The 288,358-nt window shown below is 42.1% G+C and overlaps 3 protein-coding genes across 4 annotated transcripts; 1 reads left to right on the top strand and 2 right to left on the bottom strand.

Moving 5' to 3' along the window:
• The first annotated feature begins 83,273 nt into the window (after positions 1-83,273).
• ZNF827 (zinc finger protein 827) lies at positions 83,274-200,149 on the top strand. Of its 2 annotated transcripts, none has more exons than XM_075287977.1 (14): positions 83,274-83,737; positions 116,107-117,102; positions 124,416-124,588; positions 126,369-126,828; positions 141,182-141,406; positions 163,769-164,002; positions 164,596-164,650; positions 164,918-165,015; positions 186,907-187,044; positions 189,008-189,179; positions 191,177-191,343; positions 193,043-193,234; positions 193,854-194,031; positions 198,700-200,149. In XM_075287977.1, the coding sequence occupies exons 1-14, from the start codon at positions 83,695-83,697 to the stop codon at positions 199,505-199,507; spliced, it is 3,939 nt and encodes a 1,312-aa protein (XP_075144078.1). In that variant the 5' UTR covers positions 83,274-83,694; the 3' UTR covers positions 199,508-200,149. The 2 variants fall into 2 exon arrangements, with proteins under 2 accessions (XP_075144078.1, XP_075144079.1); XM_075287978.1 differs by having other exon boundaries at positions 193,854-194,044; positions 198,700-198,825.
• Positions 200,150-222,727: 22,578 nt separating this feature from the next.
• On the bottom strand, positions 222,728-234,464 carry MMAA (metabolism of cobalamin associated A). The gene is made up of 7 exons (XM_075257653.1): positions 234,364-234,464; positions 232,795-233,282; positions 230,714-230,836; positions 228,302-228,472; positions 225,170-225,255; positions 223,982-224,131; positions 222,728-223,105 (listed from the first exon to the last, which is right to left on the bottom strand). Exons 2-7 carry the CDS (start codon positions 233,198-233,200, stop codon positions 222,818-222,820), a joined length of 1,224 nt encoding a protein of 407 aa, XP_075113754.1. The 5' UTR covers positions 233,201-233,282; positions 234,364-234,464; the 3' UTR covers positions 222,728-222,817.
• An 18,923-nt stretch (positions 234,465-253,387) lies between these two features.
• SMAD1 (SMAD family member 1) lies at positions 253,388-287,286 on the bottom strand. The gene is made up of 7 exons (XM_075257570.1): positions 287,112-287,286; positions 272,282-272,811; positions 261,468-261,722; positions 259,985-260,101; positions 255,959-256,180; positions 255,287-255,543; positions 253,388-254,757 (listed from the first exon to the last, which is right to left on the bottom strand). Exons 2-7 carry the CDS (start codon positions 272,679-272,681, stop codon positions 254,614-254,616), a joined length of 1,395 nt encoding a protein of 464 aa, XP_075113671.1. The 5' UTR covers positions 272,682-272,811; positions 287,112-287,286; the 3' UTR covers positions 253,388-254,613.
• Positions 287,287-288,358: the final 1,072 nt, after the last annotated feature.

Here is a 288,358-nt window from a genome sequence, read left to right as displayed (position 1 = left end):
TTTCTGGCATTATTTGTGATATTTAATATTGTAATATACTTTGTTAACAAATTTTGGCTCCTTTTTGTGAAATCCACTTCTGTTCCCTATTTATTCTCTACTTTAGACTTAGGCTATGTTCACATCTGCGTTGGAGTCTTCTTTCATAGTGTGTGTCTAAAATCACATAACGAAAAATTCCTAGATGTCCGATTTTTTTTCATCTGGTGGTTTCACCTCCTGGGGCACATGTGGTGTAATACACCACATTTAGTACAGTGCTATAGACGCTGCTGTGAGGAAGGGCGTTACTGACTATCAGAAATGCCCTTCTGACAGTGAAGAGCTACAGTACCGGCACCGATAGCTTTTCACCCGGGGCACAGAACATGAAAGCCGATAGTGCGCTGAATTCAGTGCACTGTTGGCATTCTAGCGCTGTATAAAACCGCATGTGTCCCAGGAGGTGAAAGGTCCTCTTTAAATAACGAACACTCAACATATCCCATTATAGTTAATGGGGTTTGTCAGGCTCTGTATGTAGCTGCTTTTGAAGTGGTCCACCTTGGCCAATGCTAGTGTGAACCTAGCACAGAAGAAATCCTCATCCTTTCTTTACGCTCTTAGATGTACAATGTACCGGTATATAAAAAACTGTGTTTTCTTGCATCATGGATGTTTGGTACAGCGTTTTCTGTGAGTGCAGGAAGATGTTGATACCTGCACCACTTTTACATTATCTGGACTTTAAGTTATAGTCTTGATGCCAGAAGTATATCTGCTTCTGTGCTCTTATAGCTGTGTCCATAGGGAAGCAACTGCCTTTTCCATAGCAATTTCTACATGCTACCTTGCTTTACAAGTATTAGGGTGGGTTCACACCAGTGCCCAGTCTCCACTTTTTTAAATGTAGATTGTGTGCCCCACATAGAGTTCACAAAGTACATTTTCCCCTATCAATATGTCTTTGGAATATGGGATGGAAATCCACTCAAACACAGGGAGAACATACAAACTCCTTGTAGATGGTTTTTTGCCTTTGGCGGGATTTGAAAACCAGGACTCCAGCGCTGCCAGTCTCCACTTTGTGGGTTTCCGTCTTCTGCCCAAGAAACTGGACAGGAGACGGAAACCTGGCAGTCAGTTTTCAAACCCATTCACTTGATTGGATTTGCAAAGTGACCGCCCGTGAGCGTCTTGTTTCTCTCTGCGGTGAAACCATTTTTTTTAACCGGACACAAAGTCAGACATGCAAGACTTTGTGTCCGGTTAAAAAAAAAAAACGGTCTTGCTGCAGAGAGGCACATGACACTGACGGGCGGTCACTTTGCAAACCCATTCAAGTGAATTTGAAAACTGACTGCCGTGTTTCTGTCTCCTGTCCAGTTTCTCGGGCAGAAGACGGAAACTCACAAAGCAGACACCGGGCGCTGGTGTGAACCTGGCCCTTAGTTGTGTGTGACACCTATTCCTGTACTGTAAATGGCCCATCATGTATGGTAATTCATCTTTAAGGACTGTATGACTTTAGTTGTGGACACAATAGAGGAAAGAGTTGCAAGATGTCTTTTTGCTATTTTTAACAGTAATTTTAGAGAATGCCTTATGACCTGACAATCTTAAAAATATAGTATGACAGATGTTTCACTAGAAAATTAAGGGTAAGAACATGATGGAGTAACATTTCCCGTCCCTTGTTACTTTCCTAAAGGAAAATGCTGATTTATCAACTTTGCGCATGCTGGCTGCCCTGCAAGTGAATCCACAGAGTGTTGGATATGTCTTTCCGGCCGGTACCCCACGTGGTGTAAACGACAAGGAAAAAAAATAATGGTTTACAGTCACTGTATAGTGGATGGGATTCTAGCGAATCCATCCACCCATGGCGTAAAAATACGTGCAGCGGACATGCTGCGATTTCCAGAACCGCTGCGGTTTTGGAAATCGCAGCATGTCCATTATACCTGAGGAAACTCTAGCAGTTTCCCTATAAGCATAATTAAAGCAGCAAATCCACAAAGGAAAACTCTACGGACTTTCTGTGAAAATTGCTGCGGGAAAAAAGTTTTGTTTTACTTTTTTCATCAGTGGCCCAGCCGTCTATCCTTTCTGTAAAGGATTACCCAAACAAAACTATTTCATTCCGCAGCGTTTTTTCAATGTGTGGAGACTTAGCCAAAAAGTGGAAAACTTTTATTTGCCAATTTTTAAATACACAATAAATAAAAAGAACCTTTCTGATATACCACTTGTTACATGTGTGCAGCTAAGATCTCTAGGGAGATGTAAATTTAATTGATTATTGGTTTATTTTTATTTTTTTTAATTACAGTACGGAGATTTAACCTTTTAACATTACAAATGAGTAACTAACGTATCAATAGAAATCAACACAAGTCACATATCATGGAGTTTATACACATGTCACTGATATTTACCATATATAACATGGGTGACACGGGTGACTCTGCTGGCGAAATAACCCAATTATAGCCCCGAATATGACAATATACACCAGAAGTCAAGTCTACAGTGCACAGTTGTCACTAATCTTCATGACTTGTTGTAAGTGACCACATATGTATTTATTTGGCTTGATAAAGCTGTCTAATTATTAAGCAAGTGTTTATTCCCGCTCATATATAAATGATCACTTTCTCTTCATAGTGTTCATTTGAGAATTTCTTATGCTGAATATATTTTGCAATTTGTTGCACATAATGCTTTACTTTTGCATATGACCTGATCATTCATATCTAAAATTGTTGCAAAACCAAGATAATGGCTTGTACATTATTGTTTACACTGTTATGTGTCTATATTATGGAAAATAATTATACTTATACTACCTCACTGAGTGGATCATTTGCAAGAGAGTTTTCTGTACTTATTCATGCATTGACCAGATTGCTAGAGCTGCGCAGTAAGCCATGTGGCACATGGATTTTATTGTACAGTATGCTTGGCAGATGCCGAAAATTATAATAGGCAGGCACTGTTTGAATAACTGATTTTGGAGGCATTTGTGGAAAAAAAAAGGAATCCCTGTAGGTTGGGAAGACTTATAATATAAACATTTCCTTTTTATTTCCATAACTGCAATATGCTAGTATATAGTGTGTATTCCATTAAGCTTTAATAGAAGCAAAACATGAAGACACTAAGAACATTCAGAAAAGATGCGGACTTCCCATAAAAAGTGCACATACAGGCATTATATGTTATTAAGGACTGACTGTAAAATGAGAGCCAAAAACTTTTTCCATGCTAGTTATAATCCATGGAGCAGATTTATTATGCCTTGTAAATCAGATTTCTGGTTGCATTTTTTTTGTGCAAAAAATTTGCAAATTTTCTTGTTCTGTGCCACCCATCCTCACCACTTTCTGGAAAGAGAGCGTGTTGAGGGCCTGCTGCGGGCATAAATGGAGCAGGAATTATTCTAGGTGAATGACCCTGTTGAGGCCATACCTCCTCTATGAGGAGGCGTGCACCTTGTCATAAATGAGGTTTTTCCTACACTAGCGATGTGGTTATGAATACTGGCAATAACACCACTATTCATAAATCTGCCCCCATGAATCCTATTTTAGTCAACAGTGGCGTAACTAAGTCTTGTGGGCTCCAGTGTAATCTTTTGTCCGGGGCCACCTACCTCATCCCTACAGCGAATTCTTGATAGTGATGGTTATGGGTGCTAAGGAGTTTAATGATCCTTAGTGTGGTTAGGCTAATGTGTGGGTCTCCTTGGCTTATGGGCCAGACAGAAGCTGCAATCTCAATACTGATGCCAATAATTAAGGGCGCCCTAAGGCTCCTGGGCCCTGATGCAACTGCGCCCTTCAAATTAAGCCCCTGATAGTCAATGATTTTATTGAGCCATGCAATATTTCACTATTTGACAGCTAAACTGCAAGAGTAATCTCCAGATACTTGTTGGATTGGTATTCAATAAAATAACCCTAATAATTTCTTCTTCTTTTTTTCTTTCTGGGTTGGAAGGGACCGCATGGGCCATTGGGTCCAACCCCCTGCAAGTGCAGGTTTTCCTAAATCATCACAGCTAAATATTTATCCTGCAAATAATACTGTTCTGTTTTGACACATAAGTCTTCTTCCACTTTGAACAGCATTTTTATATTTAGTTTATTAATATACTGGTACATCAAATGTTAAGTAACTCTGCAAATAGTGAACAGTATTTTAGATTAGATGTCATGTAGACAATAGTGTGCATATGCGTATAATATTTATATAGCAGTTTCCTCTTTCTTGTGATTGACGGTTTCCTGTTTGCAGGTTTGGCAGACATACACCTCATGTATAAACTGTATATGACATTTTATAAACTACTGTCAGCCTGCATCACATTAGACGTATATTTTCATGTATGCATCAGAGACACATGCAAGTGGCAGTACAGAAGTTTATGTATGGCACTGTACTATAAATTGATCCCATATGCCATATGTACAGAGCCCTTGGAGTGCATGACTTCATCTACTGATCCTTAGTCGCAAAGTCCAAATCAATGAGGAACCACTAGGTCATTCTCAGACTTAGATTAGACACTGCAGCTGGACCATAGTCACCGCAAAATAGGTCATCAGTATCTGATTGATGGGGATCTGAACTCCAGATCCCTCACTGATCAGCCCATCTAGGTGCCTTTGGATCTTGGAAGCTAAAGAGACAGATGAAGTCAGAAGCAGCTCTAAAAAAATCCACTGCACTCTCTGCATCCACTTACATGTTAGTATTTATTAACAACAGACGTTGTCGCTTGTGGCGGCAGTGGCACATCATGTAACCTGACTATTTTATGGGCCCACCACTGAGGAAGGTCTTACAGAAACTGCAATGTCTGTATGGGCGACTAACCTACTAACAAAATATGATCTAATTTGACATTGTGCCAATGTGTGCCATATTGCCATTTGGATAACATTTGTCTACATATATAAAACTCAAAATCTGTAATAGTCTGCTCTATACAAATCTACAGTTCTCGGCCGATTTGGGTGAAATTTGGCACGCCCCCACTCCACGCACAGGAGCAGAATACTGCGCATGTTACATCTCGCTAGCATCCCCCCATCATGAGATTGGGGCCCCCAAAGTTAGGCCCTATACATATAATGGGGAAATGTGAAGGTGAAAGTGCAGAGGGGAAAACAACGGTTGTGACTGACAGGGACGGATTATAGCGACGGCGCCAAAGAGTCGCTGCTAAAGGGGCCGCACCACCACACAAACATTTCACAAACACCATATAAACATCACACAGACAGCACACATACACAAACCCACAAGCACAACACCACACAAATGCTACAACAAACCACACAAAAACCAGACTACTCTAGACACACACACAACACAAACACCACCCCACAAATACCACACCACCACCCCATAAATACCATGTGCACACCACACACACACACACGCATGCAAGGACCACACACAAACACGTATGCAAGGACCACACACACACGCAAACACACTCAGATGGATGCACCCTATCCACACAGACGAACAAAGCCCATGTGTACTCGCACAAAACTACCGCACGCATGGACACTTGCACTGCGCACGCACAAACACATGTATCACATGCGCACATACACGCATACATATACATGGACCACACAAGTGCATGCACACACACATACATACACATGGATCACACAAGTGCGCACACACACATACACGCACGCGTGGACACACACACACACACATACATATACACAGACCACACACGTGCTTGCATACACGCATACATACATACACATGGATCACACACGTGCGCACACACACACACATACATGCACGTGCATGTACATGCACACATACATATACACGGACCACACACGTACATACGGATCACTTGCATGCATACACACACACACATGCACATACACACATACATATACACAGACGCATACACATGGATCACACGTGTGCACACACACATACACACACGCGCACACATATACACAGACTAAACACATGCATGCACACACGCATACATAGGTATGGATCACACGCATGTACACACACACATACGCACTGATAAAACATGTCTGGTCTCCTGAGTGGCTGCTTGCACACTACATTATTTTTCACGGGCCTCTGGGCCATGGATTTGGCAGTTCTATAGACTTCTTTGTACACAAAGCTGTGAATTTTGCAGGCTCCATAGAAGTCTATCCACGGCCCGGAGACCTGTGAAAAATCCTGTAGTGTGCAAGCAGCTCACTGAGCAGCCATATTGGTCAGACGAAAACAGCCGGATAGTAAGATTGTCAGTATTGCTGACTATACAGGAGCTCTCATCGCTGAAACTGCTGAGGTAAAGTGAAAGCTGAGCTCTGATTGGTTGATATGGGCAACTATACAAGTCTGCCTGTGAGGCGGTTTTCATTACTGAGATGTCATAGTAATACTGTGTGAGGGCGGCTCTGTATTACTATTCATCCTATTACATCTCTTATCAGTGTCAGGACATAGTAATACTGTGATGGCCGCTCTGTATTACTATTCATCCTATTACATCTCTTATCAGTGTCAGGACATAGTAATACTGTGATGGCCGCTCTGTATTACTATTCATCCTATTACATCTCTTATCAGTGTCAGGACATAGTAATACTGTGAGGGCGGCTCTGTATTACTATTCATCCTAATACATCTCTTATCAGTGTCAGGACATAGTAATACTGTGAGGGCTGCTCTGTATTACTATTCATCCTATTACATCTCTTATCAGTGTCAGGACATAGTAATACTGTGAGGGCTGCTCTGTATTACTATTCATCCTAATACATCTCTTATCAGTGTCAGGACATAGTAATACTGTGTGAGGGCTGCTCTGTATTACAATTCATCCTATTACATCTCTTATCAGTGTCAGGTCCTAGTAATACTGTGTGAGGGCTGCTCTGTATTACTATTCATCCTATTACATCTCTTATCAGTGTCAGGTCCTAGTAATACTGTGTGAGGGCTGCTCTGTATTACTATTCATCCTATTACATCTCTTATCAGTGTCAGGTCCTAGTAATACTGTGTGAGGGCTGCTCTGTATTACTATTCATCCTAATACATCTCTTATCAGTGTCAGGACATAGTAATACTGTGAGGGCTGCTCTGTATTACTATTCATCCTATTACATCTCTTATCAGTGTCAGGTCCTAGTAATACTGTGAGGGCCGCTCTGTATTACTATTCATCCTATTACATCTCTTATCAGTGTCAGGTCCTAGTAATACTGTGATGGCCGCTCTGTATTACTATTCATCCTATTACATCTCTTATCAGTGTCAGGACATAGTAATACTGTGAGGGCTGCTCTGTATTACTATTCATCCTCTTACATCTCTTATCAGTGTCAGGACATAGTAATACTGTGATGGCCGCTCTGTATTACTATTCATCCTATTACATCTCTTATCAGTGTCAGGACATAGTAATACTGTGAGGGCCGCTCTGTATTACTATTCATCCTATTATATCTCTTATCAGTGTCAGGACATAGTAATACTGTGATGGCCGCTCTGTATTACTATTCATCCTATTACATCTCTTATCAGTGTCAGGTCCTAGTAATACTGTGATGGCCGCTCTGTATTACTATTCATCCTATTACATCTCTTATCAGTGTCAGGACATAGTAATACTGTGAGGGCTGCTCTGTATTACTATTCATCCTCTTACATCTCTTATCAGTGTCAGGACATAGTAATACTGTGAGGGCCGCTCTGTATTACTATTCATCCTATTACATCTCTTATCAGTGTCAGGTCCTAGTAATACTGTGATGGCCGCTCTGTATTACTATTCATCCTATTACATCTCTTATCAGTGTCAGGACATAGTAATACTGTGAGGGCCGCTCTGTATTACTATTCATCCTATTACATCTCTTATCAGTGTCAGGACATAGTAATACTGTGAGGGCCGCTCTGTATTACTATTCATCCTATTACATCTCTTATCAGTGTCAGGTCCTAGTAATACTGTGATGGCCGCTCTGTATTACTATTCATCCTATTACATCTCTTATCAGTGTCAGGTCCTAGTAATACTGTGATGGCCGCTCTGTATTACTATTCATCCTATTACATCTCTTATCAGTGTCAGGACATAGTAATACTGTGAGGGCCGCTCTGTATTACTATTCATCCTATTACATCTCTTATCAGTGTCAGGACATAGTAATACTGTGAGGGCCGCTCTGTATTACTATTCATCCTATTACATCTCTTATCAGTGTCAGGTCCTAGTAATACTGTGATGGCCGCTCTGTATTACTATTCATCCTCTTACATCTCTTATCAGTGTCAGGACATAGTAATACTGTGATGGCCGCTCTGTATTACTATTCATCCTATTACATCTCTTATCAGTGTCAGGACATAGTAATACTGTGAGGGCCGCTCTGTATTACTATTCATCCTATTACATCTCTTATCAGTGTCAGGACATAGTAATACTGTGTGAGGGCTGCTCTGTATTACTATTCATCCTATTACATCTCTTATCAGTGTCAGGACATAGTAATACTGTGTGAGGTCTGCTCTGTATTACTATTCATCCTATTACATCTCTTATCAGTGTCAGGACATAGTAATACTGTGTGAGGGCTGCTCTGTATTACTATTCATCCTATTACATCTCTTATCAGTGTCAGGTCCTAGTAATACTGTGTGAGGGCTGCTCTGTATTACTATTCATCCTATTACATCTCTTATCAGTGTCAGGTCCTAGTAATACTGTGTGAGGGCTGCTCTGTATTACTATTCATCCTATTACATCTCTTATCAGTGTCAGGTCCTAGTAATACTGTGTGAGGGCTGCTCTGTATTACTATTCATCCTAATACATCTCTTATCAGTGTCAGGACATAGTAATACTGTGAGGGCTGCACTGTATTACTATTCATCCTATTACATCTCTTATCAGTGTCAGGTCCTAGTAATACTGTGAGGGCCGCTCTGTATTACTATTCATCCTATTACATCTCTTATCAGTGTCAGGTCCTAGTAATACTGTGATGGCCGCTCTGTATTACTATTCATCCTATTACATCTCTTATCAGTGTCAGGACATAGTAATACTGTGAGGGCCGCTCTGTATTACTATTCATCCTCTTACATCTCTTATCAGTGTCAGGACATAGTAATACTGTGAGGGCCGCTCTGTATTACTATTCATCCTATTACATCTCTTATCAGTGTCAGGACATAGTAATAATGTGAGGGCTGCTCTGTATTACTATTCATCCTCTTACATCTCTTATCAGTGTCAGGACATAGTAATACTGTGATGGCCGCTCTGTATTACTATTTATCCTATTACATCTCTTATCAGTGTCAGGACATAGTAATACTGTGAGGGCCGCTCTGTATTACTATTCATCCTATTACATCTCTTATCAGTGTCAGGTCCTAGTAATACTGTGATGGCCGCTCTGTATTACTATTCATCCTATTACATCTCTTATCAGTGTCAGGACATAGTAATACTGTGAGGGCTGCTCTGTATTACTATTCATCCTCTTACATCTCTTATCAGTGTCAGGACATAGTAATACTGTGATGGCCGCTCTGTATTACTATTCATCCTATTACATCTCTTATCAGTGTCAGGACATAGTAATACTGTGAGGGCCGCTCTGTATTACTATTCATCCTATTACATCTCTTATCAGTGTCAGGTCCTAGTAATACTGTGATGGCCGCTCTGTATTACTATTCATCCTATTACATCTCTTATCAGTGTCAGGTCCTAGTAATACTGTGATGGCCGCTCTGTATTACTATTCATCCTATTACATCTCTTATCAGTGTCAGGACATAGTAATACTGTGAGGGCCGCTCTGTATTACTATTCATCCTATTACATCTCTTATCAGTGTCAGGACATAGTAATACTGTGAGGGCTGCTCTGTATTACTATTCATCCTATTACATCTCTTATCAGTGTCAGGTCCTAGTAATACTGTGATGGCCGCTCTGTATTACTATTCATCCTCTTACATCTCTTATCAGTGTCAGGACATAGTAATACTGTGATGGCCGCTCTGTATTACTATTCATCCTATTACATCTCTTATCAGTGTCAGGACATAGTAATACTGTGAGGGCCGCTCTGTATTACTATTCATCCTATTACATCTCTTATCAGTGTCAGGTCCTAGTAATACTGTGATGGCCGCTCTGTATTACTATTCATCCTATTACATCTCTTATCAGTGTCAGGACATAGTAATACTGTGAGGGCCGCTCTGTATTACTATTCATCCTATTACATCTCTTATCAGTGTCAGGACATAGTAATACTGTGAGGGCCGCTCTGTATTACTATTCATCCTATTACATCTCTTATCAGTGTCAGGTCCTAGTAATACTGTGTGAGGGCTGCTCTGTATTACTATTCATCCTATTACATCTCTTATCAGTGTCAGGTCCTAGTAATACTGTGATGGCCGCTCTGTATTACTATTCATCCTATTACATCTCTTATCAGTGTCAGGTCCTAGTAATACTGTGATGGCCGCTCTGTACTACTATTCATCCTATTACATCTCTTATCAGTGTCAGGTCCTAGTAATACTGTGTGAGGGCTGCTCTGTATTACTATTCATCCTATTACATCTCTTATCAGTGTCAGGTCCTAGTAATACTGTGATGGCCGCTCTGTATTACTATTCATCCTATTACATCTCTTATCAGTGTCAGGTCCTAGTAATACTGTGATGGCCGCTCTGTATTACTATTCATCCTATTACATCTCTTATCAGTGTCAGGACATAGTAATACTGTGAGGGCCGCTCTGTATTACTATTCATCCTATTACATCTCTTATCAGTGTCAGGACATAGTAATACTGTGAGGGCTGCTCTGTATTACTATTCATCCTATTACATCTCTTATCAGTGTCAGGTCCTAGTAATACTGTGATGGCCGCTCTGTATTACTATTCATCTTCTTACATCTCTTATCAGTGTCAGGACATAGTAATACTGTGATGGCCGCTCTGTATTACTATTCATCCTATTACATCTCTTATCAGTGTCAGGACATAGTAATACTGTGAGGGCCGCTCTGTATTACTATTCATCCTATTACATCTCTTATCAGTGTCAGGACATAGTAATACTGTGAGGGCTGCTCTGTATTACTATTCATCCTCTTACATCTCTTATCAGTGTCAGGACATAGTAATACTGTGATGGCCGCTCTGTATTACTATTCATCCTATTACATCTCTTATCAGTGTCAGGACATAGTAATACTGTGAGGGCCGCTCTGTATTACTATTCATCCTATTACATCTCTTATCAGTGTCAGGACATAGTAATACTGTGAGGGCCGCTCTGTATTACTATTCATCCTATTACATCTCTTATCAGTGTCAGGTCCTAGTAATACTGTGATGGCCGCTCTGTATTACTATTCATCCTCTTACATCTCTTATCAGTGTCAGGACATAGTAATACTGTGATGGCCGCTCTGTATTACTATTCATCCTATTACATCTCTTATCAGTGTCAGGACATAGTAATACTGTGAGGGCCGCTCTGTATTACTATTCATCCTATTACATCTCTTATCAGTGTCAGGACATAGTAATACTGTGTGAGGGCTGCTCTGTATTACTATTCATCCTATTACATCTCTTATCAGTGTCAGGACATAGTAATACTGTGTGAGGTCTGCTCTGTATTACTATTCATCCTATTACATCTCTTATCAGTGTCAGGACATAGTAATACTGTGTGAGGGCTGCTCTGTATTACTATTCATCCTATTACATCTCTTATCAGTGTCAGGTCCTAGTAATACTGTGTGAGGGCTGCTCTGTATTACTATTCATCCTATTACATCTCTTATCAGTGTCAGGTCCTAGTAATACTGTGTGAGGGCTGCTCTGTATTACTATTCATCCTATTACATCTCTTATCAGTGTCAGGTCCTAGTAATACTGTGTGAGGGCTGCTCTGTATTACTATTCATCCTAATACATCTCTTATCAGTGTCAGGACATAGTAATACTGTGAGGGCTGCACTGTATTACTATTCATCCTATTACATCTCTTATCAGTGTCAGGTCCTAGTAATACTGTGAGGGCCGCTCTGTATTACTATTCATCCTATTACATCTCTTATCAGTGTCAGGTCCTAGTAATACTGTGATGGCCGCTCTGTATTACTATTCATCCTATTACATCTCTTATCAGTGTCAGGACATAGTAATACTGTGAGGGCCGCTCTGTATTACTATTCATCCTCTTACATCTCTTATCAGTGTCAGGACATAGTAATACTGTGAGGGCCGCTCTGTATTACTATTCATCCTCTTACATCTCTTATCAGTGTCAGGACATAGTAATAATGTGAGGGCTGCTCTGTATTACTATTCATCCTCTTACATCTCTTATCAGTGTCAGGACATAGTAATACTGTGATGGCCGCTCTGTATTACTATTTATCCTATTACATCTCTTATCAGTGTCAGGACATAGTAATACTGTGAGGGCCGCTCTGTATTACTATTCATCCTATTACATCTCTTATCAGTGTCAGGACATAGTAATACTGTGATGGCCGCTCTGTATTACTATTCATCCTATTACATCTCTTATCAGTGTCAGGTCCTAGTAATACTGTGATGGCCGCTCTGTATTACTATTCATCCTATTACATCTCTTATCAGTGTCAGGACATAGTAATACTGTGAGGGCTGCTCTGTATTACTATTCATCCTCTTACATCTCTTATCAGTGTCAGGACATAGTAATACTGTGATGGCCGCTCTGTATTACTATTCATCCTATTACATCTCTTATCAGTGTCAGGACATAGTAATACTGTGAGGGCCGCTCTGTATTACTATTCATCCTATTACATCTCTTATCAGTGTCAGGTCCTAGTAATACTGTGATGGCCGCTCTGTATTACTATTCATCCTATTACATCTCTTATCAGTGTCAGGTCCTAGTAATACTGTGATGGCCGCTCTGTATTACTATTCATCCTATTACATCTCTTATCAGTGTCAGGACATAGTAATACTGTGAGGGCCGCTCTGTATTACTATTCATCCTATTACATCTCTTATCAGTGTCAGGACATAGTAATACTGTGAGGGCTGCTCTGTATTACTATTCATCCTATTACATCTCTTATCAGTGTCAGGTCCTAGTAATACTGTGATGGCCGCTCTGTATTACTATTCATCCTCTTACATCTCTTATCAGTGTCAGGACATAGTAATACTGTGATGGCCGCTCTGTATTACTATTCATCCTATTACATCTCTTATCAGTGTCAGGACATAGTAATACTGTGAGGGCCGCTATGTATTACTATTCATCCTATTACATCTCTTATCAGTGTCTGGTCCTAGTAATACTGTGATGGCCGCTCTGTATTACTATTCATCCTATTACATCTCTTATCAGTGTCAGGACATAGTAATACTGTGAGGGCCGCTCTGTATTACTATTCATCCTATTACATCTCTTATCAGTGTCAGGACATAGTAATACTGTGAGGGCCGCTCTGTATTACTATTCATCCTATTACATCTCTTATCAGTGTCAGGTCCTAGTAATACTGTGTGAGGGCTGCTCTGTATTACTATTCATCCTATTACATCTCTTATCAGTGTCAGGTCCTAGTAATACTGTGATGGCCGCTCTGTATTACTATTCATCCTATTACATCTCTTATCAGTGTCAGGTCCTAGTAATACTGTGATGGCCGCTCTGTACTACTATTCATCCTATTACATCTCTTATCAGTGTCAGGTCCTAGTAATACTGTGTGAGGGCTGCTCTGTATTACTATTCATCCTATTACATCTCTTATCAGTGTCAGGTCCTAGTAATACTGTGATGGCCGCTCTGTATTACTATTCATCCTATTACATCTCTTATCAGTGTCAGGTCCTAGTAATACTGTGATGGCCGCTCTGTATTACTATTCATCCTATTTCATCTCTTATCAGTGTCAGGACATAGTAATACTGTGAGGGCCGCTCTGTATTACTATTCATCCTATTACATCTCTTATCAGTGTCAGGACATAGTAATACTGTGAGGGCTGCTCTGTATTACTATTCATCCTATTACATCTCTTATCAGTGTCAGGTCCTAGTAATACTGTGATGGCCGCTCTGTATTACTATTCATCTTCTTACATCTCTTATCAGTGTCAGGACATAGTAATACTGTGATGGCCGCTCTGTATTACTATTCATCCTATTACATCTCTTATCAGTGTCAGGACATAGTAATACTGTGAGGGCCGCTCTGTATTACTATTCATCCTATTACATCTCTTATCAGTGTCAGGACATAGTAATACTGTGAGGGCTGCTCTGTATTACTATTCATCCTCTTACATCTCTTATCAGTGTCAGGACATAGTAATACTGTGAGGGCCGCTCTGTATTACTATTCATCCTATTACATCTCTTATCAGTGTCAGGTCCTAGTAATACTGTGTGAGGGCTGCTCTGTATTACTATTCATCCTATTACATCTCTTATCAGTGTCAGGTCCTAGTAATACTGTGATGGCCGCTCTGTATTACTATTCATCCTATTACATCTCTTATCAGTGTCAGGTCCTAGTAATACTGTGATGGCCGCTCTGTACTACTATTCATCCTATTACATCTCTTATCAGTGTCAGGTCCTAGTAATACTGTGTGAGGGCTGCTCTGTATTACTATTCATCCTATTACATCTCTTATCAGTGTCAGGTCCTAGTAATACTGTGATGGCCGCTCTGTATTACTATTCATCCTATTACATCTCTTATCAGTGTCAGGTCCTAGTAATACTGTGATGGCCGCTCTGTACTACTATTCATCCTATTACATCTCTTATCAGTGTCAGGTCCTAGTAATACTGTGTGAGGGCTGCTCTGTATTACTATTCATCCTATTACATCTCTTATCAGTGTCAGGTCCTAGTAATACTGTGATGGCCGCTCTGTATTACTATTCATCCTATTACATCTCTTATCAGTGTCAGGACTTAGTAATACTGTGAGGGCCGCTCTGTATTACTATTCATCCTCTTACATCTCTTTTCAGTGTCAGGACATAGTAATACTGTGATGGCCGCTCTGTATTACTATTCATCCTATTACATCTCTTATCAGTGTCAGGACATAGTAATACTGTGATGGCCGCTCTGTATTACTATTCATCCTATTACATCTCTTATCAGTGTCAGGACATAGTAATACTGTGAGGGCTGCTCTGTATTACTATTCATCCTCTTACATCTCTTATCAGTGTCAGGACATAGGAATACTGTGATGGCCGCTCTGTATTACTATTCATCCTATTACATCTCTTATCAGTGTCAGGACATAGTAATACTGTGAGGGCCGCTCTGTATTACTATTCATCCTATTACATCTCTTATCAGTGTCAGGTCCTAGTAATACTGTGATGGCCGCTCTGTATTACTATTCATCCTATTACATCTCTTATCAGTGTCAGGTCCTAGTAATACTGTGATGGCCGCTCTGTATTACTTTTCATCCTATTACATCTCTTATCAGTGTCAGGACATAGTAATACTGTGAGGGCCGCTCTGTATTACTATTCATCCTATTACATCTCTTATCAGTGTCAGGACATAGTAATACTGTGAGGGCTGCTCTGTATTACTATTCATCCTATTACATCTCTTATCAGTGTCAGGTCCTAGTAATACTGTGATGGCCGCTCTGTATTACTATTCATCCTATTACATCTCTTATCAGTGTCAGGTCCTAGTAATACTGTGATGGCCGCTCTGTATTACTATTCATCCTATTACATCTCTTATCAGTGTCAGGACATAGTAATACTGTGAGGGCCGCTCTGTATTACTATTCATCCTATTAAATCTCTTATCAGTGTCAGGACATAGTAATACTGTGAGGGCCGCTCTGTATTACTATTCATCCTATTACATCTCTTATCAGTGTCAGGACATAGTAATACTGTGAGGGCCGCTCTGTATTACTATTCATCCTATTACATCTCTTATCAGTGTCAGGTCCTAGTAATACTGTGATGGCCGCTCTGTATTACTATTCATCCTATTACATCTCTTATCAGTGTCAGGTCCTAGTAATACTGTGATGGCCGCTCTGTATTACTATTCATCCTATTACATCTCTTATCAGTGTCAGGACATAGTAATACTGTGAGGGCCGCTCTGTATTACTATTCATCCTATTAAATCTCTTATCAGTGTCAGGACATAGTAATACTGTGAGGGCCGCTCTGTATTACTATTCATCCTATTACATCTCTTATCAGTGTCAGGTCCTAGTAATACTGTGTGAGGGCTGCTCTGTATTACTATTCATCCTATTACATCTCTTATCAGTGTCAGGTCCTAGTAATACTGTGATGGCCGCTCTGTATTACTATTCATCCAATTACATCTCTTATCAGTGTCAGGTCCTAGTAATACTGTGATGGCCGCTCTGTACTACTTTTCATCCTATTACATCTCTTATCAGTGTCAGGTCCTAGTAATACTGTGTGAGGGCTGCTCTGTATTACTATTCATCCTATTACATCTCTTATCAGTGTCAGGTCCTAGTAATACTGTTATGGCCGCTCTGTATTACTATTCATCCTATTACATCTCTTATCAGTGTCAGGACATAGTAATACTGTGAGGGCCGCTCTGTATTACTATTCATCCTTTTACATCTCTTATCAGTGTCAGGACATAGTAATACTGTGAGGGCCGCTCTGTATTACTATTCATCCTCTTACATCTCTTATCAGTGTCAGGACATAGTAATACTGTGTGAGGGCTGCTCTGGATTACTATTCATCCTCTTAGATCTCTTATCAGTGTCAGGACATAGTAATACTGTGATGGCCGCTCTGTATTACTATTCATCCTATTACATCTCTTATCAGTGTCAGGACATAGTAATACTGTGAGGGCCGCTCTGTATTACTATTCTTCCTCTTACATCTCTTATCAGTGTCAGGACATAGTAATACTGTGAGGGCCGCTCTGTATTACTATTCATCCTCTTACATCTCTTATCAGTGTCAGGACATAGTAATACTGTGATGGCCGCTCTGTATTACTATTCATCCTATTACATCTCTTATCAGTGTCAGGACATAGTAATACTGTGAGGGTCGCTCTGTATTACTATTCATCCTCTTACATCTCTTATCAGTGTCAGGACATAGTAATACTGTGAGTGCCGCTCTGTATTACTATTCATACTCTTACATCTCTTATCAGTGTCAGGACATAGTAATACTGTGATGGCCGCTCTGTATTACTATTCATCCTATTACATCTCTTATCAGTGTCAGGACATAGTAATACTGTGAGGGCCGCTCTGTATTACTATTCATCCTCTTACATCTCTTATCAGTGTCAGGACATAGTAATACTGTGATGGCCGCTCTGTATTACTATTCATCCTATTACATCTCTTATCAGTGTCAGGACATAGTAATACTGTGAGGGCCGCTCTGTATTACTATTCATCCTATTACATCTCTTATCAGTGTCAGGTCCTAGTAATACTGTGATGGCCGCTCTGTATTACTATTCATCCTATTACATCTCTTATCAGTGTCAGGTCCTAGTAATACTTTGTGAGGGCTGCTCTGTATTACTATTCATCCTATTACATCTCTTATCAGTGTCAGGTCCTAGTAATACTGTGATGGCCGCTCTGTATTTCTATTCATCCTATTACATCTCTTATCAGTGTCAGGACATAGTAATACTGTGAGGGCTGCTCTGTATTACTATTCATCCTCTTACATCTCTTATCAGTGTCAGCACATAGTAATACTGTGAGGGCCGCTCTGTATTACTATTCATCCTCTTACATCTCTTATCAGTGTCAGGACATAGTAATACTGTGTGAGGGCTGCTCTGGATTACTATTCATCCTCTTACATCTCTTATCAGTGTCAGGACATAGTAATACTGTGATGGCCGCTCTGTATTACTATTCATCCTATTACATCTCTTATCAGTGTCAGGACATAGTAATACTGTGAGGGCCGCTCTGTATTACTATTCATCCTCTTACATCTCTTATCAGTGTCAGGACATAGTAATACTGTGATGGCCGCTCTGTATTACTATTCATCCTATTACATCTCTTATCAGTGTCAGGACATAGTAATACTGTGAGGGCCGCTCTGTATTACTATTCATCCTCTTACATCTCTTATCAGTGTCAGGACATAGTAATACTGTGAGGGCCGCTCTGTATTACTATTCATCCTCTTACATCTCTTATCAGTGTCAGGACATAGTAATACTGTGATGGCCGCTCTGTATTACTATTCATCCTATTACATCTCTTATCAGTGTCAGGACATAGTAATACTGTGAGGGCCGCTCTGTATTACTATTCATCCTCTTACATCTCTTATCAGTGTCAGGACATAGTAATACTGTGATGGCCGCTCTGTATTACTATTCATCCTATTACATCTCTTATCAGTGTCAGGACATAGTAATACTGTGATGGCCGCTCTGTATTACTATTCATCCTATTACATCTCTTATCAGTGTCAGGACATAGTAATACTGTGAGGGCTGCTCTGTATTACTATTCATCCTCTTACATCTCTTATCAGTGTCAGGTCCTAGTAATACTGTGAGGGCGGCTCTGTATTACTATTCATCCTATTACATCTCTTATCAGTGTCAGGTCCTAGTAATACTGTGAGGGCGGCTCTGTATTACTATTCATCCTATTACATCTCTTATCAGTGTCAGGTCCTAGTAATACTGTGATGGCCGCTCTGTATTACTATTCATCCTATTACATCTCTTATCAGTGTCAGGTCCTAGTAATACTGTGATGGCCGCTCTGTATTACTATTCATCCTATTACATCTCTTATCAGTGTCAGGTCCTAGTAATACTGTGTGAGGGCTGCTCTGTATTACTATTCATCCTATTACATCTCTTATCAGTGTCAGGTCCTAGTAATACTGTGATGGCCGCTCTCTATTACTATTCATCCTATTACATCTCTTATCAGTGTCAGGACATAGTAATACTGTGAGGGCCGCTCTGTATTACTATTCATCCTCTTACATCTCTTATCAGTGTCAGGACATAGTAATACTGTGAGGGCTGCTCTGTATTACTATTCATCCTCTTACATCTCTTATCAGTGTCAGGACATAGTAATACTGTGATGGCCGCTCTGTATTACTATTCATCCTATTACATCTCTTATCAGTGTCAGGACATAGTAATACTGTGAGGGCCGCTCTGTATTACTATTCATCCTCTTACATCTCTTATCAGTGTCAGGACATAGTAATACTGTGAGGGCCGCTCTGTATTACTATTCATCCTCTTACATCTCTTATCAGTGTCAGGACATAGTAATACTGTGATGGCCGCTCTGTATTACTATTCATCCTATTACATCTCTTATCAGTGTCAGGACATAGTAATACTGTGAGGGCCGCTCTGTATTACTATTCATCCTCTTACATCTCTTATCAGTGTCAGGACATAGTAATACTGTGATGGCCGCTCTGTATTACTATTCATCCTATTACATCTCTTATCAGTGTCAGGACATAGTAATACTGTGATGGCCGCTCTGTATTACTATTCATCCTATTACATCTCTTATCAGTGTCAGGACATAGTAATACTGTGAGGGCTGCTCTGTATTACTATTCATCCTCTTACATCTCTTATCAGTGTCAGGTCCTAGTAATACTGTGAGGGCGGCTCTGTATTACTATTCATCCTATTACATCTCTTATCAGTGTCAGGTCCTAGTAATACTGTGAGGGCTGCTCTGTATTACTATTCATCCTATTACATCTCTTATCAGTGTCAGGTCCTAGTAATACTGTGAGGGCGGCTCTGTATTACTATTCATCCTATTACATCTCTTATCAGTGTCAGGTCCTAGTAATACTGTGATGGCCGCTCTGTATTACTATTCATCCTATTACATCTCTTATCAGTGTCAGGTCCTAGTAATACTGTGATGGCCGCTCTGTATTACTATTCATCCTATTACATCTCTTATCAGTGTCAGGTCCTAGTAATACTGTGTGAGGGCTGCTCTGTATTACTATTCATCCTATTACATCTCTTATCAGTGTCAGGTCCTAGTAATACTGTGATGGCCGCTCTCTATTACTATTCATCCTATTACATCTCTTATCAGTGTCAGGACATAGTAATACTGTGAGGGCCGCTCTGGATTACTATTCATCCTCTTACATCTCTTATCAGTGTCAGGACATAGTAATACTGTGAGGGCCGCTCTGTATTACTATTCATCCTCTTACATCTCTTATCAGTGTCAGGACATAGTAATACTGTGTGAGGGCTGCTCTGGATTACTATTCATCCTCTTACATCTCTTATCAGTGTCAGGACATAGTAATACTGTGTGAGGGCTGCTCTGGATTACTATTCATCCTCTTACATCTCTTATCAGTGTCAGGACATAGTAATACTGTGATGGCCGCTCTGTATTACTATTCATCCTATTACATCTCTTATCAGTGTCAGGACATAGTAATACTGTGAGGGCCGCTCTGTATTACTATTCATCCTCTTACATCTCTTATCAGTGTCAGGACATAGTAATACTGTGAGGGCCGCTCTGTATTACTATTCATCCTCTTACATCTCTTATCAGTGTCAGGACATAGTAATACTGTGATGGCCGCTCTGTATTACTATTCATCCTATTACATCTCTTATCAGTGTCAGGACATAGTAATACTGTGTGGGCCGCTCTGTATTACTATTCATCTTCTTACTTCTCTTATCAGTGTCAGGACATAGTAATACTGTGAGGGCCGCTCTGTATTACTATTCATCCTCTTACATCTCTTATCAGTGTCAGGACATAGTAATACTGTGATGGCCGCTCTGTATTACTATTCATCCTATTACATCTCTTATCAGTGTCAGGACATAGTAATACTGTGATGGCCGCTCTGTATTACTATTCATCCTATTACATCTCTTATCAGTGTCAGGACATAGTAATACTGTGAGGGCCGCTCTGTATTACTATTCATCCTATTACATCTCTTATCAGTGTCAGGACATAGTAATACTGTGATGGCCGCTCTGTATTACTATTCATCCTATTACATCTCTTATCAGTGTCAGGACATAGTAATACTGTGAGGGCCGCTCTGTATTACTATTCATCCTATTACATCTCTTATCAGTGTCAGGTCCTAGTAATACTGTGAGGGCGGCTCTGTATTACTATTCATCGTTTTACATCTCTTATCAGTGTCAGGTCCTAGTAATACTGTGAGGGCTGCTCTGTATTACTATTCATCCTATTACATCTCTTATCAGTGTCAGGTCCTAGTAATACTGTGAGGGCTGCTCTGTATTACTATTCATCCTCTTACATCTCTTATCAGTGTCAGCACATAGTAATACTGTGAGGGACGCTCTGTATTACTATCCATCCTATTACATCTCTTATCAGTGTCAGGTCCTAGTAATACTGTGAGGGCTGCTCTGTATTACTATTCATCCTCTTACATCTCTTATCAGTGTCAGGACATAGTAATACTGTGTGAGGGCTGCTCTGGATTACTATTCATCCTATTATATCTCTTATCAGTGTCAGGTCCTAGTAATACTGTGAGGGCGGCTCTGTATTACTATTCATCCTATTACATCTCTTATCAGTGTCAGGTCCTAGTAATACTGTGAGGGCTGCTCTGTATTACTATTCATCCTATTACATCTCTTATCAGTGTCAGGTCCTAGTAATACTGTGAGGGCTGCTCTGTATTACTATTCATCCTCTTACATCTCTTATCAGTGTCAGGACATAGTAATACTGTGATGGCCGCTCTGTATTACTATTCATCCTATTACATCTCTTATCAGTGTTAGGACATAGTAATACTGTGAGGGCCGCTCTGTATTACTATTCATCCTATTACATCTCTTATCAGTGTCAGGACATAGTAATACTGTGAGGACTGCTCTGTATTACTATTCATCCTATTACATCTCTTATCAGTGTCAGGTCCTAGTAATACTGTGAGGGCGGCTCTGTATTACTATTCATCCTATTACATCTCTTATCAGTGTCAGGTCCTAGTAATACTGTGAGGGCTGCTCTGTATTACTATTCATCCTCTTACATCTCTTATCAGTGTCAGGACATAGTAATACTGTGTGAGGGCTGCTCTGGATTACTATTCATCCTAATACATCTCTTATCAGTGTCAGGACATAGTAATACTGTGTGAGGGCTGCTCTGGATTACTATTCATCCTAATACATCTCTTATCAGTGTCAGGACATAGTAATACTGTGTGAGGGCTGCTCTGGATTACTATTCATCCTATTACATCTCTTATCAGTGTCAGGTCCTAGTAATACTGTGAGGGCTGCTCTGTATTACTATTCATCCTATTACATCTCTTATCAGTGTCAGGTCCTAGTAATACTGTGAGGGCTGCTCTGTATTACTATTCATCCTCTTACATCTCTTATCAGTGTCAGGACATAGTAATACTGTGTGAGGGCTGCTCTGGATTACTATTCATCCTAATACATCTCTTATCAGTGTCAGGACATAGTAATACTGTGTGAGGGCTGCTCTGGATTACTATTCATCCTAATACATCTCTTATCAGTGTCAGGACATAGTAATACTGTGTGAGGGCTGCTCTGGATTACTATTCATCCTATTACATCTCTTATCAGTGTCAGGTCCTAGTAATACTGTGAGGGCTGCTCTGTATTACTAATCATCCGATTACATCTCTTATCAGTGTCAGGTGAATACTAAACGGTCAAAATACTAAGGACTGTTTTTTAAAATGCCACCCAAAAAACAACCATCTATTGGGCGAGTTCATTCAAAAGCTAAGAGCGCAAAATTGTGTCAAAGAGCTGAGACAAGTGAACAACTCGCGGCTTGAAAAGAAATGGATGATTTTAGCTAGCATAACCTACAATTTAACATATTTTTTGCTAGCGAAGCCGTAGGTATTCTACTAGTTGTTAATAAATATGAACACACACAAGAAAAGAAAATTTTTGCGTGAGAGTGCAGTGGATTTTTGGGATTTTTGGATTGATTGGGCTGGATGACCCTCTACTAACACTTCTTTGGCGGATATATGGTGTGCATGACATAAAATATATCTGTCAGCTCTGCTTCTATTCAGGTAATAGGACTAGAACTATACAGTGAATGGAGACTGCAGATTGGACCCTACTACTTAACTAAGGCAGAGCTATGTCTGGTTCCATTCAGGTTATGGCTCCCAATCATTCAGATACTAATAAGCTATCCTATGGATAGACTATTAGTATGATAAATACTGGGCTGGATTCTACAGTAAAACACATTTACTAATACAAATTTTTGGACCATGAAAACTAAATCCAGCCATACATGAGATAGCCATCAACAGATATCTCATCTGGCTCCCTATACACATGCACACTCGTAGAAAGTATAAGTTTATAAAACCTATTAGTTGACTTTACAACAGAAATTTGCAACAATCACAATTTATGCTAGGTTTCCATTTGGGTTCCATTTTTCGGGTCTGGACCCAAAAAACAGAAACCGTATCCACTTAAAACATGGTTACCTATAGAAACCCATGGACTACAAAGAGTATAATGGGGTCCACCCAGTTTCTGACAGAAATCAGCAGAGAGAATAGTACTGCTTACAGGAGATTTCTCTATGCATATTTTAATTGGAATGGGGGATGGAATCCTTGAATGGTCACCCAATGCTGGTGTGACTGGAGCCTTAAATGGGTTTCCTGGGATTTTTTTTTTTATGGCCTATCCTTAGGATAATATATAATATATTATATATTATCTTGCAGCCTTAAATAGAAATGATGCAGTGTAGGGCTTTATTCACCAATCTGTGTGTTTTCATCAGTAGTAAAAATGGATTCGCTTTGTGGCCGTGATTTTCCATCCATTTGTCACACATTTTGTACATCTATTTAAACAAACCAAAGGAGGTCTAATCCACTGAAAAGGTCACATGACTGTACAAATGCAGTTTTAAGAGTGTCACCTTGTAACAATCCTTGAAAAACACAGATGGCACATCAATGGCGAACCCATTGATTTGCATGGATGTGTTTTGTCTGAGAATTGGACAAAATATGACATATTTGTTTGTCTCTATAGAACTATGGCCCGTGAAACAAATCAGAAGTTTGACTTGACATATAGAAATCAATAGGTCCATGTGCTGTCAATGGAAAACATTGACACAGTTAGCGCATGGATGAAAGTCATTGACATGTGAATAAGTCCTAAATGTGGAAGAGTTTGAACACAAATAAGTGCATTTCAATACTTAAGAAAAAATACATAAGCAATACATACAGTACAATGCATACATTACATAAGTAAAAATAAATATATTAGTAGATAACGTGACCCAACATTATCGTCTATTATAAAAGGTCTCTAGATGAGATTCCCATTATTAGGAATATCTATATACATTGTATCTTATTATAGGGCCAACTATAACCAATGTAAAATGATGATAAAAGAAAAAATCAAACGCAAAAAAAGTTATTTTCCACGGAGGAATGTAGAATTAAATTTCTCTTTTTTCATATTTGCTCTGGGAAGTGAGGTGATTGATGTCACTTGAAGTGCAGTGCCCAGAGAATGCAGTTACTATAATAAATACTTGTATGATTGATCTACCCACAAAATTAGACAAGACATTGATTTATTTCCCACCACCAACCTATGCCTCTAACTGTTCCACCATGGCATTTATTTAGACTTCATTTTTAGATCAGGACATTGCCATACTATTCTGAAATTAATAAGATAAACTAGAATTAAAGGGGAGTGTTGTGGCTCATTCTAGCATGTCATCTTTAAGTGACAACCAATATTGGAAGTATTCTAATAAATTATATCTGTAACTTTTTTAGTATATTGCTATAGGATGCTAAGTCCTAGTTGTTACTGTTTTGTGTATAGTTTGGGGTGACAGTTATGGCTGTTCCTGCATCATGTTTGGAAACTATATTTGGTATTTGGCGAATGTATCTATAGAGCCTCATTGATAAAATGAGTGAAAGTTGAGTGTATTTTGAGCATATACCAAGCCAGCAAATATTGGCAAACCTTTTTGTTAAAGGGATCCTACCATTTAAACACTTTTTTTCTCGTTGACACGTAGGAATAGCCTTAAGAAAGGCTATTCTCCTCCTACCGTTAGATGTCTTCTCCATATCACCGTTCCGTAGAAATCCTGTTTTTTGTCGGTATGCAAATGAGTTCTCTCGCAACACTGGGGGCAGGCCCCAGCGCTCAAGCAGCACTAGGAGCATCCCCAATGCTGTGAGAGAACTCTCCAGCACAGCCTCCATCTTCTTCAGGAACTTCCTCTTCACATGTCTTCTTCCGGCGCAGGGGTCAAACTTGTAGGCCTCGGGCAGAGCCAACTGCGCATGCCCACAGGCCACAAGAAAATGGCCGCTTACTTACTGTGTAAGTAACTGAACTCATTTGCAGACCGACAAAAACCAGGATTTCTACGGAACAGCGGCGCGGAGAAGACATCTAAAGGGAGGAGAAGAATAGCCTTTCTTAAGACTATTCCTACGTGTCAATGAGAAAAAAATGTGTTTTAATGGTAGAACCCCTTTAAAGCATGGCATAGTATAGTAGTCTATGTAATTCCAAGGAGAGGCATCTAGTATATAAAACAGATACTGTAAAGGGGATTTATGGGCAATGTAGGTCCACAGTAATGGCTAATTCACATGGAGGCGGTGGGGCGGATTTTGGCACCGAGAGTGACGCGAGGAGCCGCGTCACTCTCGGGTCAAAATCCCCCTCCCATGACTGTTGAGGTTGCGGCTTCCCCCTCCAGAGTCGGCTCAAATGAACAACAAGCCGCAGAATCCACCTGAATCCATAAACCACCATTGTGAGGGGGCGGATTATGACGTGGTCTACTTTCCATAATCCACCCCCTCTGTGCCCGTGTGAACGGGCCCTAACATACATCATAGTCTGACATGCTATGAGCAAAGTCCTAGATAACGTCTTAGAACAAAAAACAACATGCCGTTAGAAATGTTCTTCATATATTAATCTAACCACGTGGAATTCTGTTTGTAAAAGATTTTATGACAGACTGACACCTACATTATGGACCTTTTTTTGTCTTTTGCTGGATTAAGCAGAATAAATAAGACTTACCCTCCCTTCCTTTAATCAATGTACTTTACTCTTACCTTACCTGCTTAAATTCTGTAGGAAGTGACCTGCTACTAAGACATTTCTTTTTCACATTTTTGCATAAAACCCCTTATTTGTAAATCCCACTAAACTTCTTCAAAAAGGTTTCCATATCAGTGTGGGAGCCATGTATTTTTTTCTTTGTTGTATGGAGATATGAGAAGTATTTTTTCTAGGATTTTGATATCAGTGATGTATTGGTGGGGTACGAGACCACCGATGATCATCTGATACCAGCAGTGTTTGCAAGATGGGTTACTCAAAAGTGAAAGTGCTTTGATGGCAGATGCCTTTAAGGCTGAGGCCACATGTTGCAGAAAAGCTGGGGGGGGTTTGCACATTTTGCAGCTTTTTTGAGCCAAAGTCAGAAGTGGCCTCAAAAGGAATGGGAAGTATAAAGAGAGCTCTTATACTTCTACCTTCTGCTCAGTTCACTCCTAACAAAAAAGCAGCTTTTCTGCAACATGGGGCCTAAGACTTAGACTAGGACTCTACGTAGTGAAATGCAGCAGATGGGTATCATGTTTTTCATTTAGTTTTCACATAGATTTCTCGGTAGATTTTCTGCCCCTATTATACCTATATGAGAAAAGCCAGCGTTTCTGCAGGTATATATGTGTTTTTGAAAATTTAGCTTTTCTGGTGTGGATTTCTAAACTGTAATGTGTGGCTGAGAATAGCCAAAATCCCATTCATTTTCCAGGTACGAGTTTTTTTTTCCTGCAAAGGCAAGAACACCTTTTTACACAACATAGAGCTTCGGCATTAAGGGGTTTTGTTCACAATATGTTAAATCCTTCCAAAATAATTGTATGAAAGTCAACAAACCTTAAAAATCTAAGGTAATATTTAACAGGTAATATGATTTAAGGAAAATGTCATTTTCTAAGCAATGCAGTGACCAGGGAGAGATATTCTTCAGTTGCAATGTGAAAATGTCACTGCATTTATTACATCAATAAATGGTATATGATCTATCATTGTAAAGAGGTGAGCAGAACTATTATATTCTTAACACAAAAAAGATAAGCCTAAGAACAAATTTTAGAAGGTCTAGTTTAGAAACCCATGTCCCTATTTTATATTAAGGGAAATCTAGGCTAATACAGAGTGGTCCCTGTTTATGATGTTATCTCATGATGACGGTAGGGAGCAGCTACAAAGAGTAGTTCCCACTTTAGAGTACCTGTCATACATTATACACAACCTATTAATTTCAGTGAGTGCTGTGTACTGCTTCATTTCAAAGAGATGAAAGGATATGTAAGTAATACATTATGCACTTACATATTTTGCAACAACTCCCCATCTTGCTGGATATCATAATAGCCATAAGAGTTCTATAGGTGGCCATGAAGGAAAAGCATCCAGATTATCAGAGCCTGGGCTGGATCATAGTTTACTGGGAGCTGGATCAGTCTCAATTTAGTACTCATATAGATTTATAGGTTTATGGTACAGTAGTTGTAAGGAAGAACACTTCATTGCACTGCACTGTCTGTAGCCATACCGTTTGTCTTTGTGAGTCAAAACCTATCCATATACTATATTAGGACATATGGACATTAGAAAGGGTCCTTCACTTGGGGCACCTTTTTATGAGCCACAATAGGCACTTACTATGTGTTACAGTGGCTTGTCTTCTGGCTGACTATAGTCATCTGTATATTATGGAATGCCATTTATCTGCACATTTTCCCCACAGTGGTGGTCACTTGGTGGTCACTTTTTCCAAGTAGTTATCTATGATGAGACAATTTCTGTTAGAGGTTTCCCATGAGCAGAACACTATTTAAATCTGTAAACAATTAAAAGTTAATCTTTTTTGCAAACATAATCTTAATAATGACAGTCTGTTGTCTTGATCAGTTGCCAGTGTATATGACCTTGAACGCAGGAGCTTTCTGAGGTGTGGCATTTGTCAGAAATCCAGCCATGATTTCCTTTTTGTGGCCTGGGTTATCTTCTCGTGTATATACTGTCCATGCCTGATAAGCTGGCCACACTAAGGAAAAAATGACTAAATGACTAGGTTTCTCACAAATGTGTTATCATAGAAAGTTTGTGGTCGTATCCATTGGCAACCAATTAAGACAAAAGACCGAGAATGTCACCAGCAAGGTGTTTAGAGGAAACCCCTAAAACTATTCAAATTTTTTAAAATTACTTAATTTGCAAAAATTTTTGTATACGAAATAGAGTATATACTGTATATATATATATATATATATATATATATATATATATATCTACAGATGCTGTATTACTGAGGGTACGTTCACACAGATGAATTTACAGGCAGATTCCGCCCCCGAATCTGTAGCAAATTGTGCCTCCCATTGTTCTATAAACCAGAAAATAAGTAGTTGAGAAAAGCCCAAGATAACATGATATAGAAGATCCAAGTTATGCTACAGGAAAACACATCCCTGACACAGAAAAAGAGGAATATGAATAAAAGCTGCCTACTATCTATGACTAACATCTATAGACCCATACAGGGAAAGTTGTAGTGTACAGACCGGGAAAACTGTGTGCAGAAATGTAGACAGTGAGGAAAACCAGTCCTTCCCTCTCCATTCAGTGTGCGTAGAGAGAACAGCCCTCGCTCTTCCACTCACTGTGAAACTGTCTTGATTTGAAGATAACTAAGGAAGGAACTTCCCTAGTAACAGGGAGTGAACAGCAGATTAGTAACAATGGAGACACCTAGTAGTAGGAAACTTAAAGTAGTTTTTCAGGTAAAAACAATATTAAATAAAGGCCATTACATTTTGGTCCAAAATCAGGTGCTCTAGTAAATGAGACTACATTGCCTGAAAAGTTAGTGATCATTTTTTAAAAAAAAAGTCTCCCGGGTTGACAAAGTAGGAGGAAACTTAAAAATGTTTAGTGTGTTTTTGTGTTCAAAACAACATAATGGTATAGATTTCCAGTCAATTTTATTGTACCTTAATAGTATAATGTAGGTTTGCAGTAACAAAACATTGCTTAGCTTACAATACAAAAATCTCCACTCCAATAGAATAAACTTTGACAAGTGCTAATCATGTGGAAAGCATTGTCTGATTATCTAATAGTATAGTGTCTGAAGGTCAGTATAATGCCCAGACTTTGGCATGCAATCAGTATTTACCTGCCACCCTAATTTTTTATTTCCAATGTTATGTACCTTGTTGCACAGACAGGAAACTAAATAACATAGCCTGTGCTAGCCTGATAACGTTTTTTTTCTGCACCCATTTGTGCTGTAAAAGATTGGTATAGGAAAGAATGAGCCGTCAGATGGCAACCACTCTGCATGCTACAGATATCAGAGGGCCGTAACAAAGAGGTCATGTAAAGTGTAACTGGTGACCCGCCATTAATAGCCATGACACACATAAGTTGAATCTAAGGCTAGTTTCTCACTACTGAGTCATGGTCTTGAGACTTGGTCCGTGTGTGAATGCCAGATTTACTGGTCTGTACACCATGCTAATAGATTATAGTTAGCTATGATGTTAGAAGTCCTTGTCTCTCTGCTACATACTGACCAGTACTGTAGTTACTATAGGACAGTATGTAGTGGAGACTCAGGGGCTCCTAACACTAGAGATCACCAAAATGCTAGAAGTTCATATCCCATCATCTTATTTACACATGGACCAAATCTCACTACCAGGACCTGATAGTATGCAATAAGCATTATTTTAAAATTAAAAATGTAATTCTATACATATCAATAACCATCTAAAAAAGGTTCAATACACAGTTAGTGAAGTGGCCTGTATAACACACTAAGGTAAGTTACATAAACATGCAAGACAGTAATACATTTTGACAAGCAGGAGGTAAAGTGACTAAAAGCTTCAGATAATTGTTGCTGCATTTATGTGAATTTTTGTCATTTGAAAGTATGCATTCATGCACACTGTAAATATGGCCTTTGGTGGGTAATAACTTTATCCTATTTCTTATGTGTGGTAAAAGAAAATAAGTCTACAAAACGGTACTGGAACTAGGTCAAAAGACTCTCTAATGACAAGAAACATCTGCAGAGTAAAGATTGGATTGTAGTATAGGTTATGTCTCTTGATTATTACCTATAATTGTCTTAACATTGTGTTCTAGAAGATCTAACAACTGTCCTAAGCTAAAGTCCATATCAAAAATACATTACATCAAATCTTATATAAATAGCTTTGCCGTGTCTGCCATAACATTATGTGCAATATAGAGACAAAAACACTAATCATGGAGTACAGCCAACTTACAGCCTTCCTTCAGAAATTCTCTTTTTCCCCTCCTGTCTCCTCCGATATGACTGACCTGGAATCCGTCCTCCCCCACGCTGAATCTTTCCCACATACACTCTCGGTTCTCTACAGTATTCTACTTCGAGATGCTACTCCCGGGTTTCCCTCTTAAACCTGCCCCTGGGAGTCGGACCTTTGTGCTGGTCTCCTCCCCGCACTGTGATAGATCATTCCTGTTTGCAAATAAGCTTTCGTTGCCTTGCAGCGCGCAATAAAAGAATTTCAAAATTCTGTCTCGGTGGTACCAGTGCCCTAAGTTCCTCCATAGAATCTATTCTGCTGTGACTGACTGATCGGTGTTGGCACTGTGGTACTGAAAAAACACTCTGTATCACATCTGGTGGGAGTTTGACATTCTTAGGCCCTTCTGGGATGCTGTGTTCACTCTGTACGCTAAGGTCTGCGGTCGCTCCGTCACAGCAACTGCCCAACTAGCCCTTCTTTCAGTCATTCCAGGCAGGATTTCTACGGTAAAGAAGGACCTCCTGAGACGTTTCCTCACGCCTGCCAGAACTGTAATTCCCAGGCACTGTTGTGCCCTCCCTGGTTGAATTTCTACAGGAGCTTCTTTTAATAAGGAAAATGGAGGCAGAAGATTCCCCTTACACCTCCAAATTTAACGCTCTCTGTTGGCCTTGGGTGGTGTTCCAGGAATCAAGCGAATTCTCATCTTTCTTCTCCTGAGTCAACACACTAATACAGTGCTTCCTTGCTATCCCTATTCCCCCTTTCTTTGTAAGAAGTTGCTGGTCGTTCTATTGTCCCTCTGTTGCCCCCCTTCCTTTCCCATACGTGATTACCCCTTTTCCCTTTTTGATGTTATTCTTTTAGGTCCCGTACGTTTGGAGCTTCCATCCCTTTATTATCATATTAAGCTCCATTGCGCTGGATGGGGTTTTACCCCCGTCCTTTTGTTTACATGTGCGGCCTGCGTGCCATCGTGCAATCTATTTATGTACATTCTTTTTGTTTGTTCTGTTATATTTGAAAAATTTTAATAAAATCTGATTATACATAAAACACTGATTACTAGGTGTTATAGGCGGTTACAAAACTGTTTCAGCTTCTTTCCTGAGACAGCACCATTTTTGTTCATGGGATGTGTCTGCTATTGAAGTATAGATACTTTACCACTACCCCTAGCACGTCTATAAAGCACACTTGCGACTGAGCCCTCAAGCCCCCACCGTTACGTAGATATCCCAGTTTTCATTGTCACTGTCTTCTTCTGGCACGCTCTCTCCGTGGCGTCTTTTTCTGATGGCTTCTTCTAACTTTAAATGGCATGCATGCGCAGATGACAGAGCTGACTGCGCATGCCTGTGGACTTTTCTTATGTCCGCTTAGACAGCACCACTCCTATTCAAGTAATAGGAGCGACACAGCAGCCCCATCTAGTGCAAAGCGGTGGTTCTAGGGAATTGCAGCACTGTCCTTATTACTTTAATAGGAGTGGTGCTCCACATGCTCCTTGCCCGATAGCAGCTTCCAGCACCTGGTGGGCTTCTGCATCAGCTGATCTGTGCGGTGTCCAGTGTCAGACTGCCATAGATCACATACTGATGATCTATCATGTAGTTAGAGTTGGTTCACACTAGCTTATGTGTTCCGTCCGCAAGGAGTCCGCATGAGGATCCCTCCAGACGGAATGCAATCGCAACTGAAAGTGCTGTGCAGTTAAAGCGCACAGACCCCATAGACTATAATGGGGTGCGTGTGCTTGCCGCGCACGAATCATTTGTGTGGGCAGTGCGCGGCAAGCACATGGACCCTATTATAGTCTATGGGGTCCGTGCGCTTTAACTGCACAGCACTTGCAGTTGTGCTTGTATTCCGTCCGGGGGGTCCTCATGCGGACTCCTTCCGGACAGAACACATAAGCTAGTGTGAACCAGGCATTAGGACATCAGAACAAAAAATCAATATAGGGCCAGAAAACCTCTATAAGGCCTTGGCCTCACGTTGCAAAAAAGGTAGCGTTTTGGCCTTGACAAAAAACACTGCGTTTTACAATACCTGCAAAGTGGATCAGATTCTGGCTAATCCCATTTACACATTGCTGAAAAAAATCAGCAACAGAAAAGCTGCGTTTTGTAAATCACAGCATGTCTATTATACCTGCGGAAATGCTGTATTGGTGTAATAGGGGCAGAAAGTCCACAAAGGAAAATTCAGTAAAATCGCAACAAGGGACCTTATCCTAATGGACAATACACAGTTATTAATATCCTATTAATATTATAAAGGTGAAAGTTTGTGAGTTTGGATGTTTGTGGGTTTGTGTGTTTGGATGTTTGTTCCTCAATCACAGCCAATCGGCTGAATGGATTTTGTTGACATTTCACACACACACACACACACACACACACACACACACACACACACACACACACACACTGCCCAGGAAAAGGTAATAGGCTACTTCAAATGTGGGTCACTCACCCCAAATCGCCACCGTGACCCTCCAAAGAATCCTCCGGCACGGCTGTAGCAGCTGGCATTCCGCCAGCACTGGTCTGTCCACACCACCCCTGGGGGGGTGTCCCCAACCCCCTGAACAAATGTCATCCGTTATTTCCCCTCATGTCCCCTCGCCACGCCAGCACCCGGACGAGTCTCCGAGGCCGGCGTCAGGTTGATATGCCAGCCGGCTGGCTCCCTGGCCTGTCAGTCTTGCGCTTCTATTGCAGCCTTGGCTGCGTAGGCTGCAATAGAGGCACCAGTATTATCCAGTGCACTGCATAAAACCGGGGCTTCAATTGCAGTCTACCTGCCATAGGCTGCAATCGAAGCGAAACAGTGACAGGACGGGGAGCCAGCGCAAGGCTTCCGGCTGTCATAGCAACCTCATGGCGGCCCCGGAGACTGCTCTGGGTGCCGCCGTCAGGGAGGGAGCGAGCGGAGAGAGCGGCGAGCGAGCGTGGGAAGGTGAGTACAAGTATTTGTGTTACACATCCAAGGGGGATATCATCTAAGGGGCCTATGAAACTGAGGGCACATAACGAGCATGAGAAAGAGAACAGCATGACACTGGGCCACAAAACTGGAGGCAGAGATGGGGGGACATAAAACTGCAAGAAAACATGGGGGGACATGAAACTGGAAGAAGGCATGGGGGGACATGAAACTGGAAGAAGACATGGGGGGACATGAAACTGGGAGCACACATGGGGGCATAAAACTGGAAGAAGACATGGGGGGACATGAAACTGGAGGCAAACATGGGGGGACGTGAAACTGGAGGCAGACATGGGCGGACATTAAACTGGAAGCAGAGATGGGGGGGACATGAAACTGGCAGAAGACATGGGGGGACATGAAACTGGCAGCACACATGGGGGGACATGAAACTGGAAGCAGACATGGGGGGACATGAAACTGGAGGCAGACATGGGGGGACATGAAACTGGAGGCAGACATGGGGGGACATGAAAGTGGAGGCAGACATGGGGGGACATGAAACTGGAAGCAGAGATGGGGGACATGAAACTGGCAACAGACATGGGGGGACATTAAACTGGCAGCAGACATGGGGTACAAGAAACTGGCAGCAGACATGGGAGGACATGAAACTGGAAGCAGACATGGGGGGACATGAAACTGGAAGCAGAGATGGGGACATGAAACTGGCAGCAGACATGGGGGGACATTAAAATGGCAGCAGACATGGGGGGACAAGAAACTGGCAGCAGACATGGGGGGACATGAAACTGGAAGCAGACATGGGGGGAAATGAAACTGGAAGCAGACATGGGGGGACATGAAACTCGAGGCAGAGATGGGGGGACAAGAAACTGGAAGCAGAGATAGGGGGACATGAAACTGGAGCAGTGATTGCGTGCATATAAGCGGTTCAGCGCCACCGCCAACCTGCAGACGAAGTCGTGGGTAACTGCTAGTATATTATATACATAATTTGGAAACACATGATAAATGTACAATAAACAGTGCACTATAAGTTAAGCAGTCTTCACCACACCTGACTGGGCAGGAGATGCAGTTGAAGTTTTGTGGATGTGCTGAAGCCAGTGACTGTGACTACATGTTGATTAAGGGAAAGGCGGGTGGAGTATGATGCATGTAAGAGGAGAGTCAAGAAGTACTTATGTAGCCCACAACGCACATATTATTCTGCTGTCTGGGCAATATCTTCTTCCTTCTCGCCTCATTTCTAGCCCACAGTCTATCGACACTGGAAATGCAGCCATTAAAACTGATTCCTCTTTGAAAAAAATGAGACTTCATCTTCCCTGTCCTCCATCTGCCAGTTTTTTGATGCTACTGAAGGCAGTGCTGGTCCTTGGTACTGCCAAATGCTCTTGCGCTGAATTTGCACCTGGTGGCTCATGAGGCTTTAACTATGCTCCTGAACCCTACCATGGAACGTCAACGGTAAGGCTAATTCTACAACAACCTTAACCACCTGAGACTACAGAATTGGTGCGCATTGCCCCCATCTTCTTTCCATAATTTTTGACTCAGTGTCACCATATCTTTGTAGTAGGATCTGTAGAGAGAGGAACCTTGCACACGTTGTATCATCCCAGTACAATAAAGAATGCAGTCTCATGGCCATGGTCCCTATAGCAGCTGCATTGTTTGCTACCATAGTATGTATGCCTTTGGCTAGATTGATACATATTTGTGATCAGATAAAATCTTTTCTTAAAGTTGAACAATGATCTCCTTATTTAGCCCAATCATTTGGAATACCAATGTCCTTATCCTTACTCGATGTACCGTATGTGCTTTGCCACTTGCAGGTGCCATAAGAGTCCTACAGTTCTCATGTCCATTTTTAGAAAGGAATAACTATTCTGTCTTTCCCAGTCCTGACACTATGAAGAACGCTCAACATGATCACATCAAAGTACACATAATTATGCATATGGATTTGCCTTTCTCAGGCATAACACAGCAAGGTTTTGTTTTAAACAGAAGGTATTTCCACTGCTCGCTTCCATTACATAGCCAAAAAAAGAAGCTAATCATAATTTAATGACGGCATACAAAGATATGTAAATTGTTCCATTATGCCTGTGTGGGCAAAATCGGATCCAGAATCACAGTTTTATTATATAGCACATATACAGTCTATAAATACAGAGCCATTTATTCCAACTTGCATACATTTGTGTCAAACTTGTTAGCCCTCATCAGTGCCAGATATGGTTTCCATAGCTTCTGTGATGTACAGCATAGGCAGTACCATCAAAGGTTAGTTTATAAGGATAGGAGGCATAGGTCCACCATCATGTCACATTGCATATGCTTAGAATGTTCTTGCTTGTTATTTCAGGAATTTTAATGGAGTAGGAGTTGTGTTGATAGCGTTTGTTTGCTATGATTTGTGATTTTCACAGTGTTTTTTGAAAAATTGAAGGGACTTTTACAAAGATGAGTCATGTACATACAACCTCATGGAAGTGTAAAAAGTATGGGAAATGTATTAAGATGCATTTGCTATACAATATCAAACTATTGCAAATTGAGAACAATGACATGCTAAAAATAATAGACAGTAAAATAAAAAAATTGTCGCTTTTAAAGGGGTTCTCCCATCTCAGCCTTTCAACCAGGCTATATACAGTTCTGCCTCTCAGTTCCTGTATTGCTCTCCGTCCCGCTCCTGCTGAACAGGACAAACAACACTTATACAGATCAGATATTATGCAGATTCTTGTACAGAACGGGCTCAGCATTATCTGTGTGTTTACATAGAGACGGCTTTATCAGCAAAGTGCAATTATCTGAACGGATTGTCCTGCTGGCAATGAGTAAGTGACGTCACTTGCCCTATCTCCCAGGTCTGTGGTTATAACAATACAGTGTAAACAATGGGAGGAATAAGGTCACATTGCAGGCAAACAAAGCAGAATTTCTAAAGCAATATATTTAGGAAAAGGCTTCAATTTACATAAGCTATCAGTAAAGCTAGGATCCTTGAGATGGGACAACCCCTTTAAAGTGCTCCACATCTAAATCGCAGAAGCACAGCTTTTCTGCCTGTTGTGGAAACACAGTTGGAAAAAATACTGCCTTTTACAGTACCTGAAAAGTGAATGAGATTTTGATTACACTCACATATACATTGGGGGGGGGGGGGGAATGATGCGTTTTCAAAAATGTATGTGTTTTTGAAAAACACAGCATGTTAATTTTACCTGCTGAATCGTGAACTGATTGTTTTCCCTGCAGATTTAAGGGATGAAAAAAACGCTGCGGAAAATGCAGCAAAAATTCAATGAAAAATGCTTTGTAAAAAACACAATGTGTTTTTGCTGCTTTTCTCTACAGTGTTTTTTTAAGCTGCATTTTACTACAAGGCCATTAGCCCTAAGCATTGTGAAAACGCTGTGTTTTACATCACCTGCAAAGTGGATGGGAACAGTGATGGGACCATTATACTGTGTGGGAGCAGTGATGGGGGCTGAAATTCTGTGAAGGGGACATTAAACTGTGCAATGCATATTAAAGGGTTGTCCAGGGTTAATCTTTTTTATGGCCATAAATGCACGATCAGTAGGGGGCTGACACATGGCCCCATCAGCTGTATGGAGCCACTTCTAGACCTTGTTCTGTACACAACACAGGCCTGGAAGCAGAAAGCTCCATCCGCTGCCTTCACTGCAGCTCAGCTCCCACTGACTTCAATAAATGCCAAGATGCAGTGAAGGTGCCGGCTGATATACAGTGGACAGAGCTTTCTGCTTCTGGCCCAGTTTTGTGTACAGGACTGGTGCCAGAAGTGGCACCGTACAGATGATCGATCCAAGGGCTGGGTATCGGCCCCATACAGATCAGGTATCTCTGGCCTATCCTGAGGATAAACCATAAAAAATTATGCCTGGATGACCCCTTTAATATAACCCCCCCCCCCCCCAATGTGCGAAACCTTAAAGGTGAGTTGAAACCGGAACATACCTTCCGCCAACCAGGGCGGCAGAAGGTATGCAGATGCATTGGTCAGGGGCCCAATTGGGATGGTCAGGGGCCTAGCCATTGACCATCCCGATGGGCTCCTGTTTAATGCCTTTGCATTCGTAAAATGAGGACTAGCAGCTCAGGGCCACCGGGGAATTCACTGGTTCTCCGGGGGGCCAGTCCGACCCTGGTTGGCATTGTTGAATTGCGGCACTGGAGTCTTGGGTTTGAATCCAACCAGGAACAACATCTGCATGAAGTTTGTATGTTTTCCCTTGTTTTCTGCCACACTCCAAAGACATACTGATAGGGAACATAGATCATGAGCCTTCTGAAGGACAGTGAATGATGACAACATCTGTGAAGCATTGCAAAATATGTCAGCAATATAAAAGTAAGTAAAATAATGAATGTGTATGTTTTGATTTTTCTGAATGACAATAAAGTCTATTCAAGTTTTATCTTTCATTTGATTCTACATGTACAATTTTCCATTATTTACAGCGTCTTTGTAAGGCAATTACTATAGGCAACAATGAACATTCGCCATCTTCCATATAATAAACAGTGGCTCTTATGAACAGTTCACCCAACCCAAAATAACACTGCACAGAGAAACTTTTTGAATCTGTAAGTTCAATTTTCTTTCAACATTTGGCAGTTTAAACATATTCCACGTGATGCATTAATAAAGCCTGTAGAATAGCACATAATCCCAACAGACAGAAACTAATTTGTTCCACTACTAGACGACAAAAGGATTCATTACATTCTTTAGTAACATTTTCTACAAAGTTCAATGTACGATTTCTACAGGTCAAATCTATTACAAAATAATTTCCTCTAGTATTATATTCAGATTCAGAATTGCATGTTTTTTTCTGCGGAAAGTAACTGTATTTGTAGAAAAGCAGCAAAGCGATGTGACAAATTTTCTTTGTGTTTATTTAAAAAGGTTTTCCAGGAATTTACATTCATGGCTCATCCTCAGGATCACCACCAGAATCAACAGAGCAGAAACAACCCAAGATGAACCTCATTAGCTGAGTCCCCAACCATCACACATGGATGACCTCTCCTAAGGATAGCAATGTAATTGTTGGAAACTATATCGTATAACACGTGTATGAAATGATTCAATTACATGTTAGGGTAGGTTCAATGTTATTTAATGTCTGTTGCTTGTCTGTCACAGAATTACAGCAATGGACATTAAATGACAGATGCAGACTGAGCCCCCTACATTGGGTGTTCTTCTGCATTCACCCCAATGTAAAAAAAGATGACAGATGCTATCTGCCGAAATCTTTTTACCTTTCTGATGGAACAAAAAGTCGTGTTATCAGGACTTTTTATTCTGTTCCAAAAATGAACAAACATGACGGAAGAAAGTATCCGACATGTTGTTTACATTAGAGTCAATAGGAATGGACACAAATGGAAGGGGCTCCACCTGTGTCCGATATCCTGCTATAGTTCATGTCTGTTGCTCTCATTCTATGTCAGATGACAGCAATGGACATTAATCACAGTAGTGTGAACACATCCTTATATTAAAAACTTCTTGCTGCAACCAGTTTTTCTTTTTTTCTTCACCATCTTCCATGAGCCTTGACTTTATTAATTTTATATCAACATAGCTATATGAGGGCTTGTTTTTTTAAGATGAGATGTAATTTTTAAAAGCAACATTTAAAGAGGTATTCCCATCTCAAGGATCATATTCAGTCTTAAAAGGGTTGTCCCATCTCAAAGATCCTACCTATACTGGTAACTTATGTAAATTGAAGACTTTTCCTGTTTGCCTGCTATGTGAACTTATTCCTCCCATTGTTTACACAGCGTTACTATAACCACGGACCTTGGAGATAGGACAAGTGACATCACTTACTCAGTGTCGGCAGGACAATCAGTTCAGCTACTTGCAGTTTTCTGATAAAGCCAAGTCTGTTATCTCGCTATGTAAACAGGCAGTTAACACTGAGTCCCTTCTCTACAAGCATCTGCATATTATCTTATCTGCATATGTATTGTGTGTCCTGCAATACAGGAAGTGAGAAGAAAAGACTCTAGGCAAAGCTGAAACAGTGAGATGGGAAAACCCCTTTAAGCTCATGCTAACTGAAGAGTTTGACCCAATACATTGCTTTATCCATTTTGTTGCACTTGTCAGATACGACTAAATCTCTCTTCTCAGTGTTTGCAGCTGGCTGCTTAGGTTACAGACCAGTTCACAAGTTGGAATGATGACTGCTGCTTCCAGACTGCTGCTTTCTTTTCTCCCTCTTGATCCAGAGATAACTGTGCCCTTTACAACAAACAGAAGCTCCATACTGGCCTGAGCTGAAAACCAGGAAGTAGAGGAGAGAAGAGACAGGAGCACAGCTAAAATCCTGAGATGGGAACCCCTTTAATGTATCATATAATGTAAAAGTGAATTCTGTCATTGCCTTTTGAGTTTCTTATGTAATGGCCAGTGTGTGGAAGCATGACGTTAGTTTTGTCCACAATTGTGGATCCAAAATTGTAGATAAAAATATGGTCCCATTTATTTCTATGGGCCCAGACACATGACCGTGATTTTTGTGGCTGTGTGTTCGTGCCATATTCAAAAACTACACATTATGAAGGATGTCCTATTTTTGGCTGCATTTGCAGCACAGTTCAGTGTACAGAATCATACAAGATCCATGATTGTGGCTGACTTACTGTTGCACTGCGGACATGTTTTTTTGCAGAATTTGGATCAGTATTAGCAGACCATAACGCCCTCCTCTGGTTAATCAGCTGGGATTGGAGCCCCAAGTACCAGATGTAGTGTCTAACTTTAACTTTACAAAGAATGCCTTGCTTTAGGGAGCCTTCACACGGAGTAAACGCTCCGCTCATTCTGAATGTAAGCTCGTTCAGAGTGAGCGGCGTTAAAACAGATCCCATTGATTTCTATGGGTGCCAGCATATGTACGCTCCCCATTGAAATCAATGGGAGGCTTTTTTTTACCTATTGCTTTCAATGTGATACAGGCGTACATTTATGATAAGGTCCCATTATGATTTACTAAAGGTGCTTTTTTCCTGAGGGTCTATTTTGGTGATGTTTGGAACTTGACCAGGTTTTCTTGTGCTTTACTACTAGACTCTGCCTTGTTCATTATTATGCACACACTTGGTCACTTTTCTTTACTGCTATCTTTTTCAGAAAGGTTGACGCTCTATATATTGTCAGGGTCTGGGGTTGCTGGTTGGGGGTGGCATAGACACAAAAGTCCAGTTTCTTTAGTCCAAAACAAAATTAGAGTTTTATTTTCACTCACAAAAGGTAGTGCAGCAACAAAAGGAAACAATGCAAAAATAAATACCTGCCTGGCTAGGCTCTAACTAAACATAGAATAGGTAACCTCAGCCTAGGATAACAGAAATCAAAAGCCAGTTGAATCACTCAGGGCACAGCTCCAAAAATATGACCTCTCTGTCAGCTCTCCAGCCAAACTCTGCCAAAGTGTTGCTGCTGGAGCAATTTCTTAAGCCTCCTTGACGAGGAGACTCTCAACAGCTGAGTCGCTGCCAGAACATCCCCAAAGTGTGGACTGGAGGGGGTGGAGTGACAGGTCCCACTACCAATCCTACCTGCCATTCCTAAAAATCCTGCCCAGTAACTGGAACTTTGAAATAACCCTCAGCATACAATAGTTATCTGCTGAGAAATTTTCTTTCTGGAGTTTTCTCATCTCACCCACTTTAGTAGTCTGGGTGAGATGTACACTCCCTCCATTACCTGACCAGCCATCGGCTTACAATATCCACTATATATGTACCTGTTACATTGTATACCCTGCACCCCAATTATATGGTTTTGATTGAGGGATTTATGGTTTATATTTTTACAATCATGCTATATTGAGACATTGTCTCTTGAATAATTTAGAGCAGCATTGTATGTTTATGTATACCCTGCACCAATATGATTCAGGTACCTTCCACATTGTTTCTCTGGTAGTTTTGGTTCCCCTGTCTTATATGCAATTTATTTGTATTCATTTTGTTACTTTGTTTTCTTATTTTCATAGAAAATGCAGAAAAATCTACAACAATAAAGCCTAAGGATTGGTTCACATTAGCATCAGAGTCTCTGTTGAAGACTACGTAATAGGGAACGCCGAAAATTTTCGCCACTTTAAGTTTGAAAACATCAGACAACCGGCAGAAAACTGGCACACCCCATTACAGTCAATGGGGCCTGCCAGTCTCCCTGTGTAGTTGCTGTAGTAGTGGTCCTGCTCAGGAGCCTGGGCGCTAGTGTGATCCTAGCATGAGTAAATAGGGATTTTCTACATGGAATATGAAATCCTACTTATATTACTGTTAAATCAAAACTGGTCGCAGATGAGTTATATCTGTTTTACTGTCCTAGCAGAGGACTATTGACTGATGCAGGTGTCTATTTTAGCCATTTATATTGTTGCAAGGCACATTTACATAACAACATCTGCATGAGTTCTGGCTTGTTGCAGATTGATGTAAACTTTAACTACTTTTTTATGGAGATAAAATGTACTGTAAATAGATATGTAGATATAGTACATCCAGGCTAATATCAAGTCTTTGTCCTATATTTTATGTTCACTATTGCAGACTTTCTCAGACAATAGAAACTGCATTTGAAGAAAACTGGGATTTCTACCGAAAGGCTATTCCTACGTGTTTGGGACAAAAAATAACATTTAAGATGTTTCAAGCCCTTGGGCCTTTTTTACACAGTGCAGTTTTGACACCTTTTCTGTTTAAAAAAACAAAACTGGATTGAAATAAGAAAAGTATTGTTTCCTTTACACTTTTCATAAGGGGCTGTACCACCAAGAATAGTATTTATCCTATATATATGGGATATTAGATAAGTGTCTGATTGTTGGGGGTCCTGTATCAATAGAGCAGCAGTCATATATGTCTATTGCAATTACAGGCACCATCTACAAGACTGCCAAAGGGCAAGCACAACTTTGTAAAGGGAAGATTTTGGAGTATAGTCAGTATAGTTAGTATATCCACGATGCCCTGGCTCATGTCAGCCAATTTATTGTATAAATCAATGTATAAAGCAACGATGTAATGTCCGAGTGGATCACCTAGCAACAGTAATGTCAGATATTATACACATAATGAAGTGGTCTCCAAAAAAGGAAACATGCTCATCTAGTTTCTACTCTACAGAGAGACTGGGAAACAGTGAAAACAATCATCTGGAGGAAAATAATGTCTAACATCCATACTGATCAAATTCTATAGTCAATGCTATGTCAATTCAGATTAATTATATAGATTATATACTTAGATTGTTTATATATTAATGGCACATCAGGTGACAATGGATGAAACTATGAAGAAGTATTCTTCATAGACTGGAAGACCAGTGATATAATAAGTAATGGGAGATATTATAAATGACCAACTCTTTTTCCCCGTTCATGACCATCCCATTTCTTTAAAAATTTTTCTGTCATTGCATACCAGGACCCATAGGTTTTGTTTTTTTCCCCATCAATGTAAGTATGAGGCTTTGTTTTTATGCTGGACAGGTTGTAGTGTTTAATGGCACCATTTCAGGGTATACATATCTAATTGATTACCGTAAGTAACATTACAAATACATTGTATAATCCTGAATCACAGTCTGCATCATAGCCGAGAGCAGTGCTCACAATTCTGTAAGCTTCAGAGCTGAAATCTGCTAGTTCTCTGAACAAACCTACTGATTACCAATATTGCTCCACTGCGGGTGAAAAATATAAGACCTTATTCACACAACAATGAGGGTTTTTTATGGAACTAATGGCGGTTAAAAACACATGTACCTGTCCTTTTTTAATGCCTGTTTTCCATCTGTTCCATTTTTGTTGGCTGAGTGTCATCCATTTAGTATCAGTTTTTAACTGTCAGTATAAAAAAAGAATTAAATTCATTGGCCTTTTTATTTTTGACCCAACTTACTGTTTCATTTTAGGTGTAATCAATTTTTATTGAGTTTTCATAAAAGAACAGAATTATTGCACAATACAAAATGCAAACAATAGTGGAAACATTGTGGTAACACTTGTGCAAATGGACGCATAAGTCTAAAACAGGTAAAGAAAGAGTAGAACAGAGATGAAAGAAGAAGAGGGGAAAGTTGGAGACAAAAGGACACCAAGAAGCACACAGACACCAAAGGGGAGAACAAGAGAAGAAAAAAAAAGGGGGGGGGGAGCAGGCTGAGTCATAAAAATAAGGGCTAGTTCACACGTGAGTATAAGGGGAGGTTTTTGACAGCGGATTTCGTGTCCAAAACCTCCCCTTATAATGGTGGTCTATGGAGACCGCCGGGCTTCTGTTCTCCGCTAGCGGCGAGCTGCTGCTAGCGGAGAAAAGAAAGGACATGTCCTTTCTTCAGGCGGAAGCCGCGCAGGCTCAGCCGCGCGGCTTCCGCCCCCGGCAGCTCCCTCCTATGTCGGCTCATTCATTTGAGCCGACAGCAGAGGGTTAAGCCGCGACAGCGATGGTCACGGCGGGCGGGTTTTGACAAGAGAGAGACGCGGCTCGCCGCGTCTCTCTCTGTGTCAAAACCCGCGCGGGCAGTTCACGTGTGAACTAGCCCTAAGTTGGAGAATTTGAATGACTCCCAAAACACCACCCATGACTGCCAGAGGGTCTCAAACTTGGAGAAGGTAAAGGAGTCCTCCGCAACCAGAGCCTCCATCCACCTAATGAGGAGAAACTCCTGAAGCCACTCCATCAGGGAGGGGGTTACTGAACTACGCCAATGGCGTGGGATAACCGTCCTGGCGGCCGTGAGAAAGTGACGGAGGAGGTCACCCTTCACCTTAGATATTTAACCCAGAATGGGAGAAAGGAGAGCCAATTGAGCAGAAGGGACCATGTCCTGTCCGCTGACTTTAGTGTAAAGAGTGAACACGGAAGACCAGAAGGCCCGGATCTCCCCCACACTCCCAACAAATGTGGAGGAGAGAGCCCACAGCAGAACCACAGCGTCAACAGGTGTCGGGCACCAAGGGGAAGATCCTATGAAGGAGGTCTGGGCATCGGTACCAGTAAGTCAGAATCTTCTGATTCATTTTTAACAGATGTAAAATGGACGTCAATCCATTTTACATCAGTTATAAATGGTATCAGTGGAGAAAATCTAAGTCTACAATTAGATGCTACAATTATGTGAACATCCAACTTGCAATCTGATAAATGTGATGACGGTGAAGCATTGTAGTTACATGCACTTTTTTATTTTATGAATAGGATGCAAATAATTCCTTTCTGTTACTGACAGACATTTGATCTTGAGATACCAGTCATTTGCTGAGATCACCACAATTTTGCATGTTTACTGAAACAAATATATAATGCCAGATTAATTTCTGTAGAAATGGAAGCCTGTGGAAAAAATCAGTACCAGTGAATTACAAGCACCAGTTATTGCTAGATGGAATTATAGATAATCACATCATATGAAAAATAGTTTATATAATCCCAAATTAAAGAAGGCCATACGATAAATCAATATCAAAGCGAAGAGCTGCAGTCCAGAGATATAAGGCCCATGTTTCTGATGTATGTGTGGTCCAGGGCAGATCTGGAGTAGGCCTCAGCCCAGGTGTGGATCCACCACTGCTTCTACCGAGCTAACTTCCCCATAAATAATAGATGGTATAATTATGAAGTACAATTTGTCCTGCAAACATTAAGCCCTCATTCAGCTTTGTGAGCAGAAAAATGAAAAAAGTTATGGGGTTTGGAAGTTGAGGAGTCAAATTTGAAAATAGAAAAATGCCTCCGGTGAGAAGGGATTCATGGGATGGACATGTGGCATTGTCATGTGACCAACAGACATGATGTCACTTCATGAGATGAAAGCAACTATGTTTTCGAGTCCTGCACAACTCCTTTAATTGTAGCAATCACTTTATTAATATATATATCTTACATAACATATCCTAACCCGTCATCAATGTAGTACAATTGGACATTTCACACCCTTATTTCAGTGCTTCTTAGACAATTTTATTATATGGAAGACAAGCTTAGATTCAACGTTTCAGTCATGCAACCTTCTTCAGGAGTCCTGGTAACAAAAAAACCCTGCAAGTTAGCATTTTCTTAGTGCCCAGAATTTTGGCACCTGCAGCAATTGTTTCTGATGAAAATGGATGACCGAAATGTCACAAAGATTGTATGGAATATAATAAAATTGTCTATAAAGCATTGACATCCAGGTGTGCAAAGTCTAATTGTACTACATAGGTAGTCCCAAGTTACTGCTGGATTTACCATCTAGGTTTTATTGTCCACATCAAGCATAAATATAAAGTACAAAGACTAAGATGGTTCCTCAAATGCTTTTGTAGACATAAGTCCTCTATATCTTCTACATGATGAAATTTATGACAGTAGCCTAAAAGACTAGGAAGCAAGCGGCTATCCTAGAGGAATATAAATGCTCCTATGTTTTCCATCCTACACATTTATTGCTAGCTATTCTGTTTACGCTCCTAGTTGAGTTTTGATGAGGGCCCACTGTTTGGAGTTAAATTTGCTCTCCGACCTCTATTTTTCTCCAGCACTGCCATCTCTGAGAAATACATCATGATGAGAGTGCTTTGTTTTGATGATGTATTACACTAATGCAGCTGTTTCTCTCTTGATATATGAGTGAAATAGATTATCACTGTGCAGTGGACTGATGATATATTACTTAAAAAGTGGTGCCATTTGGGATCGAAAGGGCAGATCAGATGTAATTATAGGATAAAAGCCAAGGTGCAGCTAAAAGCTGTTTTCTTTCTGACATTGGGGTTAACCTATCTTTTCAGCTGTGTTTTGTAAGCTATGTCTCTGTAGAAATAGGTGCTGTGTGTTTGCAGACGGATGTACAATATGTTTTTCTCAATGTCAATCAACGTTAAACAATATTATATACATATTTAGATGAGACACTGCATTAAGCTATATTCTGTACACATAAGGGAGTACAGTCGGTGATGGTGTGCTGAGATCTGCAGGAGGATGGCAGACATTTTAGCAAAGGCATAAACTTACCTATGGAAGTGATGATTACAAAGAAATTCTGTTTTAGCAAAATATTACAGCAGAAATCCAGGAGGAAAACTGAATCTTTTGTAATATTTCGCCTTATTTATTTGGCACTGAACAGAGACATAGGTAAAGGCTCACAAGCCTTGTGTGCATGAGTACGACTTTGGCCTAGACTAGTCCTTCCATTCCCAGAGGTCGAAACATTGCACATATTCATGTACATAAACAAAGCTTTTTATGAATTTATTCTGTAATATCCTATTATATAATGATATATGAGGGTAAAGAGACAATGGTAGACTAGGTTAGTTAGAAATGTATGACATATATTCAAGTTTTGCCTTAAATGTCTGATAGATATGGATCACACCTCTGGGAACAGTAACTATTTCTATAATGAGCACCCCCTCCTCCAGGCTCTGTGCCCCGCTACTTACCCAGCAACCTTGTTGAGGAGACTTTCAGCTATGATCAGAATTTACAGAAACAGCGCAGCTCTGAGCTACATTGCTGGCGTAACTCCCATACAAGTGAATGGGGTTTCTAGAAAAAATGTAGCTCGCTGTTGTATGCCGTTTCCCATGCACTTTTATGGGAGTTACGGAAACAGAGCCATGCTGTTTCCATAAAGCCCAACCATAACTGAAAGTCTTCTAACCAAGGTTGTGGCCAAGTAAGTGGGGTTAGGCGGCTCATTTAAGCGGTAGGTGAAGATCCCAGAAGTGGGACCCACAACTTTTAGACATTTATGACATACCCTGTGAATATCCTGTAAACCCGCTGGTCTAAGGCAGTGGACTTTCAGGGTCAGGGCCCTCTACCCCACTGTGCCAGTCGGTCATTGTTAGTATTATACCTACCTGTATATTTTGTGTACTGTATGTAAACCCCCAAATGTAAAGCACCATGGATATAATGGTGCTATATGAAAAAACAATAATAAGGTTTGTAGAGTGAGTTGATTAAAAATCCCATAGTCATGCCAACATCCAGGTTGATATAGAGTTTTGAAAGTATCAAGATTAACATACCTGATGGTTCTGAGTATTAATATGGTGCCCTTTAGAGGAAGCTCAATGAATTTGGGGACAAGTTTATAAGTCGCAAGTGTGCTGCTGCTTATCAACAGTGACAAGGCTCTGGAACCCAAATGCAAATGCAACACAGTTCATTGTCGTACATTTGACAAAACTAGTAATAAATGGAAAAGAAAACTTCTGGATAAACTTGGTAGGTCTACAGGTTTGACTTCATTTATTTATTTATGAAATTTGTACAAACAGTATCTAAAAAAAAATCTACTTTTTATGTAGATCTAGATTGAAGTAAGCTTTGGGCATAAGTGCATTTACATTTAACTTTGGATTTTGCAGCTCCAAATATTTTAAAGTAAAACAGAGAGGTAAAATAAGTTCACTATTAGTTTTAAGCCAAAAAGAATGTATAAATCACTACATAATTTACCTTTCTATTAGAAAATAAAATAACAAAAAAAGTCTCCAAAATGAGATAAATTGTTATGTACTAACAGGTGAGGGAGCTACTTTGCCTCATTTGCCCCTTTTGCTTATAACAAGAAGTGTTCAGGGATCGAAAAAATAAGATGCAGTTATACTTCTCAACTGTAGGTGGTGTTGCACAGCACTCCTGTAGTGAGCTTCTGTAACTATACATCCTACAACATACACTCTATAATAAGACAGAATACAAGAGTTTATATACCCACTTAAAAATCTTCTTGAGGATCCAGAACTACTTAACCAATAAGGCACTATGCAGCATACACTAGATTCTATCAGTGTTTTATTTACCTAAGCATACAATGCGTTAGATCTCTTTTCTCTAACTAGATGGCAAATTAATATCAGTTTATCACGTTATTCATTATGACCAACTTATTACAATTAAGCATTTTATGTACTTTTTATGCTGTATTCAATATGTACATAGCTTTATTTCTTTTATATGCAGAAAATAAACTATATTATTCAGTAAGGAAATGAAACAAAAATGAAATCAAATATTACTTCACACATATAATATATTCCAGTGATCCCCAACCAGTGGCTGTTGGGATGCCTGCATATGCCTCCCTAGTAGTCAGCAACTGAAGATACTATTGTGCACTAGTGACACCAAGGAGGTCACAGCAACGCCAGGACTTTCTATTAGGGTCAAGAACTGTCTTTCACTAGCAATTTATATTTTGGAAATAAAGATATCACTTGGTCATATCTTTAGGGCTGGGGCCCCACGTGGCAGAAACACCATAGTGTTTTACAGTCTCTGTGGAGTGGATAGGATTCAGGTGAATCCAATCCCCATACTGCAGAAAATTACACGCAGCTGAAACACTGCGATTTCCTAGACAATTGCGGTTTTGAAATCGCAGCATGTCAATTACAGTGTTGGCCAAAAGTATTGGCACCCCTTCAATTCTGTCAGATAATACTCATGTTCTTCCAGAAAATGACTGCAATCACAAATTATTTGGTATTATTATCTTCATTTAATTTGTCTTCAATGGAAAACCACAAAAAGAATTGTCAAAAAGCCAAATTGGATATAATTCCACACCAAACATAAAAAGGTGGACAAAAGTATTGGCACTGTTTAAAAAATCATGTGATGCTTCTCTAATTTGTGTAATTAACAGCACCTGTTACTTACCTGAGGCACCTAACAGGTGGTGGCAATAACTAAATCACACTCGCAGACAGTTGAAATGGATTAAAGTTGACTCAACCTCTGTCCTGTATGGTAGGATACCCAGGAAGACCCCACTTCTTACCCAGAGACATAAAAAAGCCAAGCTGGAGTTTGCCAAAACTTACCTGAGAAAGCCAAAAACGTTTTGGAAGAATGTTCTCTGGTCAGATGAGACAAAAGTAGAGCTTTTTGGGAAAAGGCATCAACATAGAGTTTACAGGAAAAAAAAAGAGGCCTTCAAAGAAAAGAACATGATTCCTACAGTCAAACATGGCGGAGGTTCCCTGATGTTTTGGGGTTGCTTTGCTGCTTCTGGCACTGGACTGCTTGACCGTGTGCATGGCATTATGAAGTCTGAAGACTACCAACACATTTTGCAGCATAATGTAGGGCCCAGTGTGAGAAAGCTGGGTCTCCCTCAGAGGTCATGGGTCTTCCAGCAGGACAATGACCCAAAATACACTTCAAAAAGCACTAGAAAATGGTTTGAGAGAAAGCAATGGAGACTTCTAAAATGGCCAGAAATGAGTCCAGACCTGAATCCCATAGAACACCTGTGGAGAGATCTCTTGATGGCAGTTTGGAGAAGGCCCCCTTCACATCTCAGGGGGGACCTGGAGCAGTTTGCCAAAGAAGAATGGTCTAAAATTCCAGCAGAACATTGTAAGAAACTCATTGATGGTTACCGGAAGCGGTTGTTCACAGTTATTTTGTCTAAAGGTTGTGCTACCAAGTATTAGGCTGAGGGTGCCAATACTTTTGTCCGGCCCATTTTTGGAGTTTTGTGTAAAATGATCAATGATTTGACTTTTTTTTCATTCTCTTTTGTGTTTTTTCATTGCAAGCAAAATAAATGAAGATATTAATACCAAAGAGTTTGCGCTTGCAATCATTTTCTGGAAGAAAATGAGTATTATCTGACAGAATTGCAGGGGTGCCAATACTTTTGGCCAACACTGTTTACCTTCGGAAATGCTGGTGGTTCCCCTATAAGGGATGCAGGAGAAAACAGGGGGTTTTTTACCGCAGAGCCTTTTTGCTGCGGGACGCTATGTGGGGCCTTAGCCTAAAAGAATCTTTCCCTTTCCAGAGACCAGTGAATGACATAAGGTCAGGGGTGTAATTTGAGGGGGTGTAAAGAGTGCAGTCGCACTGTGGCCTAGCAGTCATTCCATCTGGCCCACAAGCCAAGGAGACCCACACATTACTCTAACCACACTAAGATTGATTAAACTACTTAGCACCCATAACCATCACTATCTAGAATTCGTTGTAGGGATAAGGTAGGGGACCCGGACAAAAGATTGCACCGGGCCCACAAGACTTTAGTTACACCACTGCATAAGGTCCTATTAGACAGTCAGCTATTGAGAACATTCATAGTTAAGATCATTTCTCCCACATAGAGCCTGCACTGGCCTGTATATTGAGACCGATGCAGACGAGCGTCAATCAGGATGTTTCTCGTTGATGGGAAGTCCTGCTGGCTGATCTCTAATACAGCCTTTAGCTTGGATTTCCAGCCTCTTTATAAGGACCCAAAGAAAAAATGGCAAACGAGTCTGTTGTGCGGCAAGCAAGTAATTTCCTTTAACTCCATCCCAACATCTGCACATCTGCTGTTTTACAGCCATACTTTTTACACGTGCGCCTTTTTTAGACTTCTTTTACTGTGGTGCTTATTTATCATGTAGGCGCAATTTCTTAAATGTTAATTAGTGTAGATGCACCTTTTCTGGTCATGCACACTTTGTCTCTTTTTTTTTACAAAAAGGCACAATTGCCCCTTTTTATTGGTATATATCTTGATGGGCTCTGTCAGGGCCGCCGATAGGCCAGTACTACTGGTACTGGCGTCAGGGTCCCGGCCAAATTGAAAAATGGGGGGGGGCCCGGTTTTGGCCCGCCACCGTGTGCCGGCCCCCTGGCGCCCGTAGCAGTCATTGTGTATGTCCTATTTCAACTCAGATCTGCATCCAGAGGACGCAGATCTGAGTTGAAGACACATACGCGGCTGAAGCAAGGAGCTGACACAGGTCAGCTTCTCGCTTCGCCGCTGCGCGCCTCTCTCCCTGACACATATGCAGCTGAAGCGAGGAGCTGACATGTGTCAGCTCCCCGCTTTGCCGCCGCCGCTGCTACTGGCTTGTAGACGCGATGTGATCACATCGCGTCTAAAAGCCAGTAGCCGGCGGCAGCGGCGAAGCAAGGAGCTGACCTGTGTCAGCTCCTCGCTTCAGCCATCGCGTCTACAAGCCAGTAGCCGGCGGCGAAGCGAGGAGCTGACACAGGTCAGCTCCTTGCTTCGCTGCTGCGCGCCTCTCTCGCTGTCACATATGCGGCTGAAGCTGTGTCAGCTGTGTCAGCTCCTGTGTCAGCTCCTCGCTTCGCCGCCTCCGCTACTGGCTTGTAGACGCGATGTGATGAGGTCACATCGCGTCTATAACTGTGCGCCAGTGAGAGAGAGGCGCGCAGAGAGCTGCGAGGGAACGAAGGAGAAGGTAAGTCAGTCAGTGTAATGTGGAACGTGAAACTGGGGGCAGAGAGAGGACGGCATGACACTGGGGGCAGAGATGGAGAGGACGGCATGACAATGGGGGCAGAGATGGAGGGGACATGAATATGGGGGCAGAGATGGAGAGGACGACATGACAATGGGGGCAGAGATGGAGGGACATGAATATGGGGCAGAGATGGAGGGGACATGAATATGGGGGCAGAGATTGGAGAGGACGGCATGACAATGGGGGCAGAGATGGAGGGACATGAATATGGGGGCAGAGATGGAGGGGACATGAATATGGGGGCAGAGATGGAGAGGACGGCATGACAATGGGGGCAGAGATGGAGGGGACATGAATATGGGGGCAGAGATGGAGGGACATGAATGTGGGGGCAGAGATGGAGGGGACATGAATATGGGGCAGAGATGGAGGGGACATGAATGTGGGGGCAGAGATGGAGGGGACATGAATATGGGGGCAGAGATGGAGGGGACATGAATATGGGGGCAGAGCTGGAGAGGACGCAGACACTTAGGCTGTATGGGGCCCCAAAATTCCTGATGGCGGCCCTGGGCTCTGTTATGCTGCCCATGACCTGAAGTGCTTTTGTGCCTTTTTTTTTTTTTTTTTTTTACCCTTTTTTAAAAGTCATAAATAAAGCATGGAAAGGCCAAAAAGCAAAAGTGGCAAGGGCAGCATAACAGCTGGAAAATAAAGGTACAAATGCTTCATTAATGAAGTAGGGGAGAAAAAGAACTCAAAATGGCACAATATACTCCAAAAAAAGGCACAATTAGCTTAATAAATGTGCCCCATTGAATTTCTGTGAAAAGCGTTGCAGGAAAAACTGCTGCGGGATGCTACGTGTGACCTTAGCCTAAGGCTACAGTCACAACTGTGTTAGGTCCTGGGATTCAGTCCCCCACTCCACTTACAAGCAGGACTTTTGTGTACACATTTTTCGGGTGGGAACCCGGCGGATCCCATTATAGTGTATGCGGTCCATGGGTAACCGCTTTTTAACTGGATTTGGTTTGGGAACGGAAACCCCAATGAAGCGCAGCAACAAAACGCTGTGGAAAAAAAGGCGATGCATTTCCGTCACAGAATTTTCCAAAGTGTTTTTCACCGCAATTTTCTAGAGTTTTCCTCCAAAACAGGTGACAGGCAAAGTGCTGGAGTCCAGATATATTAGACCCAGTCCAGATATATTAGCCCCAGGTTTCTGATATATGTGTGGTCCAGAGATGACTGGAGCAGGCCTCACCACAGGTGTAGAGACCCATAAAAGTCTGCAGAGCCTGTAGTTCATGGCAGTTCCATGAGGTGAAAGGAGGTGTATGGTTCTATCCTGTAACCCTGAGTCCAGTGAGACTATATTGCTTCTGTTTTGTTTGTGTGACTGGAAGTAAGTCACACGTTAGGTGAACCTACTGCTTAGTTACGCTAGGTTCACACCTACGTTCAGCACTCCGTTCTGTGGTTTCCGTCTTCTACATGCAAGAAGACAGAAAGCACAGACCGGGTTCGGCCGTGAGCGGCGGTGAGCGTTTTATGCTCTTCGCCGCGAAACCGTTTTTTTTAAATCCAAACACATAGTGCTGCATGTCCGACTCTGTGTCCAGAAAAAAACCCGGTTTCGCAGCGGAGAGCATAAAACGCTCACCACCGCTCACGGCCGGACATCTTTCTCACCCATTCAAATGAATGGGTGAAAAAGAATCCTGCAGGTTAGATACGCACGTCTGTACACAGTACCACATGCTTGAGGGTTAGATACACAAGTCAGCACACAGTAAAACATGCTGGAAGATTAGATACGTGTGTCTGCACACAGTTCCACATGCCAGAGGATTAGATACATGCGTCTACACACAGCACCACACACTGGAGGATTAGATGCACAAGTCAGCACACAGTACCATATGCCAAAGGATAAGATACATGCATCTACACACAGCACCACACACTGGAGGATTAGATGCACACAGTTCCACATGCCAGAGGATTAGATACGCGCATCTGCACAAAGTACAACACGCCAGAGGATTAAATACACAAGTCAGCACACAGTATCACACGCCAGAGGATTAGATACACGTGTCTTCACAAAGTACCACATGCTCGCCAGATGATTAGATATGTACATCTGCACACAGTACAACACACTGGAGGATTAGATATGCAAGTCTTCACACAGTATCACACACCAGAGGATTAGATACGTACCACTGCACACAATACCACATGCAGGAGGATTACATACGCACATCTGCACACAGTTCCACACGTCACAGGATTAGCTATGCGCAACTGCACATAATACCACACGCCGGAGGATTGGATACGCACCAATGCACACAGTTACAAACACCACAGGATTAGATACGTGCATCTACACACAATTCCACATGCCAGAGGATTAAATACCCGCATCTTCACACAATATTACACACCAGAGGATACACAGTTACACATGCCACAGGATTAGATACACACGTCTTTACACAATACCATGTGCTGCAGGATTAGATACGCACGTCTGTACACAGTTCCACATACCGCAGGATTAGATACACCCGTCTGCGCAAAGTTCCACACGCCGGAGGATTAGATACGCACGTCTTTACACAATACCACACAATGGAGGATTAGATACGAGCCCCTGCAAACAATACCACACGGCGGAGGATTAGATACACACTACTGCACACAATACAACACGGGAAGGGTTAGATACATGTGCCTGCACACAGTACAACATGCCAGATGATTAGATACGCATTTCAGCACACAGTACCACAAACCAGAGTATTAGATATGTGCATCTATACACAGTTACACATGCCAAAGGATTAGACACGCACGTCTGTACACACTTCCACATGCCGGAGAATTAGATACGTATGTCTTTACACAATACCACACGATGGAGGATTAGATACGCGTCACTGCACACAATACCACACACTGAAGGATTAGATACACGCTACTGCGCACAATACCACATGGGGAGGGTTAGTTACACGCATGTCTGTACACAGTACCACACACTGGAGGATTAGATACACGCGTCTGCACACAGAACCACATGCTGGAGGATTAGATACACAAGTCAGCACACAGTATCACACACCAGGGGATTAGATATGCACATCTGCACACAACCTTTAGACAAAATAACTGCGAACAACCACTTCCGGTAACTATCAATGAGTTTCTTACAATGCTCTGCTGGAATTTTAGACCATTCTTCTTTGGCAAACTGTTCCAGGTCCCTGAGATTTGAAGGGTACCTTCTCCAAACTGCCATTTTGAGATCTCTCCACAGGTGTTCTATGGGATTCAGGTCTGGACTCATTGCTGGCCACTTTAGAAGTCTCCAGTGCTTTCTCTCAAACCATTTTCTAGTGCTTTTTGAAGTGTGTTTTGGGTCCTTGTCCTGCTGGAAGACCCATGACCTCTGAGGGAGACCCAGCTTTCTCACACTGGGCCCTACATTATGCTGCAAAATTTGTTGGTAGTCTTCAGACTTCATAATGCCAAGCACACGGTCAAGCAGTCCAGTGCCAGAGGCAGCAAAGCAACTCCAAAGCATCAGGGAACCTCCGCCATGTTTGACTGTAGGGACCATGTTCTTTTCTTTGAAGGCCTCTATTTTTGTCCTGTAAACTCTATGTTGATGCCTTTTCCCAAAAAGCTCTACTTTTGTCTCATCTGACCAGAGAACATTCTTCCAAAACGTTTTTGGCTTTCTCAGGTAAGTTTTGGCAAACTCCAGCATGGCTTTTTTATGTCTCTGGGTAAGAAGTGGGGTCTTCCTGGGTATCCTACCATACAGTTCCTTTTCATTCAGACGCCGATGAATAGTACGGGTCGACACTGTTGTACCCTCGGACTGCAGGGCAGCTTTAACTTGTTTGGATGTTAGTCGAGGTTCTTTATCCACCATCCACACAATCTTGCGTTGAAATCTCTCGGCAATTTTTCTTTTCCGTCCACATCTAGGGAGGTTAGCCACAGTGCCATGGGCTTTAAACTTCTTAATGACACTGATCACGGTAGACACAGGAATATTCAGGTCTTTGGAGATGGACTTGTAGCCTTGAGATTGCTCATGCTTCCTCACAATTTTGCTTCTCAAGTCCTCAGACAGTTCTTTGGTCTTCTTTCTTTTCTCCATGCTCAATGTGGTACACACAAGGACACAGGACAGAGGTTGAGTCAACTTTAATCCATTTCAACTGGCTGCAAGTGTGATTTAGTTATTGCCACCACCTATTAGGTGCCTCAGGTAAGTAACAGGTGCTGTTAATTACACAAATTAGAGAAGCATCACATGATTTTTCAAACAGTGCCAATACTTTTGTTCACCCCCTTTTTTATGTTTGGTGTGGAATTATATACAATTTGGCTTTTTGACTATTCTTTTTGTGGTTTTCCATTGAAGGCAAATTAAATGAAGATAATAATACCAAATAATTTGTGACTGCAATCATTTTCTGAAAGAAAATGAGTAATATCTGACAGAATTGCAGGGGTGCCAATACTTTTGGCCAACACTGTACGCACCACTGCATACAATACCACACGCCGGAGGATTATATTTACTCCAGGTTTCCATAGTAACCCAGCCATTTTTCTTCACTGCCTTATGTCAGCTTTAAAGGGGCAGGGAGCTGTGGATGACACTGTTACACAAGGTCACACACACACAGCTTTACTCCAGGTCTCCATAACAACCGATCACAGGTTTTTCACTGATATCCGAATTGAGATGCTTATGGAAACACACAAATGATATACAAAATACACCAGTGCAAAACTGGACAATTCTTATGGGGTCACTACACAAACAAAAAATGAAATGTACCTGTGCGAAGCCAGCTCCTCCTGCTAGTTTATTTATATATATATTTAACCCCTTAGCGACCCTTGACGTAACTGTACGTCATGGGTCGCATGGGGATGTATGGAGCGAGCTCACACGCTGAGCTCGCTCCATACACGGCAGATGCCGGCTGTATAATACAGCCAGGACCTGCCACTAACAGCAGCGGTCGGTGCCCGAGCCGATCGCTGCTGTTAACCCTTTACACACTGCGGTCAAACGTGACCGCAGTGTGTAAACGGCGCCGGCGGCATGGGCGCCGCCATGTTTCGCCGATCGCCGCCCTCCTGAACGTCACATGAGGGCGGTGATCGGTTGCTATGACAGCCGGAAGCCTATTGAAGGCTTCCAGGCTTGTCTCTGCACTAGATCTATTAGATGATGCCAGAGGCATCGTCTAATAGAAGTGCTGCGATTTTCCTATTCACTGCAATACTGTAGTATTGCAGTGAATAGTATGAGCGATCAGACCCCCTAGGTTTCAAGGTACCTAAGGGGTCTGATCATAAATGTAACAGAAGAAAAAAAAAAGTTTTTAAAAGTATTAAAAAAAAAAAAAAAAATATAAAAGTTCAAATCACCCCCCTTTCCCTAGATTAGCTATAAAAGTAATTAAAGAACATTAAACATAAACATATTAGGTATCCCCGCGCTCCAAAATGCCCGAACTATTAGAATATTATAACATTTATCCCGTACTGCGAACGGCGTAGCGGCAAAAAAAATAAAAACAGCCAAAAAGCGTTTTTTTCAACACTTTGCCTCCTATAAAAAATTGAATAAAAAGTGATCAAACCATCAGATCTTTCCCCAAATGGTATCAATAGAAACATCATCTTGTCCCGCATAAAAAGACACCACAACCAGCTCCATACATGGAAATATGAAAAAGTTACAGGTGTTAGAACATGATGACACAAAATTTTTTTTCTATTTTGCAAAGTTTATCATTTTTTTAAAAGTATCAAAACATTTCAAATACTATATAAATTTGGTATCACCGCGTTCGTACTGACACGTAGAACACAGGTAACATGTCATTTGTACCAAACAGTGAACGCTGTAAAAATTAAACCCATAAGAAAATGGCGCAAATGCATTTTTTCTCCAATTGCACCTCATTCTGAATTTTTTTCCAGCTTCCCAGTACATTGCACAGCATATTGAATGATGCCATTACAAAGTACAATTTGTCCCGCAAACAATAAGCCATCATGTGACTCTGTGAACTGAAAAATGAAAAAGTTATGGCTCTTGAAATGTGAGGAGGGAAAAACGAAAATGCGAAACCAAAAAATGGCCTGGTCCTTAAGGGGTTAATTACACAGTCACATGTGTGGGCCAACAGTCCAGGCCGCAAAATATGGAACGTGTCCTATTCCTGTCCGATTTTGTGGCCCTGCTTTTGTGGCTCCTATTCATTGAATGAAAGGGGCTGTGGAAGCAGAGCCGGTGTATGGGCGGTACACAGAAGACATCACAGTGTCACCCATGTACCGCCCATTCTGTTCATTAATGGCAGCCAGTTAGCACACGGTCATCTGCAAAGCGCTTAAATCTGTGACATGTACAGCACAGGAAAGCAAACATCTACTTTTATTTACTGATAAAGAGATTTTTGAGTTGGACTAACTTTACCTTTTATATGTGGAGAATGGATTATGAAGGATTACCAACTAAATAAAAAAACAACAACAATAAATATATAAATTGCAGACTTTTTTTTGAATTATTCTTTCTTATTAAATCATTGAAGTTGCCAACCATCAAATGTTAGGAAAGATATTTCTGCCTGGTTATACATTAAAACTTACTTATTAAAGCTTACTACCATTAGAGACTCTCACGGCTGCAATTATTTCTGGGGAAAAACATACTTAGAAACAGGTGTATAGAATTTTAAAGAGGACAACTGAAAGACGTAAAGATATAAGTGGACTTGTTACTTTTTGAAGCTAGAGTGCTGTCTGCACTACTTTGCATTCTCAGTTTATACAAGCATGATCTAGCTCAGTGAAACGTGCACTAACATAATAATAGCTAGGCACTGACATTATGATCTTGTCATCCAGGCAGTTACTAACACTCACACGGATAGTCAGGGACATGCTTACACATGCAACAATACAGCATATACACAATAACTAGCGTATACACACACAGACTCACACATGTCATAATTGACTACATTAGATATACCATCAACCTGAGGCTCAATTACGCCTTCTCTGAAATAAACTTCCTGGACGCAGTCATCAAGATACAGGACAACAAAATTGAGACATCGCTGTATCGGAAGCCGATTGACCGCCCTACCTACCTAAGATGGGATAGTTTTAATCCGAAACACATAAAGAACTCCATTGTACACAGCCAGGCCATCAGATACCATCGCATATGTTCAAACCCTGCATATAGAGACGAACACATTGGAGGCCTCAAAAACACGTTCTTGTGGCAGGGTTGCCATCCAAGAACAATTGATAACCAAATCACCAGGGCCACCAGAATACCAAGATCGGATTTATTAAAATACAATACCAAACAGGAAAACAATTGGGTGCTCCTGGTCGTCACATATAACCCACACCTGGAGACGCTGAGAGGAATCACACACAAATTACATCCACTACTACAACCGTCTAACATCCATATTTACAGATCCCCCTCTCCTGTGCTACAGACAGCCTCCAAACCTCAGGAATATGGTTGTTAGCAGCTCACTGTCCCCCCAACTAACACAGGAACATTATCATGCGGACAGAAAAGGTGCAAAACATGTCCTCACATACTGACCACTGACAGGCTAGAGATACCAAACTCTAACAGGGAATATCAAATCTGAGGTACGTTCACCTGTAACACACCTAATGTAGTGTATTTAATAATGTTCCACTGATAATCTGTATGTTGGAGAGACCGGACAGCAGCTTAGAATGCGTATGAATTCACATCGCCATACAATTAGAGAATGAAGAATGGACCTTCCCGTATCAAAACATTTCTGCAATGAGCATCATAATATCACTGATCACATGAAAATTTAGGTTTTAAGAGGGAATTTTAAATCAAAGAAAGAGCGACGGATTTATGAGAATAAACGTATGAGCCTGCTTCAAACACTGGAGAAGGGGTTAAATCTGTCCCATGGTTTTATGGCATCTTACAGAAATCACTGACCTGAGACCCTGAGAACTGATAAGAACCTGGAATTGTTTACATTGTTCTTACATTGATTGTACCAATTACCTAATAACCCTCTTCCCCCCCCCTTCCTCCTACAATTCTATCCCTATGTGTCCGTTTGTATATAAATACATAAATATGCATCCTTCAGAAATGTTTTTTAAATTTACTTGAGAAAGGAGCCTAGAGTTCCGAAACGTTGTAATCTGTCATCATTATTAGTTAGCCATTAAAAAGGTATCAACTACTGAAGACTATCAAGTTGGTTTTTTTTATATATATTTCCTACCCACTGGCTAACACAGTACGAGTACATTTTCCTTATATATCAGATATATGACATCAGGGAGCTTTCAAAATATGGCTGTATTTTGTATTTTGTTCACCCTTTCCACCCATTGCCTTAAGACTGAGGCCCAACATTGAGGAAAAACGTTTTTTTTTGTTGCAGATTTTGCTCTGGTTTTTTTTTTTTTTTTTTTTTTTTCGGGGGGGGGGGGGGGGCAAAGCCAAGAGTAGCTTCAAAAAGAGTTGGAAATATATAGGAAGTTTTTATACTTCTCCCTTTTTCTCAATCCACTCCTGGATTTGACTCAACAAGCTGCATGAAAATCTTCAACCAAAAAAACTACTTTTCCATCTTAGCCTATGTCAGGCTCCTAAACACTGGTATCCTAATGAATTTGAATTACAAGTAGTGCACATGACTCCTTCATCACCCCTTCCCCCCAAACTAGCAGAACTCAGACTCCAAAATAAACATAGATCTTAAAACAAGAATAGGGCGCATTCACACTTGCTCCCATGTCCGCACTGTGTCAGTCTGTCAGATTTCCGTCCTAAGCCCCGGAAAAACTGGACAGTGGACGGCTTCCTGGCAGTCAGTTTTAAAACCCATTCACTTGAATGGGTTTTAAAACAAACTACCGGTGTCAGCCTGCAGGCTCTCAGCGTGGAAACCGTATCTAAATATATAGAAAGGCTACTCCACACCTACCTTTTGTATGTAAATTGTCTCAGTAGTTTTTGAAAGAGCCAGTTATTATTCATATGCTAATTAGCCTCCAGAGATAAGTCATCAGCACAGCAGCCTCTCTGCTCTCACACACATAGAGAATATCAGACGGTGCTCACAGATACTTCCGATGCTGGCTGGAGGCTAATTAGCATATGAATAAAAACTGGCTCATTCAAAAACTACTGAGGCAATTTACATACAAAAGGTATGCGTGGAATAGCCTTTCCCCCTACGCCAAACAGCAGCACAAGATGGGGTATTCCTGCCCCTGTGTACTGTTAGGACAGGTGGAACTTTTAATTAGCTAACAGTTTTTCCCCCTATAAGAGGCCAGAGCGACCTCCTCCCCCCTGTGTTTTTTTCTGTCCTGTGCGACTGGACAGGTGGAGGAGGCTGTGGCCTCCTCTATGGTTTAGAATAAGGTGTCTTAGATCCTTTCTTCTCTTTCCCTTCTTTCTGAGTGAAAGATCTAGGTTTATACTGCAGTCTTTTGTCTTACCTGCCTTGTGCAGGTTACTGACTTTTTCAGCTGCAGTTCATTTACTGCCCTGCAGTAAGGTAAGCCGTGTCCTCTTTCAGCTTTCCCTCTGTGTTCACTGCAGAGACTAAAAGCACTAATTTCTATTTGCTATGGGCACTCTGTCAACTTCACAATATCGAAGTCGATTCACCGCCATTATGGTAAGATCCAACCAAATTTTTGTATTTCTTGCGGTTTTTCAATGTGCATTTAATTCCTAAGCGGGGACTATATGCTGTGAACCTAAAAGAAGGGTTCATATACCTATGTACTATCATTACTTATTAGGTGCATATTTGCTTATTGCTCACATGATGGTGGATGCTCTAAGGCAATTTGTTGTAAGGTTATGCATGTCTGCACTGCTGTCAGTACGGGGTCCTCCAGCTAGGAGCCCTTCATTTATTGTTGTCATCTCCTGGGTGAAGGAGTACATGCAGATTTCTGGTAAGGTTCCCTCTCCCAGTTTTCATAAGAGGTCTTACTTAGAAATAGAAGCCCTAGTGGCTCAAGCTGTAGGGTTACAGACTTGTATGCCTGAATCCACAGTATCCTGGGTTCAATCCCAGTTGCACTTTGCATTTGTGATATAAAAAAAAAAAAAAAAAAAAGTTAATAAGGTACTTGTGGTTCTCATGGTCCATTCACATGGAGAAAGTCTCTAAACTTCATGCTGGACTCTGTCTGCTTGAAAATCTCCCTCCTCTAGGTGGGAAAAGATCATATCAGCAGTGCATTATTTATAGGTAATACAGCGGGTTTCCATCCTAACTGCCAAAGGTTACTGGATCTTATGTCAGGGTCTGCAGTTGCAGTCCCTTGGGCCATATAGCGCATGCGGCCTGCAGAAGGTAAGTCTGAGGCCTGGAATCACAACCCGTGGGGCCTGGAGGGGCTTCATTTTAAGGGCTGGATGTCCATGTCCAGATAGTCTGGACCCTGTTGACCACAGAGACAGCCCTCTCCGGTAGAGAGCGCATCTACAGGAGATTCCCATACGGGCAATGAGGAATTGGATGGAGGAGGCTGTGTCATCCAGCTGACAAAAAACTCAGCAGTCTGGGTCAAGCCAATTTAGTTATTCCTCAAAATTTGTCTTTCATCCAGGTGGTGTTCCATCTTAAGGACGGGATGTCCATGGTCCAGCTAGCGCTGGACCCTGTTGACTATAAACGCCCCTCTCTCACTAGTGGGGCGAATCTAGAGAAAAGTTCCATAGGAATAAAGTGGAATTGGATGAAGAGTTCATGGTCCAGTTTACCTGGACCCTGTTGCCCACTGATGCATCCCTCTCTGGTGGAGAGTGTCCACGGTCCAGCTAAGGCCGGACCCTGTTGACTACCTATGTCTCCCTCTCTGGTGGAGAGAACATCCAGATAAGCGTTCCATAGGAGGAACATGAAATTGAATGTAGAGTCCACGGTCCAATTTATCTGGACCCTGTTGACCACTGATGCATCCCTCTCTGGTGGAGAGTGTCCACGGTCCAGCTAAGGCCGGACCCTGTTGACTACCTATGTCTCCCTCTCTGGTGGAGAGAACATCCAGATAAGCGTTCCATAGGAGGAACATGAAATTGAATGTAGAGTCCACGGTCCAATTTATCTGGACCCTGTTGACCACTGATGCATCCCTCTCTGGTGGAGAGTGTCCACGGTCCAGCTAAGGCTGGACCCTGTTGACTACCTATGTCTCCCTCTCTGGTGGAGAGCACATCTAGAGAAGCATTCCATAGGAGGAACATGAAATTAAATGTAGAGTCCACGGTCCAGTTTACCTGGACCCTGTTGACCACTGATGCATCCCTCTCTGGTGGAGAGTGGCCATGGTCCATCTAACGACAGACCCTGTAGACTACCTATGCCTCCCTCTCTGAGAAGAGCACATCTAGATCGGCTGGGTAGGCTATTTGGTCTCATCATATGTCCGCCTGATCACGGCTTATCCAAGATCCATCGGTCCTTCAACTTGTTCAAGCCAGACAAATACGTAAGGACCCTCCCTCTCCAGGGCATCAAGCAACTTTATCTAGACAGCTCTCCCATTCGGCAAATCCTTGGCCCCCCACACCTTCACAAAGGTAGTGGCCCCGGTCGTAGCCGCCCTGCGCCTCCAAGGGATCTTATTGTCCCATAACTAGACGAATGGCTCCTAAAAGCCCGGTCAAAGGAGGTGCTTGCCACACAGTTGGAATCCACTGTGGCTTTCCTAAATGAGCTGGGCTGGCTAATAAACTGGCAGAAGTCGGTAGTGGTTCCATCTACCCCGATTCAATTTCTGGGGTTATCTTGGATTCTCTCAGCATGATGATCTCCCTGCCTCCTCCTTGGAAGGAGAAGATTGGTCAAGCGGCTCATCACCTATCCACAACCCGGAAGGTTACTATCAGGACCGCCATGAAGGTCCTAGGTCTCATGTCCGCAGCCATCAGGGCAGTTCTGTGGGCCCTATGGCACATGCGCCCCTTACAGTGCGAGATCCTGAGAGTCGGGAACCACAGTCCTTCGGGGCTACAGAAGCCTATCCAGTTATCCATCAGAACCCGTCGATCACTGGCTTGGTGGTCCCAGCTCAGAGACGGGAAATCCACGGTCCAGACATCCTGGACCCTGTTGACCACAGATGCCTCCCTCACAAGATGGGGAGTGCTTCTGGGGGAGACCCCGGTACGTGGGACCTGGAACCAGCTTAGAGAAGGCTCATTTGTCCAACTGGCGAGAGCTCACTGCGGTGCACCGTGTGCTTCTAATGTTTGCACCCCACCTGCAAGGGAAAGCTGTGAGAGTGAAACAGACAACTTAACAGCAGTCCGATATATCAGCAAACAAGGGGGGAACCAGATCCCCCTCGCTTCTGCAGGTGACAAATCTAATATTCTCCTGGTGGAGAGGAATCTTTCACAACTATCAGCGGTTCATATTCAAGGTGGGCTGAACATCCTTGCGGATCAGCTAAGCAGAGGCCTGGTGATGACAGGCGAATGGTCCCTAAATCCGGACATCTTTCATCATCTCACTGAGATGTGGGGTCTCCCCGAGGTGGACCTGATGGCCACCCAGTACAACGCCAAAGTGACAAGGTTTTGCTCCCTCTACCGGGAAGACAATCCTTTGGCGGTAGATGCCCTGTCAATACCTTGGAGGTTCAAACTGGCATTCCTCCTATTCTGATGATTCCGAAGGTATTGGCGAAACTCAGGCAGGACCAGACTTCGGCAATAGTGATCATGCCGTTCTGGCCAAAAAAGGGCATGGTTTACCCACCTCATCCTAATGAGTCAAGGGACCTACTGGAGGCTTCCACAAGTCCAAAACCTGGTAATTCTGAACTGACAGCTCTGCCAGGACCTGGACAGGTTCAACCTCATGGCCTGGAGGTTGACCGCATCGTATACGGAGATAGACGATTATCCCAGGCCGTTCTAAGAACGTTGGCCCATTCAAGAGCGGATTCAACTAACAGGAGTTACCAAAGGATCTCGGATAGGCAGCTTAATAACTCTGCTATCGAATCGGTCTTGGAGTTCCTACAGAGTGACCTGGATAAGGGGCTAACTCCAGCTACCCTGAAGGTTCATGTTTCAGCACTTTCCGCTCTTCTAGGGACCTGGTTATAACAAGATCCACTATTAAAGTAATTCCTTAAAGGGGCCTCTAGGCTCCGCCCTCAGATGCGGCCCCCTGTCCCGCAATGGGACTTGGCTGCGGTTCTTCAGGGGCTTTGTTCTCCCCCGTTTGAACTCTTAACAGAAGTGGACTGGAGATATCTCTCCTACAAGGTAACCTTCTTGTTGGCAATTACGTCTGCCAAAAGGATTGGAGAATTACAAGCTTTGGCTGCCTCGGAGCCATTCATTACCTTTTTCCCTGATAGGGTTCAACTTGGGTTCATCCAGGGATTTTGTCCTAGGGTCGCATATATCTGCGCATATATTTGGATTGTACAGCTTCCTTTCGAAGAACCTGCTCATCAATACCTACGGCCGTAACAAAGGTGTTAAAGCCACCCTGTCAAGATTGATCAGGGAGGCCATCGCTTGCTCTCTTCGCGCTCAAGACCTACCAGTACCGGAATTGGACCAACTTCCCGGTCAGAGAGACGCTCGCTCTCCTTAGAGCAGATATGTTCCGCTGCTTCCTGGAGTTTTCATCTGATGTTCGCCAGACACTGCAGATTGGACTGGCGCAGCTCAGAGGCCACAGCCTTCGGACATTCTGTCTTGGCATCTGCTTGCCAAGATCTCCCACCCTAGTTGGGATTTTACTTGCTAGATCCCCATCTTGTGCTGCTGTTTGGCGTAGGGGGAATGGAAGATTATAAAGATAATCTGTTTTCCCTTAGCCCAAACAGCAGCACAAGGCTCCCTCCCATTGTTTATGGTAATGTTTGTATTGTTATATTGCCTTTTATACTTTTTGACTAACACAGGGGGGAGGAGGTCGCTCTGGCCTCTTATAGGGGGAAAAACTGTTAGCTAATTAAAAGTTCCACCTGTCCTAACAGTACACAGGGGCAGGAATACCCCATCTTGTGCTGCTGTTTGGGCTAAGGTAAAACAGATTATCTTTATAATCTTCCATTCTAAAGCGTATGCAAGGATGTACTTAGTTAAAAATGACTTTCCCAATGATAGAGCCCCTTTATAGAGGTTGTCCAGGATACAAATTATGTTTTAACGTAGGCTGAGGAAGGTGTAAAAAATAACAAAATAAAAAACATACTTGCATGTCCCTGGATGCTCTAGTGTGATCCAGTCCTGCTGCTCTGCTTTCTTCTTTTGCCAGAAGTCCTAGTCAGCTATTAAGTCCTGTGCCCTTCACTAAGACCACTGATTGATCACAGTGGTCATGTGTGGGACTGGTGAGTATGGTTTATTTTTATTTTTTACACCTTCCCTTGAAGTAAACAAAAAAATTATCTGGACAACCCCTTTAAGCCTGGGACCTCACATTGCAAAAATGCAAGCTACCGTAGCTAGCCTAAGTCTCAACATGTGGAAATCTTTTCCACTATGCTTCTACTATAGATTACAGTGGATTAGCTGCCATTGAGCAAACCTGCTTGAATTGGCTCTCTCCCCTTATGCAACCAGCCTTAAGCTAAGGCCCCACAGAAAAGCTGCTTTTTTGGTTGCAGGTTTTGCTGCATGTTTTTGAGCCAAAGCCAGAATAAGTCTAAAAGCTTTCTTTATATTTGCCATTCCTTTCAAACCACTCTTGACTTTGGCTCAAAAAAATGCAGCAAAATCTGCACCACAAATCGTTGCATTTCTGCAAACTAAGTCCTTAGCCTGGAGCTCCACGTGGCATAAAATGCAGCGTTTTACAGTCCCTGCAAAGTGGATGGGAATTCCATCCACACAAAAATATGTGCAGTGGAAACATTGCAGTTTTGGAAATTGCAGCATTTCAATTATATCTAAGGAAACACCAGCGGTTTCCCTGTAGATATAATTGAGGCAGAAAGACTTTCCGTGAAAAGTAGGGTGGAAAGAACCATAACACGTTTTCCACTGTTTTTCCCTAGTGGCGAAACCTAGCAGAAAAAAAAGAGCCCACTGAAGTCAATGGGAGGCTTTTTTTTTTCAGCGCTCTGACGCGGATTCCACACTAAATTCAGCGCCACTTTCCGTATGAATGCACCCTTCAACGCGCGTATCACATTGAAAGCAATATGGAAAAAAGCCTCCCATTGATTTCAATGGGTAGCGCTCGTATGCCGGCACCCATTCAAGTCAATGGGAGCTGGTTTTTACGTGCTCATTCTGAAAGAGTTTTACGTTCAGAATGAGCAGAGCGTAACTCCATGTGAAGGCTCCCTTAGGCTGAGGCCCCACATTGTGAAAACGCAGATTTTTTTTGTTGCAGATTTTTTGTGCCAAAGCCAGGAGTGGATTGAGCAGAAGGTAGATGTATAAGAGCTTCCTATATATTTATATATAAAATTCCGCTAGTGTAAAAAAAGCTAGCAGAACCCATTGAAATCAATGGGAGGCTTTTTATTCAGCGCTGAAAATTCAGCACCAAATAAAGCGCCATTTTCCTCCATGTGAATGGACCCCTAGCCTCAGTGGGGTTTTTTGGTTTTGTTTAAACTAATTATATTTTTTGTTCATTATTTTTGTCATGAATGTGGTGATCCAGTATAGAACCATTTATAAAAAGATATAATCTATAAAGCTGTATTTCCGATGGTAAAACAGTAGAGTAAGAGACTAACAGTTACAAGATTATAACTTGCACATCCGCAGACATTAACCAGCCACACCTCCTCTTACTTATATATGTGTTCAGAATATTAATACCTTTTGATTCCAGCAACTAGACAACATATACATGTATAATGCACTTATCTGAAGACAGCACAGTAAATATTTGACAGTTGCACAATATAAACCATGTACCTAGTGCTATGTTTAGCACATTACATGACAAAGTTCTTTCTATAATTATTACTTATCACCAAATGCTCCAGAGCGGAGTCAGATAAATAATGGTTAAAAAAAAATCCGCTGCTCTGTATATATATTGGAAGATCCAGGAAAAGACAATAAAGCCGCAATACAAAAAGCATCAAGCAAAATAAAATGAGTGGTGTGCCTTAAAACAACTGAAATAGATCACAAAATCAGAAAAAAATGTATATATATGAATGAGAACGCTATTTCCAGACTTGTATTACGTATTCAGGTTCAGTACAAAGATGTGCTAGACAAAAAGAGTTGCAGAGCACAGCCATGCTTCAATCCACTCCAATTCAATAGCGGTGGCAGGTTCTGGGGCTTAAATCATTAACAACCTTGGAATGAACTTTTATACAAATGACTGCAAACTGCATAAAGAAGCCAGTGCAGTCTTACACTACCTTTTATGCTTTAGGGAGACCCAGATCTTTCACATTTTTTTCTTCTTATGCTGGGTTTTTACTTTGATGAAGCAGCATAGAAGATGTAAAGAGCATTGTACATACTTGTTCATTAACATCAACAATTGCCCAAGGTTGGTATTGAATCTGAGACACAGCAAGGCTTCAAACGTAATTCTGGCATTTCATTACCAATTTATCAACAAGGGTGTTATTATATTCTAGGGACAGGAAAGGATGTATAATGAAGACTAGAATATTAGTTTTGTTTTTTTTATGAAATAACTCCAATTATGGAAATGTAGGTATGACTGGATGCTGAGCTATAGAGAGCTGTTTGGTGAGGTTCTCACACTGTAGGGCTGTTTCGGCGAGTAATTTGTGTGGCCTGTGCTTTTTATGACACTAAAAGAAAATCTATGTTTTACTCCTTGACCCTGTAGAACCAGGTCAAAACACGTCAGGAAAAGAATTGTACAGCTACAATGTTTCTTGCAAGTATGAGCCAGCTAAATCAGCTATTCAGTGAGATGACCCCACCAAGCAACTTAGGTCTCAGCTACTAGAACACTTGTGAGTATAATAGGGGGGAGAAATCGGCGTGCACAGAGACCACATTATCCTGGGTATTGGGAGTACAGACCATCATCATTGCTAGTCCTAGACAACCCTTCTAAGGAAACCTGTGATATTGTATTTCCTATGATTAGCAAGGGTAGAATATGCAGGTAACGTAAATGAATTTGTATACAGTGCTAAATTATATGTGTTCTTACCATTCACATCCATCACCTTATACACAATTTCAAAAAAATTAACTTTTTAAAATGAACTCTGGGTATTTTGGTGGAACTAAAAATGCAAATGAAATTATAAAGAAAATATTTTACCTATAAAACCACATAGTGGTCTTTTTAGGAACAGTTCCTATAGCTGTATGATTATAGAGAATAATAAATACCCCCAATATTCCCAATAATCAAGTTTGGCCTGAATTTTCCAAGAATTTGGGGTTTGAATGAATCTCAACTTTTCGCAGTTTTATTAAAACAAAATGGCTGAAATGGAAGCCACCACCAATGGAATCACATCACCCCAGGGATCAGGCATGCAGCCCTCATGACAGGGAACATCTAATCCTGAAGGACCATAGGTCAGCGATCAAGGGACCAGGCATAAAGAGAAGATGTCCATTTTCTTAAGAGGGATTACCAAAATAGGGACTTTCCTTTTTCCACCTCACAAACCCCCACATTTCTTCACCTAATTTTTGTGCCACCCTCCAAGCTTATGGTTGTCTGTTGGGATATAAAACTAATACTACTAAAATGAAGGCCCTCCCAATTAATATCACTCCTGACTTCCACCAGCTGCTTTAGTCTAAAGCCCCATGGGCATCCTGCAGCAAAAAAGCGGTGTGGGAAAAACCGCGGCGGCAACGCATTGCGGTTTTCCCTGCAGCGCTTTAGTTAGAAAGTTCACAGAGATTTCCTCTGCAGACTTTCTGTTACAGTTATACCTATGGGAAAACCACCTGCGTTTCCGTACGTATAATTGACTTGCTGTGATTTCCAAAACCGCGTGGGTTTGGGAAATTGCGGCGTGCCCATACCATGGTTTTTACCGCAAAGTGGGCATGGGATCCGCTAGAATCCCATGCATTTTGCCCTGACTGTAAAACGCTGCAATTTTACTCGCGTGGTTTCTACCGCGGGCCAAATCCCGGTGTTTTCATCTCTAGTGATTTCTAGGTGTCTGCAACAGGGAACAATATAGCCAGTGTCATTAAGCACTGTCTTCAGCCTAAAAACGGCATCTAGAAAGTGATGACATTTTTCAGACCCTGCCACATGGGAGTTTGTATTTGTGACATGAATTGTAGTTTTTATAGAAAAAATAATTATAAAAAAACACACGATTGGCATTGCCACATCCGTAATGATCCATAAACAAAAAATGTATTTGCACTTCCAATTTGGAACAAACCGCTTAGAAATGAATTGAACTTTTGGTCCAACTTAATGAATCTGAATGGAGCCATGAAAGATTCGGCCATCTCTAGTAACAGTGTGATTTTCAACTACATTACTATCATCCCGCTTCTTCAAGTGTACCCAGTCTAACAAATTCAGGTGTTTGTATGAAAACGTTTGACGACAATTATGGTTAGCAATTATGAATACTAATTAATTATATACATATGGCATAGTAAAAATGATTAGTTGCTTTAGCAAGATACATTAGTTTAATGTACATTACTTTCTAAATGAACTCTATAGGTGACCTGCTGGTGTAGTCAGGATTCAGCGGCAATGTGTGATCTGGGCAAACATATAGATGTCACTAACCTTTCCTGACGACAAGAAGGCTTCTTTTCTTGACAGTCTCTTAAGATGCATTAAGACAGAAAGACAAGGCTAATTAAAGGTCGGCATTTTGAAATTCCCTTAGCATTTTGACAGAATTATATGGATGTTTTGTGACATTTCTTTACCATTTTTATAGGAACTATGGATACCATATGGAAATTATGGCCACCATCACAAATTAACAATGATTATACTATACTATGATTGGAATTATATAGTCACAGTGGTTCACTTTACATGGACATTAGATCTATCACTATATGGGTATTAAGAGGGTATTCCATGACTTTTATATTAATTGCCTATTGTTATCCAGTTTCAGATGGGGGGGAGAACAAGACTCCCAACACCATCACGATCAGCTGTTTGAAAGGACCACAGCACAAGGGAATGGAATTGAATGGCAATACAAGGCACAGCTGCTAAGCTATGTATGGCGATGTGTCTGATATGCAATGAAGGTGTCACAGTGCTTAACTGAGGGCAGCAGCCCCAGGAGTCAGATCCCCACTAATCTGATACTGGCTAAGGATAGGCCATCAATATAACACTCCTGTAAAACCCCTTTACGCTAAAGCCCTACATAGCAAGCCACCGCAAAAAAATGCAGTGGGAAAGACAACAGTTTTGGAAATTGCAGTGTTTCCGCTACACATGTTGTTCTGCTATGTGTGGAGGGGATTCGATAGGTGACCAGACTGTGATGTTTACTTCACGTGGGGCCCCAGCCTTGACGCCATAGATAGATAGATTTATTATGTAGCATAACTGCCTACTGTCCTGGATTACCTGTGCACTTACACCTGAGATAAGGGAAATCTCCAAGACTTCTGGCAGTAGAGACAAGTGTCCTGAAGGGCTTGATAAACTGGAATGCTTAATTACAGATCACATCCAAATTGTGGTTGGATCCGCAACACCCTAGCTCCCTGCTTTGCTCCAGTCCACACTCTCCCCGTGGCTCTAGCCTCCTAGGTTTTATGGAACTTACCAGGGATGTTTGGTGCACCTGCTTGTCTCCATTTCCTCCTTGTCCTTCTATGACCGCTTTTCTTCTCCACCCTAACTACCTGCCCGGACTCACTGGACCAGTGGCTGGCCCATGGCTGAGAGCGTGCCTCTTCAGGCTAGCTGGCATAATTGATTAAAGGACTCAGACTCTCTTACCGTTTACCAAGCTCCAATCCAGGTTTGGCTTTCCCGGGTCCAGTGAGTTCACGTATATCCAGGTATCCCATCTGGCTTCCTCTATTTTTCGGCACCCTGTGGTGCCTACCCCCATGCTTTTTGAGAGATTTTGTAAGAATGGCGTTGGGACACAGGAGCTGTTTTCAGATATATATCGTCTCCTCTCTAATCCCACCCCTGACGTCTTACCTAAACATCTGTACATCTCACGGTGGAAGAACTATCTGGGGGAGCCTATTTCAAATGCTGACTGGTCCCTTAACTGGAACATAACGCCCAAGACTTCTGGATGTGTTGTATATAAAGAAAACTTTTTTAAGGTGTTGATGCATTGGTATCTCACACAGGCTCTCCTCCACTCCTTTGACAGGTCTGTCCAGGATGGTTGCTGGCACTGTGGTACTGGTCCTGCACACATCATCCATCTTTTCTGCACCTACTCTTCTGTCCATATATCGAAGTACTCTGTCCCACCATCAGGGGCAGGGGAATTATGATTTTCATCGCATCTATTCGCTACTATTGAACGGTCAAATACTCTTCCTGATGAACTGATCCGTGATAGGGTTAGGGAAATGCGTAGAGGGGATCATTGGTATCGGGGCAAACTCTCTCCATTGCCGCATATGAAACGGAGAGAGCTGCTGGGTGCTTTTATCATGCCCGAGCTCCTGGCTATATATTACCTCCATGTCAGCAGCCCTATTTAGACTACAGGACTCTGACAGCGTTATGTGTTATGCACAGTAATTTAAACTCCTTCAGTAACATCTAGGGGGTATTATGTGTGGGTTTTTTTTGACAGAGGAGCTTATTTATTAAAGGTGGTTGCTATTTTACACCACAAGCATATTGTTTAAGAATCTGTCTACTCACACAATTATTTTAGGAATAGCTTTATTAGGTAATCATTTTAATTGAATTTATTAAAAGTTATATTTTAGTTACTCCCTCAGTGATCATATTTTCATTGAGTGACAACCCTTCAGTGATTCTACTCTTCTCTCCAGCCTTACTGGTCCCAGGTCCAGGTCCTTTTGGAACGAGTGCTGCAGGTTAGTCTCCCCTATCCCCTTATCTTCTTAACCTTTCTTCCATTAAATTGTGCAAGCACGCCCTCCACCTCCTCTTACTACTCCTCACCTCCGCTAAGTGTTTTATTGCCAAGCATTGGCGGCAGTCTGCCCCTCTGGCCCTTGAGGAGCTGTACTCCAGGATTAGGGATATGCGTCCCTGGAGCACCTGACAGCTTTTCTCAACAATGGGGAGGAGAAGTTTTATGCAATTTGGGATGTGTGGGACAAGTTTTGGGATACTCAGGGATACTCAGCCTCTTTGATCTGGTACTACTTTTGACATCCCTTGGATGTCCTGCCCTATTCCTTCCCTTCTGTTCTCCTGTCTTGTCACACCTTGTCTTGTTGCCATTTTCTTAGATCATATGAATTGTTGTTCACTAGTTTGATATTAGGTTTTTATTATTCTGTTTCATTGTTTTACTATGTCTGACTATTATTTCTTTTCCCCTCCCACATAATTCCTACATTGTCTTGTTGTTTTTTCTTCATTGATAAAAATCTTTAAATAAACAGTTTAAAAAAAGGATCACACCCAGGAACCAAGGTGGTATGCCAATGCCAACCATATAGGCCAAAGCCTGGAAAAAATTTGTAAGTGGCACTTGTCAATGGCACTTTGGTAGTGCTATTAATGTGCCCATGTGTGCCCTTCTTTTTGTTATTGTGCTACACAGTGCAATAAATATGACTCGTTAATTCTTTTTTTCTCAACATAAAGTTAATATGTGGTACATGTACCAGAAAATGGCTTATTTTGTTAATAAATATTCCAATCGTTTAGAAATTCTCATGTCATTTTATGTCGTGTAATGTATTGATACATGGTTCAAGGCCATGCTCACTGATAGGAAAATACAGTGACAGTGCATTCTGAAAGGGCTATAGCTTCTCACCTTAAAGTACCTCTGCAGGTAATGCAGACATCACAATAATTGATTTACAGTTTGCTTTGAATACAGTCTACTGGCAGGACATACACTGTAGTTTCCAGGGCTGTGATGTAGACAAGGATACATTGCACTGACTGATAAAGCATTGCATTATTTTATTAATTCTCAATGTGTTCAGCAAAATACTTGAATTATCAGAGATAGATAGATAGATAGATAGATAGATTTCTAATGGGTTATACATGAGAAGCTGGTATTTCATTATTACATCCTTGCTGCTTTACCTTTGCAATTTCAGAAAATAATGTTTCCCTCCTGAATTTCCTTGACCATTCTTTTTGCACCCTTCCCTTCTTTGTGTGTTGTATTCCAAAATAAGATCGTGACTGTAAAATAACATAACATTTCATATATGGTAATAGTTTATTTTTGTCAATTACCAAAATACAAAGTGAATGAACAAAAGAGAAATCTAAATTAAATCACTATTTGGTGTGACCGGCCTTTCCCTTCAAAACAGCATCAAATTTCTAGACACACTTGCACATTTATTTTTTTTTTTAGAAATTCGTTAGGCAGGTTGTTCCAAACATCTTGAAGAAGTAACCACAGATATTCTGTAATGCAGGCTTGCTCAAATCCTTCAGCCTCTTCAAGTAATTGATGATGTTTATATCTATACTTCCAGGACTACATTTTCTTAATGAAGATAGTTCTTAATGACATTAACTGTATACTTGGGGGGTGCAGAGGGTGCAATGGCACCCAGGCCCAGGTGACTTAGGGGGTCCATAACCAATGGCAAAACTTAGAGTTCAAATGATTCTTTTTCTTTTTGTACAATTTTTTTTTTATATAAAAAATAGAAAAACACTTTCCAGACCCCAGAGTACAATAATCGGAGACCCAGGGGTGGATACAAACATAAAAAACACTGTTACTTACATCTCCCTGGCTCCGACGCACTCCTTGCAGAGATTGACCACGTTACGTGAGCAGAAGTTTGCAACGCATAAGGAAGCAAGCGCCGGCCCATGTGACATCTGAGACGTCACCAAGTAGGCCTGAAGCCTTCCAAAGCCAGGAAAGCAAAGCAACAGTGTTTTTTATAATCCTCATTCTGCAACAGACACATTTCTTTATATGGTATACAGAAATGTGTCTGACGCGGAATGCGGAGCATAAAATTACAAAATGTCTTTCAGTGTTCTGGTATAAATTATATCGGAACACTTAAAGACATTTTGTAATTATACCGGAACTAAGTTACAGCCCAATTTAAACACTATATATAGTGAGAAGGTGGCAGGCAGAGTGCTGGAGTCCCAATATATCAGCCCCAGGTTTCTGACATATCTGTGGCCCAGGATGGGTCTTGAGAAGGCCTCATCCCAGGTGTGGGTCCTGGGCTCGTTAATAGGCCATAGAAGGCTGAAGAGTCTGCACTTCAGGGCAGATCCTGGGAGCGAGAGGAGGTGCCTGTGTCTGTCCAGGAATACTGAGAGTCTGGTGAGACCTAATTTTGCTGTTTTGTTTGTTTGTGTGGCTGGAAGTAAGCCACACATATAGTTAGCCTCATTCTCTACTAGCTAGAGCTCGGACAAGCAGGAGTTTTGTTTTGCTTTTTGCCTGAATTTAAGGCTTTATTTCATTTTACTTATTTTTGTACCGGACGTGAAGATTTATTTATGTTGCTGTTTTTTTTCTAAATTAACCTGTTTGCACCAGATTTTGTGTCCCTGTCTCTGACTGGTTGGGTCCACACCATCTCTGCTACTGAGCTACCTTCCCCGATATATATATCTCCTAATATTAAAACAATTAATCACTTAAAGTTACTAAGTCAGAAAATTAACCTACATTAGTAATAGTGAAATATGGTTAAAGCCCTTGCTTGCTGAGCCCCTTCTTGGAGACAGAATACTTGATCAGTGGAAATCTAGTTTTACAGTAAGCATCTAATAACAGGAACACATAAGCTGATTTTGCTAATTTGATTGGGCAGAGTTAGTGTTACATTATTAATCAACAGTATATATTAACATTGGCAATGTAGTATTGTATCTATTAACACTTGCACTGGCCAATTGACTATATTAACGCTGGCACTGGCCCCCTTTTCAGATCACTGAAACCACTGACTTATGTTGAAAGACAAAAACGCAATTCACTTCTTGTCTGCATTCTGTCAAATGTATAATTATTTTGGAGAAAAAAATATACTGTAATATATCAGAATGAACTTACGCAATCTGTAAACAGAAAAGGGATCCAGACTTAAAGAATAACTAAACTTAATTATTTTTTTTTCATAAATCTATAATTCAAGTGAAGACAGTAAACTTTGCAATATACTTTATATAGGAAAAGTGCCTGTTTCATCACTTATTTGCACCTTTCTATCACTGATCAAATCTGTACAGCAAACCTCTATGGAGAGGGGAGGGGAGGAAAATCTGAGCTCCTCAGAGAGACATCAGCATTATATAGAGACAGTTCTTTTTCACAACACAGATGGGTTGTCAGGAATTAGTATCCACCTGTCTGTCTTTCTCCTCCTTCCCATCCCCTTTATAAAGAGGCCAATATAAACTGAGACTGAGGTAGTAGGAAAGAATAAAAGAAGATAAGAAGTAAAGACTAGCACTTTTCTTTAGTGAAGTACACTCAGTGGCCAAAAGTCAAGGGAAGGTATGTCCCAGTGCCGGTTGTGTCGGATATGATGCTTAAACAGTGTGATGCAATGTTGCCTATCGCACTAGTGTCGCCAGGATATCTGAGCAGTCTAATGCAGACAGGTGTCTCTTGAACATGGCAATATGCCGCAAGTTAAGAGACTTTGAACGTGGGATGATAATAGGTGCAAAATGCATGGGGCATAGCATTATGGAGATTATCCGGGAATTTGGGTTTCCAAGATCAACAGTGTCTCGGGTGGACCTGCAATATCGCAGAGACAATGTCGGCAGCCGCGCAACCGGTGCACCGGTCGACCACGAGTGTTCGAAAACCAGGCATCATGTCACCTCCACAGAGTCATATGGGGCTTTCGACGGTCTACTGTGGGTCAAATTGCTGCCGATTTGAATGTGGGGTGCAAGAACCCCATTTCCACCAAGACTGTACGCCGAGAACTACACTGCATAGGCTTCAACAATCGACACCCGACCCATGTCCCTTTGCTGGCGCCTTTGCTTGGGCCCCATTGTCTGTGTGCAGGGATCAATGATTGGTGCTCGATAAGTGCAACTTACGGCAGACCATCTGCCTACCTTTCTGGTTTTGGAGTTCCCTGATGGAGATGCTGTGCACCAACAGGTCAATGCAACATGTCATCACTCGTTGGTGGCATGGGACTGGCTTAATGAACACACCACTGACCTCACGAACCTCGATTACCCTGCCCGCACACCCGACCTCAACACCATAGAGCATTTATGGGATGCTGTGGATACCAGTGTTCGCTCCATGGACCCAGCGCCAACTACACAGGACCAATTGTGGGCTGCAGTGCAGACTGTGTGGATCAATATCCCTCCAGAACTCTTCCAACACCTCGTGGAGTCCATGCCTCGTAGTCTTGCTGCAGTTATCAGGGCTCGCGGAGGTGCGACCTACTATTAACGGCACATCCGGTACCTTCCCATTACTTTTGACCACTAAGTGTATATTGCAAAGTTTGGTGCTCGTTTATATCTGCACTACTGATTTTATGAAAAAATAAATAAAAATTTACCTATGCCAATAAAACATATAGCACTAAAGGTATGAGGAAAAAAATGATAAAAAGTAAAAATGCTTTCAGAAATAGAAGTGATATTAGTTTATTTTTATAAATGTTCAAAATTAAGTGAATGAACAAAAGAGAAATCCAAATCAATATTTGGTGTGACCACCCTTTGGAGGAGTCCTGAAAGTGATGACCCCCACAGAGCCCTGATCTCAACATCATCCAGTCATCCGGTCTGTCTGGGATTAGATGAAAAGACAGATGGATTTCAGGAAGCCTACATCTACAGAAGATCTGTGGTTAGTTCTGTATCATGTCTTGAATAACCTCCCTGCCATGTTTCTTCACAAACTGTGTGCAAGTGTGCCAAAAAGGATTGATACTGTACTGAAGGTAAGGGGAGGTCACACCAAATATTGATTTGTTTTATGTTTCTTTTTTATTTATTCATTTCATTTTGTAATTGACATAAATAAACGATTAACACTCCTATTGTTAAAAACATTCTTTCTTTGCAGCATTAGTCCACATCTGCCTAACACTTTTGTGCACACACACAAACAAAATAAATACACAGCACTGAATATGCTGTATGTGGCACCCATCCTTTATACAAGATAAATTCAGTGAGAAGGAAAAAATACAGTCCTCCAAAATTTACATAAAGAAGTGACTCACGTGCTATGTTTTAGTCCTTTCTATCAGACTTTTCTTAAACATTTGTATCTTAGGATAGATGTGGGGTTTTTTTTTGCTTAAAGGACTTGCACCAAGAGTACCATGTACCAAAGAATACTACTTTTCCTATGCTTTAGAAAATCAGCCAGATATTTTTCAATATATTTAACTCTTTCCTGTCTTTTGTCGTATTATTATGGCAAATGTTGAGCCTTTAACCCCTTTCCGCTGGTGACATTTTTGGATTATTGTTTTCGACTCCCTGCCTTCCAATCCCCAAAACTTTTTTTATTTTTCCATTCACAGAGGCATATGAGAGCTTAATATTTTCGGGACAAATTGTTCTTCACAGTGGTATCATTTACTATTCTGTACAATGTACTGGGAAGCTGGGAAATAATTCAAAATGGGGTAGAATTGGACAAAAAGTTCATTTGTGTGACTTTCTTCCAAGCTTCTTTTTAAGGCATTCACTACGCAGCCAAAATGACATGTCACCTGTATTCTATTTTTTTGGTATGATTCTGGGGATACTAAGTTTATATAGTTTTATTTCACAAAAATCTAAAATTTTACAAATTTTTTTTTTCTAAAAGTCTCCGTATTCTGACACCTGTAACTTTTTTAGATTTCTGTGTATGGGGGTATATAGTATACATCTTTTTTACAGGGCCAGGTGTACTTTTTAGTTATACCATTCTGGGGAATGTCTATCGCTTTGATTACGTCTTGAGCAAATTTTTATCAGAGGCAAAACAGCAAAAATATCTAATGTTTATGTGTTTCACAGTAATTTTTAACTTTTATATGTAATCTAGGGAAAGGGGTGTGATTTGGACTTTTAATTCTTTTTATTTTTTTTTACTACATTTATTAGACCCCCTAGGGATCTTGAACCCAGGTGGTCTGCTAACTTTTCCAATGCATTGCATGTTTGACCAAGGTATCGGGGGGGTCTTAATGCCCATGACTAGTGCAGAAACTGATGATGGGCATTAGCGTCAGGTCTTGGCTTTGACAGCCAGTCAAGAGATGAGCATATTTAAAAACCTGACATCTGCTATACTATTACGGTGGATGGTGGAAGGGGTTAAATATGGCAGCTATTTAGTGAGACCTATCAGCAATATCTGTGATAAGAGTGCACTCTGATTGTGGACATTAAAATCCTTTAGATAACTTGGTCTAACTTAACCAAGGCATCTACTTACCCATGCCGCTTGGACGCCACCATTTTTGGTGAGATCGCTGTTTCCAGGGAACAAGATCCATGGGCCGTGATCTGTTGCCTATACAGCCTATTGAAGCCTCTCAGGCCTATCTGCAATGCACTTCTATTACAGGTATGATTAGCTTAAAGCAGCCGTTCTTTTAAATTCCAGGTTTTTTTCTTCAGTACTTATAGATTATTGCTGGCAAAGGTCAAATAGACTGAAACGTATGAATATTTAATATATTTTATGGTTCATACTGTCAGGGTAGGTTCATACAGAGGAAAATGTAGAGAAATTCCTGTCATTTTCAACCGCCATATTCGGTGGCGGGACTGCCATGATGGCATGCATTGGCTTCCTCTTCTGATTAGGCCAGGATGAATGGTCCTAATCGACAGGAACTCCCAAGGCGCGGTATCCCTGGAAAGATCAAACAGGACATCCAAATAAGTGGCAGATTACTACGTTTGAAGGTACCCTGATACTGATTCTTGATGATCTATCTGGTGTTATATATGTCATATGGTAATGTTGCTACTTCATTTTTATATACACCTACGAAAGAGTGCCGTGGTTTTTTTGTGATTATTCAACTGACTGTAAAACGTCTTTCACAGAGGCATCCTACACAACAGGAGGGTGTGCTGGAATATTACTATTGTGCTATATGGGACAGTGACTGACAATGTCTGTAAAGCGCTGCAGAATATGTTGACACTACACAAATAAGAGAGCAATGAATAAATGCTTCACAGGTTTGGTATCGAAAACCCTCCAGAGATTCAGACTGTTTAGAATGCTGCAGTGAGTGTCTATAAGTGTCATCCAGTCTACGGGTGTCACAATGGTGTACATGCAATTGAGGTATCTAGAGAAGATTAGATACCTAGAAGATCATGTCCATGGTTGAATGGACATGAAGTAGGGCATTGTTGCCAAGTGGAAGGGGTGTGTTTCTTTAGGGGCTGTTCACTTCATGTTTTGATCATCAGCTTCAGGCTAGGTTCACATTTGCGTGGGAATCTCCAGAGCAGACTCTTCCTAAAATTGGTAGAGAGAAAAGTCCTCCAAGGCGGACTTTTCTCTCCACCAGTTTCAGTATAAAACCGGTGAATCCCATTATAGCCTATGAGGTATGCAAGTAACCGCTTTTTAGGCTAAGGCCCCACATTGCGGAAACACAGCTTTTTTGTTGCAGGTTTTGCTGCAGTCTTTTGAGCCAAGCCAGGACTGTATTGAGCAGAAGGGAGAAGCATAAACTTCCTATATATTTCCCATTCCTTTTGTAGCCATTTTTGATTTGGGCTCAAAAAAACGCAGCAACATCTACAACAGAAAAAGCTGCGTTTCTGCAATGTGGGGCCTCAGGCTTAAGCGAACAGGCCTTTGTATAATCCAAGTATATTTTGTGATGCACACACCTCTGTCACCTCAACTATGTGAACTCTATGTGTTGTTTCTTTTTTCCGCTAGCAGCATGAAAAAAGAATGCTAGCCGTCTCCATAGAGCACCATTGTGAGGGGGCGGATTATGACGTGGACTCTGCGCATTAGGGTTGATTCACATCTGCGTTGGTATTCCGTTCGGGGGAGTCTGCATAGGGACCCAGCCGAACGGAATACCAAACGCAATTCCAAGCGCTGTGCAGTAAAAGCACACGGATCCCCATAGACTATAATGGGGTCCCTGTGCTTGCCACGAGATCTCTGCACAGAACATGTGGACAGGAAAGTAGTTCACAGTCTACATTCGCATGATTAATGTGGGCAGCGCGCGGCAAACACACGGACCCCATTATAGTCTAATGGGTCTGTAAGCTTTTACTGCACAGCGCTTGCAAATGCGTTTGGTATTCCATTCGGGGGGTTCCCATACGGACTCCACGAATGCATTACCAAAGCAGATATGAATGAAGGGTTAGGCCAGATTGACATGGCCAAGTAAATCGGTCAGTATACCAGACAGATTTACCGGCCTAAACTCAGTGGTCAGGTTTGGGCCAGTAGATCAATCTGATCCAGGGACCAAATTTTCTGGATCAAACTTAGCCGAGTGAAATCGAGCTTAGTGTATTCACATATTGAAGACAGTGTAATGTCAAATATACTTCTTGGAAGCCGAACACTGGAATAACATATACATAGAGTTCAAGGTGCAATTTTGATGCAATTCTTAAGCCAAAACCAAAAGTGAATCCAGCTGTAAGGAGCAGTTTAAAAGGTCTTTACCCATTTCTTGTGAATCCACTCCTGGCTTTGGCTCACCAAGCCGCTTCAAAAAGTGCCTCAAAAACTGCATGCGCCATTCTAGAGTTAGGCCTTCAAGAACTATTATGTAAGTGCCATACATAACTAACTTCTGGCTGTTTTTAATGATTAGCTATTCATTGTTGGTCTCTACTGGCTATTGCTTTGGATAACAGTGCCACAAAATATCTGCTTTGACCTGTGGTCTGGCCTGGACCTCTACTGATTGGTGAATATTTGTTGACTTTCCAGGTATTGCCAATGACTACACCTTACAATAATTTAAAAAAATCTAAATCAGATCCACTTTTCTTCATATGTTTACCTTCAACTGGCATCTGCCCTGCTTGCTTGTGTCACCAGAAATTGCCTATCCAATATCTCCAGTGTATAGCCAGTTTTAGGCTCGGGTCTCGTGGGTTTTACTTGCAGTGGGCAGCTGTCACTCACTGTCCAGTGGCACTGCACCATGTACAGTGGTAGCCGCATATAGATTTCACTATATCTCATTCACCTGTATAACCTGAAGTGCAAAGTTACCTGCACCACACATTTTCAACCCATACCATATTGTATATTGCTACACCCACTTTCATTCTTTGCATTGTAACAGATGAAAGCAGCAATAGACCTGTAACAACTATGGTAAAAGCCACCTCATTTTTGGTGTTTTGGTTTTTCTTTTGCAGTGGCTTTCAGGAAAATGTGAAATTTTGAATTCCCCTAATGAATTACATTATGGCCATGAATCCCTTTCCGACCTCTAGTCTATTGATATGAACTAGCTGTAAAATACAGCCGTCTGTATCAGATCATGTTTCTTCATTGTGACGTCTGACCCAAAGAGCCACCTTGCCTTCCCAAAACTGGCTAGAGAAGTAATGGGTATCAAAAATATTCTTAATGGTGCTCAAAAACCTTCTGCGTAAATCCGAGGCTACATTTATCCATTCTTTTTATTATATTTTGGGGGAAAATCTGAGTGGCCCAATTGCCAAAACAATTGGTATGCTGGTCACATCTGGGAGAAAGCTTTATGTCTATGGCCATGTGTAGTTCTGAAGAGGTTAATAAATGAAGGAAACAAAGGGCATAAACACAATGCTGTGTACAGTCCTATCAACAGGTGGTTCCCAGAACAGATGAGATCTACAGATAATAATGGCTGTTGTGGGGTTTCCTAGAAGTGTCCTCAGTTTTGTCTTCCTTTGCACCGCAGTGAATGTTTAATAAAGCTCCCATCATCCGTCCATGTTGTCCTCCCTGATGACCCCTCTCCGGGTATACAGTATATACATACATCTATCTATATATATGCATGTACTAGAGCATAGCACATGAATGAGCTGAGCATCCTGTGCTGCTGCTGGCTGATCCGGGTAATTATCACATGCCGGGGAAATAAGTTTTGTATGGAGCCTGGAGCTGTGCTCTGTGGATGGCATTAACCTTAAGAGTGTTTTACTGCAGTCCCTGCACATGTCTACCTCCTCCCTACAGGAGCTGAAGGGGAGCAGGGTGTGCAAAGTGCAAGGGGAGGAGGAGGAGAGAGCCTAGGGCAGCTCTGCACTGTGACCCAGCCTTGGCTGTGAGCTTGTCTGCTGTATGTCTGAGGCTGGGAGGCTGCCCCTCCATATGTGTGTGTCTATGTGTGTGCGTCTATGTGTGTGCTCTACCGCCGCCACTGCTGCCCTTTGATCCTTGCACTAGTGTTAGGGGCTTGAAGACACACAGGGAGCAGCCATAGACACAGCAGCCGCAGCTCCTCAGCATCATGTCGCCCCTCCATACACACAACACACGTATAGATCACATCCATTGAGGAATATTTATTACGACTGGGGGAGGGAGGTGAAGGGGAGGACAAGCCAGGTGCAACGACCGAGCGCCCTGACTCCCGGAGCCCGCAGGAGCTGCTCCCTCATCCTCTCGTTTCATGTGCACCGACGAGGAGAATGTGATGGACGCGGAGAACCCCCCGGCTCTCTCCACAGATCACACACTGTAAGGGGACACAATGCCCAGGAGGAAGCAGGAGCAGCCCAAGCGCCTGCCTTCACGTAAGTGCCGGGGTTGTGTGCCACCGCTGTCTGCCTCTGCAGCTCCCTGCCCGTTTTGTGCATTAGTTTAGGGTTACAGAGGTGACGGGGACGCGGCAGAGCCCGGGGTTATGTGTGCTGTGTGAGGGCTGAGCAGGGCAGCCATGTTGTGGAGAGCAGCAGTCCTGTGCTGGCTATTTATTTAATCATTTTATTCAGAATAGTCTCTGGGTGTTGTGTATAGAGCGAACCCCCCTCCTCTTCCTCCCGTGCCTCAGCCTTCACCCCACCTTGCCCTCTCTCCCCCCCCACACCCGCTGCCTCCTTGCATGCTGTCCCCCAGTCTGGTGTTGGGGTCTCGCAGAATCAATAGGGCTCTGTCCCCGGGTAAAGGTTGCGGCCAGCTCCGGCTGCTGAGCCTGTCGGCCCCGGGAGGAGAGGCAGCAGCAGATGCAAGGGGGAGGGAGGGGAAGCTGAGGAGGAGGTTTGTGCAAGAAACCCAAGGGGTGGGCCGAGCAGAGGAGGGAGAAAAGGGGGTGTCTGTGTATAGGAATCCCTGGTCAGGGGCTGCAGCCTAGGCGCTGGGTACAGGAGAGGGTCACATGAGTCAGGCTGTGCCCTCCTAGACTCCCTGTGCAGCAGCCAGCAGTGCAATAGTTAATGGAGCAGGGCTGTGTATGACAATCCCCAGACATAGCACTGGCCTTGCTGCAACTCTGCTGCTCTGAGGAACTTTTCCTGCTACTTCTAGTCTATTCCTTCATTCCTCACAGCAGATCTTGTACCAGTGCCCACTCTGGAACTTTTCTAATGTTCAGGGCAATTCGGGTATAGACAGGATGGGTCAAGATGACTAATAGTAATTGTAATGTCCATAGGCATCCGAGGAATTATCAGCAAATGTCTATTGTAATTGTGATGAGTGTGATGTTGTGACCCGGTCTTGGTTCATTGTCACAATCGCCTGTGCATACGTTGGCATTGTCACAATGAATTCTTTATGTGACACTGGGTCACTTGAAAATATCATGAGTGTCTGTTAAAGGGCATCTGTCATCAGGAAAGAGTGACCCCATTGCCCTGTCAAAGGCACCGTAGTGGGTGTTTTGTACCCTCTAAACTGTCCCAGTCATTGGCAGGGTGTAGATATGGCGCCTGATGTATAAAAATAGTAAGTACTGCCTCTCACCAAGACCTGTGAACGGTCAGGGGCACCGCCAGGGCACCAGCGATACCCTATTGACATGTTCTGTACATTTCTTGATTCATACCAGCCAATCCTTTGAGCCAGCTAGGAAGGTTCAATGTGAGATTGCGGGCACAGTTTTCATATGTGTTGCTTGCCAGTTCGCTTGTACTTGTCACTTTTATTATTCATGCCCTCATTTACAGTAGTCTCTATAATGGCAGATGCACAGAGTAAATTCACTTTTGTGCCAGGGTCTGCAGCAGCTTGGCATATTGGAGTCACCATTGATGCAAGCATTAATAATGTTTGGATGCCTGTACCATGATGTGATACTCAGGCCTGTCACGGCTAACTTGTTGTAGACTGACTGTATTGTGTCATATTCCTGTTTAGATGAGCCTGGCACAGAGGTGCATACATGATCAGGGCAAGGGTTAAGTGATAATGCGACTTGTCTCTCCAGGTAGAAGAGAGCCCTTGTTTACCCTGTATACCCTGGTTCAGCTGAGGATCTGTACATGTCTGTGTTTTCGCTGCCTGTGTATATAAGCCACAGTCGGTCACCTGAAGTTCACAAGGTTGGGGGAAGGGAGGGAGGGGTCAGGTTGTTGCTCTCCATTTGCAGCCATTTGCTCTCTGCAGACAGATCACGATCAATATCCATAACATAAATATATGTATGCATGTCTCTAACACACAGGGAAGAATAGAGGAGGCTGGCAGAGCCTGAGCCTGTGCACTGTAGGCATTAATAACCCCAACCTGGAGCTTCCCCTGGCATCTAGGGCTCCACTGCAGCTATATTGTCAAATTGTCTACATTGTCTGTGCCGGGTACGCTTGGTTTGTGAATGCTGTGGAGTATGTTGGCGCTACATAAATGATAATGTTAATAATATCTCTCGTGGCCTGTGCTTGGCATTAGACCAGGTCATTTGTAATGCCCCTTTATAAAGGATTATTTCCTGATGTGCCCGCTAGAGGAGCTGGCATGGAACACATGCATATGTAGTGTGCAAAGCCGTGCTCCAGAGGGTTAATTAAAGTGCACCGGTCTGTGCGCAACCTGCCGATAACATACAGATTCTCTTCTCTTATTCATTGTGCCAGTTTCCTGAGGAAAGTTTTTGTATTGTAGGTCTGTACTATTTCTAGCAATGGGTGGTCAGCGTGGGGTTGCAGGTACTAGTGAAGTGAGCGGTTTGTTAGGTGCTGCAGGCTGTCCCTGAAGAGGTTAATTGCAGTGGAGAGGTTTGGCTATTTTTGTTTTTGCTTTGAAGACAGAAATATGTAAGGATTGAGCGGATCTGAAGAAGGCGACCTCTGCTGAACAGTAGATGTATATCTAAGTGGCAGAGCCATGTGACCTTGACCCCGACCTCAGCTACTCCCCTCCAGCTCTGAGTCATTCTCCATTTTAGCTCAGTCACTGTGGGCCTAGAAGGTCCCTTTGTCCTCACTGTATCTATTACATTAATGTCTTCTTGCTTCGATTTCTCAGGCCGTCCCTTGTCTGTCACAGTTCTTAGTTATAGTTACAGGCAGCACTGAATTGCCTCACTTAAAGTTTCTTCTGTTGCACGGTATTGCAGTCACTGTGTTTTGTCACCAGGGAAAATGCAGAGACGGTTGTTATTTGTGTCCCGCACGTTGTGTCTGTCAGTTTAAAGGGAACCATATATGTTTCTGTCCTCTGACTGTTACATATCTGTACACAGCTCTTGTAACATGTTTGGGACTCGCACCTGAACAGGAACTGGACAAAGACATCTTGGCATTTGTGTATTTGAGACAAAGATTAGAAGTGAAATTACTTGTACAGTGTCTGCTACTATAGTAATGGTCTTTCTGACATGTTTTAGGAAATACTTATAGTCTAAGCCGTAGGAAAAAATGCTGGAATATGGACAAAGATGAGTAAAGTTTTGTCGTAATTTGCATTACAAAACTGTCCTACCTGCTGTGCACCACATTTATTATATGTTTATGTTTAGATCCATCCTACAAATAAGTGTGGCTTAAAGAGGACCCTTCTCCCCCTCTGATCTTTCCATAATTTAATAGCCACTACCTCAATCATTCCGGCACAGTTGACATTTTTGCTCTAGCCCCCACCCTTTCCAATTAATAAGTGCAGGTAGTTTTGGTGTCTGATATTCTATTTTAGGCTCTCTACTGTCAGACAAGGGTTGTGATATTGAGCTCTGACACTGTCTACCCCTGACAAGAGCTATGAATAACACCCCTTTGCCTACTCCCACCTGACAATAGCCGGTGTCGGGCACCAAAACTGTAGCATTTGTTGCTCAGTAATGGTGGGTATTAGATAAAAAAATGTCCTGGACTTTAAACCTATTCCATTGTAAACTCACCCCCTGCAAGGTAGCAGTGTTATTGGGTGTTTATAATTTATAATGGTTTCTGTCTTTTCATTTCTGGCCTACATAGTGCTCAATGAGTGCTATGTAACAAATACAGAAAACTCTATAGCTGCTGTCTCTATTGGACCTGATGATCTCCCGATACTTCTTGGTATGGTAGAGCAGCTGGGTCTTAGCAGATCCAGATCAGCTCTGCAAGTGAGTGTCACTGTAGGAGGTTGTTTCCCCTGTAAACGTCCTCCACAAAACACACCTGGGGACATACTATATGACAAAATACATACATACACAAAATGCAAACTGTTGCCATAGTCAACCCATTGACCTGAGACTGCATATATTTGGTATCAAAACAGATGTAAAATAGGGAATCAATTATTAGTGTTTTATTTTGGCATTGACAAAAAATTTCAAATTTCAAATAATTTTTAATAAGTAGCAACAATCATGAACAAAAAAAAAAAAATGCTGCAAAAAATTTAGTGGTGGCCCAACAACTAAAATGCTATTGCCATTAAAGCACCACATGCATAAAACCACTAGATTATGTAGCCCCCCACCCCTGACCACAACTGGTAACACCCATCTGTCAATGTATTCATAACTAACTAAATTAGCAGCAGTACACAGAGTAATAGGAACGGCTGCAGTATTCACAGATTCCGCATGAAGATCGGGCATGCCACTCCCACTGAAATTAATGAGAGACGTTTTTGCAGGCGGATTTTGAGGCGGATTCCACGTCAAAATCCGCCTGCAAAAAACTCAGTGTGAACATACCCTAATAAATATCAGTTTGTTAGAGGGCTCTGTATACTATGTAGTGTCTGTTCTGCACTATTCCAGGGGACATTATGCAAATCACCATCAAATCTTTAGATAGTCTAGTAGATGCACCTTGAAAAGGTGTTTTTGCAGCTAAGTGAATGAGGCTCAAGTGCAGTGGGAGCGTGTCCGACTCCAAGGACTCCCAATTTGGATACTTGCTCTTGTACACTTGATAGACTTTTTCTTCTCCTACAGCTATGACAAAGCTTGATGAATTCTTGCACATGTGCTTGGTGTTTTTTATCTGGAGCCTTTAGAGGCCCTAGAGCACCTCCATGGCACCTTTCTAACTGTAGTGCATCCTTTCTATGAACTACTGCCTAGAACCATCTCCACCGGCACATCTCCCATATCTTTTACTCACCTCTTCTTAAAAACAAATCCGGTTAGTTGGACAACTTCTGTCCTTAGCAAAGCCATGCTGAATGCCCCTTAAGCTGCTTTCACACGGAGTAACACTCCGCTCATTCTGGCACGTAAACACGTGTCAGAGTGAGCGCTGTAAAACAGAATCCCATTGACTTCAATGGGTGCCGTCTTACACGCACTACACGTTGAAATCAATGGGAGGATTTTTAACCCATTGATTTCAATGTGTAGCGCGCGTAAGACGACACCTATTGAAGTCAATGGGATTCTGTTTTACAGCGCTGACTCTGACACGTGTTTACGTGTCAGAATGAGCAGAGCGTTACTCCGTGTGAAAGCAGCCTTATACTATTATTTAAAGTCACATGCTCCCATATAGTCCCGTAAGAATCCTTCAAGCAGTTTTCCAACTCTAGATGTAACAGTTAGTAATTAAGTTAAGACCCAAAATTCCTTGAAAATAGACAGCACATTTTACCTTGTGTCGGTCCTGTAGAACTGTTGTCACCACTAGAGAATACCTAAGAATTACTAAACAATGGCTAACCTGAGTTCTTTTTTGAGGGGCAAATCATCTGGTCCTGGAGTCACTTTTACTTTTCTGTATTTTATCATAGCTTGGACCATGTCTGCATATAAATAATACATTATATCCAGTGCATTAACAGCACTGTTACCATCTACAGCAGATACTCCTTGTATTGATATATTTACGGAACTATACCACTTAATAGCTCTGCTTTCTCTTGGACCCCAGTCACCAATTCCCCATAACCATTATTTAGGGGAACAACCTGTTCTGACCTTCTTGGGGTTTTTTTGCATTTATATACCTGTATAAGTTTTGGGTATTTGTTTTTTTTTTTCCTTGGCTACCTGCCTTTTAATATGTGTTTTTGCCAATTTAATTTCCTTTTTACGGAGTTTAAGTGCTTTTTTCATTTTCAAAGGCTACAGAGGACTCTCCAGGTTTATATCTTTTAAATGCTTTTTGTCATTTATTGCCCTCTTTACAATAGCTGTAAGCCTTGAGGGGTTTAATTAAGAGGTTTATACTTGTTCCCAAAAGGTAAAAAAAATTGCAGCATAGGTACCCAAAATACTGTGCAGTGAAAACAGTCCAATTTTGCATCTGTATCACTATTTAGCAGTAACTGCTCCCATGTCCCGAATTGCAGCACTTAAAGAGGACATTTCACCACCTCCACCAGCTCCAGTTCTTTGCACCCTTAAATAGGTGATGTTCCAATGTTGCAATATTTTCTTTAGACTCCACCATTCATGAACAATTATTTCTGTTAAATTTCAGGACTTTGGAGCCAGAATGTGGATCTATTTTGGATGGAGTCAGAATCTGCAACTTCAAAATAAAATGATTTATTATTTTTAATCATATTGTACAATATTAAAAATTGTACTAACTAAATAAATACATTAGGTTCTCTGTCAGGGACACAGTCCATGTTTGTCTGCTCCAGTCCAGGCCCACCCACCTGACAGTAGAGAGCCTAATTATCATATTGGTTTCTGAGGCTAAGGCCTCGATACACAGCGCTAAAGCACTGCGGGAAAAAACCGCGGCGTGAACGCATCGCGGTTCTTCCCGCAGCACTTTAATCAGAAAGTTCACAGAGTTTTCCTCCACGGACTTTCTGTCACCATTATATCTACGGGGAAGCCACTGGCGTTTCTGTAGATATAATTGACATGCTGCAATATCCAAAACTGCTCTGCGGTTTTTACCGCAAAGTGAGCATGGGAATCTCATCCACTTTACAATTACAGTAAAACTCCATGAGGCAAATCACGGCGTTTCCGACCCGTGGGGCCCTGGCCTAAAAGTGCAATACTGAATGCTCAGAAATGGTAGGTAGTAAAGTTAAAATTCCAACTGCGCCAGACTCTGTGAAGAAATTAAATATATTTGCCATACCTGCCTGATGTTTTTTTTTGTTTGTTTTGTTTTTTTTTTACAATTTTTTGGGATTATATTATGGTTGCTGTTACCAAAGTTTTCACAAACAATGACATTTATAACAAGTTCTGCATTGTTAGAAGCCAACAAATCCAAGAGGTCATCCCTTCTAGTAAGATCTTCTATAAACTGACACATAATATTTTCTCTCCTTTGGTGATAAAGAATTTTTTTTTTTTTTTGCTACTGTATAGGGAGGGGTTTGCAGAACATTTTTTTTTTTTTAAATATACTTTGTTTTTAAATCCTTATTTAAGTTTTTCAAGCTTATAACAAAACAAAATTAAAGAAATAATGTTCCAAGCATGACACCCATGACACCTGTGACAATAACAGGGGGAGATGAAACATAGAACGCAAATTACGAGTTGCAACAACAACTATCAAACTGCAAAGACTAACAAAGGACGAGGAAAGTGAAAGGGTGGATGAGAGGACAGGAAGGAATAGTAAGAGGAGAGGCCTATATTGGCCAACAACCTGTCAGGTACTAGTGGGAAGAAGTAATGGAGAAAAAAAGGAGCCGAGGGAATCAAATATGGAAGGGTCTCTCTCTCAACTCAGCCGGCCCCCTTCAAATCAAGTGTAGATAATCTCAGAAAACAACTTGTACACCAGTGAAAAGTCAGCCCAGTGTTCTAGGAGTCCAAATCCCTTCTTTCCTGCATCAAGCCCTGAGACATGCGTTTAAAGGGATCCTATCATTAAAATCCCTTTTTTTCTAACACGTAGGAATAGCCTTAAAGGGATCCTATCATTCACACACTATTTTTTCTAGGTACCACGTCGGAATAGCCGTAAAAAAGGCTATTCGTCTCCTACCTTTCGTCGTCTTCTCTGCGCCGCCGTTCGCCTACAATCCCGGTTCTTGTCGGTATGCAAATTAGCTTTCTCGCAGCACTGGGGGCGGGCCGCTTGCACAGTATTGTAAGTGGCCATTTTCTCATGGCCTGTGGGCATGCGCAGTCTGCTCTGCCCAAGGCCTAGAAGTTACAAGCCACAGCTGGAAGAAGAGGATGCTGCTGAAGAAGATGGAGGTGGCGCTGGAGAGAGTTCTCTCTCAGCATTGGGGACGCCCCCAGTGCGGTCTGAGCGCTGGGGCCCGCCCAGTGCCGCAAGAGAGCTAATTTGCATACCAACAAGAAACGGGATTGTAGGTGAACGGCAGCGCAGAGAAGACGACGAAAGGTAAGAGAAGAATAGCCTTTCTTAAGGCTATTCCGACGTGGTACCTAGAAAAAATGGTGTGTGAATGATAGGATCCCTTTAAGAAAGGTTATTTTTCTCCAACCTTTAGATGTTTTCTCCGCACCGCCGTTCGGTAGATATTCCGTTTTCTGTCCTTATGCAAATTGGTTATCTTGCAGCACTGGGGGCGGGCCCCAGCGCTCAAACAGCACTGGGGGCGTCCCCAATGCTGACAGAGAGCTCTCCAGCGCCACCTCCATCTTCTTCAGGAACCGACCTCTATGCGTCGTCTTCCGGCCTGGCTTTCAATCTTCTATGCATGCACATTTATTTATTTTTTTTGCATAGTGATGTATTTTTTTAAGTAGATAAAACGTAAATAAAAAAAAAAAAAAAAACTATATGAATACAGATGACATAATTTTGACTGCACAGTGAATACTGTAAAAATTAAGCCTCCAAAATCGAACACAGTTTTTCTCGTTCCAAATTTTGGTTTGTTTTTTGTTTGTTTTGTTTTTTTCAAGTTTTCCAATACATCCTACGGACTTTTAAATTGTACCATTTGGCCTCATGCACACTAGTATGTGCAGTATATGGGTCAGTAAAAAAAGCTATCCGCAAGCCATCCGTGGTTTTCACTGGCCCATACGTTGAAATGAATGGGTCGAGATGCTGACCCAAAATTGCAGATAAAACTACGGTCATGTTCATGGAGCCTCGCAAAGTACAATTTGTCCGGCAAAAATTAAGTGCTCTTACGGAATGAATGGAAAAATAAAGAACTTATGGCTTTTGGAAAGCCATAAGTCAAAAATGAATATATAAAATAGAAAAATGGCTGCAACGGGAAGGGGACAAGATAACGCTTTCCATAACAGTGGCATGAGTTATATGGGATAACTCTACCAGCTCCTGACTGGTGTAGGTGTACAGTGTGGTGCATGCGCTGGAGCGTATTGACAATTCAGACATGGCCAGTCGAGGTGTTTGTTTAGACGGTGTGGAAAACGCAATGCTTAATAAGTTCTCCCCAGTGGGGGAGATTTATCGTGCCTTGTACGCCAGTTTTCATGACTTTTTTTTCAATTTGCACCACTGGGGCATCATTTGTTTATCATTATGTATGCCTGTCCTGGTAATCCCTGCAACTGCAAAGGGTAGGTTTGCCTGACTTAAATTAAGATAAATCTAGGGGGGCTCAGTCTACAGTACCTTCCCATGTCCCCTTTTATAAAGTGGTAAAAATCTTCTGTCACACCTCTGACATAGGGACTTGATAAATGTGCCCCAATATGCATAGAAAATAGGCTGTATCACACTCATCACCTGCAACTCCAGTTTTTAAACTCCACCTGCTCACAAACCGCATAGTTATTTATTTATCATTTTATTTATTTTCTGCAGGATGACCCTCCAAGTTCTCTTTGGGTCTATGCAGAGATGGTCATTGATGTACCGTCTTGTATTAAAGCTGACAGTAGTGGTCGTACAATACAAAAGTTGGGATACAACCCAGTTCACATCTGCGTTCAGGTTTCCGTTCGAAGAGTCCGCTTGGGGACCCCTTGAATGGAAACCTAATCCGCATAAAAAAACGGTTACTTTAGGAAACCTGCGGACCCCATAGAATATAATGTGGTCTGCGTGGTTTCCACAAAAAAATGCAGAGAGAAAAGTGCTGCTTGCAGCAAACAGATGTGAACCGGTCATTGGTCATGTCGCAGGGTGGCCATGGGAGGAGTGACATGCGCAGTGCTTCAGGGATGATCCCAGTGGACCAACTGTGCTCTGTAAGATGGCGGTAACAGTTGAATATACTTGGGGTAGGTTGTAGATTTCCTTTATAGTTGTGTTTTATTGGAACAACTAGTAAATGTCATTTCTGTGATCTTCTGATGAGTAGAACATAGACTATAATGGGATAGCGCTGCATTACCCACACTCAACCCTATAGTTTGTACGGTGATTGTGCAGCATGGCTCCCGGTATGTAAACATTGGTGTTGGACCCCTGCAGATTTAATATTGTTGGCCTATCCTTAGTATATACTGTCTACCAATAAGTATTTGGACACCCATGCAAATGAAGATATCTGCGGTCGTGATGTACGTCATGCCTTCCGCCTTTAAATAGGAAACAGCATTGGCATTAGTCACAAGCAAGATGCCACTAAGTGCAGAATTGTCTGATTTCGAGAAAGGGGTAATTGTGGGGTACCACATAAATGGTTAATCCTTAAGGGACATATCGACTGTGGCCTATGTGATTACGATGTGGAAGGTGAACGGTGATTGTTGGAATGTTCCTGGAGTCGGCAGACCCTCGAAACTGAGAGATAGAGACTGACGAATGCTGGCCAGAGAAACCGCACCCAACCGATGGCTCACATACACCAGGAGTTTCAACAGGCATCTGGGAGTATTGTGTCAATCAATAACATCCGTAAGGAAGCATCTGCTGGGGTCTACCAACTATTCAATATGAATAAATGTTGTTTTTCTATTCTACCACAGGGGTGCAAATACTTATTGGTAGACAGTGTAGAATGACCATTAACACTAGAAACTTGATAACCCCTTTATGGACCATGGGACAGTTTTCTAGACATATTCTGTGTCCTGTGTGGACGTCATTTTACAGTCAGTGTTATCCTGCCTTTGTTGATGAACTAAGTGTAGCAAAGAAATCTTCTGGAGAAAGTGTTATTATATTATTTGGTTTAGTTGCTGAAGTGAAAACTGATGATTTTTTTTTTTTTTTGAACTATAGATATTGGCATGGAAATTTTTTTTACACATTTTTAAAACAAAATTTTTACATGTACGTCCTGGTGTGCATAAGGGTTAAACATATATTTTTTAAGAATTTGGAATGTGTTTCCCAATGTGACTATATATTTTGAAAACAGAAAAATACTTTGTCTGGCTTCTTGCCATTCCTGTAGTAGTTTTCTCTGCAGCAGTTGTCTCATTTACAGTATTGGCCAAAAGTATTGGCACCCCTACATTTCTGTCAGATAATACTCATTTTCTTCCAGAAAATGACTGCAGTCACAAATTCTTTGGTATTGTTATCTTCATTTAATTTGTCTTCAATGGAAAACCACAAAAAGAATTGTCAAAAAGCCAAATTGGATATAATTCCACACCAAACATAAAAAAGGAGGTGGACAAAAGTATTGGCACTGTTTGAAAAATCATGTGATAATTTTCTAGTTTGTGTAATTAACAGCACCTGTTACTTACCTGAGGCACCTAACAGGTGGTGGCAATAACTAAATCACACTTGCAGCCAGTTGAAATGGATTAAAGTTGACTCAACCTCTGTCCTGTGTCCTTGTGTGTACCACATTGAGCATGGAGAAAAGAAAGAAGACCAAAGAACTGTCTGAGGACTTGAGAAGCAAAATTGTGAGGAAGCATGAGCAATCTCAGGGCTACAAGTCCATCTCCAAAGACCTGAATGTTCCTGTGTCTACCGTGCGAAGTGTCATCAAGAAGTTTAAAGCCCATGGCACTGTGGCTAACTTCCCTAGATGTGGACGGAAAAGAAAAATTGAAGAGAGATTTCAACGCAAGATTGTGCGGATGGTGGATAAAGAACCTCAACTAACATCCAAACAAGTTCAAGCTGCCCTGCAGTCCGAGGGTACAACAGTGTCAACCCGTACTATCCGTCAGCGTCTGAATAAAAAGGGACTGTATGGTAGGATACCCAGGAAGACCCCACTTCTTACCCAGAGACATAAAAAAGCCAGGCTGGAGTTTGCCAAAACTTATCTGAGAAAGCCAAAAACGTTTTGGAAGAACGTTCTCTGGTCAGATGAGACAAAAGTAGAGCTTTTTGGGAAAAGGCATCAACATAGAGTTTACAGGGAAAAAAAAGAGGCCTTCAAAGAAAAGAACACGGTTCCTACAGTCAAACATGGCGGAGGTTCCCTGATGTCTTGGGGTTGCTTTGCTGCCTCTGGCACTGGACTGCTTGACTGTGTGCATGGCATTATGAAGTCTGAAGACTACCAACAAATTTTGCAGCATAATGTAGGGCCCAGTGTGAGAAAGCTGGGTCTCCCTCAGAGGTCATGGGTCTTCCAGCAGGACAATGACCCAAAACACACTTCAAAAAGCACTAGAAAATGGATTGAGAGAAAGCACTGGAGACTTCTAAAGTGGCCAGCAATGAGTCCAGATCTGAATCCCATAGAACACCTGTGGAGAGATCTCAAAATGGCAGTTTGGAGAAGGCCCCCTTCACATCTCAGGGACCTGGAGCAGTTTGCCAAAGAAGAATGGTCTAAAATTCCAGCAGAGCAATTGTAAGAAACTCATTGATGGTTACCGGAAGCGGTTGTTCGCAGTTATTTTGTCTAAAGGTTGTGCTACCATTAGGCTGAGGGTGCCAATACTTTTGTCCGGCCGATTTTTGGAGTATTGTGTAAAATGATCAATGATTTGACTTTTTTCATTTTCTTTTTTGTTTTTTTCATTGCAAGCAAAATAAATGAAGATATTAATACTAAGGAAAACGAGTACTATCTGACAGAATTGCAGGGGTGCCAATACTTTTGGCCAACACTGTACAAGAAATAGGAAAAACAAGATATGAGCCATCATTGCACCAACTCCTGACTCTAGGTGATGTCACAGCATCGTTGCCTTGTAGCGCTGGGGTCCTAGGTTCAAATCCAGCCAAGGAGCATGGACTTTGTATGTTTTACTCATGTTTGCGTTGGTTTCCTCTGGGTACTCCAGTTTCCTCCCACACTCTAAAGACATAGTGATGTGGTATTTATTTTGTGAGCCTTGGATGGGACAGGCATGAAGCATATTATGGTGCTATGTAAGTAAGCTAAATAAATAGTATCAACTCCCGCTATTGCTGCATATGGTCACATCTTGCTTTTGTGGGACAACATGTACATTGTAATGGCTCAATTTTACATATTGCAAATAAGTATAAAGTAATTTTTAATTATTCTTGTGCAGGTTACACTGAATAACCTTGTGCAATAATCACTGTGTTTCCTCTTAAAGGGTTTTTTGCATCTTCTGTAGTTTTTTAGACTGATTGATGTGGGGGCTGACACTTGCACCCAATACCAATCACCTGATCCAGCCAACTCTTGGCACTGGATGCTACAGTAAAGGTCTGAGCTTGAAGCATCTCTGCTCTTATTCAAGTAATAGAACCAGAACTGCAGGGTCCATACATTGTATAGTGGTGGTATGGGGGGGGGGGAACCCCTTTAACAGAAGATTTCAGGAGATTGTATGATCCAAATCAGGAAGGAGTTGGAGAATGGAAAATGAATGGCCAAATTGAGGGTATTCATTAAAGGGATGTTCTCATATGGTACATGTCACTATGTGCAGGGAACTACAGCTCAGCTCTATTCAAGTGAATAGGTCAGACTGAAGTCTCCTGTACAGTTGTGTAGCTGGCAAGACACGGTATAAGAAAAAGGTTCGTAAGGGGATACAGCACTGCAGTAGTATAGAATACTCCTTTATTGAATAACCTCTATTGAAAATATCTATCATTTTAATATTTGTTAAAAAGATCAGGAAATTTGTAACTCCTGTATCCATTAGTGATAACTGGGCTGGTCATGCTACTTCTGCTCAGGTACAGTCAGTATGGCTGACATATGGGTATGACGTATCACTGTTGGTACTGGTGTCAGCAGTGGCGTAACTAGGAATGGCGGGGCCCCGTGGCGAACTTTTTACATCCCCCCCCCCCCCCCGACCGACGCTGAAGACCTCGACCAACTGACCCCTACCACCGCCACCCCCCCCCCCCCGCGCATTTCTGCACACACTATATTGGCCCCTGCACACAGTATTGTGTCCCCATAGTGGCCCCTGCACACAGTATTATGTTCCCATAGTGGCCCCTGCACACAGTATTATGTCCCATAGTGGCCCCTGCACACAGTATTATTGTAAGGATTGGAGTCAGGGTCAGGCAGTGCAAAGTGACACAGCTGGGAAAGCAACACTGTGCAACTAATGACAAAAGGGGTCGCAGGCCCTGCAGCTATAACTATGCTGTAATATTTGAGATGAGGCAGACCAATGCACTTCCTAATTGAAGTGCGCCTACCACGGCTCCTAACCTTCTATCCGGCGGCTAGGATAAGGGGAGAGGAGGCCCTGAAAGTCCTGGGGACTGGAGTCACGGGGTCACACCTAAACAGACAGCACAGTGTAAATGCAATGCAAAACAAAAGACTAAAACAGCATGGAACCAGGGAGGACCACAAGTCCCAGCAAGACACAGAAGAGAAGGCGAGGTCAGACGAGCAAGAGGTCAAGCCAGGAGATATAATAAAAGGTACCAAATAAAAAGACAAGGGATAGTCAAAAATACAAGACGGGTCTAAAAACCAAGAAACATATGGAATACAAACAGACAGGGAATCAGACTGAGCAGGGGGACCAGGAAGCACAAAGTGAATGGCTGGCAAGGATCCATACCTGGGTGGGGATTAAATAGCAGCAGAGAAACACACCTGATGGCTAATGACATGGAGACTGAAGGCAAGGAAAAGATTAACCCTTAATGACCTAAGCACACCCAATAGAACTCCTAACACGTCTCCCAGGGAGACGCCGCGCAGCAAGGAGACCGCGGCGACTCCGTATCCTGACAGTACCCCCCCTTTGAGGAGGGGCCTACGGACCCTCAAGACGACCCCCTGGCTTAGTAGGGTAAGAACGGTAAAACTTCTCCACCAATCTAGGAGCGTGAAGGTCTCTGGCTGCCACCCAAACACGCTCCTCTGGTCCATACCCCTTCCAATGTATGAGGAACTGAAGGGAATTCCGCACTCTTCGTGAATCAATGACCCGTTCCACCTCATACTCTAGTTCCCCCTGAACAATCACAGGTTCGGGTGGGGAACGAGTGACCATTGCCGGAACATACTTTTTGAGTAGGGACTTATGAAAAACTGGGTGTGTATGGAGGGACCTAGGAAGTGATAATTTGAATGACACAGGGTTGATTATTTCAGAAATGGGATATGGACCAATAAAACGCGGGGCAAACTTAGTAGATGGAACACGAAGTTGGAGATTTTTAGTGGATAACCAGACCTTGTCACCCACCACAAAGTCAGGTCCAGGGCGGCGCTTTCTGTTGGCGAAATTTACTTGATTAGCCTGGGCTTTTCTCAGCGATGCCAGGCTTTCAGCCCATACAGTACAGAGAGATTTAGCAACATCCTCTACTGAGGAAAAGGCAAATTCATTGCCTGTTCCTGAGGAGAATCTGGGGTGAAAACCATAGTTAATGTGGAAAGGAGACGACTGAGTTGAGGAGTTGACATGATTATTTAGTGCAAACTCAGCCATGGGCAAATATTCACTCCATTTATCTTGGCAATCAGACACAAAGCACCTCAAATACTGTTCCAAAGATTGATTCAATCTCTCTGTTTGACCGTTAGTCTCTGGGTGGAAGGCTGAGGAGAAAGAAAGAGAGACTCCCAACCTGTTACAAAAGGCTTTCCAAAACCTGGACACAAACTGTACGCCCCTGTCCGACACCACATTTGAAGGAATACCATGCAGACGTAAAATGTGGCGGATAAACAACCAGGCCAACAATTTAGCTGAAGGCAATTTTTTCAAGGCAACAAAGTGGGACATCTTAAAAAACGATCTGTGTCTGTATTGCGGCAAACCTGGACATATCCTGAGAAACTGTCCAACCAGACCTAAACCACCGCCCGGAAAACGCCAATGCCTGAGTGATTTCCGGGAGGGTCACTCAGGAACAAAGGTACCAAATAAAAAGACAAGGGATAGTCAAACATACAAGCCGGGTCTAAAAACCAAGAAACATATGGAATACAAACAGACAGGGAATCAGACTGAGCAGGGGGACCAGGAAACACAAAGTGAATGGCTGGCAAGGATCCATGCCTGGGTGGGGTTTAAATAGCAGCAGAGAAACACACCTGATGGCTAATGACATGGAGACTGAAGGCAAGGAAAAGATTAACCCTTAATGACCTAAGCACACCCAATAGAACTCCTAACACGTCTCCCAGGGAGACGCCGCGCAGCAAGGAGACCGCGGCGACTCCGTATCCTGACAATTATGTCCCCATAGTGGCCCCTGCACACAGTATTATGTCCCCATAGTGGCCCCTGCACACAGTATTATGTCCCATAGTGGCCCCTGCACACAGTATTATGGCCCATAGTGGCCTCAGTACACAGTATTATGTCCCTATAGTGGCCCCTGCACACAGCATTATGTCCCTATAGTGGCCCCTGCACACAGTATTATGTCCCTTAGTGGCCCCTGCACACAGTATTATAGCCCATAGTGGACACCCATGAACAATTATTATACTCTGGGGTCTTTTTAGACCCCAGAGTATAATAATCAGAGACCCAAGGGGGGATACAAACATAAAAAACTCTCTTACTTACCTTTCTCCCGACGCCCCTCCTCTCCGTTGGCCATTTTCCGGGACGTCATGTGACAGGGCCCTGCGTCGCGGGTCATATGACGTCACGCAAGTAGGCCGAAGCCTGCGCGGAGCCTGGAGAGGTAAGTAACAGTGTTTTTTTATGTTTCTTACCTCTCTGGGCCCTCCGATCGTTATAATCGGGGGTCCGAAAAGACCCCCGAGTATAACAGTGCTTGTGGGGCCCGCGGTGTCACTTACCGATCCCGGCCCCTGCCAGGATCGGTAAGTATATGGGGCCCGTTACCGGCTGGATTAATTCCAGCCGGTAACGGCCTATTAAAAAAAACAAAAAACGCAGCGGTAGCGGCTGTCACTGGGCCCCCTAATGTCCCAGGCCCTGTGGCAGCTGCTATTGCTGCTACCACGGTAGTTACGCCACTGGGTGTCAGCTTCTTTATTTTTTACGAGACCCAACCTGTATTCCTTTAGCACAATAGCCTACTGATGACATAATGGGGGTTTCAGCCATTCCTGGAATTGTCTTTTACAGCAGAGTATTCAGTGATCCACCAGCTCAATAAGGCATTTAATCTTGGTCACTGACCATGATTAAGAGAATCAGAAGGAGAAGCAACCGGGGCGTGTGTTGTTCTGTGACTCTGTGAATTAGAAGTGGCATTAAAATAGTCTTCATCAATTTGGTGGGTTTAAACAGTCAAGACTATAATAAGAGATATGTGTGTCATTTTGTTTTGACCCCCTGAATATGGTTATAATTTTTTTTTCATCATTAGGAATAATTTAACCATTAGAAATAATTAGTATACGTCTTTAAAGATACTTTCTGTTTATTAGAGAAGACTGCAGTTCAATGTCTATGACATGAAAAATGAAACAATACACTTAATGGTAATTTATTATAAAAATATGTGCAATGATATAAAAGCTCATTAGACTATTGGCCTTAAGGTCAAGGCTTAACAAAGGTTAAACAGACCACAATGACAGATAATAAATTGTTTTAGGGCATATTGTATAGAAAGGTGCTGTGTAGTCTACTTTACAGAATGATTCAATGCTCCTGTTTTATTTTATTTACCTGTATAGCCGCAACATAATCCACAGCATTTTACATATATTGTCACCACGCTCTGTCCCAAGTAGGACTTTCCTAAATTTCCTATCAGTATGCCTTTGGACATACATCTATGGCCCAGTTCACATCTGCGTTCAGTATTCCGTTCAGGGAGTTCTCTTGGGGGCCTCCGAATGGAAACCTATACGCATAGAAAAGTGGTTACCTGGGAAAACAGACGGACCCCATAGACCAAAAGGGGGTCCGTGTGGTTTCCGAACGAAACATGTGGAGAAAAAAGTGCTATTTGCAGGACTTTCCTCTGCATGTTTTGTGCGGAAACCACATGGATCCCATTATAGTCTATGTGATGTGACCCAGGGGTAATCAGTTTAAAAAAAATCTGATTTGGGTATCCGCTGTGTAACCGTTTGGAATCCTTTTTGTACCAAACCGTTTTTCTCTTAAAACAGTTTGCAAGTGGACAGATACCAGACGCAGATGTGACCCCTGCCTAAGACTTCAGCACTGCAAAGCAACAGTACTAAACACTGGGTCATCGTGCTGACTTTTTGTCATTCTTCTGATAATTTATATATGACTGTGCTATCAAATATTCAACACATTCCTATGGATTGTTGGGGTATGTGCACACAGGTTGTACCCACAGCAGGTTAGAGGCCATTCATACTAATGTTGCTCTGATCTGAACTTTAACAGAGATAGGGTGATAGAGACAGACCGAGCCCCCTCCATCTGTGCCTGTTCCCTTTGACTCTAATGCAAATATGATGGGAACTTGTAACAGAAGTAAAAGTCCTGCATGCACAACTTTCAGAGCCGTAAAAAAATGTGACTAGACAGACAGACAGCGGATGGAGGGGGCACCGTCTGCATCTCTTATTTAATATCCATTTGCTTTCGTCCTGTGTAATCCGTTGCGTTATACAGCAGCAGTAAAGCGGGTTTTCACCATGAGCTGTATATCCACAGCATGTACCCTTTAGGTAAATGGTGAGGAATTTGGTGTGGAATTTTCCACGCTGAAAAAAAGCCTCCCATTGCTAGCAGAAAAAGGAACCCATTGAAGTCAATGGGAGGCTTTTTTTCAGCGCTGAAATTCCACACCAGATTCCTTACCATTTTCCTCATTGTGAATGGACCCTTTCATTGTATGGAGGAGGATTATGACGTGGTTTCCGCTGTCAAAATCCTCCTCCATGTCCCCGTGTGAACTAGCCCTAAAGTCTACTGCAAAAACCTCTCCAATTCTGTTGGTTTTGCTTTAGCAAACATTGGTAAGATCCATTGCTAATTCCCTGCAGTATACTGAGCTCTTTATGCGTAGCCCCAGCTTTATAAGGCTTTTTTAGGTGCATGACTATGCTTTTATAATACGTAACGTTTGTATTTGATGTTCAACAATTGCACCCCATAGAGGTCTGTGGAAGTTGATACTGCTATACATTACTTACTCCACCTCTCTTGATGTACTACCTCAATATACAACTTGAATTGGACAAAAGATATTTGTAATGTGTGACTCATGGCATAAGCAGCCATAAAATAAATCCTGATGTGCGTGAGGTGCCGTGCTTTATGTAGCTGCACAGAAATCCTTGTATTGACTGGCGAGGTATGGGTTAAATGATTATATCATGCCGTTTTGCGCTCACCTTTCCCACTGTAACCTCACTTCCTCTCTTCCTGGGTTCACCAGATTACACAAGTGACATTCCTCATGCCTTTGCACTCCAAAGTGCTGCCGTCATGAGGAATCTCATCTGTTTGACGTTTTCAGTTTAGAGAGTAACAGAAAGAAATCCTTGGTTTCCTTTTTTACAGAGCGAACAGGATTTGTTTATACACATTGTTACAAATATGGAGGTCAGCTTCCTGTTTGCACGGAGTCCTTTGGAGCAGCTCGCTTTCGCTGTAAAATTAACGTCAAATGAATAGTCAGTGTTTAGTCTAATTCTGTTTTAGCGTAATATTGTGATTGGTGTGAAAATCCAAGTGTCTGGAGATCTGACATCCTTTTAGGGAGTCGGATAAAGTCCGCTCTACAGTTACATTGCATATGTAGTCTACAACCCAGCTGATATTATGACCCTGAGAAATATTCTGCACCAAGACTTTTATGTTCCATTGATTATTACATTGTTGATAATAGCGCCATATACATGAGGTTTGATGAAGCATGCCAGGCTTGTGCACAATTTGACAGAAAAATATATGTATCAATGTAAAGTAGGTCCCCATATACTTCCATGTGTACTATAATAATTATGTTTCCATACAACTTGGAGTTTATACAGCTCTGTAACAATTGTAACAAGCATTCACATATATTTGCTGAAATTTAAAGGGGTATTACATCCGAAAGTATTTATAGTGTGTTTACTAGACTGTGTTAGGGTAAGTTTACACGGGGTTTTTTGGTCAGGATTTCGTGGCCTTATCCGCCTTAAAATCCGCCTTGAAATCAATGGGAGCAGGTCAGTTCTTTTTTCTGGGAGTGAGATGCTCATTCTTCAGGCCAATTTGCCTCATGATTCGGCCTGAAGACACTCCCTCCAACGTACTAGGTCCATTCATTGGACCTAATCCGGAGCAGAGTGCACGACTGGATGCTGGTGCAGTCCACCGGCTTTCAGTCGCGGCTACCTGTTTTTTGTTCCGGAACCTGAGGCGGCCTCCACCTCAGGTTCCAGACCAAAAAACCCTGTGTGAACTTACCCTAAAATGCTAGATTCGTAGGGGCTAACCACTGGGACTCCACCAAATGCTGGAACAGGTGAACCCATTTCCTTGATACACTAAGACACGAGTATGAATGGAGTAGTTGTTAAGCATGCCCTTTGTTCGTAGGGTAAGTTCACACGGAGTATTTTGTCAGGATTTTGAGACCGTATCCGCCTTAAAATCCTGACCAAAAAGACGGCTGCCATTGAAATCAATGGAAGCCGCTCAGGTCTTTTTTTCAGGAGCCGTTTCTTCAGAGGCGACATGCTCATTCTTCAGACCGAGTCGCCTCGCAATTCGGCCTGAAGACACTCCCCTCCTCCGGACTAGCCCATTCATTGGGCCTAATCTGGAGCGGAGTGCGCGGTGCAGTGCATCGGCTTTCAGTCGCAGCTACCTGTTTTTTGGTCCGGAACCTGAGGTGGTCTCCATCTCAGGTTCCCGGACCAAAAAACCCCATCTGAACTTACCCTAATACGTAAACTATCCCATAAATGAAAAGCTGTCTTGATGGAGAGAACCAGGTACACCCATAAGACACACATTCATTGTTTTTCACTCTCTAAACAGCTGACCATCTTCTCCTTTTCTTGATCAGGCATAGGAGACATACAGTAGTAGTACTTCAGCCCTGACCTTACAGGAACAATACAACTGTAGGATCTTTAAGGAGTTCAGCTGAAAGTACAACCAGCATTAACCACTCAGTCCAATGACCTTCAGATTTTTCCAGCGTCCCTTACTTACAGTAGTATGTCTCTATACAGATGAAGCCGTTCATATGGTTAATAAGTTCTCTATACTCAGGCGGGGCTGAGTCCTGCCAGTGTATAACCAATAACTTCCTAGCCTGAATTTTGAGGAGCTAGTTTCTGGTGTTTTGTAAAGAAGAGATTACCCGCCTACTCCAAAAGCCCCAACAACCAGTGTGCCCAAAAACACATATCCCAGGACAGGGTGGGATTGAATTTGATTTTTTTTTTTTTGTACTTTGTTTTACTCTATTCTGTACATTGACTCTTGTGCTTCTGTCTGGACAGATCCCAAAAGCTCTGGATCAGGCAGATCCCTATTATTTGAATAGGACTGAGCTGTACTATGGCAATGTGACCAATACATGTGATACCTGAGCAGAGGAAGTGGAGCTCTTTCTAGTTGGAAGCAGCCATGTTTTCTAATCCTGAATAACCCCTTTAAGCATTGTACATTAAGCAATGAATCCATGTCTCTTTAATAAAGGTTGGCAGTGTGTCCTCTAACATGTGCCATGCTATGTGTTGCTGCGAAGCTGGCAGTTTTTCAGGTATGTGTCCCAGTGCCAGAAATATTGCTACTGTTAGTTTCAATACTATCAGAGGGAGCCGGCCTCACAACTCATTGTTGTCGATGGGTGGTAAGGACCCCCCACCTGACATTACAAGTCTATAGCAGTGTACTATCAGGAGGGTGTTCCTAGGCTCCCAATGATGACCCTGAGCTATGAGGCCAACCCGTCTAACAGTGCAGTGATATTAGTACTGAAACTAACCGCACTGATATCTCTGGCAGTGGGACAGGTACCTGCAAAAGTGAGAGTGTGTTGAATTAGTGATATGTAAGGGGGCGTTCACACTTGCACCCGCCCTCTGTCATTCCGCTGGGTTTCTGTCCTCAGCCCTGGAGAAGGGGACGGCTTCCCGCGGTCAGTTTAAAAAAAAAAAGCAAAACGCCGGTGTCCGCCTGAAGCCTCTCCACAAGGAAACAGGGTTTTTTTTGGCCAGACACAAAGTCCTGCATGTCCGGTCTTGTGTCCGACCAAAAAGACTGGTTTCCCCACGGAGAGGCTGCAGGTGCACACCGGTGGTTTGCTTTTAAAAATCCATTCAAATGAATGGGTTTTAAAACTGAGCACTGGAACCCATCTCCTTGTTTTTGGCAGAATGACACAGGGCGGACACGGGCACAGCTGTGAATGCCCCCTCACATGGCACATGTTAGAGGACATGAAAGGTCCTCTTTATGCCACATGAATGTAAAGGAAAAAATTTTGAATTGTCTGTTATCCACATATATATTCTTCTGGAGAAATTGAAAATGGTATTTTTTTGGTGTTTTAGACACATTCTTTGACGGAGGTTCTTCATTCATTTAGTATATTGTGAAGCTGTGTGTCTTGGTATTTGTGGATATATATAGCTCACTGTTTATTTTGGGTTTGAAAATGGTCCTAAGCTTGACTATTCGAAAAATAGTTGCCCCCAAGTTTCCAAAAACATTTAAAGATCACTTAAAGGGTTTGTCTGAATTATGTTTTTAAGACTTAATAGATCTGCTGATGGGGCCAATAACAATGGCAGTGGCAGCTTCTGTGTATAATCCCTTCACCTGGTATCAGCATGGACTTTCTGTCTATTTGTACCCTACAAATTGTACAGCGCTGCGGAATATGTTGGCGCTATATAAATAAAATTTATTATTATATATTATTATTATTATTATTATGTTTTTACAAAAATGTAAATGCACATTTCTCACCTTATCAATTTCCCCCTGTGCCACCATTCTGATATTTCCCAATATTGCTGTTCTTAACTTCCTGTCATGTCTCAACTCACAGGAAATGGGTGTTCAGCTCAAATTTTGGCAGTCTCTGCAAGCGAAATATAGGCAGAATGCATAGTGATGAAGACTCCTACAGAAACAGATTTCTCGCAAAGTAGCGTTATTATAGTATTACTACAATGTGTAAAGGACAATAATATTATATAAGGGAATTGCTGACATTGCAGATCCTAAATACATTCCATAAAGTTGCTTTGAAGCAGAGCTCTTTTGTAGAAGAATTTCTTTGCCGTTCAGAACTACAAATTGAATTTTGCCTTTTCCATTGTTACTTGATCAGATCTGTCCAGTGAGTTTCTTGCTTACCTTTCTCCGGTAGCATCAAGCACATTACATCATATTGAAGGGAATTTGTCACCAGAAAATGAACTTTTTTTTTTTTATGAACCAAGTTTTTATGTGACTATATATATATTTTTTTTCATGTTACTGTATTTTTTTTAAAAGTACTATATCGTGTAATTTTCACTCTGGTCGCTAAACCCAATAAAAGACTGACACTTGACAGTTTTTTAGTGGTTTGCAGTAATCTCCTCATTTACATCACAGACAAGACAGACTGTATTACAATATAAGATAACATCTAGAAGGCATAGCGAACTCTCCCATAGACCTCAGTAAGCCATCTGTTGCTGCCTATGGCCATAGAACTGCCGTAAAGCATATCACTGAGTGCTGTTATCTGTGCTGAGGAAAAGCTCAGGCAAGATGGCAGTCCACATAATCATGTAGAGCAAACAGAATTAAAAAAAAAAAAATCTACAATTGGAGAAAAAAAACAAACAAAAAAACACTAGTTAAAAAAGCCATGTGTCACCGTTTGGTTTTACGATGCAGGGTAGTTTGGACTTTAATGCTCAGTGATTTTTTTTCATATTTTCCATCTCCACCTTCCAAAATTCATAACTTTAATTTTATTTTTCTTTCAACATAGCTTTGTGAGGACTTATTCTTTGAGTGATGAGTTGTACTTTCATTTGCGCATTTTAGGGGTGCATACAGTATAAAATTTTGTTTAGCTTTTATTAATGTTTTTTAGGATTCCTTGTGTATATTTCTAGAATTTGTTTGTTTATTTTTGATACTCTGCATTATAACTAACGTGCCAACTTTGTACGCCTCATCATAGATTACGGTGATGCTGTATTTATATTGGTTTACTTCTATTGCTGAAAAAAGTGACATTTTTCAAAAGTAAGCAATTCTCTTGGTGTCATCGTATTTTGACTCCTTTAACTTTTTTACTGCTTTGTTTATAGAGATATGTCAGGGCTCCTTATTTGCAGATACTTAATATTTGTTTACCTTTGTTACATTATGTTGGGGGGGGGTTAATTTTCTGTCCTATAAGGGGACTTGAACCTGGGATTTCCTGATCCCCAGTGCAATATACTGTAATACACTGTATTGGAGTACATCACACATAGTATCCCTATGTGCAATAGGGAGAGGCAGCCAGGAGGGCCATTGCTCAGCTTCATGGCTGCCATGGCAACCCTTTGGACCCCGTAATCTCATCATGGGGGATCCGAAAAGCTTATGTGGGGACGACAGTTTTAAGATAAAATAATCCTTTAATAGTCCCACCATGGTGAAATTTCAGTGTGTTACAGCAGCATGGATAATACAGATACAGGTTATAAACAGTAATATATTACAGAAGGAGGCACACATAGGCTCAGAATAGCAGATAGGAGAAGAATACTAGGAGTCATAGCAGCTAAAGAAAAAATATGGGAGGAATATACAAATCTGTGTCCCAAGATGTAAACAGGGAGACAGTGCCTCTGTTATGCTGCCCTCTATGGGAAGCACCCTGAACATCATGCCCGAGTTTCCCAGAGGGCAGCATAACAGAGGCACTGTCTCCCTGTTTACATCTTGGGAGACAGATTTGCATATTCCTCCCATGTTCCCTTGCAGTGGAGCAACTATGGCTGTATAAGTCTCCACACACCTGAAAAGGTGGTCTCTCCCTAAGGATGGACGTTAACCCCATAAAGAAAAAATAGAATAAGAAGACTTCAGGATTATTTAGTTCTCTGTGCGGACTGGTGTTCACTTGGCCTGATGTTGATTATACAGCCTGAGGGCGGCTTCACATCTGCGTCCGGTCTCCGCTTTGTGGGTTTCCTTCTTCTGCCGACAGGAGACGGAAACCCAAGCAGTCAGTGACCGTCCATGAGCGTCTTCTGGTCTCTGCAGTGAAACCGTTTTTTTTTTTTTTGTTAACCGAACACAAAGTCCTGCATGTCCAACTTTGTGTCTGGTTAAAAAAAACAGTTTCGCCGCGGAGAGGTAGAAGACGCTCACGGACAGACACTTTGCAAATCCATTCAAATGAATGGGTTTGAAAACTGACTGCCGGTTTCTGCAGTCGGCCATTGACAATGCTGCCAAGTGGTGTCAAGGTTTCATACATGGGGTGGGATTTATTCTCCCACGTGGAGCTCACCACGGCCAGTGTCCTTCTGTCATCCACCACCTGTACTGGGTCAAAGGGGCTCCCCAGGTCAGAGCTGGCCTTTCTAACCAGCCTGTCCAGTCTATTTTTATCCCTGCCTGGTATACTACTCCCCTTCCCCAGCAGGCTACACCGAAGAAAATGAGTGAAGCAACCTCAGAGTTGAAGAAGGTCCTAAGAAGTTCCCCCTGGACTCCAAAGGCCCTCAGCCTCCTGAGCAGGTAGAGCCTGCTGTGGCCCTTTCTGTGCAGCACATCCACGTGATCAGCCCATGTGATCATTAAAACACAGCATCTGAGAGGTTACTCCAGCAGATAGTCCTGGGTATTAGATGTGTAACACAGCCAAAACCCAGAAGTCATGCCATAGGTACAGCTCATGTGCCTGCAGGTATGAGAGTGCTGTAATATTACACCACAGATAAGGGGTGAACCTGGGCTTTCAGAAAGCCTCCCCCCCCCAGGAGGGGCGGGGGGCGCAAGAAAGGGGCAGGGTCGATTGGAAAGGGGGCGTGGCCGAGCGGAGCGAGCGGTGTTCGCAGGCAGGGAGAGGACCTGCTCTCTGCCTGAGTGTGAGGGGTGGCCGCTGGAGCAGCGCTGCGTCCAGCAGGGCCACCCCAATACACCGCTCGCTTCCCGTGTCGGGCTGCAGACATGGTGACGCTAAGCCAGTCCAGGACAGCTTGTCCTGGACTGGCTTAGGTCAACAAAAATGCCGCCCTCCCGAGGCCCTGGCATAGCGCCGCCTGAAGCGGTCGCTTCAGGTCGCCTCATGGGAGGTGCGGCGCTGCCACAGATGCCCCACATCGAAATATTACAGCACAGAGCGTTAAAGTGTTAAGAATAAGAAGCCTGTTGAACATTTTTGTCATTGAATAAAATAGAGCCTTTAGATCAAACCTTTTTTTTTTTCTCATTCATTTGAATCTGAGTAGTTCACTTGTTTTGGATTCTTCTTTTCGTATCCAGATCCTATAGTATGTAAGTACCGTAAATGTAGACACGCCATTTCCATTATACTGTACCTGACTTTATACCTCCACTGAGAAGGTCTGACATAGTAACCAGACCAAAAATAGGCAAAGTATCAGATAAGAGGATGCGCATCACTGGAGCATGAGGAGACTAATAACATTCAATTCAGGGCAGCAATTAATCACTCCCAATAAGCAGAGTGTTCTTGGCATCCTCCCTAATGCAAATGTGTGGCCTATTGTAAATTGTTACACTAAACAAATACCTGCCAATCCCAATCAAACGCTTCCACTAATGTATGTCCCACACACAAGATTTCATGTGCCCATGATTCATTAGTATTACATTTCATATTTATTAATAGACTCTCCCATGTAAGATGTTGCCAGTATTTTGTGGCATTTCAGTCCAGTTAAACAGGCTTTTTGTGTTTTCGACTGGCAAAGGAGTTAGCGTTATTTCACTTACAGTTTATTAAGACTGCCATTTCATACAGCAGTCTTAATCCACAATTATTCGGGCAGTGCGACAAATGTGGTGCGTGCCTTATAATAAATATGGTTTATTTGCCCAGTGTTGGATAGGGGTGCATAAGGCACACCAGTTATATTCAATATGTGGCCTGCTTTGAAGTTACATTAAAATATTACCTTATTCTGATTCAGAAATTCTTAAAAGTGTGACACAGATATTTTGCAATGTTAAGCTGGTGGGGCCCGAGGAGGGAGTATACTGGCCTGCCTATGTGCTTAGATGTCATCTCATCCACCCAATATGTCTCTGTCATAATAACCTGGGGTAGTTAAATAAATCTATAACATTTATTGTTTGGACACATAAGCTGGTTGAGATGGAGTACGTTGCATATCTGTATGTCATACAGTGAGTGTAATGTACTGTGTTGTGCATTGCTCATGCAGGGAGTAGGGGACAGGGGACTACCATGGTGCACTGACGCACTGTGGGTCAGTCCGAGCCTGCTTACAGTAGGAATTGGAGGAATATACAGCTGCTATGAAAGTAGACTTGCACTGTGATTTGTACCAATTTTTAGTGTAAGGCGTAGTAAATCATACCTATTGGCTGAGGATTCTTGTGGTTTTAATAGGGATAGGGGAACATACCCACGCTAAACTCCTTTTTCGGCTAAGGCCCAACGTAGTGGAACGCAGCTAATAAATGCTGTGGAAAAAAATGTAGCAGAAACGCATTATGTTTTTTTTTGCTATGTTTTTCTTTGTAGTTTTTCTTCCCTTATTAAGGCTAAGGCTCCAAATAGTGGGCTGCAACTCATCACAGTTTTTCCCATATCACTTATCACAGAAAGTCCACAGAGGTTTCCTCTGCAGACTTTCTGCTTCCATCATACCTATAGGGAAACTGCTGGCTTTTCCGTAGGTGTAATTGACATCCATTTCCAGAACTGCAAAGGTTTTGTAAGTTGCTGTGTGTCTGCTGTGCATATTTTTCTACAATTTGGGGATGGCATTCACTAGAATCCCATCAACTTTGCAGTAACTGTAAAATACGGGTTTTACCATGTAGGGCCCAGGCCTAAATGTATAGGGAAAACGCGAGAGTTTCCAGATATTCTGTGGGTTTTTTTTTCCTGAAATGTGTGAATGGGATTAACCACAATCTCATTCACTTTGCTGGTACTGTAAACAAATCAACCCATACCAAACAAACAAACAAAAAATATAGTGGTGAGTCTTGTAAGTCTGAACGGACTCCAGTTTTCTGGCCTGGCCTGAGTTATAATGGAAATATAGATTTCCATTCTGGCACTGGGATATCTGAATGATTTATGAAGAAGCTGCAGCTGTACGATACCCCAATCTTGATAAATTTGCCCTTTTGTGTAGAAATTCCATGTGGATTTCTTGCAAAAAGTTTGTGTATTCTATAGGTTTACATTGGGCTCATCAAAGGTGATCTACCGCATGTGTTATAACCTGAAGCACTTGGTAGTAACAGGTTTCAATAAATGAAGCCTAGTATCTGTATCAACCTCAGGAAATCCTGTATCATAGGAAATCATTGGTGAATTGTTGAAATAATCCTCGACAAACTCTTTGCACATTGTTGTGTATATAAGACTGTAAAGAACATACAGTGTGTTTAAGTTTGTGTGCTCTTACTGCGTTGGAAAGAGGGAGAATTTCTAAATGAGAGGCCTTTATACTACTTTTATAAAACCTCACAATCTCAAAATGAGATGAGGGAGAAGGACTTTAGACACACAATAAAACTTAAAGGGATCCTATCATAGAAACCCTTTTTTTTATGAGTAACACGTTGGAATAGCTTTAAGAAAGGCTATTCGTCTCTTACCTTTTGTTGTCTTCTCCGCGCCGCCGTTCTGTAGCAATCCTGGTTCTTGTCGGTATGCAAATGAGTTCTTTCTCAGCACTGGGGGCGGGCCCCAGTGCTCAAACAGCACTGGGGGCGTCCCCAATGCTACGAGAGAACTCTCTCAAGCACCGCCTCCATCTTCGTCAGCAGCGTCGTCTTCCTCCTCTTCTTCCAGTACAGGTTTCCGACTTCTAGACCTTGGGCAGAGCAGACTGCGCATGCCCACAGGCCACGCTCACAATACTGTGCAAGCTGCCATTTTCTCGTGGCCTGTGGGCATGCGCATTCTGCTCTGCCCGAGGCCTAGAAGTCGGAAACCTGTACTGGAAGAAGAGGAGGAAGAAGACGCTGCTGACAAAGATGGAGGCGGTGCTTGAGAGAGTTCTCTCGCAGCATTGGGGACGCCCCCAGTGTTGTTTGAGCGCTGGGGCCTGTCCACAGTGCTGCGAGAGAACTCATTTGCATACCAACAGGAACCAGGATTGCTACGGAACGGCGGCGCGGAGAAGACAACGAAAGGTAGGAGACAAATAGCCTTTCTTAAGGCTATTCCAACATGTTACTCATAACATTTTCTAACCTGTCTACTCTTTGTGGTATTGTGAACCTACCCGACCTGTGATCTGTATGGGACCTTATTAGGTAGTCATAATTCTCTCATCTACAGAATATAAGATTTAGTAACGCTTAAAAAGTAAGCTGTGCCTGGTGCACGTCTCAGAATGATTTCAAGTGTTGCGTGCTCCCTTCATATGCCACATTATTTGGACATCCTGTATTTGCTCCTTGTGATCTTCATTTAATTGTCCGTGTTGCATTTTATGAATAACATGCAGGATATAAATGGTTTATTACACAGACAATTTCCTTACTTTTTCAGAGACCGCTGTAAAGTGCTTTTCAAATTCTCTAATACTTGGCTTTCCTTGTTAACCTAAACAATCTTCTGAAGAGCATATGTGGCTGCTGTCTGGGTAACCGTAGAAGAAACCTTTTTCTCTTAATACTCCCATTTTCTTCCCTTTATATTGCTAAGAGCTTAGAACAAAAGAGCCGCTAGGCTTGCTCTGATCTGATGGGAAGGTTTAATCAAAGTATAGTGTGCTCCAATCTCTTGACATGTAGTGATTTCACAGAACCCATCAGTAACAGTATAGTATTTTGCCTGTAAAAACACCCCGCATTTGCATTGACAGCTACAGAGATGGGAAAATTTGGCCCTGAATTAGAAATAAGTTGATGGAAAAAGTTATGACTCTGCAAATGGACTAAGAAAAAAAAATGACAGTGTGTGAATAGCAATGATTGTTCACAAAGACATGTAACAGGTGATATATGGATACCGGGTGATACACTGTAAGTAACTTGATGAAAGTGACAGCTCAAAGAATAGCCAAGTACATATTCTACTATGTGCAAGATGTACTCATCTACAAATAACCCATGTATGTGGCCATGAAATGTGTAACACCCAGTTTTCAGTTTATATAAGGGTTTCACACTTTAACCCTTTAGGAATGTAAAGTATTTTGGCCTTCAAAGCCTAGTAATATATATATTTTTTAATCCCCACCTTCTGATGGCACTTTAATTTTTCTACATAAAAAAAAAATGGCATAAATATTTTTTCGGCCCCATTCTGATTTTTATTTCTAGCTTCCTAATGCAGTCTCATTTCAATGGGAGTCCCTCGCTTTTTTTCCCGCTAGCGATTTTTTTTTTTTTTTCCAGCTAGTGGGAAAAAGTGACATGCCCTACCCTCTCGCCAATTTCATGGTTGAGTCAGCCACGGTGTCCACGGCTCAAGACGCACTCCTGATTAGTCCCATTCATTCGGGCCTAATCAGGAGCGGGATGCCACAATGGGATGCCGATGCACTGCATCAGCACCCTGTTGTGGCTAGCCGCTCAGAGAACTCAAATGGAGGAAAAGGTTTCCGTCTTGTGAACATACCCTTACAATGATCCACAAATTCTATTATGACATCATTTTAAAAAAATAGAATAACATTAGAATTCCTTCCCATTTCAGGCTTCATTTCTATTTTTTTTTTTTTAAGAGCACAAACCACTAAAACCATATTCCCACAATTATCACACTCCGGTGCCCTGTTCACTTATGGCCATTTTTATGGTACAAACTCAAGAGTGTGGTGGCATCCTTGTGTGACTGCAAATCTGAGAACCTTAGAGAAAAAGTTATCTGCAGCTCCCGACCTCTTAATCGTCTTCAGTACATTGTTCAATAGAAGTTTACATTCCGTTTCCTCTGGTGATCACCTCTGGGACCTGTATTTATAAGATGCTTATGGCATATTTTCCATTTTTCTGTGTGAAATGGGTATACCCCTTTAATTACAAGATGTATAGCCATTTCAGGGACATATAGCCTCTTTTATAAGTTGCATATTAGTACAAAAAGCAATACAAGGAATAGATCGCAGCAAGAGTGAAAGCAATTGGGTTGCTAGAATGTGTTTGCATCTTTACCAAAAGTGTATAGATATTACAGCATTGGGCATAGTGTATAGATGGCTTATCACTTTTCATTCTATTCACACTCTCTCTTAATCCTCTGATCTTTAATTAGCAGTTCCAATTTACAATGTAATTGACTTCCTTCAGCAGTTTTAATAGGCTTTAAAGGCGCAAACCTGAATACCAGACAGAGGACACAAATAGCATCCCGTCCTGCGGAAAATAAAATGTGAATTTTACAGGTAGCAGGTGAATTTCAGATTTCAATACCATTGGTGATGATGGTTGTACATGCCACCATATGACGTTTATCAAATTTACGGATTTCTCCCTCTGAAAAATAAGACCATGCAGCAGCGAAACATATACCTGAGCAAAAGCTACAAGTACTTACGTAGTATACCATACTACAGTGCTGAAGACCGTGGCCATTCTCCTGTCTGTGTTCAAAAGTGCTAGTCCAGTATTTCAATATGCAGTGCAAACCTTTCCGTGATATAGCAATAGACACATTTTGATCTCTATAGAAATATTACCTGGTAATAAATACTTACTAAATAGTAATAGTAATGCTAAATAAAATAATTTACCCTTTCCGACTCTTTTCCCTTTAATAAGAAATTATGTTGTTAGCACCTCTGTATGACACCAAAGGTCATAGGGCTTGAAAATGATGGAATATAGACATATGGGCACATTTTTATTTTACTTAGTGCCTAATTTGCATAAGACATTTTCTAAATACATGGAGCGGAAAAACTGTTATAATGTGCAGATAATGCTCACGTACCATCTGAGCTGTATTGTCTCATATAAATTACACCGCTTTAGGAGAAGCATGCTAAAGCATTGAGAGATAGAAGCAGGAAAAAGAGCATGCTTTATAGAGAATGCCCACTGAACTCTTAAAGGAATATTTTCTGTCATAAGCAAATATCGAAGGGGGGTCTGGCTGCGGAGACTCTCACCAGTCCCTTGTTTGAACGAAGCAGCTGTCGAGCATGAGCGATGGCGCAGCATTCAATGTCTGTGGGACTGATAGAGCCTCATTTATGTTGTACTTGGTTATCTTTAAATGAGTTTTCTGAGTTATTCATATTGATGACCTATCCTTAGGGATGCCTGGTATAAAGATAAGAATACATATCTTCATATCCTGGCATCCGTGTGGCATCCTTTTGCTAAGCATTACATTCTAGATGCACTGTATTTTTCCTTAATTTAATAAAACTGCCAAATAATGTCATGTAAATACAGGTTTCAGCAGTTGCCATTTTGTTTTTGAAAGCAGCCAATACTTTTTTTTTTATTGTAATAGTCCTTGTTCTTTTCTTATAGATGGTGCTAGAAGGGAGGAAGTCGGTGAAGCCAGTGAAGAAGAAAACTGGTTTGGGACAAACTCTGAAACACCATCAGAAGATTCCTTTGGTGATGTACAAGACAATTTTAAATTGTCTCCTACCGATAGGGGTCGAGAGTCGCCCACGTCTCCTGATACTTCTTTAGGAAGTGCTACTCCAAGTTTAAATGCTGACCTCGGATTTTTTGAAAATGAAGTTTTTAAAGATGCCTCTCATTGTAAGGAACAGTTGTCAACTTCAGCATCCTCCATGGATGAGGATGATCAAGCCAATGCGAATAAGCCATTAAGTAGTAATCTTCGACGGTTACTGGAAGCTGGATCTGTTCAGCTGGGATCAGAAGTATCTACAAATGGCAGGGAAGATCAGCAAGGTCTACAGTTTTCTCCTACATCTCACCATGCAAAGCAATTGAGTGTTCTTGCCAGAAAACTAGCTGAGAAACAGGAAAACAATGATCAATATGGGACTGTACCCACTAACCGCTTTATATGGAGCCAGGATAAATGGCTACAAAACTCAAATAACACATGTGGTCTGTCTCCAGACTCTGCAATTCTTAAACTGAAAGCTGCTGCTAATGCTGTCCTACAAGACCAGTCCCAAATGAGAACTGAAGAAACCTTGAGGTTTGAGACCTTTACTTCACCATTCAGTTCTCAGTCCGCTAGTTCCACTTTAGCGGCTTTGTCAAAGAAAGTTAGTGAGCGAGGTATGACATCAGGTCAAGAGCGTCATTCTCCAGCTGGTCCATTCCTTTCCTTGGCATCAATGACCTCGTCCGCAGCATTACTTAAGGAAGTTGCTGCACGTGCTGCTGGCAGTATGCTTGCAGAGAAAAAAAAGCCCCACATTTCAGAAGACCCATTGCCACTGCCAGAAGACAAGCAAGAAAAGGGAGCTGCAGTCCAGTCTTTAGAACTGTTATTACTGCCTTCACCAAAAGGAAGGTCTTCAAAATCTGGAAGTCAAGGTACAAATATATGTATTTTTTTCCTTCCATATATGCACAATTTAAAAACTCTGCAAGGGTTGTTGTTTCCACATCCAAAGTTGTATTCCATTTTCGTGCATGTTTCATGACTATAAAATAAGTATAGGGAAGGATTAACTAAAACACTAAGGTAGCAAATATGTGCAATGTTCACAACAAACTTATATTTAAATTTCTTTTTCTAGCTGGGATCATTGAGTAAACTTCTGTAGTTCTAAGTAGCCGAGAGAGTAGTTTAAACATACCTATGGAGATAGTTTGACTATTCAGGGTGTATGAGCAAGGAATCCAGGTTTTAATCCTCCTTGTGCTGCAACTGCAAGTGTCCTGGGTGCTCGCTTCATATCATGAGCTTTTTACATTGAGTGCACCCTTCCCTTTGCTCAGACTGATGACTAACACTTTCTACTGAAGTGGGCAGAGGGGGGATTGGGGTGCATTCAGTGCAACAAGCCTGAGAAATTACACATGTAAGGAACACCCTCGAGACACTTGTGCTCCCAGGGACTTAAATTTTGAATTTCTCAGTCATTCAACTTGCCTTCAAAGCTGTCATTTACTCAATAACAAATTTCTTGAGAATATGTTCTGGTGTTCCAAGACAAACCGTCTGCTCACTGAAGATATAACCTATGTGTCCATAAAAAATCTATGGAGGGGAGTGAGAGGAGAAGTGTGAAAGTGAAGCAAAGACATGCAAACATGCTGCTGCAGCTAATAGTAGGTTTTCTATCTCACCCTAAGTGTTTTATTCACAACATTACTGTTCAGTAGTTCTCTATGATGGCCTATGTGGTGGTGGTACTGCTTTTGAGTAAATGAGAGTTAAGGAACAGAAGCTCCTGTTTTTTCCATTTGTTGTTCTTGGGAGACAACATAGCAGCTAGTTGTAGAATATCTAAGTCATGATGCATTTTCATTACTAGTGGTTTGGTTCTTAAGAGGAAAAGAAGAAACATTCTGGAGCACATCTTGTCTAATCATCAATTCCAGAAAAAAATCTAGTTTAAAGTTCCCTTTGAAGCTTTGGGGGAATTCACACTACCGTTTCTAAAGCCCGTTGCTGTCTTCCATCATAGGATGACAGAAATGGACTTTAGCTGTCACAGAGAACGGTCATAGACTGATTCTATGTCCGTTCCCAATGACACTAATGTACACCATGATGGAAGCTAGCTTCCGTTTGTTCCGTTACAAGTTAAGCAAATCGCTTCCCATCATGTTGTTTACATTAGTGTCAATGGGAACGGACAAAGAAAGAGTCTGACTGTTCTCTGTGGCAGCTAAAGTCCGTTGTTGTCATCCTATGATGGAAGACAGCAATGGACTTTAGTAACGGTAGTGAGAATTTGCCCTTTAGTTGCAGAAACTAAAATTAACCTGTCACATCCCATGTAATCTGTAGAATGGTATAGAGCAGGAGGAGCTGAGCAGATTGATATAACATATATTTTATTAATTTACATTTCTACTATTTCTGAGTTGAGAAGTCAAGGGGGAAATCCTAGTCAGTGGTTGAAAGCCCTGTATGACTGCATTTATAAAGTTAGCTGTCAATCACTGAGTAGGACTTCCCCCCCCCCCTTGGGATCTCACTATAGCACCAGCATCAAACTGCAGCTTTGCTCCCATACCCTTGAGTAGGACAAAAGCTGCTTCGAGTGGTATACACTGTATACAACATCTATTATTAGATATGGTAGGGTATGACATTCTGTACCAAAACTGATCAGCTGTTTCATCATCTGATACACAAGGAATGCAAGAGGAAGCAGACAGCTCTGTTCTCTGTGTAGTGGTTGAACTGTGTCAATGCAATTAAGCTCCCATTCAAATAAAAGGGAGCTGATCTGCAGTACCTGGTCTGGCCACTACACAAAGAACAGAGCTGTCTGCTTCCTTCTCCATTCTGCTGCTGAGACCAGCTAATCAATGGGGTGGCGGGATGTTGGACCCCCATAAACTCATATCCCTGGGATAGATCATCAATGTATTCTTTATTGCAGCTACCAACACAGATCTGAACAGAGCCTTAAGTTCAGTGTTATCTGCCGCATTGAAGTCCATGCAATTAAGCCAGTGTGGTGTATAATACATTGTAATTTTCTAGTGAGCCAGTACCTTTTTCACACAAGCTTATAAGGTATGCGGAACAGAACACCTCTTGTTGAGGTAAGCTTTCCAGTGCAGGCGCCAAGTAAAATATCCCCTTTCCTTACATGCGCCCTTGTGCCTTTTATTTAGTTGCATAATGTACGGCTTGTCCGTGTTCTTTGTGAAGTGTTTGTTGAGATTAGATGTGTCTGTAACAAGGGTGCCTTGCTAAATATGAGCACTAGACACATAGCTAGATAAATGAACTCCAGGCCAGGGTGTCGTCAGGATTCTGATGAGAAGGTTACATTTGTGATGGCTCGTGGTCCTGAGCATTAGCAGCATTTTACCCATACTGAGTAGTAATAATCATAATAAAAAAGACTTGATCAAAGCACATTTTACCATAATACATAATAAGAGGCTCTGTAGAACTGGGCTCCGGCAAGAACCGCTGTCTGTGTTTCCAGGGCTTAAAGGAAATTTATGGGCTTAATTATATTTTTTGTTTGACGATGTCCCTTGGTCATGTAGATTAGTTTGCTGTTTGAGCTAAAATCAATATTTATTATTTTATTATTGAGATGACATTTTATGTTTGCGTGTATCATTGCTTTTCAGTACAGGAGAAGAATTGAGATAGGAAAAGTTTAGTATGAAGGATATGCAGGAAAGTAAAATGCAAGTGCGGAATATTTTTAAGAATAATTTCTCTATCTATCCATCCATCCATCCATCCATCCACACACACACTTATTAGAATTACCTGCCCATCCAGGATTAGAGCTTTCCTGTATAGAAATTAGACATGTGACTTAGAAATGTAACATAAAGTCAAACGTTTCTGCAGATCATTTTCAGTGTGAATCCACAATGGACGTGTATAGAATGTCATGACATTTCCCATCCCCTGGGTGAACTTGGTGGGCATAGGTTTTTTTTTTTTCAACTATTCTAGCTATGAAAATACATAAATAATAATGATTATACAATCACTTATTCAGATAACTCTTAGGCTGGGTTCACACCATCGTTGGTAATCTATTCTCTGATTGAAAAAATGCAGAAAGAAAAGTGCTGCAAGCAAAGCTTTTCTCTCTGCGTTTTTCAACCTTTCTGAATGGAAACCGAGTGGAAGCCACAAGGACCCCATTATGGTCTATGGGATCAGCAGGTAACCACTTTTTTTTAAGTGGATTAGATTTCCCCAAGTGGACAGGAAACCCAAAAGCAGATATGAACCTAGCCTTACAGATTACATAGAAAAGAGAAAACCTTTCCACCAATGGGTTTTTCTTTGTTTCTGTGCTGATATGGTGGTTCTTTATAAAAATAAATAAATAAAAATGCATACAGTTCATGCTTTCACTACAGAGTTTATTATTGTCCGCCACAGTGTGTAAGTGTGGTCTCTGATGCTACTTCTAGCCAGTGTATAAAATATATTTAAATATTGCAAATAAAATGCCCTTGTAAATGAATTATTCACCAGAACATTAGAAAACCTCAGAATCTTCAGTGTATTCTGAGGTTACCTGAGGACACATTTGCCTGTCAAAGAGACTATGCACTATGATTTTTTTTCTAAAGATGACAATGAATATTGTTTGCCTCAAAAATGGATGTTTGTGCAGCTCCTACCATGAAATACATAGACTGACAATAGCTTTCATTTCTTTCTAGGTTGGCCATCTGTGTTTATTATCTGATTAATATCAGCAACATTTTATTATTATTATTATTATTATTATTATTATTTATTTTTACTGGGTCTCATATGATGATTGTATCAGTTATCTCTTGTCTGTAGGTGGCATAAGGGATTTATTTATTTATTGAATACCTAATTTGTATGCTTTATATTTGTTTTTGGGTTTTTTTAAACCATACAGTGCATATGCTGTGCTAGTAACTCACATTAGATAGTCTATGTCTCCCTCATACATAGTTACATAGCAGACGAGATTGGATGAAGACATCAGTCCATCAAGTCCAACCTATAACCTTACAGTGTTGATCCAGGGGAAGGCAAAAAAAAACCCATGAGGCTCCTACCAATTGCTCCATTTCAGGGGAAAAAAATCCTTCCCGACTCCAATCTGGCAGTCAGTATCATAATTGTACTTAATATGCCAGGTTGATGAGGGGAGGCAAGCTTCTGCTGCCAAATACTAGCTACATTGCCCTACCTCCTGTGTAAGGAATGGACTTACAGAAATGAAGTTTTAAGATGAGAGTTTCAGCATTCATATGGCACCTAGATTGCAGTTCTGTCTATTTCTAGAAATATTACCAGTTGAAATTGCAGTCAGAATTTGGAGGAACTGCAGCTGCAGTCCCAACTGTGTTTTCAGCTGGTGATCTCTCTGGATATAGAGGTAGAACAGTGATATTTGTATCATATGAAAACTGAGAATCTTATCTACTACTACAGCTACGAATGTGAGACTATATCATTTTATAGACAATCATCTTAGCTACCTCATAACTAAATTTGACTTGCAACTATTTTGCGTATGATTAGTTATGCAGATTCTTGTCATGTGACTGCATTGTTACTGTTTTGCTCCTGGTGGTGGAGAAATCTTTTTCTTGTATACTACAAATTACATCCTGTTTCCACATTCCCTAATTGCTCAGTATGTTATTGGGTTTATTCCCAAGTGAAAGGTCACTGGTTCAAATCAAGGATCAGTCATGGATGAGATTTACCAAGAAAAGAGAAACTGCATCATCCAACTCATTGATAGTGTTCTCTTGGCCAAGAAAATAGCTAAAATGCATCATGTGAGTGCCATGACAGTTGGAAGAATATGAAATGAAGTCCGTCCATCCATTCAAAAGCCAAGAGTTGAACATCCAGGCAAAATTTCACAGTCCACAAGTCGACTCATCACAAGGTCTATCAATTCTGGTGTGACAAACACTGCACTGGAGATGGCTCATATGCTTTGTAATAGTGAGATAACAGTTATCCAAGCACCGTGCGACGGTATGAAAAGTGGAAAGTAGAAGATTAGAACCGAACTATAGGGTGTGAATAATCAAAGGGGGTGGGGGGTGGGGACTAAAGGATAGAGGAATTGAAAGAACAGTCAATTAAGGTGGAGGACATCTAATGATGCGGGGTTGTTTAACCCTTTCCCGACATCCGCCGTACTAGTATGGCGGATGTCGGGTGCTTAACCATAGCCGCCGGGTGACTACTGTGTTACTCAGTAGACAGCCAGTGCTAATGCCTCCAATCGGTCCCCGGTTAATGCCTCGGAGGCATTAACCCCTCCGGCGCCGCGGTCAAAGGCGCCGGAGACGCCATTTTCCTGGCGGCGCGTGGGCGCCGCCATTTTGCCGGTGATCGCCGGCGCCTGGAGCATGCTCCAGGGCCAACGTCACGTTTCCATGACAGCCGGGAACCTTGTAAAGGCTCCCCGGCTTGTCTGCAGTGATTTCCTTTTGCAGGCTGGTCTATGCAGCCTGCAAAAGAAATGATGATTTTTTGCAATGCATTAGCATTGTAATGCATTGCATTAGTGATCAGACCCCCTGGGTTCAAGACCCTAGAGGGTCTAATAAATGCAAAAAAAAAAAAAAGTAAAAAAAATATATAAAAAAAATGTAAAAAGTATTAAAAATTCAAATCACCCCCCCCCTTTCCCTAGAACACATATAAAAGTAGTTAAATACTGTGAAACACATATATGTTAGGTATCCCCGTGTCCGAAATCGCCCGCTCTACAAATCTATAAAAATATTTTTCCTGTACGGTAAACGCAGTAGCGGGAAAAATAGTCAAAAGTGCCAAATCGCCGTTTTTTCACTGTTTTGATTGTGATAAAAATTTGAATAAAAAGTGATCAAAGCAATAACATTTCCCGAAAATGGTAGAACTAAAAAGTACACCTGGCCCCGCAAAAAAAGACGCCCTATGCATCCCCGTACATGGATGTATAAAAAAGTTACGGCTGACAGAATATGGCGACTTTTAGAAAAAAACGTTTTGGATTTTTTTTAAGGGGTTAAAATGTAAATAAAACCATATAAATTTGGTATCCCCAGAATCGTACCGAAACAAGAATACAGGGGACATGTCAATTTGGCTGCACAGTGAGCGCTGTAAAACCGAAGCCCATAAGAAAGTCGCAGAAATGCATTTTTTCTTCAAATCCACCCCATTCTGATTTTTTTTTCTAGCTTTCCAGTACATTATACAGAATAATTAATGGCTCTGGGAGCGGAGAAATAAAAACTTTATGGGGTTTAGAAGGAGGGGAGTCAAAAACGAAAATCAAAAAATACCATCGGCGGGAAGGGGTTAACAACCAAAAACAATGGATACTTAACCATGATCAGTGGTGTTCTCAATGCTCAAAGCTATATGTGAGTATCCTACAAGATGAGTTACAGTACTTTGTACGCTCGACGATGACATAGTGTTCAGGAAGAACAAAGATCTTAAGCATATGTCGAGATTAGCGAAGAAATGGTTCAATGACAGTGAAGTAGCGGTGCTGGGTATAGTTGAAGAAAAAACTGTATTCATACCCAAGTTAGCTGACCAGTGGGCACCAACTTTGGGAACGTGCAGAAGAGACCTGGGTTCTTGGTCGAGCCTTGCTTGAATCCGATTGAGAACATGACCAGAAGGATTCAGGCTGTGTTAAAAGCCAAAAGTGGATTTACAAAATACTAAAATTTAAACTTTTGGTTTTTTTGTAGGAGCAAAACAGTAACAATGCAGTTACTTGACAATAATCTGCATAACTAATCATATGTTAAATAATTGCAAGTCAAATTTATGTATGAGATGGCCAAGATGATTGTTTATGAAATGATGGTAGTCTTACAAGCTGTAGAGGATGGTGAGATATGGAGCCTGAAAATCAAAAGTTTAAAACATTGTTACCATTTTGCCGGCAGTGTATATCTGTTTGAATTGACACCCCCCCCCCCCCAGCTCCTGCTTTCCTTCAGTACATATGAGCTCATCGGCCTGTACTTATATATTTCAGCTAGCAATAAAGAAACGGTAGGTAGATTTTAGCTCAGGATTTCACAGAAAAGGAGCCTAACGTGGCAATAACATATTAATGACTTGAATGCGACCAGAAAATCAAAATGTTAGAAGATTTAGTTGCACTTTCTAATGTGCTGTATAGTCTCCTAAAGATAACTATCTTTCTTTATGTCTCTTGTGAAAGCTCCGGAAGAAGAAGTGGGTAAGCCTTTCCAATGCCCCATCTGTGGACTAGTAATAAAACGGAAAAGTTATTGGAAAAGGCACATGGTGATTCACACAGGTTTGAAAAGCCATCAGTGTCCACTATGTCCATTTCGTTGTGCCCGCAAGGACAATCTAAAATCACACATGAAGGTAAGGTTATGTTTTGATACCCATTCATAGAAAACTACAGATGGCTTTGTGCTAGCAATACAAAATGACTTTGATATGAAATTGCAAGTGTACAATGATTGCCTTGAAACTGTGAAAGGTGTTTTTTTTATCTGTGTATCCTACCTTGTTATTGCAAGTAGATGCTTCACATTGTTAAAACTCTTGTTGCCAGCTTGACTGCACTGACATCAGACTGTGTATTAACCTGTTTTCTTAAAGCAACATTTTTTTTACAGCTTTTATTTTTTCAATATACTTTCAATTTCTTTGCAGCAGTCAAGGCATACTGAGAAACTTAGTCTGTATGAAAGATAACTGATGTTAACTCTGGCATGATATCTAAATTTGGTGTCAAATGCCATTAATGAAAACTCATCTAAGTACCAGCATCTATTATCTGGTATATACAACCCCACAATGAGTTACTCGGAGCTCAGTGTATGGAGCCAGAAACAGACCGATGTGTATACTGTGCAGGGCCTGGGTTGAGCTATAGCAGCTCATATCCTGTCCAGGTGAATAGGAGCTGACCTGCTATAGTGCACCAGGGCACCATGTTTTTTTTGGTATATTTTGCTATTAATATTAGCTGATTGGTGATAGGCCATCAATATCTAATCTTGGACAACTCATTCACGGTCATTCAAAGGGGTTTCTCCATTTTATAAAGTAATGTTATATCACTAGGATGTGCTATCACCTCAAAATTAGTAGGGATACAACCCCTTTGGGAACACAATCCTGAAAAGTGAAGGGAACAGAGAGCTGTTTTAGTGGCACAGTAGCGCTTGCTGCTAAAAGGAACTACACTAGGCCCCATTTAATGGAATGGGTCAAGATAGCGGTTCCCTACTAAGTAGGTGCCTGGGAGGCTGCTATACAGAGGAGAAACAGTCATACCAGCACTGCATCCTCTTTATTTTCAGGATTGGTGTGAGTCCCAGAAATCAGACTTCCTCCGATCATAAAGGGATGGCACGTCCCAGTGATCAACAGTCATAAAATAGGAAAACCCCTTTAAACACCATTTTGCATTGTTTCGATATACTCTACAAAATCGACCTAGCAAAAAACTGCCACCACGAAATGCTCTTTATATTCTTCCCATTGATGTAAACAATAATGGAGAAAGAAGGCTTTTTTTTATTACAAGATCTCTTATCTAGTACATTTCATACATAAAAAGTTGTCTTATAATTGGCTGTAGACATTTACTGTAACACAGAGCATTGTGGTACAAAGGGATGTGGCTAGGGTATAGTAGCATTGAACAATCACCGTGCCACTCTGCGGCCACAATTTTAATCGGGTCTTGAGCAAAATTTGGAAATGGAGACCCACATAATAGTGGGTAGTTATTATGTTCAAAAAACCAAAATGCTTTGTATTATATTTACCATAACTAAGACTCCATCCTATTATAACATTTAATCTGACTATTATATAAGCTCAACATTTCTAAAACGAACCTCCAAAGCTCAACTACACGGTAAAATCAAAGTATAGCAAACTAGGCAGATTGTAATTGAAGGAAGTTCTCAGTATACAGCTGATTGTATATCCAGCTCTAATGAAGCAGAAAATTACTTTCTATTTTCCACTGTACTATACATGTAAAGTTGAACTTTTGCCATGTAAGCTTGAAGTACATTTGATAATCCTTTTTTAACCATTGTGGCTATAAATGTCTCAGTTGAATATGGTACTATGACATGAAGCATGGAAGGTTAATATTTATCCCAATTGATTCCACCACCAGGTCCACCAGCACCAAGACAGGGGAGAGACCTTCCAGTGTCAGCTCTGCCCATTCACTTCTTCACGCCATTTCAGCCTGAAACTTCACATGCGCTGCCATCAGCACTTTCTTCGGGCTGAAGCCAAGGTGAAAGAAGAACCTAGTGATACTGACAATAAGGGATCACCATTTAATAATTCCTTGGGCAGCCATGATGAGGGGAGTGCCTCACCTGCGCAGAGCTCCTTGCTTCCAGAAAACTTAAGTCAGATCAATTCTTCAGCTGTGACTTCACTACCTATAAAGGAGGAACCTAAAGACAATGACTGTCCCTCCATGATGCCCTTCCCTGATAGACCTAGCAGCAACAGCAGTATCAAACTGAAAGATGCTTTGGACTTTGTTACCTGCCCATCGTCGTCTCTTTTCAGCCAGGATATCTCTGTCAAAATGGCTTCTGATTTTCTGATGAAGTTATCAGGTATGAAATGACCATTTCTTTTCATTAAATTTTTTTCAAATTATATATAGCATATTAAAAAACACATTCCATTGAATTGTTTGTACTACAAAGGCAAGTTATTCTCTGTCCGCAGGATTATGTGTCTGATCGGTGTGGGTCTGACTCCTAGGATCATGAGAAGATGGATAGTACTTTTTAGAAAGTGTAATAGGTGCATATACAGTTTGTTGCTCTATATCTCCTAGTGAGACTGCCGAAGAGAAGCAGCATGTATATCGGCTTCTGTCTCTGGCAGTTCCATAGAAAAGAATGAGGTGACCATGCTTGTATGATGCCACTGCTCCAGTGAAGCTGGGGGACCAAAGACCCCATTCTCTTGATCAAACAGACCTCTATTGATCAGATGGGATGACTGCCACTGGTAGGAAATCTGTTCCCCATTCTGCTTTAAAAATACAGAGAGAAAAGTCTGCTTTTTAAGCAGATTGGGTTTCCGATTTTTGGGTCCCCAAGCATTTCGAAGCACGGAAACCCAAGCGTAGATGTGAACCTAGAGTCAGAGTTGGTGGTTTGGCCTACCATCTCCACAGCCCGGCTATCCCTGACCCTCCATGCCGCTTATGTCTGCACATCCTGTAGTACCACTCTTACTCCTGATTTACCATACTATCTTTTACATAGAAATAGTCTTCAGGTGTGTTGTCAGATTACCGTGTTATAGTCATGGACCTATCCATTTCAAGTTTTGTGGATGAAGGAATAAAATGAAAAAGTTACTCCTGAGAAAAACTTTGCAGGTGATACATATTAACCTAACCATTTTGAGGTTTTTTGCATATATTTGGTGTTAATTTTACTGATTATTTTAGATATTATTAAATCCATGGATACCCTACAAGCAGAAGTGGAAAAATGATGCAATTGAGGTATTCTAAAAACTAGTAGAAAAGCTTTAGGATGCGAAATAATTGTCTCCAATGGTCTGTTCACACCCTTCACCTGCTGTGTATAAGATAAACCTAATCCACTATATTGTGAGTCTGACCTGTTTCTGTAGAGGACAATATCCCTAATAGTCTGAAAAAAGAGTGTGCATTGTTACAAAGCTTAAATAAAGAGAAATGTGTAAATATAAAATCTAAAAGCTTGTCGAGAGGTTATACTTCAAATTGGGCATCATAAAGTACAATAGCCGTTGTATGACTTTAAACACATCATTGCCAGGAGACAAAGGCTAGCTAGCCGGGGACGGTTCACTAAAACTTTGTTAAATTACTGATACGCCATTAGAAAAGCCACCATACAACTGTGAATAATAGTCTATCTCCTGCTCAAAGCTAGATCATTGTGCAGCTCGATAATATCCCCTCTCTCTCTTACATTTACCCTTTGACCAACCATATTCCAGCAAATTACTGAAATTATGAGCTGGCAGAGTTTAGTCGGCAAAGCAGCAGTACAGTAATGAATTCACATTTATAGTTAAAATAAATCTATTTTGGTGTTTTTGAAATTGAACTGTGTTTTTTATTTTTTTCTATTTATTTTATTTTTTTGTTCCTGTGATGGTTACAAATACCATTAGGAGCCTCCAGAGATTGACAGCGCTCTTAAGTGGATGGTAATTGGCTACTGAACACTCCACGTTGCATTTTACTAAATGTCATAGCTAAATGACTTGTAGTAGGAAATATTCCAGTATATTGTTCGCTGCATTTTTCTTTAATGCTTTACGATGTGTTCCTGGAAAAGCTTAGTGTTCGCATGTCCCTTGATCCCTGCTCCTTAGAGAGTGTGGCGCTTTTGACCTTTGAATGAAGGCAGGAGAGAGGATTCAATGGATATAAAGATCACATTTTAGACAGAGCAAAAAAGAGGAGGTAACTGTCTAGATGATGAACTGTGATTAGATACTGCCCTTAATCATCTGACATTTTCTCTGGGAAAAATGGCAACTTTTGTAGACCCTGGGCACACAGCGCTATTGTCCATGTAATATTATTGTATTAGAGGGTAGACATAGAAATGTATTTAAAGTCATTCTCTGAGAAGAGATGTTTTATGGAGGATCTTAGCTGTGACTACTACCACTACAAACAAAAAGGATATAAAGATGGTTCTCATTCAAGAATATAGATTCCTTACATCATCCCTACCAGCCCACTAGCATGATATAGGTGATATCTTATTTTATCTTCTATATGGGCTGTGAGCAGTATTGCAGTTGACTCTTATTCAGGTGAACAAGTTTGAGCTGCAATACTAGAAAGACTATGGTCAAGCTATCTCAGGAGAAAACTGCAGGCTTTTTAAAATCGTATAACCTCTTTAAAGGGAGGATAGTCAAGGCGATTTGGAATATTAAACCACAGGACCTTATGGATTGGGAGTTTAGTAACCCAAATTGCCATGTTTTAATGCAATCTGAGGCCACATTAAAAATATAAAAGCTGCCATCTTCAGTGACCAACAGCATGCATAGTGAAGCCAGGGTGTACATCTCCATCTTCACTGAAGAACAGTGCAAATGCTGGGAGCACCAGAGATGAGTCCGATTAGACTTATCGGACTCTTCTCTAGGTGAGTAATGGTTATTATTTTTATTGTGGCTGTGGATTGCATTATAACAAGGCAATTTGGGACACTAAACCCAGGTCCATAAGGACCTATCTGTGGTTTAATGTCATAAATCACCCTGAGAGGTTCCCTGTCTGAGGCCACACATTATAGAAAAGCTGTGTTTTTTTATGTTGCAGATTTTGCTGAGATTTTCTGTGCCAAATCCAAGAGTTGCTTCAAAAAAGAGGCGTATGTACTTCTCTCTTCTGCGTAATCCATTCCTGGCTTTGGCTCAAGAAACCAGTGAAATCTTCAAGAAAAAAATGTAGCTTTCTGCAAAGTGGGGCCTTTGCTTACGCTAGGTTCACACCTGTGTTCACCTTTCCGTTCTGAGCTTTCCGTCTTCTTCATGCCAGAAGTTGGAAAGCTCAGACCGGGTCCGGCCATGAGCGGCGGTGAGCGTTTTAGGCTCTCCGCCGCGAAACCGGATTTTTTTATCCGGACACAGAGTACTGCATGTCCGACTCTGTGTCCGGATTATAAAACCCGGTTTCACGGCGGAGAGCCTAAAACGCTCACCGCCGCTCACGGCCGGACATCTCTCTCACCCATTCAAATGAATGGGTGAGAGAGACTCCTGCAGGTTTCCGTCTCCTGTCTCTGTTTTAGGCAGGAAACGGAAACCTGCAGAACGGAGTTCACAACGCAGACGTGAACGAGCCCTCAAAGGGGTTTCCTGGGGGATATTTTATGACCACACCTATTGTACAGCCCCTGAAGCATACTGTAACTTTCCTCTTCTTTGTTTTCATTTGTCTAGGCAGACTTATTTGTAAATGTTCTTTTGACATAAAGAAACCCTAAACATGTTTTTTTAAAGTGACAGTTCAGTCCTGAAATAAAAAATGCTACCTATAGCTGATAATAACCCACTATTTATTTTCTTCAGCTCCTTGGCTGTCTATTAGCTAAGCTCTGTCAGGGCTGAGTAATGGTATGTGACTACAGTGTCTTAAAGGAGTCTAGGTGGTCTTGGATACACTCCTTGTGTCATATTTGGTGTAGGGCACTGTTCTCCCCTGCCATTCTAGATAATCATGGGCTCACTAGGAAGTCCATACATGGATGTCTATTCTTGTCCGTCAGAGTATCAGACATTAAAAGTGGTAGAATGACTGATACAACCAGAACATTTTCCCTTTCTATCTATTTTGACACCAAATTTAAAATAGAAATGGAAGGATATCTTTTCAACGATGGAAGACAGCACAACAGTGCTATTTTCCACTATAAAAAACGAGAAAAAAACCCCCACCAAAGCGGTTTTCTGTTTTTATTTTAATATTGGTGTCACTATGGACAGGTGAAAATGAAACGTCTCTTTGTACTAGTCATTCTGCCACTTTTAATGTCTGTTGTTCTGATCCTCTGAGAGATCACAGAACAATGGAATTCAACCTGTTATTGTGAGACTGACCTTAGAGCAGCCTTATTAACATTGTAATTTCCACACATCCTGTTTATTACATACAAACATAAAATATAACTTTTAATAAATATGAATTCATTAGATAAAGCCCTTAGACATAGCGGAGTCTGCCGATTTGGTTTCGTTCCAAAATTTATACATGTATATTTGGTAGTGATGTGTTTTTTCTTAGCCTAACATAGATTCCCAAACAAATTGCAGCAGCTTTTATATATCCTGAATTTCTTCTAAAGGTTTGTGATAGGCAATTATCTGTCTTGTCAGTCTATATGTGCGTAACAGTGATTGTCACCATGAACCTGGAATACAGTAAACCACGAGCAAGAAATTGAAATCACATTGGTCTTCGGAATCTGTACAATAGTGCAATACAAAAGGTCACAGCCAGCTGTCAGAATGAACTCTATACATCAGATTGCACAGTGAGAAATCTATTGAAATACTGATATGCCAGGAGACACATGCAAATGTGTTTCATTTATGCAAAAGGCCTAGCCATTTCATGGTGACTTACTAAAGGTCCCTGCACCTGACCTATAAGCTTTGTTGCCTAGCAACGTGATATAAAGTCACAGGGGTTGAAGGATGTATCTGTAATATTTTCTACCCTTAGATGCAGCATTTGGATGGTAATGTAAACGTGAACACTTATCTGCTATGTGAAGAAAGCTTTTTCTCTTCCCTCAGTTTCGAAGAAATATATTTTATTTATATTGCACTACTGAATTCAGACTGGAAAAACATTGTTTAAAAGGGAAATTTACTGAAAAGCTCAAAACACACCGATTGTTTTGTATTAAAATGACCTTGGCAGTCGGTGAAATAGAGATTTGCGGAGATTTCTGTGAGTTTTAGTATCCATCACAGCTGGGATACCGTGCCATATGTAATGCACTCTAAATACTTTACTTCAGTATTTGGTAGAGGTTCAAGCTGTCTGACCCACCAATAACAGGTGCTGGCATTCCAAATAGTGGGTGCTGGGTGGGTTAGGGGGTGTTTACCCTTGCACCCCTGTGCGCCCCCGTTTTTTTTGGCTGGACACAAAGTCCTGCATGTCCAACAAGTCTGACATGCAGCCCCAAAAAAACGGTTTCCCCGCAGAGGAGCTGCATACGGACATCAGCGATTTGTTTTTAAAACCCATTTAAATGAATCTGTTTTTAAAACTGACCGCCGGGAAGCCGTCCCCTATGCAGTTTCTCTGGGGAATAGGACAGAGACCCGGCAGGCAGACATGTGCGCAAGTTTGTCAGTTTTTCCTTTAGATCCCTTGTTGTCAGATTGACCCCCATTATAGTCTGTGGGGTACTTAGGACATTGTTGCTGTCTAATGTCACAGATCAAGCACTGACTTTTTTCCTTTTTGGATAGGGGAATAGAAAAACAGAAATATGATCTCAGATTTGAACCTTGGCTTATTGTATTTCGCCATGTATCCTGCAAAGTAAAGGGAGTTGGTCACTGAGGAATCCAAACAATAATGTGAATATATGTTTAAGGATTGTAGATTCTAGTTATTTAATCGATCTCAATCTTCCAACTAGCAGGGCTGAAGGGGTTTTTCCTTAGGATAGGTTATCAATATTAGATCGGATAAGGTCTGACACCTTCGACTCCCCCTGTCAGTCATTTGAAGAGACCCCTGTGCCAATGACTTCATGTTCATCAGTCATATAGTACAGCTGTAGCTCAGTCCCATTCAAGTGAATGGTGCAGACTTCAATAGCAAGTACAGCCTCTACACAATGTACAGTTCTGTATCCAGTAAGGAGGCTGCAGCGCTCACCAGAGTCACCACCTTTACTGTGATCTCTTTAAATAGATGATCCGTGGTTGTCCTGGGTCTTGGAAACCCACTGATCACATCTGGATAACCTGTCCTGAAAAATTCCTTTATGAGTTGGATTTTTATTTGTAGAGCTAAATAAATCACCGTTTGTCACTTCAGTGCTGGAGCGCATCAAAGTCTCTGAGTAGCGGGCAGCACCACAAGTACACATAAATAAAACAACAGACCTGCACATACAATCAGGGTCGCTAAATCAATCAGAATACAGTGCAGTCTGAATGATGCCAAGGCTTTATCACAGAGAGCAATTTCTTCTAACACTTTCTTCATTAGTCCAGCCCATTGCCACTGGTAGCCGCCTCACTGTTACAGAATCACCACAAGATATCTGTAAAGGAAAGACCAGATGGCAACTCTTGTGATAACTGCATACTGTTTCTTAAAGAGAATCTGTCACCAGGTCTGAAAAGTGTCTAAATCCATTCAGCTATTCCAAAGATAAAAGCTCTTTTAGGATTGATGCAGACTCGGGTATAGTAGCCAAGTGGGCAGAAGCACTATAGTTTCTCTGGGGTCAGGGTCTCTGTGTGCTGTATGTCACACACTGTTACTGCCCAATTGGCATCTGCACTAAAAGGGCTTACATATTTGGAATAGCTGAATGGATTTGGAAAAACAAAACCCCAAAATGCTCAGAATGGCAGATGATGGATGTCATTAGGTTTGTCGGGTCTGGTGCCAAGTCCTCTTAAAAACAGATGGGATGGAGACAAATCAGTGCCTTGAAGACACTCAATACAGAAATATAAAATGTTATACCTAGTAAAGATGTACTGCTTAGACTCTATTCACATCTGTGAATAGAGCCTACCACAGGGCCTACATGACAGTGATAAACAGCCATGTGATGTTCGGTTTTAAAACCCATAAAAGTCTGTGGGGATTTGTTCAATTGACACTGAAAACACTGACATGTCCTTTTTCTGTTTGGTTTTAAAATAGACATGTTATGGCCAATCAAAAAAACAACTGTACTGTGAAATAGACCAAAAACTGACCAATATGTCCATTATTCATGAGCATTTGTCACGTGATAATTAGAGCAGTGGAGTGAGTAATGCCAAAGTAATATTTGTTTACATGGACGAGCCTCCAAGTACTTAGTAGTAGTCTATGCATCAGAATGGATGTGCTCTTCAGGTAGTCTATAAAAGGTCCAGAGAATGGCATTTGTAGAGGATATGGCATGATACTACACTGTCCCAAGACACAACAACTGAGACCAAATGCAAAAGTATAAAAACTTGCATCCTATATTGTAAATCTAAACAAAAGTTCAAAAACAAGCAAGTTGCACAATGCAAAGACACATCCCAAGAAAAGAGCATGACCCTCTTGCATAATTCTAAATCGTATTCAAAAGCACATAAATCTGCATGGTGATAATATTATATAAAGTAGTACGTGATACACAAAATATGATATATTACGTGAATATGCTGTGTAACATAATGACTTGCACTAAGCATTGTGCGGTATTAGTATTTGCTTCATTAGCCACAAGTAATAATTTTTAAGTATGTATGATATAAAGTACTGCATACAAGAGTGAGGAACGTTCTCCATAGTAGGAGTATATAGAGGCGGCATCAAAAAGGGACAGGTGCTATCTCATATTAGCCCAAAGGGCACAAATTCTAATTACTGTCCAGTTTGGTTACTAGAAGTATTAAGAATATACCAGGCACATACTTTGAGTCCAATGTATTCATGAGGAGTGTCCGCCCTTTTCACCTCTCAGCTGAAATTTAATAGTTGGGTACTGAGTAGCTACATTCAGTTATTGGGATGAGACAAGGGGAACAATACAATACAATACAATCAATCAATCAATCAATCAATCAATACAGCAGACTGATACTGTAGTTTATGTCTGGTGTATGCCTCCTATCACCTTTATAGTGTATTTGTGCACCTTTTTGGCTAATAGAAGAAAAGAGTTGTTTGTGTAGCTTTTCCATGGGGCAGCACTGGCGACAAATCCACTTTAATAACAGATTGTGCCCTTTCTAATCATATGGGCTTATATAGCCCAAGAAGCTCATATATGATGACAGCTGATATGTTACAAGTTGTTTCTTTGTTACATGTTGCTGAAGTTGTGTATGTTTTGGTTTTTTCCTCTTAGAATACATTATATTTCACCACAGCTATATTGTGATAGCACTCGCAGATTGCAGGCTGCCTCCTGGGTCAGTACTTTACTTGGCTTGTTTGGAATGCAGGAATCTGCATGACAGTCAGACTATCAAATATGGCTTTGCTTGCCGATGTTTTCATGAAATTGAATTAAAGAAACAGTTCAGTCCTGATATTTTTTCCATTTACTCTTTGACCTAAAATATGACCTGATGCTTTCTCTGGTAATTGTTATATCCTTCCTCTGTTTGTTCCCTTAATCTATTTTTATATCCTCAGTCAATATCCAGTCATGTACAGAAGTTCCTTTTTTAGTCATGCATGCATCAGCTATGAGGGGGTGTGAATATAAGGTTACACTCTTCAACATTGTACATTCTGCTATTCTTCATTTACAGTGTTCCAGCAAAATCTAACAATTGCAGATTCAGATTGAGCCCAGTGGGTAGGACCGCTAGGCAGATTTCCGTCTTGCCCATCTTTACGTTTTGCATTAGATTCGTAAGCACCCAGCAAAGCACTACAGCCAGGATGTATGAGTTGAGTGATAGTTTGTGCCTTTCTTACTTAGTAGTTGTGACATAACTGGCTCTTAACTTATTTTCATATTTCTTTCTCAGAATTCCTAGTAGAGCATGCATGGTCTGTTAGACGCTATACACCATAAGGTGGTCTGCGAAGGTGATCTCCCTAAGGAGACATAGTACCCCTTCTAATCCACCTCTCAACCACGCACTGATGAGAAGCAATAACCCCAAAAAAGTTGTCTGTGGATGGACATCTTTTCCTTTTGAAAGAGATATTCTGCTTTGTCTTTAATTTGTCTATAATTAGAATCCCCAAAATTGAACCTTCCTCCGTCCCCGCTCCCACATTACCCCACATGATATGATGTCTTTTCAGGCTAACTTTATTTGTCCAAGCTCCATCCACATGTTACAGGACACCACTAGTGTCCTGTGTCAAGTTTTGTTTGTGTAATGACAGTAACCTCTATTACAAAATTGTCTGAATACTGTATAAGCAATGTCGCCCCTGCTACCTCTTGTGTCACCCCCTCTACCTCATAGATTGTAAGCTCTTGCGAGCAGGGCCCTCAGTCCCATTGTGTGAAATGACGTTCTTTGTTATGCATCTGTCTGTATTTGAACCCTACAAATTGTACAGTGCTGCGGAATATGTTGGCGCTATATAAATAAAATTTATTATTATTATTTAATCCCAGACAGGTGGCGCATTTCATTATTCCCTCTAGTCCAGAAAAATGGTGTAGATTGATGATATTGAGGGATATTGAGGCGCATGTTTGTTGCAAGCACCTTTCTTGTGCCAAATGTGCGTCTCAAGCCTTTAGTTGCGCCTCCCCCACCACTTAGTGCAAGTGTTGGCAAATCAGAGTGAGCCAAGGTAACTACACTTCAGCCCAACAGATTTATTGTAACTAACCAGTTTTCTGGCATGCCACAACCTTTTCATGAATCTCCCATTCCCCTTGCCATTTGGGCCATTTATTAAGACTGATGTACAGCATGCCAATCTCAATAACATTGCCCCATTGTATCTGGGTTTCATAGAAAATCAGGCATTGATCTATAGAGATCTACCTTCCAGAAGATGGCGCTAGAGTGTGTTTTTCCTTTTTTCCACCAAAAGAGCTTATTTGCATATCCCTTTCCTAAAATTACTGATAAAGCATGAACGGTCTGTTAGATGCTATACAATGTAAAGTGGTTTTGGTCACTATATGTATTGCTATATAGTATGCTTGTATATAGAAATATATATATATATATATATATATATATATATATATATATATATATATATATATATATACACATACTCACCTATATATTTGTATGTAATGTCAGCTTGACAGCATGAGAAGCCTAAATGGCAGAGTATTACAAGGTTGTTTGTGAGCGGTCTAAACATTGATACATTTGGCAAGCAATTATCAAAATCTCAACATCTACAGAGCTTTTCTGAAAATAATGTAATGCATGCCAATGAAGAGCATCCTTTAAAGATTGCACTATATATATAAGAGCACTGGACTGTCAAAATATGTGTAACATAACCCTTTACTGCTGTGGGGAATACATTATCTGCTGAACTAAGAACAGTCAAGTATTTTCGACAATTTATGCTGCCTGAAAAACAGGTACAGTTCTTATATTAACACTATCACTGGCTGGATCTAACACTCTCTGGACATAGAAATGTGCAGTATGTTAACTATCATTATATAATATGTCATCTGTATAATACACAGTACAAATGTTCCTGTAGTTTAGTGCAGGTAATTCTCTTAGCAACATCTAGATTTCTGACATATCTACCGTATGTTGGCCCATGGTCACCTTCCTTAGTTCAACTACCTGTATTCTCCAGCATCTCCAGTATGGACTGTGGCTCTATGGTGATTATAATAAAACTGGTTATAAAAAAGCTAGCCCCTATAGCACAGGAAATTATCTGTGCAAACAAGAGCGACCTGGGGGACCGGAGCTGGTTATGACCTGGAGTTGGAACCAGCTCTGGACCCCCAGGTCCAGGAGCAACAAAAGCCCAGACCAGGTAAGTAAATTATCAAGTCCCTGGATAACCCCTTTAAAGTAAATGCGTTGGACCTACCTCCAAGCCTGTTCTGTGGCAAATGTAGTCTAAAAGAATTAAAAGCTGCAAATCTTTTGAAATCTTTTCATCCTGGAAAACTGGCATAGGGGGATTCATAAATTCCCATAAGTAAGCCACATCCCGACGACTGGTTCTTATGGTTTGCATGGATCATGTACAGGAGACAGAACAAAAAAGTCCATAATCTGAAAATAAAAACAGATGGGGAAAAATATATACAGTACGTGTTTTAAAATGGTAAAAAACAAGGGTAATACATTCTCAGAGAGAAACTGTAAGAGCTTTAATCATTAAAGTGCTGATCGAATGGGCAGAATTTGATTAAATACTGACAATGGTCCAAACGTGATTATAAGCCATAGGCTCAAATAGTTCAGGGAGACTTTTATTACAATTTAGTGTTTCAACCCTTGGCTTCTGTTGCAAATTGAATACACACTCTGTGTGACATATTACATTGGACAAAGCCCAAGGAGATCATATTAGACTTTACATTTTGTCTTGTCCAAGTCACAATGACTTTTCATTTCCACAGCAGCATCAGACCTTCTTCCTAGGCCTGCACATGCTGCACATTTACTGTTCTCGCCCAGGATGTGTTCACGGTGTGCCTGCAACATAACACTGCAAAATGTAGTTAATTATTACTACAGTATTAGCATAATACGCTATAAAGTCATTTGAGTTATGTCCTGCTTTATAAAAATTATGGATGGACTGTTCATTCTGTATGTATATGATATTATTATATGCAGCACTTATCTGAACTATGTTTACATCTAGTAACATCATTGTGGTTTGGCATCTTCTTTTTCCAAGATTTCAGAATTTTGACTGCATATTAGTTAGGGTACTCTTGCAAATTAAAATGAATGGATACATGTAACAGGGATCTTATCAATAAAGAAGTGTGACCTGAACTTCAGAGTTTGCAGTCTCTCAGGCTAGGTTCACACCTGTGCCCAGTCTCCGTTTGCGGTTTTCTGTCCCTGAATACACTTTAAAAATGTGGAAATAAAAGTCAGTTTTCAGGTGGAAACCCGGTAGACCGCTTTATAGTCTATGGGGTCCATGCGTTTCCGCGGGTAACTACTTTTTTAAGCGGATTAGGTTTCCATTCGCCGGGTCCCCAAGCCAATCCAATGAACGGAGACCCGAACATAGGTGTGAAACTAGCGTCAGTTGAAACTGTGTTTGAAATTTTAAGTTGGTATTAAGAGTAGAAGGCTAAAGATTAGTGTTATAGTCTTTTGGGGTTTTATGGACACGTTGGTATATTTGTTTATACACACACTTATCTATTGCACATTACATATTGCATTTCCTGAAAGCACAGTGTTACAGAATTATAATTACTACATCAAAAAAAAGGGGTACCATATTCTTAAAGGGGTCAAACAGTTTGAAGGGGCTCTATCAGCAAAATTATGCTGATAGAGCCCCACATATGCGTGAATAGCCTTTAAAAATGCTATTCAGGCACCGTAAATGTTATATTAAACTACCCCCCCCCCCCCCCCGTTATAAAATAATAACCTAAAAAAGAATGTTATCTACTTACGCATCGTGCACGCTGGGCGGGCATTCAGGGTGTGCCCTCTTCTTCAGCCACGCCTCTTCTTCCTCCGGTCCCGTCCTCCTCCGGCGCTTGCGAACGGACTTTGATAAAAAAAAAAATGACCTGGGCGCATGCGCAGTAGCCGTAGTAGAAGCCGCGTGCTACTGCGCATGCGCCCAGGTCATTTTTTTGTAATCCATGTCCGTTCGCGAGCGTCGGAGGAGGACGGGACCAGAGGACATCGGAGGAAGAAGAGGCGTGGAAGAAGAAGACACACCCACACCCTGAATGCCCGCCCAGCGTGCACGATGTGTAAGTAGATCACATTATTTTTTAGGGTATTGTTTTAAAACGGGGGGGGGGGGGGGGGTAGTTTAATATAACATTTACAGTGCCTGAATAGCCTTTTTAAAGGCTATTCACGCATATGTGGGGCTCTATCAGCATGATTTTGCTGACAGAGTGCCTTTAAGGCTAGGTTCACATCATCACCCGGTCTCCACTTGGGGATTCCGTTCCTCATTCCGCCTTTTCTGGTGGAAATCTAGTGGACCCCATCATAGCCTATGGGGTCTATGGTTTTCCGAAGGTAACCGCCCGTGGATTAGGTTTCTGTTCAGAGGCGTTCCCCCGAATGCAGATATAAAGCTAGCAAATAAATGTTATTACTTAATGAAAAGCTATAGCATTTCCCAGTATGCTTTCTGTAGCAATTCCTCGCCGTTTTCTATATCTCTGCTTGTCATTCATTGTTTCCAGTCTTTGGTCAAATAATAGACAGTCCATGGTCATGTGACAGACACAGAGGTGTACAGCTCGTTAGAAGACTGAGGTGTGACTGTAACGAGCTTGCACTTATGTGTCCATCACATGACCATAAGCTGTCTTACTATAACATTTTAATAAATGAGTAGTGCATTTGAATATAAGAACTTTTGTAATATATTTTCATTAAGGAAATCTGTTTCCTGCACTACATATTGGGCTACTTGTCCTTATTATCTTCACTCCAACCTTTGTTTACATAGCGATCCATCTGTATTCACCTTGCACAGAGAACTCAATGGAGAGGGGAGAGGGAGTAGGTGGTTCGTAATTGATTCAATGCCTCATTCTGTGCAGTGTAGTGTCTTATGTAGAAGATATAGCAGTGTCCAAAAAGTTTGTTATATTCACCTGTGCTATTCATTTATGCAGAGTTGTATATAACTGAAGGTACGCTTTAAGTGACATGCACCAAATTACTTTTTACACTATTGTGTTTTGCAATGACAAGTTATTGGTGACTTAATGCGGCTACAGAAATTTGCCTGGCAGTAGGAAATGTATTCTACCATTCAGCTCATTCTCAGTTGACACATTTTGCATTTTCATATAAATGGATTGCAAAGTGTATATACAGCGTTGATTCATTTCTACGTGTTTCTTCGTAGTTTTCTTTGCAGAAATTCTCCCTCCAGCCCCCTCTATTTCCTTAATATCATTGCATCTCACCCAAACACCTGTCTTTTGGTCTCTTAAACAAGGGGAAATTATGGTGATGTATCAAAAATATGTACAATAGTTATTAGGAAAAACCCCTTAGCACTGCAGTCCTTCAGTATGACTGCAAACAAATCAACAGCACTCCTAATAATTATTGTGACTGGTCTCCAGTCACATGGGGGCGCTCCCAGCACAATGGTTTTAGTGCATAAGGTAAATAGTAGGAGTTAGCTTTTTTGCCAAGAATTTTAGTAGTGAATTATCCATTCTTTGCCGATCTTCATGTGTATCATGTGACGTTAAATCGGGATATTGGAATTGTATGGTGTCTTATATGTGAACCAGAGTCATTTTCTTTATGAATTCTTATAAGATCCTCAAAATGAGTCTCCTATAAAGGCACAGAGAGACCGACTTCTGGTACACACATAAGAGGCTGAATGATTTGGGCAGGTCACATGGGGCAACAAAAGGAATGGACTGGGTAGTTCACTAGTATAGGTGGAAGCCATCACCATTTTTGCTGAGAGTGTTTCTGTAATATTTAGGGCACAGGAGAAGATAACTAATGATCTTTAGGAATACTGCTTCAAACCGTTTTTTCTGTATGTTTCCACTGTATAAACCAGTCTGTCTTTTCTCTTCTCAGCTGCAAATCAGAAAGACCCTCTGACTCTCAAAGTTAAAGAAGAGCCTAATGATGAAGAACTTGGCAACTCCTTGTCCCCACAGTCTGGATACACCTACAGCCATGAATCTGAGGCCCGACGCTCAAGCACGCCAGAAAAAGCCAAATCCCAGGAAACACAGCCAAATTTACTAACACAGGATATCTCTGTCAAGGCTGCATCTGAACTTCTTATGAAGCTCTCTGGTAATTTTATTTAGATTGTTTTACGTTTTTTCTTGCACTACCTTTGATTTAGTAGAAGTACGAATGCCAACTAAAGCTCTGCTTCATAGGTTTATTATTTAGAGCAGTTCAATTTAGAGTGGCATATCCAGCCTACATTGCCTTTAGGCTGCTATATGGCTGGTCAATTTAGCATAAAAACAAATTCAATAAATTATTTTCATAATATATGCTGATTAGGTATATTTATTTAATAAAGTCTGGTTCACATCTGCATTCGGAGTCCACTTGGGGACCTCCCAAACGGAATATCAAATGCATTGACAAGAGGTGAGCTTATGAAAGCACACGGACCCCATAGACTGTAATAGGGTCTTATAGTTTATGTAGTAGGGTATTATAGTCTATGGGGTCCCTATGCTTTCATAAACTCAGAGCTTGTCAATGCGTTCGGTATTCTGTTTAGGGGGTCCCCAAGCGGACTTCCTGAACGGAAGACCGAACACAGAAGTGAACCAGGACTAAGATAAATAGATTTATGAGCTAAGTAATCTTTCTGTTTATAAATAAATAAATATTTCTCGGGATAGTAACATTGATGGCCTAAGGAAGGACAGGTCATCTATGATTGATGAGAGTTCTGACTGTGGTTCATGTTCCTTTACACACTACTGGTACATTTTATGGTGGCACACTGCTGGCACACTTTATAGGGGCACACTACATACACATACTAGTTCATACTGTTTTATTTTTGCTCATTGCGCTGAGGCTGGAATCTCATGGTTTTGATTTACAAGCAGCTTCTGGACTTCTCAGAAGATTGGAGGCTGTTGCAGGCGTCTTAGACATTGATCGTCTTCCCATTTCATGATGGCTATATATTTTAAGTGGCTGAATAAGCATTTGACAAATCACTGTCCGCTATTCCTCGCTACTACCCAATACACATGCATGCTCTGCTGTGTTCCCAATAGAATTATTACTTTTAGAGCACAGTTGATTCCATGTTGATTTACAGTTGAGGGTTTTCGAACAAATCACAAAATACACAAAAACACGTAGAATAGACTAACTTAGTGACCAACTGGTTCAGTGGAATTGTCGGGGACAGTCTTATGTATCGAGGTAGTGAGTTCCAGAGTATAGGGGATGTGCAGGAGAAATCTTGGAGGCGGTTAAATGAGGAGTGGATAAGAGCAAAATGAAGAAGGAGGTCTTGAGAAGATCAGAGATTACATGTGTGGATGGAGATCACTATAGAGATGTATGAAGGGCACCGTTTGTAGATGGCTTTATATGTTGGATAGGGCTTTTTAAAATCTACTGGTATTCTAGGACAGATAGGTTACCTCAAGGCAAAGTGGCTTATAGGGTAAATGTTTCACCATTAACTTTGATAGGTCAGGGAGGGGGGCTGCATATGGTGGGGAGGAAGATGATGAACTCAGTTTTCTGCATATTGAGTTTGAGAAAGCAGGAGGGTAAGAAGGATGCTATGGCTACTAGACACTCTGGAACTCTAGATAGCAGAGTGGTAATATCTGGGCAGAGAGATCTAGTGTGTCATTGGTGTAACAGTGGGAATTGTATGAGTTGTCTTAGGCTAAGTGTTTATATGATTAATAGTAGTGGTCCCTGGACAGAGCCTTGAGGTACACCTACAGAGAGAGTGGAGTGTGGGAGATGGGAAATGTGCATTTGGCGAGGTATGAAGAGATCCAGGAGAAGCCCAAGTATGTAATTCCAAAAGATTAGAGGATTTGTCATAAGAGAGAGTGGTCAGCAGTGTAGAAGGCAGAGGAAAGGTCTAGAAGGAGGAGGACAGAGTAATGTTGGGCTGGGCTCCCCTAGTGGCGGCCTATTGCCCTTGAAAACATAGGATCAGCATATTGCAACCTGACATGTTGTTAGGGAGAGTGGGGAATCCCAAATATATTTTATTAAATGATTGTCCGGTCTCACCAATAATGTTGGGTTCAGCCAACATTTATCTATTGTGTATGTCATGCTTAACTTGTTCTGCATATCTTTTTTATTTCTTCTGTTTGCTATTTGATACATAGCTCTCCATCCTTGTTGTTTGTAATACTACAAAGTAGAACTCTGTGAAAGCAATGAGGTATGAAGTGCTGAGAATGCTGTAGAGCCCTCTCATGTGCTCAAGTCATCAGTTAGGAACATCTCAACTTGTTCATGTTCATTGTACCAATCACAATAGACAGTCAAGAAGAATGAAGATTTTGTGGAGACTGGAACAACTTAACCAACAGTTCTAGTAATTTGACGGAAATAGAAAAAAAGATTTTTCACTTGTTTATTTTTTTAATTGTGACATATATGAAACTAGTTTTATATAAAAAGAAGATTGAGGGAGTGAGGATGGTTTATAAGCCTGCTGGCCCCTGAAATAAACGCTCTTACTGAAATATGTAAGAGTATCTTCACACAGAGTTTTTTGCAGGCGGATTTTGACGCAGAATCCGCCTGCAAAAACGTCTCTCATTCATTTCCATGGGAGTCACTCACTTTTTGTTCCCGCTAGCGATTATTTTCAGCTAGCAGGAAAAAGAAGCAACATGCCCTATCTTCCCGCGGATTCTGCGGCTTAGTCATCCGTTGCTTGACACACTCCTGCTTAGGCCATTCATTTGGGTCTAAACAGGAGCGGGATGCACTGCATCAGTATCCCGGTGCGGCTAGCCGCGCAGAAAAGTTACACGGTGGAAACCTTTTCCGCCGTGTGAACTTACCTTAAGAAAAATCAGGGATCCATTTCCTAGTGCACACGATCTGAGACTAAAATTTTAGGAGCTATTTAGTTAAGACACAGTTGTTGTAGAAATGTCCACAACTATCCTTCCATCCTATAATCCAGGTACACCAATTTATTATAGCATGCAAGGAAATAAAAGTAGGCATTACACGCAGACATATAATCTAAAACTGGGGGGGAGACTACATCAGGTATAAGAGAAATATTTGCATCAGTTTTGTGTTTTCAACCTTCTCCTAGTTTTTGATTTTAAACCGTGATGTAAAACAGTGATGTGTGAATAAGACCCTCCCTTGCATTATGAGTGCTTAAGGGTTAAAAAGCTACAGATTACATATTTTATTTGCCCTGTAGATTACCTCTTCCCCACGGAATCTAACAATTTGTATGTTGGTTTAATGCATAATTGGAGAGGACTGTTTTCTTGTAAAGGGAGCGTTTTTAAGAAGAGGAATTCATTTTTATTTCGTTTGTTTGGAGCAGGTCATTAAAAAAGACAATATTAGAGGCTGGACAGAGGCCAATCGTTCATGCACAAATCCAGGGATATAAAGGATAGCAGAGAGATACTGCCGTTATGTGACTGCGTTGAAGCCCATCTGACTTCACTGCTGCTTGTTGTGTTAGAGGCTGCTATTACATCAGCGGGGTCAGGCTAGTGCAGGAATCATACAGCTCAGTGAGCACAGCACCTACTGACAGGCCATTGCTGAAATGATAGTGAGTGATTTTAATATGCCAAGATGTAGAGATTAAACAGCCTACAATATTAACGTGTAGGTGTAGTTCAGGTAAACCTTTCTGAAAATATTGGGGAATAGCCTAAAATAACACCACTATTATTAGCAGAGACATCTCACATCCATAGACGGATTCTACTGTGCTAACATTAACATAAAGCTTTACTGCTTATAGTGAATTAGGCTGGGAAGACTGCAGGATACAATGGAGGAGGAACATAAAAGAGAAGGTGCTTCCCATATAATACAACTTCAGGGATGAAATGGTTAAAAGATGGTTTGACAATTAAAGACACGATTGGAGAAATATCTGACCTTTGCACATTAAGTTGTGTGCAATCTTCTGCATATCAGTGATGGCCTCTGGCTCACTGCCCCCCTGCCGATCAGCTGTTGGAAGAGGCTCCTCACTATATATGAAGGACAGTACTTGTTTGGTGGCTGTGCTTGGTATTGCAAGTTAGGTCCGTTCATATGAATTTCACTGTGCTGCAGCAAAGCCATGCAACCAGTGAACATGATATCACTAACCTGAGAAGAGAAGTGGTGCTCACCTGATCAATGTGACCTCTTCAATCAGCTGATCGCTGGGTGTGCCATTTATCAGACAACCGACGATCTGATTGTGATGGATAGGATACTACTATGATAGGGCATTGTGAATTCTCCTCTTGTACTTTTGCTGCTGCTGTGAATGGAATATTATTGAAGATGTAAATAAAGATATACCTTTTATAGAACTTTCTTTGGGGTCCAATTTATATCTTAAATTCACATGGACCCGTATTATTGAGCCCGCGGGCTCTTGTTTTCTTCTTCAATTGTGCCAATTGTGCCATGGGCTATGCTCATTGGAAGCGAAGTATTTGTGCATTGTTACAGTTTTTGTAAATCAATGGAGGTTCGGGTGAGCACCATATATATCTTTTGCTTATTCATAGTCCTGGGTGACTCCCTTAGGCTAAGGTCCCATGCAGTGAATCACTGCCCAAAAACAAATGCTGTGGCCAAAACACTTCCTTTTTGACATGGGTCCCCAGCCTAAAAATGACTCACTACTGCAACAAAAAGTCTGGTGTGTAGTCCTAGTCCAAGTGGTACCTGTCACATCTATTCGGGCACTTTTGCTTTAATGTGATCTCTTACAAGATACTGTATTATGAGCATCAAAGGTTTTTGTGACTGATAAGAGTATATTGCGCACAAATGACTTCAGCAGGCTGAAATGTACCAAGTAGAGGTTCCCGTGACCTACACTTACTGATTTTAATGGCTTCATTGTTTTGTTTACTTGACCTGGTTTTAGGCTTTAGAAATGGGTAACTTGGATGCCGTTGCTTTAAAGTATCCTGATTCCATTTATTACCCAATTAGATCTCTTCCCATGACAAATTGTCAAATAGCTGCTTTTGGAACATTTTGGGCTAGTTTTGAGTATCGGAAATTCAGTGGCATACAAAAGTATTTTCTGTTATTGAAGACAATATGTTCTTCTATTCCAATTTCAACTTCATCATGTGTTTTTGGAATGTTTCTAGATGTTGCAAAACCTCATACATATTGATGTGATATTTTTGCATTTTTTGCACTTGTAGTTTATTTCTCGATTTTAGTGTTTTTTTTTATATTTGACATCTCAACTGATAATGATTAGCTAAAGAAATAGGTCTATTGTAATCTGTAGTTTATTGGCTATTGGAACACAAATTGCATTGCAGAACAAACACCCCATGATGGCACATATGATTCATGTAAAGCATCCACCACTATGGAATTGTTGAGGTTCTCTTCTTTCCGGATATTATTTTGGTGTAACTGACACAATAAGGAAAACATTACAAGGATTCTGACAAGTGCAAGACAATAGAAAGTTCTAATGGTAACTGATCAAGACAAAAGACTGTCTGCACTAAAGACCCGATTCACATCTGCACATGGTTTTCTGTTTGGGGAGTCCGCTTGGGGACCCCCCAAATGGAAACATAATCCGCATAATAAAAGTGGTTACCTTAGCAAACCCGCAGACTCCATAGACTATAGTGGGGTCTGTGTGGTTTCAGAAATGACCCAAACGCAGATGTGAACTGGGCCTGAGATAGAGAATATCATGGAAACTCTGCAAAAGATTTTATTACTTAGATTTTCAAAAATGTTGAACTTTTAATTGTCTCCAGACTGAAATATATATAGTTATGTTCATGAGAATATCCCTTTAATTAACAGAACAGCACAAAGTAGAGTTATAACAAAAGTACTCTACAGAATGGATAGCTTTGGGGAATACAATTATTTACTAAAATACACATGTTAAGAGAGCTGATAAGTCATCTTCAAGACCAGCTATAACAGGATTTCTGATGTGATGGTTTATTGTATCAGACTAAGCTTCGCATTTACTTCCACCCCTTCATTGTTCAGTGTTTTATTATATATTAGCATTGAACCATTGTGAAATTATCTTGAGTCATTTCTGTTTTTTATGATATTATATTAACATTTTAAAACCGGTGGTGTTGACAAAATTTACATTTTTTTTTCAGATTATTTCTGAGTTTGGTCCAAAGTATCACAAAATTGGAAAAGATCAATGGCCCATTACATTTGGATATCTATTTGTGTATGTGCAGTATAGTGTAAGGTGTAGTTTCCACAATATTTAGTCCTCATATTCTTATGATACAATGAAATAAAAGTGCATATCTTGAGTGACCCTGTATAGATCTCAAGTCCATACTGTTTGCTGATAACCAGATATGTTTGGACTTTGGTTTTAACCAGTTCGAGACTGGGTCATTGCCACCTCTTCGTGACCATGCACGTTTCTATGTGGTTTAGTGTATGCAGTTTTGAAAACTAGAACATCTTTTATTTAATTGGTTTATTTTATGGACATTTAAAGATTATTAATATTTTTTTAGGTAGAAATAAAGGGGAAAGCAGCACTCAAAATAAACTAAATACTAATAAAATACTAAATTTTATCAAATATGATAAAAAAAAAAAAAATTTCAGATACAGGGAGAATACGGTCTCCTGCAACAACTCCTACCTCTACCCTGGTACGAACATGTGCCCGCCAGTAGCGGAGCAGGAATCATTCTAGCTGCTTCCTGCACTGTACATACAGCACTCTGGAAGGCAGGGATCATCCGTTTTTCCTGTATGAGGAGGCCGGCTGTCACTGATGTGATCTCCATGCAGCTGTAGATTTTGCAAGGACTTGTTCACAATGTTCTATGCCGATCTGATGGACATTTAGCCTTTTACGGATAGCACCTAGTTTGAGCTTTAATGTTCCAGCGACTTTTTCCTTTTTTTCTATTTTCGCATTTCAAAATCCATGTGGATGAGGGCTTATCATTTGCATGACAAGTTTTATTTTGCTTTTATTATTGTTTTTGCGGGAACTTTGTGAAACATTTCGCTATATTCCTATCAGGCCCTTTTTCTGGCAAAACCAAACAGGCATGGAGGACTATGATAGACACCCCAAGAAGTGTCCGAGAAGGGGTCACTTAGGTGCTATGATCAATCGTAAGAGGTTAAGGTGCTGGAATCAGAGATATCTCCAACTTTGCTTCTGTGCCTGCTATATTGCAGTTCTGTACTAGCCTGGTGCAGAGATGGAAGGGGTTAAAATGAGGCGTAAAGCATTACACCAAAATGGTGCATATTTGATATACAGTTTTATTGGGAGTTCTATTGTGAGGCTTTTTTGGAGGCTGATTTTGAAGCGGATTCAGCGTCAAAATCCTCACCAAAGAGCTCCATGTGCACTGACCCTTAGTGATGACAGTAACTATAAAGCGCTGCTGAATATGTTGGCCTTTATGTAAAAATGCAAAATAAATAAAGTAAGTACCGGTATTTGGTTTTAGGGGAAGATGAGGGAAGGTTGTATCAGTCATCTTGATAATAGAAACAAAAAAGTGACCGCAGTGATTCCTCATTGTGCCGAAACTGTCAATAGACACTGACCAGAACCTGGTTCTGTGGAAAATCTGATGCTCTTTGGACTTTTTTTATGTTTCTTTGAAATTTGATGGACTTTTGTTGGTGATATAACAGATACACTTGTTGTTAATACTTGTAAACCTGATTTTGCCAAATAACAAATTTGCACCTTATCAATAGAAGTTGGTCTAACACATCCATAGCCATGGTTAAAAGGAAAAAAAAAAAAAAAAGCACAAAGTGGCATGCGCTGGGGGGGTTAGTTTACTTGTTAGTTATTGCTGTGGGCTTTTCCACCACATTTCAATCATGGCAATGCAAAGGATGAAAGCTGTTAAGGCTCTGCATGATTTTGAGTGGTGTTTTGCCACAGATATTTTAGCTTTTTTGCTGCATGCGGCCTTAGCCCTTAAGGTGTTGTCATCTACTTAAGATCTATCCAGTAAAACCAAGTCTACTAGTTGTCTACTTACGGTGAAGGTTACCCATTCAACCCACATAGGTGATTAGTTGTAGTATTGCTGGTCTTTGAACTGCAGGCGAGCCAAACAGAAATTGTTTTTCACTGCATCTCCAACATGACCCTGATTCTTGACAGTAGACCAAAACATCACCTCTGTAATATTTGGCAAGTTACTCACAGCCAGTAGAGTCTTGTGGTCATTATTGTTCCCCTTAAGCCAAGCTCTTGTATTTCCCCTGGCTCTAAAATATATACATTCTTAAAAGTAGTTCTATGGCTATTTACCCAGCTACACACCAAACACATCTATGTACTTGTACTAATACACATTTATGTCAGATGACTATGTCAACATCTTATAGTGTCCCTCCTCTCCTTGTAGAAGTCACAGTATTATAATATGAAGATCCTTTGAAGAACGGATTTCCATAATGGAAAAACAATCACTGGTCAAATGTAGAAAAGAGTTATTTATAACCATCACAGAACGGAAGATTAAGAATGCACATGTCACTGGAATAAGACTGCACAAAATTTCCATAGGCCGTGATGGGCTATGCAGTCTGTGGTTTGTTCCATCCTAGCCTTCTCATTCCTTCAAAGTCTTTTTAAGTATGGCTCTGAAGTAAACCTAGACAAATAATATCCTGAATTTTTCACTGCAAAGGGAGACTCTTGCTTCACTTGGCTATGAATCTTCTCATCCTTTATATAACCCGTCACCATTTTACTGTTCATCACAATGATTTAACATCACAGAATGGATGGGTTTCACGTCATATCTCTGAGGTCCTTAGTAAACAGCAAATGTGCAGAACATGCAGAAGATTCCAGTGTCCTAAATTTAAAATCCAGGTCAGCAGTGGTTTTTGACACTTGAGGCCTTTTTTAATCCTAAATATTTTAAGATTAGTGTGAAATAATTGTTCATTGGATGTGTTATAGGCACAAATGTCTCTTAAGGGGCTGTGGATTTGCATTATATCTCTGCTAGTTGGAGTCAATTTTTTTTAACTTGCTAAACTGTAATGCCTACCTTGTATAAGGTCTTTTAGATCTCACTTTTTTTTTTAACCTTTTGCCATATATAATATTACCGTAGAACTGACTTTCCAGCCTTTAAAGGGATTCTATCATTAAAATCACATTTTTTGTCGTTCACACGTAGGAATAGCCTTAAGAAAGGCTATTTTTCTCCTACCTTTAGATGTCTTCTCCGCGCCGCCGTTCGGTAGAAATTCCGGTTTTCATCTGTGTAAGCAGCCATTTTCTTGTGGCCTATGGGTATGCACAGTCAGCTCTGCCCGAGGTCTAGAAGTTTTAACCCAGCTCCGGAAGAAGATGCGCAGAGAGGCCATTCCTGAAGAAGATGGAGGCGGCGCTGGAGATTTCTCTCGCAGCATTGGGGACGCCCTCAGTGCTGTTTGAACGCTGGGGACTGCCCCCAGTGCTGCGAAAGAACTCATTTGCATACAGACAAAAACCGGGATTTCTACTGAACGGCGGCGCAGAGAAGATATCTAAAGGTAGGAGAACAATAGCCTTTCTTAAGGCTATTCCTATGTGTGATCAACAAAAAATTTGATTTTAATGATAGAATCCCTTTAATACAAGGTTCTATCCATCCATCCATCCATAGTACATTATTACTTCTCTATTACATCTAATAATACCAAATTAAAATGTAAGTGGATTTGCTTCTTAACGTTATAGCATAATTTAAGAGAATGTATTATTACTATCTTGTACTGGCTCTTACTTGTAGCCTGTATCAGGAGTAACACTCCTCATAGCTTAAAGAGGACCTTTCATGTCCTTGGGCACACATGGTTTTATACACCACTAGAAAGCCGACTGTGCTGAATTCAGCGCTGTCGGCTTTCCCATTATGTGCCCCAGGGCAAGAAAAAAACGTGCAGTTACCGGTATCTCTTCACTGGCAGAAGGGTGTTTCTGACAGTCTATCCGGGCTGTGAGGTATGTCCCTCCTGACAGTACTGTCCATAGCTCTGTACTGTCAGAGGGGGCGTTCCTTACTGCCTGGTAATGACGCTGAGCGGTAAGGAATGCTCCTCTAGTACTAGTCTGTGGACGAGTACTGTCAGGAGGGGGGACATTCCTCACAGCCCAACTAGACTGTCAGAAACACCCTTCTGACAGTGAAGAGAAACCGGTAAACTGCACCGATATCTCTTACCCCAGTGCATATAACAAGAAAGCCAACACTGCACTGAATTCAGTGCACTGTCAGCTTTCTAGCGGTATATAAAACTGCTTTTGACCGTGGACATGAAAGCTCCTCTTTAACCATTTACTGTAAAAAATTGCAAAAATATTTGTTCTAGGTACTACTGTTTCTCAGAGTTGTTGACTGATCATTAGGCCAAAGAATTAGGCAAAAAAAGTTTTATAAAAAAATGTCTGTTAGTGCTTCTAATGGGTTAATAAATGCACCCATATAGCTATATCCGTGTTTTAGACATTTCTGGGTGTCTCTGGGGGCTGCTGGTATCTCTGCTTTTGTTTACATGCTCAGCCTCCTGCTATCTAACTTCCTCACTAACCTTCTCATTTTTCTTCCCCTCCTTCCTCTCTACCCTCCTCCTTCCTCTCCCCACTCCCTGTCTCTCTAACTATATCGCCCTTCCCTACCTACTCATCCCAACCCATGACCCATAGTATACACTTACCCCTCCATGCTTCTTCCATTGAGAAGGCTCCTCCTGTACTGCTCCCGTACTTCTTCTCAGTAGCAATGGGAAACCTCTACTGCACATGTGAGGAAACGCAGTAGAGGTGAATTACAGGCGGTGGCGCGCACAGTGTAGAAGAGTGCGCACTGCACAGACAGCAGGAGGAGCCATCTCGCCAGAAGAAGCCATGGATGGTACATATGAGTGGAGTGGATTGGAGGGGGTAGTAGTGGTGATGATCCATTTCTGGAAATGGGGAAACGGATCATCACCGGATAATCAGAAAATGTGTAACTACGGGTAACTATTTATTTTTGATAATCAATGTTATTTAGAAAGTGGGAGGGGAGGGATTTCAGGTTATCCCGACAACCCCTTTAAATGATACAACTTGGTCTGTATATAGGCCACACTAACAGGAGTTTAAGAGGCATTTTTTTTTTTCAGTTGGTTGCAATACATAACTCCTATGCAATAAATGCATAAGCTACAACTTGTGGTGGATGCAGGCCGCCAAAATCTTACAGTTTAGTTGCAGTGTTTACATCTGTATTGGACTGCGCTATATTTAACGGCGCTGGTCAGGATTAGTAGAAAGACAACGTAAAATGCATGTTGAGGCGGTAAGGGTCCTCTCCCTGGGGGTCAGATCATACAAATTTCTATCTACTAAGTATAGCTATTTTAGCTTTCTTATTGCTATTTATATTATGGTCACTTTAGAGATAATGTTGTATCGGAATCTGCTTGGCATTTCACCCCATGTAGAGTAACACCAGGGCTTCAATACTTTGGTTGGACTAAGCAAAATACTGAATATATACTGAGAACTCCTGGCTATATTAGTGAGGTATCCTGGGGGCTTTTCAGCTAGAGATTTAATGGTTGTTAGTTCACACGGGGACATGGACACTGATTTTGACAGCTGATTTCGCGGCCAAATCAGCCTCCATAACATGTAGCCCTATGTGAATTGCTAGCTTTTTTTTTCTGCTAGCTTTTTTTATTGCTAGCTTTTTTTGCTAGCAGAAAAAGAAGCAACATGACCTTTCTTCAGGCGTTTAACGCCTGAAAAAATGAATAGGAGTCTATGGGGCACTGAAAAAAACCGCTAGTGGTTTTTGGTCGCTTATTTTTGCAGCTGTTTTGGCAAAAACAGCGACTGAAACCGCTAGCTTTTTTTATCATGTACTTTTTGTAATGCAAAAAAAAAAAAGCTTCAAAAAAACAGTGACTGAAAAAGCGTCAAAAACAGCGTCCAATGCAAAAAACAGTTTCCAAAAAAAGCGACGCTGAAAAATCAGTGACAAAATCAGCTAGGCTTTTTTCACGTGTGAACTAAGAGGTGAGCTACTACTGGCTATGCTTTTATTTGTATATGTAGTGTGTGTATCTTTAAAAATGGAGGGATCCTTCGAGTTTTATATATCTGGGTTGTTTTTTTTAAAATGTTGACAAACTTTATTTATTATGAATTTACAATAATTACATATGAATTACAATTATTTTCATATGAAATAATAACTCCATTTGTTTATTGATTGTTAAGGGGTGTTCACACTTGCACCCCTGTGAGCTCTGTGTCATTCAAATGAATGGGTTTTAAAATTGACCTCCAGGAAGTCGTCCCCTGTCCAGTTTCATCGGGGTTTAGGATGGAAACCCGGCGGCATGACACAGAGCGCACAGGGGTGCAAGTGTGAACGTTCCCTGAGGATTAGAAAACATAGTGGCTTCTTTGGAAAAGAGCAACCAGAGGCTTAATGGTGAACTCTGAATCTGCCAGCTAAGGATGCCTGTTAGACCATGTCTTTGGCATAGCCTAACAGGTTGCTAGTCAGTGTGTAAAACAGAGAGGTATAATATACTGCAGTACAGACAAATTGTAGTGTGTTATTTATGCTCAAGTTGAAAAAAGTTCAAATCCCAAAGTGAAAAAAGTTTTAAAAATGGTTTTAAATGGAGTCTATCATTTGGGAAATTGATTTTTCACTGAACACACGTAGGAGTAGCCTTTTCAAAGGCTATTCTAGTCCTACCTCTGTTTTTGTCCTGCTCGCCGACATTTTTTAAATAAATAATTTTCTTCATGTGTGTTAATGAAGCTAAGGGGGCATAAGGGACGCTCCACCTGTGCTCCAAGCACGGCATCGCCATATCCCGCCGAATACCGTCTCCTGAGCCGTTGCATTACGCCGCCTTCATGCAGATCAGCTGTCCAGGTCACTATTTTCCCACGCATGCAACTGTCTGCTAAGCCACGTCAGGTTTGGGCCAAGCCGACAGTGCATGCTGCATGCTCAGTACTCCTTAGAATAAAGATCTTTTTATACTGCATGTTCAACTATGTAAAAAGAAGTAATTTAGGCCATTAGCGAGATTCCGACATCTGGACCCCCTGACTACCAGCCTCTTCACATAACACTAACCACTGTTCCAAACATTAGTGTAGCAACTTGAATGGGACGGAGCTGCAAACAGGCCCTGTGACCCATGAATATGACATCACATGGCCTGTGTTTGTTTTTTTTTCCTTGTTAAAATAATAGACAGCTTTGTAGAGTCCAATGTGACCAAAATGTAAGGTCATGTATGTTGTTTGATAGACCCAGCTATGTGTTTTGGTTTTTGTTATAACTGGACACCATGATGCAAGTTTGATCAGAGCCTAGAGGAATATAGTATATAATATAGTTTTCCCTATGCAAGTCCATGAGATCCAGCCACTGTGTAAATTGAAAGGTCAAACCGCCAATCACTTAACCTGACGTGACCCCGTTAGTGTTTGTATATGAAGAGAAGTATCCTCGGTGAGTGAACTCACCCATATTAAGAGACTACTGTGGCCAGTACTAGTGCACTGAAGCATAAGCGTATAGCATTAAACCCATTGTTCTTTCTGGGCTTAGGAGTCCAGTGGGCAGTTCTGTGCAATTGACAGACTTTATAACTGTACATACAGAGATGGCTGCCAGTCACTGGATAGAAGCATCCATGGAAATCCTAAGCATAAAAAAGCAATGGGTTAAATGAGTAAAATACAAGTTAGACTGAATCTTAACCCATAAAACTTTGCATCAGCTTCTCCTTGAAACCATGCTGCCCACATACAAGGTAGGAATGCATTTACAAGGTAACACATTTACTTTAAGGAAACTTAACCTACACTTGTAAAAGGTTATCTTTAGACATTTGACAAAGATAGAGATCTCCATGGCCTCCAATCATCTGATAGAGCTCATTGACAAGGTTTGGCCTACTTGCAGATGTTTGGGTGTTGGTTTCTGCAGCATGAAGCTTCCTCCTAGTCTGGCATTTGTTACATTCTGGAGCATTCAAGTCTTTGACCTTTAGTATTGAGATACAGGACACAACAGTATCAGTAAAGAGGAGAGTATCAAGTGTTGCAAGGTTTTTTTCTTGTTTTTTTTTGTAGGGTTTGCATAGAGATTATTTTACCATTGGTGTATTTTATTAGCATTGGCATTGTCTTGGGTATGACCATCAAGTTGAAGAATTACTGTATATACTTTAGAGCCAGACCTGGCTTGTATGTGAGCTACTGATCATAGAAAGAATTGTCATCCTGAACTGATGCTCAGCTTTCTATTTAAAGACGTATAAAGCAAATTCCTTTATCCAATTGTCTGGCAGCAATTCGGCATTTTACTAGTGCAGCGTTCACCTCTGGAACAAAGCATAATGGCTTCATGTTATTCTTTTCTTCTACTGGGCTACATTCTTATCCTCCTTCTTGCAAGATTTAACTACAGCATCTGACATTCACAGCATTCATTTTGGCAGGATAGGCACGATATTGGCCGCTTCATGTCACTTGTTGAATCATGTTCTGCAATTGAAACTGATTTTCCCACTAATGATATCTATTTCCTGTCCATAGGATAGAGGATAAATGTCTGATCGCTGGGGCTCTAACTACTGGTACCAAACAGGGTGTTTCCATATGCCCTGTGTGAATGGAACAGCGGTGCAAATCCTCAACCACCGCTCCATTCACATTTATGGGGCTGCTCTCCCAAAAGTTCTATAGAAATGAATTGTGCACTTGCCAAGCATGCACACCACTGTTCCATTGATATGGGGCACTTAGGGATATTTGTGGCTCCATAATCTTGCTATAATTAGAAGTACACTAATATTTGAGCAGCTTGTGATTTAGTGACCCTTAAATATCTTTGCCACCGTGTCTCTGGAAGTCTGACTGTCAGGAGCCCCAGCAATGCAGATTGGTTGTCTATTTTAAAAACTAAAAGGTTATTGTACGACTTAGAATAGGCACATATCTCTTGTTGCCAAAACCGCCTGATCTGCAGGTGCAGTCATTGTATTGGGTGAATTATAAGTTGTAGCTTGTTGAAGCATAGTATTTTAAAAATGGATCTATAAAGTTGACAAACAAGTGTTTTTAAAAACATATTCACACACAATTAATACATTCAAATTTAAAAATTTATTTTAATTAGTTTAACTTTTTTTTATAGTGAATTCACCAATAAAACTTTACATTTGAGGAATTTCTTTTTAAAGAGGACCTTTCATCAGATCAGGCACATGCAGTTTTATATACTGCTGGAAAGCTGACAGTGCGCTGAATTCAGCGCACTATCGGCTTTCCCGATCTGTGCCCGGTGTAAAGCGCTATCGGTCCCGGGACTGTAGCGCTTTAGTTTCAGAAGGGCGTTTTCCCCCCTCCCTCTGCTCACACAGCTCGTCCATAGACGAGTATTATCAGGAGCGGGAGGGGGGAGTTCCTCCCCGCTCACACTCTATAGCGCGATAGGCGCTGCTGGACAGAAGGGCGTCCCTGGCTAAGTGTCAGAAACGCCCTTCTGACTGTAAAGCCCTACGGTACCGGGACCGATAGCGCTTTACACCGGGCACAGATCGGGAAAGCCGATAGTGCGCTGAATTCAGCGCACTGTCAGCTTTCCAGCAGTATTTAAAACTGCATGTGCCCGATCTGATGAAAGGTCCTCTTTAAGTCTTTCTGGGCTTACAGTTTAGAACCTCCCACCTATACTTGTGTAGATACTTTCTTATCCTCTAAATGTAACAGATGGGGCTGGATGCTTTAAAAATGAATCGATGAGAGGCACATCTGGAATTTAGTATTTTGTACTTGGTGACAAATCTTTTTTTAAAGAAGACCTTTCACCTCCTCAAACATGTGTGGTTTTATGTACCGCTAAAAAGCCAACAGTGTACACTGCTGGCTTTCCTATTATGAGCATCAGACCTGGAGATATCAGTGCTGTTAATTTTGGCATCATTATCTCCCCACTGTCAAAAGGGTGGGCCTTACAGCTCAGCATCATCATTGGGCTGTAAGGAAGGCCTTCCCCCCTCCTCAACAATACAAGGCTATGGAAGAGTACAGCCAGTGGGGCCGTTCCTCACTGCCCAACGATGACGCTGGACCATAAGGCCGGTCTTTCTGACAGTGGGGATCCCCAGCACCAGGGATCATACCAGAATGCAAACCGTGTTCTGAATTCAGTGCACTGTTGGCTTTCTAGCGGTACATGATACTGCACACCTATGAGGACATGACAGGACCTCTTTAAATATTGGCATAACTGCTATGTGCTAGTCCTGTAGACCAGACCCTGTCACTTTACTGTCCTTAACCCCCTTCCCGACATCCACCGTACTAGTACACAGGGGGAGGTGAGAGCAGGGAGGCTGATAAGTCAGCAGCAGCAGCCTGTGCTATACACACAGCACACAGTGCTCACTGAACTTTCAGTGCTCGTTGCTGGCTAATTAGCATATCAATAAAAGCGAGCTAATTCAAAAATGGCGGGAGGATTAACAAACAGAATATATGTGTGGAATAGCCTTTCTAAAAGCTATGCAAATATATGCTTAGTTAAAAATGAGTTTTCCCAATGATAGAATCCCTTTAATTTCCCTTCTGTTGTCTTCAATCACATACATACGCTGCCACTGGATCTCTGTTGTGTAAAACATGTTTAGGGAGCCAACATTCGCACGGCAGATATTGGGAAGGGGTTAAGTCCAGCAGTACAGGACACTGATGCAGAGCGGTTCTCTGTTCTAGCCTATATAGTGGGGTCAAAGCAGATGGGCACATTTGAAATGAGGTTGTCTCCATGAGACAATCCCTTTAACTGCAGCCAGGCTGATCTTATTGTAACTTACCTTTTAGCCTATTGCTTAGCATCATGCGAAATGTAGGTCACTTTCTCGCTGTCAGAGAGTCACCACAGGAGTGTATATATGTGTGTGTTTAGATGCAAGCCTTTGTCGCACCGTATCTCTTCTTGTCTATGGCAAAGCACTGATTACACTGTCACTGTAACAAGAAGAGAAAATTATAGCGTTGGCTGCTTATGAGGAGCCGGAATCCACATGCTGAGGCTCTTTTGTTATCAGGAGCTTTTTTATTTTTCAGATGAAAGTATTTGTTTAGTAGCTTGCATTTTATTTAATTAGTGAGTAGAGAAGTACAGTATTATGTGAATGCTGTCTGCCGCAAATTAATGTTTATCCATGAAAATAGATAAGCACATTTACCTATACCGCTAGGCATCGATTATACCGTTGAATAGGGGGTGACACGAAGAAAACATCCAGTGAAGAAGGCTTAAATTATATGTTCATAGGTTACAAGACCAAATCGCTTCATAGAAATTATAATAAGCAAAGCCTATGTGATAACATCTTGGACAGAGACTTCCCATGTAAACAAGGTGAATGTTTCTTCCAACTGAAATATACTTATAAAACCAAACATGCTATATATGTTCTAGATCAGGAACGAAAGAATCTACAGGTGCCAAGTGCTTCACTATGGTAGGTGAAATCCATATAGAATCCCTGACTCTAATGCTGATGTTACCCCACATTTTTCCAAAGTCTGCACCATGTAAATCCAGCTTAAAACATCATAAATAGGTACCCTGCAATGTTTGGAACTACACCTGTTGCATGGGAAATGTATTATTATTAGAGATAAGCGAGTAGTATTTGATCGAATACCTCCCCGCCATAGGTATGCGTGTAAGCGGCCGAACACCAAGGGGTTAAACGCATTGAATATTTGATGCGCTTAACCCCATGGTGTTCGGCCGCTTACACGCATACCTATGGCGGGGAGGTATTCGATCGAAAACTACTCGCTCATCTCTAATTATTACACAGCAGTCCATGTATTACATGGATGACTAGAGTCCCCTAATCAATAGACAATGTCCCCGCTCAGCACGTCACTGTCGTTTATTTTTGGCTAATGTAGTGCTATGTCTTACGCTAGGTTCACACTAGCATTCAGGTCTCCATAATATGGGTCCACGTAGAGACCCAAAAGACTGAGACCCTGTCCACTTGAAAGTGGTTACCAGTGGAAACTCATGGACCCCATAGACTATAATGGCGTCTGCCGAGTTTAAGCCAAATTTCTGCTGGTTTTATATTGAAACCGGTGGAGAGAAAGGTTCTCCATGCAGGACTTCTTTCCGTCGATTTTAAGCAGATGTCTTCTCCAACGCAGATGTGAACCTAGCCTTACTCTTAGGGGGGATCTGGATAAAATGTAACAACAAATTAGCAGTTAATTAATACAAGGTTATACATTTTAGGGGACATAATATCCTGAAAAGCACGTGGCATCCATTGTTCTATCAGATACCCAGTTCACAGTGAGGAATGGGATACCGAGTATATGGTGCCAAACCAACAAGGTGTTCTTATGTTTTGTACTTACAGCCACAGGGCATTATCCAGTATTTTACTGTATATGTCATGAATTACTGAGCTACAGTAGTAGGTGTGCAGCTGTACTCCTGCCATTAGTTGCTAAATTTAATAGAAATCTAGGGAAATATTGCAGCTCAGCTGTGCTAAGTTGTTCCCATTGACCCAATTCATCTCTATGGGAGGGAGAGATATAACCCCCTCCCCGTTTCTTAATGCATAAATTAGTCCTATGAAATCTGTGGACCTTAAGTGTTGCTTTACAATCTGTAAAATAGGAACATGTTCTCACATAATACTTTTTCCTTGAAAATACTGATCCAAGGAAGTTTGCAGTTGCCAGTATGGGATCAGGATTCTTTATTTATATATTTTTTTCCAGTTTGGTGGATTTATATTTTTTTCAGCCTACTATTTATTATATGTGCAGTACACGAAAGGTAAATTCAAGGATCTGGCTGTGTTTAAAAAAAAAAAGCTGGTGCATAGCTTATTCTTCAAGAAACTTACATAGGGACTATATCAATAATACATGTATGTTGCAATGTTAGGGTTCATCATTGTTCCTCTGATATATAATCATTCATTTACCCTACAAGACTATCCAACTATGGTCGACATCCAGCTATACTTTCACAAAAATCTGGGATCAACATTTGCCCCATATCCGCAAATCTGCACCTGTCCTATGTATCTTTCATTGTTGTCAGAGACACGTTTTAAGTGACACAATATAGACTAGTTGTATGATTTGGAGATCTCCACATATCACTTTGGCCTCTGCAGAGGTGAAAAGAAATAGAATTGCCATCTTAAATGGAACAGAGGTCAGCTTTCAAGTTATTTCCTGTACAGCTGACAAAAGAGCAAGACTAGCTATACTAGGTACATTATGGCTGACCCTAACAACCCTGCTTAACGCTTCTGCACCAGGCCTGGACTTAAAAAAAAAAAAAAGTCTACTTTAAAAGCCGTTTAGATCTTGGTTTATATAAGCTGTGTCTTCTAGAGAATGTGCACATATTAAATGAACTTTCAACAAATCTCTGCTTTGTCACCATTTGTGCCCATTATACTAGTTTATGGTTATGTAGACAAAAAGAAATTTATCTCTGGAGTTCTCCAGTTTTCACTGATTAAGGAAAATTGTTCTTTTACTGCAGCAGCAAAGTTAACAAAAACAAACACTGACAGTTTAAAGGGATTCTATCATTAGAATCCGTTTTTTAGCTAAACCCTTGTTGGAATAGCCTTAAGAAAGGCTATTCTTCCCCTACCTTTAGAAGTCTTACCAGTGCCCTGTTTGGTATATATTCCCAGTTTCTTCATTATGGTAATGAGTTTTAAGAAAACTCTCCAGCTCCACCTTCTTCTTGTTCTCTACCTCCACCTCTTCTCTCTCTTTTGGCCACAGGAAAATGGCCAACGGACATGCTCAGTCGGCCATTTTCCTGTGGCCAAACAGGAGAGAAGAGGTGGAGAACAAGAAGAAGGTGGCGTTGGATAGTTTTCTCGCAACATTGGGGACCACCCCCAGTGCTGCGAGAAAACTCATTACCATAATGAAGAAACCGGGAATACCGTATATACCGAACAGCAGGGTGGAGAAGACTTCTAAAGGTAGGGAAAGAGTAGCCTTTCTTAGCCACTTCTGGACCACCCATAGAGTATATACGTCCGGATAGTGGTTGCCTATTTCTGACAGGATGTACCTATACGTCCAGTCAGATCACAGCAGCTGCACAGAGATCGTGCAGCTGCTGAAGCTGGGAGCCGGCTGTAACTTCAGCCGGAGCTCCCAGAGAGATGGCAGGGAAGGTTTATTCCCTTCCCTGCCATCTCCATCGCTGTGGGCGCCACCATGATGCGGCCGCCCTCTGACCCGGCGGTCACGTGATCTGCCGGGAGCAGCGTCTTGCAAGAGCTACTGGGTCCTACAGGACCCAGGTCAGCTCTGTATATTGTGTATACAGCGTGCAGGAGGCTGTATTCTTCCTGCAACTGAGGCTAAATGTACCAGCCTCAGTTGCAGGGGAAATCAGCCTCCAATACAAAAAAAAAATAATAATAAAAATATAATAAAGTTTTTAAAAAAATGTAAATAAAATAATAATAAAATAATAATAATAATACGCTAATAAAACGCCGTTATTAAAGTTTATAGCCCCACCCCCGACGACACCATACAAAATAAAAATTACTGTAACGGAGAGGAAAAACAATTTTGTAAAGTTTTTCAGTGACACTTTGTGTTATTAAAGAGGACCTTTCATCAGATCGGGCACATGCAGTTTTATATACTGCTGGAAAGCTGACAGTGCGCTGAATTCAGCGCACTGTAGGCTTTCCCGATCTGTGCCTGGTGTAAAGCGCTATTGGTCCCAGTACCGTAGGGCTTTACAGTCAGAAGGGCGTTTCTGACACTTAGCCAGGGATGCCCTGCTGCCCAGCATCGCCTGTCGCGCTGTACTGTGGAGCGGAGAGGAACGCCCCCTCCCTCTGCTCACACAGCTTGTCCATAGACGAGTATTATCAGGAGCAGGAGGGGGAGTTCCTCCCCGCTCCACAGTACAGCGCGATAGGCGCTGCTGGGCAGAAGGGCGTCCCTGGCTAAGTGTCAGAAACGCCCTTCTGACACTAAAGCGCTACGGTACCGGGAACGATAGCGCTTTACACCGGGCACAGATCGGGAAAGCCGATAGTGCACTGAATTCAGCAGTCTGCCAGGCATTTGTGCATAGGACATGTAGGTATACACCGCAGCCATTTGGATGAATAGCTATCCATATTATACAAAGATGAGTCACATCCACCCATTAAGAACCCTCTCTATGATGTCCATTTGCCCTAATAGGGTATATGTTTAGTGGTTATCTTTACCTGTCTATGTACAAGTTAACTTAATGAAACATAAACTGAAATAGGTCAAATTTCCTTAAAGAAACTTTGTAATGTCTGATAAACATGCCTGCCTTTCTTCATCTTTGAATATAGGTCACAAGAAAACCTCTGGCGCACCAGAAACTAAATTGTAAGAGTTGTATAGGGTAGTAAAGGAACAGTTGACCCCAATACCTGTTGGTTTATTCCTGACCTGAATTTGTAGCCTGTTACATGTTGACAATGTTACACTAGGTTCACACTAGCGTTCGGGTCTCCGTTCTCAGCTTTCTGTCAGAAGATGGAAAGCTGTCAGAGCGGGTCCGGCTGTGAGCGGTGGTGACCGTTTTATGCTCTCCGCCGCAAAACCTGTTTTTTAAAATCGGACACAGAGTCGGAAAATCAGTCCTCTGTGTCCGTTTTTAAAAAAACGTTTTCGCGGCGGAGAGCATAAAGCGCTCACCGCCGCTCACAGCCGGACCCGCTCTGACAGCTTTCCATCTTCTCAAACCAAAAAAACTTGAGACAAAAAAAAACAAAAAATACTTAAAAAATAGAAAATATTTATTAATTCATAAATAAACACTACAAAATACAAAGGGAGACAACAAAAGACAATCTACCACATAGTAGCAGAATATACTGAATCTTCTCACTGGTTAAATGAGCAGAGGGAAACCCCCAGGTGATACCAAACAAATATCCAAGGGAAATGCACCAATTACATAAATATAAACATATCAGAGCAAAATAATCATATATAAATATAAATAAATAGACAGTACATACCCATAGTCATAGACTATTTATTTGTTATGCATTAAACAAATTTTATGAAAGTTTATGAAAGATATAAGTGTATGTGGTAGCATTTTGCATTGAGACAATAAAATGACTTTACCTGGATATTCCAGTTGGGTTGATGTGGGTAAGTGTGCACATTTTGGCCTAATCTCAATTTACCAAGATCGTAAACAACAATTCTGCCTTGAAATGTTTCACATTTCATGTTTTTAGCTGCCTTTTCTATATTGAGTCTTTTACACAATATAGCCGCTGAGATCAGACCTGATTCAGACTGTGTTTTTTTTCCACTAAGGTACAGTTTGTAATTGAATTTCTTTCTGCATCCCTGTGTAGCTGAAAGTTGTAAGGATGCGCAGACTGTGAAGATTAAAGAAGAACCCATGGAGGTTGACATCCCTGACTCTTCCGTCTCCCCCAGACAAAACATTGGTTACAGCACTTTATTAAGGCAAGAAAAAAACGAGCACTTGCAGAAGATGCCGGAGTGCAGAGTTATTCCCGAGGGAAACCTGTTCAGCCAAGACATCTCTGTGAAGATGGCTTCAGAACTTCTCTTCAAATTGTCAGGTAATATACCAATTTATAGTGGTGTTTTTAATGTCAAATTCCAGAAATCCAGATATAAAGAATTTGATGACATTTGGCAGCAAGCCACATTACAATTTATCTCTTTGCCGCATGATGTCCTTTTGTACATTTGTCCGTAGCATTGCCCTTCTGACAGTGAATGTTAAAGTAAGGTATCTACATAGATCAATCAAAAACATCAGAACAAAACAAAATATAAAAACAGGAACAATAGTTACTCTGTTGTGGGCAACACAACACATAGGAAATAAGAATAACAGTAATGCCAAGTCTCTGCAGACACAAAGGAGAGCACTATGCACCTATGTCTTCCTGAGACCCCCTTTCACCAATTCATGGCTACTACAAATTCCATCTTTAGAGATCTGCAGAGTTTCTATTTATAGAGTTTTTTAGATAGTTAAAGTAGCACTAACATAGCACTTTACATAAAGATACGTGAATAATGTAGAGCATTATTGTGCATGGGTTAGCAGTACATAGTCTCCTTCCAAGGAACATATGGCACTGGGTTTGTAGAAGCCACAGAAGTAGCTCACAAATTCTAACTCTCATTCTGTTTTATTTTACAGAGAAAGTCAGCAAAGAAAACAATCATAGCAAGTCAAATATTATTAGAACAACCAGGTATTTCTTTCATTTTTTCATGGAATATCTTGTATGTATTAAAATTAATAAAGTGCAATAAAATACAATCATTGTTTTACAGAATAGTCATTTGTATTAGGAATATAACCCAAGACTGACTTTAGAGAATTGAGTTGACATTTACAGATATTTTTTTTGTTGCATAACTAAAAATACAGCAATTAAATGATCTGAATTTACTGTAGAATATTATACAATAAGAAAGACATAAGTTGTTTGTGTACTCATAATCTTCTTTACTTTTAGCCCATTTTTTACAGAAGAGAAATTTAGACAATCACCCTTCACCTCAAAAGATCTCCCCAAAAACGAACCTTCTCCTCAAGGAAGACCTTCATTGCCAGGTATAGTAACTAGATTTGAAATATATATTCCTTTATAAATATTCCCATGATTACCTCTTACGTTTTCTATAAGATCATGAGATACTACTGACACCGCACATCATAATATCACTGTCAAAAGGGGCTAGTCAACTTTAAAAAGACTTTGTCACCTGAACCCTATATATCATCCCAGCCCTGCAGATAGGAACGCCTGAATGAAACAGTGTTTTCCGTATATGAATCAGTGCCTCCGTTACCAGAATATTATTTTCGTCAATATGTAAATGAGCTCTTTAGAACAACAAGAGCGTTGACCCTTACCTTTTTGGAGCAACGGCGACATCCTTACTGCTCCAAAGAGCTAATTTGCATGTTGACAAAAATAGCAATATCTCATCAATGGAGACCACTGAAGTGAAAGAATTTATGCCAGCCTCTCATGGTATAGGTCAGTGAATGGCTTAATACCAGCATCTTGTTTAGTCTAGTCCACTGTTAATACTGTTACTTTACCTAGACTTGCTGTCTGTTACAAGAAAGTAAAAATGATGTGCTTCCTGTATTTGCATTGAATATCCTCTTTCTTCCCTGTTCTGAACATCGAGTATGTGTAAAGGTGAATGAATGCCGAGATGCAGCATCATGAGTACTTACCCAATCACTTATTGTGTTGATTGCCTGCTGCCCCTTACATTGCCCTTCCCATTGAACACACACTTGTTTGCCCAGTCCAGGGGACAAATTAGTCCATAGCCCACATATTACAGAGCACATTACAATGGTAAACAACATACCTCTGTTAAGTATGTCACTTGTAGATTTGGAGAAAAATAATTTTGAAGCCATATGTAAATGTGGCAGCTAGTGCACTGGGGGCAGGCATTCCCCTCTCTGGTGCACTGCTCTTACTACTACTACCATTGCCTGCCTGTACCGCCCTATGCAGTGAGAATTGGCGTCACCCATCTCACAGCAGCAGAAAGAGCTGGGCTAAAAGCCCGCCTCCAGTGCACCATCTGTCCCTATAGGATAAGACTGCAAGGTCTACAGGTATGTTGGTTATCACTGTAATACGCTCTTTAATGCGTTGGTATCAGTTAAATCTGCTTGGAGGAGGTGGTAGACACATCACCTTTTATTCTATACACTGAAGGTGGCAAGTTAGGAAAGTGCATTTTATATTTAAGGAACAACTCCTCACATTAGTTTTCTTCTCCAATTTTCTAAAACATGGTTTTAATTTTATGATGTATATATAAAAACATAAAAGATATCTGAGGGTTTACTTTATTGTGTAGATCTAGGATCTGTCACTGGCCCTATGTGACCTCTGTTTTCACTTACTGATTCAGAAGGTTTATTTCCGTGAACTGATAGTCAGGGCTCTCAATGCATTCCTTTTGGAGTCAGATTTAGGCTCTCATAGGAATGTATTGAGTGTCCTGTCTTCCGATTTACTGCAGTACACTGTGTGAATTGGCAAGCCAGAGGGGAGGTCACGTGAAGCAGCGACAGACCTAAATTTACACTCACTTTAAAACATTACACAATGGAAACCCCCTTTTAGAAATAATGGGGGAACAGAAAATGATTGGATGAAATGCAACTTTGGATGAAATGCAACTTAAACTCACCCCTGTAAAAGACTAACCTTTCTATTACTGTACTTAATGCTTACTAGTATATGACTTTTAACAGGAACGATTGCAGCAGTAGAAACCTCAGACATCAATACATATTTATGTCTCACAACCAAAGACGTTAATGAAAAGTTCCTCGAATTTATGAAATACAGGCCAAATTAGACCTTTCTATTGGATCTTGACAGCAGCAAATAATATATAGCTTGAAAGAATGTCTTTTGTGAGGAGCAGGCATAACCAATTATGGGAGCCTGACCCGTAACTGAGGTTATATGAAGACCACAGATGTCCACATAAAATCAAATCGCCATCCGTGTCACATGCAGTGTTGAGGTCAAGAAACAAGTGGGAATAATATCTGTAATGAGCAAAGTGATGCTCATTATCAATTCTCTTAAGTACGGATGTGTCATCTGGAATGCAAAGGCCAAAATTAAAGCAGGTTTGGTCGTTTCTGGAGGAATATTAATAGAGAAAAAATCTTGAGTAATTAGAAAGGCCCATCATAATTTTACTGGGGATAAGGAAATATACTTTATAAATCATGTCTGAAGTGATTTTGATTACTTTTTAATATGGTTAGGTCTACTCCTTTTATTACGATCTTATATAATGAATAAAATTGGAAACTTATGATAAAATAACAAAATTAAACTATTAAAACCACATATACATTGGTGTGTTGAGCCCTCTGTAGTCTGACTGGTTTTTTGCAGCTCATAAAGTAGAGGGAGAACACAAAGAGATCCCTAATACGGCACCTGGGTAGGGATTGTCCGCAACCATTTAAAGGGAATGTGTCAGGGAATTTTTTTTTAACTATGTTTATTTGATAAATATTTATTTTAATTTTTAAGATTTTTTTTTCCATTTTCAATTTCTAAAACAATTATATTTTGTAATTTTCACTCTGAGTACTAAGCCTAATAGTAGACTAATGCATGCCAATTCTGTAGGGATATTCTTTGCTAGAGTCACTTAATTTATATGACAGACAGGATTAAAGTATAAAATAGCTTATAGATTATAACTAGAGATGAGCGAACACTAAAATGTTCGAGGTTCGAAATTCGATTCGAACAGCCGCTCAATGTTCGTGTGTTCGAACGGGTTTCGAACCCCATTATAGTCTATGGGGAACAGATACTCGTTAAGGGGGAAACCCAAATCCGTGTCTGGAGGGTCACCAAGTCCACTATGACACCCCAGGAAATGATGCCAACACCTCTGGAATGACACTGGGACAGCAGGGGAAGCATGTCTGGGGGCATCTAACACACCAAAGACCCTCTATTACCCCAACATCACAGCCTAACAACTACACACTTTACACACTCAATACCACCTCTCTGACAGTAGGAAAACACCTTGAAACATGTGTATTTGGCACTTGCAGTGAGGAGAGCTTGTCACCAGCAGTGAATTTGGCCCTTGTAGTAAGTTGAGGTTGGCACCAACATTTGTTTTGAAAATCAGGGTGGATTGAGCCTCTAACCAGCAGAGTTTGGGCAAATTCATGGTGGAGGGAGCCTCTAAACACCCCAGTTTGGGCAAATTCATGGTGGAGGGAGCCTCTAAAAACCCCAGTTTGGACCAATTCATGGTGGAGGGAGCCTCTAACCAGCCCAGTTTGGGCAAATTCATGGTGGAGGGAGCCTCTAAAAAACCCAGTTTGGACCAATTCATGGTGGAGGGAGCCTCTAACCAGCCCAGTTTGGGCAAATTCATGGTGGAGGGAGCCTCTAACCAGCCCAGTTTGGACCAATTAATGGTGGAGGGAGCCTCTAACCAGCCCAGTTTGGACCAATTAATGGTGGAGGGAGCCTCTAACCAGCCCAGTTTGGACCAATTCATGGTGGAGGGAGCCTCTAAACAGCCCAGTTTGGGCAAATTCATGGTGGAGGGAGCCTCTAAAAAACCCAGTTTGGACCAATTCATGGTGGAGGGAGCCTCTAACCAGCCCAGTTTGGACCAATTAATGGTGGAGGGAGCCTCTAACCAGCCCAGTTTGGACCAATTCATGGTGGAGGGAGCCTCTAAACAGCCAAGTTTTGGGAAATTCATGGTGGAGGGAGCCTCTAACCAGCCCAGTTTGGACCAATTCATGGTGGAGGGAGCCTCTAAAAAACCCAGTTTGGACCAATTCATGGTGGAGGGAGCCTCTAAACAGCCCAGTTTGGGCAAATTCATGGTGGAGGGAGCCTCTAACCAGCCCAGTTTGGACCAATTAATGGTGGAGGGAGCCTCTAAACAGCCCAGTTTGGGCAAATTCATGGTGGAGGGAGCCTCTAACCAGCCCAGTTTGGACCAATTCATGGTGGAGGGAGCCTCTAACCAGCCCAGTTTGGACCAATTAATGGTGGAGGGAGCCTCTAACCAGCCCAGTTTGGACCAATTCATGGTGGAGGGAGCCTCTAAACAGCCCAGTTTGGGCAAATTCATGGTGGAGGGAGCCTCTAAAAAACCCAGTTTGGACCAATTCATGGTGGAGGGAGCCTCTAACCAGCCCAGTTTGGACCAATTAATGGTGGAGGGAGCCTCTAACCAGCCCAGTTTGGACCAATTCATGGTGGAGGGAGCCTCTAACCAGCCCAGTTTGGACCAATTCATGGTGGAGGGAGCCTCTAAACAGCCCAGTTTGGGCAAATTCATGGTGGAGGGAGCCTCTAAAAAACCCAGTTTGGACCAATTCATGGTGGAGGGAGCCTCTAACCAGCCCAGTTTGGACCAATTAATGGTGGAGGGAGCCTCTAACCAGCCCAGTTTGGACCAATTCATGGTGGAGGGAGCCTCTAACCAGCCCAGTTTGGACCAATTCATGGTGGAGGGAGCCTCTAAACAGCCCAGTTTGGGCAAATTCATGGTGGAGGGAGCCTCTAACCAGCCCAGTTTGGACCAATTCATGGTGGAGGGAGCCTCTAAAAAACCCAGTTTGGACCAATTCATGGTGGAGGGAGCCTCTAAACAGCCCAGTTTGGGCAAATTCATGGTGGAGGGAGCCTCTAAACAGCCCAGTTTGGGCAAATTCATGGTGGAGGGAGCCTCTAACCAGCAGAGTTGGTGGAACTCAGGGTGGAGGGAGCCTCTAACCAGCAGAGTTGGGGGAAATCAGGGTGGAGGGAGCCTAGTATTAGCAGAATTGTGCAACGCTTATGGTGGATGAGTATGAGGATGCGGAGGAATTGGAGAGGTTGAGTACAGACATGGAGTTTCATGTTGGGGTGCTTTACACAGGTGGGCACAAAAATGACGGCTCTACCCAGTGGTGGTTCATTTTTATCAAAGTGAGCCGGTCGGCACTCTCAGCTGACAGACGGGTGCGCTTGTCAGTGATGATGCCACCGGCTGCACTGAACACCCTCTCAGATAGGACGCTGGCGGCAGGACAGGACAGCACCTCCAAGGCATATAGGGCAAGTTCAAGCCACAGGTCCAACTTCGACACCCAATACGTGTAGGGCGCAGAGGGGTCGGAGAGGACAGGGCTGTGGTCGGAAAGGTATTCCCGCAACATGCGCCTATACTTCTCACGCCTGGTGACACTAGGACCCTCCGTGGCGGCACTTTGGCGAGGGGGTGCCATCAAGGTGTCCCAGACCTTAGACAGTGTGCCCCTCGTTTGTGTGGACCGGTGAGAACTTGGTTGCCTACTGGAGGAACTGCCCTCCCTGCCGCCAACGTCACATGCTGGAAACATCTCCATCATATTCTGCACCAATTGCCTGTGGCAAGCATTGATGCGATTGGCCCTCCCCTCTACCGGAATAAAAGACGAGATGTTGTTTTTATACCGGGGGTCAAGGATAGCAAAGATCCAGTACTGATTGTCCTCCATGATTTTGACAATACGCTTGTCGGTTGTAAAGCACCCCAACATGAACTCAGCCATGTCTGCCACAGTGTTAGTTGGCATGACTCCTCTGGCCCCACCGGAAAGTTCAATCTCCATTTCCTCCTCATCCTCCATGTCTACCCATCCGCGCTGCAACAATGGGACGATTCGAAGTTGCCCGGAAGCCTCCTGTATCACCATCACATCATCGGACAACTCTTCTTCCTCCTCCTCCTCCTCCTCCTCCTCCATTAAACGCAGTGAAGCGGACAGATGTGTGGACCTACTCTCCAGCTGTGACGGATCGGATGCTATCCCTAACTCCTCTGTGTGATCTGAGTTATCCCTGATGTCAATCAGGGATTCTCTCAGAACACACAAGAGCGGGATTGTAAGGCTCACCATCGCATCCTCAGAGCTCACCCTCCTTGTGGACTCCTCAAAGACCCGTAGGATGTCACAAAGGTCTCTCATCCATGGCCACTCATGGATGTGAAACTGAGGCAGCTGACTTTGTGGCACCCTAGGGTTTTGTAGCTGGTATTCCATCAAAGGTCTCTGCTGCTCAACCACTCTATTCAACATCTGAAACGTTGAGTTCCAGCGTGTGGGGACGTCGCACAAAAGCCGGTGTTGTGGCACATGCAGGCGTTGCTGGAGAGATTTTAAGCTAGCAGCGGCTACTGTCGACTTGCGAAAGTGGGCGCACATGCGCCGCACTTTCACCAGTAGCTCTGGAACATTGGGGTAGCTCTTTAGGAAACGTTGCACCACTAGGTTGAAGACGTGGGCCAGGCATGGAACATGTTGGAGTCCGGCAAGCTCCAGAGCTGCTACCAGGTTCCGGCCGTTATCACAAACGACCATGCCTGGGCCCAGGTGCAGCGGCTCAAACCATATTGCCGTCTCATCGAGGAGGGCATCCCTCACCTCGGAGGCAGTGTGCTGTCTGTCCCCCAAGCTGATCAGCTTCAGCACAGCCTGCTGACGTCTACCAACGCCAGTGCTGCAACGTTTCCAACTCGTAGCTGGGGTCAATCTAACAGCGGAGGAGGAGGCGGTGGCGGAGGAGGAGGCGGTGGCGGAGGAGGAGGCGGTAGAGGAGGAGGAGGAGGGGGGTGTTCTTCTCGTGTCCCTGCCAGGAATGTTAGGCGGGGAGACGAGGTACACCGGGCCAGTTTGGGAAGCAGTCCCAGCCTCAACTACATTCACCCAGTGTGCCGTCAGTGAAATGTAGCGTCCCTGTCCGCATGCACTTGTCCACGCGTCGGTGGTCAAGTGGACCTTTGTGCAAAGCGCGGAACTAAGGGCCCGCCTGATGTTGAGTGACACGTGCTGGTGCAAGGCGGGGACGGCACACCGGGAGAAGTAGTGACGGCTAGGGACGGCATAGCGAGGTGCCGCAGTTGCCATCAGGTCCAGGAAGGCGGGAGTTTCAACAAGCCGGAACGCCAACATCTCCTGGGCCAGCAGTTTAGCGATGTTGGCGTTCAAGGCTTGCGCGTGTGGGTGGTTAGCAGTGTATTTCTGCCGCCGCTCCAATGTCTGAGAGATGGTGGGTTGTTGTAAAGAAACGCCTGATGGTGCCTTTGATGGTGCAGGAGAAGGAGATAAGACAGGACCAGGGGAGGATGAGGTAGAAGTCAACAAAGTGGCGGAGGCAGATGAAGTGGTGTCCTGGCTCGTCCTCTGGAGTGCATCGCCAGCACAGTCAGCAGTGGCAGTGGCAGAGGCAGTGGCAGAGGCAGTGGCAGTGGCGTGAACGGCAGGCGGCCTTTGTCCTGCCGTTGCTGCCTGCCACTGATTCCAGTGCTTGGATTCCAAATGACGGCGCATTGAAGTGGTGGACAGGTTGCTCTTCTCAGAGCCCCTAATCAATTTCGAGAGGCAAATTGTGCAGACAACACTATATCTGTCCTCGGCGCATTCCTTGAAAAAACTCCACACCTTCGAGAAACGTGCCCTCGAGGTGGGAGTTTTTCGGGGCTGGGTACGAACTGGAACATCTTGGGAGATTCCGGGTGTGGCCTGGCTTCGCCTAAGCTGCTGACCTCTGCCTCTGCCTCTAGCTACCCTTTTTGGTGCTGCACCTGCCTCAACATCCACACTACTTTCCCCGCTTGACATCCCCCCTGTCCAGGTCGGGTCAGTGTCCTCATCATCCACCACTTCCTCTTCCAACTCCTGTCTCATCTCCTCCTCCCGCACAATGCGCCGGTCAACTGGATGCCCTGACGGCAACTGCGTCACATCATCGTCGATGAGGGTGGGTTGCTGGTCATCCACCACCAAATCGAACGGAGATGGAGGAGACTCTAGTGTTTGAGCATCTGGACACAGATGCTCCTCTGTTAGGTTCGTGGAATCGTGACGTGGAGAGTCAGGTTGAGGGACAATGAAAGGAGCGGAGAACAGCTCTGGGGAGCAGGGACAGTTTGGGTTATTGTTCTGTAAAGCTTCGGAATTTTGGGAGGAAGGAAGACAAGACTGTTGGGTAATAGGAGGAGAGGAGGCAGAGTCTGACTGGCTGCTGGACAATGTGCTGTAAGCGTTCTCTGACAGCCATTGCAAGACCTGTTCCTGGTTCTCGGGCCTACTAAGGTTTGTACCCTGCAGTTTAGTTAATGTGGCAAGCAACCCTGGCACTGTGGAGTGGCGCAATGCTTGCTGCCCCACAGGAGTAGGCACGGGACGCCCTGTGGCTTCACTGCTACCTTGCTCCCCAGAACCATTCCCCCGACCTCGCCCACGGCCTCGTCCACGTCCCTTTCCGGGAGCCTTGCGCATTTTGAATTCCTAGTTAGAAATTGGCACTGTATACCAGTAGTAAAAATTGTGGGTGCACGTAACCCCAATATATTCTTTGAATTCCCAGTCAGAAACTGGCACTATATGGCAGTAGCAAGAAATGAGGGTATTTATAACCCCAATATATTCTTTGAATTCCCAGTCAGACAATGGCACTGTATACCAGTAGTAAAAATTGTGGGTGCACGTAACCCCAATATATTCTTTGAATTCCCAGTCAGACACTGGCACTATATGGCAGTAGCAAGAAATGAGGGTATTTGTATTCCCAATATATTCTTTGAATTCCCAGTCAGACAATGGCACTGTATACCAGTAGTAAAAATTGTGGGTGCACGTAACCCCAATATATTCTTTGAATTCCCAGTCAGACACTGGCACTATATGGCAGTAGCAAGAAATGAGGGTATTTGTATTCCCAATATATTCTTTGAATTCCCAGTCAGACAATGGCACTGTATACCAGTAGTAAAAATTGTGGGTGTATATAGCCCCAATTCTATTGCTAGGGGACTTGCAGGGTATTTCTGGGGTGAAGGTGGGGGGGCACACCGTTGGAACGGGTATCGGGGTATATATCGGGTATACGGGAATACACTGACAGTGTATTCCATTCAGGATCCTGGGAAAGCTGGGTTGCGGCGATTGAGCCCGTCAGTGCCACGTTACACTGACAAGCTTCTCCCTGGAATTTAGCTCTTATAAGAGCTGTTGGTTGTCTTCTCCTTCCTATCCTAGCCTGTCCCTGCCTACCCAGAATCTAAGCCCTAGCTAGCTGGACGGAAACCTCCGTCCTCGGTGAATTGCAAGCTCAGAATGACGCGAAGCTGGGCGTCGCTGTTCTTTTAAATTAGAGGTCACATGTTTTCGGCAGCCAATGGGTTTTGCCTACTTTTTTCAACGTCACCGGTGTCGTAGTTCCTGTCCCACCTACCCTGTGCTGTTATTGGAGCAAAAAAGGCGCCAGGGAAGGTGGGAGGGGAATCGAGTAATGGCGCACTTTACCACGCGGTGTTCGATTCGATTCGAACATGCCGAACAGCCTAATATCCGATCGAACATGAGTTCGATAGAACACTGTTCGCTCATCTCTAATTATAACACATAGCATTCATCTTTGCATCCATTACTGGCAATAGATGACGTCACAGCTTAACTACACCCCTCCATACACAGAACACATCTAGAAAACGTTCCCATAGACCTCTGCTGTAGACTATGGCTACCTATGCTGTAAAGCAGATCGCTAAACATAGCAGGAGAATACCTCAGGCAAATGAAGTACATTCTCTCTTGTGCGTGTCAAAACTAAAATTGTATTTCACCAATGTATCACAGAGAGCTCTCACATATGGGTAAACCTGGAATGTACTGTATCAGTATGTGCCACATAGTATATGCAATTTTCAGAGGTGTATGTAGGAAATCTTCCTAACTTGTATCTACAATGAAAGGCTCAGACGCAGTGCGTGAATCCCCATGTTCCGTGTGTTGGTTGCGCACAATAGTTTTGTACTTAGTAGCCTGGTGCACAGTTTGTTCTTCTAAAGAGCTTCCTCTTCTCCAACCATCCACTCTGGTTAATAGCGTAATTCAGAAATAGGGACCACCTTTTATGATATGGGAAGTGGATTGCGCTAATGGAACAAGCGCTTTAGTGCTAATATATACAGAAAATGCATAAATATTCTAAATGGATTGAAAGCCATTTGTGTTTTTGTATTACAAATAACACAATGCACTTACTGTATACAATAATTTACTTACTGAACATCATTTCAAGTAGTTGTTCTTATAAGACTATTCAGCAAAAAAAAAAAACACAAAAAAAACAGCAACGTGCAAATAGAAAGGTATTTCTGACTTTTACTTAATCTCAAATTTCTTCTTTCATTATGCAACTGTAATAGAGCTTTGCGGCCCGAGTGCTGAACTCTGATTTCAACAGTGTAACCTCCGTCAGTGTCTGATGTTGCCCTCTCTTGCACTGTATTTCTCATACTAAGTTTGTACCCAGCGCACAGCTGCTGTGAAGCTATTCTAAGTCCAGCCAGTCATTAAAGTTTGGGCTCTTACAGATTTCCTTGCAGAGGAACAGTCCATGATTAATCATTGTGCAGATGCGCCTCTCCCTTGTTAGTGAACCTACCGCAGAAAACTGTGGCAAAGGTGAAATTCCCACCAAGATACTTTTATGGCAGCCGCTTCTTATTCAGAATCAGCCTAGCACTACAGTACTTCCATATTCCATATTCCAGGTTCATTATTCCACTGCAGGGCTACAAATGTTAGAGAATATTCAGGTATATTGTATAGCGTAATGTATAGCATAATTGCCAACTGTACTTTGTGTTCATGGACATTCCCAGCAAATATTTGCCCAGCACAATGTATTCTTTTTTTTATCCTGTAGAAGTGACTTCCTACCTGTTCATTTCTAGTCTTTGAAAATGCTAAATGAAAGGACCAGCTATTGTCTCCATCCCACTTGTCAAATGTAATCTCATATAGGTAGAGTTTGCTTTGGCTGTGCTAGTCACTCATTTAGTTTATTGTACTTATTTTTTTTGTATTATATATGTGAGCCCTTTTGGTTCACATAAATAGCTTAAGCTATTTATGACCTACCCTTAGGATTGGCTATGAATACCTGATCGGTGGGTGGGCTAGGAGCGGCCCTGAGACCGATTTGCTGTGCAGATTCGGCACCCATCCTATACACAATACAGAAAGCTCTGTCCCAGGCACCGTCGCTGCAGCTGAGCTGCTACTGACTTCAATGAGCACTGATCTGCAGTGACAGCGCCTGGTAGCTATACATGGAGTTTTCGTTTTCCAGGCCTGTATAGGAGAGGTTCAGGAAGTGACTCCTTATGGCTGATCTATCTGGGGGTCTAAATGGCTTAAGCCCGGACATCCCCTTTAATTCTATAGAGTGCTACATAACCAGAAGGGTTGACATACATGTTACAAAAAAGCAAGTACAATAAACTAAATGAGTGACTAGCACAGCAAGAGAGGACATCCCCCCCCCCCCCCACACACACACACACTTCCCATACGAGCTTAGAATTGACAAGTGGGATGGAGACAATAGTTGATCCTTTCATTTATCGTTTTCAAAGACTAGAAATGACCAGGTAGGAAGTCACTTCTACACAATAAAAAAGCATACACTGAGCTGGCAAACATATTCTGAATTGTCCATGGACACAAAATACAGTTGACAACTATGCCATACATTTGAGCTATATACCTGGATATTCTGACATCTGTAGCACTGCTGTGAAATAATAAACCTGAAATATGGAAATACTATAGTGCTAGGCTGATTCTGATTAAGAAGCGGCCGCCATAAAAGTATCTTGGTGGGAATTTCAGCTTTGCCACGGTTTTCTGCAGAAGGTTCACTAACAAGGGAGAGGCGCATCTGCACAATGATTAATCATGGACTGTTCCTCTGCAAGGAAATCTGTAGGAGCCCAAACTTTAATGACTTGCTACATTCATTGAAGTCGGTAGGAGCTGAGCTGCAATGATGGCGCCTAGACTCTATACAAAGCGGAAGCTTTTTGTGTATAGGATGGTCTCTGGAAGAAACTTTGTACAGCTGATTGATCCAGGGTCAGCTTTCGGTTCCCCACCAACCAGGTATTTATGACCTAAACTGAGGATAGACCATAAATAGCCTAAGCCTGGACACCCCCTTTATTGACGATGCAAATTATTAATAATATACATTATATGTAAGAATCTAGAGACAGGTGCTTTATATAATATATTTTGTAGAAGGTGCAGATAAAGGCTTTGCATGGTCCCATTAAGACAGGTAACTGGGTTTTGGGTTTTTTAGACATGTATATTTCAACATCCTATGTAGCCAGTTAAGATATTAACAGTAGTCTGACCTGTCAAGTATATTAACAGCTCTAAAGTGTGCTAGATGTGTATAGTAAACCACTGGATGCTTAATTACATGACCCAGAAAATTAAGTTTTTAGTCCACCCTTGTTTGCTCATCCGAAGTGTTGCAGGTTGTTCCATAGTTTCTAGAGCCTGCTGGGCACTCTGCAGTCAAAGCTCAGTAATCTGCTCTTGAGTGATGGACCTCGCAGTCTTCGGACACTTCACAGAGCCTAGGACATTTCACAGGTAGAGAAAGTCCAATGGACACGCTGGATGTAAGCATGTGGTGGATTAACACTTCTTTTTCATGCAGTTGGTGTGATCACCCATATACTGTACATATGTTTTAAAGAGAATATATATTAAAAAAAAATATATTTATAAAATAAACAAACATAAAAAAAAATTAAAAATAGCTTCTCTTTTCCTAAATCACATATATGATGAAGTAAACAAAAATAAACACTTTGGGGGAGACTTATTGCACAAAAAAACAGTCTTACATGCTGTGTCACATTTATCAAGTATTTTAAACACTTTTCCAACTTGTGGGAAAGGCTTTGTACACCAAGAATTTTTAAGCTAACTAATAAGTGGTGTAACATTAGTATAGATAGTCTAATAATATACCAGATTTATCAAACTGCAACAGACACTTTGATAAATCTGGCACGATTTAGGACTATCTAGTCTAAAATTGCATTGTCCAAAGGTTAGACACTATTAGGGTCAGTACACACAGAGTATTTTGGTAAGATAAGAAAAAGAGTTTTTTTGAGAGCTCACCCGATTGTGTCCAAATGTTGCAGTGGAACTATTCTTCAGGGTGCACGGCACATCCAGAACTGATGGACGTCTTCATACAAAGTAGCAAAACAGCGAACACAAGCCGGCAACTACTCCGAAGGTATACGATAAAATTAACCTTTATTTCAAGAGTACATACATATGTACTCTTGATATAAAGGTTAATTTTATCGTATACCTTCGGAGTAGTTGCCGGCTTGTGTTCGCTGTTTTGCTAGAGTATTTTGGTGCTGATTTTGACGCTGAATCCGCCTCAAAATCAGACTCCAAAAAAGCCTCCCAGTAGAACTCTATTGAGAGGCTTTTTTTGAAGGCTGATTTTGAGGCAGATTCAGAGTCAAAATCAGCACCAAAAAGTCAGTGTGCACTTGACCCTTAGTATATCTGCTCCATTAGACATAGCCAGGTCCGAAAATGCTCAAGCTGTTAAAACTTAAAAGAATATTTATATCTTATGGTAAACTCTCTAGTGAGGAAAATAAATCAAAATGTCAAGTTACTGGGGGGGGGGGGGATTTGAAGGGGAGTTACCAATGCATCAGAAAAAAAAAAATCATCAAAACCTCAGCCATTTCCCAAAGTGGTGTCAATGAAACCTTGTCCCACATGAAAAGACTCCTTACTAGAGATGAGCGAGTACTATTCGAAACGGTAGGGGGTTAAGCGTCAGGAGGCCGACCCCGGCTGCGTGCCAGCTGCGTCCATTCATTCCTATGGAAGCGTGCTAGTCGAAACTACCGTTTTGAATAGTACTCGCTCATCTCTACTCCTTACCCAGCTTGTTTGACACTAAAAAGATATGTCAGAACATGGCGACACAAAGGAATTTTTGTATTCTTCAAAGTTTTCAATCTTCTTTAAAGGACCTAAAACATAAGAAGTGCCATATAAATGTAATTGCGGTGATCAGACTGATTTACAGAATGCAGATAACATGTCATTTTGACCCTACAGCGAACACTGTAAAAACTGAAATACATTTCTCGCCCGTACGGAAATCTTTTTCCAGCCTCCCAGTACATTTCACTGAATATTAAATTGTGTCATTATGAAGTAAAATTTGTTCCCCCTAAAAATATGTCGTCATGTGACTTTGTGAATTGAAAAATAAATAAAGTTATGGCTCTTGGAATACAAAAACCCCTGAAATGCAAGAATGAAAGTGATCCCTATCCTTAATGATGGACAGCTTTTCAGCCCTGACTTGCCCAGTAACATTCTGCTGAGCATGCATTTTATACCTGTGCATGTAACATCCATAATGTATATATGAATGTGTCAGACAGCAGTATGAGACACTCAGACACTGCTTCCAGTTGGCTGTGGATTGAAATAAAAAGCAATTGCCAAGAAGCCTAAAATGTATATAATGTATTCTGATATACATGGCACAATAAGCAAAGTAAAGGTGAGTATATCCTAATCATAACCACCTCATTCTCTATGATGGACACATGGAGGAAGATTTACTAACATGTCCAAGGAGTTGCAGCATCACATGTACCCATATGATAAATTTGTTGCTGTATGTGCCATTTTCTGACACTCTTGGTATATATAAGGGTTTATTGCAGGAATATCCATTAGACTCCATTCTACATTGTCTTCTGCCTCATCTCTAACTACGTTTGGCGATGCAGAGTGAGCGAACTAGGCCTCATCTGGTTGTCATTGAAGACAGATAAATCTGAGCTGAGGAAAGCCTACTAGATCAAAAGATGTGTAGGAATTTGTGCGGGTTACCCGTGGGGAAATCACATTCTGCCCATTGTGAATGTAAGGACTACCATTAGCACATCATCAACAAACGTACCTTTGTGTCTCCCAAAACCTGCCCATGCAAATACAGTATATTAAAAAAATATTCTATTCATACAAATGTAAAGAAGTCTAAGATGATGTAGGCCTCATGTCTAACTAAACAGTAGGGAATACAGGATTATGGAGTCGCCAGTATAATCTTTATCAATCACCCAAAGATATTGTCTAATTGTATTATATCAGTCTGAATTGTGTCCTTCTTTCAAGATGTTGTTTTCTAAATTATTTTTACTACAATATATCTTGGAACACATTTAGAACATTTTATGAACTAGTAGTTTGACATCTAGGTGTATTTATAGAAGTGTGTATATACAGTGTAGTAGAAACAGAATGCCAATTTGCTGTAAGTCATGCCGTCTGCTTACTGTAGTTACCTTATGTACATACTTGAAGAATTCAACATTAATTGTTGCAAAAAAAAAAGTCTGGTGTATCTATTGTTAGTCAGTGCACTGCTGTTGATTCCGAATTTTTGACAGACCACAAGATGGCATTAGTGAGTTCTACAATAGCACGCACATAAAAGTAGGATTTGTAGAACTCATTTAGAGTCTTCTCCATACCAATGTTGTCTTTTATGTGAAGGTGACCTTCAGTATAATGATAGGAACGTGTGAGAGAAAGACCTTTACAATATGGAAGAAAATGAGGGGTTTTAGTTTAGCGTTAAAATGTGTTTACCAGCCAGAAGTTTAGCTGTTGTAAGTTTGAGATCAATTCAGCTGAATGTTTATACAACACTCTTCTAAAATTCATGGCTTATCTTAATGGGCTTTCCCATAAAAGACATTTTTGGCATTTCCACAGAATATGCCATAAATGTCTGGTACATATAGGTCTCACCCATCCCAAACCCATCTGTAAAATGATACTTTCCCCAAGTCTCTGCCACCCAGCTCTCCCACACCCCCATCTCCCTGTTATAACTCCCAATAACTGCTTCTGTAAAACTTAGCCACTGCTTGTCTTGAATGTTGGGTGTGGTGGGGGGTTTGTAGGGCAAAAGAGCCTATGGGTGTAATTTAGAGGTAGAACCCATTTCTGCCAGACCTTTGTGGCATTTGCACAGGAAATGTCTTTTTTGGCAAACCACTTTGAGAATAGGCCATTAATTACTTTTAAAAAGTGGATAAAACCCCTCTGTGGTTAAGGTCCCACATTGCACAAATAGCTGTTTTTTTTTTATTCCAGATTCTGCTTTAGTTTTTGAGACAAAGTCAAGAGTGGCTTAAAGGTCAATGATAAATATAAAGGTAGCATTTATACTTTCCCCTTCTGTTAAATTTAATCCCTGGTTTGGCTCAAAAACCACGGTAAAATCTGCAACAAAAAAATTAGCTTTTCCCACAACATGGGACCTTAGCGTAAACCACATGCAGCTCAAGCTAGGCAACAAAAAATCCTCAGGATCTGGAGGGTTTTTGCAAAGAAGAATGGACATGTTATGAACCACATAAGAATACAAAGGGCCTCCCTCTCCTCTCTGTTCCCCACCCGACCAAGTGCTATTTCTGAATACTGACTGATTGGTGTGCTGCGCTCTCAGGGTCCTGGGGGCCTCATCTCGGCTCTGTATGATCATTTAATCCACGCAAAGGTGTCCATATCTGAGGCCCCCGGCTCTGACACGCTGGCGCACCAATATTCCCCAGCTGACGGATGAGACATTCCAGGACATTTTGGAATCTCCCCTGTATGTCTCGCCCTCGGCCAATAACAAACTGATCCAAATATTCATTCTACATCAATGCTACTTGACCCCGGCCCATCTTCATGAGATGGGTCAGCTGTCGAGTCCAAGTTGTCTTAGGTGCCCGCATCCTCGGGCAGATTTTTGGCACATGATGTGGAGTTGCTCGGTTATACATGACTTCTGGAGGGAGGTGGTAGACCTTCTGACGGCTGTCCTAAATTGCCCTGTCCCGTTTTCTCCTGAAGTTTGTTTATTTGGTGTATTGGACGAGGAGGTATGGCAGAATCATACCGGGATTTTCCTTCGGGAGTGTTTATTTTACACCAGGAAAGCCATCTCCTTGCGATGGGTGGCCTCACGATCCCCATCTGTGTCTCAATGGCCGAAATTAGTTAATTCGGTTCTCCCGTTCAACCAGATTATAGATAAGGTTAGGGACTGCCCCCAGAAATTTGTCAAGGTTTGGGGAGCATGGTGCGATTCTCCTCTTACCCAGTATTCTGCCCCCTTGATGCGCTCTGCATTGGGCGCCTTTGAGTCCTGAGAAAGGACTTGTTGCATGAAACTGTAGTCCTCCTTTATGTTGGATCTCTCTGTGAATGTCGACGCCAAGGTGCTCCGTTTCTGTCTTTCTTCTTTTTTGTGCGGAATGGTTGGGGTGGCTCTATGGCAGTTCTTTGTCTGTTTAGAACCCTTTTAATTTCTCTATATTTTGTATTGTATATGCACTCTTCTGACTGTATTGTTTGTTTTGTTATATCTTCTCCAATAAAACGAGTTTAAAAAAAAAAAAAGAATACAAAGGGCCTCCCTCACAAGTAAGGCTTCCAATGGACCAGAACAAAGGAGACGTGACACTAGTGTGAACCTAGCCTAACGCAAAAGACTGCAAGCCTTCATTGATGCAAAAGGAAGCAATATACAATATTACATGGGTTGTTCAGTACAAGAGAAATAACGCTCCTTTCTTCAGGAACCATGTATGTCTATGGGTTGTGATTGTTATTGTGAGTAAATGGGGCTGATCTGTAAAAGCCCACATAGCATGTGGCCAAGTGTGGCACATTTTTCAGAAGAAAACAGCCATATTTATTCAATCCTTAACTGCCTCTTTATTAATGCTTTGGTCAGGAGAATGCTTTGGACACAGCAAAACCTTTCTTTTACAGCTACTAAAGATTTGACTACTTGACCTTAAACTCACCGGCCACTTTATTAGGTACACCATGCTAGTAACGGGTTGGACCCCCTTTTGCCTTCAGAACTGCCTCAATTCTTCGTGGCATAGATTCAACAAGGTGCTGGAAGCATTCCTCAGAGATTTTGGTCCATATTGACATGATGGCATCACACAGTTGCCGCAGATTTGTCGGCTGCACATCCATGATGCAAATCTCCCGTTCCACCACATCCCAAAGATGCTCTATTGGATTGAGATCTGGTGACTATGGAGGCCATTGGAGTACAGTGAACTCATTGTCATGTTCAAGAAACCAGTCTGAGATGATTCCAGCTTTATGACATGGCGCATTATCCTGCTGAAAGTAGCCATCAGATGTTGGGTACATTGTGGTCATAAAGGGATGGACATGGTCAGCAACAATACTCAGGTAGGCTTTGGCGTTGCAACGATGCTCAATTGGTACCAAGGGGCCCAAAGAGTGCCAAGAAAATATTCCCCACACCATGACACCACCACCACCAGCCTGAACCGTTGATACAAGGCAGGATGGATCCATGCTTTCATGTTGTTGACGCCAAATTCTGACCCTACCATCCGAATGTCGCAGCAGAAATCGAGACTCATCAGACCAGGCAACGTTTTTCCAATCTTCAATTGTCCAATTTTGATGAGCTTGTGCAAATTGTAGCCTCAGTTTCCTGTTCTTAGCTGAAAGGAGTGGCACCCGGTGTGGTCTTCTGCTGCTGTAGCCCATCTGCCTCAAAGTTCGACGTACTGTGCGTTCAGAGATGCTCTTCTGGCTACCTTGGTTGTAACGGGTGGCTATTTGAGTCACTGTTGCCTTTCTATCAGCTCGAACCAGTCTGGCCATTCTCCTCTGACCTCTGGCATCAACAACGCATTTCCGCCCACAGAACTGCCGCTCACTGGATGTTTTTTCTTTTTCGGACCATTCTCTGTAAACCCTAGAGATGGTTATGCGTGAAAATCCCAGTAGATCAGCAGTTTCTGAAATACTCAGACCAGCCCTTCTGGCACCAACAACCATGCCACGTTCAAAGGCACTCAAATCACCTTTCTTCCCCATACTGATGCTCGGTTTGAACTGCAGGAGATTGTCTTGACCATGTCTACATGCCTAAATGTACTGAGTTGCCGCCATGTGATTGGCTGATTAGAAATTAAGTGTTAACGAGCAGTTGGACAGGTGTATCTAATAAAGTGGCCGGTGAGTGTATATTCTATTCTATTCTTATTGTCAGAGTAGGCCCCATGAAGAGCCTCCTGGAGGATGAATGTAAATTGTCCTCCACTGTTGGCAGATACAATGCTGCATTACTTAATACCCTCTGTGCCCTGTTGTTCTATACATTCCATAACATTCGCTCTTGGTATGATCACTGCAAGTTTAGTACCAGAGGTTTTGAGGCTTCTCTATGTGCTGTTTACTTTGGTGAAGCCATGGCTTTTTTCTGGCATCTCTAATGTGCAGGCCATTTCTATGTAAGTATCTCCATAGTGCATAGTGTACCTGATGACCTGGGTTCTAGAAGTTACTTATAGGCTTCTCGATGCATTCTGACAAGTTTTTCTTTGTGAAATGTTTCTTGGTCTACCTGAGCCTGGCTTGGGATTAATAGAAACCATTTTCTACCTTTTGATCAGAGTGTGAACAGAACTGACTGGCACTATAAACTATTTGCATATCTTTTATATCCTTTGTGTGATGTACTGTATAAAGCTGAATTTGATTTGCTTGCAGATCTTTTCATTGTTGGTTACCAAGGTATGGGGATAGAAAAAGAACAGTAAGTGCAGCCTCAATGAAATGTTCAAGGGTTTCTCAAGAGCTTAGAAAAACATCTACTATTTACATACAGACATTAAGTACATTTAGGCAAAGCACAGGTGTGAATACAAACCATTATTGCCATCTCAACCTGTGTGTGGCAACAAATATATAATATGAGCCCAAACATTCACTGTAAACTGATCAGGGAAATCTGACGGTTTTGCTTATGATCACTAAGGGTCAGGGCTGTTCTAATATATAAGTGGGACTCGTTTTCCTAAGTGGACAAGTGACAAGCAGTGGGTCTGCCCCCATTGCACCAGCTGCCTCACTTGCATAATACTTCAAAGTTGTTGTTGCGAGGATCACTCGCAACTCTGCAACAAGTTTCCCAAAAATAGATTCAAACTACGGTGCCTTATTCCATTTTATACATATTTAACCCTTTTACAAAAGTGACATACCGGTAAATAACATATGATTTATCACTGCAAAGTCCTCTGTATCATGGTGGTGGATATACTTCAGGGATGTGTTAGACAGGGCCATACAGTGAAATAATTTTTGGGAAAGATGTGGAATCTCTGCTGGGAAATCCATTTTGTAGCTCGGATTGTTTTTGGTGGAAATATTAACAGTGAATCCTTAGCACCACTTTTATACTACATTTTGTGTGTAAGCAAATACTGTACTTTCTACACTATAAATGGCTCAATGTGCCTTTATCCAAAGAAGGTGTAATCCTTATCTTCTTATGGTCTACATTAGCATCTGATTGTCATATTCTCAATTTCCCAGCACCTGCATTCACCATAATCTTCAATGGAAAGGAGCTGTTTTTGCATGTGGCTATATCACCAACCTAAAAGGTTTTAATGCTATCAACAATCTTCTTGGTAGAAAATAGGTGTTTCATTTTTGGTTGTCCCAGGGTGCCCAGTGTAAGTCCATTCACACCTATGAAATTGGTCAGGTTTGCCAATGGTACTCCCATAGAAGTAAATGGAGATGTGGCTTGCATATCACTACTTCATCCACATGGAGCACCCAGGAACCCAATTTTCATGATTGTTGGGGAGGTGGTGTTAGCAGGAAAGCACTTTTAAGAATATGGAGAATGTGGTGGATCTCAGAGGTAGCATTTATGGCATATCCCAATAAGGGTGAGGTCACACAGAGTTGCCATATGGCCAAAAACTGCACTGACACGTGATTTCACTGCAAACTGCTGCAAATGTTAAATGGATTGTAAATGGCTGTACTGCATGCATCTGCAGGCAAGCAGTGGATTTATTTGCAAAATCGGACGGCCTATTTACAGTCAGTTTACACTGCACGCTTGTACGATTTTTAGTGGCATTGCTGTTGCGATGTGGCCACGTTGTGTGAATTCCTTTCATGTCCTAAAGCTGTCAGAATATTTTGGAAGTTATCATATCCCTTGAAGGGAGAACATGCTAGCAGAAATATGAAAGATAGGGACAGAGATGGGACGCTAACACTTTATTATCTTTAGTAGTAGCCTGCTGCCTGGCCCTTGCTTCGGACTAGAGTGCCTTCTGTTGCAGGTTTATGTAGGAATTGGTGACGAAGGGGTCACTCTTGTCTCATGGGCCCGCTGAGGGTTTCACCTGCTCCCCTATGTGTCAGTCAGGGCCTGGATGTCTATAACAAAGTGGCATGTCTACATCACAATGGCCTGAGTTAGTTAGTTGATGGCTTCACTATCATGATATGCAAGCAAGGTAGTATTAATGGTGGGTGACCCTGCAGATGTTGAAATCTACTTGCATGACATAACTGGAACGTCAGTGCTTGGGTATTCTTTGGTATTAATGCTGATGTCAGTGCGAGCAAACAATGATGTTTCAGAAGCCGTTCTCGGTTCTTGCTGTGTCTTTGATGTTCCCCTGTAAGCTGTTTACACATATAAAATGCTCGATGTATTCTCTGGCCAAGAACATCTGTTTTTGAACCAGTAACCATTTCTTTTGATGACCGTCCAGGTGGTATGTCTCTCAGACACGAGAACTGTGCATGTGCCGGCCAGATCTCATGGATCCTCTTATGAATTATGTGTCCTTTGACAGTCGAGCCCCAATAAAAACATAGCAATTGGCATCCATTCTCATAGCAACGTCTTGAAAATTTTATGATCATAAAGTGATTTTATTCAGCACGATATTTTACAAAGACTAAACCTCTTCTGATATTAATGATGAGCACCAGCTTGTGCGTGTCTTTGCTCTAGCTTTTCACTATGTGTAGTATTTCTCCCAGCCCTACCTGATACATTCAGTAAAGTATGATCTTGGCCTTCATAACAATGGAGAATTACAGCCTGGTCTTCTTTTCTTAGATCATATTTAATAGGTCTTTCCCTAGACTTTGCCTATTTATGTTTTTCTTCCGTTGTTGCAGATACAGAAACCCTTGGACTAGAAGCAGGCAGTGGGTTAGCGGCCTGGAAGCTGAATGAACAGCTCTTTCCATGCGATGTTTGTGGAAAAGTATTTGGTCGACAGCAGACTTTATCTCGACATCTGTTATTGCACACAGGTACACTTTACATTATTGTGAATTCTGTGATTAAAGAGATTTTTCGGGACTGAGATGACTTATTCCCCTCCCCGCATCTCGACCAATCAGCTGTTTTAGTAGTTTTTGTGAATTTTGAGTGGTGTGTCTTGTTGGATACGTAACTGAACATACATTATATACCCCCTCATTTCTATGATGATACAGTCAGTTGTTTCCCCAATAACCTCTGTGTTCACTCAAGTGCTGCAGGTTCTTCACCATTTCCCAAGGAGAGTACTGTATATTATACAGTGGCTATACTTGATACTGCTGTTCTCCTGCATTCAGGCGCAGTGTTCATTGAAAATCGACAGAAGAAAAAGTCCTGCATAGAAAACTTTTTCTTTCACTAAATTCAGTTTCTAAATTGCAAACACCCGTGTGTAACTTTTTGTTTTAGCGGTCCGCCTCTCTGTTGTTTGAGTGCCCCGATGGACTTGAATAACGGAGATGCAATACTATGGTACTTGAATGTGACCAAGCTGCAAGCAGACTATGTGACTGATGAATTTGAAGTTACATGGCCTGTGAAGGAGAAGCATTGCCCACCAGAATGCTGCTGTTTCATTTGGATGATCTGTGGGGGTCCCCAACGATTTACACCTGCCAGTCTGCTAACCTATGCTAAGCATATTTAAAGGGATACTACCATTAAAATCAAATTTTTTCTCGTTGACACGTAGGAATGGCCTTAAGAAAGGCTATTCTTCTCCTACCTTTAGATGTCTTCTCCGCGCCGCCATTCGGTATAAATCCCGGTTTTCTTGGGTATGCAAATGAGTTCTCTTGCAGCACTGGGGGCGCCCCAATGCTGCCAGAGAACTCTCCAGCGCCGCCTCCATCTTCTTCACGTGTATTCTTCTGGTGCAGGCGGTCAAACATCTAGGTCTCGGGCAGAGCCAACTGCGCATGGCCGCGGCCACAAGAAAAATTGCCGCTTACACAGTAAGTAAGCGGCCATTTTCTTGTGGTCTGTGGGCATGCGCAGTCGGCTCTGCTCTAGGCCCGAAGCCTAGCACCGGAGCACCGGAAGAGGACGCGTGAAGAGGCCGTTCCTGAAGAAGATGGAGGCAGCGCTGGCGAGTTCTCTCGCAACATTGGGGACGCCCCCAGTGCTGTGAGAGAACTCATTTGCATACCAAAGAAAACCGGGATTTACACCAAACGGCAGCCCGGAGAAGACACCTAAAGGCAGGAGAAGAATAGCCTTTCTTAAGGCTATTCCTACATGTCAACGAGAAAAAAATTGATTTTAATGGTAGGATCCCTTTAAGTCTTGAAAAACCTTTTTAGAGTATTTTCACACAGAGTATTTTGCAGGCGGATTTTGATGTGGAATCCACCTGCAAAAATATCTCCCATTCATTTCAATGGGAGTCAATCGCTTTTTTTCCCTGCTATCAATTTTTTTTTCAACAAGTAGGAAAAAGAAGCAACATGCCCTATCTTCCCACATATTTTGCAACTGAGTCAGCTGCGGCTTCTACAGCTCGAGACTCCCTCCTAATTAGGCCCATTCACTCGGGCCTTCATCAGGAGCACAGCATCAGCATCCCGTTGCGGCTAGCCGCTTGGAGAAGTCACATGGTGGAAAAGATTTCCATCGTATGAACATACCCTTGCCCATCTAAAAGTATGCCCTTAAATCCATATGCATTATCTTCCTAATAAAATTTGTAATAAATCGTACATATCCCATTTGTACCATCCCAAGTTTGGTTTTCATCTTATGGTAACCTATCGATTTGCTACTTTGTGGACAGCAATAGGCATTTCTGTAATCTTTTACGGACAGACCTTTTTATTTGCTGTATATAATACTGTATAGCGTAAATGGTGGAGGATTAAGACAAAAACAGAATTACTAGAAAATACTTGCTTTCCATAAAATCTAGTTTATTTTGTTAATTTAGTCATACTGTTTTTCTATTTTCCTGTATAGAAGAGAGAAAGTACAAGTGCCATTTGTGCCCATATGCTGCAAAGTGCCGGGCTAACCTGAACCAGCACCTAACTGTTCATGCGGTAAAGTTGGTGAGCACTGATACCGAAGACATTGTCAGTGCAGTCATTTCTGATACCACTGAGAAAAAGAAGAACCCATATTACTATAGGTGAGATATGCAGATGTGCTTGTGTTCTTTTTTCAGTATTCCATGTACTTGGATGTAATATGTTTTCAGCCATGTTCAGTAGTTGTGTAGCTTCCACATGCTTTAAACTGAGTCGAACATCCCACCAATCTCTTTTAAATCGCTGTGCATTAGAATTTTATAACCCTTATGCCTCGTTCACACTTGCTGCCTGCTGTTCATCCGCTGTGAATTGCAGAAAAATAGATTGGAAACTGTTTGCAAACGGTCCATTTACAGTAAAAACCCATTCACTTCAATGGATCTTTAAAGCAATCCGCAGTTGTCTGTTTGCAGCCTCTCCGCTGTGAATCCGCTTTTTTTTGGACGAACACAAAGTCCTGCATGTCAGGGGCCACACAGTGGCTCAGTGGTTAGCATTGCAGCCTTGCAGCGCTGGAGTCCTGGTGTTCAAATCCCACCAAGGGCAGAAAACCATCTGCAAGGAGTTTGTATGTTCTCCCCGTGTTTGCATGGATTTCCATCCCATATTCCAAAAAAGACATACTGATAGGGAAAAAATGTACATTGTGAGCTCTATGTGGGGCTCACAATCTACATTTAAAAAAAAAAAAAAAAGTCCTGCATGTCCGACTTTGTGTCTGTCTGAAAAAAAAGCGGACTCGCGACGGAGAGGCTGCAAACAGACACCTGCGGATTGCTTTAAAGATCCATTGAAGTGAATGGGTTATTAAACGGACCGTTTGCAAACCGTTCCCAATATGTTTTATCTGCTGTTTCAGCGGATCATGATGGATGGACAACAGGCAGAAGTGTGAAAGCCCCCTGACTCATGATTAAACAGAATTACTCTTAACCCTTCCTAGAAGTCCTGTATCTTTTGTCCTATATTGTTTGGGGGTTTTGTTGGTTTTTTCCCTCTAAACACTGAACCTGTCCCTTTGCTCTTTAGCACAATGAACTGGGCCCTTCCACGGTGCATGTCCTGCTCACTAAATAACAGCCGGTGGCAGCATTGTGTTCATAATCTCGCACTGACTGGGACATGAAGTTCCTGGAAGCTTGTGAAATAGTGCAGAGTAACCTGGGAAGCTGTCCAGATTGTTTGAATTGGTTTCTGAGGTGCCGTGTGCTCTCTACTTAGCAACAAACCAGCCTTTACAACTGTATTTGGCAGGGCTACATTGCTTCTCTGTTGCCCAGAGGAATCTGCTAGGTGATGTGCAGCATCTGGAACATGTAGTTCCCAATTAACATCATCATTATACTCTACAGTGTAATGTCATGATACACATCCGGCAAAATGTATACAGCTCGAAGAGCTCTTTTTCTTCGTTCAGTACTGCAGGGGTTAACAAGCAACAATATTACTCTGTCAAGTCATATAATGCAGTTTATCTATGGATTGTCAAGAAATCAAGGTTCATGAGAGGAAGCAGAAGTATGCCTCAGTGGGGATTATATTAAGACCAGCATTTGCTACAGTGGTTTTAACCTGTTCTCTGCTGTTGTCAGAAGCACCAACATTACTAAGAGGTGCACACTCTTTAATAATTGTGCCGCATCTCAGGTAGACTATTCACCAGAAACCGAAATATACACCAGCTTGGGGACTGGCATAGATTTTAGACATTATTATTATTCACACCATTTCCCTGCTACTAATAATTTTACATTTGTCCAAGCCATTCCCACGTTTTAAAGGTGCCATGACCAGCAGAAACGTTGCAGTTTTGCATACATATATGACCAAACTTGTGATTTATATCATATGTTTTATGCCAGAAACTGGTGTATGATAAATTTCCCCATCATAAGGAAAATATTTCCGGGTATTATGTACTGTCTGTGTGTGAGATTATATATATATGTATTTGAGTAGTCTCAAACATTAATAATTAGATTGATCTTAAGTCCATATTTAGAATAGTAACTATTTAGTGGCACTAATTCTGGCTTTATGGCTGCTTTGATGTGAGGGATGTGGGATGTGACCTTTTTCTCTGCATCTCTTATAGCTGTCATGTTTGTGGCTTTGAGACCGAGCTGAATGTCCAGTTTGTGAGCCACATGTCTCTTCATGTAGACAAGGAGCAATGGATGTATTCCATTTGCTGCAGTGCTTGTGATTTTGTCACCATGGAAGAAGCTGACATGAGGACCCACGTCAGCTCAAAACACTCAGGTGAGGATAGGAGGGCTTTATTCTGCATGGCTTCTTGTGAGCAGGATGAAAACTTTATGTTGTCCCAGATTATTGTCTACCATGGAAATTCAGAAAGTGTATTGTGAAAATGAAATAAATTAAATCAGTGGTTTACTTTTATTGTTGTAAACATATGTTTAATACATTGTTGTTTTTATGTGCCTATTAATGGAAAAATAGCAGTGGTGACAAAGCCAGACCTTTTTTTTTTTTTTTTTTTACGTTTTGCAGTGTAGAATTAAAGAGAAAAACCAGAGTCACCTTGTTATCAGTAGAGTCTGTTGGCAGGATAATCGGTATCAAACTAATAACAGCACCTTTGCAGGGCGGCTTCTACACTTTCCACAGATGCCTTCCTTATTCTACATTGCAGCTCCATTTTCATGAAAATTCATGTTTTATTCTTATGTAAATTAGCTGAAAAAAGCTTTAGGGGCGTTTCTTCTTCTCCCAAGGTTTTACTCTCTACTCTTGATAACTGCCTGTAACTGCAGACAACATGGAAGCAATGAGGGCGGAGGTAGTTAGGTGCAGTTATCTATAGTGGAGAACAAAGCCCTGGCAGAAAAATAAAACACTTCTAAAGCCCTTTTCAGGTAATTTACATAAGGATAAAAATCTGGTTTTCATGAAAACATAGCTTCAATGCTAAATAAGTAGGGCATCTTTGGAAAGTGTAGACGCTATCCTGCAAGGTACTGTCATTTAGTTAGTTACTAGTGTTGAGCGAGTAGCATTCAATAGAATACCTCACCGCCATAGGAATGCGTGTAAGCGGTCGAACACCGAGGTGTTAAGTGAATCGAATATTCAATGTGTTTAACCCTTGGTGTTTGGACGCTTACACGCATTCCTATGGCGGTGAGGTATTTGATCAAATACTACTCGCTCAACACTATTAGTTACCCATTTTCCTGTTGACAGACTCCCTTTAAAGGATGGACAAGTTAATGGCACCTTTGTTGTACTGCTTGAAGCCCAGATAAGGATGAACAGCAATACTAAACACAGAGAGAAGGTTCTGTACACATTATTTGTCTTCTACATACATCTGAAACTGAAAGACCGTCAGATAAATGAAATTATTTCCTTCAAAGGAAACTTCTTACATTGACATTTCTCTCCTGCCACAGGATAAAATAATACCATTGGCCATCTTCTTCTAGCAAACTATAAGCAGTTCTGCAGTATGGAAGGTGACCATAAGAGATTGCCGATGTGTGGTGTTCTTTGCTGGTTTCTAGACATGCATCACCCGTTATAGCAACGGACATTAACTGTAGCAGAGTAAAGGACACAGACAGAGCCCCCTCCGTCTGTGTCCGTTCCTATTGACACTAATGTAAACAACATGATGGACGCTTTCTTCTGTCATGTACGTTTACCCTGCTTACATGACTTTTTCTTCCATCAGAAAAGTAAAAAACATAATGGAAGCTTTCTGTAACATGCAATATACAACGCACTTGTGCTTTCATGCATTTCCAGGAGGAATAACAAAAAAAAAAAAAAAAAATAGACACGTTATAATAACACTTTTTAACTCCAGGACAAACTGTTGCATCTTGGCCAATATAGAAATGTTCATGTGAGTGTAGCCCCTGGTTGACATGGACCACTGTGACGGGTAAAAATGATCTAAAATTAATACACAATTGATATGTTTTCTTTTCTATAGGAGATGAAAGAAAGACCCCCAGTGAATCAATAAGCCCCTCTTCTTCGTCATTGTCAGCACTTAGTGATTCAGCCAACAGTAAAGAAGACTCTGACACCCCGCTAAGAAACCAGACTTCAAACAGCTTGTTGGTTATTTCTGTAGGACATGGCTCCCAGCCTTTTGTTAGCAGTGAAGAGAAATCTGACAAAGGTAAGTGTTGCTGGCATGAACTAGTAGAATAATCATACAATTATTACCTGTGTTATCCATCTGTATGCAAATCTAGGTGTACGCAGACTATGTTTGTATAAGAAGCTAGGAAGTGACCAAGTAACCCTATATGTTGTGGAATGAGTCTGACACTTATATTTATATTGAATGGCAAGATGGTGAACTTGCATTGCTCAAAATGAGTTCTAACATGCAGCATCCCCAGCTATCTGCTGTATGAAGGGTCCCCTTCACTGTTCACCAGGTGCATCTCTGTACATTGGTGGCTGTCATGGCATCTCATTCCCATACACAGAGCTATAATACCAAGCATGGCCAGTACAGACCCTTTGGTCAGCTAATCGAGGGGGTGACTGGAATTATACCACCATTGACTTCACAATGATGTCCTATCCCAGGAATAAGCCATCAGTATTAAACTCCAATAATCCCCTTAAGATATATCCTTTTTGTTTATGGCCATTCCAAATATTTCTACGTGGTGAATATGGTTTTAGCTTGTTACTATGTTTTACTGTCAGTTTATAAGTTCTCTACAATTCCTTATGACAACAGAACTTACCTCCATCTTCCACTATGTGATCTATTGTATTTGCAGGTTTTGAATGTGTGTTTTGCAATTTTGTCTGCAAAACAAAACCAATGTTTGAGCGACACCTGCAGATTCACCTGATCACTCGAATGTACGAGTGTGACGTGTGCCATAAGTTCATGAAAACGCCGGAACAGCTGGTAGAACACAAGAAATGCCACACAGTCCCTACCGGTGGGCTCAAGTAAGGAAAGCAAGTACAAAAACTTTTCCTGTGTTAAGCATATGTAATGTTATGTTGCATTTAATATCATTATTTTGTATATGTTATATGCTAGATATTCTCCATACGGTTATTTTTATATAGATATCAATACACAATTATAGCTTTCCTTTATTACTATCAGCCGTTTGGGTTCTTATAAGGCTATGTACATACTGACATTGTCTTGTCTGTGGTTGTGCTCTGCCATCCATCATTCTGTCAGTTTTCCGGTGCATTGTTCTAACCTTATGACGGACCAGGACCATGGACAGGACAATACCAGTGCTACAGTCACATTTGTACCACTTAAGTCAGTTACACTTGTCCAAGATATATCTTGTAGATTTAGCTTATTTTTATTACATGATAGAGCATGATTGTAGTTGAGAGCAAAGATAATACAATGCAGCATTAATAAGCAGATTTAATTTGATAAACTCAGATTTCATTGAAATCTCTGTGGGGAAGGTTCTGCCATTTAGAGAGTAATATACTGTAGAAATACATTATGGCACACCAAAGTGTACACTGTGTGGTAATATTTAAGAGTCAATACAATAGGCAATATGACCACCTGATCAGACTGTGCAAAGTGTGTGTGGGGGGGGGGGATTAAGACTCCGGTCCCGTGTGCCAGATTTAAAATCAACTCTAGTCAAGGACTTGCATAGATCTCTGGAATAACTCCTGCCAGTTATAGTAAATTTGTTGGATATAGGCATCTCTGACTCTTCCTACCTTGGTCTCTGTCCCGCTCGGTGTACAAGGGTGTACAACCAATTATGTGCCACATTTCTGTGGCCATGTGTCAAAGACGCGCCACATCTACACCCATGTGCCAGAAAAGCGGTACAAGTGGGTTAGTAAATTTCCCCCATTAACTGTTTAAATGCAGTAGTCACAACAGCTCTGATGCTCAAGGCTGCTTGCTGGAAACACAGAAGTCATGTCCACATCAAAGGAGAGAAAAATGGAAGGTGGTAATGGGGGAAGGGGATAATGGAGGCTAACCAAATTGACAGGACTAGAGTTGTATTGTCTTTTGCATGATGGGTTGGCACCAGTGGCGTAACTAGGAATGGCGGGGCCCCGTGGTGAACTTTTGACATGGGCCCCCCCCCCATCCCAACTGACGCCGAAGACCTCAACTGACCCCCTCCTCCGCACTCTATTATGTCCCTTACTTACTTGCCCCTGCACACAGTATTAACCCCAATAGTGTCCCCTGCACACACAGTATTAACCCCAATAGTGTCCCCTGCACACACAGTATTAACCCCAATAGTGTCCCCTGCACACACAGTATTAACCCCAATAGTGTCCCCTGCACACACAGTATTAACCCCAATAGTGTCCCCTGCACACACAGTGTTAACCCCAATAGTGTCCCCTGCACACACAGTGTTAACCCCTATAGTGTCCCCTGCACACACAGTGTTAATCCCTATAGTGTCCCCTGCACACACAGTATTAACCCCTATAGTGTCCCCTGCACACACAGTGTTAACCCCTATAGTGTCCCCTGCACACACAGTGTTAACCCCGGGCCCTATAGTGTCCCCTGCACACACAGTGTTAACCCCTATAGTGTCCCCTGCACACACAGTGTTAACCCCTATAGTGTCCCCTGCACACACAGTGTTAACCCCTATAGTGTCCCCTGCACACACAGTGTTAACCCCGGGCCCTATAGTGTCCCCTGCACACACAGTGTTAACCCCGGGCCCTATAGTGTCCCCTGCACACACAGTGTTAACCCCTATAGTGTCCCCTGCACACACAGTGTTAACCCCTATAGTGTCCCCTGCACACACAGTGTTAACCCCTATAGTGTCCCCTGCACACACAGTGTTAACCCCTATAGTGTCCCCTGCACACACAGTGTTAACCCCTATAGTGTCCCCTGCACACACAGTATTAACCCCTATAGTGTCCCCTGCACACACAGTGTTAACCCCTATAGTGTCCCCTGCACACACAGTGTTAACCCCTATAGTGTCCCATGCACACACAGTGTTAACCCCTATAGTGTCCCCTACACACACAGTGTTAACCCCTATAGTGTCCCCTGCACACAGTGTTAACCCCAATAGTGTCCCTCTGTGTACACCCATAAACAATTATTATACTCTGGGGTCTTTTCAGACCCCAGAGTATAATAATCGGAGACTAAATCGGGAATAAAAACATAAAAAAAAAAACCCACTGTTGCTTCTTACCTGTTCCCCGGCTCCTGTGCTGTCCTCCTCTCGCGTCCTTCGTTAATGACGTCGGACGTCACATGACCCGGGAAGCATGCCGGGTTCATGTGACGTCAGAGACGTCAGACAGCAGTAGGACGGAGGCCTGGCAGGATCGCGGAGAGGTAAGTATCAGTTTTTTATGTTTATTACCTCTCCCGATCCGCCGGTCATTATACTCGGGGGTCTGCAAAGACCCCCGAGTATAATGATAGCCTCTGTGGGGCCCGCGGTGTCACTTGCCGATCCCGGCCCAGCCAGGATCGGCAAGTGAATAGGGCCCGTAACTGCCTATTGAAAAAAACCGCAGCGGTAGCGGCTGTCACCGGGCCCCCTAATGGCCCGGGCCCTGTGGCAGCTGCTACTGCTGCTACCACGGTAGTTACGCCCCTGGTTGGCACCATCATCAGGTACCAGCCTGGTTATGTAACACAAAGTAAAATAAAGGATATTTACTTCAGTCTGGTTAGTTTGGTGCCATTATTAGCTGCCATTTTTTTCTCCTGGGGTTGAGAACTAGAAAGACCTGTGTCTCCAAGGCTTCAAAGGCTGCCGTACTACAAGACTTCAAGAGCACATGCAGTTAAAGTAAAGAGGATGTCCAGGAGTTACAGAGAATAGCCGCAGAAATACTCACAATACTTACTGCTTCAGCCTTAATGGGTTCACTTGCTAAAGAACTTTTCCATAATCCCAAGCGCTTGACAAGATTGAAGGTCATATAAAATATAGTGGTTTTCTTTATTTCAGATCTTCACCTAATAGGATCATTCTCTTTTCTTTAGTAAGCTTACTGAACTCTAGAGCTTAATAGGACGCAGCGAAAGCTTATTCTATTGGCTTTCTAGTACAAACACAGTGTCAATGATTCTCATTCACATAGCATTGCACAATGTGACAGGGAAGTCAACAGCATCCGGTCTGTGACAGTCCCCCAAGTAGCATTTGGGACATTCTGGGACATCACACATTTCCTGGAAAATAGATCCTGAACTACACTGATCCATGCAGAAAAGGTTATAAATAAGAAATATGCTCTGATATACAATAGATCTTTAGGACTACCAGAACAGCGTGACATGCATCATAAATCGTGTGCCATGTGTGGTTAATTCTCTATATTCTCTATATTCCTTCAGTAACTACTCTATGAACAAGACTTATGTTGTTATACTGTATGATGTACTATTGGTGAATCAGATACGAGAATGAGAAGAAAATAGGAGCACTAGATACATCACATGGGCATTTCATCCATTTTGAAACTGGGAAACTGTGCTAGGAAGCAACAATGTGCCAGTGTATAGAATAGTCAATGAGTGACCTCAAGTTAGGAATAGTAATATACAATACTGATTTACTTTGTACATTTTTTTTGCAATTGTGCATTTGTGTCTGTATAGTCATTGACAGGTGGCATTTATCTAAAGGGTAATCACCATGGAGCCATATTAATAAGTATATTATCAAAAAAACGTAAAACAGATGTCTGGTTTCTGATGCAACCCTATTGCGGGACAGCATACATTAGAAGGGGATATGGAAATTTCAATCAATTGATTCCATATTTTTATGTTAATAGCTATATAAATTTGGTGAAGCAAGACTAGGAGTCCTTCTCCTACTGAAAGAGACTTAGGCCCGGTTCACATCTGCGTTCAGGATTCTGTTCAGGGAGTCCGCTAGGGGATCCTTCGAATAGAAACCTATACACAACCTGGGAAAACATGCAGGCCCCATAGATTATGATGGGGCCCGTTGTGGTTTCCATTCGGTTTCAGCTCAAAACATGCAGAGAGAAAAGTGCTGCTTGCAAGACTTTTCTCTCTGCATGTTTCGTACGGAAACCACACAGACCACACTATAGTCTATGGGGTCCGCGTGTTTTTCCAGGTAACTGCTTTTCTATGCGTATAGGTTTCCGTTCAGGGGGTCATGTGTGGTTATATGTGGAATGTTGAGCTGTTCAGCCCCATTCACATCAGTGTACCTGAGTGACAATACCAGACACATCCCTTGGTCAGGCATTGCACATGAATTTCTGATCCTAGACAACTTCAGAAGCCATTCAGTAACATAATAGATATGATGAAATTCAAGGCTGTCTTGCAGACTTTTACCCAAACACAGGCTGCTTTTCAGTGGTTAGGAGTAAATTCACAGACTGCAGACAGGCTGTCATAGAAAATTCCTTGAAACATTTCATGGTATTAGATGATCCACTCGCTAAATGGTAGACGTCAGTAAGTTTAAGAACACTGTCAGTATCAGACCAGAGACAACCAAGATAGTGTCAATATGTATCCCATTATGTGTTGTCTTTATTGCTTAACCATAGTAAACACATGGAAAGGTTAAAACTAACCGTCAATATGGTTTTCTGTTTTTTTGGGGGTTTTTTTGCCAGGTGCCCATTCTGCATTTACTCCACAAACCGCCCTGCAGCCATGGAATGTCACTTGAAAACGCACTACAAGATGGAGTACAAGTGTCGGATCTGCAAGACGGTCAAGGCAAACCAGCTGGAGCTGGAAGTGCACATCCGCGAGCATCGGCTCGGGAATCATTACAAGTGTGACCAGTGTGGCTACCTCTCAAAGACGGCCAATAAGCTGATTGAGCATGTGCGTGTCCACACAGGAGAGCGCCCCTTTCACTGTGACCAGTGCAGCTATAGCTGCAAACGCAAAGACAATCTCAATTTGCACAAGAAGCTCAAGCACTCTCCCCGCCAGACCTTCAGCTGCGAAGAGTGCCTGTTTAAGACCACCCATCCTTTTGTCTTTAGCCGTCATGTTAAGAAACACCAGAATGGTGAGTTCTTGGAAGAAGAAAAGAAAATCCAGACCGCAAACCAGAAAGAGGCTACCCCAGTGCTCCCTGTCAGTGACACCAGGAGCCTCTTGTCACCTCTCTCTGTCATGTCTGCCTCACAGGCTCTCCAAACAGTGGCTATGTCTGCTGCTCAAAGCAGTGGCATGGAGACACATTTAGCACTTAAAGCCTTTGCAGTAAATGGTAACTTATCATGCTTGGATAGGTACCAGAACTCAGAATTTGCTCATCTCATTCCCTTAACAATGCTCTTTCCTAAGAACCATTATGATGTCACATTCCATCCTCCCAGACCTCAAACGGCACCCCCTGGTGTCACCACACCGAAGCACTCCTTCCTTGCTTACCTTGGACTGACAGAAAGGGCAAAAACTGTTTAAGGATGGCCCTTGTCCTGTCTCGGAAATCCGGCAGGTAAACATTGCTGCAAAATATAAGTCTGAACGGTATGAAAATATGTACTGTATATCTTTAGCAAGATTAGTTAATGGGCTCTGTGTGTATACTTACTGCATTTACATAAAGCTGCTTACTCAAGTATTCAGAGAGGGAACCTACTGCATACTTCTACATATCAAGGCGCCGGCACATCAATGCCTCTGCATATGGTGAAGGCTTCTGCACTTATAAAACTATACAAGTATCTGTCTGCCTGAGAGAGAAGCGTGCAACATTCAATATGGAGGGCACTCTGAACATAGCCAAAATCAGTTCCACTATATGCATTACATTTTCATATTCCTTTATGCACCACTCCTGATATTTGTTATTGGCTTTTTATCACCTGTTTTCAGTGTATCACCTATATCCGTGACTGTCACTAATAATAATGAGCATCATGGGTTTGCAGTGTAAAGGCCTTTCACATAACCATGTTACATTGTTCTTGCAGATACAATTTATTGCAAATGTATCCATTACAGGTAATGGAGAACCTAAGATGTGAAACACCTTTCTGGTTTGTCACAAATTGTGCAACATATGACTTTAAAAATCATGTGGCACCTCTCCTTTTTAAGTATATACTTGTATTTTTGATTAAATAATTCTGGAACTTATTTTGTAATAACTCTGCGTTGTGGTGTTCCTCTGTTATTCCTCCTAGAAATTGACAGGTGGGGAGAAGGTTGTTCCTGTGCTATCTGACACTGTCCTGTCAATGCTGGCAGGATCCGATTGTGCAGGGACACACTCCTGTGAGACATTGATAGCATTCTGTTGTCAATTTATTCATAATTTCTTCAGGCGGAAAATACAGCGGAACAGAACACACAAAGTGTGTAGAGTTATGAGAAAATATACTCCAGAATGACTATTTTGTGAGGAATATAGGTATATACTAGAACAGACATGTCCGCATTGGGGACAGGTCCTCTACAAGTAATGCAGGCAGATTTCTTTCCGGAAGGTGGCATCATTGTTCTTGTTCATTTCCCTGGCAGTTGTTTATGAGCATTGTGCAGGCGCTGAAGGCTGCCATTTTGGAACGTATATCACAGGAATTGGTGACATCACTGATCATAAAATCGCTTCTTGCCTTGTACAAACATACTCAATTGGTATTAGAATGCAATTCATCAATACCTTAATGTACAGTGTACATTACAGGAGAATGTCCACCCATCTGCTGCATTTATACCAAACCGTAGGTCAGAGTGCTTGCTCTTGGCTGCTTATGCGTACAAGAACTTACACTAGTTATATATATTTCTATTTATTTTTTGCAATATCTCCTTTGATTTGTAGCCAGTTCTGTTCATTTCTTCAGATGACCTATACACCTCACATAGGTAAGGTAAAGCAAGAATGGTTGTTTGAGTTAACCCTTTGCTGCTCTGCTATCTGTTTTAGGCTGAGTAAATTACCAATGTTAGTTCTGTATGACAGATGTAAACATGCAGCGATGGCTGACTGACAGACAATGCCGGATGTTGAACTGGCAGCTGTGTATACTATGTACACTAACTCAGACATGCTTTCGTTTGGAGTTTTTTTGTTGTTTTTTTAATCCACTCCCTTAAGCATCTTCCTGCTGGAAAACAGGTCAAGGGCCCATCAAATGGGTCTGAATACGCTGTATTTCTACTGCCATTGTTCTTTTTTTTTTTTTTCTTTTTAAAGCCTGTGTATAAGTCCACTTAGCAACTGGTTACAATAGTATTGGGACAAAGTATACAGCAAAATCATGGTTTCCATGGTTGTCTGCAATGTACAGGCAGGGGTTATATATGGTGAGTATGCAGTGGGTACCTTTTTGTACTGAATTGTATATTATCAGTAGAAATTGCTGTCATTCTATCCAGTAAAGAGGATTATAAAGGGTGTCAGAGACAAGCTGGGTGAAGCACCCAGGATAAAAAGGCAGTTTTGCACAGTGCTTTGCCTTGCACTATTTCCTGTATCTCATTGACTGATCCATAGTATACCGTAGACTGAGATTGTCACTTATGACTTCAAAAAGATTGACATTTCTGACACACATTAGATGTACAAGTAAAAGTTTTAGTTGGTATATATTCCATATTATTCCAGTATGTGGATCAAAGTTTGTGTCTTATTAGACATTTTGTTTATCTATGGAGATCTGACGGAACATATTTAGTGAGAAGTCGCGTTATATACAGCAAACCAGAGCTGTCCAACCCACTGAACTCTTTATGTTACATGTGTAGTGGGTGTCAGCAACATGTATGCATTAACCGTGAATAGCTGTCTATTTGCATATAAGAAGGAGATTTATCAAAAATGGTCGACTGGACCAGATTTTAGTTCTGCTTTTATCTGATCACTTTTTTTTCTTATGCACCAGTGTTACTAAACACCAAAAAGTTTATTTTTCTAGTTATGTAGACCCCATACGCACAACAGAGTGGGCAGTTTGGGGGAAGGGGGGGCAATGCTCCATTCTGATCAATGGAATATAGAGCATGTCCTATCCAGCTCCGTGACCCCCTTTGAAATCAATGGAAGATGCAAGGCACTCGGATATCACCCAAATGCCATGTTAGTGCCTTCCATTAAAACATCAGATCTCCCTCTGCCTGCGCACACAGTCCTGTGCATGAGGCCTAAGTTGGTAATTCTGATATTTGGCCATTTTCTTATATTTCCACAATATTTTAGTGATGTGTTCTTTGGACATGACCTTTATATCACAAATCATTCACTACAACACTTTCCCCGTGCACCAAACAATACTCTTCACATTTATCATGCCGGGTCTCAGTGTTGCCCCTGGGGGAATATGATCAGCTAACTTTCCGTACCAGTTCAGCTCTGGTCATACCCCAGTCTGGGAATACTGAACACATTGTCAGTCAGTGGCAGAAATACACTCACCGGCCACTTTATTAGGTACACCATGCTAGTAACGGGTTGGACCCCCTTTTGCCTTCAGAACTGCCTCAATTCTTCGTGGCATAGATTCAACAAGGTGCTGGAAGCATTCCTCAGAGATTTTGGTCCATATTGACATGATGGCATCACACAGTTGCCGCAGATTTTTCGGCTGCACATCCATGATGCGAATCTCCCGTTCCACCACATCCCAAAGATGCTCTATTGGATTGAGATCTGGTGACTGTGGAGGCCATTGGAGTACAGTGAACTCATTATCATGTTCAAGAAACCAGTCTGAGATGATTCCAGCTTTATGACATGGCGCATTATCCTGCTGAAAGTAGCCATCAGATTTTGGGTACATTGTGGTCGTAAAGGGATGGACATGGTCAGCAACAATACTCAGGTAGGCTTTGGTGTTGCAACGATGCTCAATTGGTACCAAGGGGCCCGAAGAGTGCCAAGAAAATATTCCCCACACCATGACACCACCACCACCAGTCTGAACCGTTGATACAAGGCAGGATGGATCCATGCTTTCATGTTGTTGACGCCAAATTCTGACCCTACCATCCGAATGTCGCAGCAGAAATCGAGACTCATCAGACCAGGCAACGTTTTTCCAATCTTCAATTGTCCAATTTCAATGAGCTTGTGCAAATTGTAGCCTCAGTTTTCTGTTCTTAGCTGAAAGGAGTGGCACCCGGTGTGGTCTTCTGCTGCTGTAGCCCATCTGCCTCAAAGTTTGACGTACTGTGCGTTCAGAGATGCTCTTCTGGCTACCTTGGTTGTAACGGGTGGCTATTTGAGTCACTGTTGCCTTTCTATCAGCTCGAACCAGTCTGGCCATTCTCCTCTGACCTCTGGCATCAACAACGCATTTCCGCCCACAGAACTGCCACTCACTGGATGTTTTTTCTTTTTCGGACCATTCTCTGTAAACCCTAGAGATGGTTGTGTGTGAAAATCCCAGTAGATCAGCAGTTTCTGAAATACTCAGACCAGCCCTTCTGGCACCAACAACCATGCCACGTTCAAAGGCACTCAAATCACCTTTCTTCCCCATACTGATGCTCAGTTTGAACTGCAGGAGATTGTCTTGACCATGTCTACATGCCTAAATGCACTGAGTTGCCGCCATGTGATTGGCTGATTAGAAATTAAGTGTTAACGAGCAGTTGTACAGGTGTACCTAATAAAGTGGCCGGTGAGTGTATATTGTATGGTGCTTCTGGTGTTCAACGCTTGATGATAATTTTTAATATTCAAGTCCATGAGACATGCATTTCTCGGCAGGGTGTCTCAGGCTGGCAGAGTAAATGACTTTGGAGGCCATTAGTATTTCTAAATAGGTAACCCCTCGCAATTCTTCTTCTGCTACAATTATTGTCAATCATAGATTGTTTCACGGCCGCTAAACTGCTCATTACATTGACAATAAATGTCAGTAACCGGCTATTAAACAACTTTTAGCCCTTTTACAATTAATTCCACACACAGATCTATTGCACTGTAGTCTCCAGACAGGAAATGTGGCCTTTATCTTTCAATCTAGCTGTTTTCCACTCACATAGTATTAATATGGCATCATAAACGGGTTTACATGTTATCATAATGAAATATGACTTCATGTGACTGACTTCTGGGTTCTGTGTGGAAAAAATCCAAAGTATGCAGCTGATTCTTAGCCCATGCTCATGCTCTATATCTGTGGGCAGTTCATGCAAAAGCAAAAATAGAAACCCTCTGTGCTCCATTGAGTTCTATATGGCAACTAAGTCGGTGGAGACCAAAAAAATTGGAAAGGTATTTATGGACATCAGTACAGCTAACAGTATATTATAAATTATAAGTCACTGCAAAACAGATTCCATACGGGGCGGGTGTCTATATATATATATATATATATATATATATATATATATATATATATATATGAGGCAAGTGTGGAAAAAGTGCCACAAAGTACAAATGATTTCAATGATAGGAGTGTTAATAGTTTATTTCTGTCAATCAACAAAATATGTGATCAAACGAAAGAGAAATCTAAATCATATCAATACTTGGTGTGACCTCCCTTTCCCTTCAAATCAGTGTCATTTCCTCTAGGCACACCTACACACTATTTTTGAAGAAGGCCATTGGGGAGGTTGTTACAAACATCATGAAGAAACAACCACAGATCTTCTGTGAACGTAGACTTGCTCAAATATTTCTGTCGCCTCTGTGAGGGCCATATCATCACTTCCAGGACACCTTGCTCGTCTTTACACTGAAGGTAGTTCTTAATTCCATTGGCTGTATATTTGGGGTTGTTGTCTTGCTGAAGAATGAAAAAATAAACTATTAAAACTTCTAGTTTTGAAAGTTTTATCAAAAACAAGATAATCCCAGTTCAAATCAAACTAAGATGGACATGTTTTTTTCCCCTATTACTGTCACTATCTGGTGTCTGCAAATAACCGCCATGCTTCACCAACTTACCCACTTACTGTCCTGTATTCTAAAAACTAAGTCTACATTCTCACAAAATTGGTCATGTGACAGAAATATTTGGGGTTTTTTTCACAGCCATCACATGGATGCACTAAATTCACCATGTTTGAATGGGGGCTATTGATAAAACGGGCATGAAAAGTGTACATATTTCAGGGTCATGTCAATCTAGGCTTAAGCCAGCCATATCCTTTACATGGCTAAAACCTTCATACAAATGCACTCACTGCTGGTTTGAACACCTGATGTGTATTGGGCAGTTGAAATCCAACTTTCCAATCCTTCAGTTGTCGCTAGCTGAAAAAAAGCTTCCTTTAGGCTAAGGCCCCACATTGCGGAAAAGCAGCTTTTTTTGTTGCAGGTGGGTGGGTTCCGCCTGCAAAAATCAACGCAGTTAATGGGAGGCTGAAAATCCATGTGGAATTGGAAAAAAACGCGTGGAAAAACCGCTAGCGTTTTTTTTTTCAAGGTTCATACACTGTGCTGGAGGAAAAAAACATTTCTTAATTCCTGAAGCAGATTTTTTCCTCGCCAAATAATCTATGTGAATGAACCCTGAGCTGGCCTGACAAACTCTTCAAAACTGGCAATGTCGGCCGATACACACGTGATGTGTATGGCCAGATTTACCGAAGTTAAACATACAGTTTATAGAAAGAGCAGCCTGATGAAATTGGAGTTTTGCAATGGAAAGGAAATCCTTTAATTCTCAAAGAATTCCATTATAGAGTATGTAAAATGGGTACTATTTAAAATAGACATCTCCTTTCAAAGGGTTAACCCTTTTATAATGTCATTTATGTCATCCACTAAAAATTAAGAGTGAAGTATGTACCGAGAGTTAAAGGGATATATTGTGATTAAAATACTAATGTTGATAGCCCATCAATATTCGATATTAGATCTCTGGGTATCTGACTGTTCGCATACCCTGCCCTCCTTTGAAGGGGCAGTGGCGCTCAAGGGAGCATTGTGAGCTTCTTACTGTTTTCATTGCTCCCTACACTTGCACAATGTGCTGGATTTTGCAGCCTTGTACCATTTAAAATGCTGATCAGACAGGGTGCCAGCAGTTGGACCCCCCACTGATTTGATGTTCATAACCTTTCGCCATCAATATTTTAATCCCAGAAATTCTCTTTAACTGTTTTATATCAGGGGTTTACGCCGCTGCTCCTCTGGAAAGAAATGACTATTCACATTAATGTGAGCGTTGTTTGCTGTCTGTATAGCTTCTCATTAAACTGATTCCGTCAGATAAGTCGCTTTGCTGGTAAAATCTATTGTTACATGCAGTATGTACTTATACTTTGTGTGATGACGCTTGCAGACCAATCTTCTTTTCCGCAACAATTGTGTGAGGCAGCGGTCCTTGCACTCCACTGTAATCTCTCAGGCACCATTTCACGCTTCAATGGATAGACACACAGAGGGAAATTGCAAGTTGCAAATATAAGCTTAGATACATCCCACAGAAAACTAGGCTGAATGAGGCAAGCTAATCACAAGGCACTTTGATACATGATAAGAAAGGGACTCAATGTTAAGCTAAGAGGCTTGGCTTTCTGATGACTGATACTTATCCCTTAGTAAGGTGACTACCCCTCTACCTGTACTGAGGTGCTAGGCAAAACCTCTGTAAGTGATGCTAAAAGCATGGATATTACTTAAATGTGGCAACTTTCTTGCACTTTACTGCTAGCTGAGGCAGCAACGGTTGCATAACATTTATTAGTATTGATACGTAACCTTAAAAAAGGAAATAAAATGTTTTTCTGGAAATAAAAAAAAAAGTAGCAGTACTTTTGAGGATTTTAATAAAATATGCTTTGACTTCTGTTAAACAGACCAGAAAGCCTGAAATTTCTTTGATGATATTATGTATGTTGGTCAAAAAGTGAACTGTAATGTATTCTGAACTGAAACTTTTCCCATCTGATAACATAAACACTTTGGTGTATATGAATGCTTTCCTATATGATATTATTCTATATGATATTATTGCTATTCACAGCACTGTGTCCTTTATTTCTGCTCACCTTCGAGCATGGAACAGACTGGGTATATTAAAATGTTTTGTTGTTTTTTTTCCTTTTCTCTGGGAGAATGGTTACCTAACTAGGTATAAAAGCAGCAAATATGTTTACAATTAAAGCTTTCAGTTTTCTGTATTCACTGTTGAATTATTTCCATGTGTCTGATGCAGTGGCGCTACGCCGCATTCATTAAAAACTGAAAAAAGACAATGGGATGGTAAGAAAATGTAACCTAAACCAGTTATAGCCTTGTGGACAAAAAGCTCCAGTGCTCTAGAACAGGGGTGTGAACGTACAACCTTATATAATAAACACTGCACATATGAGCATACACTCGCTACATATACTTATTTTAACTATTCGTTACGCTGTTACTGAAGCTACAGACCTCAGATAATAGCGTAGCCAATCCTGACAAAATGTGCATGGCAGCTCAGTAGAGATCAGCTTAATATTCACACCTCGCACTACCTTTACAACCCACACTTACTTGTTCCTTACCACACTTATATATACACTAGTCAGATTTGTCCAAAATGACCATGAAGATATTGTGAGCCTCTGTAAAAATGTGTTGGGCCATGGTAGATATTTTCAGCATCTTTAAAAGAGTCGCTCAAGATGAGTAAACAACTGCTTTTTTAGAGTAAGTTCACACGGGGGGGTTTTGGACAGAATTTAGTCTCAGAATGGGAGTCATTCACTTCTTTTTTCCACTAGCGGGTTTGTGCCACTCGCAAAAAAAAGAGGCATCCTGCTCTTTCTTGCCGCGGATCCCATGGTTAAATCTGCCACAGCGTCCGCAGCGCAACACACTCCCCTCCCGACTAGGCCCATTCATTTGGGCCTAATCCAGAGCGGAATGCCGCAACTGTATGCCAGTGCATTGTATACACTGCATCAGCATCCAGTGGCAGCTAGACGTTTTTGGACCGGATTCTGAGGTGGCCTCCGCGTCAAAATCCAGTCCAAAAAAACCCTGTGTGAACTTACCCGTAGGCTAAGTTCACATAGAGATTTTTGGTCAGGATTTTGAGGCCGTATCTGACTCAAAATCCTGACCAAAAAGACGGCTCCCATTGAAATCAATGGCAGCCGCTCAGGAGTTTTTTCCAGGAGCGAGGTGCTCATTCCTCAGGCCGAGTCGCCTCGCAATTCGGCCTGAAGACACTCCTCTCCTCCGGACTAGGCCCATTCATTGGGCCTAATCCGGTGCAGAGTTTGCGACTTGATGCCGATGCAGTGCACCGGCTTTGTCGCGCCTGCCCGGTTTTTGGTCTGGAACCTGAGGCGGATCAAAAAACCCTGTCTGAACTTATCCTTACAGGGACAGCGTCACCCAAAATTGGTGTTGACTCCAACTATACAGCCCTGGATATTAAAGGGAGACTGTCATCAGGAAAAGTGGTATCAAACTAATGATAGTACCTCGTAGAGCAGATTCTGTATGTTCTAAAGACGTCTTTCTTATTCTGCATTGCAGCATTCATGAAAGTCTGTGTTCTATTCTTATGTAAATTAGCTTAAAAGGGGCAATTTAAAGGTGTTTCTTCTGCTACTGGGGCGTCACTCTCTGTTCTAGATAACCAATCCTGGTAGGAGATGACACGCTCCTAAACCCCTTGTCAGCTAATTTGCATGAGAATAAAATGCTGATTTTCATGAAAATGAAGCTGCGATATATAATAAGAAAGGCATCTTTGGAAAGTGTAGAAGTCACCCTACAAGGTACTAATTAATCATTAATTTGATACTAATCTCCTGCTGACAGACTCCCTTTAAGACTTGGGTCCACAGAAATGAATAGGACTGATGTGCCTTGGCACAGGTATGGCACTGTTTCTGGAAGAAAGCCACCGTGTTTATCTAAACCTATTATGCTAAGGAATTATACTGTATACTTGGTGAAGAGTAAAGCTCATTATATTTATGTCTGATACGGTTTCCAGATTCTAGACCCCATAAAAAACACCCACTGTCTGCTCACTTTCTTAAGCATTCTTTATTTTAAGCCTATGTCATGTCTGCTGGCAGCACCATAAGAATTGGAAAAATGCAATTTTGGGAACTTCAATGACAAACTTTGACACTGGTCCATGTAGACTAATTTCTAATAACAGCAGCACCTCCCTTCCAGCTGTGTAAATACCCAGTGATATCATACCAAGAAGAGACCCACCCTGCTGCTGTACAGCTCAGGTCATGAAGGAAAATGCGCTGAAATACCCAGTGATGTCTGAGAGACTAAGCCTGCTTATTATGATACACCTGTACATGGTGAAGGGATTGTTTAGGGATGTTTACACGACTGTGGTTGGTGCCTATAGGTCCCCGAGTCATTTTATTTTCCACAAACTGAAAAGAATTCCAGCAGAGAGGTGGAAAACCATTCTTGGGTCAAAGATTTCCTTTCTCCTGTAGTTATCTATTCCCCTTATTACCAACAATACTGAAAGTGTATGTACATAGAAGCCCTTGCTAAATCTCTTAGGCAGAGTGTCCAAATACAATGCTCTGCAGAGATAACTTACTGCAATACAGTTTAAGCAGTCTTCCTCTGTACTCTCCAGTCTGGATGGATAACGTATTCTCTTCTTTGTGGTCGGTAAACCGGTGAGTACGTTCCTGAAGTTTCTTTTAGTTCTTGGGTGTGAGCTCCCGTAGACAAAGTCTTAAGCAGTCTCTCCACAGCTTTAGCTTCTGAAATGAAGTTTCATTGTATGTTAGATATAAATGGAACTATTGTAATAGCAACAGCAAGAGTTATATATATGACAAGTTACCAAGGATTTCTGAGACCAGGCAGGAAATTCTGCAGCGTGGTCGCCATATGTTGGCCTGTAACTAACTGATATGATATCCCCTCATCTGTCTCTAAAAGAAGTTCTGCAGAATGTGTGGTACTTTGAGCTCTGCTTTCATCTGCATTGTAACTTCTGAGATAGGTCATCTACATCGAAATCCTAGAAAACCGTCCGGGGCCCCACGGGATGTAAACGCCGCGCGGGAAAAATCGCTGCGTTGTACAGTGCAGGCAAAGTGGATGGGATTCATGCGAATCCCATCCCCACTTTGCGGAAAAGATCGCAGCGCGAACACACTGTGATTTGCAAAGCCGTTGCGGCTTTGCAAATCGCAGCATGTCAATTACATCTACGGAAACGCTGGCGGCTTTCCTGTAGATATAATGTTAAGAGAAAGTCTGCAGAGGAAAACTCTGTGAACTTTCTCTTAAAAGCGCTGCGGAAAGAACCGCAGGGCTAAGGCCCTACATAGCAGGATGCAACGAAAAACTGTGAATAACCATGACGGAATCGCATTGCGGTTTTTCCTGCAGCGCTTTTCACAGAAAGTGGGCAGAGGTTTTCTCTGTGAACTTTCTGCTTCCTTTCCATTTCCGTAGGTACAATTGGCTTGCTGCAGTTTTGGAGACCGCAGCGGAAATGTGTGGGTGGGAAATAAGTGTGACTATGTTTAATAGCCCTGTCTTCACAGATCTATGGCCTCCTTACGTTTTTAATGTATCGTGATCTGTATATGAGGGTTTTGATGTCAATAATATACTTTACCTTCAGGCCGAGCATTCAGTAACCACAGCTGGGCTGAGGGAATATATTCAGGTTTCATATACTGTTTTAACACCTGTATAAAAGATAAATGATGGTAAATGTGCTGCCATTCTGCAACCTGAAGTGAAAGAGAATCAGCACACACCCAGCTGAATAAAATGGAGACAGGAAAGCGGAACAGCTCTTGTGGGTCAGACAACATGCCTGATCAGTGTTTTTATATGTAGGCTACACCTTTATGAATGCCTTTCATTTAAATAAATCCTGTCAATACTTATTGTAGTGCCCATAGTAGCAGCAGTGTAATATTGCCAAAGATACCATGCCGGGATAGCCCATACATGCTTCTATGTAGTCGGGGAAAAAGCACCACCTGGGGTGGATAACCCACATCACCGATGACGGCCTGCTTACTGCTGGGTGATGTATTGTGACAGTAAATGTATAATGCAGAATTCAGATTCAGATTTGGTTTTATCTGTTTTACCAGTATATCAAAAAGTAAAAAGCCAAATTCTAAACCCTTACCTGGTGGGGTCTATTCTTCATAGCACTTGTATCCTCCTTCATAGCTTGTTTGTCACTTACAAACTTCATCATTTTCATTACAGCAGAATAGTCTGTAGTTATCATAGGAACAAAGTAAAGTTTACTAAATATATAAAGAAAGAGGAACAGAAACAAGAGTGTAAGATTGGGAGAAAAGGTACAATAGGAATGAGGGATGGTATTCTCAAAAAATATCTAGTAAAAAAAAATCATCATAGATATAGTGATCTGGGTAAGAGAATGGAATTGTCAAAGAGGTGGCCTTTGACAGAGATTTCAACATATCTAAATATCAACAAATGTGACCGGAAACCAGAAGAAAGGATAGGATAAGATGGAAAAGGAACAAATGAAATGGGTTAAAATAGAAAGGAATGCAACATTTAGCAATAGGTTGTTACGGACGATATAGGATAGGGTCAAATAGAACAGAAATGGATTAGGTAGGAACATAATACACAGGACAGCAATAGAACAATGGATAGTAAGATACTATAGCAAAATAGGTTTGGAAAAAATATTAAAAATACATTGTATAATGACTGCTTATCCTATCTATAACAGATTGTATATGAATGGATAGGAGAGAAACATTACTAAGCACTGCAACACCTAGAAAGTGGCCAGAAATGCTCCTGCTCCCCACTCACTATTGGGGGGGTTGTTTGTTTTTTAACTACTTTTTTTTTCACACGGTTTTTCTTCCCCAAGGGGACTTTAACTTTCGATCTTCACTTTTATAAGTGAATTTTATTACCTATTTAGTGGCCAAATTGAAATATACATAGACAGCTGTGAGGGCCTTCATTAGTTCCCCGTCTGCCATATAAAAGCATCGGACCCATCCTATCTCATCTGCAATTGTGTTGATGCCTCCAGGAAGGAGCCTCATCCAGAATGCCATAAATGCTGTAGATGATATGTCTAAGAGGTTAAGTGTCCAGAATCAGAGAAGGTGCCTGCATGTATGGGATTCACCACATTATTCTACCGCAAGTGACATAGAAAGCCTATACATCAGTCACTAATGGGTTATGGAAAGTGCAACAACCCCTCATAGGAACGTCCTTCTCCAATCTCTGACTGCTAGGTTGGCCTTTACACAGTTTACTTATACAAGAGCTCCCACAAACACACACTATTGATAAATCTGCCCTGCAGCATCGCAACATCCATCACCTGGTCGTATCTCAGGCTTCTTTCATGTATATTGCACTTATCTTCCTACAATCCAGCTTCTCCTCAGCCCCTGATCAGACATCATCTTGGCTTAATATTTCTCTTTGCTCTGCTATCAATCCCATTACAGCATCACATGGGCAGCTGTAGACTCTTCTCTCTATAGTCTACCAAATAGTCTAAGACTATACATAGTTACGCTGTGAGCTCCTTCTCCATAGTTGTCACATGAACTATTTACTCTTCAGTAGTTAGGTTTCTGGCTTTCATTATGGGACAGTCCGTCATACCGAATATACCTCATCCCCCAGTAATATATACTGGGGGATGAGGGAATGAATAAATGAATCAAAGAAGCTCTTCTTCAAAGTGGCCACAACATTCAAATCACTGAAAGAAAAGAACACATTGTACATGCATTTCTCACCTTCATCGTTGGCAAGTTTAAGCCAAGCCTGAGTTGCCATATTAGCATTCACCTCATTGAATATATGTACCTATGAAAATACAAAGGGTTCTGTAAGGTTTCTTGTGTCTAGTTTCCACAGGCCTTGACATAAAGGAAATGTATATGAATAAGAACTATATTAGGACTAGCTGAATCCTGAAACAATAGATGTGCGACACATAGACAGCTGCATTTGTCATAATGTACCTGGCTCTTGTCACCATACTGGACTTGTTTTGGCCTACTGGGAGTAGAAACATCTGATTTTCCTTTACCTGCAAGAAACCATATTTTTTTTAACCCCTTAAGGACACAACGTTATATTTTAAATCCTGCACAGATCAGATGCTCCGCCAAGCTTCCAGGCAGTGGACAAGGAGCAGGTGCAATCTGCCTCTATTCAAGTAATAGGAGCAGAGCAGCAGCCCTGTCCACTGCATAGCCGTGTATAGCAGTGGACTGCACACGCTCCCCCGTGAATAGGACATCAGTATGAAAATTCATTTAGGGCTGAACTAATCCAGGTTAAAAAGAAAAAATGCATCTCACAAATTGTTCTAAAATGTTTCTAGAGTATAGAAATACCCCACAAGTAGATGTGAACTGCTGTTTGGAGACACAGTATAAGGTGCAGAAGGGAAGGTGGGCTTTTCGAGGACAGATTTTGTTGGAATCAGTTTCAGGTGTCATGACTCATTTGCTCAGCCCCTGAGGTATCAGAATAGAGAAAACCCCCATAAAATGATCCCAATTTGGAAGCCATACCCTTTAAGGAATTTATCAATGTTATATGAAGCATTTTCACAAAACGGGTGTTTCATAAAAAATAATTAACCTCTGTTTCTGACATACTGCTGTTTGTCAGTATGATGGTATAATGAATGGAGGATATACTAACTCATCTACACCAGTTTTCTAATATAGTTAGGTGTAAATGTGGCATATCTCTGGCACATAACGTAAAAATGCCCACATTCCCTGTTCTTCCCTTGACACATGCCTGTTTTTGGACTTGTACGTCCTTCAATGCACCTTCTAATAATGTGGTTTACACCTTTACCATGTTCTACATTTTGCATTTGTTCTGTTTCGCATAAGAATTCCAAAAAACTTGATTACACCTAAAAATACCCACCTTGTTCTACTACTATATTTTTGATATTATGTTCCTTTGAAACCTATAAAAAGCACCTGAAAGCAGAAATAAGTCAGTTGTGCATTCCCTTTAACATTTTTCTACCAATGGACTCTCTTAGACAGTAGGGACCAGAAGAGGAACCCAGCATTCACTGAGCAAGTTTAAGGTGAGGGCAGCCATTGTAAGTGCCGTCACAACTAAGAGGCAAGGACTATATACTGTTATAGACCAGAAAAAGCTGCCATCTAAACACTGGATTTAGGAGGAAATTGATATAGATTGGTTGATTGATTGAAAAAAAAGTATATGTGAGTATATAAGCATATGTGCATATTTTAGCCCACAGACAAATATAGGACACTTCAAAATGTCACAATAAAAGTGAATGGAGCATGTTGGGAGTTGTAGTTTCACAGCAGTTGGAGTGCCATAGATTGCTGACCCCTGATTTATGCATTCATTGTTCCTGAGATCATTACCTCTTTCTTCGGAAGAATTATTTTTCTGACAGTTGTAATGTCCAGGGATGTTGTGTAGTGTTGTGAACAAAAACACCCTAAAAAAGACAATGAAAACCTTGACTATATGTCTTACTGCATTCTTATTGCTACTACCACTATTACACTACCACTATTACTATTGCATATACATAGGTCACTTTGCCATAAAGCTATGCAAACCTGCTTGTTACCAGGCCTGAAAGATTGCCAGTCTTAGCCTGGTGGTATTGTATGCCAATGTGATTGTATTTACTTAGGCTTCTACTGTAATGGCTTTGTCTCTCTCTGTCTCTCTCTCTATATATGTATAAAACAAAAGAAAGACATAGCAAGGAGAGGGGAACAGTGGTATGTGCCCCAGGTGCTGTATGCTAGAGGGGTCACCAACAAGTCACTTTGTCTTGATGAGAGTTATTAAATACAGGGGTAGAAAGTAAACTTTATCCCTGGGCAAGTAAGTCTATCTCCAGTTCTGCTTTTAAGAAACAAAGCCACTTGTATCTATAGACTGTGTCTAGTATTGCAGCTTATTTCCATTCACGAGGGCAGTGATGGCGAACCTTTTAGAGACCGAGTGCCCAAACTGCAACCCATAACCTACTAAATTATCGTGAAGTGCCAAAACGGCAATTTAAACTTAATACAGTGTGGATCTACAATTGAGGACAGTTACGGACCCACAAATCACAGTCATGAGAATGGGGCTTTATAGCGCACTAGCATTTACCCGCGACTTCGTCGGCGGGTCGCGGTTGGGGCTGATGTTGCAGCGCCCACATCACATCGCGTCTACACAGCAGTCGGCAGCGGCGAAGCAAGGTGCTGACCTGTGTCAGCTCCTTGCTTTAGCTGCGTATGTGTTCAACTCAGATCTGCGTCCTCTGGACGCAGATCTGAGTTGAAATCGGGACATACCTCCCTCCAACCGGGACTGCGGGACATGTCACCGGAATCGTGAATGTCCCGCGGAAATAGGGACGGTTGGGAGGTATGGCTATAGCTATAGGTATAATGTCCCATAGTGGCCCCTCCATATGGTATAATGTCCCATAAAAAATTACATACTAATGCACATTGCCACTCACCATAACCCGGTTACCAAAGGGTGCACGACCTGATAGTTCCCCGGCCTTCAAGGAAAAAAGGTTCCAATGGAAATAATGCATGCAAATGGTCCGCAATGCTCTGGTCCGGTTAAAATTTAACTTTGACTAAGGGGTGAGGGCACCTCGAAACGCGTTGGCGTTTTTTATGTATTTTGTTTTGTTTTTTGTTATTTGCACTATGGACATGGACTTTTAAATTAAAATAAAAGTAAAATTTTAACCGGACCAGAGCATTGCGGACCATTTGCATGCATAATGGCCCATAGTGGCCCATAGTCTCAGAAGAAATTTTTCAAACATTTTGGGTTCAGCAAAATTCATAACTTTTGGGGTTCACCCCCTCACTAGCCATTATTATTCTCTTTAGACCCCAGAGTATAATAAGCGGAGCCCCAGCAGGTGATCAAGCATGAAAAACAATGTTATTCACCTTCTCTGGATTCAGGCGTCACTCCCTATTCTCCTTAGTGCTTCTGCCTGATGTCAGCGACCACTGATTGGGACTGAAGCCGACATAACATAAGCCTTGAGGCCCTATCAGAAGCCACTGAAGTTAGGCAGAACAGAACAGGGATTTTCTCTGGACCACAGGACAGGTGAGTAACTTTTTTTCTAGGTTTGATCATCTTCCCTGGGCTTATTATACTAGGGGGTATATCAAGGGAGTATAATAATAGCAGTTTCATGGTCTGACTGCCATGCCAGAGAGACATGCCACTCTTGACGTGTGTCGGGGGTTGCCAGCCCCTGCTCTAGTGCATGATGTGGCACACCTACTGGAGTTTTATTTTAGTGACCACTGGTGATCTTTTTGGCTTAGGATTAGGGCTGGGCAATTCATCTAATTAAATCACTGGTAGGGAGTAATCTAAAACATAACTTTCATTTTCAGAAATAATTAAAACATGAATCCCACTAGATAATCAATAAGAATCGGGGTAGTTAGTCAGGGTGTGATAGAGCTGTCCCTTTAAATGCAGCTAACACTTTCCTGTCTCAAGTATGTTTTGTACACACTATAGAAGTATTAGTGTGTGGTCACAACACCTGTTGAAATTATATGGCTGCACTCCTCTTTGTTTTCATGCAGACCTCAGGATAAGCGCTATACAGAGTCCCAAAATTATGAGTTTCAGATGGGCATCGTTTCCGCAAACTGGTATATATGGCATGGCCACCTCCACCCCTAATAACCTGTTAGATGGCTCACCAGTTCAGCCATGCCAGAGAAATATGCCTCGCATGCCACTCTTGGCCCACGTGCCTGGTGGTTGCCAAACCCTGCTCTAGTGCATGATGCGGCACAACTGCTGGGGGTTTATTTTAGTGACCACTGGTGATCTTTTTGGTTTGGACTAGGGCTGGCCAATTAATCTAATTAATTTAATTAGTTCACCTATTCAGAAATGTACAATTCAGATTTTCATCAGAATCATAAAATCAATGTTAGCCCCACCGGAAGCCTGGTATATTCTATGCAGGTTTTATAGTCTCACCAAAAGCTATGATCATTTTATCACTGTAGTCAACAGGACACATTTAATAAGCTACTTTTTGGCATACATTGTGCCTTTTTGTAGTCTTTTTCTGTCCTCCACTTTATTTATGAAGTATTTGCGCCTTTTTTTCCCCAGATGTTATGCTGCCCACACCACTTTTGTTTTTTTGTCAGGAAAAGGGGCATGGCCTAAATGGAGATTATTTTTACGCTGTATTTATGACTTGCACCTTTTTAAAGAAGGGCAAAGAAGGCACAAATGCACGCCAGTACATAGATAGCGTAAAAAGGTCCGTGAGGTTAGACAGTACTAATAAGTGGCAATTGTGCCTTTATAACAAAAAAGTGCACATAGCTTTAGGTGCATCTAAACTAATGAAGGATAGGTTCACATCTGCCGCAGAAACTGTTGAGAATCAGCGGAGAGAAAAGTCCTACACAGAAGACGTCTCTCCGACAGTTTCAGTATAAAAATGGCAGAAACCCAACGGACCCCATTCAATGGAGTTTGCAGGTGTCTGCAGGTAACCACTGTTTTAGTGGTCCGGCTCTCCATCATTCAGGTCCCCCAGTCAATCCGAGCGATTGAGAGCCCAGGGCAAGTGTCAGCCCAGCCTCACATATGCGCAACATTTAACAAGGAGGTGCCCCTACAGCATAAATGGGCACCACAGTAAAGCGTATTTAAAAAAAAGGTACACACATGAAAAATATGGCCAAGAAAGGGGCAGATGATAAATAACGCCCAATATTTCTGAAGCAGGATAAGAAATCCTGCTTCAAATCCATCTGACTCCTTCTCGCTTTGCTAACTCACTGAAATGTTTTCTTTTTTTTTTTAGTGTCAGCTAAAATAAGAAAATTGAGAATAATCCATAAACTTGAAAAACTCTGAGAATTTATTTTATAGGCATAAAGTCCCAGCTGTTGGTGCACAATATTGGGGCAGGAATGTCATTTTTGGAAGAGGTAATATTGATTCTTGTTGTCCATATCTAGCTTATTTCTAAGCCCTGGCCCCACACATCATGCTGCGTCACACATACACACACTCTCCTTACTCGAGTGGGTGAGGCTTGTTCAGCCTGGTGGGCGAGCTTGGTCTCATTAATGGTTGGCAGCTTTCATCCAGCTCTTTCCTCCTGTATTCACCATCGTATACTGTGGCACTTTTCGCTTTCCTCCTGGCTTCGTGGATGTGCTGAAGTTGTGCTTCAAGTCTAATATCATCATATTTTGCTTTGGAAGGCTTGAGGTGGTAGTCTAGCCTAACAAATGACTGGAAGTTGGCATTGTGGTATAGGGAATATCTTTCCATTGTCAGACTGAAGTGTTTTAGAGGATAATAAGATACAAGTGTTCCAGTCTCCACTACACTAACATCTCGGCCAGAATGTTCTGCGCTGTTGTCACTTGCTGCTTAGCAACTCTCCCTTTGCTCGCTACTTGACCCTTGTTACTCAGTGACTACAGCATCAAAAGGTGTACCTGAGCAAACACTACATATCAATTACTATGCAAAGTGAGAACAAAATAGAATAACAATTTCTAATATCCCAGTGACTAATGTCGAGCACAGTCTGATTCACCGGCTGCACAGTATACAAGCTCTATTAATAAAATACAAAATAGCAACTAAAAATAGGACACAAAACATGTCTGTGTCTTGTAAAGAATGAAGTAAGTTGTTTCTACATAATAAAACAAAAAACAAAAAACAAAAACATTTCTAATGTAAGAAAAATACCGGCACGCAGAGACTAAGACTATATTCACATGACCATGTCTGTTTCTTGGTAGTAAAACATTTGGTCATTTTTTAATGGCCATTTTGCTTCAGTTCCATACCCATTTTATAACAACAGTTAAGGGTATGTTCACATCTGCGGTCAATGAGCGTTCGGGGATTTCATTCCTTATTCCGCTTTAGAAATGAAAGCAGGACTTTTCTCTCTGCTTTTTCATGCGGAAACTCTAGCATACCCCATTATAGTCTATGGGGTCCACAGGTTACAGCTTTTCATGCAGATTAGGTTTCTGGCTCTTCGGCCCCAAAGCAGATTGGGGAACGGGAAGCTGAACGCAGGTGTGAACCTAGCTTAAACTGAATTCTTTGTTCTGTTTGATCCAACACACAGATTTTAACAGCCATGTCGTGAATGCGTTTTGACAGATGTTAAGAAGGGGCCCATTGACTTCAATGAGCCCATGTGGACATGGACAAAGATAGAACTTCTGGGGGTTTTATGAGCCTGAAAAACAGCCTGTCAAAAACAGAACATGTGAATAGCCTCATTCACTGTCATTGTTTTGAAAATGGCTGACTTGTCCCCATACTCGTGCATGATCTAAATTGGGGGATGAGAGGAAGCCACTAAGAGACTCTTCCGGTAACAGCTTATCTCCCCAATAATAAAAGGATCAGTTGTGGAGTCTGGAGGAACATACACGTAGTTACACAAAGTCCACTTTCACAGTAACACAAACAGTAAGGATCTTTTTGCGGCGCTGTCCTTGAATTCCGCAAAAGATTATTTTTACAAAAAAATTATTTATGGTATGTGATAAATTAATAGCACATTTCCTAAGCTAAATCCAAATATATATGATGCAAAAATACTCTTATGTTTTGATCCATCTTCCAAATTTCTATTATTAAAAAAAAAGTAAACTTTAATGCGGTCTGCTTTTCATTTTAAAAAAAAAACAACAACTTTCTAGGCATGACAAGTGTTTCGAATAGTGTTCGCTCACCTCTAATGACAACCTCTGGAAGGTTGTGATTGTGGGGGATAGTTTTATGTATTGTGGTAGTGAGTTCCAGTATACTGCAAACTATATGGCCAAACATGGTATGAATAGCGCTCTATAATAGTTCTTTATATTACCTATATCGGTTCTAAGGTGTTTAGTGATATCCAGCTTTTCCAGACTCTCAATAGACTTTAATTAGAGAGCTGATCATCTATAGAGGAATATAACTCAATGTTATCCTTGCTAACTAGAAGACATATCAAGCCAAGTAAATGTTAAATAAAGCCAAGTTATTTCCTACCTTCCTTCTCTTTTATATTTTTAAAGTAATACTATGGCAATTGTACCCCAAAACAACAGGGTAAAATTGAAAGTTGTGCATATAATGATATAGCCAGCAGGTGGTGCTACAGAACTCTTCTATCCAGTCATACTACTAGTATCCTAGCACATTTACCCTTTATCAGATGAGTGACTGTGTCCTATAAATGAGTCCTAGTGTCTCTTATCATTTAAGATTTTCTTTTTATGTTATACATGTATTACTTCTCTGTATGTACTTTTATGTATTTCTTTACACATTTCACAGAAGCAGAGATAAGAGAAGAGACATGATATTATTTTGCTATCGTATAGGTAGATATTCAGCAGGATATAATCTATTGTGGTTTGCAGTAATACATTTTATACTGGAGTTTTGGGGCATCAGGTTTGATAGACCCCCCATACATTTGAGTGTATTGAGAGTTTTGTGAAAATAGGCATAAAATAGGATATGTTCCATTATCAGGCTGTGGAAACAGAGAGCTAAATTGTTCATGTGAATAGCTCCAATTCACATGACGTTAAAGAAACGACAGTCACATGCCCGATATTCACGGTCACATCTGTGCTTGTATTCTATTTGAGGGAGTCCACATGGAGACCCCCTGAACGGAATACCAAACACAATTGCAAGCGCTGTGTAGTAAAAGCACACGGACCCCATAGACCATAATGGTGTCCGTGTGCTTGCTGCGCGCTGCCCGTATGAATCATGTGGACAGGAAAATAGATTGTGAATAGAGATGAGCGAACACTGTTCGGAACAGCCGTTCTGAACAGCACGCTCCCATAGAAATGAATGGACGTAGCCGGCACGCGGGGAGTTAAGCGACCGGCCGCCAGCAAAGTGTACGTGCCAGCTGCTTCCATTCATTTCTATGGGAGCGTGCTGTTCGGAACGGCTGATCCGAACAGTGTTCGCTCATTTCTAATTGTGAACTACTCTCCTGTCCGCATGTTCTGTGCAGAGATCTGGCGGCAAGCACACGGACCCCATTATAATCTATGGGGATCCGTGTGCTTTTACTGAATAGCACCTGCAATTGCGTTTGAGTTCTGTTCGGGGGAGGGGGGGGCATGCGGACTCCTTTGAACGGAATACAAACACAGACGTGAACGAGGGGTGTGTATTCACATAACAGATTTGTTGCAGAGATATTTGTAACTCTCATATCTGAATGAGGTCTATAGAAATCTATATATTTGCACAGGCCGTTGTATAAAAGTACAGTGCTTTTGACAAATACAACCAAGAAATCTGGTATAACCTGCAAGACGTGGTCCTATTGACATTTATTTTGGCTTTGTTTGCATGTGACAGTCATTTGTGTTGGCAGTATAATAATAATAGGACACGAGGTGTGATTGGCATGCTTAGGGTGGAAGGACTTGCTGGATTTGAATATTCTTGTGTATATAAGTGTGAAATGCAGCAGGTGAGAATTTTATTATAGCTGTATTATAGCTGTATCCAAGCATGACCACTCTTAAAAAAAATAAAATAAATAAGGTCTCCTCTAAAGTACCATACGTATATGGGACTGTCCTCAATTCACATCAAGTTTGTGGCAGCTTTGTGAACTTCTCACATCTAAGGAAAATCCTAAAATACATAACTTGTGCAAAACTAGCAAACGTAAGATGGGCAGAAAGGGTGGCCAAGAATGCCATATCAATTGGAACATTGGGACGGCATAGGTCCAGAATCAGAGAATACAGCCACAATATTTTGTATGGGACATGCAGATTAGTATGACAGCACACGTTTGTAAGAAATAAGGATGTTGCCATGCAAATGCCCACCCCCTAGAATGGATTTCCAGAGTATTACATGGATGGTTAAAGAACACCGCCTCCTCCATTCTTCTTTTTCCTCATATTACACTTAAAGGGGGTTTCCATCCCTAAACCTAAACACAGGATAAGCCATCAGTGGGGGTCCAACACATGGACCCCACAAACATCAATTGTTGGATCAGACGTCCAGAAGCTGCTGGTGGATGGAGAACACATGCAGCACAGTTGCTATATAAGTAATCAGTATGAAACTTCGAAAACACCTAAGGCACACGGGGTATTTTGGTCAGGATTTTGAGGCGGAATCCGCCTCACAATCCTGACCAAAAACAGTCTCCTATTGAAATGGGAGCCGGTCAGTTCTTGTTTTCCGGGAGCGGTTTGTTCCGGCTCCCAGAAAAAAGAAACTACATGCTCATTCTTCAGGTAGAGTTGCCTCGCGACATCCGCATGAAGACACTCCCTCCTCCCGACTACGCCCATTCACTTGGGCCTAATCTGAAGTGGAGTGCCGCGACTGTATGCCAATGCACTGCAGCGGCATCCAGTCGTAGCTACCGTTTTTTCGGTAAAATCCGGATCAAAATACACCGTGTGAACCTGGCCTAAGGCTCCAAATAGCGGGACACAGCAAAAAAAGCAATGTGGGAAAAACCGCAGCATCAACACATCGTGGCTTTCCCGCAGTGCTTTTCACAGAAAGTCCTCAGAGGTTTCCTGGGGCCTTAGCCTAATAGCAGTGAGTCTAGTAGGTCTGAACGGACACCAGAGGCATTATGTGAATGTATACTTCATTTTACTTTTAAATTAAAATAAATGAATTTAGGAATTTGTTTTCATAAAAAACATTAATAATGTACACTTTTTCAAAATCTTCCAAGAATGCAATGATTCTGAATATTTGACATTCAGGAATGATAACTTGATCACTTTATTTACATAGATGTATCCAATATCTCAGCTGCTTTCAGAAAATGCTTTGAGTAACATGTCTGCTGCATGTCCCGGGGACAATAAACCGGCGAGGACCTGCTTCTCCAGGAGAGGTATCTGGTCCTTAACTGCAGGATGGTTCCTAAAGTGCAAGAGAACATTTTCCTGAATAAGACTCCACATCCAGACTTTCTGTTGACTCCTGCGTCTGGTGACAAGTTCCCCACTGGTGAGCATGGCGTTATGAAACTCTGTCATCTTCTTCCATAGCTCTGGGATGCCTTCTCCAGTCTTAGCAGAAATACGTACAACCTGGCATAGAAAGCATGTCAGTAAGGAGTAAAGTTGATCAGGAATAAGGAATGATTCTGTAATGCTGGAAAGTATAAAGTTCTCTAACACTAGTTGTTTTTTTTTTAAATTGCAACTTCTATATAGAAAGGTCCATAGCGTGCAAGTCCTAGGTTTGAATCCAACAAAGGACATCTGCAAGGAGTTTGTATGTTCTCCCCATGTTTGCTGGAGTTTCCTTGGGGTGCTTTGGTTTCCTCCCAGACTCCTAAGAAATACTGATAAGGAATGTAGTTTGTGAGCCCTATATGGGACAGTGGTTGACAATGTTGGTAAAACCATGCGAAATATGTTGGAGCTATATAAGAAAAATAAATAAAGTATACTGTCTGACTATAGTCAAACAGGATAGCTAGCCAAAAATTATGAAGCACAGCAGTTTTGCTTGTTTCTTTTGTTGCAAGATTTTTAAAGGACCCTATTACTGTATATGGTAAAAACAGCAGAGAAGCACAATGCTGAAGATACAGCCACTCACACCTATACTCCACAAGGGAGAGGATGCTAGCGTTTCAGAAGTAAAGCCTGTGTAAGGTGCTGGTCACATGATAATATGAGGTGCAACGTGTCGGCTAATAGCCTATTAGGGATGCCTCTACTATTAGATCAGAAACTCTGGTCAGGTCTGAAATATCACGTCTGTAAAACAAATGAATAGGTTTTTAAAACTGCGCAAATGATAGTTATATCGCTGTTGATAAATGTTATGTGACTGACATAAAGTGGCCTTACTAGTGACGTCAGGAAGAGTTACACTTGACTATGTAAAAATAGCCGTATTCAGGTTATTTTGTACTACCGCTGTATCAAGCTCAATTTCCTCACTATTACGCTTACCTGCGGCTTCCACGTCTTGGATCGTTTCCGAAGTAACTTTAATGCACTCACATACTCAGCCTGAATCTTCCTTGCAGGAATAAGCAAATCTCCATCAGCCTTGGTTATTGTAACTAGGTCAGCCATTTCAACTATCCCCCGTTTTATGCCCTAAAGAAAGACAGATCACTATAAACTGGATATCCCAGTCTATCAATATACAATATGCCTACATACTGAGGATAGATGTTCTGTGTACTTATCCCATTAATGTAAATTGCTTCCACTTTGCCAGGGATTAAAAAAAAAAAAAAAAAGTCACCAGTGAATATTGTCTGGGAAAGTTGGGTGAAAAAGTGGATGCAGTATGATATCTCCTAACTAGTAAATATAGGAAAGCTGGGTGATCGCCTCTGGGATCTATCAAGGCAGCCATATGGACTGTAATCCAGATAGCCAAGATACAGATTCTATTAAAACAGAAATCACTGCATTGTATAGAATATCTACACCTAATTGGTTCCACATACAGTGAAAATGAATAGAATTCCTGCAGTTGATACTGAGTAGACAGAGTGGGGACGTACTTTGCCTGAACGCATGTTCTCTCTTTGTACATTATACAAACAAGCCAACACCTGGTTCCAATCTGCGGCACACATTTCAGTTCCTCCATGATTGTAACAGGAAGACAGAGGAGAAAGTAGGAGTCTAGATAATCCAGAGAAGGGCTAAACCGTGGGCTTGATTTGCATACTCGCTTGTACGGCGACTGTGACTTACAGTGATTTAAAACATCAGTTCCAAACTAATGCCACATAAAACTTCCTGTGCACTACAGGAAGCAGACAGAGGTGAACGCTAATGCAAATTACAAGTCATGGAACCTAGCTCACATTGAACCTAAGTGATTGCTCCCATATGGTCAGCGTTCTGGAGCAAAAGCAGCTGATTTATATTCCTTGGCTAACTGGGTGGATAAATATTTAAAGAAGAGACACAACAGAGAGAGAATTTATTGGAACCGATGCAGATTAACAACATCGCTACAGGATATGTTCTTTTTTTTTTCTTTCCTCTTGGTAATGTAATATATAGAAAACTCTGAATAGTAATAAAAAGGAGGCACATTCTCTAGTAAGAGTCAGGAATATAGACACTACTCCAAAATTTCCATAGTCATAGACATGAAACAAATAAATAATATACCTGTAACTCGTCGCCTCCTGCTGGTGGCAGCAACAACACAAACATGTCAACCATGTCAGCCACTGCAAACTCTGACTGCCCCACTCCTGTAGGATGATACAACAAATGTCAAGATCCTTCCTTTGTGTACAGGGTACATAGGAGAAGCCGAGAGCATAACGTAAAAGGGCTTAAAGGGGTATTCCCATCTCAAAGATCCTAACTATACTGTCAGCTTATGTAAATTGAAGACTTTTCCTAAATATATTGCTTTAGAAATGCTGCTTTGTTTTCCTGCTATGTAAACTTATTCCTCCCATTGTTTACACAGCGTTTCCATAGCGCTGAACCTGTGTGATAGGACAAGTAACATCACTCACTGCTCTTCTGGCAGGACAATAAGTTTAGCTAATTGCAGTTTGCTGATAAAGCAGAGTCTGTTATTTCTCAATGTAAGCACACATAGCACTGATCCGTTCTCTAGAAGCATGAGCATATTATCTGATCTGCATTTATATTAGAATAGCCTCTGCCCGCGACTTTGTCTGCGTGTGTGTTATTGGCGTCTGATCCGCCTGTATTCAGCAAATTGCTGCCGTCGATGGTTCCCCTGCTCCGACGTTTCGGCGACTCTCAAGCTGGCCTGCCGCTGATCTTGTTCCTTGCACTGTGTCTGTGATTGCTCTGTCATCTCAGCAGCTCGCTGGGACATCATATAATGAGTGTGTTGTTGGCTTCGATGATCCCCCTGAGCTCTGCTTGAGGAGAAGTCTGTTGACTTCTGGCTACCTTCATAGCTCTCGTTGTTTTAGAATTTTGCGACAAATTAGATTTTCTTTTTCCTGGCATGTCAGGTACGCTGCCTGGAGCAGATCAGATAATATGCAAATGCTTGTACACAATGGACTCAATGTTAGCTGTGTGTTTACATAGAGAGATAACAGACCAGGCTTTATCAGCAACATGCAATTAGCTGAGATAAGCTGCTGTGAAGAGCTGTGTTAAATACTATTTTAATATAAATTCATAACAGTTATGAAGCCATGTCATTTACCGGGATAAAAAGTAGCCTGTGTGTTAATCGAGGTTACAAACGATCTATGTGCCAAATTTCATTCAAATCCGTTCAGCTGTTTTTGTGTGATCAATTAACAAACATCCAAACTTTTACATTTATAATACAGTATTAGTAGGAAGGATATCTAGTAATCATAAGTATTGTGATAATTCATAGTGTCCTGTTCAGCAAGCTGAGAGGAGGGGGGATACAGGAAGTGAGAAGAGGAGACAGCAGGCAAAGCTGCTGAAACAAGGAGATGAGAAAACCCCTTTACAGTAAGTAAAAAGAGTGGTATACACAATAGTAGTCATATTGCAAATGTAACTACTATATACATATGCCTGTATGTGACGAACATTGCTGGAATGGATAAGGGGCTGCTGGTGAAAAAGATTAAGGCCAGGGCCCACAAGTTGTGAAAACACTGTGATTTGGCAATCTACAGAACTTGCTAAGTGGATGGGATTCAGGTTAATCCCATCCACACATTGCAGAAAAAAAATGCACTGGAAATTTAAAAAACATTTTTTGTAAATTGGAACATGTTAATTATACGTATGGAAACACTGGCATTTGCCATATAGGTATAATAGGGACAAAAAGAGGAAAACTGTAGACTTTCTGCGAAAAGCGCTGCAAAAAAAACCAAAACACTTTTTGGCTGTGGCTCGCTATGTGGGGCCTTAGCATAAGGCAGGAATGTCATTACGTGGATTTCTAATTGTAGGCTCAAGAATTTACATAAGTAGAAGTCGTTATTTCATTTTATTTTATTTTTTAACAGTGGCAGCTGTAAAATTGTTAAGAATCACCAAACTTTCAGATATATGGCTTGCTGTGGCTTAAAGGGTTATCCCACAATAACATCAATTTTCAGTATATCACTGGGGTCTCCAATGATTATGAGAACAAGGGCCCCCTATCTAATGAAGCAACACTTATGCACATGCGTTGCTGCTCCAGTCAAAATCTATCAGACTGAATAAGATAGCCAAGCATTGTACCTGGCTACCTCCATCAGTCAGTCTCATGGACCGTGTGCATTATTTACCATTGCTCAATTCAGATGGGGCCCACAAATCTATTGTTCTTGTGAGCAGTGGAGCTTCCAGTTTTGGGGCCCCCAGCAATCAAAAACTTATCACATATCCTGTAGATAAGTGATAAATTGTGTATTTGGAGCAAGCCATTTAAAAGCAATGGTAAGTCTGGAAAAACACATGGTTCAATAACATAGTCTGTGACCACAATTTTGTAAAAACCCATTCACTCACAAAAGTGCAGAGAGAGAAGTTTACATGTGTGTTAAAAGTTCATTTCTAATTATATTTCAATAAGCCATAAGAGCAATAGATAATAGAAACCAGCTAGCACTCACCCTGGCACTAAAGGCTCATTGGGTGACATCACTAAGATATATATTAGTATTATTGATTTTTGTTCCTGTAGTTAGCACACTTGATGAAAAGTCCGATGTAAATTGCTGGGAACTCTTTAATCGGTTCTATGGAAATGAGATTTTCTATGTTACTCAGCTCATTGAGGAAGCTGTGAAGGCTAAGGACATGATTCTCGTCTTCTCACTTCCCAAAATCCAGAGCACTCTGAGACGCTTTATCTCATGGCATACACTCTACTTAACCCCGTACTGACCTTCCACTGACTGTCTAAAACTACCAAGAGGATAATTAAAACAAAATCTGAAGTTGGCAATACAGAAAGTTAAGCCTTAATCACAAATGTGACCTGCATAGAAATGGACGTCTCAAAATGAGACCAAATGGGCACTTTGCCAATGCAAAAATATCTGCAATGACAATTAGTGAACAATTATTTTAGGACACTTCACTTTTTACATACCCTTGAATTTTGGTTTTATTTATTCACATATTAGCAATCCTGGTTGAATAGTGTACAGTTAGTGACATAACCTTTAGCCAATGGGCACTGTGAGACGGGTTGTCCAGTCCTAATATAAGGTCAGATCTAATGTTTTATAGTAATTAGCTAACACTGTAATTAAAGTGAGGCTACACCACAACTAAACAAGCAGGGGTTTATTACATCCTGCTGGCCATTTATATTTTCCTTACCTACGGTTTCCACAAGGACAATGTCATAGCCCCCGCTCTCACACAGAAGAATGGCTTCATTGGTTGTTCGGGTGACTCCTCCCAAGGTTCCCCTTGTTGGGGAGGGCCTAATATAGGCATTCATGTCTCTAGACAGCTCAGTCATTCTTGTTTTATCCCCAAGAAGAGAACCTAAAATTCACATGGAAATGATGTTAATGAACCGCACCATATCCTCATGATGGAATAAGAAGAGAACATTTACCTATCACTGTTATATTTATTAATTTATTTTATATACAGTGAAATCATAATCGCATTAAACAGTGGCCTTTCTAGGGGGGTGGTCTTCTCAAAGATGGCTAGCATGGTGAAACTAAGGGTCAGTTTACGCAGAGGAATTTGCCGCAGATTTGGGGGCAGATTCCACCTCCCGTTGTTTTCAATAGGAGGCAGAGATCACAGCAGGATGTGGAAAAAAGAAGCATTCTGCTTGATCTTGCTGTGGATTCTGCCTGCGGGGTCCGAGGCTCGAGATTCCCTCCTGATTAGGCCCATTCATCTGAGCCTAATCAGGAGCGGGATGCTTTGACAAAATGCTGATCCCTCAGCTGTTCTTTAGCAGTTTTCACGACTGTAGTGAGATGCCCAGGGTTTGTCCTGGTCCCCAATCTGTACTCCAAAGTATACCTCACCCTGAACAACAGGAAGGTGAAGTTCCTGCTGTACACCGACGACCTCCTACTCCTGTCCGCCACAGAGAGAGGTCTCCAAGACAGCCTGGCAGTGCTGGAAAAATTCAGCACAACATGGGCTCTACCCATCAAGCAGAAGAAGACCAAAATAATGGTATTCCAGAAGAAGGGCCACAATAAAGCCCCATCCCACACCTCAAACTAAATGGCTCCACACTGGAAAAAAATAGCAGCTACACCTACCTGGGGCTGGAGCTCAACCAATTAGGAAGCTTCAAACCAACCATAGAGACCCTGAAGGAAAAAGTCCGCAGAACTTTCTACGCCATCAGAAGACAACTGTACCAACTCAAACCACTGGTGAGGGTCTGGCTGAAGATATTTGATGCAGTCATCGCTCTGTTCCTTCTCTACGGCAGCGGAATCTGTGGCCCAGCCACCGACTCAAACCTGCCAAAATGGGACTCTAACCCAACAGAGACCATCAACCTGGAGTTCTGCAAATACCTGCTCCACGTCCACCGCAGCACCTCCATCATGGCATGCCGGGCAGAGCTACGTAGGCTACCCCTATGGCTCACCATACAGAAGAGGGCACTAGTATTCCAAGCGAACATTCAGGACAGTAACCCCCACTCATACCACCACCAAGCCTGGCTAAGCCACAGATCTCAGAACAAACCCGGCACTCCCCAACCAATCGACAGCCAACCGCCAAACCAAAACCACCAACAGGTAATGACCAAGGCCCAAATAAAGGTGGCCATAGATGAAAACAACGATCAATACATTGAAGAATGGAGAAACTAAATAAATAACTCCAAGAAACTCACCGTATACCAGTCACTGCAAAGGAACTACACCATGGCCACCTACCTGGAGAGAATACCCCACCCCAAACACAGACAAACCCTGAGCCGATACAGACCGAGTGACCACAGCCTAGAGATTGAAATGGGGTCGTACAAGCCGCGAGAGAACAGACTGTGCCAACACTGTGAACTTGGGGTCCTAGAAGACAACGCCCATTTCCTTCTACACTGCACTAACTACTCAGCAACAAGGGTCATCTACTTCCAAAGACTCTCTGCTCACATCTCAGACATCACATAATAGAGGAAACTTTATATCCTACTGGGAGAGGAGGAGGCCACTCTAGAAGATCGCCGCCCAATATGTGTCCACCTGCCACCAACTAAGAGGAAGATAAGACCCCTTTATCACCACCTAATCACCAACCCACCCTAACCCACATGTCCCAAACAAGAACGAAGAGACCCCAAAGACTACTCCCCCAAAACCACCCACTCTCCCCTCAGCCCAACCACTCTTTGCTTTGGCAATGCCAATTGTGTTTTCAGTTGTGCCAATAAAGCCTTTTTATATTTGTATTATAACTGCAAATACAATAAGTATTACTGTCCAACAGACGTGCCTGTATAGTAAACAGGCAGACGTCTAGAATATTCTACCGACGTCTAGACATGGCTAGAATGATGTAGATGTTAGAAGTTTTCAGAACAGTCTAGAATATTTCACCAACATCTAGACATATGATAGGCTTGTTAATTAAAATATAGGATTTTAAAATATCAATCTCCTGGTACCAAAAGCAAAGTTTAGGAGTTGAAATTAGCGTTTAATATTCTTTTCAGATCTAAATAATCAGAAAATAACATTATTAAAACAGACAAAACAAAAATAAAAATTTGTTACATAGTGTAATCCTTCAACTTACCACCACTGGTGCTTGAGGAAGGATCGACAGCCAAAACCGCAACTTTATGTCCCTGTCCTGTCAGCATTTTTCCAAAGTATTCAATAAACGTGGACTTGCCAGCACCTGGGGGACCAGACAGACCTGTGGCCAGGATGACAGAAACAACATAAACTATATACTTGCTATACAACTAGTAGCAAACAGTTAAGACAAGTAAAAAGAAATACAGACATGAAGTTCATTGCAGCAGTTCCTTCACTGGACTCATAGCATCAATCTGCCATATATAACCTGAAAGTTCAGAAATTAGGCCTGGGTATTTAGATGAGGGTGAAGAAGGGAAAAAAACTATGAAAATTGTAGAGCGCTGCTGTTTGGATCAATGACAACGAGAGATTCATCTTTAGAGATGTTACCTATGTAGAATTTTATCACAGGTGAATTACTTGTGGTTTTTAGCTCAAAATTTGCATCAGAATCCACATTAAAATACAGAATGATTCAATATTAAAGGCTTTTGCTCATAACAGAATTTAACAGATTTATTAACATGAAGAGATATACTGTCTAGCCAAGTTTTATCCATATACTACAAATGTTTGGTGCGATTTCCATTAGTGACAAGGCAGATGTCTAGGTAGTAGTCCGGATCTGGTCAGACTCAAGTTAGTTAGGTTTTATTCAGGTATTGGTTAAGATCCAAATATAGGTGTGGAGGAACACCATCCTACTGGTATCCTTGGAAAATAAGAAGGGACCATAGACCTGTGTTTATGGCACATGGTTTTCCTTAGCCCCATATTCCAGTACTGTGGCTACTGACTTTCCTAGTTGAAAGGTAGCCTCATTGCTTAACACCAGCCTGTCAAAAAAAATCAATCAGCCCTGCAAGTTAATGCGAAATCATGGCGTATCCATCCAGTGGCGTAACCAGGAATGGTGGGGCCCCGTGGCGAACTTTTGACATTGGGCCTTTTCCCCTGAAGACCCCGACCCTGATCTTTTCTGACCCCAGAGTATAATAATCGGAGACCAAGGGGGTATACCAACATAAAAAACTGTTACTTACATCTCCCTGGCTCTGCTGCCCCCCATCGCTGCCGACCCCGACCGACTCCCCTTCCCCCCCCTGCATTCCTGCACTCTCTATTATGCCCCATAGTGGCCCCTGTACACATTATTATGCCCCATAGTGGCCCCTGCACACACTATTATGCCCCACTGTGGACACCCATGAACAATTATTATACTCTGGGGAGTTTTCAGACCCCAGAGTATAATAATCGGAGACCAAGGGGGGATACCAACATAAAAAATAATGTTACTTACCTATCACCGCCTCTGCTGCAGTCCTCGGTGGTGTCGGCCATCTTCAATGACGTCTGGGATGTCACATGACCTGGGACGCAGGTCTTGGTCATGTGACGTCACACAACTAGGCCCAAAGCCTGCCTGGAGCGGTCAGTTTTTTTACGTTCACTTACCTCTCCTAGGCCTCCGATCATTATACACAGGGGGTCTGAAAAGATCCCTGAGTATAATAGTGTTTGTGGGGCCTGCAGCCGATAACGGCCTATTAAAAAAAACAAAAAAAAACAAAACGCAGTGGTAGCGGCTGTCACCGGGCCCCTAATGTCCCGAGCCCTGTGGCAGCTGCTACCCCAGTAGTGAAGTAGTGTGTGACTTCAGCTCCTATTGAAGATATAATCTCTACAGCTTACAACCAGATGTTTTTGTAAGAGATGCCATACTATGGTTTGTGGCACCTGTATTTTCATACTACTCAGCCTGCTTGATTGTCTAGGACTATGCTCGTACACCATTTGCAATGAGCTGCAAAGACTATCTGCTCCCTGTCCACTTTTGTACCAACTGGTGAAAGTAGTGGAAACTGGAGGAACAGGTAAACAATTAACTAAAACCTTCATACCAGCTTTCTGGTGCCAAAATGCATCCCTTTGGCAAAGACACGACGTGCACCATAAATTGTAAGCCCCAGCTCATGCTTCTGCACATCACTGAATGTAAAATACATGTATAACCATTAATAACACAAACTGAATGGATGATAGTAAAGAAGCATAGAATACAACACTGACCCACTCTAAAGGCTAGAGGTTTTCCACTATTTAATTGCTCCTGCTGCCGGTGATGGGATAGAACTTTCTGCAGAAGTACTTGAGCAATCTGCCTTTTTCTCAGATGAGTAGACTCGATCAGTGTTATGGCTTCAGCCAAGCAGGCACGCTGCCCATTTATTAGACCTCCATATAGGTTATTCAGCAGTCTCTGTTCTTTCTGGGCTAGAGGTTCAGCTTCTTGCTGCTGTATGGCTGAAATACACAGAGTCCTTATGGAACCAAAATAGTCTACTTGGAACAAACACTCTTTAATTCTTGGTCTCTGTGAAGACGCCATCAGAAGAGCATTCCTATGTAAAGTGTATGTTAACGTCCGGAGCTGGCAGAAGGCTAACCCTGACATCTTGGCAAATTGTGTGTTCATAGAGTAAGATGATGAACTAAAGGACAAAACAGATCTGCTATTCAGAAGGATGAACGTGTGGCTTCTTAGATGGGATCCTCAGCTGTGAAGACAATGTAAAAAATAAAAAATGATATAGTTACAAGTTATAGAAATATAACCTGACAATATAACTGATCAATAATAATCTGATAATATCAACTAAAACTAGACCCATAGAATAGTACTTGGAACTCCACCCATCAACACTTCTGATATGTCACTAACATCTCTTTAACCTGTCACCAGCACCATAGTGTTATACTGCTGAGCACCGGCCTTACCAGCATGTTCTGGTATAAACGGTTCATTTTAACAGGTAGAAATTATGTTAAAAGGTTGTACGGTGATTATCCCAGAAGAGTCATCTGGAGGGCGCTCTTTGGTGCGTGAGATTGTATGGCTAAATACCTGAACCACTCTGGCTAGATGACTCTTTGTGGTAATCCCCATAAAATATTCACAGTATTAAAAATTCATTTTCTACATGTTCGTGTGGACAGGTTACACAGGGACATCCTGATAAAGCTATTGCACAGCACTATGACACCACCATACTGGCTTTGGGTAAAAGAATCAAGTGACAAGTTTCCTTTAAAAAAAAGATGAAGATTTATTAAGAATGGCGTTTTGACTTGATAATCCCTGGGCCGCCATAATCCACAGGTCTCCGCATAATTCAGGTGCATCCTCCACCAGGCCAAGCGCCTATATTGAAATCTATGACAGCTTGTGGCTGGCATACGTAATACGCATCATTTATGCTAGAAAATGGACATAAATTATGGCCCATCGATATAAAAATGTCATATGCCACAAGTTTCATTGCATTATGGCGTCGGAAAAGTTGCAAACCCTTGAGCTGCAACTCGTAAATGGCCTTGAACTGGTTAAAAAGTCATTGTTTGCCATTGTCTTTTATCAGTCACATGATGGACTTTTATTTGTGAGCCATATCTTTACTATAGTGGCACTTATCAGTAGGTAAGGACATACATATATCCTATCCATATACTGTATACATATTGTATCCTCTATGATATCATATACTGTATACAATGAATCCTCCATTATATACACACCAGGGCCTCCCTGACCATTACAGTGTGATTACCCGACTAGTAGCAGTCAGCTCTGCGGGTTACCTGCTCCAGTAGGACAAGCCTGGATACTCCTTCTCCTCCATGCCTGTCCTGCTGCTTCCTACCCTGTCCTCACAGGTTCATAGCGCCTATTGGCCAAGGACGCGCCATGCCGGTACTTGCTCCCGGGAAATGTAGTTCTAAATGAAGAGAAGCCCAGTATGTCTGCTGCAGACAGAACTACATATCCCATGATGCACCACACACAACCAATACGTGTAACGTGATCGTCTGCTGTCAGCTGTGTCCCTCAGCAGTCTATGGGAGTGAGATAGTGGTTGTGGCGCCGCTGCTTTATACTGACTTGCTTTATGACGCTTAGTATTCAGTGAGGTAAAGGAAGACGTCTGGAGTACGTAGCCATTTTCTGAGGAGAATGTAGCCCTATGCCTGTACTTGTAGCCTCTTACTAGAGTATGAATCAAAGGCCTAAAGAAATGTAACAGTGGTCGAGGCAACATGAGAAAAGCACAACATGGTGACGGACCTGCAGCTGTATGTAATGTGTCACTGAGACTGTCCTGTGGAGGACTGAATATCCCCCATGTCTCCTCAGTGTGTATGAAGCGGCATTGCTCTTCACAGGCACTTCATTCACTCCTATGGGACTGCCTGCAAGCACTGTGACCTGCCCCATAGTGGTGAATGGAGCCAGGTCAGGCTTGTTCACAGGTAGTTCATTCGCATAGCGGACTTTAACCACTTTAAGGGAGTCTATCCTTATGCTAATGATGCTGCGGAGCACCCTGGGCATTAACCAGGGCCTCCGAGCACCCCCCATGCCATACCTTTAATCCCACCCCTCCACTGCTTGTGCTCCATCTGCCCTCCTCGTCCCCGGATGTTCTGCCGCCCAGATCACGCTCTTGCAGTTCAAATCTGGTGTATGCGCAGCTTCACTCTATTCAGAGCAGTACTGTGCATGTCTGAGCGCCATGTTGGTGTAGTTCGCTGGAGAACTGAGCATACTGAGCTTGAACTTATTTTTTGTGGGACAACCTGTGCTTTTTATTGGTATTGCTTTGGGGTACATGTGACTATTTGATTACTGTTTACAGTATATTTTATAAGGTGAAACTAAATCTCTACTGAATTACTACTGTTTCCACCATCTAACAGATCTGTCCCTGATATATCCATTGTAGTCTCAGGCCTTACTATGACTCCTAGGCAGTATACCCGCTGCCTCGGGGTTATGTTTGACGCAGACCTTTCCTTCACCCCTCATATTGAATCACTCGCACGTTCATGTCACCTCCACCTCAAAAACATCTCCAGAATACGCCCTTTCCTCACAAGAAATACACTAAAGACACTTATTGTCTCTCTGATTCATTCTCACCTTGACTACTGTAACTCCTTACTCATCGGTCTTCCCCTCACTAAACTCTCCCCTCTACAATCTATACTGAATGCAGCGGCCAGGCTCATCTATCAGGCTAGACGCTACAGCGATGCCTCCGGTCTGTGCCAGTTGCTACATTGGATGCCTATTCATTATAGAATAAAATATAAAGTTATCACTCTCATCCACAAAGCTCTCCATAATGCTGCACCTCTCTACATTTCCTCCCTCATCTCTGTCTACCTCCCAACCCGTGTTCTCCGTTCACTCAATGACCTAACACTTACATCCTCTATTATCAGAACCTCCCACGCTCGTATACAAGACTTCTCCCGAGCTGCACCACTTCTCTGGAATGCTCTATCCCGGACAATCAGATTAATTCCCAGTTTCTACAGTTTGAAGCGCAAACTAAAGACACATCTTATCAGACAGGCCTATCACAATTCTTAATGTAAACCCTGCCATACCATAATTAGAATCTCTAAAATATAACCCTTCTCTGTTCCCGCTCCCACATTTCCCCACGATATGATGCCATTTCAGGCTAACTCTACATGTCCAAGCTCCATCCACATGTCAAAGGACACGTCTGCAATACCAAATACAGTACTTTATTCAGATATTTCATATATAATGGCTTTATGTTGCTGCAGATGTATACGGTACCTACTGCTTATGTTTAACTGTTACATGTCAGTTGGTGGCAGTTACTATGGGGGACAAGGGGTGATGGTCTCCAAGATACTAGTAACATGGTGAGGGAGAGATACAGCTCTATCTGCTGTGCTGCTGGAAGCTTTTTACCAGGGTACCTAATGGAGGACATCCTGTGATAACACTGAGGCACTGTTTGTGCATCGCATAGGTAGAGCTAGTGGCTCAATATATTGTATGATATTCCTGCCACTGGTTTGGTTGGGTGTTGACTGTAGTAGCCACACAAGTGTACGCTAGAAAGATTCCAGCAAACCACTGTGAAGCCTGAGCAGAAAAGTGGGTCTATAAACTTTTGCTGTTTTTTTCAGCAGAACCTTCACTTGGGACACACATGCAACGCATTATGTACAGTAACATGGAGCACAGAAGAGATAACCATTTACACCATAACACGAGTACACAAGTGCTAGAGGTACCACACATGGACACACACTGCGCCATCTACTGTCGACTCAATGTAGTTCCTGCAGCATGGAGCTGTATTCTGACACTGTCATATACAGTGGAGAAGGGGTGATGATTTGGGTTTGTTTTGCAGCAAAAGTATTCTAGACTCAGATATGAAGCCATCTATCCAACAGCTAAAGCTTGGCCACACCTTGATAAGGACCAAATCATTTATTTGTTATTACGTCCTGATAAATAAAACCATGGCATTTATGGAGGATATTGTTATGGTCTGGGGATCTCTGACCATGGACTGGCCCCTGACTGATAACTTCTCAGTCAAGTGTAAGGAAAAACAAAACAAGAGTATGAGCAGTTTGGAATATGTGGTGTGTGATACTCCTACACCCTGCCTTACACACTAGAAATAGATGTGGGCCCAACTAACTTGCCTGAGTGGTCGCAAAAACAGCCAGAGAAATAACTCACCTACAAGGGAAACAGAAAACCTGACTAGTTTCACATTTATGAAGGAGAGGCAAGATATAGAAAAATCCCCCCACAGGTGTCCGACTGGACTAATGGTGAATATGAGGAACACAAAGTATAGAGCAGAAAATACACATGAAACACAGAAATACTGACAATATGCAAAGGGATAGGATAAACAGAACTTAGTATCACACACAAAAAACCCTACAAAAAATCCAAACCTCCAAGCAGTAAAGAGGCTAGGGTTCACCACCCAGAACAACTATGCTTGGATCAGTATGCTCAATACTTAGCCAATATCCAGATAGTATGAATAGGCAGAAAGGAAGGCTGAATGATCCAGGACTCAGACACAGATGAATAAGCAGTTTCAGGCAAACAGACCATTTCTGGAATGCAGGAAACTGAATTTTAAGACCGGCATCTGACAGCATGCACAGTGGACTTAGGGTGTATTCACATGGAGTTTTGTGGCGCTAATTTTGCCACAATAACTCGAGTAAAGAATCAGCGCTGAAAAAAAGACTCCCATTGACTTCAATGGGTTCCTTTTTACCCATTGGGAGTCTTTTTTTCAGCGCTGATTCTTTACTCGAGTTATTGTGGCAAAATCAGCGCCACAAAACTCCATGTGAATGCACCCTTAAATAATAAAGAGCAGGAGTAACCAGAGAGGGGATAGGAAGCAGCACTCAGAACCGCCCACAGCCTGCAGACGACTTAAACATTTCAGAGGCAAAGACACACTAAGGCACTGACTCACAAAGCAACTCATCACGTGATCCATGCATGAGTGCCATCTCAGATATAGCATGCCCAGTGTGAACATTCCCTTGCAGCGTGTCAGATGATTCATGCGCACAATCATGCATGACTCAGTTAATAAGCCTACTAACATGATGCGGAGTTTATTGCCAAATTAGTATTTCTATTCCAAAAGGAACAGATTCCCACCTAATTACATCCTGGAGAATAGATTTGCATATTTTTTTACCCAGAATCCCTAGTGGAGCAGGAATGACTTGTAAGTCTCCGTACGCCTATGTAGGCACACACTCTCCCTAATGTGTATGATTATCCCCTGACCCTGGTCTATAGTCTCTCACTCTGCCAAATCAGTATCCCTGTTCTATGCTGAGGAGGTCCAAAAGACCGAAACAGCGCTGTCCATAACTGGGAATCTGTTCCTTTTGGAATAGAAATACTAATTTGGCAATGAACTCCACATCATGTTAGTAGGCTTATTAACTGAGTCATGCATGATGTTAAGGGGGCTGTCCTCTAGAGGGCGGCATACAGAGTGCACTGTTCTCCTAATTAGATCCTGGAGAATAGTTTTGCATATGTTTTACCCTGAAAAAAAAAAAAAAACAATTTGGAATTTTCAGGATGGACCCACCTCAGTGCGAAGCGATTCACCCATTTCTAGTAAAGACCTACAGAGGGTTGCGAGTCATTCACTAAGATTTGTGCTGTGTAGTGCTTCTGTTTTGATATGGCTTCTGATGGGTAGAGTCACAGGAAGCTCCATCAGCAAGAATAAAATGACATGATCCACACTGCCAGCCAGATCCAATGAACATTGAGGATACACATTGGCTCTTGCTTGTCGTCAGATCTTTTGCTCCATTGAGACCTCTGGGAAATGTATTCCAGGTGGTTTCCCTTAAAGGAATTCTACCATTGAAATGAATTTTTTTTGGCGATCACACATCGGAATAACCTTTAGAAAGGCTATTCGTCTCTTACCTTTAGACGTGGTCTGTGCTGCACCGTTCCTTAGAAATACCGGTTTTTACCGGTATGCAAATTAGTTCTCCTTCAGCGATGGGGGCGCGCCCCAGCACTGAAAATGCGATGGGGCTGTCCCCACTGCTGCTTGAAAACACGCTCCAGCGACGCCTCTATCTTCGACTGGATCCTCCCCTTCTTTCATTGTCTTCCTTTGCGTCACCTCCGACTCCTGCGCAGTCGGCTCTGCCAGTGAGACACCAGCAGAGCCGAGTGCACATACCGGCTGGTGGCCATTTTTGGGAGGCCGCTCCTGTATTGAACTACAAGAGCAAGAGCAGCCTCCCAAAATGGCCGCCGGCCGGCTTGCGCACTTGGCTTTGCTGGTGTATCACTGGCAGAGCCGACTGCGCAGGCGTCGGATGTCACGTAAAGGAAGGGGAGGATCCAGCTGAAGATACAGGCGTCGCTGGAGCGTGTTTTCGAGCAGCAGTGGGGACGCCCCCATCGCATTTTCAGCGCTGGGGCCCGCCCCCATCGCTGCGAGAGAACTAATTGGGGAAGCCTCCACGTCTGCCTCTGGGGGTCATATTACCTTCCATGCGGACGCCACAGTGGCCGAACTTATGAGTCAGCAGTGGAAACAACTGGAGAAGGGTCACTCTTTATCCAGGATTTTCAAGACACTGTTTCCAATGGGGCCTCCCCCGAAGGTAGACCTCACCGTGGCAAAGTGGTCATGAAGAACCCTGGTGCCCCTTGAAGACGGATCAAATCTGCAGGACCCCTTGGATCGTAGGGCTGACTCTAATCTGTGAAAGGTCTATTCCGCCACCTCTGCCCAGGCTTACGTGGCTATAGCCTCCAACGCGGTTGCTGACTTCCTTCGCACTTGCATATCCCTGCTAGAGCGCGATATTGACTCCGGGGTCAATAGGGACAACATTTTGTCTTCTATGAGCAACCTCCATAGAGCGGTGGACTATCTGTCAGAGTCCTCTCGACACCAGCTAAAGATCGCCTCCAAGGCAAAGGCACTGTCCACGGCAGCTAGAAAGCCTCTCTGGTTGAAGCCCTGCGGGCGTATTTTGCCTCTAAAGCAGTGGGTGCTGAATATAATTTGCCCAAGGTTACTTCATAGAATTCAACCACCTACCTCCCGATCGGCTCATCATCACTCGACCTCTTCCTCCTTCCCAACAGTCCAGCTTGGAAGCCTCGAATATGTCTCCAAGGGCGCCCTGGAAAGAGTGCCTCTTTCAGACTGCGGTTAGGGGGTTTATTCCCCAGTTTGTCTGGTCCCCAAGACTACTGGAGGCTGGAGAATAATAATAGATCTGAGGTATCTCAATCAGTTCATCAGGAAAAGGTCGTTTCGAATGGATTCCGTGGACTCCGTGACTTCCTTCCTACAACCCGGGGAGGTGATGGTCACCCTCGACCTGAAGGATACCTATCTCCATGTCCCAATTGCCCATCCCCACAGAAAATATTTCAGAATTGCCATTTGCATGGCCGGCCACAAGGAGCACTATCAATTTACAGCTCTGCCTTTCGGTATCTCTTCCGCCCCGTTGGTATTTTCCAAGGTGATCTCTCCGGTCGCTGCGGCTCTCAGACTTCAGGGCCTTTTCATCGTACATTGTCTGTACGACTGGCTACTGAAAGCTCAGTCTACCGCTGCGTTCCTCCTGCAGCTCAACACTGCCATCTCTTTCCTACAAGAACTAGGATGGTTAATCAATTGGGAGAAATCCGAGATCGCTCCGTCCACCCGAAGGAAATTCCTTGGATTTATAGTGGATTCAGAAGCGATGCAGATCTTCCTCTCCAGCCCAAGGAAGTTGAGAATAGAGGCCGGCGCGCACTTCTTGTTGCGCTAATACAGACCTGGCATCCACTGTAATAGAAAAGCGGATGCCGGGGAGGGTTACACGCCGGCACATCTGCCGGGGCCTGAGACATCGCTACACTCTTGGAGCGATGCTGCTATTGCGGTGAGGGACGGAGGAGCGGAATAGCAGCATCGCTCCTGCCGCTGCTGGCTTCCTGCAGTGCAGGAGCGTAGCGATGTCTCAGGCCCTGGCATCTGTGCCGGCGTCTAACTCTCCCCGGCATCCGCCTCTCTATTACAGCGGATGCCGGGTCTGTATTCGGACTATAAGACGCACCCTTCTTCCCCCCCCCCCAAATTTAGGGGAAAAAAGTGCGTCTTATAGTCCGAAAAATATGGTGCTTTTGTATAAACACGCAGGAGGAGGTGCTTGGGCCCTCTTATAGGGCAAGTCAAGTATTTTATTGGCTAATTAAATATTCCGCCTGTCCTACCAGCACACAGGGGCAGAAATACCCCACATTGTGCCGCTGTTAGGACTAAGGGAAACAAGATTATCTTCATAATCCCTTGTTCTGCACACATGAGCATGGCCATTAGCACTGGTGTCATAGAAGTGTGCAATATACAGCTACACAATGAGGCAGAATAAGACCATTTACAGTCACTTTTGGTTTCCATGTTACAGACACATATTTTTCAAATGGGGCTAAGTATGGGTGGAGGAGGGATGACTCCCAAACAGTCTTACCAAAAAGTGGGTCCCATCTACCGAAAGTTTGAACCCACTGCTGTACTCGAATCTGATTCTACTAGTAACATATAAACAAAGAAGATGGAGCAACATGCACAAACAAGTCCTGCATCTAAAGGGGAAGGGTAACAGGGTCAGGTTGAAGTTCAGAAGCGCCAATCTCTTTTTTTTTTTTTTTTTTTTTTTTTTTTTATGTAGATTGTAAGCCCCACATAGAGCTCACAATGTACATTTTTTCCTATCAGTATGTCTTTGGAATATGGGATGGAAATCCATGTAAACACGGGGAGAACATACAAACTCCTTGCAGATGGTTTTTTGCCCCTGGTGGAATTTGAACACAAGGACTCCAGCGCTGCAAGGCTGCAGTGCTAACCACTGAGCCACCGTGTGGCCCCAGAAGTGACGATCTCTTTAGGAGGTGTTCACATCTGAGCATTATTTTATAGCAGCTTTGCTTCAATCAAGATCATTGCTCTAGTGAATACAGATCTGTGATATATGAGTACAGTACAGGATCAAATACATATAAAATTCATACTACTTTAGTATTTGCAAAGTTCTATTTCTATTCGGGGTTTTCCATGTTTGTGGAGATTGTATTTGGACAGTCTGCTGAGTTTGTGGATTGTTAAACCACCTGAATAAGCTGGTGCTTTGTGCATCAGGCTCTACTGTATTTGGCATGCTGGTAGATTCTGGCTCTTTTCTTTCCTGAGGGGAAATACAGCTGTTTAGTGACATATATGCCTCTCAAGAAAACAACAGATTTTATTGTTATGTATGAGAGGGGGAGAAAAAACATGAACAATGAAATGTGTTGTACTTCATAAACCACGTTACAAAAAAAAGAACATCTGTTAATGAAGGATCCGTGCACATGGCTGGGCCCCTTAGTCAGCAATAAGCCTGAGTGTAGAGGAAATTACTTGTGCACAGCATCTGGAGCCTGTGTCAAACCAATGTATTGAAGAAAAGTTGACCCTCGCTGCTGTATAAGGCTCTATTCAGATCACGTTTTTTACATCCGTTTAAAACAAACAGATGCAAATTAATGGTCATCAGTTACATAGACATCGATGTAAAAATAAAAGAACAGATTCGTTTCTGTCCTTTTTTTGGTATACTATGTTTCTGTGTCCTTCAAAAATCAGATTTTTTTTTTAACCTTGATATTTATGTAAATGGATCACTTGCATTTTGTGCATCCTTTATACAGATGTAAAAAAAAACTTGATCTGAATAGAGCCTAAACCTGCATAAGTAGCATTCCAGCAAATCCCACCCACACATTCCGGGAAAATACACGCAGTACACATGGTGCGATTTCCAAAACCGTCACAGTTTTGGAAATCACAGCATGTCAAATATAGCTACGGAAATGCCGGTGGTTTCCCTATAGGTATAATTGAGTGGGAAAAACCGCAATGTGTTGCCACCGCTTTTCTCGCAGCCCCCTACGTTGGGCTTTAGCCTAAAACTAAATATCAAAAATTCAAAGGGAAATTGGGTTAGCCAGCTAGGGTGGTGTCAGATTGTGCCTCTTGGGACTACTCCAGTTTTATCACCTCTGTATCCAGCCTGCTGATATGGACAACACTTTTAGGCTAAGGCCCCACGGGCCGTAATTGCAGAGCTAAAGCGCTAATGCACTGCGGTTCTTTCCGCAGTGCGTTCAACAGAAAATTTGCGGTGTTTTCCTCTGCGGACTTTCTATTACAATTATCAAGTGTCTCCCCTGTGGGCAAATCACGTCGTTTACGTCCCGTGGGGCCCCAACTTTAAAAGGGATTCTATCATTAGAATCCTGTTTTAAGCTAAACCCACTTTGGAATAGCCTTAAGAAAGGCTATTCTTACCCTACCTTTAGATGTCTTCTCTGCACCGCCGTTCTGTAGATATCCTAGTTTTCGTCCATATTCTAATTCCTTTTCTCGCAGCACTGGTGACAGTCCTCTGTGCTGTGAGAGAACTCGCCAGACCCGCCTTCTTCTTGTTCACCTCCGCCTCTTCTTTCCTGTTCGGTCACAGGAAAATGGACGACTGTGCATATCCGTCTGCCATTTTCCTGTGGCCTCTCCCGTTCAGTCACAGGAAAATGGCGACTGACGTGACGGGACAAGAGGTGTAGGAGGTGTACAAGAAGAAGACGGGGCTGGAGATTTTTCTTGCAGCACAGGGGACGCCCCCAGTGCTGCAAGAAAACTAATTAGCATATGGACAAAACCGGGATATCTAAGGAATAGCGGTGCAGAGAAGACATCTAAAGGTAGGGGAAGAATAGCCTTTCTTAAGGCTATTCTGACATGGGTTTAGCTTAAAACGGGATTCTAATGATAAAATCCCTTTAAAAATGGGCCCTCATAGCCTTAGCATTACCTCAAGACGAGATCAAACAATATTTTGCCTGCCAACAACTATTCCCTAGTGTAGCTGGGCCATCTTTTTCTACGACCGCACAAGATGGCTGCTTAACAATCTGGCTCCTTGACATAGCACCAGTGTTAATGCACACAAGTTCCTGCTTCCTGAGCATCACTGAGGGAGTGCAAGTACCTTTGGACCTGCCCTTAGCTGATCTGGGCAAAGTATTGCAAACACCACAGACAAAGAGCCTTCAACTTCTACAGCATCTCTAGATCTTCTCTGTGGCACCCACCTGCCTTATTCTCTGCTGTGCATTCTTACAACCAGATTGTCGCCATAAACTGGAGCAGTGGCACAGCTCATATCTACCCCATCTGACCAATGTAGGAGGAAGGTGTCCTCTCTCCAACACAAGCGCTCAACAAGCCACCTGCAATAGTCACAGGCCCCTCTTACTACTGAATCTGTAAAAAGATAAACCAAATTAAATGGTGAAGAGGTTAAAGGAATTGGCCACTTTCAGACCAATATTGACAAACAAATGTACAATAAAAAGATATACAATTTTCCAATATACTTTCTGTATCAATTCCTCTCGGTTTTCTAGATCTCTGCTTGCTGTCATTCATTCTGTTACTTCTAGAGGATAAAACTCTGACCATGGTCATGTGATTTACAGTCCATGGTCATGTGATGAGCACACAGGTGCCACTTGTTATAGTCACAGCACAGTAATCAGACATCTGCCTGGTAATCAGCTGTGCACCTGTGTGCTCATCACATGACCATGGACTGTAAATCACATGACCATGGTCAGAGTTTTATCCTCTAGAAGTAATAGAATGAATGACAAGCAAGCAGAGATCTAGAAAACCAGGAGGAACTAATGCAGGAAGTATATTGGAAAATTGTATATCTTTCTATTGTACTTTACATTTGTCAATATTGGTCAGAAAGTGGCCAACCCCTTTAAACCCTCACCCACCCAGTTCAGATGGGCTTCATCCCAGGTAAGTAGACCCATGACAATACTTTAAAAATATTCATTATTCATCAGGCCCAGGCCATAATCATCACCCTATTGTTACTAGACTTACATGCCAAAAAGGCTATTGATAGGATATCTTGCAGACTTAGAACCAATAGTTGGGCCCTATCTTTTCGCAATTCTCGTGCAATAGTACTCCACTAAGCCAGGATCAAAATCAATGGCTCTTTCCCAACCCGGTCTCCCTATACTAACATACCCTCTTCCCCTTCCTTTATCTGTTCCCCCTTTTTAGTCTTTGCTCCTATTCCCCTCTCTTTTTCTACCTCTCTTATCTTTCATATGCTCTCTCTTCTTTACGCTCTGATTTCTGGTTTTCACTGGTTGACGAATCACCATTTTTTCGAAATTTGCCTACTTTCGGTCTCACATGAGCGGTTTTCACCAATTCAGAGAGCAGACTATATGTTTGATTTTTGCCTTCATGCTTACTTGTATTACCATATACACTCGAGTATAAGCTGACCCCCCCCCCCCCCTAATTTTCTCTTTATAATGGTACATTATAGGTATGCCCTCTATCCTCTCTTTTGTACTTATTAGTCATAGAGCATCTTATGAAGCCCATCTGTGCCATCCCAGACAATTGGGGCCTTTCTGACAGTGGATAAGAGTATACAATGTTCCTCGTTCACAGTTGATGTTGGTGTATATCACTGATGCCCATAAGGGAGCCTTCACACGGGGTTTACGCTTCGCTCATTCTGAACGTAAACTCGTTCAGAATGAGCAGCGTTAAAACAGATCCCATTGATTTCTATGGTTGTCGATATTCGCGCATATCACATTGAAAGCAATATGTTGGAGAGAAGGGGGGGGGGAGCCTTCCATTGATTTCAATGGGTAGCACGAATATGCCGGTACCCATAGAAATCAATGGGATCTGTTTTAACACCGCTCATTCTGAACGAGTTTACGTTCAGAATGAGCGGAGCGCAAATTACGAGTGAAGGCTCCCTAAGTCTTTTCCCTCTCATGTCCGAGCTAATCTGTAAACCCACTGTCAAGGCAACCTCTTCAGACGGGTCTCTACACTAAAACCTCTCTTAGGGCCTTGGTCTCCCATGAGTTAAGGGTAAATGCATTTTTCAGCTATAACATGTCCTGTATACATCACTAATAGCCTCCTCTCTCTGAGTGTGTGTGGCTGACACCCATTTTGGTTTGTTAACACCACCCATCTGTCCAAGTCTGCTTTTAGTTAGAGCATAATATCAGTGAATTACACTCCCCTATTCATTCAGAGGCCACACTGATGCCCATAAGGGAGTCCAGAGAGAGGAGGCGGTTTGTGATGTATGGATGAAATGTATGTGAGGACATGACATGGCTGAAAAACACATTTGCCCCTTATTCAAGGTCCTAAGAGAAGTGAATCATTTTAGGTGTAAGGATCCACCTAACAGAGGTCGCCTTGACGGGGCATATGGGATTATAATCATAGTTTGATCAAAATGTAAACACCCAGACCCTCATATTCATGTATCCTTATATACAGTAATCATCTGCACATTACAGGATGCTAACTTCTCACAGCTCATACAGGGTTTTGTTTTTTTTAATATGTGTAATGAACGTAACCTCTATCAAAAAAATGTCTGGACCACTGTACAAGCAGTGCTGCCTCCGATAGCGCCCCTGCTGCTCTTTGTGTCACCTCCTCTACATCACATTGTAAGCCCTTACCAGCAGGGCCCTCAGTCCCATTGTGTGAATTGATTTTCTCTATAATGTTCCTTTTTGTCTGTACTTGAACCCAACATTTTGTAAAGTGCTGCAGAATATGTTGGCACTATATAAATAAAATGTATTCTAGCCAGCAGGTATTTGCAGTAATGCTATGGGTGCTAGCAAAACTTTTAGGTTTTTACAATTGTATTGTAGCCACAGCAATGTGCACCGCCATTTCTTGTTGATATTGTTTGGCAGTGCTGACCAACTCATTTGTGTTTGATACCTTAGTGTAAAGTCGCCTCCAACCAGGCCCATCTCTTATTTCATTCCCCCCCACCCCACACTCGCTTTGTCTCCAATCTGGAATCATGGAGGCATCAAAGGTTTTCCTGATATGGCAGAATTAACATTTTGAAAATTCAATTTCTAACCAGTTTTTCATCTTCTGCAAAACATCCCCATCTGTGGCCCATCTTTTCTGTCTACAATTTAGCTTTGTTTCAGCGTTTTGCTTGGTACCTGGGCTAAACTAGAGTTAGCAGGGACATTTTTTTTTTTTACTCAGCCGAAGTATGCGGGTGGGGTTTGTTGGTTTTCTCATCAGGCTTTATCTACACTGCTATAGACAATCCCACAACAGGTCCATGCCTCTCGATTACTAATAATTCTATCTTCTCATCAAGATCCTCCAGACATCCCTTCATCCCCTTTGATTTGCCCATATGATTTCCAAAGGAGCACTGAGATCCCTCACTAAATCCCAATCTCTTCAGTAATTAGGGGGTATACCAGCCCTTAGAGAGCACCCTCCTCCCGCTTAACTGGGAGGTGAAGTTCCTGCTATACGCTGACGACCTCCTACTCCTGGCCCCCACCGAGAAAGACCTCCAAGAAAGCCTGTCAGTGCTGGAAAAATTCAGCACCACATGGGCCCTACCCATCAACCAGAAGAAGTCCAAAGTCATGGTATTTCAGAAGAAGGACCACAATAAAGCCTCCACCCCACAATTCCCACGGAACGGCTCCACACTAGAGAAAACCAACAGCTACACCTACCTGGGGCTGGAGCTCAGCCAATCAGGAAGCTTCAAAGCAGCAATAGAAACCCTGAAAGGAAAAGCCTGCAGAACCTTCTACGCCATCAGAAGACAACTGTATCACCTCAAACCACCGGTGAGGGTGGCAGCTACAGGTTTATGACCCAGATTATGTCCACTCCAAACCCAATGTCTATGACTAATATGTAGTGGATGCTTTGGCAAGTAAACCCTGCAGATGACAAACTTTTAAGTCATTCTGTGTTTATAGGAATTAATACTAATTCCCCTTTGGGGTTTATTCACATGTAGAATAATGTCTGCAAATATGTATTCAGCTGTCAAATTCAAGTGAATCCAGGCATAGCTTTTGGCAACCTCTTTCAGATGTATAGTAGACTAACTTCTGCCCGCGACTTTGTCTGCATGGCGTTGGCATTGATGATCTAGGAGCTGCTTGACGCCTTGCTTGCTCAATCCTCCTCAGCTCCACTTGAGGAGACGTTTGTGGACTTCTGGCTACCTTCATAGCTTTTTTTTTTTTTTTTTTTGAGAATTTTGCAACAGACTAGATTTTCATTTAGCGGCATGTTTAAAATTGGGAAGCTGCCAATTTGGATTAACCCCTTCCCACCAATGGCACTTTTTGACTTCCTGACCAAGCTCGATTTTTTAAAATTGACATGTGTCACTTTATGCAGTAATAACTTTGGAACGCTTTAACTTGCCAAAGAGATTTTGAGATTGTTTTCTCGTAACACATTGTACTTCATGTTAGTGGTAAATTTTGGTTGATATGTTTTCTGTTTAATTATGGAAAAAATAGGAAATTTGGTGGAAATTTTGATAAATATGCATTTTATAAAGTTTGAAATGATGTGCATTGCATACAGATAGTCAGACCTCCAAAATTATATACTAAATCTCATGTCCCAGATCTCTGCTTTATGTCGGCATCAAACTTTAGTCACCCTTTTATTTTTTTACGGACATAAGGTTTTCAAGTGAAACAACAATATTCAAAACTTTCAAGAAATTTACAAAACCCCTTCATAACTGGATTAATCCCTTTAACCCCTTCCCGCCGATGGCATTTTTTGATTTTCGTTTTTGACTCCCCTCCTTCTAAACCCCATAACTTTTTTATTTCTCCGCTCCCAGAGTCATATGAGGTCTTAATTTTTGCGGGACATTTTTTTCTTCATGATGCCACCATTAATTATTCTATATAATGTACTGGGAAGCAGGAAAAAAATTCAGAATGGGGTGGATTTGAAGAAAAAATGCATTTCTGCGACTTTCTTACGGGCTTTGGTTTTACGGCGTTCACTGTGCAACCAAAATGACATGTCCCCTGTATTCTGTGTTTCGGTACGGTTCCAGGGATACCAAATTTATATGGTTTTATTTACATTTTGACCCCTAAAAAAAAAATTCCAAAACTGTGTTAAAAATTTTTTTTTCTAAAAGTCGCCATATTCCGACGGCCGTAACTTTTTTATACATAGGTGTACGGGGATGCATAGGGCGTCTTTTTTTGCGGGGCCGGGTGTACTTTTTAGTTCTACCATTTTCGGGAAATGTTATTGCTTTGATCACTTTTTATTCAAATTTTTATCAGAATTAAAACAGTGAAAAAACGGCGGTTTGGCACTTTTGACTATTTTTCCTGCTACGGCGTTTACCGAACAGGAAAAATATTTTTATAGATTTGTAGAGCGGGCGATTTCGGACGCGGGGATACCTAACATGTATATGTTTCACAGTTTTTAACTACTTTTATATGTGTTCTAGGGAAAGGGGGGTGATTTGAACTTTTAATACTTTTTATATTTTTTTTCACTTTTTTTTAATTTTTTTTTTGCATTTATTAGACCCCCTAGGGGTGTTGAACCCCAGGGGGTCTGATCACTAATGCAATGCATTACAATGCTAATGCATTGCAAAAAATCATCATCTCTTTTGCAGGCTGTATACACCAGCCTGCAAAAGAGAGAATTTGCAGACTGGCTGGGAGCCCTTAACAAGGCTCCCGGCTGTCATGGCAACGGGGGTCGGCCCTGGAGCATGCTCCAGGAGCCGGCGATCCCTGCCAAAATGGCGGCGCCCATGCGCCGCTGGGAAGATGGCGCCTCCGGCGCCTTTGACAGCAGCGCCGGAGGGGTTAATGCCTCCGATCGGTCCGGGGACCGATCGGAGGCATTAAAGCCGGTTGTCTACTGCTTAAAGCAGTAGACACCCGGCGGCTATGACGGCCGCCCGGCTCCCGGGCGGTCACCATAGTTACAGACCCGACACGCGCCGTACTATTACGGCGCATGTCGGGAAGGGGTTAAAAAATGGGTTTCAAAAGACCCTTGTATTAAACCCCCCATAAATCACCGCATTTTCAAAACTGCACCCCTTAAATAAGCCAAAAACAACATATACCTAGTATTTTAACCCTATAAGTGCTTAACAGGAATTAAGATAAAATGGAGGTGAAATTTTCAAATTTGATTTTATTTTACTAATTTTCGTTTAGCCCTAGAATTTGCACATTCACAAGGGGTTAAAGGAGAAAACGCATCCCACAATTTGTTATGCAAGTTCTCCCGACCACCATAGTACCTCACTTGTGGGTGTAAACTATTATATGACGTTGAAGGGAAGGCGCGCCAAGGAGCTTTTTATTTATTTTCTGGCAATGTGGCCATATGAGGGCTTGGTGTTTGCGGTATTAGATGTGCTTTTCAATGTCACCATTTTGGGGCCTGTAACTTATTGACTAAATTTTATTAACTCTTTCTGGGTGAGATGTAAAAGAAAACATCAATTCTAGCATTGCTTTTTAGCATTTTTTTTTCCCGTACAGCATAAGTAACATGTTACCTTTATTCTGCAGGTCGGTACAATTACGGCGATCTCTCATTTATATTTTTTAATGCGTTGCTTTTTGTGCAGAATAGAATTCAATTTAGGGGAAAAAAAAATTATTTTTTTGCATCACCATATTCTGAAAAACATAACTTTTATTTTTCGGTAGACAGCTGGTTGAGGGCTTATTTTTTGCGGGATGACTTCTGCTTTTTATTGGTACCATTTTGGTTTTCATCTAACCATTTGATTACTTTTATTGAACATTTTGTAAGGGAAAGGTGGTGAATCATTATTTTGCACAGTTCTCTACGTTTTTTTTTTTTTTTTAATGATGTTTGCCGTTTGGGTTAAATGTTTTAATTTTATTGTTCAGGTTTTTACAGATGCGGTGATACCAAACATGTAATGTTTTTTGCCATTTTTCTTTATTTTATATAGTAAAACATTTTATATGGGAAAAAGAGATTTTTGGGGCTTTATTTCTAATTTATTTTAAACTTTTTTTTATCTTTACTTTTTAAAAAAAAAAAAATAATAATAATTTCTGTCCCCATGGGGGATTGAAGCAGTGATCTGCTGATCACTGCTTAGATATACGCTGCAATACATGTGCTACACATGTATTGCAGTGTATAGGAAGCTGTCAGCTTGTGCAGACGCACGGGATGACTGCTTCCATTCCTGGCAGGATCAACCAGGTACGTGGAGGGGTAAGTGATGGGGCAGACTCGGGGTCACTGATCAGACCCCAGGCTGCCCACTACGAACATCAGCACCCCCTGAAACAGTTGTGGAGGGTGCCAATCGGTCCGCAAAGATACCGAAACCCCTGAGATGCCGACGGTCGTGTTTGACCGCCGGCACCTCAGGGGTAAACACCTGCGATCGCATCCAGTTCCGACCGCAGGTGTTACAGGGCATTGACAGCCGTATGTTACGGCTGACACCCGCAGGGCATGGCGCGCACATGGCAGCGCCGTACTATTACCCCCCCCGGCTGAACAGGACACATGCAGATCAGATAACGTGCAGGTGCTTGTACAGAATGGATGGATTCAGTGTTATCTGTGAGTTTACATAGAGAAATAACAGACCAGGCTTTAATCAGCACACTGCAATTAGATGAACGATTGTCCTGCTGGCGAGAGCAGTTTAATATTGGTAGGGTATATGAATTGATAGTTGTGAAGCCATGTCACTTACCAGGATAAAAAGTATCCTGTGTGTTAATCCAGGTTACAAACTATGTGCTAAATTTCATCCAAATCCGTGTAGTCATTTTTTGCGTGATTGAGTAAACATCCAAACGTTCACATTTACAATAGTAGCAGGATATACTTAGTCACTATAGTGCAGAGACTTTTCAATACAATATTAATCCAAAACAATGTGATCAGGAAGTCTTATTCTCTGAAAGTCACCATACTAGCCATTTTATATATACACACTGGGGCAATAAAGTACAGAACACTAGACTGAGGCTTTAACAAAACGCAAAGTAAATAAACAAGGGACCATCTTGAACCACAGATCTTCTGGGAACGTAGGCTTGCTCAAATTCTTCATGCAATTCCAGACAGACTACGTTGAGATCAGGACTTTGGGTAAGTTATCACTTCCAAAACACTAGTTTAATTTTATTAATTGACAGCCACACACTATTCTTTGTAGTATTTTACTCTCTCTCTCTATAGACTAATGGGATGTCCTCCCCCCACCCCCTCCTCCGCAAAATGAACGTCAATAGTGCATGTTGTGTTTTTACTTTTGGAAAATTGTATTTTTCCACATGAAATAGTGTTACACTTGTTTATAGGTAAAGCATGACAGCAACAGTAATCGAGGTGATGCCATCCCTGGAAGAACACAGCCACATTTTTGTAGTCTTAAGCAACCCTGTTCCTGCAATAAAGAAAAACCACACCCACAAACACTTCAAAAATCAAAGCCCTTTCGACAAACCAGGATTACATAAATCCAAGAAACTCTTAATTTACCTCGTTTTTTTTTCTATCAACAAAATGTCAAATTTTGAAGGTCTCCTGTTACCACTAGGGGCACTTCATTATAAAGCTGGGTTCACACGGGAGTTTTTTGGACCAGATTTTGATGCGAATTCCGCACCAAAATCCAGTTTAAAAAAAAAAAAGCCTCCCATTCACTTCAATGGGAGCCAGTCATTTCTTTTTTCTGCGAGTGTTTTTTCCCCGCTCAGGGAAAAAAGAAGCGACATGGCCTTTCTTCAGACGGATTCTGCAGATGATTCAGCCACGGATGTCCGCCTCGCGACACTCCCTCCCGACTAGGCCCATTAATTTGGGCCTAATTCGGAGCGGAATGCCGCGACTGGATGCCAATGCACTGCACCGGCATCGAGTCGCGGCTAGCCGTTTTTTGGACTGGATTCTGAGGCGGCCTCTACCTCAAAATCCGGTCCAAAAATTCCCATCTGAACCCAGATTAAGGGTAGGGTACACGCACATGTTGGAATCTGCAGCAGAATCTGGGCCAGAATCTCCCTCCCATTGAAATCAATTCAATCAATCAATTCCTCTTCACGTTCCACCGTGTGAAGGTACCCCATGACCTCATATGGCAGTTACATTATGACAGCCAAGCTGCTAGGTCTGATGTTCAGCAGCACTAGTATTTCTGAGGAGAACCAGCTGAATAGTAACACTGGCACAATCATAAACACCAAGTAGATCCTATGTGAACTACAACAAGCAGTTGTCATGTATCTGGCAGTAAAGAGCACAAAGCACACAGTATATACAGGTAAGCAATAATGACCATTTATTTAAACTTCTAGTAGACAACATCTACTAGATCTGGAATAAAAGTACTTTCAAGAAGTACTACAGCTTAACTGTGAATATAAAAGAAAAACAAATAGTACAAAAAATAACATCATAAAAAAGGGAAAAGAATAAGTCAGCAAGTGAGTAAACCTTGAATATTGAAATCTAATCCAATTTAAACGCTCAGCAAAAAAGTTTTTGTTCAGGCCATCAGGCACTAGAGGAGGTGCAATATTTAAGGATCCCCCCATCTTTTAGAAAACAATGCTTTCCCCTATATACTAGCAGTCAAAGCTGAGATCTATGACACAACAGTAGTGTTACAATAAAGGAGAGAGGGCATCTTCAACATTGTAAGCCCCCTCCAGCAGATAGTGAAGCGCGTTAGCTAGGAGATTATGAAAAGATGCAGAGGACCAAGGCTGGTGCTGCAACGAGGAAGAACACTTACACACCATTCATTCAGCTGCTGATACCCACGGACTGCTGACAGGTACGCAGCCAACTGCATAAGAAAAAAAATAAAAATAGGATGTGCAGTACATACACGCTGGATGTGAAAATTGCCATCAAAGCACTGCTCACATTTTAATACATTGTCCTAGTGAACCTCCTCAAACCATGAAAGCAAAGAAAATTTCACCTATTCCATCCCAACTATTCTTTACTCTTAGCGAGAGGAAGGGAAATCGGTTTATATAAAAACACTGTACAAACAGTAAGGAACATCAGATGGCAGTATGGCCAAGTATACAAGTTAAGTAGTGCCAGAAGTTTCCCTCTAAAGGTACTGGGAAAATGGAACCGAATGGCATTGTTCACTTGAACATTCCCAATAAGTCTAGAAAAAAAAAAAAAAAAAGCCAGTAGGAAGTCTGCCTTAGTTACTACTTTACCCAGCATGGTTGTACATTACACCGCTATACTGTGAACTAAATCCAATTCGAATCGGGGGGAGGGGGGGCTGAATAATATATATATATATTTTAAAGTTAGCTGCTGAGAAGATTTAGCCACATATAGAAGGGACCCTCTTCCCCTTTCACGTTAAGAGTTGGTCACAAACATCAAGTATTTGAGGCTCCCGAAGTGACAAACAACAACAAAAAAAAAGTTAAAAAGTCCTCTCTTTTGCCAGTATGCGTGTCTAACATCCTTCAAGTACATGCATGGCTCCATATCATCCAGAAATGTCCAGCTCTAATTAGGAGACTGAAGAAATGGGATTATGGGGTGAACCCATCTGAGTAAGTACTTTATCCAACCACTGAAGTGGACCATGCAGGTGAATCTCAATCCAGCAGGGGGTGCTAGTAACATCCTGGCGATGATATTCTGCACCCCAGCCCTGAAAAAACAGAAGAGGGGAAATATTAGATTAGTTTTACCTAGAAATTTCAGGTAACCGGCATTTTTAACTTTAAAAAGTCCAACAAATAACTCATGCACTTACAAGGCAACATTGTATAGCAGTGTAACTATGCATTACACCATCTTTATATAGAATTTAACAGCTCAGTTAATAGCGGTATAGTTACAGCAAAATGGAGGAGCGATTCTAGCGAATCCCATCCTCACTTTGTGTATCCGCTGCACATATTTTTCCCACAATTTTCAAAGCCATTATGGTTTTGGAAATCGTAGCATGTCAATTCTACCTATGTAAACGCTAGCAGTTTCCCTATAGGTATAATGGAAGCAATAAGTTCGAAGAGGAAATCTCTGGACTTTCTGTCCAGAGTGATGAGAAAAACAGTGATGCATTGGTGCTGTGGTTTTTCTCACCACGCTTTTTTTGCTGCGGGTGCTACGTGGGACCTTAGCCTTAAAGAAGTTTACATATTATAGTTATATAGTACAAGTGAGTGTTCCGTTACCTTGACAAAACTCATCCGGATAGTGCACATCTTTGTTAGTTCATAGACTGTCTCAAATCCGTGGTTCACAGACTGAGCCAAAAGTTGAGCAAACTCCTGGTTGTTGAATATCTTTAAGCTGCAACCACTAGGTATCTTACAGACAGTGGTTGGGTGAAATCCATGATGATAGTTACAATTCCGGCTCTGGACAAAAATGCTGCTATCGCTCAAACACTCTGCGTATACTTCACCTCCAACATAATACAAGTGAACACCTATAGAAGTGGGGGGGAGATGTTATAAGTATCTACTTCATATATCCAATCATATCCTAAAAGTTAATACATTTTATACTAGATTCATTCATTTATTTTTTTTCCTTTCTTCAGAAATCATTTATATCGTAAAAACAAAACACACTCCATTCAAGTAGGAGCCAGGAACTCACACAAAGAGCAAAAGAAGGTACGTTATATCTGTAGTAACAACCGAAATAAGAGGCAAAAGCATTGACATAGGGTATGAGAAGGGGAAGGGGGTTGGCAGCAGGTAGAGACAGGAATGGGTGTTATGTATATTTTATTTGAAAGGGAAAAATGCAGAGAAGATGTGTGCATTTCCAATAAGCACCAGATAATGAGGGCCATGGACACTTTAGGCACTAGTTCTATGAAACTACACGAGACATACCTTTCCCAATATGCCTCCTAGTGTTCTCAATAGTAGAGTTGCGGTTAACGTTGGACAAAAGCCCAAGACAAAATCTGTTCCTGTTGTTTGAAGGATCGGTGAAGCCATCCACCAGCACACTTGTGGAGGAGGCATGGAACGCCTCTCCTACTCGATTGTTCAGCTCATAATAGACAATAGAGCACCAGTGTTTTGGCTCCTCATAAGCAACAGCTTGAACATCTGCAAAACAGACATCTTCTAATTATATGGCATGGACTCAGACTAAATCCACATTATAAAGCAAGGCAGACCAAAATCACGTACAGTTACGATGCACAGTTTTGTAAGATATAGTTAAAGTCTAAACAGGCAAAGGGTCTGAACACCATCCTTAGAGTTCTCCCATGAAAGACTTGCATCTTTCTATAGTAATAAACAAAATATTGCCCCTTTCCCCTAGGCTCCTTGCCCAGATACTTACCTGGCCACATCCTCCGAGGGGGGAGTTTCATGGTCTGGCATTCTGGAAACAATACAGCTCAGATCTAACTTCGAGATGGCTGTGGGTTACACCATAAATGGCTTTTGAACTCAACAATTCTGACACTACTCATCCTTCTATACTAGCCAATGTGCATAAATACATTTAGGTTTACAAAAAACAAAAACAAAAAACACACCACCACACAACTTTACAGGGATGTGGCGGAGGGTCCTGTACAGCATATATGCTATACAGGACTCTGCACCAAAAAGCAGATCAAAAGAGAATAGAAACATTTGGTACAAGTGAATGTTGACACTTGCTTTCTATATTCTATAACCAGTGAAGGCAACTCAATGTCTAAATACTGACACACAACAGCAAGAGGTGTTCACACAGCAGATTTTGTGGAATAGCGTAGTTTTGGAGGCCATCACAGTTTCCTGCAAACTTCAATGAAGTGTAAAAACTTATTTTCCTCATACTTCAACTAGAGAATCTGCTGAGACTTCACACGTGGCAGACTTGCTGCAGAATAATCTGCAATTGTTCCATTCACCTGAATGGCTCCTAAAATTCAATTGCTTGCTGCCAAAATAACCTCATTCACATGAGCAAGTTCTCAGGCTCAGAAATGTCTGCAATAAGTCTATTGTGTGTGAACTTGTGCTAAAAGAACAAGTTTGACCAAAACTGCAGATAATTTCTTTACTTGGCCTATTCTGGCAAAAGACAAACAGCGGCAACCCATTTATCAAATGTGCGACTGCCCATCCCGCTGCAGACATAATTAATATGCGCCCCACTAGAAGGAAAGGGTTACTTCACTTTCACACATCAAGATACCAGTAACCATCAAGGCTACAGCTTTCTCAAAGTTTGTAAGAAAGCCTGCCAGCTGGCAATTCTTCTGGGATGAATCATCTCCCTCTCACAGATTTCTCACACAACTTCCTTACGTTTGCTATAAGTCATGCAGAGCAGGTGCGATGTGTCTCTGTTCCCAGCAAAGGCCAACAATGGAAATCACCCAACTCTACTGACAGGATGCAGCTTGTTACATGAAATCTCTCAGGACCAACAAATGTCTGGCAGGATAGGCAGGCGAATAGCTGAACCAGGATTCAGAGGGGCAAAATAATGGCCTCAATCAAAGGTCCAAACCTAAGCTGGAACCAAACAAAGTGCCATCCACTAAACCAGAAGATGACCCAAAGTCACTACATTCTAGCCGAATACAGGAGGCCTTCATTTACACCATTCCAGCAATGGGAAAGATTTTGGCTTTAAAATTAATTTGAGAAATGAAAAATAAGATCAATAAGCAAACCTAATATCTGAGAAAAAAAAAATAAAATAAAACCTCATGAACCGATCCAGACCAGCCTCTTCCTGGGAAAATGCCCACTCTGGCAAAACACCGAGGCTGGTCACTGCTGCAACAAGTCACGGTGGCATGGCATTTTGGCTCCTTTCTGTGAAATCCCATCTTTATTCTTTCAGCAATTTTTCTATGGTCAGTTGAAATCTGTTCACCACTCCGTGCTAGAGTACAGAGAGGTGAACGCTTGTATCATGCCAGTGAGGCAGTCACAGGAGATATCTTGGGCATTATAAAACACAGAACTGTAGTTATGGCGTCTTATGAAAAAGGCCGATGTCAACCTTCATAGCATCAAATTCACAATCCTAACAATTTCAGTTAAACACAGTCTGTAATGGGAACAGCTGCAAATAAATGCCCAATCCCAAACACAGAAGGGACAACGTGGATTTCAGCCCCGGATGTCAAGAAAAAGAGACAAAATTGTTTAAAAGTAGAATGTCAAACACTTTAAAGTTTACACTTTTAGATATCACGATCACCATTCTGTGCCTGCCACAAGTGCTGCACGTTCTAACAAAACTCATGACTTGACTCAAAATGCCGCATCCAGGGTGTTCAGCAGCATGTGAGAGGGGAAGAAAAAAAAAAAAAAAAAAAAAAAAAAAAAAGGAAGTGGGAACCATTCTCAGGCCAAGAGAAAAATTGTTCCCACGGGAAGTGAACAAAATAAGTTCCTAAAACAGAAAAAAATAATAACAGCAGAACTAAAGTGCAATGGGTAGCGGTGGGACAAGAGCTCTTTTGCAGCAGGTGCGTGTTTCTAGGTTTTAGATAGTTACTATTGGGGTATTTGAAGCCATAACAAGATTGAATCTCAGTAGAAACAGCTAATGCCCTGTTCACATATACTTTTGTATTCTGTCCAGGGAGAGTCCACATGGGGGCCCTCCTGCATGGAATACAAACGCAATTGCAAGTGCTGTAAAAGCACAGATCCCCATAGACTATAACGGGGTCCGTGTTCTTGTCGCGTACGAACATGCGGACAGGAAAGTAGATGGTGAACTACTTTCCTGTCTGCATGATCCCTGCAGAGATCTGGCGGTAAGCACACGGACCCAATTATAGTCTATGGGGTCCGTGTGCTTTTACTGCACCAGCACTTTTGAATTCCATCCGGGGGAGTCTGCATGGGGACCACCCAAACGGAATACCAAAGCAGATGTGAACAGGGCATAAATGAAAAGTAACATGAGCCATTTTAAAGAGAATGCAACACCAAAATATATATATATTAAAGCTAGAGAGTGAAATATATCACTTTTTATTTGTGTTCTGCCATCTTGTCTGAGCAGACCAATTGAGGCCCATTAACAATTTCCTAGAAGTGGATAAGATGTGACATCTACAGTCTTGTCTGATATAAATGAGGTAACTGCTTTTCAAAAACAAAAGCCAACCCACAGAATTGCCAAGTGATAAAATATATATTTTTATTTGTGCCATAAATAAATTTCAAAGCAATATTCTATATTTATAGTATATTCTGGTGAACCATTCACTGAGGCAGGAATAAGTCTTTGAAAACCAAGTCAGTATAAAAGGTGGACTGAGCCTTTCATATCTGCCCCCATCTTCCTTTGTGATGAGATTTCTTCTTGGGCCAGGTTCACACTTGGGGAAATCGAACGATGGAGAGCCTGTTCACTAAAACAGTGGTTATCCACAGGCCCCCATAGACTATAATGGGGTCCTAGCCTTATCTGTTGGTGTGTCGGGGGGCAGCAGGTTACCCGCTGTATGAGCTTCTCCAGCTAACCTACTACAGAGGATGAGGGGCCATTACATTAGCCACTGGGTGCAACTAAAACCTCTAGTGCAAAGTTTTAAACCAGGAGATTCTTTTGCCAAATGCCAGCTTGAAAAAGCACTGCATATCACTTTTTCATAGGAGCAGCTTTATCAGAAAAAGGAGGACAATATAATTTTTTTTTGGTCTCTACCTACCCCCCACCCCTTCTGTGTTATGTAAACAAGGAAGTGGTTGATATGGCAATTACTCCAGTGGGCCTTACACTTGCAATGCGCGTTATCAACGTATCTAGTGTTTTCCTGTTTAAACAATACTTAACCCGTAACAAGCTGCAGAGATTTGTGAAGACAGTTATGCAACAACTCAGATTTACCAAGCAAAATGCTTCCCTTTATGGTCACCGCTCAGCTGCGTGCTCACCTGCTCGGTTTATTTCTTGAGGGATGGGAGGCACCATCATGTTTGTGTCCATTGGCTGAGAGTTCTCCTGGGTCATCTGATCTTCTGGAGGCATGTAAGCCGGAGGAGGGGTGTCCGCTGAAAAGAAGTTGTAATTGTAAAACACATTTTTTTGCCAATCCATGTTGTCCCTAGCATACCAACTTCCAGCACTATAGCCTTGTCATCAAGTCGGAGCCTGGCACACAGTAGGCTTAGTCTGTTCCACTGTATAGCATTGCTTCTATAATCTACTAGCAGATTCCACTACCCAGAGGTTGCTAGAACAGATTTGTGTGGATTCTGGGTGTCAGAAAAACCCTTTAAGAGGATGACATTTCAAAGTGGAGGTCACAGACTTAAACCGGTCACACAAAACCTTAGCGCAACACAGTTTTGAAATTTTTCATCCCATGTTATTTGTGAACCATGGGATATTGGTGGCATGAATAATCCACCAAGTCCATATTCCCATCTTTCCCTTCAGCCATGCTATAAAGCATCAGACAACAGGGTGGGTTGTTATGGAAGGACAAGTATAATTGTGCAGTTCTGGACACTGCATAGGAAGTGACAGTCAACGGAAGGTTACAAATTAGATGTTATTATATTCAGCACCCAAAACCTCAAAGTATCATTTATAATACAAAAAGGTGCTGGTATAGATGTTGTGGTCATGAAGAACACTAGTGTGACAAAAGCAAACTTATGCATTTACACTTGCACCGCTGTATGCCCTTTGAATTTCCACCTAGATCCCCCCAAAAAACTTCATAGAGTACAGCTTGCTGGTGGACAGTTTAAAAACCCATTCATTTGAATGGGTTTTTAATGCAAGCTGCCGCTGTCCGTATGCAGCCTATTTGCAGTGCAAAAGTCCTGCATGGCCAACCGTGTCCGTGAGAAAAAACAAAACAACACACACACCACATGGTTTCACTGCGTACAGACACTGACTGTTTGCTTTAAAAACCCATTCAAATGAATGGGTTTTTAAACTGACCGCCGGCAAGCCGTCCCCTATGCAGTGTTTCTTGGAGTTGAGGCGAAAACCCAAATAGGGGGGTGGGGGAGACACAGTGGCACGAGTGAATGCCGCATTAGATGAACTTTAGTTGTTTTGGCAGAGTCCAAGTTTAGTGTTCCTGTTCCTCTGGCCAATAACAAAAATACACATTTTCCAGGATACAATGAGTAGTGACTGAAAGTTATTGATCCTAACAATTGGAGTACAGAACAGACACTAAAAGAATGAATTGTCCCCCTACTGTGGTACCCAGATACTACCTGGTTTCCTAGTAGGGTAGTTACGCAGAGCATCTCACACACAGTAGTGCACTCTCTAACTAGCTTGTATCACTGGGGAGAGGGAGAGTCAAAATATTTCCAGAAAGCAGCAAAGTCACAAGCAACATTAAACGCAGATATATAGAAAAAGGTCTTTTCAGTACGTAAATGCACATACCTGGGATCTGAAAGGGACTTCCAGGATCAGAGCTTGCCGGCGAGTGAGGGTAAGTACTGCTGCTGCCAGGAGAGTTGGGGTAGCTGCTGTTTGGCGAATGTGGAAATGGGTGGCTGTTCTGCTGTTGGAAAGAATCTGGAAACGTGGCATTGTGTGGCATGTGTGGTTCGGTGGGCTCCATCGTGCGAAACTGAGCAAGGAGACTGTGTTGTGGGTTGTACTCGCTGTGTCTTGGAACAAGGACTGGAGGAAGAACTGATAATAAATAGAGAAATAAAATAGTTAGTGGGTTTGGCTTGATAACAAATTTAAAAAAGTTAATGGATCCATTTTGTTGAGCGTTACTCTGACCAGTTCGTTTTGCAAAGAACTTATCAGTGAATACTCAGGTTTCTCCAAAAATAAGACAGGGTCTTTTTTTTTTCCTCTGAAAAAAGGGCTAGGTCTTCGGGTTAGGTCTTATTTTTGTAGGCATGACAAAGCTTGTAAAGTGGTTAGGGTTAGTAACCCTTACCTTAAAATATACATTAACAATTGACGGTTCAGTTAGTGGGTCTTAAACTTATTGGTACACTTTGTATGGCAGTGGTCCTGTGCCCCCTTTATCTCTTCTCCTTTGTGTTGGGGGGGGAATGTACTGTAGTGGAGAGGCTGCATCTGTCGGAGAGCAGGGGAGGCACCTGATGTCAGGGTGCATAGCTAGTCAAGCCCACAACATATTAGCTGCCAGGAGGAGGTACTCAATGCAGACTTGGGACCTGATTTTGCCCTGACTTGGTGGGAGGTAGCGAGGCACTTGTCCAGGAGGGCTGGGAGCTAAGATCTGCCTATTCTCTGTTTCAGTGACATCATGTGACATAACCTATCACTGGTGGCGCTGACTGAAACTAGGGCTTATTTTTTTTGAAGTAGAGCTTATAGTTCAAGCCTGCTCAAAAAAAAGCATGCTATGGTAGGGCTTTTTTTGAGAAAAAAGGGTACTTTGGCCCTGTTCAGATGACATATTACGCCACCAATTTACCTTCATTCCAAAAGAAAAGGGGTAACGCATGGAAAAGTAAACTTTACCAGTGATATTTTGAAGTAAACTATACCATTCCATATAATGAGATATACAGAAGTGTAAACTTTTTACTGTAGAGTGGGAGCCTATCAGCAACAAACAACTACAGCTTTTTATTGGAAAGGTTCATCTCCACAGACAACCACAGGTGCAAGCGGAGAAGCCTTGCAAGTAATAGGAACCCATCACCCTGCAATGGGCCACCAAAGTAACAGTCCTGCAAGCCTCAGTAGCCAGTAGATTAAAAAAATGTATCTACAGATTTGGCTTTAAGATCTCAAATCTCACCCGATAGACCAAAACCTGCCGCTATTACCTGTCTGAGACAACAGAAGATTAAGGACTTGTTCACACACATGTGCTGTTCGTGTTCAACATGGACGGCAAACCAGTCCTTTCATTCACACAGGTTCAACTTCAGTATGCTTTAGTAAAACTATGGCAATGCAAGTCTATGGATCTGTGACAGCACATTAATAATACCTGTGTATGGTCAGTTCTTCATGGATCCACTACTGTATATTGTAACAATTGTCTGCATAAAGTTATTTTTGAGAAGGGCATAACCTGAATAAAGACTGATGTGGCAGTAGTGGGAACGAAATGTGTTAAAACCCTGTCCATTTCTTCTTTTATACCTTCTCTACTCTAATTTTAGACAAGACCCATCATTTTATATAACGGCTGATGTATAATTTTCCAATTATACGTGTGGGATAGCCAAGACTGCTGCACAGCTACACAGGTGGAAGTATGAGAACAGGTTTACATTAGAGATGAGCGAACAGTGTTCTATCGAACACATGTTCGATCGGATATCAGGGTGTTCGCTATGTTCGAATCGAACACCGCGTGGTAAAGTGCGCCAAAATTTGATTCCCCTCCCACCTTCCCTGGCGCCTTTTTTGCACCAATAACAGCGCAGGGGAGGTGGGACAGGAACTACGACACCGGGGGCATTGAAAAAAATTGGAAAAAGTCATTGGCTGCCGAAATCAGGTGACCTCCATTTTAGACGAATAGTGGATTTCAAATCCGGGTCATATGAGAATGTGAACTTTGTGACTATGAGACAGGGATAGCTGTACAGGCAGGGATAGCTAGGGATAACCTTTATTTAGGGGGGAATGTTATTAAAAATAACTTTTTGGGGCTCTATCGGGTGTGTAATTGTGATTTTTGTGAGATAAACTTTTTCCCATAGGGATGCATTGGCCAGCGCTGATTGGCCGAATTCCGTACTCTGGCCAATCAGTGCTGGCCAATGCATTCTATTAGCTTGATGAAGCACACTACACATCTGATGCACACTCGGCACTGCTACATCAGATGTAGCAATCTGATGTAGCAGAGCCGAGGGTGCACTAGAACCCCTGTGCAAACTCAGTTCACGCTAATAGAATGCATTGGCCAGCGCTGATTGGCCAATGCATTCTATTAGCCCGATGAAGTACAGCTGAATGTGTGTGCTAAGCACACTCATTCAGCACTGCTTCATCACGCCAATACAATGCATTAGCCAGTGCTGATTGGCCAGAGTACGGAATTCGGCCAATCAGCGCTGGCCAATGCATTCTATTAGCCCGATGAAGTAGAGCTGAATGTGTGTGCTAAGCACACACATTCAGCACTGCTTCATCACGCCAATACAATGCATTAGCCAGTGCTGATTGGCCAGAGTACGGAATTCGGCCAATCAGCACTGGCTAATGCATTGTATTGGCGTGATGAAGCAGTGCTGAATGTGTGTGCTTAGCACACACATTCAGCTCTACTTCATCGGGCTAATAGAATGCATTGGCCAATCAGCGCTGGCCAATGCATTCTATTAGCGTGAACTGAGTTTGCACAGGGGTTCTAGTGCACCCTCGGCTCTGCTACATCAGATTGCTACATCTGATGTAGCAGTGCCGAGTGTGCATCAGATGTGTAGTTGAGCAAAACTGACTCAGCACTGCTAAGTCTCTGCATTCGCATAGGAATGCATTGGCCAGCCTTCGGCCAATCAGCGCTGGCTCTGCCGGAGGAGGCGGAGTCTAAGGTCGGACCTGAATGGAGACTGGTGTGGAGCGATCTTAGACTCCGCCTCCTCCAGCAGAGCCAGCGCTGATTGGTCGAGTTCCGTACTCTGGCCAATCAGCACTGGCCAATGCATTTCTATGGGGAAAAGTTAGCTTGCGAAAATCGCAAACTGACAGGGATTTCCATGAAATAAAGTGACTTTTATGCCCCCAGACATGCTTCCCCTGCTGTCCCAGTGTCATTCCAGGGTGTTGGTATCATTTCCTGGGGTGTCATAGTGGACTTGGTGACCCTCCAGACACGAATTTGGGTTTCCCCCTTAACGAGTTTATGTTCCCCATAGACTATAATGGGGTTCGAAACCCATTCGAACACTCGAACAGTGAGCGGCTGTTCGAATCGAATTTCGAACCTCGAACATTTTAGTGTTCGCTCATCTCTAGTTTACATCACTGGCCACTATACACAGAGTAAACCTGTGACAACACATCTTATAGAAGGGATGTTCCTGCTTCTACATCCTCAGCAAGATCGTTTTATTCTCTATTAGTCAACCTGTATTTTCACAACCCCTTCCACACATGCTGTACTTCGCTGTGGATTTGTGGTTGGGGGATCCACTTGACAGGTTTGCATTGTCTTAACATAATTTAAAATTAAGTTTCTTTTAATTTCACAGTCAACCCCCTCCCCCACACAATGAGTCATTGAAGAACTGAAGTCTTTAGCACCGGCCTCCAGAAGGAGGCCAAAATAGTCACCAATGCAACTAAGAATTTACAGATGGCACCAAGAATTTGGTCACCATTTGTGACTAACCCCACCGTGCCGCTACCTCTTTATAGACAGATGTGCATTTATATCAGCAGAAAGAATGAGCAGAATGGTGAACCATTCAGGCAGCAGCTATTAATGTCTGAGCTCAGGCCTGCTGTATCAAGCCAGGGAAGAGAGCAGCACAGAACCCTCTATATACTGTGGGGTACCTAGGAGTATATTAGATCTCAGGGGGCTCTAGGGAGACCATGTATGGGCCTTACATGATACACACACGTCCCTTTAAGTGACTAAAGTTCCATTCTGGCTTCGGAGACAAACAGGTCACCAATATCCAACACCCAGAAACCCACTCAAGGCTTTACTTTTTTTCAATTTGATGAGAAAGGTCAGTGACTTGGGGTCTACACCTATCACTCACTATGCTACACTTGATGCATCCTTTAGCAACCAGTAAGTTGAAAGTCACCTAAGTGTTCTGCAGCTGGTCACATTACAGAAGTAGCAATCCATTGTTTTCTGTAAAGTAATATCCATCAGCTGTTTTAGGATTTGTGCACATGAACACGTTCCCTGTCTAGGTACATTACTGCAGCAGCCTGAAAATAGAGATTTTATAAAAAGTATTTGTGGCCCTTCCTTGCAGCACTGAAGCCTTGGGTTCGAACGCATGTCCTCCCCTGAGTTGGTGTGGGTGCTCCAAAGACATACTGATAAGGGGACAGTGAGCGATGACAACATCTGTAAAGCACTGCAGAATATGCTGGCCCTATTCAATAAGTGCAACAGCAATGAAAATCTACAACTTAAAAATCGGTGTACATTATGCTACGACAATGCTTTAACAAGTCATTCTATGAAAGTTTCCAACAATCATAAGCAAGGATTACATCACATAGTGAAAAAGGACTTAAAGGAATCCAATCAGTGAAATCCCATTTTTTCTCCCTAACATGTAGGAATAGCCTTAAGGAACGCTATTCTTCTCCTACCTTTAGATGTCTTCTCCACGCTGCCATTCGGTACAAATACCGGTTTTCTTCTGTATGCAAATGAGATCTCGCAGCACTGGGGAATCAACGCTCAAACAGTACTGGGGGCGTCCTCAACGCTGCAAGAACACTCTTCAATGATGCCTCTATATTCGTCTGGAACGCCTCTCTCTGCTTCTTCAGTCCTGAGCTTCAAACTACTAGACATGTGCCTATGCTGGTGTAAGTGGCCACAAGAAAATGGCCGTGGGCATGCGCAGTCGGCTCCGCCCGAGGGAAGAGCTGACTGCGCATGCCTAGAAGTTTGAAACCCAGGATGGAAGAAGAAGCAGAGAGAGGCTGTCCCAGACAAAGATAGAGGTGGGGGCTAGAGAGTTCTCTCGCAGAATTGGGGACGCCCACAGTTCTGCGAGAGAACTCATTTGCATACAGAAGTAAAGCGGGATTTCTACCAAATGCTGGCGCGGAGAAGACATCTGAAGGAAGGAGAAGAATAGCCTTTCTTAAGGTTATTCCAATGTGTTAGGGAGAAAAAAAAATAAAAATTCCAATGATTGGATCCCTTTAACACATTTTCCCAACAGTCCCATATAAATTTAGTGTTATAAAGGATAAAGAAGAAGTAGCCGCCGAAGTCTTTAAGAAGTCTTAGAAATTAGATTTGTGCAACAATTGTGTGTGTTTAATACAGCAAACATAAGCTTGTCCCAAAACAGAAAATATCCTTCATAAGAACATTCTCTAAAGAATATACAGTATATAACAAGGAGAACAGACCCAACCAGAACTTATTTTTTAGAGATAAGCTCTTTGGTGTAAAGTTTAATAGAAAAGTTCAAACTACTCCATGTAACTAGAAGGTAGATAACTAGTAGACGCAGTCCACAGCTGCAATGCCATTCCCTTACTCTGGCCTCCCAGCAGTTTTTGTAGACAGATTTTATTGTGTGTTACGCTTCCCTGAAATGTTTATATTATGTCTAGATGTGCAAATTGGAGAAAATCCTAAAATGACCAAATTGTGAGCCATTTTCAAGAATACTGCGGCTACATCATACATTGTATTTTACAAGACAACTGTTCTCTTCCTGATAACAGACCCTTTATTGTATGGGCTACACTGTGCAGTACCAAACCTCTTTGCTGTATGTTATTTTTATTGTGCTTGCTTAAATAGCACCATCATATTCACAGCACTTTACAGATCAGGCACAATCGCCATCAGTAAGTCTTTGGCATGTGGGGGGTACCTGGAGGTAACCCGCATAAACTTGGGGAGTACTAAGCTGATCTCCATCTATGTTGGTGGACATCTCATACAGTACCAGTACACCTTGTACACCTGTCTGATAGTCAGCAAACCCTAGAATAAGTTATCCCTCCAACTTTATGGACTATGAAACAACTGCACAAGTAGCTGTCATGTAGTGACTGCAAGTTCCATGTTACCCTTGCTACATAGCACGATCATACTGCATTGTTAGAAGTCTGATGTGCTGCAGGGACCACTTTCTACCAGTTCTTTAAAAGGGTCCATACAGGGTAATATGCCTCAAAGTCATCTCCAAGTTTTGACCTGAATCATTTTCCCAGAGTTTTCAATGGGAGGCTGTGACAGGATTCATTCTCATCTGAATGGAAACTAAGTTGCAGCAACTCAGCCTCACCACAAACAAAGAACGAGACCACCCGTTTTCTGCGGCTGAGAACAGCTGACAAGGTGAGGTGCCAGGTACAGGACCACCATGATCTGATATTTAGGACCTATCCTGAGGATAGGCCATCAATATTTTTAGCTCATGTGCCACTTAATAAATATGGCACACTTCAGTTTAAAGAGGACCTTTCATGGGTTTGGGGCACAGGCAGTTCTTTTTACTGCTGGAAAGCCGACAGTGCAATGAATTCGGCTTTCCCGATCTGTGCCCCGGGTAAAGAGCTATTGGTCCCGGTACTGTAGCTCTTCACAGTCAGAAGGGCATTACTGACAGTCAGGTACGTCCTTCTTCACAGCAGCACCTATCGTGCTGTGCTGTGTGAGCAGGGAGGAACGCCCCCTACCCTCGTAATAATACTCGTCTATGGACAAGCACTGTAAGCAGAGGAAGGGGGCATTCCTCCCCACTCACACAGCACAGCGCGATAGGCGCTGATGTGAAGAAGGACGTACCTGACAGACTGTCAGGAACGCCCTTCTGACTGTGAAGAGCTACAGTACCGGGACCAATAGCTCTTTACCCGGGGCACAGATCGGAAAAGCTGACAGTGCACAGAATTCAGCACACTGTCGGCTTTCCAGTGGTATATAAAACTGCCTGAGCCCAAACCATGAAAGGTCCTCTTTAAAGAAGACCTGTTACAAAATCCTAATGACATACCACATTTTGGCTAGTAGACACTTATTTCCATTTTTCTGATTTGCTCTGGACAAATCTTGCAAAATGGTTAGGGTTAGTAACCCTAACCCACATTCAGAATTGATGGTGCTGGTACTCTCTGTAAACACTGTGTGGCAGTCACTTTGCCCCCTCTATCTCCTCTCCTTTAGGTGTCTGGGAACAAGCAGGGGTGGCATCTGGCGACTGGTCATGTAGGTATCCATGCCCAAAGCATAGTAGCGGCTAGGAGCCGGCACTCTGGACTGGGTGAGCAGGAGGTAGCGGGGCACTTGTCCAGGTTGGGAGCTACAGTATGCCTATTCTTGTCACATAACTTAGTGCTGGAGATGCGGACTGGAACTAGGGCTTGTAGTTCAAGCCTACTCCAAAATCCCTGCAAATGACTGAAAGGCTGGTCTCTAGCGAAGACAGTAAGTGTGTCAGTAATACCGCTGCAGAGTATATTGGCGCTATACAAGCAGGAGAAAGAAATGCTTGGGCCCGTACCACAACTGGGTAACATGTTTATGTCTGCTTCTACAAGCTAGCAATGTTGAAAACACCAATATGAAGGGAGCGGCTGAGCAGAGCAGCTGGGAGGATGCACAGTTGGTAAGCTCATATCATGGACAAGAGACAATGAAGCAGGAAGGAAAAGGCAAGGGAGGTGGCTCAACACCAAAAGGAATACAGGAAAAAAAAACCTAACACTATGGAAAAAGGTGTTTGTTGTATAGAAGGCAACACGTGCGCACCATTTACAAATGGGGTTAGCAAAAGTTTAACTTTTGTACAAAGCTTACAGAAGAAAGAGCACATGCTTTAATATAAAACTCCCTTGTACTACAGCTAGACACCATAGAAGTCTGTGGGGCGTAGAGGTTTCCAGTGCGGTACGTTATGAACTATTGTAGTACACACACCTCATTATGTATATGGTTTTAAAAGGAGGGCATCTGCTGCACGCAAAACACCTCCCAAACCAATTGTAACAGTGTAGGGCCGATAAGAGTAGAAACATGGCTTTGGCCACAAACCTATTAAGAAATACAGCTGTCTCCCAATCCAACTGCAGTTTCAACCAGTGATCTGTATGGCATTTTGGACGTATGGAAATATGCAGTATAACCGCATACAAACAATCTGTATGTAGTGTTAAGCAGGGTACAGATCCTAACAGAGATGCAAGGGAAAGTAATGCTGGCTTTCACAGAAAGAAAAAAAGTCAATTACAAAGTCTATCAATGACCAATTCTGCCTGAAATTAAGTCAAAAGTCAAAAATCTGGCAAAGTGGTCCCATCCCAAGTGGGGTTGTGCAGGATTGTTTGTGTTTTTTGGAAAAACCCCTAACCTGTAGAGATGAGTGAGTACTATTCGAAACGGCCGTTTCTAATAGCACACACCCATAGGAATGAATGGAAGCGGCCGGCACGCAGACTTTGCCGGCGGCTGGCCGCTTAAGCCCCTGCGTGCCGTCCGCTTCCATTCATTCCTATGGGTGTGTGCTATTAGAAACGGCCGTTTCGAATAGTACTCACTCATCTCTACTAACCTGTCCCTGTGCCTCCAAGCACAGTCTGGTACTGCTGCTTTGATGTGACATCCCTGGGTCCTTTGTCAGGCCGCCAATAGGTCTCAGTGGTCATGAGAGGCCATTCAGTGGCCAAAGGAAGGGGAGATTAAATGTTACAGCCAGTAAGGACTTCTGCTTCAAACCAGAGCAGCAGGGACAGAGTGGGCCCCCTAACCCCACTCCTGAAAAAAATAAATAAATAAATTATATAATACATATGTTATCATCACGGACAACTTCTTTAAAGGGATTCTCTCATTAAAATCCCATTTTTCCTTGATCACACGTAGGAATAACCTTAAGAAAGGGTGGTATTCTCTGTACCACCGTTCCGTAGAAATCCCGATTTTCGTCTGTATGCAAATGAGTTCTTTTGCAGCACTGGGGGCGTCCCCAATGCGGCGAGAGAAATCTCCAGCGCCGCCTCCATCTTCTTCAGGAACAGCCTCTCCCTGCATCGTCTTCCGTCCTGGGTTTCAATCTTCTAGGCATGCGCAGTCGGTTCTGCTATCGGGCCTTGAGCAGAGCTGACTGCGCATGCCCGGCAGCCACAAGAAAATGGCCACTTACACCAGCTTACTGGGTACGCAGCCACAAGAAAATGGCTGCTTACATAGCTTACTGTGTAATTGGCCATTTTCTTGTGGCTGCTGGGCATGTGCAGTCGGCTCTGCTCAAGGACTGATGGCAGAGACATCTGCGCATGCCTAGAAGATTGAAACCCAGGACGGAAGACGATGCAAGAACAGGCCAGATTTCTCTCAGAGAGAACTCATTTGCATACCGACGAAAACTGGGATTTCAACCAAACGGTGGCGCGGAGAAGACATCTAAAGGTAGGAGAAGAATAGCCTTTCTTAAAAGGGGCTCTATCTGCTGATAGAGCCCCACAAATGCGTGAATAGCCTTTAAGAAAGGCAAAAATACCACAGTGGAAACGCATTTTTTTGTTCACAGACCGTCAGAAAGTCAAAGTCATGCAGAGTATTCCTCTACAGATTTTCTGCGCCCATTATATGTATAGGGATACCGCCAGTGTTTCTATAGATATAGTTGACAGTCTGCGATTTTCAAAAACACATTCTGCCTTGTATTGCTGTGTCAGTTTAGGGCCATACGGGATCCTACACTGTCCTAGATTATTGTTGATTGAGGCCTTTTGGACCCAAGATGCCTTCTAAGCTTTAGGTACTAGAAAGAACATCCAATTATCCAGAATAATATTTGCTTGCCCTTTGTAAGTACCTAAAAACTTCAAAAGACAAAACACAATAAGGCAAATACTGTGCACAAATTCTAGGAGCGAGAGACACTGGGCCGTGAGAACTTTTCCTGCACAGTTTTACATTAGTTTTATTTACATTTATAACTGTACATCTTGCTAGAACCAGGATAAAAACATCCAGTTCCCAAAAACTAGCAAATTTACTAGTTGAACATGGTAATGTAAACCTTTATATTACTATTTCATCAGAAAACTGCCTTTGTTTGGAACTGAGGCCAAGCAGTTAAAACAACATCAGTATAGCCCAACATACTGTGCTACATTACATTTGTAGCACAAGGAAGGAGGGTTATATAGGAAAAAGAAAAAAAAAAAAAAAAAGTGTATTTCACAAAAAACAATTTGTCTGTGTGAAAACCACTTCAGATCACATGATCCAGAGGTCATGAAGTGGCCGTAATCCCCTTCATGTCCATCATCTGCAATAACCCAGGACAAGCAATTAAGTTACCAATAACAACCCTTTCAATAAAAGATTACAAAGTTTCTAATATATACCTGTTCTACTTATGTGATGTTGTTTAGAACTAGAGTTATGCTTTAACACTGGTACCAATGTCTAAGGCCCGATTCACATCTGCATTCAGCTTTCCATTTGAGGACCCCCAAACGGAAACCTATACGACAATACTTTTTAACCAGTATTCCTAACAGACATTTATAACATGGCCAACAGTGTAGAACCTGCTTTATGCCTTTACAATGTACATTTTACTACATACCAGGACTCTCCACTCTCTTGTAGTGGTAAGGGTTGATGCAGACTTCTTTCTGTTTAGAGCCAAATGGATACTCGCAGCATTCCAAAGGTTTCAGTTCATGGTGGCTCTGCAAATCTGGCCAGCGCCATACTCGACAGTAAATGACATGTGGGAGCCCCTTTCTGTGAGATACTTGTAACCTTCCATCAAGTGAGCGGGGAATGGTAACACAGTTACTGGGCTGTCCAGGACAACTCAGAGCCTTCTCCAACTCTTCCATGGCGCCCTTCTTCTTCTTCAGTTTTTTTACCAATGCGTCGACTGCTTTTTCCGCCCATTTTTCTTCCTCATCTCCTTGTTTCCAGCCAAGCAGCCTCTTCACTGCCGGGCTAGTAAAAGAGAATAAGCTGGTCACATTCATTGTGACAAGCAGAGAAGGTCACAGACTTATAGTACTGAGTGGTCCAACTTTCTAAAAATAAAGGTAGCTTCTTCACTTCTCAGAACAAGAGACAGTTTCCAGTCCTTAATTCCCAGCAGAAAAACAGCATCTAATGGGAAATAAAACAGGGGAAAAAGAAAAGCCAGTTAGGGACGGGTAGAAATCCAGATGCGAGATTTCATCATCTGGCAGCATTAGAGAACATAGAACATATTGGCTGCTACACAGCATACATTTACAGTGAGCACACAACCCCCTTGAGAATGTGGTGACCTGTGCTCGGAGAAGGTCAGCTTATTCCCCTCTATTTGTTCTATTCTTAGTTTCACTTACTTCATCATATCAATAGCCAACATACAATTTCAGATACACAATGACATTCCAAGAATCACGAATGATTCTGCACATACAGCAGGTTTCCAATGCATTAATATAATAAGCGCTCCACATTGTAATCCTTAGCCTCCGCCCATAAACACTCCACTCATGACAATACTCGACCAACCACCAAGATAACCAGCCCTGCATTGTAGTCTATGACGTTCTTGGCATTCGTTTCAGGGATTGCTAACGGTCTCAGCACTCAAGACTGACAGCATTTCAGAATCTTTCTATTAGAGGCAAACAAAAGGTACAAGTGTCACAAAACCTAGAGATTGCGACTATAGGGGTTTTCCAGCCTTGAATAGGTTTCTTCTACTGTTGACCCATCCACATATGTCATCAGTAACCATTTGTTGGGAGCCCAAATACCCATGCTACACATATAAGCTGACCAGGCATCAATAGCCTAGCACCCAACTCATGCTCTCAGTTTACTCAATGACCTAAGGGTATGTTTCACACGGTAGAAAATGGATTCCACTTGTGAACATACCGCGCGGCTAGCTGTGACAGAATGCCAATGCAGTGCATCTGCATCCCATTCCGGATTAGGCCTGAATGAACGGGCCTAATCGAAAGGGAGCCTTGCGCCGCAGCCGAGTCAGCCGCTGAATCCACCAGAAGAAAGGGCATGTTGCTTCTTTTTTCCAACACTAGCTAGCAGAAAAAAAGTGAGCGGTTTGGCAGTGGATTTTGAGGCGGATTCCACGTCAAAATCCACTGCCAAAAAAACTCCATGTGAACGAGCCCTTAAGACTAACATCCCCCATTATCAGAACCTCCCACGCTCGTATAAAAGACTTCTCCTGAGCTGCACCACTTCTCTGGAATGCTCTAACCTTGCCAATCAGATTAACTCCCAATTTCTACAGCTTCAAGTGCAAACGAAAGACATCTTTTCATACAGGCCCATCACAATCCTTCCATAATTAGTTTCACTGATCCATAGACTTTAATGGGCTTGATGTCCCTAAAACGAACCCCTTCCTGTTCACACTCCCACGGGATATGATGCAGATTCAAAGTAACTTCATTTGTACAGGCACCATCTGCACGTTAAGGGGCAGTTCACACAGAGTAAACACAAGCGGATTATGGCAAAATACACGTGTAAAAAATGGCATTGAAGTCAACGCGAGTCTGATTTTTACACGTGTATTTTATTTATTTTTTTACACGTGTATTTTGCCATAATCAGCTTGCATTTACTCCGTGTGAATGGCCCCTAAAGGATAAGACTGGTGATGGCTCATAGAGTTTTAAGTTTGTATAATGACAGTCACCTCTATTACAAAAGTGTCTGACCACTGTATAAGCAATGCCGCCCCTGCTACCTCATAGATTGTAAGCTCTTGCAAGAAGGACCCTCAGTCCCATTGTGTGAAGTTATTATTTCTTTGTAATGTATATTTTTTGTCTGTACTTAAACCCTACAAGTTGTACAGTGCTACGGAATATGTTGGCACCATATAAATAAAATGTACTTGATGCAACACATCTTTGGAACATAACCCCAGTTTGTGCCACTGTCCCTTTTCACTTCCACTCCCTACTTTAAGATATGGCCAACTTCTAAGAAAAGTCATAGCAAATCTAATAATGTGGTGGAAGTTATAGCAGAGACCCAAGTTGTGCCAGAATAATGAAGCAGCTGGAGCCCTTTACTAATCCTGATACATCCTACATCGGCAGCAATACTGATCAAGACCAGCATAGAAAACGCCAGTCAAATAAATCTCCCCCTCCCTGTGACTTATCGATTTCAACTACTGAGCAACAGCTGAAGCCCACAAGAGCTCACACACAACTGAATGCATTTGTTTGGGCTGCAGAGTCACAAGAAGTCATTGTGTAGCACTGGTCTAAACCCCTTTTGTAGGTTTTTAGAGCAGGAGCAATTATTTATTTTTATTGTGTAATTTTGATGTGCTTGTTGCATAAACATTAATAAAATTCACTTAACATACAGAAACCATATGTCGTGTCCCTGTACATTCACACGGAGGAAAATGGCGCTGAATTTGGTGTGGAATTTCAGCGCTTTATTAAAAAAAAAAAAAAACCACACCCACTCCCAAATGGGTTCCTTTTTCCGCCAGGAGAGGGAAGGGAGGCTTTTTTTTCAGCTCTGAAATTCCACACCAAAATCCTCACCATTTTCCTCCGTGCGAATGCCCCCCAGGTATAGCAGGAGGGAAGTGGTAAAAATCAGCTGGCCTCTGCCTGACTCAGTCCATCCCTGACACTCAACCTAAATAATGTAGGAAGTTCTTGTTTGAGAGAGACAAAAGAGCAAGATTCCTCATTCTTCCCAATGGAGGGGGTTCAACAATTAGGCGTGCGGTGTGGGACCGTGTGTTACTCTGCAAAAGGATACAGCTTGGAAAGATGTTTCCTTTGATGCCTGAGCAGTATGGATGCCTTTCCGTTGCAGAGGGCCTGATTAAATTATGCAATTACAGCTGAGTAGACAGTTCTATATATAGGGGCTATCCTGCTTTTGTGCTCTCCGCATACACACCCACCCACACAGATGTGCATTTTTTTTTTCTAACAACACCTGTTTTCCAGAGACAGTTCAAGAAGTCAGGCAGGGAGGAGGCAAATATGTACACTGTGTGCAGGAAAATAAGGGTGGGGGCTTTTCATTAGACTGGACAGAGTCAATGTGCAGAAACAACCCACATTAAATACTTATTGTACACACATGGAAAGTCACAAGCACATAATGCACCCTTCCACTGCCGAGGAAGTAAAAGATATTACTCTACATGACTACCATATAAGAGCCATAGCTAGAGGCCCTTGTAGACAATTGCATCTTGTGCAAAACAAAAGATGGTAGATTGTTGGCAGCACATTGCCCTGTGAAAAAAAAGGAGAATGTGCTACCGACAAGTTAGTAAGAGCAATAATCTGCTGTATGTACATGCAATAGAGGATCTGAGAAATGATCAGGAGCCATCGCTTCTAGGAGTGTTTTCATATTCATTGCCTACTGGGTTGGCTCCTTTAAAAGGACCTTAGGAGTCCACCAAAGGGGCAATCGCATGCTGCCTCTGAACAATATTTTACTGGAAGCAGTGTCATCATTTGCAACAAGTTTATCAAAATGTCACATGATCTCAACATTGTCCAGAACCAGACTTTAAAGGGGTTGTCGCATCTCAAGGATCCTATCTATACTGGTAGCTTATGTAAATTGAAGCCTTTTCCTAAATTGCTTTAGAAATGCTGCTTTGTTTGCCTGGTATGTGAATTTATTCCTCATATTACACAGCGTTGCTTTAACCACGGACCAGGGTGATAGGACAAGTGATATCACTTCTCTGCAGATTATCTGACCTGCAGAAGTGTTTGTCCCATTTAGCAGGAGGGAGAGAAACACAGGAAGTGAGAAGCAGACACTGCATACAGCCTGGCTGAAAGGCTGAGATGAGAGAACCCCCTTTAAGGTCAGGTTTGCACTATGGCACATGAAGACTTTGAGGTGATCTTCTGCCTTAGATTTCACTGTGTCTTTAGTTACTGGCTAGCATCAGAAACAATTACCGTATATATTCAAGTATAAGCCGACCCCAATATAAGCTGAGGCCCCTAATTTTACCACAAAAAAAACTGGGGCTCGAGTACAAGCCTAGGGGGGAAATGCAGCAGCTACTGGAAATTTTCAAAAATTAAAATGGTCGGAGTTTTTGGGTGCAGTAGATGCTGGGAAAGGGGAGGGCGTGTTTTGGTTGTCTGTCTGCCCCTTTCCTGAGCTTGAGAACTGTTTTTTTCTTCCCCCACTTGGAATTCAGTCTTGCTGAATATAGGGTATCTGCAGTGCTCCTATTAACTCCTTCCTGACGGAACAGTAGCACTGCAGATGCCCTATATTCAGTAGACTGGGCACTTTCAGACACAGGGATACCTAATGTGTATGTGTATCTCAGTAATTTTCTACTTTTGTATGTATTCTAGGGAAAGGAGTGATTTAGAACTTTTATTTTTTTAAAACTTTTTTTTTTTTTTTTTTTTGCACTATTTTATGGGAGATTCTATACATTGATATTGTGGCGGGTTTGGAATCAACAGCAAAATTGAATAGGACACTTTCCTTTTACTGATGACTGCCAAAAAAAAAATAAAAATAAAAAATTATGTAATAGCCTGCCCTGTTCAAGCAGTTTAGTAATTCGACTAAAGACAAATCAAAAATCTGGAAGACCCCTTTAGCCTGCCAGGGGGAGGTTGGGGAGTGTAACATGTCAAAAGCTTGCAGAAAGTCAGCTGCCGGCAGACAACTTGCCACAAATTAGAGCAAAAGGGTTTTTTTTCCTTTTTTTATATTATAAATAAGATGCTGTAATGCAAAAAAGGATATGTTATAATTTCCATATGGAGCACTAAATAAAAATAAACTTTAAAAAGTTCCATACAAGAGGCTTGCAGAGCACAAGAATTAGTACAACAGCAATTGGAGGTTGTGTAGCATTTATTTTAGGATATCAGTCTTTACCAGGCCCCACACACACACTGAAATCTCGCCAACTGCTCAATACCAGCTGTGAGGTTACAGAGTGTGCCCAGGAAAAAACCCACAGCTAAATTAAGTGACATTTGTCCCCACACCCTTCAGAAGCGTTACTCCTATTTGGAATAAGCTAAGAGGAAAACAAAGCCAGTTGATTAAAAAAAAAAAAAAAAAAAAAAAAAAAGCTTTCCTTGTAATAGTGTGCGCCTATTTTCAATAGTATCAATTGCTACAACCACTGTAAAGAGTTAAAGAGACTTGGCGATTCATTGCAGGATGTCCTGGACACCGCAGGAGTTACACAGCAAACACTGACTCAATTTGCTTCATCCTGCTTGTTGGGAGTCATCACACCCCACTTTCTTAAAAGGGGTCCTACAGGTTTAAGTATATATCAAACCACACACAGTTTTCTTCAAGGCCGTATTTACATTGGATGCTTTACTGCTGTATTTTAAACAGCAGAGAAGTGAACAATGTTCATGAATGGAGAATACACTCCTCACCTCCTCTAGAATAGAAACTGGATTTTGAAGTCTCCTGTTTAGATGTGTGTGACTTGCAAAGTCTACTTACAATCTCAGCATGTCCAAGGAAGACTTATCCAGGGGACCAAGTGTACAAGTCAAATGCAGATCTGTTGTAAATTGGCAGAAGGTGAATAAAAACTGGACAGCAGGTAAATTTCCATGTGGACGATGAATGGATTTTTTCTTTGCTGCATGAGGTAACATCTCATTCACTTTGCGGCAGCATTCACACCGGGAAATCTGCAGTGTATTCGTCTCTTGAGGGTATGACTTAAGGGACAGTATCCAAAATACAGTTTTTGTCTACAACACACCCGACACCATCTTGGTAACAGATGCGCTGATTCACTAGCAGGAAGTCTGTCTCTAGAACCCGGCATGTCAAGCCAGCCCTGCAGATAGACTCCCTTTAAATTTAGGCCTCAGCAGGCCTTGCCCATAGGCTCTCACTTGAAAAAGCCCGTTGGCAACTACTATACATGAAGATTCACAACAATTCTCTATTGACAAAACAGGAATGTGGATTCAGCGACTAGGCCAGTTTGGAGGTGAAGCAAGAAGGCAACAGATTCAGACTTCAAAATAAAGTTATATTACACAATTATTTGTAGTTTATCATGTTTGCTTTCATATGAATTCAATTTCAGGATTTTTTTTTTGTGTGTGAATTAGAGAAACTTTGTATCTTGTCGGTCTATGGCTGATGGCCATATATGAAGGAGTCCAAGTCAGAACAGGAGTCAGTTGGATACACATACGATTCTACCGGCCTACTGACTAGAATGGAGAAATGTGTCATTGTACAAGCCAAAAGCCAATCCCTTTAAACCAACCCCTCCTCAACACAACCACCCTACCAAAAGCAATGCTGTATTTGTGACCCCCCTCCCCAGATTAGTCTGACAGATACATGCTGCCTGTGCCAAAAACAGGGACTGAAGCACGAGCAATTCATCGTGGATTTCAGGGTGCAAAAATGCACCAAAATTTACAACAAACGAGCACTTTATTTCCACTTTCTACAAAATGCTTCCATAAAACATCAACAATAGTCGCTAGACCTAGAAATCTATCAGATTACACATAATAGATAAGCTATAGTCCTGTTGAATATAGCTGGGGTGGAAGGCTACACATACAGTGCCAAAGCCAAGTCACCCGGTATTAGAGACAGAATTCAATTACCCCAGAACACAGCTGTCTAAGACAAGCAGCACAAGATCACTAAGAAACATGAAGATGATAGATGGACTGGAGAACACAACAGCCTGGCCTGCTTACTACTGCTAATGCTCTGTATCTGCTCACTGGGCACACTGGAGGCTAAAGTGCCAGATGGGCAACACCATTTAGAGAAGAAAAAAAAAAAAAAAAAAAAACAAAAAAACAACCACACCTTATGTATTAGATGTCTCCAGGGTTAAGAACCATCTTTATCTTGTGTTCGGTGTCTTGTTGATTTTTATATTTTATTTTTTGCCAAAGCCACCGCTCAGTCATTTCCTGATAAGTTTTCGCACTGGGAAGTTAATGGCAACATACATCTATAAAAATACTAGTGATAAAAGGCAAGATGTATAGTGGGATCATCCATGGGCAGGAAACGGATGTAGCTGGCAAGCTGCTCATAAGGACATCAAGGAATGTTTGGAAACACAAGTTTCCTGACAGTAAGAGAGGGAGGGGGGAAAAAGACAAAAAAAAAAAGGGCAAAGCTTTACAAACATGTTTATTACCTCCATATACATAGTAGCAAGTTTAGAACATGCGTACATCTAAGCAAGGTGACAACGAGCCCTCATCTTACACATTCACCTCTTAGTCACTTCCTTGGAGTGACTGATCTCATAGGCTCACATTATACATGTTTGCAGAATGACCCTGCTCGCCCTGATGGATCATTTTGCGCCAGATCAGTGCTGTAAATCAATCTGAGATCTGTAGCATCTCGAAAAGTCTGGTAATGATGCTTTTTCCTCGGTCCCTAGAGTCCCTCCATTAGACATAGCTTACATTATTTATAAGGGCGAGCTGAGACCTCCATTAGCTGCAGATGGAGAGACCGCTCTATGCACCACTTGGACTTGAAACTGGGAAAGCATGGAAAACAATACTGAGCATTTATAGGAGAAAAGAAACTACAGCGGATTAATGTGGAAGACTAGGCCCAAATTTACAATGTAGCCTAGAAATGCCAATAAAGGCACAGCGGATGTATAAATGTACACTACAACAGTGCAGGCTTTACAAGGCCAAACTTACATCACTAGTGCCCTCCAGACACCAGAGGAACAACTGAACCACTATAACAGCAGAGACCCAACACCAAAGAATGGGGTGCTGAAGAGACAAGAAAGAGGTACCAAACTATCCACATAGTAAGAGGATCCTTAACAGCACACACCTGGAATGGGAATAATGCAGTTGTGAGGCGCGGGCACACACATCCATTCAACCAAGAGTAACTAGATCAATAACCCTTTCATGTGCTTTATGGAAGGCTACTGCTATGGTTTACAGGGATAAGGAGGGTTCTTTTTAAAAAAAAAATTGGGAGTCTACGAACTTCAGTCTATACAGTAATCCTCCAACATAGACTAGCACTGAAAGTGAACACAGCCTAAGCTGTACCACAAGGTACAAGTGGAAACCCGCCATTAAAAAATAAATCCATTTTTCATGGCCATGTTGCAACAGAGGAGCGGCCATTCTCACTGATCCCTCATACATTACAATAAAATTGACAAATAAAGAGCATGACCTATTGTTCACGTGAATGGCCCCTATTCACACCATGGATGTCGTGTTAGTATAGGATTAGTGGCCATGCGCTGTCCAAAAAACCCCATGGTCTGTGTGTGGGTAGTATTTCCCAGACTGAAGGCTGTCGTGTGCAGTTTCACTTACAGCTTTATGTCAGTTCTGTGTATCACAACCAGTCATGATGAAGAGACTTCTATGTACAGTGTCAAGTTCAGCAAATCCATCTCAGTAGGTTAACACCTGCATCAGGAGATCATATAGAATGCTGGAAGCGTCAATAATCTTCAAATAAAGACATCTATACGTCTAGTGACTGAACAGGGTCACTGCAGCTTAGCTCCGGTCTACGTGAATGGGAGCTAATCTGTGAATTACACAGAACAGAGCTGTCTGCTTTCTGCTCCATTCTCTGTGAATCAGCTGCCAAGATGGTCTGAAAACTGACCAGCATAAGTGTCAGACCCCCCTCCCCATTATTCTGATCTAGATGTCCTTATCCTTCTCTGCAGTGCTTAAGCAACAGTTAGCGCCAGTGATATAATAAAAGGTATCCCTGGAATAGCCTTTCTAAAGACTATGTAAAAATAGGTTTAATTAGAAATGCATACTGCCAATGATAGACTCCCTTTAAGATAGCTTATCAATACATTTAGGACAGCATACCCCTTTAAGGGGGCATTCACACGGAGTAAAGTGGCGTTGATTCTGGCACGATAACTTGCGGCAGAATCAGTGCTGATAAAAAGACTCCCATTGAGTTCAATGGGTTCCGTCTTTCGCCCGGAACACATTGAACTCAATGGGAGTCTTTATATCAGCGCTGATTCTGCCGCAAGTTATCATGCCAGAATCAGCGCCACTTTACTCCGTGTGAATGCCCACTAAGAACAAGATGTTCAGGCATGTTAAAAAACCAACAGCCCCCCATTTCCTCAGCAACTTTTGTTAGAGGAGAGTCAAAGAGCACCATACATATTAGAGGGCCAGCCAACATTTTCCTAGTGTATATGGATAATTGTTTCTACAGTGCTGTGAAGAGAAAAAGCACCGTGAAAGTAAAAGATCTAGAGGCTAATTCACAGAGTTTTTAGGCAGCGGATTTTGATGCCAAAAACGTCCCCCCATTGACTTCAATGGGAGCCACTCGCTTCTTTTTTCTGCTAGCTAATAGCGGAAAAAAGAAGCAACATGCCCCTTCTTCCCGCAGCTGACTCAGCCACGGTGAGAGACTCCCTCCCAATTAGGCCCATTCATTCGGACCTAATCCAGAGCGGAATACGGGTGCACCGCATCGTCATTACATCGCCGGTAACCTCGCGGCATGTTCACATGCGGAATCCATTATCTGCTGTGTGAATATACCCTTACCCTTCACCAGTTATACTCCTGAATTATAACGTGAGGGTCCATTTCCTATACCCACATACTAATGACAAGTAGCATGTTTTACATGCCCTCCCCCATGCTAGACTTGTACAAGTCATGTTTTCTCTCAGCCATTGAACATAACCATACAAAGGCATCCTATGCATATTGGGGAGTAAAGGGGGAAGAGTGTAAAATGCCTGGTTGATACCCCACAATAATGCCACATTACAGCTCATCCTGAATAACATTTAATAGAGGGGGTTTTCCAGGCATTAAATATTTATGACCCATCCACAGGGGTGTGAAGATGAAAGGTCAGACAGACTCCTCCACCAAATCCTTCAGAAATGACCGACAACAGCCATTGTCAGACAGATGCTGTAAAGGTCCTCTACTTCAATAGGAAAATAAGTGATTGAATTCCTAAGAAAGTAAATACGCAACAAGCTATGCATCTAGGGATACAATACGGTAATAGGAAAATATAAGATTTTATTCTGCAGCCAGAGTCCACAACCCTCGCTTAAGAGGCTGTAATGTTGGTCCGGTGAAGCCCCCCTTCATTGTCACACTGCCTTTCTGCATTACAGTCCTATAAAACTGAATGGGACTGAGCTGAAATACCATCCCCTTTAAGGATTAGCCTGCCAGTGTATCAGGAGACATTCACAGCTCGGATAAAGGTGATCTATTCTAAAATAGGCCATCAAGTCCCAAAGTAACAAAATACCTCTTCAATATCACAGAAGTGTTTTCTTAGCGCTCGATAATAAAATAAATATATATATATATATAAGTCTACAGGCGTAATCTAGATCTGTAAGCTTGTTATAAAGCCATAGGGTGCTCATTGCTTGATGTAAAGTATTTATAAATAACGTCAAAGTTCCAACATACGAATGGCAGTTTCCAGAATATTAGAATCAGAAAGCTGGATATCACATCCTTATCTTTAACAAAATGAAGACTGCGCACAAGCTCCAATATATACCTAAGAAGCACATAAGAAACATGCCTAGTCCTCAGAGGTCAAGCACTAAGACTAGGACAACTGATGCCTCCAAGAGTAACCCTATCCCGTCTTAAAGTAATGCTCTCATGAGGGCAAAAGAAAAAAAATAAATATTCCCCATTCCCAGACAGCACAAACACAGAGAGAGCTGAGATGAGTTCTCCAGTAACCAGCGCTCACCAACATCTCTCCAGGGAGAATAGGAAACAGCTTCCTGACTGATGCAACAGACTGCAGCCATACACATCTGGCTGAACAAGAACATGGAGACAGTGCTCCTCTATGTGGTCATCCTGCCCCAAGAGAGGCGACCAGAGAAGTCCCATACAGTCACCACTGAGTAACCTAGCCTGAGGGCACACAACTGTCTGCCGCACACAGGGAAATAAAGCAGTGCTGGCCAGCCGACTCCACACAAGGTGTTATTAGCAGACAGGAAGCAGCCGACAGAGACACAACAAGCACAATATGGAGTCTCACTCCAGTGCTAGGACAGATGCCCTCCTCCACACAGTACACCATGCAAGGCCCCAGTCCTGCTATTCTAACCTATAGGAAGGGAATGGAAAGCCAGCAATTCAATGGGGCAGACAGCAGAAAGAGCAATAGCATGGGCCAAATCTATTACACTGTGGTATGCGGGGATTTTCCTTAGCACCAGCTCTTGGGTGGCATAGCTTACACCACAAATGGGGCATGCCAGTCATAACATCAGTACCAACATACTATGCCATGACAAGTGCACCCCCTTCTCTACAGTCTTTTGTAGCCAGGGACTATTAAGAAGTTATGTCTAAGTCCATCTTTGATGATTTGTGCAAAAGTTTCAAACAACAAAAGCAAAGCTGCCCTAGTTTAATAAAGTAGTTCTGTATCTGGGACTGTATAATAGCAGGACAATGCCTTGTAACCTCTATAGCAGGACTGCTAACACTGCCTAGAGACCATCCAAGTCTAATCATTTACAGCAATACAAGAGTCTGGCCACAGTAACAAATTTCAGCCATGTTCACACTTGCGTCTGTCTCCCCATGGCAGATTCTGTCAGAAATCACACAAAAGTTATTTTAGGCAACAAAATGACAGATCCCTCCAGGAGCAAAGCCAATATAGTCAATGGGGACCATCATGTCCCACTGGTCATGTGACAGAAGAGGCAGCCATGGGTATGGCATTGACCAGTGGGCTTGTAGAGGCCAGGCCTGACATGTACACAGCCCTCAGCAGGGGTCTCTGCCACCACAGCAGCAGGGGTCTCTGCCACCACAGCAGCAGGGGTCTCTGCCACCACAGCAGCAGGGGTCTCTGCCACCACAGCAGCAGGGGTCTCTGCCACCACAGCAGCAGGGGTCTCTGCCACCACAGCAGCAGGGGTCTCTGCCACCACAGCAGCAGGGGTCTCTGCCACCACAGCAGCAGGGGTCTCTGCCACCACAGCAGCAGGGGTCTCTGCCACCACAGCAGCAGGGGTCTCTGCCACCACAGCAGCAGGGGTCTCTGCCACCACAGCAGCAGGGGTCTCTGCCACCACAGCAGCAGGGGTCTCTGCCACCACAGCAGCAGGGGTCTCTGCCACCACAGCAGCAGGGGTCTCTGCCACCACAGCAGCAGGGGTCTCTGCCACCACAGCAGCAGGGGTCTCTGCCACCACAGCAGCAGGGGTCTCTGCCACCACAGCAGCAGGGGTCTCTGCCACCACAGCAGCAGGGGTCTCTGCCACCACAGCAGCAGGGGTCTCTGCCACCACAGCAGCAGGGGTCTCTGCCACCACAGCAGCAGGGGTCTCTGCCACCACAGCAGCAGGGGTCTCTGCCACCACAGCAGCAGGGGTCTCTGCCACCACAGCAGCAGGGGTCTCTGCCACCACAGCAGCAGGGGTCTCTGCCACCACAGCAGCAGGGGTCTCTGCCACCACAGCAGCAGGGGTCTCTGCCACCACAGCAGCAGGGGTCTCTGCCACCACAGCAGCAGGGGTCTCTGCCACCACAGCAGCAGGGGTCTCTGCCACCACAGCAGCAGGGGTCTCTGCCACCACAGCAGCAGGGGTCTCTGCCACCACAGCAGCAGGGGTCTCTGCCACCACAGCAGCAGGGGTCTCTGCCACCACAGCAGCAGGGGTCTCTGCCACCACAGCAGCAGGGGTCTCTGCCACCACAACAGCAGGGGTCTCTGCCACCACAACAGCAGGGGTCTCTGCCACCACAACAGCAGGGGTCTCTGCCACCACAACAGCAGGGGTCTCTGCCACCACAGCAGCAGGGGTCTCTGCCACCACAGCAGCAGGGGTCTCTGCCACCACAGCAGCAGGGGTCTCTGCCACCACAGCAGCAGGGGTCTCTGCCACCACAGCAGCAGGGGTCTCTGCCACCACAGCAGCAGGGGTCTCTGCCACCACAGCAGCAGGGGTCTCTGCCACCACAGCAGCAGGGGTCTCTGCCACCACAGCAGCAGGGGTCTCTGCCACCACAGCAGCAGGGGTCTCTGCCACCACAGCAGCAGGGGTCTCTGCCACCACAGCAGCAGGGGTCTCTGCCACCACAGCAGCAGGGGTCTCTGCCACCACAGCAGCAGGGGTCTCTGCCACCACAGCAGCAGGGGTCTCTGCCACCACAGCAGCAGGGGTCTCTGCCACCACAACAGCAGGGGTCTCTGCCACCACAGCAGCAGGGGTCTCTGCCACCACAGCAGCAGGGGTCTCTGCCACCACAGCAGCAGGGGTCTCTGCCACCACAGCAGCAGGGGTCTCTGCCACCACAGCAGCAGGGGTCTCTGCCACCACAGCAGCAGGGGTCTCTGCCACCACAGCAGCAGGGGTCTCTGCCACCACAGCAGCAGGGGTCTCTGCCACCACAGCAGCAGGGGTCTCTGCCACCACAACAGCAGGGGTCTCTGCCACCACAACAGCAGGGGTCTCTGCCACCACAACAGCAGGGGTCTCTGCCACCACAACAGCAGGGGTCTCTGCCACCACAACAGCAGGGGTCTCTGCCACCACAACAGCAGGGGTCTCTGCCACCACAACAGCAGGGGTCTCTGCCACCACAACAGCAGGGGTCTCTGCCACCACAACAGCAGGGGTCTCTGCCACCACAACAGCAGGGGTCTCTGCCACCACAACAGCAGGGGTCTCTGCCACCACATCGTCTGACACCTCCCTAGCCATTTGCTATGTTACTAACACACTGGTGAGGCAGCAGGTAAGTGTCGGCGCAGTGCTCACACAGAACACAACTTTGCGCCATTTTCTCAGCGGTAGAAGTGCCCACAAGCTTTGTGTGTCGCCCCCTCTATTGTCCTACAGAAACTTGCACGAAGTTGTAACCTTTCCCGGTCATGAGACAAGAGAAGAGCCGTGTGGAAAGTCCGGAGAGGGCAGGGAGTGCGGCGGTGCGGCACGATTGGCCGCCGTGTACTGGGCACAGGGGGAGAGCCTCTCACACAAGGGCTTCTGTACAGTGCAGGCGCCATCATGCTCCCCCCTCCTCTGCTCCCCCTCCCTTCTTCCAGGATCCTGAGCAAAAGTTCCCACTATCCCGGGGCTGACTCATTGCGGAGGCCGCCGCTCTGCGCCCGTACCCGGGTTACGGCTGGGAGTTGTCCGCACGTAACTACCCCCTCCTATACGGAGAGATCGTACCGGCCAGCCGGGGTACACCGGGAATGAGCGGGCAAGCCCACAATCAGGGCGGGGGAGGCGGACGCAACACAGACAAGTAACTTTTACTACACGGCGGAACCCCCCCACCCGCTAAACTACTTAGAAAGTCGGCGGCAGAGGCCGGAGACCCCTCCCGAGCACACACCTCACCTTACACCACCCGGCCGCACTCACTTACCTGCCGTGTACCCTACAAGGCGATCGGTGAGTAACGATGAAGAGCGCTTCGCATGCCTCCAGCAGCCCGGGATGTGAGGCTCCCTCCTCCTCCTCTCTCCCCGGCTGCCTGGATTGATCTGGTCTCACTGGCGTCAGGGAGTCGGAGCCGCCCCACTGCCAATACACAACACACCCCAGCCAGGGAACGTCTGCAAAGCACAAGTCTCAGCACACGGCGCACAGCCGCTCACTCGCCCGCCCAGGGGCCCGTCTTAAAAGAGACCAGAGGGGGAGGGGAGGCACAGGGCCAGGCGGTACTGCACAGTGTGTATTCATACTGCTCTTACTTCTATACGGACATATATAGTGCTAGGGAAGTGTGGTAATAATGCCGCAGGGATAAGCGCAGGCACTACACAGAGTGTCACCTCATGATACATGTCTCATAAGGTGACCATAGACATGAGAGTGGTATGTCACACTGTGTCATCAGTCCTGAGATTGGAGTTTTCCCCATTTACCCTGAGTGACCCGCAGTGTCTGGCAACAATAAGATGTCCATAAAAAACACTTGACCTGATAAAATAGGAAACTATAAAAACATAGTGAAATAATGTAGCCACTGCCTCAACTCTTATGCCCACCGCACATAGTGATGGTGCCCTCCTCTGTGGCAAGGGGCACCACGGGCAGAAGGCCCTAGGTGTAATGGTTACTTCTGCATCATAGAGAACATCCGTCTGGGACACTGTTCACATCTGCACCTTTAGTTTGAAAGAGTTAACAAAATTGACATGACCAAGTTTCAGCTATGAATGTCAGTCCCCATGTTGGCCAGACTTACAATCCTGAATAGTATCGGGAGAGGGACTCATAGCGGTATATGTATGATAATAGGAGTCCCTACCTCCCGGCGACATACTGTCCAGTACTGATTATAGTATACAGACAGTATGTCGGGAGAGGGACTCATAGCGGTATAGTTATGTATGATGATAGGAGTCCCTACCTCCCGGCGACATACTGTCCTGTACTGATTATAGTATATAGACAGTATGTCGGGAGAAGGACTCATAGCGGTATAGTTATGTATGATGATAGGAGTCCCTACCTCCCAATGACATACTGTCCAGTACTGATTATAGTATATAGACAGTATTTCGGGAGAGGGACTCATGCCGGTATAGTTATGTATGATGATAGGAGTCCCTACCTCCCAATGACATACTGTCCAGTACTGATTATAGTATATAGACAGTATGTCGG

The sequence above is a fragment of the Leptodactylus fuscus genome, chromosome 1, assembly GCF_031893055.1.
Source record: "Leptodactylus fuscus isolate aLepFus1 chromosome 1, aLepFus1.hap2, whole genome shotgun sequence".
Taxonomy (NCBI): Eukaryota; Metazoa; Chordata; class Amphibia; order Anura; family Leptodactylidae; genus Leptodactylus; species Leptodactylus fuscus.
The sequence above is the reverse complement of the archived record's forward strand: the minus strand, read 5'-3'. Positions and strand labels throughout refer to the sequence as shown.

Coding starts and splice junctions, on each gene's coding strand:
- ZNF827 (XM_075287977.1), top strand. CDS start 83,695: ATGCCCAGGAGGAAGCAGGAGCAGCCCAAGCGCCTGCCTTCAC. Junction 117,103..124,415: donor TTCAAAATCTGGAAGTCAAG/GTACAAATATAT, acceptor CTCTTGTGAAAG/CTCCGGAAGAAGAAGTGGGT. Junction 141,407..163,768: donor ACTTCTTATGAAGCTCTCTG/GTAATTTTATTT, acceptor ATCCCTGTGTAG/CTGAAAGTTGTAAGGATGCG.
- MMAA (XM_075257653.1), bottom strand. CDS start 233,200: ATGAACACACAATTTGCCAAGATGTCAGGGTTAGCCTTCTGCCAGCTC. Junction 230,837..232,794: donor ACCTCTAGCCTTTAGAGTGG/GTCAGTGTTGTA, acceptor TCCTGGCCACAG/GTCTGTCTGGTCCCCCAGGT. Junction 224,132..225,169: donor CAGGAGGCGACGAGTTACAG/GTATATTATTTA, acceptor GTCTTTCTTTAG/GGCATAAAACGGGGGATAGT.
- SMAD1 (XM_075257570.1), bottom strand. CDS start 272,681: ATGAATGTGACCAGCTTATTCTCTTTTACTAGCCCGGCAGTGAAGAGG. Junction 261,723..272,281: donor CAAGAGAGTGGAGAGTCCTG/GTATGTAGTAAA, acceptor ATTTATTATCAG/TTCTTCCTCCAGTCCTTGTT. Junction 254,758..255,286: donor TCCGGATGAGTTTTGTCAAG/GTAACGGAACAC, acceptor CTGTTTTTTCAG/GGCTGGGGTGCAGAATATCA.